At 40.6% G+C, this 253326-nt stretch overlaps 4 protein-coding genes and 2 non-coding genes across 10 annotated transcripts; 2 read left to right on the top strand and 4 right to left on the bottom strand.

Annotated features, from left to right (window-relative positions):
* The first annotated feature begins 12032 nt into the window (after positions 1-12032).
* MALSU1 (mitochondrial assembly of ribosomal large subunit 1) lies at positions 12033-41138 on the top strand. Of its 4 annotated transcripts, XR_009520599.1 has the most exons (8): positions 12033-12329; positions 14116-14294; positions 28178-28259; positions 29599-29790; positions 31427-31508; positions 32251-32322; positions 32762-32821; positions 38742-41138. XR_009520599.1 is itself a non-coding variant. In XM_060020386.1 (4 exons), exons 1-4 carry the CDS (start codon positions 12074-12076, stop codon positions 29784-29786), a joined length of 705 nt encoding a protein of 234 aa, XP_059876369.1. In that variant the 5' UTR covers positions 12033-12073; the 3' UTR covers positions 29787-31420. The 4 variants fall into 4 exon arrangements, 1 of the variants encoding a protein (XP_059876369.1); XR_009520600.1 differs by lacking the exon at positions 31427-31508; XR_009520598.1 differs by lacking the exons at positions 32251-32322; positions 32762-32821; positions 38742-41138 and having other exon boundaries at positions 29599-29913; positions 31427-31442.
* IGF2BP3 (insulin like growth factor 2 mRNA binding protein 3) lies at positions 32835-171387 on the bottom strand. Its single transcript, XM_060020384.1, has 15 exons — positions 171008-171387; positions 169577-169637; positions 133535-133583; positions 70650-70701; positions 70504-70567; positions 60579-60860; positions 56199-56333; positions 54782-54904; positions 52547-52682; positions 50896-51021; positions 41991-42107; positions 38820-38894; positions 36154-36285; positions 35330-35443; positions 32835-35038 (listed from the first exon to the last, which is right to left on the bottom strand). The coding sequence occupies exons 1-15, from the start codon at positions 171180-171182 to the stop codon at positions 34940-34942; spliced, it is 1740 nt and encodes a 579-aa protein (XP_059876367.1). The 5' UTR covers positions 171183-171387; the 3' UTR covers positions 32835-34939.
* Positions 112454-112561, top strand: LOC132431433 (U6 spliceosomal RNA). The gene has a single exon (XR_009520739.1). It is a non-coding gene; the product is annotated as a U6 spliceosomal RNA (small nuclear RNA).
* Positions 171388-203740: 32353 nt separating the features above from the next.
* On the bottom strand, positions 203741-225607 carry TRA2A (transformer 2 alpha homolog). 2 transcript variants are annotated; one of them, XM_060020382.1, is made up of 8 exons: positions 225411-225607; positions 214886-215019; positions 211298-211463; positions 209633-209821; positions 207358-207473; positions 206132-206278; positions 205570-205637; positions 203741-205402 (listed from the first exon to the last, which is right to left on the bottom strand). In XM_060020382.1, the coding sequence occupies exons 1-8, from the start codon at positions 225444-225446 to the stop codon at positions 205392-205394; spliced, it is 867 nt and encodes a 288-aa protein (XP_059876365.1). In that variant the 5' UTR covers positions 225447-225607; the 3' UTR covers positions 203741-205391. The 2 variants fall into 2 exon arrangements, with proteins under 2 accessions (XP_059876365.1, XP_059876366.1); XM_060020383.1 differs by having other exon boundaries at positions 203742-205402; positions 206132-206257.
* A 10399-nt stretch (positions 225608-236006) lies between these two features.
* Positions 236007-236113, bottom strand: LOC132431412 (U6 spliceosomal RNA). The gene has a single exon (XR_009520719.1). It is a non-coding gene; the product is annotated as a U6 spliceosomal RNA (small nuclear RNA).
* Positions 236114-236191: 78 nt separating this feature from the next.
* LOC132430620 (nucleosome assembly protein 1-like 1) lies at positions 236192-237500 on the bottom strand. The gene is given in 2 exon segments (XM_060019864.1): positions 236192-236460; positions 236462-237500. Coding segments are annotated over 2 exon segments (1188 nt in total). The 5' UTR covers positions 237476-237500; the 3' UTR covers positions 236192-236286.
* Positions 237501-253326: the final 15826 nt, after the last annotated feature.

The raw sequence follows: 253326 nt of genomic DNA, 5'->3' as shown, positions 1-253326 counted from the left end.
CAGGAACACATACATGTGGCCTCTCCATGTATCCTGGACTTCTCATGATGTGGCATTTGCATTCTGTGAGGGAATGTCCCAAGAGGGTTCATTCAAGAGAGCCAGGCAGAAGCGGCATAGCCTTTTCTAACCTAGCTTCATGTGTCACATAGTGTCGCTTCAGCCGTGTTTTATTGGTTGGAACACTCACAAGCCCATCCAGACTTAAGAGGAGGGGACATAAACCCAACCTCTCAATGGGAAAAGTTTCAAAGAATTTGGAGTCATATCTTAAAACAGCTACAAGGCATCATGCTGTTGTAGTATATACTATTAGTTAACTCCTTTCTTGTTATTTGCCTATCTCACACATTTGTATCTTTTTCTTCCACTACATGATAAGTCCCCAGAACTGGGTCTTAGACTCTGAACCGTTCCTAGAGGGCTTCATCAATCCCTTCCTGACACAGAAAGCCCTTCGAAACAATTTAACGGAAATCAATAATCATTAGGTGGCTGCTCTGAGGCAACTTGCTGGTTCTCAACTATTTAAATCCCACAAACTCCAGGTCTTTAGCTAAGATTTTATTTTTTTCAGCACAGAATGAGAGGCAGAAGGTCAGCCACTGTGTCAATGGCATGGCTGGAGACTTATGGCCACACATAGGCTAATTATCCTAGTTAAAACTCCTACCACCCACACCCATGGAAGCTTCACCATGAGCCATCCTGTCATCATGTAGGTAGGAGACCTCAGAGAAACATGGCTCAAGAACCCCACATTTTGGGCTTCCCTGGTGGTGCAGTAGTTAAGAATCCACCTGCCAGTGCAGGGGACGTGGGTTTGAGCCCTGGTCCGGGAAGATCCCACATGCCACGGAGCAACTAAGCCTGTGCGCCACAACTACTGGGCCTGAAAGCCACTACTGAGCCCGCATGCTGCAACTACTGAAGCCCCTGTGCCTAGAGCCCGTGCTCTGCAACAAGAGAAGCCACTGCAATGAGAAGCCCTCACACCACAATGAAGAGTAGCCCCTGCTTGCCACAGCTAGAGAAAACCTGCATGCAGCAATGAGAAAACCTGCTCGCAGCAATAAAGACCCAATGCAGCCAAAAATAAAATAAATAAAAATAAATAAATTTATAAAAAAAAATAGAACCCCACATTTCAACTCTGTCACTCCCAGAAGAACCACTCTTGTTTTGGTTTGGTTTAGGTTTCTGTGTTTTTTAATTTAATTTTTATTTTATATTGAAGTATAGTTGATTTACAATGTTGTGTTAGTTTCAGGTGTACAGCAAAGTGATTCAGTTATACATCTACCTGTATCTATTCTTTTTCAAATTCTTTTCTAATATAGGTTATTACAGAATATTGAGTAGAGTACCCTGTGCTATACAGTAGGTCCTTGTTGATCATCTATTTTATATATAGTAGTGTGTATATGTTAATCCCAAACTCCTAATTTATCCCTCTCCCCCTCTTCCCCTTTGGTAACCATAAGTTCATTTCCTAAGTTTGTGAGTCTGTTTCTGTTTTATAAATAAGTTCATTTGTATCATTTTTTTAGATTCCACATATAAGTGATATCATATGATATTTGTCTTTCTCTGGCTTACTTCACTTAGTATGATAATTTCTAGGTCCATCCATGTTGCTGCAAATGGTATTATTTCATTCTTTTTAATGGCTGAATAATATTCCATTGTATATATGTACCACATCTTCTTTATCCATTTCTCGTCAATGAACATTTATGTTGCTTCCATGTCTTGGCTATTGTAAATTGTGCTGCTGTGAACACTGGGATGCATGTGTCTTTTTCTTTTTTTCATTTTTTTTTGGCTTCGCCAGGCGACATTCAGGATATTAGTTCCCGAAACAGGGATCAAACCTGTGCCCCCTGCAGTGGAAGTGTGGAGTCCTAACCACTGGACCACCAGGGAATTCCCTCTTTTTCTTTTTTTTTTTTAAGTTTTATTATTTTTTTTAATTATTATTTTTTTTTTGCGGTACGCGGGCCTCTTACTTTTGTGGCCTCTCGCGCTGCGGAGCACAGGCTCCGGACGCGCAGGCTCAGCGGCCATGGCTCATGGGCCCAGCCGCGCCGCGGCACGTGGGATCTTCCCAGACCAGGGCACGGAGCCGTGTCCCCTGCACCGGCAGGCGGACTCTCAACCACTGCGCCACCAGGGAAGCCCTTAAGTTTTATTTTATATTGGACTATGTTGGTTTACAATGTTGTGTTAGTTTCAGGTGTACAGCAAAGTGATTCAGTTAAATTCAGCTAGGTTGCTTCCATATTCTGGCTATTGTAAATAGCACTGCAATGAACATTGGGGTGCATGTATCCTTTCGAATCATGGTTTTCTCTGGATATATGCCCAGCAGTGGGATTGCTGAATCATATGGTAGTCCCATTTTTAGTTGTATGAGGAATCTCCATACTGTTCTCCATAGTGATTGTACTAATTTACATTCCTACCAACCGTGCATGAGGGTTCCCTTTTCTCCACACGCTCTCCAGCATTTATTGTTTGTAGACTTTTTGATGTTGGCCATTGTGACTGGTGTAAGGTGATATCTCATTGTAGTTTTGATTTGCATTTCTCTAATAATTAGGGATGTTGAGCATCTTTTCATGTGCTTTTTGGCCATCTGTATGTTTTCTTTGGAGAAATGTCTGTTTAGATCTTATTCCCATTTTTTGATTGGGTTGTTTGTTTTTTTTGATATTGAGCTGTATGAGCTGTTTGTGTATTTTGGAGATTAATCCTTGCTAGTCACATTGTTTGCAAGTATTTTCTCACATTCTGTAGGTTGTCTTTTCGTTCTGTTTATGGTTTCCTTTGCTTTGCAGAAGCTTTTAAGTTTATTAAGTCTAATTTGTTTTTTTTTGTTTTTATTTTCATTACTCTAGGAGATGGATCGAAAAAGAGTTTCGATTTTTGTCAAAGAGTGGTCTGCCTATGCTTTCCCCAGGGGAACCACTTTTGATGTGGTCATCTGGCAGAGGAGAGCAGACCCAGTGTGAAAACAAAAGCAAAGCAGAGTTCAAGTCATTTTGTCTTGATCAAGGGAAGAGTCTTTGTGTGGTTTTTCAGCGTGAAAAGCGTGGGTGTTTCAGGCAGCTGAAAGCACCGTGTTGTTGAGTGTTTTTCCCATGGTCATTGCCTGTGCAGCCTAGAGTCTGGACATTTCAGGAAGAAAGAAAAGTGGAGGCAGGGGGTGCTCTGTGAAAGAGAACACAGGCTTAGAATGCTTCTCAACTGGGATCCTTTCAGTTTAGGATTGTTGCCTTAAATTTACTGTCTTACGGTCAATCCAGGCCACTCTGATTTGCCCAACATGAGGACGTCTTGTCCCAGCTGTAGCTACTCTAACATTTTTGCAATGTATTCCCGAGAGAAGTGTTTAGGTCTTAATTTGATCATACCATGTTATTTCAGAGCCCTAAAGAGAGCAAATGGGAGCAAAAAGAAGGAAGCAAAGATCCCCACTGTGGCTTAAGTCAGGAAGCCCCCCACAGGGGAAGCCATCTTCTTACGAATCATATTTTGTAGAAAACGAAGGGCAAAGTAAACTCTCTGATTTTTTTTTAAAACTCCTACATCCTGACATGAGGTAGATTAAGATTCTTTTTTTTTTAATTTTGTATTTTCAACATTTTATTTTTTAATTTTTTATACATCTTTATTGGAGTGTAATTGCTTCACAATGCTGTGTTAGTTTCTGTTGTACAACAAAGTGAATCAGATATATGCATACGTATATCCCCATATCCCCTCCTTCCCTAACCCACCCCTCTAGGTGGTCACAAAGCACCCAGCTGATCTCCCTGTGGTGTGTAGCAGCTTCCCACTAGCTATCTATTTTACATTTGGTAGTGTATGTATGTCAGTGCTACTCTCTCACTACGTCCCAGCTTACCCTTCCCCCTCCCCATGTCCTCAAGTCTGTTCTCAATGTCTGCATCTTTATTCCTGCCCTACCACTAGGTTCATCAGTACCATTTTTTTAGATTCCATATATATGTGTTAGCATACGGTATTTGTTTTTCTCTTTCTGACTTACTTCACTCTGTATGACAGTCTCTAGGTCCATCCACCTCACTGCAAATAACTCAATTTCATTTCCTTTTATGGCTGAGTAATATTCCATTGTATATATGTGCCACATCTTCTTTATCCATTCATCTGTTGATGGACACTTAGGTTGCTTCCATGTCCTGGCTATTGTAAATAGTGCTGAGATGAACATTGTGGTGCATGTATCTTTTTGAATTATGGTTTTCTCAGGGTGTAAGATTCTTCTTGATTATTTAAGAATCATCCTGTTTGCCTGGTACCTCCTTAAGTTTAAAGAAAAAGATAAAAGGTATACCCTGACTATTAGACATTGGGTTTTGGTTCTGGACTTTGGATGATTCTCTAAGTGCAGAAAATGGTCTAATTTCCTCAATGTCAAGTTCATCCACTGCATTCCTGTTTTACTATGCATGTAAACTTGATATATATTTTTTTAACCTTCAGACACCATATACACTTGATTTTCCAAAAGAAAAAGGTTTTTTTCTAAGCGTTGGTAAAGTATTGGGAAGAAGAATAATGAATTAACCTAGAGCCATAAAAACATCTGTACTCCTTAAGTTCTTGCTTTTCGCAAGCAATCAGGGCAACTTTATCCTTGGAAATGGGGATTTACATTTGGCAATTTGAAAGTTTTTCTTTCTGGAAAAAAATCACAATTTATAGAGTTAGAACAATAACAACAACTCAGTGCACTATGGCTCTTCAAGTGATTCCAAGACCTTTGACTGGTCCTACAACAAGGGGACTTTTACAGGAGTCGGGACTGTCTGAGGGTGCAGGGCCCAGTTTCCTTCTTCAGAAGGCCTTTCCTCAGCACAGCGCGGCTGAAATCGAGATAGGCCAAATCGAGAGGGGTTACCTGCTATTTCCCATGTGATGGGGAATCTTTAGTGTCTGCCGAAAGTGACTTTTCGGGGGACTAAAAAAGATAAAATCTCAATTGTCGATTCTCTTCCCAGCAATAAGATGGACCAGATGCCCAAAGAAATTCTTCCCACTACAACTCAGCTGAAAATATTGAATAAGATATAAAAACATGTTTTTAATGTATGATCGAGCTGGCAGGAAACTAAGGAGATGCTTTCATGACCAGAACCTATCTCAAAAAACGCAGATCTAGAGAAAACAGTAGAAATCAAGCAGTGAAGTCAGAGTTCTTTCCAGGGGTACGCCCACACCCCTAGGGAGCTAGAGCTTGGGTTTAAACACTTGCTCTTTGGGTTAAAGATAAACAAATGAAGAAGGGGCAGGATGGGAGGACACTCTCCTCCCCCACATTCTTGCATAAAGCCAGAATTCTGGAAAGATATCCTTGATGGGTGGAATAGAGAAAATCTACCCCATTGAGGTAGAGAGTGGGGATGTTTGGTTGAGCTGGCTGGCAACTCTGATGGTGGGTGCGGAGGTGAGGAATGAAATGAACAATTCCCCCTGAGAGTTCCTAACCACAAGCCTGTACTCATGTGGTTTTAGAATTGGTATTCACACTGAAAACAACTCATAGTTAAACATTTCATTTAAAGTGGCCCTGGGTGAGTGAGTAATGGCTCCATATACCTGGCAGAAGCACTACAAACTTTCTCTTTAGGAACTCTAAGCTTTAGAGAATTTCCACAGATAAAACCTCAAGAAACATGGGATCGTAATTAAAAAACGAAAGAGCAGGGACTTCCCTCGTGGCGCAGTGGTTAAGAATCCTCCTGCCAAGGCAGGGGACACGGGTTTGAGCCCTGGTCTGGGAAGATCCCACATGCTGTGGAGCAGCTAAGCCCATGCGCCATAACTACTGAGCCTGTGTTCTAGAGCCCGTGAACCACAACTGCTGAGCCCGTGTGCCACAACTACTGAAGCCCGCGCGCCAAGAGCCGGTGCTCCGCAACTAGAGAAGCCACCGCCATGAGAAGCTTGTGCACTGCAAAGAAGAGCAGCCCTCTCTCGCCACAACTAGAGAAAGCCCGCGCACAGCAACGAAGACACAACGCAGCCAAAAATAAATAAATAAAATTTTAAAAACCAAAGCAAAACAAAACAGTAACTCGCTAAACACATGTGCAAACAATCCTTCATGAATGAGTCAGCAAAAACGATAAACGAGTCGGGCTGGCAACCACTGAAGATATTGGAATGATCAGATACAAAACATAAATTTATTATGTGTCATACACTTAATGCTATAGAAGAGGAAATTGAAAGTGTGTTAAGGGAATAAGAAACCATCAACATTGGCTAAACGGACTTCTTCCCAAAAGCTTCTAGAAATGAGAATCATAATACTTATAGTCAGAAACAGTGAGCAGAGTTTGTTACTGTTGTGTTGTTTTTACTTTTTTAAGTAGCAAGTTTCAAGTGCATACAAAAGGAGAGAGAAACCACTATAAAGACTTAATCTAGCTTCAACAGATTTTCAATCTTAGGTTTTTGTTTGTTTGTTTGCTTTCAAGACAGGGAGCTTTCCCTGACCTCACCCACCCAGTCTGGGTTAGGTCGTTCTACTAAATGCTCCCATGGCAGCCTGTATTTATGCCCATCATAGCACTTATCCCACCAGATGGTAACTGCCTGGCTTTTGTTGTTATTGTTGTTGTTTATTTGTCTCCCCAACCAGAAAGGAAACCGCGTGAGGCCAAGGATCCTGTCTGCAGCACCTAGAACAGTGCCTGGAATATAGTAGCTGAAAAGTATGTTTAGGATAAATAAATGAATATAGTAAAGCCTTGCAAATGCTAGAAATGTTATTGGTCCCTAAAAGACTATGCATTTGATGTTGTCTCCTTGATCCTGACAGCAGTAGCTGCATCAGTAGCAAATAACGACCAAGAGAGCCAGAAGGAAATGCAGGATCCCCAGAAACCACTCACACAATGTCTGGACTCCCAGGGAGCTGAGAAAGCCCCTCTGCATTTTAAGACGCCTGAGTGGATCAGCCTGGAGTGCTCCTAAACTCAAGGTTACACTTCTCAGAATCTTCTGTGGCATGGATTTGTGAAGCCACCAAGGAGATAGGAGGATTGATCTGCTGCAAGTGGGAATGAATGTGTATTGTCACTTGCTGTCCTCAGGTGTGGCCCAAAGGTACGCTATTGTAAAGGTGAGGTCTCAGGCTCAAACCTGACCACTCTGTGAGGTGTCCCCTCAGCTCCTCCAGGCACCCTTCTGCCGTGGTGACTTGGAGCCAGACTGAAAGCAACCCACGTTGGGGATCCAATCAGAGGAGGCAGAGCTTGTTTGCTCTGAACCACCCCTTGGGAGGTTAGCCGTCAGGGGTTACACTTATCCGCTCAAGTCTTGCAATAAACAAAAGGGAGGAAACTCATAAGACTGGGATCAAAAAAAGGAAAAGCTGAGCCGATTCTTTACTGGGTCGTCAACACACCTGATCAGAAAAAATCAGAGGCTCATCCAAAAGGAGGTTTGGGCTGAAAGAAAACAACTCAAGGACTTGTCGGTCGGATGGAGTGGCGGGGCTCTGATTTGGTTTTGGGGGTCAGGAGGGCCACAGAGCCTCTGAGTCATTATTTAATACCACGGAGGAGGTTCAGGGGGCTGGGGATGTCACTGGTCACTCATTCAAGAGGGTTGTGTAGTCTGGGTGTTAATACTGCTTCGGGTTCCTTTAGGAACTTCACCGTCTGATTACCAGCAGGGCTGAGAAGCAGACCCATGGCCTTGCTCAGTAGACATGCAAAGCTGAGATAAATGCGGAGCATTGTCTCTGAAAGCCCTTTATCTGAAGTGCTGCTCCTAGAGAAGGTGAGATACCAAAACCCGCTCTCAGTGTGGAATGACCCACATGCCTCCCGTTCTTCAGGCATGAGTGGGATGTTCCTTTCTCACTGAAATGATTCCAAAACAGCAGTTTCTCATAATCTCTGATTCTGGAGACCAGGCTTGTCAGCACCAAGTCCTTAAAGTTAATTAACAAAAGCAGTTTTTACAGGTCTTTCTTCCAACCTGGTAAGGACTCAGGGGAGGAACTTCCCTGGGGGCCTAGTGGGTAAGGCTCCGAATTCCCAGTAGATCCCTGGTCAGGGAACTAGATTCTGTAGGCCACAACTAAGAGTTCGCATGCCGCAACTAAAGATCCTGCAGGCCGCAATTAAGACCCTGCGCAGCCAAATAAATAAATATTAAAAGAAAAGAAGACTCTGGGGAAAAGGCTGTTACCCATTAGAGAGGTTCTCAGAAATGCAAAATACCCCCGCTTGAAAACAGAGCCATCTGCTGTTGAGCATGGACTTTGTTTTCAGTCCTTGGTTTTTTAAAATTTATTTATTTATTTATTTATGGCTGCATTGGGCCTTTGTTGCCACACCCAGACTTTTCTCTAGTCACGGTACGTGGGCTTCTCATTGTGGTGGCTTCTCTTGTTGCGGAGCACGGGCTCTAGATGTGCGGGCTCAGTAGTTGTGGTGCACGGGCTTAGTTGCTCTGCAGCACGTGGGATCTTCCTGGACCAGGGCTCGAACCCGTGTCCCCTGCATTGGCAGGTGGATTCTTAACCACTGCGCCACCAGGGAAGTCCACACAAGGACTTTTAAGTTAGTGGATCTTAATACCATCCTTGGTGTGTTAATTGAGGAGCCTCCTGTTTGTCCTGTTAGCAGCAAAGCCAAGAGGTTCCCGAACTTGTTTCCTGGAGCTTCATGGGAAGGTAGGAAGGTGGGAAGTTGCAATCAGAGAAATGTCCTCTTCAGCTAGACCCAGGAACTGCGGAGAGGGCAGGGGTGCTGGTTTGGGAGATGACAGCAGAGGTACCTCAGGGATGTGCTTCAAAGAGAACAGAGAGGAAGAACAGAGCAGGCTAAACTAGAGAAAGGCTGAGCAAGCTTTCCTGGTGTACCCACACTTGACTCTGGGGCTCGTAACACTGCAACTGGCACATCATTGTTTAATAAATGATTGAATTCATGTAGTTTGGGGACTAGGAAGTTTATCAAGTCCAACCTTTGCTTACCCCATGCGTGGGTTTACTATGTATCTGTGTTTCCTAGTCTCTGGACCTTTTGGTTGCAAAGAATGTACTGCAATTCAATATAATTTTATTTAAAAACGTTGTTTCATTCACAACACCTTTTTGTCATGCGTGTGTTCAATGACTAATATTCAAAGAGCCACAGTTTTTAGTTATTCATTATCGTTAAATAGGTGGGGACCACTTCTCTCCAGCTCAGCTACCCTTCCCACCTCACAGGGCAGCTCCTTCCACAGCTGGGCAGTTGCAGCCGTTGGTGAATATCCCTGCCTCGTTTAAGTTTCATCCTTTTTCTCAGATTGCCATTCTCTTTGTACTGTTTTTGCCTCAGGAGACCTTGCAGGGGGAAGGGCTAGGATTAAAATTACCTCTTATATACATCTAATTAATTCTAGATATGCTAAGTTTGTGTATTTCTATTTAAAAATTATTTTGTCCTCCTCTTTGTAGATCTCCTAATTGGAAGAGGGAAAATCCTTTTAAGTAGAAGTTCAGCAACAGGGACTCATTGTTTTATAACTCTAGGGGTAGGCACTGTCTGGCTCTCTTCACCCCAAGCTCCCAGTGGAGCATGGAGTCTGCATTGCCTGCCTGCTCATGTATTTTCTGTTGGCTTGGCAGTCATGCCCTCTGTGCTGTTAAGGACAACCTGGAGTGGGCATTGAGGTCTACAATGCGATGAATTCTTGGTGTCCCAGGAAGCATGGAGCCTGTGGTTTGAGGGCATTCCAGAGCCCCACCAGGGGCCTCTCAAAGTAGGAGGCTCCTATGTGGGAAGAACCTCCTCCACCATTTCTGCAATGAGCCTGTTTGTTGGACCAAAGTGCAGGCTCACATTCCCACCTCTTGCAGCATTGTTTCCTCAGATCTCAGAACCATTGCTCAATCCGGAGCTGGGCCTCTGGGCACCCAGGCTATCATTTCTCCCACAGCCTACAGCAATTGGTAGGGACCTGAAAGCTACCAGCCCTACTTGTACTCATCTTCACAATGAAGGGTGTACTTTCTTCTCACATTGATGTGCAGTTTGCATACAATGGGTCATTCTGAGTAGACTTGTGATTCACGACCTCCCCAAGGACCCTCACCAAGGCCAAGAAACATTCCAGTGCCAGGTGCTGGGCTAAGGCAGGGAGGGGAAAGGTGAATAGTCCCTGCCCACTGGGAGCTTCCAGACAGGAGAGATGATGATTAGAGTAAATGTCAGCAGTATCATATATTTGTATTTGAAAGTCCAAATATTGTGGGGTCACATCAGCAGTTCTGTAGGAGCTAGAGAAGGAGCTGAGAGGAGGCGATAAATAAAAGGCTCAGGGAGGTTGAGTCACTTCAGTCTTACACTGCGAGTGAACAGAAGAGCTGGAAATAAATCTAAGTCTTTTCCAACGGGTTATCATCCAGTCGAACATGGTAAATGTTAAAGACATTTATGAACAAAGGGATGAAGGGCTTCTGAAGGGGTTTCTGAGTTTGTCATGTGCAAAGGTGGAAGAAGGGCACTCTAAAAAAATGGAATGGAATAGTATGTGCAAAGCTCAGCATGGAAAGGTTTGTGTTTGGAAAACAGCAAAAAGCAGATGAGGCTAAATTAATTTTAGCGGGCAGCATGGAGGATGGAAAGAGTAGAGACAGATTGGAGACAGGAGAGCCAGGTAGGAGGCTGTCCCAGTAATTCGCCAAAAGATGTTGAGGGCTCAGACTAAGGAAGGAACAGTGGGAATGAAGATGAGAAGTTGGATTCAAAGAGTATTTTGGAGGTGTAGCATAAGCAGGATTTGAGAATGGAATAGTTGTTGCAGGAAGATCCTGCAGTGAATGCAGTCCAGAATTTAGGAGATTTGGGGGGGGATGATGACCCATTAAATGAGATGGCAAATACAGGTGGTAAAGCAGGTTTGGGGTGTTCAGAAAAAATAGTGGAAATGCAGAACTGATGGCAAATGCTGGAAGAAGCACCAAATCCATGCCTATGGGGAAATGGAAGTGAAGAGGATGAGACTTAACTTTATCTGTACCACTTTATTCTTATTTTCAAAAATAACTTGAAGCAATTGTGAATATTCTGGGTGGTACACACAGGTGCTCATATTAGTTTCTGTAGTTTTTAATTTTAAAAATTAATGCTTGGAGTTATTTCCTTAAAAGAAATTAAGTAATGTGTCAAGCATTTGGAGTACCTACTATGTGCTTGGCACTGTTCCAGGCATCCGAGATATTTGCCCCCTTCTACTAGCCTCTTCCTTTCAGAAGTTACCAGGCTGGAGTACAGAAACAGCTGCTGGTTCCAGCTTGGCCACAGGCAAGTCATTTTTCCTCCCTGGGTCTCTTTCAGCTCTCACATCCTAGGATTCAATACTGTAACTGCAACTCAGCATTCCTTATTCTCACCGAGGTGAGCGCCACAGCGCAGTCCATTAGCATAAAATAACTCCATTCGGGGAGTGTCCCTGAAGGGCTGACCTACTAAGAACGTTTTCCAAATGGTCCTTAATCTCTGCCTCCCACCCAACCCCCGCCCAGGATAACAGATGTTCCTCATGGGATTTCAAATTTGCAAGGGAATCTTGACAACTTCTTTGGTAATGGGCTATGTCCTAATTCCAGTCTAATCAACAGAAGCAACTTCCGTACTTTCAGCTTTAGGTGCTGTGGAGAGAACAGATAAAAACAAAAAATTCTGCCTTCATGCTGTTTACATTCCAGTGAACGGAGACATCAAGGAAAAATAAGAACAATTCAAGGAAGACACAACGCGTCAGTATGGTGCAGGGGAACGCAAGGCGTGTAGTGAAATCCTAGTCCTTTGACGCCTACAAAACCTAATCCCGAATCCCTAAATTCTTCCGGGTCACTGTCGGGTTACCCTCCTCCTCCCACTCCGCCCACGGCCCCACCTTCTGGCCCTGGCCACGCCCACGCTCCTGACGTCAATTTTCCAAGCCCTGCCGCGTTGACCTGGCCTATGGTAAGCCGCAGGCCCGCTCGAGCCCCATTAAGCCCCGCCTCGTGAGTCGACGCGTGGCGACGGCGATGGGGTCGCGGGGCTGCGTGGCGCTGCGGCTCGGGGTGCTCCTGTGGCGCCGGGCCTTCTCCCCGGGAGCGTGGCCCGCGGCGGCCGCGGGACTCAGGCTTCGGCTGCTGTCCGTGGGGCGGCTTCCGGTGGGACCGACGCTCGGCAAGGTCTGCCCGGCCCCCGACCGAGCGCGCGGCCTGCACGGCGGGCCGGGCCTGGAGGAGCGGGCGGAGGGAACAGCCGGCGAGGGGCGCCCGGAGTCAGGCACCGGAGGTACGGGCGAGGAGGAGGGAGCCGGGTCCCAGCTAAAGAGGCTGAGTTCCTCTCTTTTTGCATTTCTCATGGGGTCACAAAACTCCTACAGAGCAGAACTGGAAGGGACTGCAAAGGTTGTCGGCACCAACTTTGCATTTCACAGTGAGGTCAAGAGACGGACTGAAGTCTCCCAAACCCCAGGCGTCTGTCCGAACGGCCACGTCGGACCCCTGGCATCACCACCTCACCGTCCTCATCCCCCTTCACACTTTGTCTAGGGTTCCGAGAAATGGACTTGTCGAGAATGTTGGGGCTTGAGGATTCTGAGGAAGAGCCAGGGTCTGGGGGCTCAGGGGTGCGTAAGAAGCGCTAATAGGAGATGGGGCCAAGTTAAGAGCCTCTAAGTACTGTAAGCTTTTAGAAACTTGAGAGGTGGTAAACAGATCACACCTGTGAAAGGATGTAGTATGAGAGGGAGAGGTTAGCCACTAGGGCCCTGGGAGTCAGCTTTAGAACTGAAGAGAGCTGTTAAGTCCACAGGCTCTTATACACCACGGTGAAGAGCTGAATATCTAAATCTCTAGAGGAAAAACAAAAAACGGTTTTCACAGATAACAGTTGTTACATGAACCCAACTGGCATTGTAAGAAAACCTCGAGAGTTCAAAATGAGAATTGCTGTTAAAATTTTAACCCTCCGATTGGTAGATTTGGGGCCACACACTTACTCAGCTAGTTGTCAGTTTCTCTCTCAAATGAAGGTTGTGGACAGATACTACCCAAGAGCCCTTCCAGTTCACAGTTCTAGTTCTGTGACCCTTTGTGGCTGGAATTCAATTTAATGTGCCCCAAAATATTACCACCTCCCCAAATTGTGCTCCAGTTTTCCTCCCCTTTTAAAAATTATTATATTAACCATTATTATTATTTTATTTTATGTTTTTTGACTGTGTTGGGTCTTTGTTGCTCTGCATGGGCTTTCTCTAGTTGCAGCGAGCGGGGGCTGCTCTTCGCTGTGGTGCGCGGCATTCTCACTGCGGTGGCCTCCCCTGTTGCAGAGCACGGGCTCTAGGCACGCGGCCCTCAGTAGCTGTGCCACGCAGGCCCAGCAGCCGTGGCGCGCAGGCTCAGCAGTTGTGGTGCACAGGCTTAGTTGCTCCAAAGCATGTGGGATCTTCCCGGACCAGGGCTCGAACCCGTGTCCCCTGCATTGGCAGGTGGATTCTTAACCACTGAGCCACCAGGGAATTCCCGTTTTCCTCTCTTTGATTTTTTTTTTTTTTTTTTTTTGCGGTACGCGGCCCTCTCACTGTTGTGGTCTCTCCCGTTGCGGAGCACAGACTCCCGGTGCGCAGGCTCAGTGGCCATGGCCCACGGGCCCAGCCTCTCCGCGGCATGCGGGATCTTCCCAGACCGGGGCACGAACCCGTGTCCCCTGCATCGGCAGGCGGACTCTCAACCACTATGCCACCAGGGAAGCCCTCCTCTCTTTGAATAGCAGTTCTCTGCTTGAGCTGTGTTACTCATTTCCTCAGGTACTAGAACAGAAAGCCGTCGTTGCTGATGTCTGGTTCTACTTGCATGTGCTAATAGGAAAGGATATGTGTGGTGGCTGTGTGTGACCTGCGCACCCTTCCCATAAGTTGAGCAGTGCTGTATGAAAACAGTGCCCAGCTTCAACTTCCAGGAGGCCTAAACACCTTCATGGAGGGATGGTTTCGCTGTCAGCTGCCCGCATCTCTGGGTGCATATCGTGTCTGTCTTTACTTGGCCACCTGACAAAAGCAGATCTTTGTGCATTTCAGATCATACTGGTCCCAAGTTTGACATCGATATGCTGGTTTCACTTCTGAGGCAAGAAAATGCCAGAGACATTTGTGTCATCAAGGTTCCTCCAGAAATGAAATATACAGATTACTTTGTAATTGGTAGTGGAACTTCTACTCGACACTTACATGCCATGGCCTACTACATTGTGAAAATGGTAGGATGCTTTCTTTTTCTTTGGAACCTTTAACTTAATGGAATAGTGTCAATGCATCAGGCGGAAGAGCAGCATTTAAAAACTAAACCCTAAGATTATATAAGAAGCCCAGATTTTTAGAATTTGCATGAGTGTTTTATGTTCTTTGATAGTGAACGTTATGGGGACCAATATCTAGCCTTAGTGGGTCAAGATATTTTACATTCTTGTCTCTTGTGACAAGAAAAATAATACAAAAAAAAAAATTACCTGAGGCAGGCTGGAAGACAGTATAACCCAGAGGGATTTCTAGAGCAAAACTGTCCAATGTGACACCCACTAGCCCCATGTGGCTATGTAATTATAAAATAAAACTAAAAATTCAGTTCTTCAGTTGTACTAGCCGCATTTCAGGTGCTTGGTGGCCACATGTGGCTAATGGCTACCATACTGGACACAAATATAAAACATTTCCATAGTTGCAGAAACTTCTATTGGATAGTGCTGGCCTAGAGTTTAATTCAAATGTTTGAGCATGTCCAGTGTTCCCAGGCACGGTGCTGGGTATTGGGAAGACAAAAATGAAAAGATTTAGTTCTTACCCTCCAAATTCACAGGTCTAGTTGAGGAAAGAGAAGGAAGCTCATTTTCCAACTAGACTGAATAGGAATCAGAATGAGGAAGAAAACGTACTTGGAAGCTGATTCTGATACCACTCTAGAGGGGAACATACTTCTTTCACCCTGTTGAAAATTGGTCAGAGAGGGAACAGTTAAGACCAAAAGAATAGCTGGGATTGCCTAGAGAAGGGTGATAAAATAAGGGGCTGAGAACAAAACCCTGGTGCAACATGGCAGAACAAAGGCAGAACAAACAAAGAGGGGGTAGTTGGAGAGTAAGAGAACTAGGGGGGCATGGAGAAGTTAAAAGGCAGGATCCTAGGGTCTCTGTCAGATGTAATAGTAAGACAGAGTAAGTATGACTTAGAAGTGACCATTGGACTTGGAGATATAAAAAGAATGAGAGATTTTTCAGAAAAAGTTTCTGTGGAAGAGCAAGGGAGGGGAATAGAAATTCCTTTTGCAAAAATTTTAGATGAGGGAGAAAAATGCAAGGTCAAGAAAGTTTTGTTCTTGTTTATGGTAAAATATCCGTTACAAAACTGAACATTTTAGCCATTTTTAGGTGTACAGTTAAGTGATGTTAATTACATTCACATTGTTGTGCAACCATTACCACTATCCATCTCCAGAACGTTTTTCTTTTTTCATCTTGCAAAAAACTCTGTACACATTAAACAATAACTTCCCATTCTTCCTTCCCCCAGCCTCTGGTGTCCCCCATACTGCTTTCTGTCTCTGTGAATTTGACTACACTAATAAGTACCTCCTTGAGTGGAATCATACTCTAATTTTCCTTTTGTGACTGGCTTATTTCACTTAGCATAATATTTTTCAAGGTTCATCTGTGTTGTAGCATGTGTCAGAATTTCCTTCTTTTAAGACTGATTATTTCAGTGTATGTATATACCACATTTTATCTTATTCACCCATTGGTGGGCATTTGGGCTGCTTCCACCTTTTGGCTATTGTGAATAATGCTGCTATAAACACGAGTGTAGAAATACCTGTTCAGATCCCTGCTTTTAATTTCATAAGTGGAATTGCCAGATCATGGTAATTCTGTGTTTAATTTTTTGAGGAACCATCACACTTTTACACAGTAGTTGCACCACTTTACATTCCCACCAGCAGTGCACAAGGGTTCCAATTTTTCTACGTCCTTACCAGTTGTTATTTTCTGGTTTGTTGATAATATTGATAGTAATCCTCATGAGAGTGAAGTGGTACCTTGTTGTGCTTTTGATTTGCATTTCCCTAAATTAGTGATGTTGAACATCTTTTCTCATGGTTATTAGCCATTTGTGTATATTCGGAGAAATGCCTATTCAGGTCCTTTGCCCATGTTTTAATCGAGTTTTTTTTTTTATTATGAAGTTGTAGGAGTTCTCTGTATATTCTGGATATAAATCCCGTATCATCTATGTGATTTGCAAATATTTTCTCCCATTCTGTAGGTTGCCTTCTTACTCTGTTCATTGTGTCCTTTAATGCACCAAAGTTTTAAATTTTTCTCCTGCTGCCTTTGGTCTCATATCCAAGAAATCATTGTGAAATCCAATGTCATGAAGCTTTTCTACTGTGTTTTGTTTTTCTTTTTTTTGGATTACTTTATGTTTTTATTTTTTTGAATTTTAGAATTTTATTTTTTTATACAGCAGGTTCTTATTAGTTATCCATTTTATACATATTAGTGTATATATGTAAAACCCAATCTCCCAATTCATCACACCACCACCTGCCCCCTCCACATTCCCCCCTTGGTGTCCATACGTTTGTTCTCTACATCTGTGTCTCTATTTCTGCCCTGCAAACCAGTTCATCTGTACCATTTTTCTAGATTCCACATATATGTGTTAATATGCAATATTTGTTTTTCTCTTTCTGACTTACTTCACTCTGTATGACAGTCTCTAGATCCATCCATGTCTCTACAAATGACCCAATTTTGTTCCTCTGTATGGCTGAGTAATATTCCATTGTATATATGTACCACATCTTCTTTATGCATTCGTCTGTCGATGAGCAATTAGATTGCTTCCATGTCCTGGCTATCGTCAGTAGTGCTGTAATGAACATTGGGGTGTATGTGTCTTTTTGAATTATGGTTTTCTCTGGGAATATGCCCGGTAGTGGGATTGCTGGGTCATATGGTAATTCTATTTTTAGTTTTTAAGGAACCTCCATACTGTTCTCCATAATGGCTGTATCAATTTACATTCCCACTAACACTGCAAGTGGGTTCCCTTTTCTCCACACCCTCTCCAGCATTTGTTTTTTGTAGATTTTCTGATAATGCCCATTATAACCAAAGTGAGGTGATACCTCATTGTAGTTTTGATTTGCATTTCTCTAAAAATTAGTGATGTTTAACATCTTTTCATGTGCTTCTTGGCCATCTGTATGTCTTCTTTGGAGAAATGTCTATTTAGGTCTTCTGCCCATTTTTGAATTGGGTTGTTTGTATTTTTAATATTGAGCTGCATGAGTTGTTTATATATTTTGGAGATTAATCCTTTCTCCGTTGATTCGTTTGCAAATATTTTTTCGCATTCTGAGGGTTGTCTTTTCGTCTTGCTTGTAGTTTCCTTTGCTTTGCAAAAGCTTTTAAGTTTCATTAAGTCCTATTTGTTTATTTTTGTTTTTATTTCCATTACTTTAGGAGGTGGATCAAAAGAGATCTTGCTGTGATTTATGTCAGAGAGCATTCTTCCTATGTTTTCCTCTAAGAGTTTTATAGTGTCCACTCTTACATTTAGGTCTCTAATCCATTTTGAGTTTATTTTTGTGTATGGTGTTAGGGAGTGTTCTAATTTCATTCTTTTACATGTAGCTGTCCAGTCTTCCCAGCACCACTTATTGAAGAGACTGCCTTTTCTCCATTGTATATCCTTGCCTCCTTTGTCATAGATTAGTTGACCACAGGTGCATGGGTTTATCTCTGGGCTTTCTATCCTGTTCCATTGATCTATATTTTTGTTTTTGTGCCAGTACCGTATGGTCTTGATTACTGTAGCTTTGTAGTATAGTCTGAAGGGAGTCTGATTCCTTCAGCTCCATTTTTTTCCCTCAAGACTGATTGCTTTGGCTATTCGGAGTCTTTTGTGTCTCCATACAGATTTTAAGATTTCTTGTTCTAGTTCTGTAAAAAAATGCCATTGGTAATTTGATAGGGATTGCATTGAATCTGTAGATTGCTTTGGGTAGTATAGTGATTTTCACAATATTGATTCTTCCAATCCAAGAACATGGTATATCTCTCCATCTCTTTGTATCATCTTAATTTCTTTCATCAGTCTCTTATAGTTTTCTGCATACAGGTGTTTTGTCTCCCTAGTTAGGTTTATTCTGAGGGATTTTATTCTTTTTGTTGCAATGGTAAATGGGAGTGTTTCCTTAATTTCTCTTTCAGGTTTTTCATCATTAGTGTGTAGGAATGCAAGAGATTTCTGTGCATTAATTTTGTATCCTGCAACTTTACCAGATTCATTGATTAGCTCTAGTAGTTTTCTGGTGGCATCTTTAGGATTCTCTATGTATTCTGCAAACAGAATTCTCATGTCTTCTGCAAACAGTGACAGTTTTACTTCTTCTTTTCCAAGTTGTATTCCTTTTATGTCTTTTTCTTCTCTGATTGCCATGGCTAGGACTTCCAAAACTATGTTGAATAATAGTGGTGAGAGTGGACATCCTTGTCTTGTTCCTGATCTTAGAGGAAATGCTTTCAGTTTTTCACCATTGAGAATGATGTTTGCTGTGGGTTTGTCATATATGGCCTTTATTATGTTGAGGTAGGTTCCCTCTATGCCCACTTTCTGGAGAGTTTTTATCATAAATGGGTGATGAATTTTGTCAAAAGCTTTTTCTGCATCTATTGTGATGATCATATGGTTTTTATTCTTCAATTTGTTAATATGCTATATCACATTGATTTGTGTATATTGAAGAATCCTTGCATCCCTGGGATAAATCCCACTTGATCATGGTGTATGGTCCTTTTAATGTGTTGTTGGATTCTGTTTGCTAGTATTTTGTTGAGGATTTTTGCGTCTATATTCGTCAGTGATATTGGTCTGTAATTTTCCTTTTTTGTAGTATCTTTGTCTGGTTTTGGTATCAGGGTGATGGTGGCCTCATAGAATGAGTTCGGGAGTGTTCCTTCCTCTCCAATTTTTTGGAAGAGTTTGAGACGGATGGGTGTTAGGTCTTCTCTAAATGTTTGATAGAATTCACCTGTGAAGCCATGTGGCCCTGGACTTTTGTTTGTTGGAAGATTTTTAATCACAGTTTCAATTTCATTACTTGTGATTGGTTTTTTCTTATTTTCTATTTCTTCCTAGTTCACTCTTGGAAGGTTATACCTTTCTAAGAATTTGTCAATTTCTTCCAGGTTGTCCAATTTATTGGCATAGAGTTGCTTGTAGTAGTTTCTCAGGATGGTTTGTATGTCTGTGGTGTCTGTTGCAACTTCTTTTTCATTTCTAAGTTTATTGATATGAGTCCTCTCCCTCTTTTTCTCCCTTTTTTTGGCTAGTGGTTTATCAATTTTGTTTACCTTCTCAAAGAACCAGCTTTTAGTTTTATTGATCTTTGCTATTGTTTTCTTTGTTTCTGTTTCATTTATTTCTGCTCTGAACTTTACGATTTCTTTCCTTCTGCTAACTTTGGGTTTTGTTTGTTCTTCTTTCTCTAGTTCCTTTAGGTGTAAGGTTAGTTTGAGATTTTTCTTGTTTCTTGAGGTAGGCTTGTATTGCTATAAACTTCCCTCTTAGAACTGCTTTTGCTGCATCCCATAGTCTTTGGATCTTCATGTTTTCGTTGTAATTTGTCTCTGGGTATTTTTTCATTTCCTCTTTGATTTCTTCAGTGATCTCTTAGTAACGTATTGTTTAGCCTCCATGTGTTTGTTTTTTACGTTTTTTTCCCAGTAATTGATTTCTAATCTCATAGCGTTGTGGTCAGAAAAGATGCTTGATATGATTTCAATTTTCTTAAATTTACTGGGGCTTGAATTGTGACCCAAGATGTGATCTATCCTGGAGAATTGTCCGTTTGCACTTGAGAAGAAAGTGTAATCTGCTGTTTTTGGATAGAATGTCCAAAAATATCAGTTAAATCTGTCTGGTCTATTGTGTCATTTAAAGCTTGTGTTTCCTTATTAATTTTCTGTTTGGATGATGTGTCCACTGGTTTAAGTGAGGTGTTAAAGTCCTGCACTATTTTTGTGTTACTGTCGATTTCTTCTTTTATAGCTGTTAGCAGTTGCTTTATGTATTGAGGTGCTCCTATGTTGGGTGCATATATATTTATAATTGTTATATCTTCTTCTTGTATTGATCCCTTGATCATTATGTAGTGTCCTTCCTGGTCTCTTATAACATTATTTTATTTTATTTTATTTTTTACCCCTTTATAACTGTATAGTGATCTTATTTGCCTCTTGTTAGTTTTAGCTTAAAGTCTATTTTGTCAGATGTAAGTGTAGCTACCCCTCCTCTCTTTCTATTTTTATTTACATGGAATGTATTTTTCCATCACTTCACTTTCAGTCTATGTGTGTCTGTAAAGCTGAAGTGAATCTTTTGTAGGCAGCATATGGTTGAAATTTTTTTTTAACATCTTTATTGGAGTATAATTGCTTTACAATGGTGTGTTAGTTTCTGCTTTACAACAAAATGAATCAGTTATATATATACATATGTTCCCATATCTCATCCCTCTTGAGTCTCCCTCCCTCCCACCCTCCCTATCCCACCCCTCCAGGCGATCACAAAGCACCAAGCTGATCTCCCTGAGCTATGCGGCTGCTTCCCACTAGCTATCTACCTTACGTTTGGTAGTGTTTATATGTCCATGCCTCTCTTTCGCTTTGTCACAGCTTACCCTTCCCCCTCCCCAACATTCTTTATTTTAAAGTTTATTTTATCTGATATGAGTATTGCTATTCCAGGTTTCTTTTGATTCCCATTTGCATGGGATATCTTTTACCATCCCCTCACTTTTCACTCTGTATGTGTCCCTAGGTCTGAAGTGGGTCTCTTGTAGACAGCATATATATGGGTCTTGTTTTTGTATCCATTCAGCAAGCCTGTGTCTTTTGGTTGGAGCATTTAATCCATTCATGTTTAAGGTAATTATCGATATGTATGCTCCTATGACCATTTTCTTAATTGTTATGGGTTTGTTTTTGTAGGTCCTTTTCTTCTCTTGTGTTTCCCACTTAGAGAAGTTCCTTTAGCATTTGTTGTAGAGTTGGTTTGGTGGTGCTGAATTCTCTTTTGCTTCTCTGTAAAGCTTTTGATTTCTCCATCAAATCTGAATGAGATCCTTGCTGGGTAGAGTAATCTTGGTTGTAGGTTCTTCCCTTTCATCACTTGAAATATATCATGGCACTCCCTTCTGGCTTGTAGAGTTTCTGCTGAGAAATCAGCTGTTAACCTTATGGGAGTTCCCTTGTATGTTATTTGTCATTTTTCCCTTGTTGCTTTCAATAATTTTTCTTTGTCTTTAATTTTTGTCAGTTTGATTACTATGTGTCTCGGTGTGTTTCTGCTTCCTGGGACTCTCTGTGCTTCCTGGACTTGGGTGGCTATTTCCTTTCCCACGTTAGGGAAGTTTTCGACTATAATCTCTTCAAATATTTTCTCGGGTCCTTTCTGTCTCCTCCTTCTGGGACCCCAATGATGCGAATGTTGTTGCATTTAATGTTGTCCCAGAGGTCTCTTAGGCTGTCTTCATTTCTTTTCATTCTTTTTTCTTTATTCTGTTCCATGGCAGTGAATTTCACCATTCTGTCTTCCAGGTCACTTAGCTGTCTTCTGCCTCAGTTATTCTGCTATTGGTTCCTTCTACTGTGTTTTTCATATCAGTTATTGTATTTTTTATCTCTGTTTGTTTGTTCTTTAATTCTTCTAGGTCTTTGTTAAACATCTCTTGCACCTTCTCGATCTTTGCCTCCATTCTTTTTCCGAGGTCCTGGATCATCTTCACTGTCATTATTCTGAATTCTTTTTCTGGAAGGTTGCCTCTCTCCACTTCATTTAGTTGTTTTTCTGGGGGTTTATCTTGTTCCTTCATCTGGTACATAGCCCTCTGCCTTTTCATCTTGTCTCTCTGTGGATGTGGTTTTTGTTCCACAGGCTGCAGGATTGTGGTTCTTCTTGCTTCTGCTGTCTGCCCTCTGGTGGATGAGGCTATCTAAGAGGCTTGTGCAAGTTTCCTGATGGGAGGGACTGGTGGTGGGTAGAGCTGGCTGTTGCTCTGGTGGGCATAGCTCAGTAAAACTTTAATCCGCTTGTCTACTGATGGGTGGGGCTGATTTCCCTCCCTGTTGGCTGTTTGGCCTGAGGTGACCCAACACTGGAGCCCACCTGGCTCTTTGGTGGGGCTAATAGCAGACTCTGGGAGGGCTCACACCAAGGAATACTTCCCAGAACTTCTGCTGCCAGTGACCTTGTCCTCACGGTGAGCCACAGCCACCCCCTGCCTCTGCAGGGGACCCTCCAACACTAGCAGGTAGGTCTGATTCAGTGTCCTATGGGGTCACTGCTTCTTTCCCTGGGTCCCGATGCGCACACTACTTTGTGTGTGCCCTCCAAGAGTGGACTCTGTTTCCCCCAGTCGTGTTGGAGTCCTGCAATCAAATCCCACTAGCCTTCAAAGTCTGGTTCTCTAGGAATTCCTCCTCTTGTTGCCGGACCCCCAGGTTGGGAAGCCTGGCGTGGGGCTCAGAACCTTCACTCCAGTGGGTGTACTTCTGTGGTATAAGTGTTCACCAGTTTGTGAGTCACCAGCCAGCAGTTATAGGATTTATTTTATTGTGATTGTGCCCCTCCCACCATCTCATTGTGGCTTCTCCTTTGTCTTTGGTTGTGGGGTATCTTATTTGGTGAGTTCCAGTGTCTTCCTGTTGATGATTGTTCAGCAGTTAGTTGTGATTCTGGTGCTCTTGCAAGAGGGAGTGAGCGCACATCCTTCTTCTTTGCCATCTTGAACCAATCTTATCCACTGTGTTTTCTTCTAAGAGTTTTATAGTTTTAGGTTTCGTGTTTGGGTCTTTGGTATTCAGTTAGTTTTTGTAGATGGTGTCAGGTAAAGACTCCAGCTTCATTCTCTTGCATGTAGATAATCTAGTTTTCCCAGCACCATTTGTTGAAAGGACTGCCTTTCCCTATTGAATGGACTTGGCACCCTTGTTGAAAAATCATTTGACCATATGGGCTCTTTGTTTTGTTCCAGTGGTCTATAAGTTTATCTTAATCACTGTTTTGATTACTGTAGCTTTGTAGTAAGTTTTTAAATCAGGAAACTTGAGATCTTCAACTGTGCTCTTCCCTTTCAGGATTGTTTTTGGCTATTTGGGGTCTCTTTAGATTACATATAAATTTTAGGATGGATTTTTCTATTTCTACAAAAAAAAGTCACTGATAGAGATTGAGTGTATTGAATCTGTAGATAAAGTATTAACGATATTGTGTTCCAATTCATGGATACAGATTATTGTATTTCAGTGTACGAGTCTTGCTTCCATGGTTATGTTTATTTCTAAGTATTTTATCCTTTTTGATTCTATTGTAAATAGAAATATTTTCTTTTTAAAAAAATTAATTTATTTATTGATGGCTGAGTTGGGTCTTCATTGCTGCACACAGCCTTCCTCTGGTTGCAGTGAGCGGGGGCTACTCTTCGTTGTGGTGTGTGGGCTTCTCATTGCAGTGGCTTCTCGTTGTGGAGCACAGGCTCTAGGCGCACGGGCTTCAGTAGCTGTGGCATGCAGGCTCAGTAGTTGTGGCTCACAGGCTCTAGAGCGCAGGCGCAGTAGTTGTGGTGCACGGGCTTAGTTGCTCTGTGGCACGTGGGATCTTCCTGGGCCAGGGCTCGAACCCGTGTCCCTTGCGTTGGCAGGCAGATTCTTAACCACTGCGCCACCAGGGAAGCCCTAGGGTTTTCTATGTATAAAGAGCATGTCATCTGCAAATTGAGACAATTTTATTTCTTCCTATCCAATTTTGTTACTTTTTTCTTTTGTTTTCCCTTGCTCTAATTGCCATGGCTAGAACTTCCAGTACTGTGTTGAGTAGAAGGTGGCAAAAGTGGGCATTCTTGTGTTGTTCCTGATCTGAGAGGAAAAACTTTCAGTTTTTTGCCATCAAATATGATGATAGCTAATCTCCATGGGCTCTTCATGTATGGCCTTTATTACCTTAAGGTAGGTTTGGGTTTTTTTTGCTTATCTCTGTTGAGTTTTTATCATGAAAGGGTATTGAACTTTGTCAAATGCTTTTTCTGCATAAATTTGAAATGATCCTGTGGTTTTCGTCTTTCATTTTGTTAATGTGGTTTATTACATTGATTTTTTAAATTAATCAATCTATTTTTGGCTGTGTTGGGTCTTTGTTGCTGTGCGTGGGCTGTTTCTGGTAGTGGCAAGTGGGGGCTACTCTTCGTTGCAGTGTGCAGGCTTCTCATTGCGGTGGCTTCTCATTGCGGAACACAGGCTCTAGGCACGTGGGCTTCAGTAGTTGTGGCACGTGGGCTCAGTAGTTGTGGCTCATGGGCTCTAGAGCATAGGCTCTCGTAGTTGTGGCGCACGGGGTTAGTTGCTCCATGGCATGTGGGATCTTGCCAGACAAGGGCTCGAACCCATGTCCCCTACATTGGCAGGTGGATTCCTAACCACTGTGCCACTAGGGAAGTCCCTACATTGGTTTTTTCATGTGGAATCATCCTTACGTTCCAGAAATAAATCCCATGTGGTGTTGATATATAATTTTTTGAATGCAGTATTGAATTAGGTTTGCTAGTATTTCATTCAGGAGTTTTCCATCAGTATTCATCAAGGATATTGGCCTGTAGTGTTTTCTTATAGGGTCTTTGTCTGGTCTTGGTATCAGGTTAATGCTACTCCCATAGAATAAGTTAGGAAGTGTTCCCGCCTCTTCAGTTTTTTGGAAGAGTTTTAGCAAACTTTGATGTGAGCTTATGTTTAAGTATTTGGTAGAATTCACCAGTGAAGAAGCTGTGTGGTCCAGGGCTTTTCTTTGTCGGGAGGTTTTTTTCCTTCCTTCTTCTCTGTGTGTTCTTTTCTCTATACCCCACCCTTTCGTTTGAGATACAGTTGTGTTGGGAGGTTTTTGATTAATGACTCAATCCTGTTGCTATTATTGAATAGGGCTATTCATACTTTCTGTTTCTTCATGATGCAGTCTTGATAGGTTGTGTGTTTCTAGGAATTTGTCCATTCTAGGTTTTCCAGTTTGTTGTGTCTCTAATGTCTTCTCACTCATTTCTGATTTTAGTTATCTGGGGGTTTATTGATCAATTTTGTTGATCTTTTTGAAAAATGAAATCTTGGTTTCATTGATTTTTGTCTATTTTGTTTTAATTTGGTCATTGACTTCTTCCTTCTGCCAGCTTTAAGTTTAATTTGTTCATTTCCTAGTTCTTTTTATTTTATAATATTTATTGGACTATAGTTGATTTACAATGTTGTGTTAGTTTCAGGTATACAGCAAAGTGAATCAGTTATACATACATCCACTCTTTTTTAGATTCCTTTCCCATATAGATCATTACAGAGTATTGTGTAGAGCTCCCTGTGCTATATACAGTAGGTCCTTATTAGTTATCTATTTCATATATAGTAGTGTGTATGTATCAATCCCAATCTCCCAGTTTGTCCACCCCCGCCCACCCCCACCCCCCGCTTTTCCCCCCAGTAACCATAAGTTTGTCTTCTAAATCTATGACTCTATTTCTGCTTTGTAAATAAGTTCATTTGTACCATTTTTTTTTAGATTCCACATATAAGCGATATCATGATACTTGTCTTTGTCTGACTTCACTTAGTATGATAATCTCTAGGTCCATCCATGTGCCTGCAAATGGCATTATTTCTTTCTTTTTTATGGCTGAGTAATATTCTATTGTATATAGGTACCACATCTTCTTTATCCGCTCCTCTGTCAATGGACATTTAGGTTGCTTCCATGTCTTGGCTATTGTAAATAGCACTGCAGTGAACATTGGGATGCATGTGTCTTTTTGAGTTATGGTTTTCTCTGGATATATGCCCAGGAGTGGGCTTGCTGGATCATATGGTAGTTCTGTATACATCTATATCTATATATCTATCTATATCTTTATGTATCTCTATCTGTTAAGGTAGGTTTTTTGACCATGCCGCATGGTGTGCAGGATCTTAGTTCCCCACCCAGGGATTGAAGCCACACCCCTGCAGTGTTAACCACTGGACTGCCAGGGAAGTCTCTCATGGTAGTTCTATATTTAGTCTTTTGAGGAACCTCCATACTGTTCTCCATAGTGGCTGTACCAATTTGCATTCCCACCAACACTGTAGGAGGGTTCCCTTTTCTCCACATCCTCTCCAGCATTTATTTATTTAAATTAACTTTTATTGGAGTATAGTTGAGTTACAGTGTTGTTAGTTTCTGCTGTACAGCAAAGCGAATCAGTTATACATATATCCACTCTTTTTTAGATTCTTTTCTCATATAGGTCATTACAGAGTATTGAGTAGAGTTCCCTCAATACTCTTATTAGTTCTTATAGTCGGTTCTTATTAGTTATATATTTTATATATAGTATCTACAGTATATGTCTATCCCAATCTCTCAATTTATCCCCCCTCCCCCCAGATAACCATAAGTTTGTTTTCTATATCTGTGACTCTGTTTTGTAAATAAGGTCATTTGTACCATTTTTTTAGATTCCACATATAAGTGATATCATATGATATCTGTCTGATTTACTTCACTCAGTATGATAATCTCTAGGTCCATGTTGCTGCAAATGGCATTATTTCATTCTTTTTTATGGCCGAGTAATATTCCATTGTATATATGTACCACATCTTTATCCAGTCCTCCAACTATGGACATTTCAGTTGCTTCCATGTCTTGGCTTTTGTAAATAGTGCTGCAGTGAACATTGGGATGCATCTGTCTTTTTCACTTATGGTTTTCTCTGGATATATGCCCAGGAGTGGGATTGCTGGGTCATATGGTAATTCTATTTTTAGTGTTTTAAGGAACCTCCATATTGTTCTCCATAGTGGTTGTATCAATTTACATTCCCACCAACAGTGCAAGAGGGTTCCCTTTTCTCCACACCCTCTCTAGCATTTATTATTTGTCGATTTTTTGATGGTGCATTTCCTAGTTCTTTAAGATATAAATTCATGTTGTTGATTTGGGAACTATTTTTTTCATGTAAGCACATACAGCTATAAATTTCCTTCTTATTGCTGCTCTCACTGCATTCTATAACTTCATTTGTCTCAAGATATTTTCTACTTTCCCTTGTGATTTCTTCTTTGATCAGTTTAAGGTAATAAAACAGTTGATTTCCACATATTTGTGGATTTTCTAGTTTTGCTTCTGTTGATTTCTAGTTCATTTCATTGTGATCAGAAATACTATATATGAGTTTAATCTTTGAATTTATTAAGACTTGTTTTGTTGCCTAACATATGATCTATCCTGGAGAATGTTCCACGTGCACTTGAGAAAAGTGTGTATTCTGCTGTTGTTGGGTAGAATGTTCTGTTAATGTCCATTAGGTTCAATTGGTCTGTAGTGCTGTTCAAGTTCTCTATTTCCTTATTGATCCTCCATCCATTAATGCAAATAGAGTATTGAGTCTGCTATATTACTGGGTTAGCTCTGATTTTTGGTGCATGTTTCTAATTGTTATGTCATCTTGGTTGGTTGACCCTTTTATCATTATATAATGTCCTTGTCTTGTAATAGTATTTTTTTCTAACATTAGTGTATTTGTTGTTTTAGACCATTCATGGAATCTGCTGGGAAAAGAGATTATGGGATGATAAAATCCCATTAACATTGTCATGAAAGTAGATGAGATGGAATCATTAAAACTGAGAAGACTAGCCTTAAAACAGGAAGGCAGCATCTGTCTCCCTTGAGAGGGAAAGGAAGCTGGGATGGACAGAAGGGATGATATATGTGAGAAGTGGATATTGAGAGAGTTTAGGCCTGCCTCTGAGGCACCTTGGTAAATGAGTGAGTTGGCCCTGTCAGAAGGGTTTGGGCAGGAGGATTCAGGAGACAGGTATAGGAGGTGGGTAGGATTTAAGGGGGAAAAAAGTTTCCGTATGTTTATATTAAGGGGCATGGTGTAGCTGTGAGGAATGAATAAGTTAGTTGCCAAGTTAAGACCAAGAAAAATACCCCCAGACGCTCAATAAGAACAGAGATTTCCCCTATCCTCTTCCCCTTTAATATGTGATCTGGTTTTTTTCAGTACAAATACCTGAAACATAAAAGTGAGCCTCATGTTAAGATAGAAGGGAAGGACACAGATGACTGGCTCTGTGTGGACTTTGGTAAGTTATTTTGGCACATTCTACAGATAAATATTTGATATTGCACTAATCTTGAACTGTTTTCAGTTGTAAAAGGATTGAGATCTGTGTTTCTCCACATACATTTTTCTTTTTAACTTGAGAATTTTATTTTTTTATACAGCAGGTTCTTATTATCTCCACATACAATTTTTGAAGTGTGTCTAAAATAGGTTTTCTTATAACTTAGTTGGTCTTATTCACATGTGAAATCCTCATGTCACATGGTATGTATGTAAGTTGCCATACAGGTCAGAAAGCTGATGGCGAACAGGATGGATAACATGGGAGAGATCCCCTAGTGGTGGTGGAAGGCACCTTGGGGTACACATAACCTCGGCCTTAAATAACTCAGATAAGGTGAAGGGCATTCTAGGCACAGGAAAGGACAAGAGCAGAGGACTAGAATTTTGAAAAGATTTAACAAATTTGGGTATTAATACATACATAGTTTCAAAGTATTTCCCCAAAAGATAGTTAATACAAAGGGAAAAACAGTAACTGAAGAACTGTGAAGGGTCTGAGATTTTATCTTACGTGTAAGCTAACAAGTTAGTCAAGGTTTGATGAAACACAGTTTGTTACTCAGCAACAGTAGTAGCCAGCATCAAGCACCATTTGCACCAGGGTCCCTGAGCAACACAGGACCAGATGACACTTGTGAAGTTCTAAGAGAAGAGCCCTGAGATGAGGGTATCTACATCTTTTATAATGGGCAGGAAGCAGGCCTGCGTTTGCTCTGGTGGAAATCACTTTTTCGGCCAAGGCTATATGTCAGGGTTTCTCAGCCTTGCCACTATTAACATTTTTGGCCAGGTAGTTCAGGTGCTGAGGAATATTCTGTGCATTGTAGGATGTTCTTCTCTTCTCCACCCCCCCAACTGTGAAAATCAAAAATGTCCCTTATTGAAAACCACTGCTGTAAGCATACTTGTGCTTTGATCCAGAGGGAGACAGCAGTTCTGAGAATATTTGCCAACATACTTAAAAATATAGTCCAGAACAAAAGCCTGTCAGTGTTTTGCTCACAGGCTGTGCAGACAGTCCTTGGAGGACTGTCTCCCAAGCAAACCCCATCACGAGTAATGTTACATATTGATATCATAAACCTCCTGTATGATGCACTGAGAAAAGCACAGCGTCACTTCTGTGGTATTTTTGCTGGATGGTGTCCACAATTTGCATTTCTAACAAGTTCTCAGGTAATGCTAATCTGGGGTTCACACTTTGAGAACCACTGTTCTGTCAGAGGTTTGTGAGATCACAAGGGTAAAAGCAAATGAACTGCTTCTTCATTGTAAGTCTTATCTGTCCTTGATAGGCAGCATGGTGATTCATTTGATGCTTCCAGAAACCAGAGAAACGTATGAATTAGAGAAATTATGGACCCTTCGTTCTTATGATGACCAGTTAGCTCAGATAGCACCTGAGACCTTACCTGAAGACTTCATTCTTGGAATAGAAGATGACACTTCATCTCTGGCTCCTGTGGAGTTTAAATGTGAATAAAATGGTATGAACTGCTTTCGTCATTTCAGATTTGGATTGAGTCACTTATAAACCCTGCCTAGCTGGTTGTTGTCAAAACAAGTCTTATCTGTGGACACTAATCCTAACTGACACATGGAAATTGTAGGTAAGTGAGCTAATTCTCACACTGTGAATCAGTACATTCAAACTAAAATTAATATATTGTCTTTGTTCCTGAGATCTCAGCAGGATTTCCTGGAAGTTGCATTGGCCCCTGTGTTTTACTTGAGCTCTCTGCTCAGAGTTTATTTTTATTTTTTGCTGACAAAGCAAGCTACTTTTTTGGGAAGGGGCACCCAGGTGGAGAGCAGGAGGGTAAAGGAACCCAGGAGGACTGCTCCACCACATGGCTCACAGTCTCGTGTTTTATGGGAATGGGGTTAAGTTTCTGGGTTGTCTCTGGCCAATCATTCTGCCTCGGGGTCCTTCCTGGTGGCACACGCATTGCTCAGCCAAGGTGGATTCCAGTGAGAAGGATTCTGAGAGGTTGGCAGGACATAGACTGAAGTCTCCTCTCTCCTTTTGACCTTTCCTGAATTCTTCCAGTTGGTAGTATCTTGTTAGTTCTGCATTCCTTACGAGGACCTCCTGTTTAAGATAACTCATGCAAGTGGTTACTATGTTGCCTGGCCAGGGCAGGCAGTTTCAGTGTTTCCCCTAATAACTCCTCCCTGAGAGACTTCATACTCAAGATAATTTTTGGGAATTGGAGTGGAGGTCTCTTTCTTCTGTAACTACTTCCTGCTGAGAGTTGGCATAGTCCTGCCTAGTAGAGTAGAAGTCTCTCTCTACCTAATCTAAATCGAGGTATTCTGTGCCCAAAACTGGCATTCATCCTTGTAGTAACAGCAGTTTAGTTGAAACTGTTGGACCCTGTGGGGGATGAACCTTGTAAGCAGTTGAAACAGACAAGGGCCAAACAGGAGGCCTAACAGGATGGTCATCACCAGGCCCAGAAAAGGCAGGCAAAATTTGAGGTGAGGGCTGCAGGGTGTGTGACTTTCTTCTGATCGATTGGTAGTGACGTAACAGGACAATGCTCCAGGAATCTTGGCACTCAGCCTGAAGTTACCATCCTCACCTGGGTGGGGGCCTCAGTTCCTGCAGAACTCAAAGATATTGTTATGCATACTCCTTGAGGTGGAACCAGGACCCTGCCCCAAGGCTGTACCACTAGTTGACAGCTCCTCCCCTGTTTTTGCATCCCCTCCCTTTCCTGATTAGCAACTGTTTGAATCTGCCCTTTGGAACTCAGGGAAGGTCAAGGAGGAAGGTCAAGGAGGCTGAGTGAAGCCTATATCCTACAAACAAGAAACGGGGGACACAGAAAGGATTTGTACTCTGGAGCCCCCCAGAGTCCTGCCCAGTTCCAGTTCAGGGAACTAACTGGGCAACAGTGCTGGCCACTTCCTGCTACAATAGGGCATAGTCCTGTCTCAATTTGGAGAATAGACACTGGACTGGAAATATTTCTGATTCCTGATTCCTGGATCTGAGTCTTGTATGATTAAAATCTTAATCCCTTGGTCTGCCATTTTGGTGTAACAGACCCAATCAGAAGTAGCTGGAGGAGTGACAATGGGATTTTTATAGGGAAAATAAACGTCATTTCTTTTCAGGAGAATAAGCCTGAAACACAGTCTGGACCTGGTGCTTTGGGGAGACTTGTAGCCAAGTAGCCAGTTGTCTAGTTTTATTGAGGTAGGTTTTAACTTTTAATGTGGTATTAACACATAGGTAACAGGTGCTATTGGTCATCAAACATGTCTCTTCTTTTTGTTAAATGTATGATCTAAAGCAATTCCGTTGTCTAAAAATGTAAGTTACGGGCTTCCCTGGTGGCGCAGTGGTTGAGAGTCCGCCTGCCGAGGCAGAGGACATGGGTTCGTGCCCTGGTCTGGGAAGATCCCACATGCCGCGGAGCGGCTGGGGCCGTGAGCCATGGCCGCTGGGCCTGCGCGTCTGGAGCCTGTGCTCCGCAACGGGAGAGGCCACAACAGTGAGAGGCCCGCATACCGGAAAAAAAAAAAAAGAAGTAAGTTACAAGAGGAGACCTTTAAAAAGTAAGGTTGCAGTTATCAGCTGCCAGCAGACATTATTTTGAGAACGGCTGGTGGCATCCAAGTCTGACACAGCTCAGAAAACTCAAGTTCTTAGCAATACAAGGATTTGCCTGAAATCACACCCACAGTGTCATCTAGTTATTTCTTGGATGTCTTAAACCATAGCTACTCCATTTTGACTCTTAATTGTAATATTCCCCTTAATAGCCAAAGCAGATGTCACCATTAATGATGTTAGTGTTTCTCTAGGTATGAGAAGAGCAAGAATCTGGCCCATAAAATCTTCTCCTGAAAATATCTAACTATCTATCGGAAGGCCTGTTCTGCCAGTTTTTCCCAGAGCGCCTCATTCCTGTTCTCCACTCTGAACTCCTTTTCAGGGGGTGTTGAAGGTCAGCAGCTGCAGCGGCTCGTGATTTAATCTTTGTAGAGGCAGACAGCAAGTGCCAATGGTGAGTGCCAATTTCCAGTCAGCAGGGCCCCTTCATGGTCATAAAGTTGACCATGGTTTGAGGGGGCATTTCATTCCACAGTGCTAGGAATGCTCATTCCCAGGCCTAGCAAAGTGTTTTCCGAGTTTGTGTTTAAATCTTATTCTGTAGAACAGTATAGCCAAAAATTTTTAAAAATATATAGCAGAAAACATAACCACCCCACTGGTCCTGTAACGTAAAACCTTTAGTTCTCAGTTCATATGCAACAGTATTATCTAGGTTCACAGTCAGGACATTGGTAGATAGTGGTGCCTACCTTGAGATTGACATAGCCTTACTAAAAGTCTAAGTTTACACTTTGACCAAATTCAGGACATTCACATTAATTTGAAAAGCCAAAAATACATACTACACAGCAGGCTGCACCTGATAATGAAACACTTTATTCTGCATCAAGGTATCTGGAAAATGAAGCTGCATTTGGGGCACGTTACAGATGAGGAATGATCCATATGTGGTGAGTACAAAACTCAATTACAACAGAATTATTTCCTAGTATTACCAGATACTCCATTACCAATGCTTAATTGAAAGTAAAACATGATTTGCCACACTAGAAGGCTAGAAGTGAAACATGACAGAATTTAAACAGGCAGATATAAATGTAGCACCTATCTGTATTTAAAAAAAAAAGTTGGAAAAATCAAATACTGAGGAAGAGCTCTGGCCTTAAGCACATTTTACCCAAAATCCAACCAGAGAGCCAGTCCATTACTTTTTTTTTTAAAGCAATTCATTGTATGGAAGAAAATGATGAATGCTAGATGAATTCAGTGACAAAAAGGGCACTTTTTGGCTAAAACTACAAAATAAACTGATTTTCTGAAAACATTTAGGAAAACATTTCAAGTCATTTTCAAAATGTTTAAAGGATACAGTGATCTTCAGAAAAACTTACCTAGTCTGTAGAAATTCATCTTGAAATACAAATGAAGCAAAATGATTTAAGGGTTATTATATATGCCCTTCAGATCAGTATAATATAACGACTGTGATCATTTAATGAACAAAAGAAACACAATTCTGAGAGCAGTGTGGCCTTGGAGACCACCCACACCCACATAACTGTACATACCAGGCTTTGCCATCAAGGTAGGAAATGGGCGAATGCGTTCAGTATCAAAGGTCAAATGTATTATTGTATCACAGTCATTCAAATTATATTCCAAAAGTTGTTCTTGTATTTTTCTACCTTTTGACTTATTTTCAAATAACTGGTTGCAGAGAATACAGAAATCCTGCTGCAATTTATGTAATATTCTAGGTGGCCTTTCATTCTTCTTGATTTATCATTGCTTAAAATCTTCAAAATAGCTTAGTGTGAGGCTCATGACAGTGCCTGGCACGGGGAGATGTAGCCTTTTTATTGCCTTTAAACACTGTCACACCGTCTGACTGCCCCATTGGTCTTCACAAAGCAATTCTTTTGGGGTCTGCTCCAAGCATAGACCAACTGGTCTGAAATATATTGGCAAACTAAGCATCCTGTAAGGCAAGCTGAAGCTTTCTTCTTGCCAATCAATTTAAAGTTCACAGGAGCTGCATGTCTCCATAGATAAACTTGCTTTAGGTAGTGATAGTCAAAAGCACAAAGCATTTATGCATTCAATCACATAGCCAAACAAAAAAACCCTGAAGTCTCCTGAAGCCATTTATTAAAACTAGCCGTTCCAAAACCTCCTGCAGCCACTTTGCTCTGTTAGTACCATCAAAAACTTCCCTACCATAAACAAAAAAATAAATGGTATTTGCTGCTCTCCAAATATAGGCACTGCTCCGTATCACTGAACGTTTACTGGATTTTCCAACTAATAACTGTCAAAAGCCTCAAAAAACCTGAAATTAATTTTCCAGCTTTACTGTCACCAGCCAGAAGTAAAATTTTTTTCTCAGTTATTTGCCTGTTAGCTAATTTTATTTTTTAAAAAACAGTTGGACTTATCTTTATAAAGTATATAAAATTTTCAGAAAAAAACAAAACAATTTTGCTTTCATTGCATTACTGAATACCTGAGGTAGTTGAGTAAAAATGCACATTTAATACCCCTGCCAACACCATTCAGCACTTCCCTTAGGTTATTTGTGTTAGTGTTAGATAAAACTGAGAACAGTTTTTCTATGCTAACAGCTTAACATTTAAGTTCTTGTAATAATCCTCTTCTGATCCAATTTTAACAATTGGACATAGGAGCAATCTATTTTTATTTACTTGATGAATTTAGTAAATGCACCATTAAGCCAATTTCTGGCATTATGGGGGAATGAATATTAAGAAAAATTAGAATATTTGTTATACTGAGAATACAACAAAAGGGAAGTGCAGAGCTCCTCTCTTTCCCTCCCTCACCCCCTAATTTTTTTCTTTTTTTAAAGCTGGGTGTCATACATTTCAGAGAGCATAAAGTATACATTCTCACAGAGACAGGAGTTCGAAAGTTGCCTGGTCCTCAGAAACAACCGGCTAGGTAAAAACTTGTGCATGTGATTCTGGATAGGGGTTCAGCGCCCGTCTGTTGGTTAAGCAATCTGTCTTTGGTTTGGCATCTGCCTCTGTGGTGGGCTGTCTCCTGAGCCTTCACTTCCGTCTTGACTGAGGTGGTCCACTTTGCAGAGCTTTCTGCTGTTGGTGCTGCTTTACCTGAGTCAGAATTTCCTGAATTTTTCTCTGGGCAACCTGCAGTAGGAGAGAGCTTTGAAATTTCTACCTGATCAAGTATGACCAAAAGTTAATTTACTCTTCCATTTCAACAACTTCAAATTGAAACTTATTTGAAGATTAAAGATACATACTTATTAGTTTCTCCTAGCAGAGTCTCTGAAATCACCTGCTTAAAGGGGGATTAAAAGTGTTAAGCACCAAGCAGCCTGAAATATTTATATGACATGGGGACACGCATGGGAGGAGGATCACTCAGGAAGAAGGAAGAAGCAGAAGAGCTCACTTATCACACTAGAGCCCACTTGCCTGGCAAGCATAGAAGTGACCAGTTATTTTGACCACCACTTGGTCATTCTCATCAGGCGTCTGGTCACGAGGGACAACAACTTCTGCGCTTGACAAATTCTGGAGCTCATTCACCTGAAGGAGATAAATACAAATCATGTTAAGTGGAGTTGTTCTTTTTTCTTTTTAAATGACCGTTTCCTTACTATGTAACCAAAATACTGAGCTTTGGCTTTATATTTATAATCTCATCTAATAATACTAATAATTCTATCCGTTTACTAGTATTGTCCCCATTTCAAGGTAATTAAAACTAAGCCTTAGTGAAAGAAACTGACTCGCCCACAGTTGCATAAGTTAATGACAAAACCAGATTCAACCCCTGAAAATCTGATTCCAAAATACACTTTCCATCACTTCAGAATTGTAAATAGCTTTGAAAATGACTTGGAAGTTTTATGTGTTAGAAACTGGAAACCATTTGCTTTTTTCAGTTACAGAGGTATAAGTTATAAATGTAGATGAAATTTTTTAAAGTTTCTTTTCATGTCATTAAGTGTTTGCACAATAAAAGTAAAAAGCTGATGTATAACAACAGAAAATGCAAAATGCCCCTTATAAATATGAGACAGTTCTCCCATACAAAGTGGTCTGAAAGAGAGGCACTGCTTTCACTGGTAGCTGACACCAACACCCAGGAGGAACAAAAGGCAGTCTTCTCCAAACCTTGGCCCAGACGGTCCTGCTTTTTATAAGTTAGCCAAAATTTAGGGACTTGGAACTCCTAAGTACCTTTCAACGCTTTCCCTTTCATACCACTGCACAGGTTTTGCTGAAGTACTTGCCGTTTTGCCTCCTTTTCCAATAACTCTGCCAGCAGCAAAGGATGGCACTCTGATGTGAGCTTCAAGTTTCACCTCTTCTTTAGGACTAACAAAGTTTTCTTCTTTAATTTTTCCATAAATTCTTCCCTGAGCCTACAGATGAGAACATATCTCATCAGTGTCATTCATGTAGGAAATGCAAAAAGGTCCATTAACTTTAAAGATGGCCCGGATCCACTGGAACAGACCTTTGCAGTGATACATCTGCATTTGATAGATTGTGGAACGTTGCACAAGAGGTGGAAAAGTAAGGAAGTCCTAGAAAAGGTTGACAACAATGATAACTATACATCACAGATGAGGCAATTGAATGATTGATAAAATAAGATTAAACCATATTCTTCTGACAAAAACGGTTAAAGGCAATAAGTTAGCAGTCAGCCGAACTAAAATTTTTGCAAATGACCATTTGCTCTCCAGTCTTGAAAGGTAAAACCTCTCCTGTTGGCAATAAGATAGTAACTGCGTTTTTCTTGAGTAAAAGGGACTGCAGAGGAACTACAGAGCCACCTATGCGAGGCTCACAAGAAGCCAAGCCGCTGTCTAAATGGGCCAGCAAGGAATTTTCTAGTTAAACATTTCTTCATCTTAGCCAGATGGTTTCTACTTCGACTAAGGCTACAAAATCAAGTTAACATACACATCTGACAGTTATAGTCAAACACATCCTGTCACTTGCTGCATACAACTAGAAGTTATACATAATAAACCTCTCCTATTATGTACAACCATTAATTTGCTCTGGTATACACCAAAGGAAAAAGAAGTCAGAGTTGGTTTCATCTGACAAGCTGCCACAGCAGAGAACAAAAACAAAAGTACCGAACACGTTTTCACTGGTGCAGAAATGATAAGCTCATTTTAGGGGGTTACAGGAAAAAAAAAAAAAAAAATCCATCTTAGTACCCTGTCTTCCATTCATCCTCAGTCTCAGGCCACAGATGTAGCTATCAACACAGTCAAAGGACACAACGGATATACATTGTCCTCCGAAACAAGCTCTTGAATTCATAAGAAAAAATATGGGTTAGGAGGTTTACTATTACTTAGATGTCTAAAATAAAATAATTTATTTGTTATTATCACTGATCACATAAATGACATTTAAGCATTATAGCTTTTCTTAAATGTCCCATTTAAGACAACTGAACAATACAGGCATAGGAGGATACAGGGAAACAAACTCTGAATTCCCCAGCATACAAGCATTATGAAAACTGCAAGATAGTTAATTCCATTTATAGAATAATAAGACCATAATTGATGTTTGTATTTATCTTTTAGTATTTCAAACTAAAAGTGGCTGTCTCTGTAAGTCTGGGATAGGAAGAAATTTTCAGCATCTCTGAGTTTTGATCTGAACTGCCTGGACCACAAGGCTGGTATGAGGAAGTAAATTTCTTGACCCAAGTTTGAGGCTAGCCAACTGTACCCCACATCTCAAAGCACCTCCTTTTGTTTCCTGTTCTTCCTGTAAATGAAGTGAAAAAAGCTTCCGATTTTTAGTGAAAAGTAGAGGTCAAAGAAAGTGATGGTTTAAAAGGAGGGAAGAAGTGGGCACTTGTTAACTTAGCCACATTTTAGAGCTAAGAGAAGTAAGGTTAAAGAGTTATCCTGTTAACACAGCTGCTAAGTGGTAGAAACAAGACAGGAGTTTTGGATAAATTGCACTGAATTGAGTAGCTGCTTTTACCTATGACAAACAAGACACCCTACTGAGTTTATGAGAGAAATCATACTCAAAGGTATACGTTTGTGAATTTGAGGATCTGGCAGGGTCTTAGTCTGAATCATCCCAAGTCTGCTCAGCACCACCACCAGCACATTTATGTTGTACTTCCTGTGTCAGGCACTATTCTAAGCAATTCATATATTGTTTAAACCTTATTTAAACTTTGTGGGTGTTTTTAACCCCGATTTTATAGATGAGGAACTAGGCAGAGAAAGGCTAAGTAACTTGCCCAAGGTCACACCACTGGTAAATGGTAAAGCTGGGCTTTGAACCAGCAACCTGGCTACCAGGTCTCTGCTCTTCATCACCCTGCTACAGCACCTCTCAGGACATGGTGGGAGGCATTCCAGCCCCAAAGGCCCCAAACCCCAGTATGACCAATGGTTCACACCAGGACAAATGCTGTAAGAGTTCCTGCCATTTCTACCTCTAAAATTCAAAAGATTAGAGTGGCTTGTTGACCGACTGTGGACAAGGGCTAACGGTTAACCCAAGGGTAAGAGCAAACGGGGACATTTTAATTCAAGGTTGAGGCCTCTCTGGGACAAGAGGAAAAACTTGAGAACAGCAAGGCATATGAATCAGACTTGTAAATTTCAGTCTTAAGGTCTCACCTTCACACATGCTAACAGGGCATTGAGCAAATTCTCCTTTGGGAGATAGTCAAAACCAACAACCATTACAGAACTCTCAAAATTAACCAAAGGCTTTGGCTTATTTTTAAAGTGTAATTTGCAGTATGTTTCTACTCTGTTCTTAGTCTTAGAAATTTCCATTGAGAGATTCTTTATACTGAGTATTAGATTTTTTTTTACAGGAGAAGCCAGGTTATGGATTTCCCGAAAAGAAGACATCCATTCATTTGTTACCTGTGCACACACTCCAGAGCACATACCTTGAACTGAGCCTCCGGTGGCCCAGTGATAATCACCATCCTCACTTTAGCATCTGGTGCTTCAGCTGGAGCGATCTGTAACAGACCCAGTAACGGGTTATGACACTTTCAGGTGCCACCAATAGAAATGGTACACCAACCAGCCTGTCATTTGCACATGACTTACTGAAATGCAGAATGAAAGCCTTCTGGAAGGTAGTTACATGAAGCAGTGATTAATGTGGATTCACTAGTTATGGCTCCTGCCGTATACTGTGTACTTACACTGTGCCTGGCCCTAATGTAAAAGTCCAGATGCAGCCTCTACCTAACCCTCACTATTTCCTGACGAGGTACTGCCTCATGGAGAGGCCAAAGGCTGGAGAAGGTGAGTCACCTGGCCCATGATCACACAGTCCAGTGAAGCTGGAGGGAGAGCTGGGTCTGGCTCCACCATCACATTCCTTGTCACTACACCAGTGGGTGCTCAAAGGGTGGTTCTTGGCCCACGCGCATCACAACACCCTGGGCCTCCTGTATGTGCAAGAAACTGCTAGGTTCCCAGTCTAAGCCTATCAGTACATTCCCCCAAAGTACACTCGCTGGACTAACATATGGAATAAACTAACATTAATTTGGCAGAAGAAAAGTAAACTCAGACTCTTCTATTTTGGCAGAGCGTGTGAAATGACACAAAAAGCCTAGGCTAGGGAATTGTTGCAGAGACTGTTGAAGGGGGAGGAAACCAGCATTCCCTTAGTAAGAAAGGATTTGGGGAGTTGGCTGGTAGGAAGTGTTTTAAAAGAAAAAAATTTGCTAGGTATTTGCTGTGCAAGAAGCAATTCCCTATAGTAAATAATGAGAACAGGAAGCAAAAAATACAATAAAAGCCATCCCAACTACCACTCAGTATGATCACTGTCAATTACTTACAGTCTAGTAGGCCCTTCTCCACACCTTCATAATCAAAACAATGTTTTTTACTTTTAATAGACTCATGCTTCCTCCCTCAAAATAAAGCTAACATTTCTGTTACTTAGACCCAAATTAATACTATTGCTACTTTATTGCTGGGCACTAATTGTGAGTCTGTAAAACAAGCCAATAATTACTTCCTTTTAGACCACACTCTTAGGATTATTCACAGGAAACCCCAAAAAGAAGGTATCATTCTTCATCTTTCTGACTAAGGTTTCCTTTTTTTAAAAAGGATCTTTGTCAACACTGGTGATAGAAGGCTGGGGCTGAGGACACTTGTACACTGAGGTTAGGAGTACAAATTGCTACAATCTCTCAAAAGCCTGAAAAAAGCACATGCCCTGTGACTCGCCAAACCCACTTCTGTAGACTTACGTTAAAGGATAAGGTTATATATGACAATTTGACCAAAAGAACTTTGTCTATCCCTGTGCAGGTTAAATTAGGAACAATCTTAATGTCCAGTAAGTTAACACAAATGATTATGGTTTGGTAATACCAAATATATGCCTATTAAAGTAAGTACATATATGGAAATTTACATTATGGAAATGTAGCGAAGTGTTAGGAGTGCTGATGAATCTTTCAGATTATGCATGTTTCAGACTTTTTGGAAACAAAAATATTTTAACCTCATCATAAAACCTCCATTAAAGCCAGAAAGAAAAAGAGCCAAACGTCTAAATACCCAGTTCTTCTTGTTCATGAAATGTTCGTCGCAGTTTTTCCAAAACAAAGCTGCTAGGCTCTTTCTGCATGTGTGAGCATGTTTTACAGATTAACTCAGTAATCAGGAAACTAACAGGATAGTAAAGTTAGTTCACCCCTTGGTCTTTTATCATGTCTTTTCCTTTACCCATTTATTTATTTTGGCTGCATTTTCTGCTCACATTATTTTGTTATCTTTTGCTACAAGAGAGAATATGAGGGCTTTCCTGTGTGTTTTGCTTTTTTATTAACTGTGTAGTTTACATACAGTAACGCTCACTCCTTTGGTACCAAATACATAGTTGTAAATACCACCACAATCAACATAAAAACAGCTTCTGTCACTCAAAATTTCCTCATGCTGCCTTTGTTTTCAACCCCTTCACCTCCAACTCCTAGCAACCACTGATTTTTTTTCTCAATTTCCATAGTTCTCTTTTCCAGAATTTTCATATAAGTGGAATCATACAGTATGTGGCCTTTTGAGTCTTCTTTCTCTTAGCATAATACATGTGATTCACTCAAGTTGTTTTATGTATCAATAGTTCCCTCCTTTTTACTGCTAAGTAATTATATAGACGGGCCACAGTTTATGCATTTGCCACTGATGAACATTCGCTGCTTCCCCATTTCCCAGTTATAAATAAAGATACTATAAACATTTGAGTGCAGTGTGGGTTTTTTGGTACTATATTCAAATTAAAAATTTCATTAAATATTTATAAAATTGGACTTCCCTGATGGCACAGTGGTTAAGAATCCGCCTGCCAATGCAGGGGACACAGGTTCAAGCCCTGTTCTGGGAAGATTCCCACATGCCGCAGAGCAGCTAAGCACGTGCACCACAACTACTGAGCCTGCGCTACTGAGCCTGTGTGCCGCAACTACTGAAGCCCGCGCGCCTGGAGCCTGTGCTCCGCAACAAAAGAAGCCACTGCAATGAGAAGCCCGCGTACCGCAACGACGAATAGCCCCCGCTTGCTGCAACTAGAGAAAGCCTGTGCGCAGCAACGAATACCCAATGCAGCCAAAAATAAAATTATTTATATATATATATTTATAAAATGTAACCAAAATAAACCCCCCAATAGACTGATGTTTTCCTGAAGAAAGCTATGACTTTTATCAAGCCTTTGTCAATTTGTATATTCCTTAAAAGGACCACAGCCTTGATTGTTCGGGCACTAAATAGTGTCATTTCGGAGTGTGAGGGACCAAAGCCACGCCCAGGGAAGATGAGCTAGAAGGAATATATATCCAGGAATGCGGTGGGGCAGAACCACCATTCTAACGCCAAATTGCGTACCTGCAGACTACTTTTTCTGGAGAGAGAATTTAACTTACCTTGTTTAAGCTAGTGTTGTTTGGAGTTCTCTGTCACACACTTATGTAACCCCAATATAGACTGCCACATTCAATTCAAATTACAGAGTGGCAGGAAGACTCACATTTCTGTAACTCGCTGTCCTTAAAGCATCAGGAGAGCCACAGCTGGCAGAACAGTACCTTAATAGAAGCTCCTGCAAAGCGAGAAAGCTGTTTGATGTGTTGCCCCTGCTTGCCGATGATGGCGCCGACAGACAGGGCTGGGATGAACAGATGGACAGTCTCTGTTTCTGACTGCTGTTGGAAAAGAAAGACAGGACATACGTGCTTACTGGATACAAATCAGGCTGTATCGCTGGCATAGGGAGTGGGGCATTCTCATATTGTTAGAAATATTAGGATAGTTTTAGGAAAAACCACCACAGTAAGTTGATATGAGTTTACCTAACAGGTCGAGAAGATCTCACATTCATCCTGAAAGTGTTAGCATTTAAAACATCAGTTTTCTCTGTACAGTTTTTCCTCAAATTTACAGATTTAAAACAGATTTTGTGCCACTTAATATTGGTCCACCAAATGACACCACCTCTCTTACCACACAAATTCCTAGTGGCAGTAACAGCTCCCTCTTCTCCCTGTAAGCTCAGCGTGGAGGCAGAGAGCACGGAGCCCTGAGCACTACAGACCTCCAGAGGGGCCCTGATGCTCAGCGGCAGCCGTTCCACTTCTTTGTCCCTCCACACACCCTCAACAGAAGGCTGTTCCACATGACGTCATTTACTCACACTATTCGGTAGGAATTTTTTCTGTCTTTAGTTTCCTTCCTCTGAAGCAAAGTTGTTTTTTTTTTTTTTAAATAAATAAAAATACTAGTAATAACAAGGCTGGTCTGGTTCTTTAAATAAAAGGAAAACCTTTTGCCAATTTACCAATTATAAACATGGAATGAGAAAAAGGAAAGGATATCACACAAGACAAAACTAAGATAGAACAATGTCAATAAATCTGAACATGTCCACGACTTGTCTAGAATTACCAAAATCAATCAGAAAAACTTACATTGACCAAATAACTGTTAACCCTGCAATCAACTAGTTACTTAAATAAAGTGCCAAGCCCTAATAGATTTGATTTTTTGTTTTCAAGCCAAACAGGAAGAATGACAAAAACCCAGTGAAAAGGAAAACAGGAAACTAGAAAAGGATAGGCAGACATGTTTCATGGAGGAAAGTCTATGAAATAAAACATTAATAAATGGGAGCCTACTGCAAATAACATGTTCTCATTTGTTTTACTTTAATACACGTTGGATATCTTCCTGTGTCATTCCTACATCCCTACCTCATTCTATGAACTGTATTCCTTCAGAGGGAGACACAACAGCGGATCGATCTCATCCCTGTTATGTATGTGTATAGTTTTCAGTTGTCAACTAACGCATTTGTAATGCTGCAATCAAATCTTTGTACAAAAAAATTGTGTGCCCTTGTACAAGTACCTCTACTGCATAAATTCTTAGCACTACTGAGTCAAAGGGCCTGAACATTTAAAATTAATAAATATTATCGAATTATCATACAGAAAGGTTCCCACTCAGTCCACACAGAACGATGGAATTCCAGTTAAGACATTCATGGAACATTTGTGTTTTTTATTAGTGGAAGATGGGTAAAAAGCATGCTGAGGTAAAAACTCAGGCTTAAGAGGAAGATAACTATGATCAGGGGCAGGTGCACACAGCAATTCTTTGTGGTGAGAGTTTGTGAGTCTCCCCTGTGTGAGCTTCTATGCATTTACACCTCACAACTGATCCAACTGATAGAAACTAAGAGCATTCCCATTTTAAAGATGAGAAAACCAAGCCAGAGAGATTACTTGCACAAGGTCATATAATGACTGGTGTTGGAGCCAAGATTCAAACCTGGGCTTCTCTGTCTCCTAAGCCATGTTCACAAAAAGTGAGTATATACCCCAATTCCAACAGGTATGGGTGTACTTTGCAATATACATAGACCTGCAGGAATGACTGTTAAGAAAAATGTCCAGTAGAGCTCTCAGGGAAGTGCTCCCTTCCCTGGTTGTATCACTCTTCTCCATCTGTGTTGGTTTGACTTCCATGAGTCAAAAAAATTAGTAATGTGTAGGTGGTAAAAGCTTAAGCCTTTGATCATCAACATGCTGAAAGGGGCATGAGAAAAGGAAAGGAAAACTAAAGATTAAGGAATGATGTAAAGTACTAAATGTAAAATATAGACAGCTGGTGGGAAGCGGCCGCATAGCAGAGGGAGATCAGCTCGGTGCTTTGTGACCACCTAGAGGGGTGGGATAGGGAGGGTGGGAGGGAGACGCAAGAGGGAGGAGATATGGGGACATATGTATAATTATAGCTGATTCACTTTGTTATACAGCAGAAACTAATACACCATTGTAAAGCAATTATACTCCAATAAAGATGTTAAAAAAAATGACGTAAAGAAGGGCAAAAGGTACGAACTTCCAGTTATAAAATAAGCCCTGGGGATGTAATGTACAGCATGGTGACTACAGTTAATACTGTATCGCACATTTTAAAGTTGCTAAGAGTAGATCTTAAAAGTTCTTATCACACTTAAGAAAATTTTTGTAACTGTGCAGTGATGGATGTTAACTAACTATACTTACTGTGGTGATCATTTTGCAGTCTATACAAATATTGGATCACCTGAAAATGTACATCAATTATACCTCAATTTAAAAATTTACCAAAAAAGATGCATTTAATTGAATCACCAAGGGGCTTCCCTGGTGGCGCAGTGGCTGAGAGTCCGCCTGCCGATGCAGGGGACACGGGTTCGTGCCCCGGTCTGGGAAGATCCCACATGCCGCGGAGCGGCTGGGCCCGTGAGCCATGGCCGCTGAGCCTGCGCTCCGCAACGGGAGAGGCCACAACAGTGAGAGGCCCGCGTACCGCAAAAAAAAAAAAAAAAAAAAAAAATTGAATCACCAAAAAAGAGAAGGACAAGATGCTCTACTAGAACAAGGAAAAGAAATCAACAAGTTTGTTGTCTCACCTGCAATACATCCATCTTAAGCATGTGTAAGACACTTTTAACTGAAACTTAAGGGTTTCAATGTTTGTTTCCACTATGAGAATAAAATAACCACATCACAGAAAAGTCCAAAAAAAATCTCCAATTCCTTCATCTTTCCCTGACAGTTCTTTTGCTATATCTGAGGATGGTGTTTTAAAGACCTTTAGAAAGTTTGGTTTCCAATTTTTCACCAATTTGTCTAACGCTGCAATCAAATCTTTAAATGTAAATCGTGTGCCCTTGTACAAATAATTCTAAGGTTTTAGGTAATAAAAATGCTAGATCAGAGCATGAACATTTAAAATTGATATTTCCAAATTCTCATGCTAATTAATTTATCTTAGGGTGAATAAATGTGTAAAAGAAAGGGGGAGGTCATTTTGGTTCGAAACATGCCTTTCACACTTACAAATATTAAGCAGTGTGTGATTCTAGACCCCATGTCTCATTTCCCACACATAAAAATCATCTGAACTCTGCTCTTCTAAGTCTCTTCCTTTATCTGTAACCACACCCCACCATGTACCTCATTTCCTATACAAGTTAATCTAAAATTCAACTCCAGAAAATATTCTTGACAAAAACCATTGTACATTTTGTTTCTTCAGCATCTGTACAAATAGATGTGCATACTATACTCTTTACAACTTGGTATATCTTTGGTATGTTTCCTAGGATGTTGTAACACACTGCAGGCCTTAATACAGCTGTCAGTCTAATGAAGATTCCCTTGGGGCTCTATAACCATTCCTGGAACACACATAGCAGAAGAGGTTTTGCCTTCCCACTGAACTCTTGACTGTGGATATTTGTGAAAGAGGCCTATCCGGCACAGCTTGGCCAAGTCAACTTCTACTGCTATTCATCAGCGAAGAACCAAATGGAAATACTGAAGAATGAAATAATTTTTAGTCATAAGAACAATGCCTCTCTTTTTTTTTTTTTTTACAGTACGCGGGCCTCTCACTGTTGTGGCCTCTCCCGTTGCGGAGCACAGGCTCCGGATGCGCAGGCTCAGCGGCCATGGCTCACAGGCCCAGCAGCTCCGCGGCATGTGGGATCTTCCCGGACTGGGGTACGAACCCGCGTCCCCTGCATTGGCAGGCAGACTCTCAACCACTGCGCCACCAGGGAAGCCCAATGCCTCTCTTTTGAAAGCACTGTACCTCACAGCCTGCTAGGGTGTTAGGCAATTACCACATACCATTTATTCCAGAGGGACACTTTAAGGCCTCTCTTATTTTAATAACTGGACAGGAATGAATTAATGCTGACATTGCCCATAAACTGTGCTCAATGTTAGTATCAATTTATTTTGTCATTCTGGTCCTTATATTAAAACTGGTATGTTAATCTGAACCAATTTTTTAAAGTAAAGATAGGATCTAACTTTTATCTCACTGAGAACATCCATGTAATGTTCTTCTGAATAATAAACTTTTTTTTTAGGGGGGTGGGAGGAGTCGGGGGCTAGCAGTAATAAAGACCTAAGGATCAGACTAAATCTAATGTGTAACTCACCCAGGTCTGCCCCAGTGTATCTTGCCATGACTATATAATTATTTGCTTTCTGGGCCATGTTCCAGAAATACTTTATGCTGCTTACAAAATACACAATAGAAAGATAAGACAAAGGAGGTGAAGAAATAAGAGCATAGGGACCTCAACAGAAAAGATAAAACCAGAAATGCTATTATCATACAACTTTGGCTCTAAGCTTCCTAGCAGCTAATTTAAAAAATTAGTTACATGATTTACCACATCTTGAGAAAAACTATTTGTTTAGTAAAAACTACTTTTCCTGGGACTGACCCCAGACAGCAACTTCTGAATGTCCTCAGACGCCGAATGTAACAGGCATCATCCCCAGAGCAAAAGTCCCAGAGCCTCACAAATGTAGCCTGAGCATGTCTCCGCCTAGAAGATACCGAGGACCATGGCTACGAGAAAAGGTCACGGGCAGAAAGTGTGTTGTAGTCTCAAAAGTTGAACAAAAGCAAAATCATCTTTCTGATACAGTCATGGATGAGAGGCTATAGATGTTTTTGTTTTACTGATTTTGGGGAGGTGGGGTAGGAGGTAACAAATCCATTACGGAGATTAAGAGTGAATTTAAAAGTTGAGTGAAGATTTGGAAAAGGAATGGTAGACAGTAGAGAAGGGCTAAAAGGACCAAACTATAATAGAAAGAAGGGGCAAAGACATAAAGAAAGCATCAGTATGCAGACAGAAAGAAGTTCCACACTGAGAGGTTAGAGGGAAGTAAATGAAGCCTGCCAGGAGGCCGTGTCCTGGACTGACAGCGCGGTGTGTACTGTTGGTAATAGCACCTTAATGAAAAGGTGACTCATCAGGTGTCTGAAGCCTGATGAAGACGTTTCTGAACGCCACCCAAATCCCTTTGTTCCAGTTCCATATCCACCAAGCACATCCCTGACCATAAATTTCTTGTCATCAAGGAAACTTTCCTCTGGGAATATAAGGCACCTCGCATAAACATCCTGTCTACTGGACAGTCATTAAACTGGCCCATTCTTATATGGGATTCTGTGTAGTAAGCCATGTTTTCAGGATTAGAACACCCAGATAAACATAATTTTTACATGTAAAACTAAGAAGCCAGAACAATGGGTTATGATAAGTCTCTTTCACCTGTGAATCTAAGACTCTGAGATGAGCTTAAAAAAAAACACATCAGCATTACCCTATAGCGTTACACATTCTTTGCATGTAAGTTAATGTTCAGCTGCATTATCCTGAACGCGTCTTCCTAAACTTTCAGAGGTGAAAGACATTCAGGTCACAAGCTGTTTCCCAGTGGATTTCTGCCAGATGCCTATTGGCAAAACTTCCTTTGGACTTCTTGGCAGACCCTACGCTATAGCTTGAAATAACAGAAGAACAAAGCTGCTCAACTGAAAGTTTGCATAACTGGTGAAGTCTGCCAATGAGTAATTCCTAATCATCTATCATGAGGAAATACAAGAATGAGCAAACAGTAAGGTTAAGTGTATTTACATTGTGGGGAACAGAACCTAAGACATCACAAAGGCATGGCGACATGCATGCCAGCCAACAAGACCAGCCTCCAGGAATCTGGAAGAATGCCAGTGTCTCCCTCTGGCTTGTAAAATACATACTCCTGGGTTTTTTTTTGTTTTGTTTTAATGGATTTTGGTCTGGAACTGAAGTTGGGTTTACTCAACTTCATGACCTGAACAGAATATTTAAGTTAAAAAAAATAAATAAATAAAAAAGCAAAGGAAGTTTCTCCCTATAACTAAGTAACCAAGACCTCTCAGAGATAATAAATATATGCAACGAGTTATTTACTTTGAAGTTGTTTACTAACAAAAGAGCTGCACCCACAGTAAGAAATCCTAAACAGTAGGACTACAAGAGTCCATGAGAGTCACTTGATCTAAAAATCCCTTTCAAATTATATTTTGTTTCTTAAAGAGCACTTCAAACTAGGTAAGACCTAAGAAGAAGTGTTCACCTTTCTTGCCTCTTCCATAAGCAGCCACGTTAGCAATTTTCAGATTACACTATTGTTCTAGAGACTTGGGGAGACTCCGAAGACGCTATCAGAATTATGGAGACGACGGCGCCTGAACTAACGTCTCCCAACCCCGACGCAAGCCGCCAAGACCATCCAGCTATGGATGTTGTTGTGTGCGATGCCAATTCCAGCTCTTACTCTGCTCGCTAGCTGCCAAACGCCTCTTCCCTACTGTTTGAGCATTTCTGAAAGGAGCATTTCCTGTCATTTATAAACTTGAAGTTGGCCAATGAAGTACTGCGTAAGCCAGCTGCCAGGCAGGAAGTAGAGACTTTTGTCTGTTGGAAGAACCAACTCTTTGGCTCTATGGGAAAAATCAACCTGGCAGGTTCCGGGAAGAAGAGTATGTTTTAGGAAGAGGCATGGGCAAAATTCTGGACTAGAACAGCGACAAGGGATTTATCCAAAGACAGGATGCATCAATTCTACTTTCATGTTACAAAGCAGAGGTGAGAAAACACGTGTAGAGAAAAAAATGAAACTCTAAAAGAGGAAGCAATACATGACTCCTTGCCAGGCAATATATATTTAAAGTAAAAGCAGAGATTTGCTGCTAACCTACAGGAATCAAGGATAAAGAGACTATCTTAGTGAGTAACCTGACTTCTCTGTGAGAGCTTCTGCAGAACAGTAAGCTTCTCATCAGCAGCTGTAAATGCAATGGAGGAGTATCAGAGTGCTGAGAGCAAACACCTGCCAACCTTTAATTCTCTAACCCAGTTTTTAAATACAGGCATACCTCAGAGACATTGCAGGTTCAGTTCCAGACCACTGCATTAAAGCGAGTATCACAATAAAGTGAGTCGCACAAATTTTTTTGTTTCCCAGTGCACATAAATAATGTTTATACTGTATATAACTGTCGTCTATTAAGTGTGCAGTAGCATTACATCTAAAAAATGTACATACCTAATTAAAAATAATGCTATTGGGGAAATGGCACCAATAGATCTGCTCAGTGCAGGTTGCTGCAAACCTTCAATTTGTAAGAAACAAAATCGAACTCTGTAAAAACTAGTAATGTTTGACCTGAAAGAAGAGTCCTTAGAGATAATTTGTTTATCTCGGTTTCTTCACTGCGTGCATAAGAAAAGAAACCCAGAGCAAAGAAGAGGAGACTAACACAAACAGAGCTGGCTCTTGTCTCTTTACACCCCTCCCCTTTAGCACCAAGGTACAAACACCTCAGCCACTTCACATCACCTGTAGCTGCCGGTGCAAAGCTTTATAAAACACATCATCTATCTATTCACACTTGATATGAAATTCTGATGTCTATCTTTAGATTAATGGGCTTTGTTACATGGTTTTTACCCAAAGAGGTTTGAAGTGGCAGATGAGGGGCAGGGGAAGATGCAAACGTCGCCCACAGCAAAGGCAGAAACACACACACTGCAAGACCATGGCAAAAGCTAAGCACACCTGACAGCCTGGTGGCTTCAAGAACAGGCAAAGGAAATTCTCATTCTCATGGGGGTAAAACACGAACCATCTCAGCGATCTGTGTTCTCTGTAGAACTCCAGTTGCATTTTACTCTACATGTCTTCTAGGCACTGAGAGAACAGAGTCCCCCACCTTTTCTCCCTGGACATTTCCCTAAATTTGGTGTAGCAGGTACGGCTCACAACTTTATGTGATACGAGAGCCAAACAGGAAGGGAGAGACGTAAAAACAAATTCAAGAAGGAAGATCCTAGAATGTTAATTTTGTTTCACATGATTGTCTACCTCCAGTTATTACTGTTGATGCACCTGAATTGTGCACTTCTTTCAAAAAAAATTATTGTATACGGTGTCTGCTAGGCTGCCTTTATTTTCATACTATCACTGGTCTCCTATTTCTGACCTCAGGAAAAATGCTACTCTTAAAAAGCAAATATAAAAATAAGGATTATTTCTTAATAATCCACCTGTATACAAAACAAATAAAAGCTGTTTAATGTTTGCACACAAACACACACATGCACAATAGATTTGTGGGCACGACTACCTGAGCTGTGTAATAAGTACAAACGTTCAAAGTGGAAAGCGTGTCTAGTCTCTACTGACCTTTCAAAGCAGTAAACTTTCAGGTTAAGTTCAAGATGAAGGAAGCCTTTTAAAAATCCCTTCCTTCAACATTTAAAAATAACTAACCTCTTTCCCCCTCCTCAAAGTCTCAAACTTTTCCTTTGATATTTGAAAACATACATTAACAACCCTACCACTCAAGAACTTCAAAAGAAATAACTCACAGGTCTACTCTGCAAAGATAAGAAGGTTCTAGTGACAAGAATTGAAAAGCCTGTGCTGGCTCCTAACTTACGAGAGATCACACGGGGACCAGGTTTCGCATTAAGATTTTTCCCAATTAGCATTTAATGTCACACTACTCGAGGGCAACAGAGTCTGACTGTGTCCCTTTGACTTCATCCCCCTCAACCATAAAGAAAGCCAAGGCACATTGTCTTACCTCAAATTGTGGGTAAGGAGGAGTCATAGCTGAAGGGGGCCCTGAGGTGGGAGGTGGCATCCCTGAAGTGGGTGGGAACAGACCCAAGGCATTCAGATTTAATCCAGGAATTAAATGTGCTTGAAGCTGCAATGGTAAAAAGGTCCCTTCATTTTACAATTACAAGATCAAGTGTAAGTGAGCATTTATATGTGATAATATCCAGACTGTGACCTCGTTTTATGACTCAAATTTTAGAACAAAGCAGATGTTCCATGTGATTATACTTGAGTATGTAGGTTATGTCTGTTTATAATTCTTGATATTTTAAAATCCATGTGCCGTCTGCCTCCTCTTTGACCTGAAGCCATGCTAGGTTCCTCAAAGCAGGGAACACAGCTTTCTTGCCTTTACGAACAGCTCACAGCGCTCAGACATATATGTAATCTGTACACTCTGGGCACACAGTAAATAGAGACTGAAAATCTTGCATTAATTGAAGAAACAAGCAAACAAGATTTGTTCATTGAAGAGCAAACCAGATAGCAGATATTAAGAGATCTTTACGCCATGGAAAAAATTTGGCAGTCATGAGTCTAAAGACCCAAAACAAAATCAAGCCCTTTGGAAATCAGGTCCAATCCCCATGTCTTCTACAATTAAACCTATCTTTGGAATGGATCCAGGAGCCAGAAATGGGATTTTGTTTTGGCTTAATTTGATAAGGGTTAAGGAAATAAGGTGAGGACTACAGAGTTCAGACTTGAGCACACTCAAGAATCTTTTTTAAAGGTCTATGGGGCTGAATTTACCCCCAGGCGACTCTGAAACATTTGGATGAGCAGTTATAATGTGAAGGAAGGTAGGTAGGCAGCAGTCATGTGGGGGTAAAATGATTAGCATTCCAGGCTCTTCTCACAAAGGTAATATCATTTTCACATTTTCCCTTCTTTTAGGTGTAATGTTTCAGATGACAGGCCCAACCGAGGAACTGTTTTTTAATCATTTACTTGAAAATTCAAGATAGACTTTGGAAACGCTGCATTTTCTGCACCATTCCATCCATTAAGGAATGTCAGCAATGCACTTGCACTACACAGATTGTTTTGTCATTTGAAATTCTGTTATCTCCAAGGTTTATGAGCAACCAAATTTTAAATTCGTATTCATAACGGTAGCTTTTATATGCACGGTATCTATTATAATCCTAATAAGCATGCCATATAGGCAGTAGCCCCATCTTACTGATGAGGAAACTGGTGCTCAGAGAGACCAAATAAGTTGTCCAAGAGAATAGAGGTACAGCTAATAAATGGTTGAGCTGGGATTCAAACCCAGTTCACAGACCTCTAAAGCCCACATTCCTATAATACTATCATCTCCCTCCAACTCACACTGTATGGGAGAGATTAACCTTTTTAAGGGAGGTATTAGCCTTACCTCACAGGTAAGGAAGCTAAGGCTCAAAGTTGGCTAAAATCACAGAGAGAGCCAAGCCTGATGTCAAAGTCTGCATCTTGCCAACTATCCCAGGGCACTCACCGTGGTGCTAAAAATCAATTAGAAACCACATCTAACAAAGACACCCTTAAAGGAATCAATGTTAATGCAGTTGAAAACATCTTTTGATTGTTCATCAAAATAAAGACATTTCCTTCATATTAAAACTAACATTCATGGAAGCAATATCATTTTCATAAGACTCCCTGATTTTCTTCATGATCTCTTCCTCAGCTTTGGCACATGTTTCCACACTGCCTTTGACCGTAATGGTGCGCTCTGGATTGTACAGCGTCAGTTCCTGCAACCTGCAGATTGAAACAGAGGGGAAAGAAAAAGACTGGAAATTATAGGAGGAAGACAGTAATAGTCCAGCCACAGATGGCAATTAAAACCCAACTGTGGAGGCTGGCAATATGTAAAAGTGGGTGGTTAGCCATGATGAAAGATGAGTAAGCCCCAAAAGACATGACTCCAAGAATTGTAAAACTGCATGAGAGAAAATACTGCCCCTCCCACCTTCTCAATAAACATCGCTGAGTGTACACAGTTCGATAAAGTCCATGTTTTAAACAGAGTGCACTTCTTGACCACTTAAGGTGAACTATTTTCACAATTTAACAGTGAAATGTAAAGAAGATGATCGGAGAAATCTACAGTTTTAGTGGAAACCAAGAACCAAATGAACATAACCTTTAATGAGTATGTTCCTAGTCTGCACTGACCAATTCGAGGCGTTAACTGGCATTCTCATGCAATTGCATTTTCTAGGTCGCCAAGCAAGGAGTAAGCACGGAAATATTCCAAAAGGGCAAGCCAGAATTTAAACTTATTTTTGACAGTAATTTTAGAATTTAGATTGACGTAGGCTTCAGGAAATAATACAAATCAATCCATTTTGACTAAATTTTAAAAATAGTCCCTCGATGACCATTTAGACAACTAAAAAGTTAGAATGCAACAGCAATATTCAGAAACTCCCTGCTTCACTCAGCTCCTGTTGAAGTTTCAAAATCCATTCAGGTGACATCTGAGACCACCTAAGCCTGAGCGACTCAACAGCCTTGAAGGGAACCAGTGGGAGATACTTACCATGGAAGTAAGACTAAATACACAGATGGAAAGGATATAGAATATTGAGACAGCTCCCCTTCATATTCCTAGGGTTCAAGTTCTCATTTTCACTACTAGCAAAATGTCTCAAGCTAGACTTGAGCCAGATGAATAGGATATTTTTCCTTAACTTCTTCCTAAACTCGCTAAAAATACAGACATCTACACAATGAAGATGATTTGTCTTAGACAAACAAGTGTAGGTCTCATCTCCAGGCTCAACCCACCTCTCCACTGCCAAGCATTTTCTGTTACAATTTTTAAAATAGTTGCTTCCAGAATAGATTTTAAGATTATTTTCTATTAAAACCCTCCCCTTTCTGAGCATAAAATTCAAGACAGGGTAGGATCATTTGTTATTTTTACCACTTTGCGGTTTTTCCTTTCTTTCCCACAAAGCACAACTCTCCCACTTCCTTCCCATCCCTTTCTTTGAAAACTCCTTACTACGTGAACATATTGCCCCAGTCTTTCTCTACTATTCTTCGACTTTTTGGGGAGTACTCTGAAGGAAAGTCACCCTCAGAAGACAAAGGCCTTTCCATACAATTTCAGGGCATTCATGGCCCCAGGCATGGGGGCCAGCCTCCAAATCCCCACTCCCCAGGGATGGGCAGTCTCCTCCCACACTAACTAGAGCCAACATGTCAACAGCAATAGAAAAATGGTAGAAAGTGTGACTTCTGAGGCTATGCTATAAAAGACACTGCCGCTTCCGTCTTGCTCTTTCCTAGATCATTCACTCTGAGGGAAGAGAGCTGCCGTGTCTTTAAGACACGCAAACAGCCCTGTGGAGAGGCCCAGGAGGTGAGGAGCTGAGGCCTCACTCAGAGAGCTGCCATCAACTTCTCAGCAACATCAAGAGATCCCCAAACAGCACCGCCCAGTCAAGCTGTTCCTGAATTCCTGACCCACAGAAACTAGGTGAGCAGTCAATGCTTACCCTTGTCGTCAGCGGTCCAGTGTTGGGATAATTTGTTACACAGCAGTGCATAATACACTGGGTTATATATTCCAACTTTGGGAGTATATGCCAGAAAACCTGACCAAGACTTCAGCTAGGAAATATGAATGTGAAGTATTTAGTGCATCCTGCCTTTTTAGTGGGAACAGATAATACTTTCACTATGAGTTAGAAACAGATAGCAGGCAGTAGACTCAGTTTGAGAAATGAAATATAAGTATGGTGGTACAGGCCAGCTCCAAGAGTTGTAAAATGCTTAATATATAACCTACAGCTTAGAAACGGTGTGTGAAAGTTTTCTGATTCAAAAGAAAGCAAGCCAGCACTTACGGAGATATTGTGATTTTAGTGTCTGTGTCTTGCTCAATTTTTTTAAGGTTTCTTCCTTCCTTACCAATAAGACGTCCTACAAAGTTATTATGGGCTAAAATCTTCAAGGGAATCTCTTCTGTGCTGTAAAGAAAGAAAAAAACAAAGCAAAAAAAAGGGCCATCAAATCAGGGTAAGTAAACCTACCGTAGGGTAAAAAGACAATATTCGTTCATTAAACATTTACTTCCTACCTACCATATAGGAAGAATTCTGCTAGGTATAGTTTAAAGCGTGCTGACCATTAGCCTACATTCTAGCAATGCATGAATAGAGGGGGTGAAAGAACACTGGCAAGTATTTGGATAGGAGTTAATGTTTAAAAGTTTTCTTTTATTCATCTCAGGGAATGTCTTCCCAAAATGGATTCTGTTAGCTCTTTGAAAACACCTTACTCAAACCCATATTCTGAAACCCTGAGTACCAGAACACCATGTACAAATGCAAACCAGTGTGATTTCAGAATAATTTTAAAACACAGTCCTGGAGGTAACATGCACAATTTATAGAGGGAAACAGAAGAAACTCAACAGTGGTTACACCTTGGGGAAACAGTATAAGAGCAGGAAGGGACGGCTTTCACTTTTCACTGTGTACCTTTCTGAATTTCCAAGTCATATATGTAGCATTGTTTTAAAATGTCATTGGGGTTATCTGAATGGTGGGCTTTTTCTTTACTTTTCTCTGTACTAAAAAAGAATTTTAATCTTATAATACAGCAACATATAATACCTTATAATTAAAATATATGTAATATATTTCAAAGGTCCCTACAAATTAAATGCTAGTCATTAGGTCCCCAAGCTAAGTCTAGCATCTTACTCTGGATCCTACTTTGAGCACACCACTGTGCTGGATGCTACAAGCAGCAGAGAATCCAACCTCTGCTCAAGGTTCCTGTGCAAAAGATACTTAGAGTTTCAACCTGAAACGCCCCAATCAATCTCCAGTTTACTGCAGCACATGATTAGGGATTTCCCCACCTCCATACTCCCTGCTGCTGCAGGGTAGGCTGGGCAGACATGGACAGAGCTCCAACGAGCTCCAAGTAAAGGAGTGAGGATTTGGGGTCCCTGCTTTGGGTAAATCCCAGGGATACTTCTTGGACCTTAGGTGAGCTTCCTATGACACCCAATTGCCTTCTTTTACAGCTAGACTTTTCCCATTACACCACTCACAACATATCCAAACATGAATGAAAACAAAGTATTTAAAAGACTTATGCTTTATTACCAAATCAATAGTGCCAACCCTCTGTTGCTCTCTGGGACAGTTATTTCTCTTTCTTTGTTGGCAATTCCCAAGAACTGTGTCACAGAATTCCAAAATAAGACAGTGTAAATATCAACCTCTTCACGGGGTAATCCTCTTTACTCACAATTTTATATCTTGAGCTTCTTTATGCATAATCTCCAGAATAGACTTACAAGCCGCAGAAGTGCCCTCAGGGGTAGAGAGGATAGTAATTGACTTCTCAGCGGCACCTGCATTCTCTTTACGGTGGACGTCAATTCTTCCGGTGGGCACAAAGGGAGAGGAAAACAAGAGCTGTAAGCATGTATTCACAATAGAGTCTGTAATTACCAACTTTGAAGTCACAGCACTTCCGGGCAAAGAGTGGATGACTCACTCCCCTCAAAAGCACCAAGTCTTGATAAGCTATCACCATGGATGAGACCAATTTTAACTCCAGGAGTACTCCCCTATCTTTGCTCATGCAGGGGCATCTTTTCATTCTGCCCAAGCTGCATGTGCTTAATTTTCCTTTTAGGTGCCACAGGTCAAACATCTCACATCCGAGAGCCTGGCTTCAAACAAAAGGCTTTCTTCTGCTCTAAAACCAAGGGGGACAGGAACACAAGCCAAGAGGACTGGAGCTGGAATTCCACAAGCCAGGTGGAACTCCTGATGCGATACTGTATGTCCACGATCCGTCACGTGTGGGAATTTCGCTCCTCTGTTTCCTCTGGCAGGGCTCTTTCTACATTTTGCCTCCTTGAGAGAGTAAAGTGCATAACAAACAGTGATGGGAATGGAAGCCAAAGAGATGGCAATTTCACTTCAAAGAAAAACAAATGGCCAATAAACACAAAATGAGGTTCCATGTCACTGGCCATTAAAACAAGGTGTCATTTTCTTCTAGGCCTGAGAGCATGTTAATGGATGAAATCAAGTGCTGGCAAGAGGATGCGCATCTGGGCATGGCCACCCTTCTGGTTCGGTGCAGAGTACAGAGCAAACCGCCAGGACCTATCAGAGCTGAGCTGCTTACGATTTTTTTATTTTTTGGCGGTACGCGGGCCTCTCACTGTTGTGGCCTCTCCCGTTGCGGAGCACAGGCTCCGGACGCGCAGGCTCAGAGGCCATGGCTCACGGGCCCGGCCGCTCCGCGGCACGCAGGATCCCCCCAGACCCGGGCACGAACCCGTGTCCCCTGCATCGGCAGGCGGACTCTCAACCACTGCACCACCAGGGAAGCCCCGCTTACGATCTTTTGACCTAAGAATCCTACTTCTCGTAACGCCTCCTACAGATGTAGTCTCATACATGGGCCAAGACGGGTGTTTTTCACCCTTTGCAGTATTGACCTTTCGGATCAGACTAGTGCTTTGTGGTGGAGGCCGTCTTGTGCCTTGTAGGATGCCCAGCAGCATCCCTGGCCTCTGCCCACTAGATGCCAGTGGCACCCCCTCTCATCCACATGTGACAACCAAAAATGTCTCCAGACATTGCCGAACGTCTGCAGGGTGGGACCACTAATGCTTGAAAATCACTAGTGCAGGAACGTTCACTGTAGCACTATTTGTAATAGAAAGAAAGTTGGAATTATCTTTGAAATACCTCTCAGGAACAAACAGTTAAATGACATTACATCCATACTATACAGCTGTTCGAAACCATGTGGTTAAATTACAGGTGCCAACATAGTTAGAGGTCCTTGATCTTATGTGAAAAAAAATGCAATACATACCATGGTATGATTTCTCATTTAAAGCTACACATGTTAGTAGGTACAAGGAACGAGTCCTGTAAAGACATATCCCCAACTTAACAATGGTCACCTTGGGGGTTAGATGAAGATTAGCTCTTTGTTTTTGTTTTTTTAACGTGCATACTTGTACGTTTTGAATTAAATACAAAAATAAGTCTTCTGTTTAAAAAGTACAAGAAAGAAAATCAACTATCAAAAAAAAAAATGTGTTCAGGGAAAATTAAGTACTGGTGAGTTCCCCTGGCCACTCAAACACTAGATGAAGAGCTGCGTAACTCGTGGTCATGAGAAGGACCACTTCACCCTGCCAATAAAATCAAGGCCTGGATTTCATTTTCCTAAATGTCTGATTGAAAACTGAAGATTTATCTCAGAATTAAAACCTGTAACTAAAAATTAGGGCAATGTAGAAGTGAAACAAATAAGGGATATCTAGAAATAACCAATAAGAAAAGTATCTTAGATAACAGTTCTGATCTCAGGAACCATCTTTCCAGTCACTGGTTTCAATCCCCAATCACTGTAAGTATTGTCTCTCTTCTAGTAGGTAACATGTTAGTCTCCCTCCTCCCGGTTTATTTCCATCTGCTCACTGTGTTAAGGATTACTAAACTCTGATCGTCTGAGAGAACGTGATGTTGCTTTACAGATTAGGGTAGCCCTGCGAGGCCATTCCAGAAATAGAAGATCTGATAATGACTAGTTTCAATGGCAAGAGTTAATTAAATCCGCTGGCAGAGCTGCAAGTGAATCATCGGATACAACAAAAATTGCTTCCCTTCCCGCTCCATCCTCCATCTTCCTGCTTAAATAAAACAAACAGTGCAATTTAAATCACAGAAGCTCTTTCCTCCTACAAGGAAATGAGTAGCTTTAAAAGGAACAACTTTAATCTGCCATGTGACAAGGAAGGCAAACCATTGAATAATTAGTTTCTGCAGGTAACGGGGAATCAAGGGAAGCAAGAAGCCCTTAAATTTTAATATTAAAACCAGGCAAATTTAAGATGAAAAGTGATGAGGCTATGGTTCAGTTGTCTCCCCCACACTCTACATTATGAAGTCAAAGCCACTGAGTCTGCACAAACGTAACCAGCACCCAGCAACTCCTGCTTCAAAGCAGGGGAAGGCAGGACCAGATGTCACTCCACAGGGGAGTGGGTACGCAACCACCACTAGACACAGTTCGTTTGTTTCTGCGTGAGAAATGAGGCAGTCAGCTCAAGGCAGGCATGGTGCCTGTGATGAACATGGATAGCCTCTTAAGCCTGTTGGAACAAACACATAGGCAAGATATACACAGCACAAGGTTTAGTCGCAGTTTCTGAAGAAGACTCTGCTTAACTCCTTGAACCACACAAAATAATAATTTTTCTTACTAAATTTAAAAAGCAAAATGATCCACGGTCATCTCTGGAGCTGGCCCAGGGGCCATTTCCCTACCCTTTCCTATAGAATGACACAAGAGAGATTTGTACACACAGCCTCTTCTCCCTAATACACGCAGAGTTCTTCAGGAAATATGGCAGCAGCTGTCCCAGAGGTGTGCCTGGTAGCAATTTACAGAACTAAGGGTGAGGACAGAGTTCATTATCAAGTTTCTTTGGGTCAAAATCTTCACTACAGCATAACAGGATGGTTACTAAAGCAAACAGGATGGTTACTAAAGCAAAACAATGAATATATAATCACTGGAGCTTCAAAATTGAGAAAGTACCTTAGATATATTTTAAGGGCATTAAATATAATTCACATATAGTTATTTCACTCATTTGACAAATATGAGACCCACCTACATATAAGGCAACATGCCCACCACTGGGGCTACAGTGGTAAATAAAAACAAATAGCTCCTGCTTTCTACTCCTAAAAAGTTAGCGCCAAGGTTTGATGGAGAATCTTCTAATTCCTCAAAATCTGCAAATTAAAACTATCAAACAACATCCTAAAGAAACAACCATTCTAACTACATGGCTTAAACACAGGATAACTATGGACCATAGCTGAATGATTCTTCACTGAAGTAAAGCAAGACTGAAAAACTATCTCTGTATTGGACCCAGAAAATGACTTCCAAAAGCACTGAAGGCAGTTATCACTGAAGGTCAGAGTGGAGATGGGGGAGCAGAGAACCTAGAAGCTGCCCTTTTGTTTATCAGGGCCTCCCTCATCAGGAGTGGATTAAGTATCATTTGTTTTCCATTCATGTGTGAAAATGTGAAGTTCCCTTTGAGATTAAGGTTTAGCCCCAGGTTTATATGAAATGAACACTAAGATATCAAGTCACGGGAATTCCCTGGTGGCGCAGTGGATAAGAATCTGCCTGCCAATGCAGGGGACACGGGTTCGATCCCTGGTCCAGGAAGATCCCACATGCCGCAGAGCGACTAAGCCCACGTGCCACAACTACTGAGCCTGCGCTCTAGAGCCCTCGAGCCACAACTACTGAAGCCCACGCTCCACACCAAGAGAAGCCACCGCAACGAGAAGCCCGCGCACTGCAACGAAGAGTAGCTCCCGCTCGCCGCAACTAGAGAAAGCCCACGTGCAACCCACCGCAGCCATAAATAAATAAATACATTTATTTTATTTATTTATTAAAAATAAAAAGGGTATCAAATCACAAAGGTTTTCTGGGTTCCCAAGTACCATACGAGAAGGGATCATTACCACGTTCAGAAGGACACAAAGTACCAAGACAACCCACTCTGTTATTAAGATCCAAAGGGGAAAGCATGAAGGCCCCCACACACTCAGGAATACTCACTTAGACTGGGTCTGTTTCGTAATGTTCCGAATGGTAGCACCTTCTTTTCCTATAATGGCTCCAACGAATTGGGTGGGAACCAGCAGACGTAGAGGCAAGTCGCACGGTTTCTGCTTGGACATGGATCCTGGAGACCCCTGCCGCGATGAGCCCCTCTGCCCAAACCCACGGCGACCTCGGGGCTGCTGCGAGGGGTTCTGCTGGGCAGCCATTTCGTCAGGGATGTAGGCCACTTTCAGTGTGAAGTTCTCCAGCTGGAATCCATTCAGTTTGTCTAAAGCTCTGAAAGTTGACAAGGAGCAGGGGGTGGGAAGAGGAACCGAGCTATAAAACAAACCTTCAGCAAAGCAATACCCACCTAATCCACTCAAGATTACTGGCTCTAAAACTTCTGAATAAAGCCACTGAAGAAGCAGCAAACCCAGAACACACATACACTTCTCCCCCGCCGACCTGCACTTTTCCTTTGAAGGACACATAGGAAAGACCAACAAGTTTCCAAAGGGAACATATTTGCCATCTACCAATAAAGTAAAAACACTTTGTCAAACCCTGACTAGGGAATTCCCTGGTGGTCCAGTGGTTAGGACTCAGCGCTCTCACTGCTGAGAGCGCTGAGTTCAATCCCTAGTTGGGGAACTAAGATACCACAAGCCGCACGGTGTGGCCAAAAAAACCCCAAAACAAAACAAAGGAACAAACAAAAACCCAACAAACAAACAAAAAAGAAAAACAAAAAAACCCCCACTCGTGACTAAGCTATTACCCATAAGGTCAGTAACAGCCTATGAGCACCGGCACAGCAAGAGAGGAGTGGGCAGTCGTCATCCTGGCCAGTTTTTCCAAATCAGAATGGAAAGGATGTAACGAATATACACCTCCCTTACTTCAACCTCTTAAATACAAATATTTTAAATATTTTAAGAATCAAAGGATAGGGACACTTCCCTGGTGGTCCAGTGATTAAGACTCCACGCTCCCAATGCAGGGGGCCCGGGTTTGATTCCTGGTCAGGGAACTAGATCCCACATGCTGCAACTAAGACCCAGTGCAGCCAAATAAATAAATATTTTTAAAAAAAAAAGAAAAAAAAAAAAGAATCAAAGGACAAAATTCTCTAAGCTACTCAACGGAGATGGGTAGGATTTAATACTCAGGTTAATCAATCACTATAAATTCTCAATACCTATTATGAGCCAGTCCCCAAGGGAGTAAGCAGTCCCTGCCCTTGTGGAGTTTATGATTTGATTTGGGGCAGAGAGACAGGGGTGGTAGTGAGCCAAAAAAAGCAAATGAAGCTGTTTTCTACCTTACCTATCTAACCATCCATCCATCCATGCATCCATTCATCTATTTTGAGAGGAGCTTTACTTTTGTTTTGTTTTGTTTTCATTTTTGAACCTTATTATGGAAAAGTACCCAATCTTAAGCATACATCTCAATGAATTTTCACAAGGTGAACATGCATATCGAGATGCAGAACTAAGACACACCAGTGTCCCAGAAGCCCCACCAACCAGTACCTCCTTCCAGTCACTGCCCCTCCCCTAGGCTTCTCACACCATAGATTAATTTTGCCTGTTTAAATGTCTATATAAATATATATGAGTAGACATGTAATCTCTCATGTCTGGCATCTTTTACTTACCTTGTTTATAACAGTCATCCAAACTGTTGTATTCTAGCTTACCTACATATTCTAAAAGTGAAAAACTCAATAAAAAGTTGACAGACGATATCACCAAGGTTTCAAAAGCATACACAGACATAATCCTAATAATACACACTCCCAGTGCACAACAAAATTTTTTTTAAACAGGCCTCACGCTTTCTCTAGGTTTACTCAGATTCTTTGCTCAGATGGTGCTCCAGTGGGCCCTGAGTTCAATCCAGGCAGGGACAGAAATACAGGCATGAAATGCTCTCTGTCTAGTTGCTCAGAATGATCATTTCTGGTTCACGTACTGCTTTCCTTATCTGGAGATCTTTCCATTTTTGACTTGGATGGAAAGGGTGGCGGGGGGAGATAGTCCCAGCACCAAAAAGGGTACCAAAACCATGAAACTGCATGGCAGACCCAAGCAACCAGACAAGGCATACCAATGTTCTTAGGACCCAGAATTCTGCCCTTTCTCACTCCAATCCCCTGTTCCATCACTGTCCTACAGTGCCTTGCACACGAATGAACTCTTATTAGAAAAGATCCCAATCATACAGGAAAACAAAGTATCAAGAAATTTCTGTCACCATCACCAACCCTCCAAGACCCTTCCCACTGTAACTGTTAACTGTGATAACTTCTGCAAATGGACCAGTTCTTTCCATATGTTCACACAGGTGTGTACGTGTTCAGTACCCTCTTTAAAAGTGTAACTGAGATCATGATAGACATAGTCTTGTGACTTGCTTTTTTTCCAAATACATCTTGGGATATTTCCATGTGATTTTTGTATGAGAGGGCATTCTTTTCTAATGTATATATAACTGAATCACTTTGCTATACAGCAGAAGTTAACACAACATTGTAAATCAACTACTTCAATTTTTAAAAAGTAGCTAAAGATGGCATTCTTTTCATAAGCTTCACAGGTGATAGCAGGCACACAGCAAAACTTGTTTTACCAATACCCTGATACAAGAACCTTAAGTTAACACATTTTTCCTTGCTTCTTCCCTCTGCCCTTTTTTCTTAAGGAATATGTGGATTAAGGGCCCTAAAATATTTTGGCTATTTCTAAAGGAAGACAACAGCTGAGAGATTTTATTAATATCAATGATGTATATTTATTACAGGAAGTTGCAATTACAGAAGTTTCAACCAATTAGATATTCATTCAAAGTAACCTTTTTTTTGCCCACGCTGGGCCGCTTGTGGCGTCTTAGTTCCCCAGCCAGGGATCGAACCAGTGCCCTCAGCAGTGAAAGCACAGAGTTCTAACCACTGGACCACCAAGGAATTCCCCATTCAAAGCAACTTTAAACCTTTTAAAAGCCCAGAAGAAACAGATCATTGAAGGTTCTTTCAGAGACATAAAGAAAGCCAAGCCCAATGTAGGAATCAACTACACCTACAGGGATAAAAGGCAATACCGTCCATAGTGACTTCCTTTCCCACTATAAAATTGAGTACTGCCAGCTTCAGAAGAGGGTAAGTAAAGTTTGATTCTAGAATTAAGTCAGTAATGTTACCAAAAAAAGTAATTAGCTTCTTTCTTGAGTGAGAGAGGCAGGCAGACAGACGTCCTTCTCCATGGGAATAAACAGAGATAAACATGTAAGCCACCAGATCCTTTTATGTATTCTGGGGCTATCCAGATAAGGTCATGTGTGTCCCAAGAAACAACTCTCTCAAATTGGCATAAACTGTAATTCCAAACTTCACTGTGCTGCTTTAAAAAGATTTCTTGGAGGGGAAAAGAAAAGATTCTCTCACTTGGGAGGTCAGATAGCACAGGGCTCCACGACCCAGTGCGCAGTCTGGGTCCCAAAGGCTCTAAACTCAGGCTGCTCCTGTCAGAGAGCAGACGGCACGCACTGTGTATATCCCACTGCTAACTGCCAAGGAAGCAGGGTTCCCAACCCCTCAGCCCACGGTGCTCCAAACTTGGACACAGCTAGCTGAAGGTACAGGAGTAACTTAACTGCAAGTAATGACTTTCTCATGACTGAAGATTCCAAGTTTCTGAATTTTAAGTCAACCGCTATAACCTTTCTATGCACAAAGCTTAATATTCAGCTATACCATTTGGTGGTCTGCTGAGTTCAGGGGAAACCTTAATAGTATTTTCATCAACCCTACTGTACATGCAAGACGTGTGATCAACAATTGTCATCATAATTACTCAAAACATATGCGTTCAGCTCAACAGAACTCAAGGATGTTTATCCCACATGTGTATTACGCAGGAGGCTGTTTCTCATCATTACTTGAATCTGCTCTGATGCAATTTGAAGAGTCATTCAGAAGATGGTGAGTAGTTTTGCTAGCTGGTAGCTCTTAATTGCACTGCTAAGTTTATTGGAATAGATCACAGTGTAGGACTGAAAGGGCCTTGAGAGAAAGTATAAGTAGTTTATCTCAAGGAGGAGAGAGTAAGAAGAACTGAGACACAGAGAGGTCAAATTTATCCAATGGTACACACATACAGAGCTGAGCAGTGAAAGAGAGACCCAAATTCTAGCCCAGCTTGAAGACTAAGTAGCCACGGAACCCTGGAAAAGTCGTTTTGTTGTTTGGCATTAGCCTAGATTTATGGTCCCTTTCAACTCTAAATTCCATGTCTAAAATCTCTTTTTCTTATTCCTAGACCTCACTGCTGCGTGTCTCATAGATCCTAATGAAATGAGGCTTAGCCATTATTGAAAAGTCATACCATTCCATTTTCTCCTTGTACCAAGAATAAGAGGCTGAGACATACAATTCAGCAATAATTACCAAAAGCCTGATAATACCACTGCAGGGATGCCTCTTAAGGAAACAATTATGAACAAAGCCCATATATTTACCTACAAAAGACTTCATTACTAAACTAGTTCTAAAGGCAAAAAACAACTGCAAACAACCCAGATGCCCAATAGAGGACTTAGCTACACAGACTGTGGTAGGGATGAAATGCCAGATAGAGATTACTAACAGTATAAATATAGTTAATGCAAAGACAACCTGCACAACTCTACAGAATGATCTTCAGCATTTTATAAGTTGTAATGCATGGACAAAGTCTAACAAACTTGATGGCAAGTTTCACAGTGGATTTTCACATAAATTTCATCAAATTTCTCTGAATGGCAAAAAGGGCAACAAATTTCTTTGTCTCACTACCTGCTCTATTGTTTCTTTTTCCAGAATAAATCTTCTATTTACATAATTTTCAAAGCTTAAGGGTAAATATCCTCCCTTTAGCCATCAACCAAGTTGTTTCAAACACTTCTGTGTGTACCCAATACAAATCTTCAAACTGATATGAAAAGATATGCAATAATAGCTTCAATATATAAACTATATTCCTACTCCCCAACAACAAAAAAACACACACCAGAAATAGGAACCCCCTGGACAACAAGGTCCTACTGTATAGCACAGGGAACTATATTCAATGTCCTGGGATAAACCATAATGGAAAAGAATATAAAAAAGAATATACATATAAAACTGAGTCACTTTGCTGTAGAGCAGAACTTAACACAGCACTGTTAAATCAACTACACTTCAATTTTAAAAAATAAAAAGTAAAATAAAATGCCAAATCAATCTTTAGAAAAAGCTCCTCAGATAATAAACAGCCCCAACTACAAAAAAAGAAAAGAAATAAGAACCCTAAAAAAATAGAACTAAATACCTACAAATTCTGAAGGGTTCTTTGTCACCCATTACAAATCTTCCAATGAATACTGTCTTTGTTACCTGAGCATCCCTGGAAGATGGAAGGAATAGGTATTCCACAGACCCAAGTCCCTCTTGCTTCCAGGAACAAGAAATACTAAGTACAGTCTCCTGTTTTTTTGTTTTTTAATAAAGTGCTTTGATCTTTTTTTTAATTCATATTTTTAATCTATTTTTAAAAATTTATTTATTTTTGGCTATGTTGGGTCTTAATTGCGGCAAGCAGGGGATTCTCTTCATTGTGGTGCGCGGGCTTCTCATTGTGGTAGTCTCCCTCGTTGTGGAGCATGGGCTCTAGGCGCGCGGGCTTCAGTAGTTGTGGCTCGCAGGCTCTAGAGCACAGGCTCAGTAGTTGTGGTGCACGGGCTTAGTTGCTCTGCAGCATGTGGGATCTTCCTCGACCAGAGCTCGAACACGTGTCCCCTGTATTGGCAGGTGGATTCTTAACCACTGCACCACCAGGGAAGCCCCATACTCCTGGTTTTAATAATTTATTTTTTAAGTTTGCATTATTTTTACTCATGTATTATTTTAGTAAATTAGTAATTTGAGGCTTGAGTTAAAGCAAATGCATGCATTCCTAGTGATATTGGTACTGTTAACCTTTGATTTTTTTCTTAGCCACAAGGTGGCAGGAATTTCCATGTTAAATTCTTAGAGACATAGCCTTATTGAAGAAGCCTCTTAAAAGTGTCATTCATAGAGCTTAAAAAGAGGCTTTTGAACTTGGTCCCTAACTCCTGAGGGTCAGTGGCCAGTCATTATCTGAAATGAAGTATCCTGTACAATAACGGGGTGTTATCAACAGCAGTGAAAAATGTTGGGAAAATGTGTAATAGTTGCTAACTTAGGAACTCTTACCACCTTCCCATTTTACACATAGGGTTGAATTAAGACAGTTTAACTTGACCAGAGTCACAGCTAGAGAAGTGGCACAGAAAATCCATTCCATGGAATTGGACTCTGGAATGTATCCTCTTAATCTCCACGCTCAACTCACACCTGCACAAGCACATCCCAGTTACAGAGATGCCCACGTAACAGATGCTACGGAAAAAAAGAAGTCAGCTGAGAATGTCACCTCAGCCCTTAACACCTAAAGAAGTGAGCTTTGGATGGCTGCAATGGAAAAGGCAAGAAGAAATCATGCCAGGTTAGTTTAGGCAACAGTCTTGCTGGAGCTCAGAGAACAGGCTCTCAGGGTTCAGCAGAGCAAGGCCTGAATGGACCAGCCTTCCCCAGCTCCAGCCAAATCTAGCTGTTCTTTAGGTGCCCAGAAGCAGTGGTTTGAACAAGAATTATTATTTACAGTAAATTATTATTTACTGTAAATTATCAAATTTATATGTGATAAGACCACTGTCTATAAATATGAGCATATATGCATGAATATATTCGTTTCTTGTCAGCCCTCATTTTGTAGCTGAAAAACTGAAGCTCAGAGCGCTCAAGGTTACAGTCAGAGCTGCCTGACCTCAGGGTCCATGCTTTCTCCACTACATCGAATGCCTCTCAAATAAAATTAGTTCTCCTCAAAGGATGATAATGCACTTCACATCTTTTTAAAAAACTTACTAGAAAACTAATAGTTTTCATAACATTGTACACAAAATTGATTTGTCCATTCTTTAAATCTATTAACTTTCTCTGAATACTCACTTATTTTCTAATTCTCTTTGATCTTTGGAATTCTTGAGAGGGAGAAAACCCAGTATTCCTAGAAGGAAACTCAACTTGGACAGGAATTAAATCAGGTAATCCCTCTCCAAATACTGTTCCAGCCCTGGAAGGCACGTCCTCGAGGACAGAGACTTTGCCTTTATTCACTGGCAACTTGTGGTCAATAACTGGTACTCAATAAATGTTAATGGGCTGACTACTAGAATGAAGGACATGATGATTTTTCATTCGCTGAAATGCCCAGTTTATTTGTTTAGATTATAGAACTGCCTAAACTACAAACTCCTAACAGTCTTTTCGTCCCTCCTCGTGATCAACAGGATCCTGACGATCTCTAACAATCACTGCGAAGTGCTTTTAGAATTAAAATGCCTCCACGTTCAGCTTGCTGTCATGCTGAGAGTACCTTCAGCAGTCATTCTGCCTTGGCTAGCAGTCTACCCTTCCCATGCCTGTACTCTTAATGCTTCGGAATTTTTACAGGGGGTGGTGGGTGCTAAATGTCAGCCAGTCCCCATGAAGGCTCACTCCAAACATCTGCAAAGCTATGTGGGTATGTCTCCGACATGCGCTCTCCCGTACAGCTGTGTAACTGCTAAATGAGACACCTCCCCTCTACCCAGCTAGCCTCACATAAACTGTCAAATAACACAACTGGGACAGGCCTCTGACAATCTCCAAATATCCTTGGGTTTATCATGCTGTCCCTCATCTCCCATCTAACAGAGAGTTGGCTCTACCAAGTAATATTTATTACAGTCTTTGTAAAGACTAACACATGTAAATGAATGAAGCCCCTGTGTTCTCACTGCTCACTTTTACCCCCAATCTACTTCGGGTAAAAAATGTGAAATTTTCTTGTTATTCCTCTTATATCATGATTGAAGAATAAAGTTTGTAAGAAATCAGTTTGTTTTACAACATATACCACAACTTCTATAATGTCCTCACATAAACTGTTAACATTTTTAAAATAAATGAACGATACAAACAGAAGGAAAAAATGAGTATTTTAAGATATATTAAGAGCCTCCACAGACGTGGAGATCAGACTTGTGGTTGCCAAGGGGGGTGGGGGGGAGAGAGAGGGATGAACTGGGAATTTGGGGTTGGTAGATGTAAGCTATTACATTTAGAATGGATAAACAACAAGGTCCTACTGTATAGCACAGGGAACTATATCCAATCTCCTGGGATAAACCATAATGGAAAAGAATATTAAAAAAAGAATGTAGATATATGTAAAACTGAGTCACTTTGCTGTACAGCAGAGGTGGTACAACACTGTAAATCAACTATACTTCAATTTAAAAAAATAAAAAAAATACATTGACTCTCATATTAAAATATTAAAAGTGAATCTCAAGTCTTTTGCTCCTGAGAAAGAAAAAGTGAAATTAACATAATTAGATACTACTTCTCACCCACTGGATAGGCAAAGTTTGACAAAGCCCTGTGTTAGGGAGAATTACGGAGAAATGGACTCTCGCACAGTGCTGACGGGAATTTAAACTCGTCAATATCCAACAAAATTTTTAAAATGCACATCCATCTTGACTCAGCAAATCTACTTCTAGAAATTTAACCTACGGCTATACTCGCACACTTGCAAAATGACTGCAAAAGGGATTCAATACATCATCGTTCATAACTGCAAGAGAACTAAAAATCCAATTTGGGAATAAGTCACTCCATATCCATACAATCAAATTCTATGCAACTGTAAGAGATACGTTTACGTGTATAAAACACTCAAATGTTATGGTATCATTTGGGTAAAAAGGAGGAAGAACACACACACGTGCTGTTCTTCCATACGGTTATCTACACAGAAGGGAACAAGGTAGGTGGGGAACAACGCCGGGAGGAAGATCTGCACTACATACATCTTTAGACCTTTAAAATTCTGAACCATGTGAATATTACCAATTTAAAAAATAAAGTTCCACTCGTGTTTTGCAAATTTCCATCTCTTTCCCACCCCCATCTTTCTTTTCATAGTCCCTCCATGCGTGGGTACTGCCTTTGGTAACCTGGCTCTATTCCCACTCTTGCTGCTGGTTTCGCCTTTCTCCTTTAGGGCTCAGGGTCAGCCAGCATGGTCCTTCTTTTCCCACACAGAGCACAGACAGTCTGTTCCTGCCTGCACTTTAGCTGGCGGTGGTCAAAATTTCCACGGTCTGCTGACACTCAGCACTGCTGGGTACCCTGCATGCCATCCCTCCATGTTTGTGTTCTGAGCAGATCAGTCAAAAGCAGTATTTGTGGGATCCTCATTTCCTCTCTCTAGTGGTCAATCAGTTCATTCGATTATTCCCGAGCCTACAGAATTATCTTTTCCTAGGTAAGATTTTTTTGATCTGTGAAACTCTGCCTATTGCATCAGAATATATTTTTTTCCACCAAATTACATTAATCCCACTTCTGCACACTCCTAAATGAGAACAGTAATCAGAAAAATCAGCGAACAAGCAAACTTAACAGTTAACACTGTTGTTAGTTTAACCCATGATAAACTTACCAGCTTTGGGCAAAACAGCAACAATGTATGTTATCATAACCAATAACAAGGAAAAAAGTCTTTAATGTAATTTAGCAATGATATCCAGGCCCAGAGCTTTTTGCAAACAGGATGCAATTCAGCTTCATACTGTATCACTATATTCTTGGCATTAAAGATATACTGAAAATGTAATAAAAACTTTAACCAATGTAGGTTCTTATTAGACATTCAAACTTAAAAAGAATTGCAAGGTCAAACGTTGCAAAATAAAGTTTATGTCTGCTACCCACCAGCCCAAAATATAAGTACTATATTTAACCTAGTTATTACACAGAGATTAAAAGTTTCAAACTGCTTACTGTCTAGCTTGCTCCTTACTGGAATAGGTTACATTAACGACTGCAGTTTCCGAGTCAGTGTTCACTAGAGGAAGAAAAAAAATAGGTTAGTTTTCTTTCTTCTTTCTTCCTTTTACAAATTTGAAAGCAATTGAGAAGACATGTACCTTGCTCACAGCTTTCCACCACTCCATACTGGACTAGTAAACTATCCAGCACCTATCAGGAGGGGGAGAGAAAATTACAAACTTTCAATTTCCCACGTTATTAACAAGGGCAGGATTAGGTTTTAAAATCACAAAGTAATTGTGATGGCAATGAGGCCCCCGCCCCCCCAAAAAATAACTGGGGTTTGGACCTACAGAAGTGAGGGAAGGGCCCCATAGGGAGCATACGGTGGGTTTTTCTCTTCTGCCTCTCCCGAGGTCCCTGACTTCGAGCTGATTTAACCAAGAAGTATAGGGGCTCAGCAAAATATTCAAAGCTACAGCTGCTGGTCCCTGAGGCTGGAGGACAAAGAAGCATGTAATTCCCATACACACACCACCAACACATCATCACACTTCCTCCTTGTATAGCAAGTCACAAGACAAGGGCCCACGTTAAGTTTTATCTTTAAGATATTCCTTTTCAAAGAACTTCCTTTCACAGCTGGAACAGATGTATCAGAACAGACTACTCTCAAGGCAGGCTAGCAAAATGAAGAAAGATATTCTGCCTGGAGTCTTGAACTACAGACTAATCTAAGTGGTTTATCAATTCTTGGGACAGTAGAAAGTATAAAAAGAAGTGAGTTTGTGCTAGTCTTCTAAGCCTACACTGAGTTGGAAAAAGTAGAGTTGGAACTATCTTTCCCACAGCTTCATTATTGCACATGCATGTTATTCTAATGAAAGGCTGTTAAAACAGCAACTGAATTTTATTACAGTATAAACTGCAGGTATACATCTCATCCATGTAAACCAAATTCAACTGTCATTCGCTTCCAAGAACTGTAACAGGTTTTTCTTGAAAAGTAAAACAAAATAAACTTCTATTGATTTACAGTGAACCATTTACTCATCAGTTTAATTGCAAATTTGAAGGACAGTCCCTTGAGAATGTTTTCTGGCCCCCAGGACACAGTAAACCATTAAGAAACTCACTAAGTAAGTTTTTATGGTAATTTCCTACTAAACTTTAAGCAAATTCTTCTAAAGCAATGTTTATCTTAAGTGGTACCTTTCAGGCTTTTATTTTGTCTGCTGAGTCCAGATTGAAATCTATAGCAAGGTTTGTCTGGAGATGAACTTTTTATTTATTTATTTTTCCATTTTAAATAAGGTTAACACCTATTTGTGAATGGAATGGTTAGTATTTTCATAGGTAAGTTTTGACACAGGGAATGTCCTGTGGGTGAGGTCTAGAAGCACACTGATCTTTGTCTCAACTTACAGCTACTGCTTAAACCATAAAGCGTAATTTTTTACTTTTAATTCAGAACACTTAACTGACTACATAAAATTTCATTTGTCCGTCTCAGCCATTAGAATGCATGCTCGGCATGAACAGGAAGTTTTTGTTCACTGTACTAGCCCCAGCACCTAAAATATACAGGCAGAAAATGACATTCAAATAGCTCATAAATAAAGTGAAGCATTCTCAGGGGGAAATACTAGTATAGCTTATTAGGAACAGTACTCTTTGTAACAGTGCTCACCTGTTTTAGACGTAAGTCTGCCGTGCATGTAATGTTGATAAGAGACCTAATTTATAAAGGCCAAAAAATAGGAAACCTTTCACAATGCCATGCAAATAGATAGTACGCAACATGTAGTGCCTTTAAAAAAATTTAAACAGCAATCTACTTATATTTTTAAAACTAAAAAAAATTTTTAATACCAATAAATGTTTTCTGTGTAAATTAAAAAATTCTAACAAGGTGTTCATTCCAACTTAAATAATTAAAGCAGCAGGAAAGGTACATCTACCATTTAAAATTTAGCTTTTAAATGAAAGCCACTCCAATAGTAGAGCTTTACGAAATTTGGGTACCTTGAGGGGCAGGGGTACGGAGGCAGCTAGAGGTGGTGGAGGAGGCGTGTAGGAAGTAGGGGGTAAGTGCCAATTTAATAGATGTTAATTTAAATAAACATCATTCTTAATTCTTCCTAAAAGCAATTTGTTCACTAAATACGTTAGTCTCCACGTAGCTTACCTTACACTACATTAACTTTTACTACTACAGAGAAAACAGTACAAAAGTTAAATACCCATGATTTATAAACAATGTTGACTAAACCTACAATAATGCTAATGAAACTAATGCCTCCAGAAGGCCCACTGGCAAAGTGATATATGAATTATATATACATTGATATATGTATACACACAAATAGACATATATTTATATGTGAATATATATATACACACAAACACAATTAATACAAGTAAATTTTTAACTTGAAAAAAAACAGGAAATGTCCATCAAATTTTTCACTGCATGTATTATACATAGTTTAGTATGTTCAAAACAAAATTGCTTGTAAGAGTTCAACATTCTAAGTAATAATAAATGCTATTGGTTGTCAACTGTCCCATGTGTAAAATCTCTAGAAATTAGAAACTACAGTCCTATACACTAAAAATGGTAATTTTATTGTATGTAAATTAGCATCCCCATTTCCACAGCACCTTAGCTGACCTAATCCTCGAGGTGAAAGCAATGTCATTTTATAATCTCTTCACCGATCTTTATTCTCCCACTAGACTAGTGATTATTGACCATAGTGATGTGATTATTTGTCAGGTGTGTCACAAGTAACTTATTCCTCACAGTTATACTGGCTTCCATACTCCAGATAATTTATAGGTGTATGATCATAGACTCTAATCCTCCTTATTGGACACATGTGTTTTAGAAGATGATGGGACAGTGTTGGTCATTACAGTCCAAGCGCCCCCTTCAGTGTGGCCCCTCCACACAGGGCTGCACTTGCTTCTAAACTTCTTAAGGGAAGGGACCATGTCTTAGTGACCTGTGAGCCAAGCACTGAGGAACAAAAAAAGGTAAGGGAGGGGTTAAAAAGAAGCCACAGAATAGTTTTGGTCCTAAGAGCAAAGGAAATAAATTCCAGGTTCATTTAAAAGTCCATAGTGGGCTTCCCTGGTGGCGCAGTGGTTCAGAGTCCGCCTGCCGATGCACGGGACACGGGTTCGTGCCCGGGTCCGGGAGGATCCCACATGCCACGGAGCGGCTGGGCCCGTGAGCCATGGCCGCTGAGCCTGCGCGTCCGGAGCCTGTGCTCCGCAACGGGAGAGGCCACAGCAGTGACAGGCCCGCGTACCGCAAAAAAAAAAAAAAAAAAAAAAAAAAAGTCCATAGTGACATAAACAAGTAGGAATTTATCACGAATTCATATAAAAAAGACGTAGACGTGGAAAGTCACAAGCATTCTAAAAACCAGTAAAATTAAATTAAAAGCAGGATATTTAACACTCTCTTGCCCCAGCACACCTTTCACTCATGCGCACGCACACACATACACAGAGACCAATGACCTCCTGAACACCAAAACCAGACTCAGACTTCGAGGAGGGGTTACAAGAAAGAAGTCATCCTGCCTATTCCTCATTTCAGCAGGAGCATGAGAAAAGCCATCGGAGATGAAGGGAGCTTCCTTCAAATACAGGTCAACACATTATACAGAAACAGGAACCAGTTGTTGCCAGATATGGATAAAATCATCCCGGGAACTTTGTTCTTTTACATCTACCTATAGAAGACCAGCTACATTAATAAACAAAGAACAATTCTATATTGCACGTCCCAATAGCATTTCTAATAAATAATGGTACAAATTTCAAATACAAGGTAGTTTTTAGAAATATCTACCTTAATGTAGATTTTTATACAATGTTACCATTATAATTGGATAACATTCAAACCATTCCCTCTGAAAAGGACTTTCAACTCAAGGAGGTCAACATACACACACCAGATCCCTGACAACCTCACAAGCCATGCTGCACACCATCTTCATCAGCGATAAAACCCAGAGGGAGGGAATTCCCTGGCAGTCCAGTGGTTAGGACTCCACACTTTCACTGCCGGGGCCCGGGTTCAATCCCTGGTTGGGGAACAAAAATCCCACAAGCCGCACAGCACGGCCAAAAAAAAGAAAGATAAAAAAACCACCCAGGGAATCTCAGCCTCCAGTTTAACACACAAACCTTCCAGACCTCACAACTTTCTAGTTATCCTCAACTTTCACAAGTTACATCCTCTAACACGGGGAGGAGACTATAATTTAGGATTCCATAAAATCATGTGATCAGAGCGACCGAGAGAGAGTAGTCCAAGCTACCATCCACTCACACAGACCTCAAAGTCACAGAGAAAGATGAACACCAGAAGGGACCCTATTCAGGCAATGCTTGAGACCTGACACCTGTGCCCAAGCCCAATATTGAATCCCTTTCTCCTCTGCTACTGCGTTTTACTGTAAGAGGCAACACCATCTACAGTTATGCACACCAGGAACGTTGCATTCAACCTTGTTAACTGCACCTGCATCTCCCTCAAGCTGCTTTCTCTTCTGCCACCACCCTAGACCAAGCCTCCAGCATCTCTCTCTGGACTACGGCAACATGCTCCTGAGTTGTCTCCCATATTCATTTTGTTTCTAATTGTTCTCATAATAGACCAGCATCATCCAGGGTCACAGCCACTGGCTACGTGTGGCTATTACGCACTTTAAATGTGGCTAATCCACAACTGAGATGTGCTTAAGTGTAAAACAAACTGCAGACTTTAAATACTTAGTACAAAAAATATAAAATCTCAATTTTTAAAATATTGATCACACATTAAAATTGTAATATCTTAGATATACTGCATTAAATAAAATATTATCAAAATTAATTTTCACTTGTTTTCTCTCTTGCTTTTTTAACATGGCTTCTAGAAAATTTTAAACGATCCAATAGAAAGCCTGAATTAGCTTTCTATTGGATAGTATTGGGCTAGACGGATTTTTAAAAGCTGAGCTAATCAACTCATACCCTACTGTAAACTCTAAGAACTTCCCTTTGTATTTGGGATAGGATCCAAAGTCCCTAAAGACGACCTCCCTGGTGGTCCAGTGGTTAAGATGCCTGCAGGTTCGATCCCTGGTCGGGGAACTAGGATCCCACATGCCACATGGCGCGGCCGAGAAAAAAAACCAAAAAGCAAAGTCCCTAATGAGTGCCCTGAAGGCCTCCTGTGACCTGCCCATCATCTAACGGCACTCTCTCCTCTCCAACAACACTGACCTTTTTTTAGTAATAAATTATGAGTGATAACATTTGAGTGCTTTCTAGTAGCAGCACTGTCCCAAATGTTTAATCTGTTTTAACTCAGTTAAACCACACAAATCCCGTGAAGTAACGTCCTATTTTATAGATGGGTAAGTTATGACATGGAGAAGTTAAACAGTATTTCAACTTGGATAGATAGTTAAGTGATGGAGAAATGATTTAAACCCCAGCTGTCAGATTCCGGAGCTCACACTCTTAACCACTTGGTCAAGTAAGCTACCGCATTTCCCCACACAATTAGAATAAAATACAATGGTACAGACTGAAAGCAATTTAACCCTTACTTTGCTGCAAGATCAAAATCATCCTTCCGTAGGCAAAGAACTTTATCAACTCCCAGGGTCAGTAAACTTCCCCACCCATGTTCCAAGTGCTCAAAAGTTTATTTTTATGTTCCTCAATCAGATGAAGATATTAACCAGCATTACCTTGCTCTATATCTTACTAACAGAAATAGTGGCTTAAAAAAAAACCACTCTAAATAATGCAAAGTTAGGGTCCCTTTTGACTAGGTAATAACTTCCCAACCAGTTACTCCACCAAGTGCTAAAAGAAACCACTGTCAGTTTGATGGGTCTCTCCACATGTTTTTAGAAGTATGTGTGTCACATGAAAAAATGCTTAGGGACTTCCCTGGTGGCACAGTGGTTAAGAATCTGCCTGCCAATGCAGGGGACATGGGTTTGAGCCCTGGTCCAGGAAGATCCCACATGCCGCAGAGCAACTAAGCCTGTGTGCCACAACTACTGAGCCTGCGCTCTAGAGCCCGCACGCCACAACTACTGAGCCCGTGTGCCACAACTACTGAAGCCCGCGCATCTAGAGCCCGTGCTCCGTAACAAGAGAAGCCACCGCCATGAGAAGCCCGCGTGCGGCAACGAAGGGGAGCCCCTGCTCGCCGCAACTAGAGAAAGGCCACGCGCAGCAACAAAGACCCAACGCAGCCGAAAATAAATAAATTAATTTTTAAAAAAAGAAAGAAAAGATGCTTAAAACCAGAAGTCATTAAGGAAATGCAAATCAAAATCACAATAAGATACCACCTTCATACCCACTAGTATGGCTATAATTAAAAAAAACAACAATGAAAATAAAATGTCTTGGCAAGGATGTAGAAAAATTAGAACTTTCATACATTGCTGGGAGGAATGTAAAACAGTGCAGCCTCTATGGACAACAGTATGGCAGTTCCTCAAAAAATAATAATAAAAAATAGAATTACCATATGATCCAACAATTCCACTTCTGGTACCTACCCAGAAGAACTGCAAGCAGGAACTCAGAGATATTTGTACACCTATGTTCATAGCAACATTATTCACAATCACCAAAAGGTAGAAGCAATCCAAGTGGATAAATAAAATGTGGCAGGGGTTACCACTTCCAACAGCTAAAATTACTAGAGGAAAGGGGGAAGACACGAGTTCAAAAGCCTGAGGATGATTCCAACATAATTCTGGGTAAAGGCACTAATTAAGAAGTGACTTATCTATCTTTTTCAACCCAAGGCAAAAAGAGCACGCTGGAATAAAAAGTTGCCCATGTCTTCTCTTCCCCTCAATCTCTGCCTCCATCCTCATTAAGATAAGTATCAGAAGACCAATTTCCCAGTAATTTCCTTAAGCTTCTAAGTGCTTGCTTGCACAAACGCCCTCTAGGCCCTAGGAAGGACCCTGGCAATAGATCATACAGTTAATTTTTCTTCAACTTGCAAAAGGAATATATACGGTGATTAAAATAAACACAACAGACCACTGTCTATTTCCACCTGGAATGCACCTCTGTCACATATCCCCTCGTGGAGTGTGCTGGAACAGAAGCAAGCACTTGGGGGATCCAGTTAGAGGGAGCTGGTTGGACAGACACTGAGTTTGAGACTAACAGGACAGCCTAAGGTTCACCATCATACAGCTTATGGTTAACTTTAAATTGCTAGCTTCCAGAAAAACTCCTACCACCCTATGCCACCTCACCAGACATCTGACCCAAAGTGTGCAGGGCTAGAGGGTGTGGATCACGTGGTTCACAAACGCACCTACAGCCCCCCTCTTAGACCTATGTAGTAAGTGGAGGAGAAACCAGGTTTGGGGTATATGAAACGAGAAACTAGCCAGTGGAAAAATTTTCCAAGCATCAAGAATGTAAAACTGTAAGCAGAGAATCAGGTTCCCATTTTGTCTGTTCGAAATGGAAGGCCTCTCCTGTAGGAATACAGTACATGGTGCATTTTATGTTTAAAAAAAAGAAAAAAAAATTTTTTTTCTTATTTCGTGGGGATGAGTAAAATAAAACTTTTCAGAATTCCTGTGTGGGGGGAGGGAAGAAGTGACTTATCTAAATGAGGTGAAAAATATCCCAAACTGTAGTGGCCTCCAAAAGTGATAGCAGACCATCCCACTGCCCCCATTAAAGCTTATTTAAAAATAAAAGACAACAGCGTCTGGAGAAGAAAAATAAAGAAAGGGGTTGGTTCCAAAGTAAATACTGATAAAAATATTTGCCCATAAGAACTAGTCCTTCAGATGTGCAGCAGTTATTCTACTGGGCTCCATGGGGCCTTATAATAACATATCTGGAAGTGATGAATGGGTAAATGATACGTGGTACACTCATACACTGGAATATTATCAAGCCATAAAAAGAAATGAAGTACATACTACAACATAGATGCACCTTGAGAATATTATGCTAAGTGAAAGCGGCCACGTATTGTATAATTTCATTTACATGAAATATCCACAGTAGGTGAATCCGTAGAGACAGGAAGATTAATGGTTGCCAGCGGCTGGGAAGAGGGTGGAAGGGAGGAAGGGCAGTGACGGTTAATGCTGTGAGTTTACTCTTTGGGATAATAAAAGTGTTCCAGAATTAGTGGTGATTCCTAACCTTGTGAATACACTAAAAAACACTGAATTGTATGCTTCAAAGAGGTGAATTTTATGGTATGCCAATTATAGCTCAAACTTCCAATAAAGAAGAAAATGTTTAAGACATGACAGGATATAAACTTAGACATGAGCCAACCTTGTAGGAAAGCGCCTATCATACTAGACTGAACTGAGAGTCTAACATTACAGTGTAACCGTTGGGAGAAAGGTTTTTTCTTCTTTCCTTGTGACTTTCTAAATTTTCTACAATGACCATGTAATTTTGCAATCAGGGAAAAAAAAATGAGATCATTAAATTGGATTATATTGGCCTTTACACTGTTTTCCAAAAAGGTAATGCCAAGAAATGAGTGTCGGGAATTCCCTGGTGGTCCAGCGGCTGGGACTCCACGCTTCCACTGCAGGGGGCACGGGTTTGATCCTTGGTTGAGGAACTAAGATCCCGCACGCTGTGCAGTACGGCCAAAAAAAAATAAAATAAATGAGTGTTCTCCTCTCCTATTCTTAAGGCTCTCACTGGACACTGCTGGAGTAACAATTAAACCAAAAATTGGTTAATTCCTTAATAACCATCTTTAAAATGGAACATATTTTTGGTTCAATTGAACAAATGGCAAAGCCAAACACATTAATTATTTGGGGGCTGGGCAGAGGAAGGAGAGATTCTAACCACACCAACCCACGCAGCAGCCCTGAACCAGGAGTGCTAAGACAAGGTCAGGGTGCTAGAAGAGAATGGCCTGGGGACAAAAGTCAAGTGGAATCCCTTCCCTCCACTGCTACGTGTTTCCTGTGACAGACATGCATGTCATAAGTTTAGTTGCTTTTGAACAGTGGTGTGGACAAGTCATCAGAGCGTTGTCAAAGTAGTGACAAAAGCAGCCCATACAAATGTCCTCGACATTTCTCCATTCTGAAATGCACTGGTCAGGTGGGGCAGGGGGATCCACCAGGGTGTCCTCACACCCATTGCTCTCAGTCTCTGGTAGTGTGTGTTCAAAATCAAGGCTTTACTTGGAGCCCAGCCATGTATTTGCTATATTTAAAAACTGCTAATTAAGCTCTTGAGTATTGCTTTTGGCACCAAATTCTACTGCACAAGCTTTTCATCCAGATCCCATGCCTCAGACTGTAACATGATCCTGCTTCATGCTGTTCAGAAAAGATCTGAGCACCAACTTGGAATAGCACCTATTACTGATAAATTGGGACTGGAAGTAGACATGCTCAAGTAATTGTAAAGGTTTTAATAAGTAGCAAAGGTCCATCAATAAACAAGAAGTTATACTTAGAGGAAGACAATTTAGCTAACTGCAAACTTTTCAGGAAATCAAGTCTATAAAATAGCAAGCTCACCTCTTAGAGGCTCTATTTAGTCACCAACCAAGTTTACCTCGGGTTTTTAAAAGATCTTGGGGGCCCGGGGTGGGGGGGCGGGGAGGGGATCCTCAATTTTCTGATCTTCAAACTACTCCTCCTTGCTTCCTTCTTCTACTGCAGAGATTCCCAGAGTCCTGTCTACAATTCACCACTCCCAGCACATACTTGGTTTGGAAACTGTATGCTCTGCGGCTTCTAGGTCGCTTCAAAACATACCTCCACGTACTTGCTGTCCTCATGGCAACTCCGCATCTTTGTTATCGCTCAATGAATCGAAATCTTATATGGGTGTATTTCAGAAGCAAAACCATGGTCAGCTCTCCACATCCTAGTAGCAGGGGATGCTAAAAATTTGAGCACCAATTTCTAAGATGGGTTGGAAGATTCATAACCTGGTGATTTGCTCAAATACAGAAAAGCTATTTCAAAATTCATACTCAGCCACGAATACAACAAACATAGCCACTACACTATGAGATTTTTAAATTTAAAACCCTTGAACTTCCCCATGTCTCTTAGGGGAAAAAAAATCCAGGCAATTTAATATGGTTCCAAACATTATCACGGGGCTTCCCTGGTGGCACAGTGGTTAAGAATCCGCCTGCCAATGCAGAGGACATGGGTTCGAGCCCTGGTCCAGAGGATCCCACATGCCGCGGAGCAACTGGACCCACGCGCCACAACTGCTAAGCCTGCGCACCACAACTACTGAAGCCCACGTGCCACAACTATAGAGGCCCGCATGCCTGGAGCCCGTACTCCGCAATGGGAGAGGCCACCACAGTAGGAGGCCCGCACACTGCAGCGGAGAGTAGCCCCTGCTCGCCGCAACTGGAGAAAGCCCACGTGCAGCAACGGAGACACAACACAGCCAAAAATAATAAATAAATAAAATAAATTTATTTAAAAAAAAACATTATCATGTATTGCTCTCCAACCTCATCTCTCATCTAATCCCAACTAATTCCTTAATAACCATCTTTAAAATGGCATTTTGGTTCTTGTTATCCTCTAGAATGCAATCCCTGATCACTCCCAGTCTTGGTCAACCCCCTGTACCGGGTTGAAGAGTGTCCTTTAAAAATTCACATCCACCAGTACCTGTGAATGGGCTCTAATGCAATAATTGGCATCCTTTTAGTAAGAGGAAAAACTGGACATACAGACACACAAGGGGAGCACCACATGACCACCTAGGTAGAGAATGGAATGATGCAACTACAAGCCAGGGAATACCCATGATTGCTGGCAACCACCAGGCGCTAGGAGAGAGGCTCGCCAGCACCTTGATTTCAGACTGCTATCCTCCAGAACTGTGAGAGATCACATTTCTGTTGTTTTAATCCTCCCAGTTTATGGGAATTCAATACGGCAGCTTCATGAAACAAATACACTCCCCATCCTCAACAGTAAACACCTTGTACTTAACTCTGGGTCTTGTCTTTACTATAATAGGCTGATTATGTGTCCACGTTGGAATTAGACTCTACCTCAGTGCTCTATCTTGACGAGGACTTAGCACACAATTACAGACTTTGGAAATCCAACACGGCAACAGAGAACCCATGTCACTGGCAGCTCTATGTACACACAGTAACTAACCTTCAAATATTCTTTCAATTCTTCACATAACATTAGCACATTTAATCATCCAGACAACCGTCAAAAGCAGATAATAACCCTGTTTTCAAGATGCAAAAACTGAGATTCTAAGAGGAGAGGCCACATGCCCAGTCAGAGAGCAAGGACATGTGGAGTCAGGATTTAGAACCCCCCCCGCAACTCTAAAGCCAGTGCTCATTACATCACACCATCCATTTCTCAGAAGGCCACCATCTCGAATGGAAAATGCTTCTTCAAAAGCTCTTCACAGTAACATAAAGGGAAGAAAATTGATAAATGTAGAAACTGGTGGACAGGCACAGGGGGATTCATTATATACCCTCTACTTGTATATGCTAATATATAAGCAGAGAAAATATCAAAGTTCTTCATACTCATTGAAGTGATGCCTGAGTTTTTAAGTCCAATTCAAAGTATCAGTACTTCGCAACAATTTTAACAATCCTTGGGCAAAGGTATAATATTTGTACCATTCATTAAAACTTCAGTATGTAATAGACACTACCCAAGTCATTATCTCTGAATACACCAAGGACAGATTCACAGAAGAGCTGCTTCTCTGAATTTCGGAGAACAGGGAAGACTTTCTGAGTAAAATAAAACTATATCTCACCAGATTTATTTTTTCCAAGATTAAGTTTCCCAGTATTTCAACTATGCTCTAAGAAAAATGTTCTCTCATTTTTTTTATACTCTACAGACCAAAAAAAAAATTTAGTTTTTCGAGCAGTTTTTCTAAAATTAAAAAAAAAAATCATGCACTGTATCTGTCAGAATTTAAATCATGACCAAAAGTTTAGCTTAAATTCAAATTCACTCATATCACAACCAGTGCATCATCTGTCATCTCAGTAATTATCCTCCTACCACGTTCTATACAATTGTTCTATTATAACCTCTACTGTGAAATGAAAAGGCCCTACTCATTAGTGATACCTCAGATAAATATAAGGATCAAGGGAGCTCCCTAGTGGCGCAGTGGTTAAGAATCCGCCTGCCAATGCAGGCAGGGGACATGGGTTCGAGCCCTGCTCCGGGAAGATCCCACATGCCACGGAGCAACTAAGCCCGTGCACCACAACTGCTGAGCCTGCGCTCTAGAGCCCGTGAGCCACAACTACTGAAGCCCGCGTGCCTACAGCCCGTGCTCCACAACAAGAGAAGCCACCGCAATGAGAAACCCGTGCACCACAACAAAGAGTAGCCCCCGCTCGCCACAACCAGACGGAGCCTGCGTGCAGCAACCAAGACCCAATGCAACCAAAAATAAAGATAAAAATACCAGAACCCTGTAATAAATTCACTAATTTTCCTTAAGCAAAGCTATGTGCAAAAACACTCTAAGTGCACTGATCATTTTGATAAATAAATCTTTAATAATTATTACATACATACAATGAATACTGATAGAAGTTGGAAGAAAAACTAGGACAGGTGACCTGATGGATTTACATGTTTACATGCAGGCTACCACGCAAATCATTTATCTGATAAGGAACTTGTATCTAGAATATGTAACGAACTCAAAACTCAATAATAGAGACAAATAACACAATTGAAAAATTGGCACAGGATCTGAATAGACATTTCTCCAAAGAAGATACACAAATGGCCAAAAAGCACAGGCAAAGACGCTTGACATCCATCATTAGTCATCAGGGAAATGCAAACCAAAACCACAATGAAATATCGCTTTACACCCACTAGTATGGCTATAATCAAAAAGTTAGTTAATAACAAGTGTCGACAAAAGGTGTGGCGAAACCAGAAGTCTCACATGCTACTGGTAAGAAGTGTAAAACGGTACAGCCACTCTGGAAAAATGTTTGGCAGTTCCTCAAAACCTTACACAGAGTTACCATCGGTCTCACCAATTCCACTACCAGGTATATACCCAAGAGAAATGAAAACATATGTTCACACATCAAAAACTGTACATAAATGTTCACAGCAGTAACACAACAGCCAAAAAAGTACAATCATCCCAAATATCCACCAACAGATGAATGAATAAACAAAATGTGGTACATCCATACAATGGAATATTAGTCAGCAGTAAAAAGGAATGAAGTATTGATGCGTACTACAACCTGAAGGAGCCTTGAAAACATTTTGCTAACTAAAAGAAACCAGACACAAAGACTACAACGATTACATTTTATAAACTGTCCAGAACAGGCAGATCTACAGAGACAGAAAGTTTAGACATTACTTAGGGCTAAGAGGGATGGGAAGACAGGGGGTGACAGCTAAAGCACACAGGATTTCTTTTGGGGTGATGAAAATATTCTAAAATTAAGTGTGGTGATAGTTGTACATATCTGAATATACCAAAAAACACTGACTTGTATACTTCAAACAGATAAATTGTTTGATACGTGGACGATAGTTCAACAAAACGGTAGAACAGTGGGGGGAGGTATTTATAAGAATAGGAAACTGGAAACAATCTATACAAACAGCCTAAGACAAATAAGTCTTTAACAATTATACAAACATTAAAAAAGAATGGCAATGAATGATTCTCTACAGCATACCTGGTAGGTACTAACAACTAGCTTGCAAAACAGCACCGATTGTGTCAGGCTGTTTTTGTGTAAACCACACGTGTATAGCCAAAAACTAAAGGATGTTCAGAAAGTTCTGAAATAAATCCCCTAGCCAATAGAAATTTTGACTTTTTGTTTGGCTTTTTATATAAGCAGTGTGTATTTTCTTTACAAAAATAAGAAAAACTTTTAGTTCATGGTGTCATTTATATGCCAACTTCCTTGTTTTATTACCAAAGATGACAGGTGTATTTTCCACTTTGGCTCCAGGACCCAGGAGCCAACTTGAAAGAGCTCCCACTGGCTAAACATGGAACAATTTGACCAGAGTAAAGCTAACAAAAAATGGACTGAAACAGAAAGTGTTATAAACTCAAAGTATTTAAAGAAAAGTATCACTTACCACTGGAGAGCTAACAGCTGATAAATACTGATAGCTATAATCGAATATTTATCTTGCCATTTTTGTAAGAATTGAACCACATAGTACATCTGAAGAAGTTTCTCTTTATAAAAGTGGCTCAATTAATAAATAAAATAATAGAATCAGAAAATCACCATTTTGCCTCCTTTCATGAAATAATGAATTTCTCAAAATCTATGGCTACTATATCACAGAAAGAGGAAACCAAATATATGCTTCCTGACAGAAGTCTGTACCACCACGTATGAAGTATTCTTCCTTAAAGAGAAAGGAGGAGGAGAGGGAGGAAAAAAGGGAATCTGAATGTGATCAAGCCTTTTGTGGTTCTCAACCTTGAGAGCACAGCAAAATCACCTGAGAAGCCTAAAATACTGGTGCCTGGGCCCTAATACCCTGGAGATCTGATTTAGTTAGTCTGGAATATAGCCTGAACATTACCATGTTATAAAAATCCCCAATTGTGGGCTTCCCTGGTGGCGCAGTGGTTGAGAGTCCGCCTGCCGATGCAGGGGACGCGGGTTCGTGCCCCGGTCCGGGAAGATCCCACATGCCGCGGAGCGGCTGCGCCTGTGAGCCATGGCCGCTGAGCCTGCGCGTCCGGAGCCTGTGCTCCGCGACGGGAGAGGCCACAGCGGTGAGAGGCCCGCGTACCGCAAAAAAAAAAAAAAAAAAAAAAAAAAAAAATCCCCAATTGAGGGCTTCCCTGGTGGCGCAGTGGTTGAGAGTCCGCCTGCCGATGCAGGGGACACGGGTTCGTGCCCCGGTCCGGGAGGATCCCACATGCCGCGGAGCGGCTGGGCCCGTGAGCCATGGCCGCTGGGCCTGTGCGTCCAGAGCCTGTGCTCCGCAACGGGAGAGGCCACAACAGTGAGAGGCCCGCGTACCGCAAAAAAAAAAAAATCCCCATTGATTCTAACATGCAGCCAAGATTAAGATCACTGCTCTAGATCTAATTACCAATTCACAGGATTTAGAGGACTGAGAAACAAAAGTACAAAACAAGGATGAAATCAGCTAATGTAGACAAGACAGGACCAAAAAATCCAGTTTTTTCAACAAACCGCAAGCAAACAGGAAAGAAAAAGGAGTGGGTATGCAAAGATTAAAGAGGCTTAAGGGAAAAATCAACCAACTGCAAAGTATGGACCTATTTTGATCTTGATGCAAACAAATTATTTTTTAAATATGTGGGGCAACTAAAATATGTGAACACACTTCACATTTTATAATAACAATTTGTGTGATGATATTGGTTTTATTTTAAGTCCTTATCTTTTAGAAATACACACTGAAATAATTATCAGTAAAATTAATTATTAAGATTTATTCAAAATTACCTGACGGGGGGGGGGGGGGAGGAACTGAGATTGGCCATAAACTGATAATTGTTGAAGTTAGGGGATGGGTCCACAGGGTAGTTTATTATACTATTCTCTTTACATTTGTATATGCTTTCAACTATCCACTTTAGAAAGCTTTAAAAATATGCAACATGTTTGAAGTTAAAAGATCTAATATGGCTAAAGAATGAGCACACAGTTCATACAAATCAATACAATAATAAGAATTACTACCAACAGTCTTTGAAAGACACTTTAGAAAACAAGAAGACAAACTAGAGATTGGAAGCAAAGCAAATATCTGATAAAAAACTTTTATCAGAATATATATCAGAAATCTCAAAACTCAATGATAAAACAAATTTTTAAATGTTCAAAAGATTTAGGAAAACACCAGAATCACAACTAACTGTTGAACAGTTATCGACAGAAAAACACTGGAACTCACCAAAAAAGATACCCCACATCCAAAGACAAAGGAGAAGCCACAATGAGATGGTAGGAGGGGTGCAATCACAGTAAAATCAAATCCCATAACTGCTGGGTGGGTGACTCACAAACTGGAGAACACTTATACCACAGAAGTCCACCCACTGGAGTGAAGGTTCTGAGGCTCACGTCAGGCTTCCCAACCTGGGGGTCCGGCAACAGGAGGAGGAATTCCTAGAGAATCAGACTTTGAAGCCTAGTGGGATTTGATTGCAGGACTTCGACAGGACTGCAGGAAACACAGACTCCACTCTTGGAGGGCACACACAAAGTAGTGTGCACACTGGGACCCAAGGGAAGAAGTATTGACCCCATACAGACTGAACCAGACCTACCTGCTAGTGTTGGAGGGTCTCCTGCAGAGGCGGGGGGGTGGCTCTGTCTCACCGTGAGAACAAGGACGCTGGCAGCAGAAGTTCTGGGAAGTACTCCTTGGCGTGAGTCCTCCCAGAGTCCGCCATTAGCCCCACCAAAGAGCCCAGGTAAGCTCCAGTGTTGGGTCCCCTCAGGCCAAACAACCCACAAGGAGGGAACCCAGCCCCACCCATCAGCAGACAAGTAGATTAAAGTTGTACTAAGCTCTGCCCACCAGAGCAACACCCAGCTCTACCCACCACCAGTCCCTCCCATCAGGAAACATGCACAAGCCTCTTAGATAGCCTCATCCACCAGAGGGCAGACAGCAGAAGCAAGAAGAACTACAATCCTGCAGCCTGTGGGAAAAAAAAACACACTCACAGAAACACAGACAAGATGAAAAGGCAGAGGGCTATGTACCAGATGAAGGAACCAGATAAAACCGCAGAAAAACAACTAAATGAAGTGGAGATAGGCAACCTTCCAGAAAAAGAATTCAGACTAATGATAGTGAAGATGATACAGGACCCTGGAAAAAGAATGGAGGCAAAGATGGAGAAGATGCAAGAAATGTTTAACAAAGACTTAGAAGAATTAAAGAACAAACAAACAGAGATGAACAATACAATAACTGAAATGAAAAACACAGTAGAAGGAATCAATAGCAGAATAACTGAGGTACAAGAACAGATAAGTGACCTGGAAGACAGAATGATGGAATTCACTGCTGCAGAACAGAATAAAGAAAAAAGAATGAAAAGAAATGAAGACAGCCTAAGAGACCTCTGGGACAACATTAAGCGCAACAACATTCGCATCATAGGGGTCCCAGAAGGAGAAGAGAGACAGAAAGGACCCGAGAAAATATTTGAAGAAATTATAGTCGAAAACTTTCCTAACGTGGGAAAGGAAATAGCCACCCAAGTCCAGGAAGCGCAGAGAGTCCCATACAGGATAAACCCAAAGAGAAACGCGCCCGAGACACACAGTAATCAAATCGGCAAAAATTAAAGACAAAGAAAAATTACTGAAAGCAGCAAGGGAAAAACAACAAATAACATACAAGGGAACACCCATAAGGTTAACAGCTGATTTCTCAGCAGAAACTCTACAAGCCAGAAAGGAGTGGCATGACATACTTAAAGTGATGAAAGGGAAGAACCTACAAACAAGATTACTCTACCCGGCAAGGATCTCATTCAGATTCGATGGAGAAGTCAAAAGCTTTACAGACAAGCAAAAGCTAAGAGAATTCAGCACCACCAAACCAGCTCTACAACAAATGCTAAAGGAACTTCTCTAAGTGGGAAACACAAGAGAAGGAAAGGACCTAAAAAAAAAAACCAAAAACAATTAAGAAAATGGTCATAGGAACAAACATATTGATAATTACCTTAAACGTGAATGGATTAAATGCTCCAACCAAAAGACACAGGCTTGCTGAATGTACAAAAACAAGACCCATATATATGCTGTCTACAAGAGACCCACTTCAGACCTAGGGACACATGCAGACTGAAAGTGAGGGGATGGAAAAAGATATTGGAAATCAAAAGAAAGCTGGAATAGCAATACTCATATCAGATAAAATAGACTTTAAAATAAAGAATGTTACAAGAGACAAGGAAGGACACTGCATAATGCTCAAGGGATCAATCCAACAAGAAGATGTAACAATTATAAATATATATGCATCCAACATAGGAACACCTCAATACATAAGGCAACTGCTAACAGCTATAAAGGAGGAAATCGACAGTAACACAATAACAGTGGGGGACTTTAACACCTCACTTACACCAGTGGATAGATCATCCAAACAGAAAATTAATAAGGAAACACAAGCTATAAATGACACAACAAACCACATAGATTTAGTTGATATTTATAGGACATTCCACCCAAAAACAGCAGACTACACTTTCTTCTCAAGCACGCACAGAACATTCTCCAGGACAGATCACATCTTGGGTCACAAATCAAGCCTCAGTAAATTTAAGAAAACTGATATCATATCAAGCATCTTTTCTGACCACAACGCTACGAGATTAGAAATCAATTACAGGGAAAAAAACCTTAAAAACACAAACACATTGTAGGCTGAACAATACGTTACTAAATAACCAAGAGATCACTGAAGAAATCAAAGAGGAAATCAAAAAATACCTAGAGACAAATGACAATGAAAACACGATGATCCAAAACCTATGGGAGGTGGCAAAAGCAGTTCTAAGAGTGAAGTTTATAGCAATACAATCCTACCTCAAGAAACAAGAGGGGGCTTCCCTGGTGGCGCAGCGGTTGAGAGTCCGCCTGCCGATGTGGGGGACACGGGTTCGTGCCCCAGTCCAGGAGGATCCCACATGCTGCGGAGCGGCTGGGCCCGTGAGCCAGGGCCGCTGAGCCTGCGCGTCCGGAGCCTGTGCTCCGCGGCGGGAGAGGCCCGCGTACTGTCAAAAAAAAAAAAAAAAAAAAAAGCAAGAAAAATCTCAAATAAACAACTTAACCTTACACCTAAAGGAACTAGAGAAAGAAGAAACAAAACCCAAAGTTAGCAGAACGAAAGGAATCATAAAGATCAGAGCAGAAAGAAATGAAATAGAAACAAAGAAAACAAGAGCAAAGATCAATAAAACTAAAAGCTGGTCCTTTGAGAAGATAAACAAAATTGATAAACCGTTAGCCAGACTCATCAAGAAAAAGAGGGAGAGGACTCAGATCAATAAAATTAGAAATGAAAAAGGAAAAGTTACAACAGACACCACAGAAATACAAACCATCCTGAGAGACTACTACAAGCAACTCTATGCCAATAAATTGGACAACCTGGAAGAAATGGACAAATCCTTAGAAAGGTATAACCTTCCAACAGTGAACCAGGAAGAAATAGAAAATATGAACAGACCAATCACAAGTAATGAAATTGAAACTGTGATTAAAAATCTTCCAACAAACAAAAGTCCAGGGCCACATGGCTTCACAGGTGAATTCTATCAAACATTTAGAGAAGACCTAACACCCATCCTTCTCAAACTCTTCCAAAAAATTGCAGAGGAAGGAACACTCCCAAACTCATTCTATGAGGCCACCATCACCCTGATACCGAAACCAGACAAAGATACTACAAAAAAGGAAAATTACAGACCAATATCACTGATGAATATAGATGCAAAAATCCTCAACAAAATACTAGCAAACAGAATCCAACAACACATTAAAAGGATCATACACCAAGATCAAGTGGGATTTACCCCAGGGATGCAAGGATTCGTCAATATATGCAAATCAACCATTCTTCCATATATGCAGATCAACCAATGTAATACAACATATTAACAAACTGAAGAATAAAAACGATATCATCTCAACAGATACAGAAAAAGCTTTTGACAAAATTCAACACCGATTTATGATAAAAAATCTCCAGAAAAGTGGGCATAGAGGGAACCTACCTCAACATAATAAAGGCCATATATGACAAACCCACAGCCAATATCATTCTCAATGGTGAAAAACTGAAAGCATTTCCTTTAAGATCAGGAACAAGACAAGGATGTCCACTCTCACCACTATTATTCAACATAGTTTTGGAAGTCCTAGCCACAGCAGTCAGAGAAGAAAAAGAAATAAAAGGAATACAATTGGAAAAGAAGAAGTAGAGCTGTCACTCTTTGCAGATGACATGATACTATACATAGAGAATCCTAAAGATGCCACCAGAAAACTACCAGAGCTAATCAATGAATTTGGTAAAGTTGCAGGATACAAAATTAATGCACAGAAATCTCTTGTGTACCTATACACTAATGATGAAAAATCTGAAAGAGAAATTAAGGAAACACTTCCATTTACCACTGCAACAAAACGAATAAAATACCAAGGAATATACCTAACTAGGGAGACAAAAGACCTGTATGCAGAAAACTATAAGACACTGATGAAAGAAATTAAAGATGATACCAACCGACAGAGAGATATTCCATGTTCTGGGACTGGAAGAATCAATATTGTGAAAATGACTATACTACCCAAAGCAATCTACAGATTCAATGAAATCACTATCAAATTACCAATGGCATTTTTTACAGAACTAGAAGAAGAAATCTTAAAATTTGTATGGAGACACATAAGACCCCAAATAGCCAAAGCAGTCTTGAGGGAAAAAAACGGAGCTGGAGGAATCAGACTCCCTGATTTCAGACTATACTACAAAGCTACAGTAATCAAGACAATATGGTACTGGCACAAAAACAGAAATTTATATCAATGGAACAAGATAGAAGGCCCAGAGATAAACCCACACACATATGGTCAACTAATCTATGACAAACGAGGCAAGGATATACAATGGAGAAAAGACAGTCTCTTCAATAAGTGGTGCTGGGAAAACTGGACAGCTACGTGTAAAAGAATGAAATTAGAACACTCCCTAACACCATACACAAAAATAAACTCAAAATGGATTAGAGACCTAAATGTAAGACCAGACACTATAGAACTCTTAGAGGAAAACACAGGAAGAACACTCTTTGACATAAATCGCAGCAAGATCTTTCTTGATCCACCTCCCAGAGTAATGGAAATAAAAACAAAAATAAACAAATGGGACCTAATGAAACTTAAAAGCTTTTGCACAGCAAAGGAAACCATAAACAAGACGAAAAGACAACCCTCAGAATGGGAGAAAATATTTGCAAACGAATCAACGGAGAAAGGATTAATCTCCAAAATATATAAACAGCTCATGCAGCTCAATATTAGAAATACAAACAACCCAATCCTTAAATGGGCAGAAGACCTAAATAGACATTTTTCCAAAGAAGACATACAGATGGCCCAGAAGCACATGAAAAGCTGCTCAACATCACTAATTATTAGAGAAATGCAAATCAAAACTACAATGAGGTATCACCTCACACCAGTTAGAATGGGCATCAGAAAATCTACAAACAACAAATGTTGGAGAGGGTGGGGAGAAAAGTGAACCCTCTTGCACTGTTGGTGGAAATGTAAATTGATACCGCCACTATGGAGAACAGTATGGAGATTCCTTAAAAAACTAAAAATAGAATTACCATATGACCCAGCAATCCCACTACTGGGCATGTACCCAGAGAAAACCATAATTCAAAAAGACACATGCACCCCAATGTTCACTGCAGCACTATTTACAATAGCCAGGTCATGGAAGCAACCTAACTGCCCATCGACAGACGAATGGATAAAGATGTGGTACATATATACAATGGAATATTACTCAGCCATAAAAAGGAACGAAATTGGGTCATTTGTAGAGACGTGGATGGATCTAGAGACTGTCATACAGAGTGAAGGAAGTCAGAAAGAGAAAAACAAATATCATATATTAATGCATATATGTGGAACCTAGAAAAATGGTACAGATGAACTGGTTTGCAGGGCAGAAATTGAGACACAGATGTAGAGAACAAATGTACGGACACCAACTGGGGAAAGCCAGGGGGAGTGGTGGGGGGGTGGTGGGATGAAATGGGAGATTGGAATTGACATGTATACACTGATGTGTATAAAATTGATGACTGATAAGGATCTGCTGTATAAAATAAAATACAAAAATTCAAAAAAAAGATTTAAATAAGGCACTTCACAAAAAAGGATCTATGATTAGCAAATACACACATGAAAAAAATGTTCAATTAGCGAAATGCATATCAAAACTATAATGATGTACCCCTTCACACACTCTAGGATGGCTAAAATAAAAAAGACAGAAGATAACTGTTGGCAAGGATATGGAGAAATTGTAACCCACCTTCATTGCTAGGGGCAATGTAAAATGGCCCAGTCACTTTGGAAAACAGTTTAGCAGTTCCTTAAAATATTAAATACAGTGTTGCCATATTACTCAGCAACTCCATCAATAATTATTCTACTAGGTCTATATCAAGAGAACTGAGACTATATGCTTACACAGAAACTTGTTCAATAGCAGCATTATTTGTATATTCAAGAAGTGGAAACCATGCAAATGTCCATCAATTGATGAATCGATAAACAAAATGCGATACAGCAACACAATGGAATATTTAGCAATTAAAAGGAATCAAGTATCAGTAATATTTAGCTCAACACAGATAGTTACATATAGATATATTTATAGACATGTATATACACAGGTTAGCATATACACACGTATTTCCTTACTGTGACAGCTGAAAGAACATGGAAGCAATAAGCATCCCAGTAGCAATGGTCATACCTACTGCCCAGATCTTGGTTTCTAATACCATTCTCAAATAAAAGGAGCCAAGCCTCCTTAGAGAAATGGTTGATTCTACGACTGTAGCAAGAATTATGGAATTGTGGAATATCTTCTAGTGCCAAAAAGTAAGGAAGTGCTTAAAAACAAAACAAACAAACAAAAAACCTACCACACACACACACCATGGTGAGTGAAGGTACCATAGGGACACAGGAGCCAACTGAAAGTTCCCAACAACCAAAGCTGGAACAATAAAGCAAAATATTGGATTATAATCCAAGGTACAAAATAAATATCCATGAGTACAAATGATTGAATAAATGAATGGGGGAGAGCAGATAAATGTCCATGGAGAAGAATTCCAAATAATTGATGTAGAGACTCCACTCTCAAGGAAGCAGACCATAATTTCCTGCTCCCCCAGTGTGGGCTATGCACACTGACTTCTTTCCAAGGACTGCAGTATGAAAAGCAGTTTGCGGTGGGGCATAGCTTTACAGTGGAGCAATCTAACATACACTATTTCATCAAGGTCAACATCAACAGTGATGTCATGTCGATGGTATGCACTCTTTCGATATGATGTTATAGGAATGGCATCTTATCTCTCTGGTCTTCCTCCTCAAACCCATAAATCCAGTCTAATCACAAGAAGGACTTCAGACATGTCCCAACTAAGGGACATTCTACAAAATACATGATCAATACTTCTCGAAACTGTCAAGGTCATCAAAATCAAGAGCCTCAGAAACTAAAACTTAAAGTAAGGAGGAACTAAAGAGGCATGATAACTAAATGTAATGCTGTATCCTGGAGGGGATCCAGGAACAGATAAAGGACGTTGGCTAAGAACGAAGGAACTCTAAAAAGTATGAGCTTTAGTTTATTATCAACTAGAACCCGACAATGCTGGTTCATTATCAACTAGGACCCAACAATGTTGGTTCATTTTCTGTGATAAATGCACCATACGAATGAAAGATGTTAATTACAGAGGAGGAGACTGGCTGTGGGGTATATGGGAACTCTGTACTATCTTTTCAATTTTTTTTTTTTTATAAATCTACAACTAATCTAAAACAGTTTATTAAAGAAAAGAAGAAAAAAGAAACGAAGCACTAACACACACTGCAACATGGAAGAACCTTGGAAACACACTAAGTGAAAGAAGCTAGTCAAAAAAGTCGCTTATTGTATGATTCTATTTATATGAAATGTCTAGAATAGGCAAATCTATAAAGACACAAAATAGATTAGTGGTTGTCAGGGGCTAGTGTGAAGGGAAAGTGAGAAGTGAGTGTTAACTGGTTGCTTTTTGGAGTAATGAAAATATTCTAGGGGTGGGATAGGGAGGGTGGGAGGGAGATGAAAGAGGGAGGAGATATGGGGTTATATGTATAGCTGATTCACTCTGTTATAAAGCAGAAACTAACACACCATTGTAAAGCAATTATACTCCAATAAAGATGTTAAAAATATATATATATTCTAAAATTACACAGTGGTGATGTCCCAAAACTCAGTGAATATACTAAAAACCACTGAGCTGCACACGTTAGGACTGGACTTCTCAAACCCTGCTGGTGGCAACATATAATAATACAACACTTTGGACAACAGTTTGGCAGTTTCTTAAAATGTTAAACATGTACTTACCTTATGACCCAGTTATTTCACCCCTAGAATTCCCCCAAGAGAAATCAAAGTGTTGGGAGGAAAAAGTTTTTTCTCTCCCAACTTAGGTTCAGTGGTTGGAGGCCTGTGAATTTAGCCGACAACTGACAGATTAACAGGAGAAAACACAAAGTTTATTGATATATGCATGTTGAAAGTACACAAAAGAAGTGGCTATCTAAATAAAGACGGGCATTTATATACCTAACTTGTTGGGGGAGAAGAAGGGAAGAGAAGAGTTTTCATAGGAAATACAAATGGGAGATAAAGCTTGTGATGATGTTTGCTTATCTCATAAGAGTGGTTGAAGAGTGGTCTTCATCTCTTTTCAGGCCAGTTAAACTCCCCTGGAGAGGGTGTTTACGGCAGCCTCACCACCAGAAGTTTCTGCCTTTAGTCAGATAAGGAAAGCTCTGAATAGGCTTCTTTCTGCATGTGCTGAATTTCAAAAGTCTTTAGTTTAAAATAAGCTTCATATGAACACTGGAGGTCTAAGTGAGTCCCCACAAAATCATACATCCATACAGAGACCTGCACATAAATGCTCATATCGACTTTATTAATAGTAATCAAAACAGGAAACGAGCCAACCGTCTATCAGCAGATGGATAAACAAATTGTGGTATACCCACACAATGGAATACTACTCAGTTATAAAAAGAAATGAGCTATTGATTCACATAACATGAGTAGAACTTAAATTATGCTGACTGAAAGAAGTCAAATAAGAGTATACATTATATGACTCCTTATATAAAACTCTAGAAAATGCAAACTAATTTATAGTGAAAGAAAGCAGAGCAGAAGTTGCTTGAGGGTAAGGGCAGGAGGGAATACAAAAGGGCATAAAGAAACTTTTGGGCAGTAATAGTTACGCTCACTTTTATTTATTTTTTTTGGTGGTGATGGTTTCACAGGTATATACTTATGTCAAAAGTATACTTATGTACACTTTAAAGATATTAGTGTAATTTATTGTATGTCAATCACACCTCAATAAAGCTGTTAGAAAAAATTTACTAATATGGCTTAAACTGTTATAAATTGAGAAAATGAGATTTACTCCCAATGTTTGACACGAGGAAAAAGTCCTAAGGTTTCCTTTGCTTTATTTTTTTTGGTGGGTTTTTTTTTTTTTTAACATATAGAATGTTTAATTTATTACAAAATATTTCACATATTAAAGGAAATGAAAGTAGTTCAATTAATTCCTGAATATCTATTATCCATTTTAAGAAATAAATCAGGGGCTTCCCTGGTGGCACAGTGGTTGAGAGTCCGCCTGCCAATGCAGGGGACATGGGTTTGTGGCCCGGTCTGGGAAGATCCCACATGCCAAGGAGCGGCTGGGCCCGTGAGCCATGGCCGCTGAGCCTGCGTGTCTGGAGTCTGCGCTCCGCAATGGGAGAGGCCACGACAGTGAGAGGACCGCGTACAGAAAAAAAAAAAAAAAGGAAAAAAAGAAAGAAATCAAACCCATGGATCCAAAGCCACTTTGGAAAGCCCTCTTCCCTTATTCTTTGTTGCTTATCATTCCCCTATTCTTCTTTAAAGCTTTATCACATATGTATTTATACAAAAATAATATATTAAGTTTTATATATTTTTGAACTTTTTAATATTCCGTGCTTTCTCTTTTCTATTCAACATTTGTGTTTTGAGTTTCACCCATATTAAAATTAGCTATTTGTGCCTTAACATTTTTTTCTTCCTCAATCTTCAGAGACGAATCTGCTTTATTAGTTTTCTCAAAGAAATGTTTGTCTTTGTTGATTATTATATCTTCATTTTTCTATTTCATTTTTTTTTGTTCCTATCATTATTTATATTTTTATCTTTCTTTGTTTTTGAATTTCTTCTATTGTTCTTTGTCTAAGGTTTAAGAGGGAAAAACAAAGGCAGGAAATTAAATTACATACAATAGGATAGATACCACTTTTTAAAAATTGTAATCCTACAGAAATGGAAAAAAGAAACAAAGAAGTTGGATGATAAATCTTTAATCCTGACACACTATAAGTACCATTTGCCCAACAAGTGTGAAAAGTATCATCAGACATAATCAGAGGAAAGGGGCCATGAACAGAACTGACAGCTAAAAATGATTAAAATGCATTTTAAAAATTTCACTATTGGTCAAAGTCAGGTAAATATGCCAGTTGAAATAATAATGCTAGGGGTTTTTTTTGTTTTTTTTTTTTCTGTACACGGGCCTATCACTGTTGTGGCCTCTCCCGTTGCAGAGCACAGGCTCCGGACGCGCAGGCTCAGCGGCCATGGCTCATGGGCCCAGCCGTTCCGCGGCATGTGGGATCCTCCCGGACCGGGGCATGAACCTGCATCGGCAGGCGGACTCTCAACCACTGCGCCACCAGGGAAGCCCAATAATGCTAGTTTTTGCAGGTAAAATTGGCTAAGATTTTAAATTATTTTAACATGAATTATGCTGGAGAGGATATGGGTGAACAATGAGTCTCATCTATTCATGGGGGAAGTATAATGGAGCACAAAACTTCTACATTAGTTTTCTAACAGCAAATGGCCTAAAAATTCACACTCTGATCTGCTAATTCAATGTACGTATATTCCTACATAGGAATATAAAAGGTATACTAAAACTATTTTGTACTTTACTTTCCAAGTTTTACCCAATGAATCTGAATTTCTTAAAATGGGGGGACGGGTATTTAAGTCATTCCTTTAACAGCAGCTTCTGAAAAAAAGCAGCTCAAATCAAAATACCAAGTGAAAAAAGAGTTGATCTGTCCCTTGACTGGCCAGGACATGAAGGATGAAGCCACTGAGCCAGAGGCAAGCAAACACCACGAGATTGGGGCAAACCACCACATCTCTATCAGGAGTAGCTAGTTGGAAGATTCAGGGAACAAGCAACCCCTCCGGGACATCCCATTTTTGCACATGAACGAAATCCCTCGTTCAGGTTCTGATGCTAGCTAGAGCTGAATACAGAATCTGAAAGCACACAGCCACCCTTACCCCCTTCCATCCCTACTCGGGGCGGTGTATGCAGTACACAGATGCCAAACCACAATTTTATAGTGCACAGGCTCTCATTTTTGGAAAGAAGCCTAAAAACTTCACAGCTGTTTGTTACTTTGGGTTTATATCTGCCTTTTCTTATCTCAACTCTGTGGCTACTGACATAAGATATGTCACCCACAAATGGAGGATGGTCCTCTCCACAACAGTTTCACTTTCCAGGGGCTTCAAGGACAGCTCTGACAATATGATGGGCTTTTAAAAACACTCAGACATTACTATCCCGGACCTATTACTGGAAGCCCATGCTATGCACTTCTAACTCCTTCAGAACTGAGCCCCCAGCAAAATACAAAACTGGTAATTGCATTACAGTGACCAAGGTATTACAGAGGCCTTCCTTAGAATCAAATACATCAACCAAAACCAGGCAGGATAAGAGAGAAATATTTCATTCAAAAATTACAAACAAAAAAACTTTTCTGTGGGTAGAAATAAAAATAGCCAACACTAACAGCTGTCTCTAGACACGCCGAAGACATACTGTGGCTGACTAAATTATAACACGTAGAAAGTAGAACAATAAAATAAAGATGAGTAAGAACTTGCCTTAGAATGTTACTGGTTTTACATGTGAATGTCCATCATCCACCACATCTAACCCTTACTCTCAAATGCATTTAAGTTCAAGAACAAGTACATTGCTAAGCATCTGTAAACAAAGCTACAAAACAGAATAAATCTCATTAGTGACCATTCTAGGATATTCACGACATAAAATACAGTGCATTCGGATTAAAATGCACAACACCGGTGTCATCTGCTACACCCCCTGAGCAACTTAGCTAGCCCTACAAAAGTACGGAAAGACAGTATTCAAGTCCAGAAATGATTTGGCGGGGGGACATACAAAAAAGGAAGACAATGCTCTTCTCTACATTCACAGTTGCTGCTTGATTGTAAATGCTGGCCAATACTGCCTACAGTATGGCAGATGTGGCCAAAGCCAAAAAGAAGGCAGACCTGCAGGACCTTCCTCACTGACCTGAGAATAACTCCCAATGCTTGGCTAAGCCTCAAAAGAAGAAGGCAACACTTGGAGTGAACCTGTCACAGTCCCAGACAGCACAAAGGCTCAGCTCAAGGAAAAGCTGATTCATTCAGTGGTGCTCCTACACCTGGAAAACCGTTTTGGAGGAAAAACCCAAGGACAGTGAACGAGCTCACCCTTTATATAGATGAACAAAAATACTCAGCTAGTAATGATAGTTACCTCTGGATGATAGCATTACAGACATTTTCTTTTTTTCTGGTTGAGTTTTTCCTACAATTTTTAATTTAAAAAATTAAAGTGGACAACACTCGTTGCTTTAAGGCGGCAAATGGTCAATTTCTTAGAAGTTCATAGTGAGAATAACCCAGTTCCTCAAGGGGGCACTCAGCAAGTCTTGTCACATTGCTTAGAGTTAACCCACCCCAGCTTCCATGACCAAGGACTACTAACTGTCAACTAATCTCAGCATGTCTTCTGCCCCAGAAGAGCCCTTGTCCCACAGAAAGTCTGTGCCCATCACCTCACCACTGATCACCCCAACTGGTCCTTCATGTTTGCACCAGGCAACACCTTTCAAGTCAAACACTTCAAGCTCAGAAGCTTCCCCAGATATACTTTTTAACATGTAAATCAACAATACTTTAACATTCTTGGGCTTCCCTGGTGGCGCAGTGGTTGAGAGTCTGCCTGCCGATGCAGGGGACATGGGTTCGTGCCCCGGTCCGGGAAGATCCCACATGCCGCAGAGCGGCTGGGCCCGTGAGCCATGGCCGCTGAGCCTGTGCGTCCGGAGCCTGTGCTCCGCAACGGGAGAGGCCACAACAGTGAGAGGCCCGCGTACCGCAAAAAAAAAAATAATAATAATAATAATAATACTTTAACATTCTTAATAACTAAAAGCTAGTTCAATTGTAATCAATGTGAGTCTCATATCCAGGGAATGTGGGCATATAATCTTTCCCTTACTGAACAAATGTCAAGGAGAAGAAAGGTCCTACACTGCAGTAAGCACAGTGCAGATCCATAGAGAACACTATACTCAGTTCTGAACCCTACTCTCAGAGACTCAGAAACCACGCCCCCAGCAGGAAACAAGCTGTGAGGGGTCAGGGGAGCGAAACAGAGGAGGGACACTTGAGTGATCTGGAAAAGTGCATCTCAGATAAACAACGTACCCCCTATATGAGCTCTCTTCACATATTGGGAGGCTTTGTATATGTGAAGGAGGCAGGCGTCTGCTCAAGAGAGCAGAACCAAATAGGATTTATGGAAGTCAAAATGGATAGTAGGTTAAAAGATCATCTTGTCCAAGGAGACACACAATGTTCTTCTCACGTTCCAGCTGCAAACAATTGGTTGTGACTACCTAGAGCACAATGTAAGAAGGATTCTGAGGCTTAATCTAGGCTCAGTGGAAAAAGGGTATCTTTCAGAGAGTCCCTCCTGCTGTGGAAAGGAAGAGGCATGGCAACCCAAGTATCATGGATTTCCCACCATTGACCCTCGATCATTGGACTGGATTTTTCAGCAGCCATAGAGTTATTGCAAGGGGTAAACAAATCCATGCATGTTTTCATGAATTTCTGGCAAGTTGAACAAACAATGAATCTTACACTGTGTGTGTACCATATTTTTTTTTGGATGTATATATGGGTCGTTTGATTTAAAAAACGAATTAGAGGGACCTCCCTGGTGGCGCAGTGGTTGAGAGTCCGCCTGCCGATGCAGGGGACACGGGTTCGTGCCCCGGTCCGGGAAGATCCCACATGCCGCGGAGCGGCTGGGCCCGTGAGCCATGGCCGCTGAGCCTGCGCATCCGGAGTCTGTGCTCCGCAACGGTAGAGGCCACAACAGTGAGAGGCCCACGTACTGCAAAAAAAAAACAAAAAAAAACAAAAAAAAAAACAAAAAAAACCCACTATAAGGTAGAGGTGACCCTGAAGCTCAGTAACAGACAACACCAAGCTGCATCCAGCAGAAAGTAAGGTTCTATCGTGTACTATAAAGCTCGGTCTCTAGAAGCAGAGGGAAGCATATGAGCAAAGGTTCTTATTAAACAAGCATTAATTAATATCAAGTCAGGATAAAATTTCTAGCATACAGAAATAAAGCTGTGTCTGATCAAAGACTTGCCCACGTTTAATTAAGCAGGAAAGAAACATGATTAAGTCATGTCTTATGGAAAAGAAGTCATGAAGAGTATCTAAAATCAGAAATATTTGTTCAGCTGGGCGACTTCAAGTAGTGTTCAACAATACTAGAATCCTGGAAGCACACAGAACATGCTCAGAGCTGATGGGCATCAAATTTGCTGAGAAAGGAGAACGTGGAGGTAATAATGGGTGTAAACTTAGTAGGACTTAGCATTAATCCATCCTAATGAGGCTGGCATCTGGGAACACAGCCCACTCAGTAACAGCCAGAGAGAGCATCACTCAATGATGCTTCCAACTTCCCTGTGACTCATTTCTTCAACACAAGGTCTGATGTTTTTCTTTGAAAAAGAAAAAAATAAGAAACTGAATTTTACCCAAAATAGAAAGCTGGGGGCTTCCCTGGTGACGCAGTGGTTAAGAATACGCCCGGCAATGCAGGGGACAAGGGTTCCAGCCCTGGTCCGGGAAGATCCCACATGCCGGGGAGCAACTAAGCCCGTGTGCCACAACTACTGAGCCTGTGCTCTAGAGCCCGTGAGCCACAACTACTGAAGCCCGCATGCCACAACTACTTAAGCCTGCATGCCACAACTACTGAAGCGCACGTGCCACAACTACTGAAGCCCGCATGCCTAGAGCCCGTGCTCCGCAACAAGAGAAGCCACCGCAATGAGAAGCCCGCGCACCGCAATGAAGAGTAGCCCCCGCTCTCCACAACTAGAGAAAGCCCGCACGCAGCAACAAAGACCCAACACAGCCAAAAATAAATAAAAATTTTTTAAAAGTTATTAAAAAAAAACTAGAAAACTGTATTTTAAGGTAAAACACTATTAGAAAAACTAACCAAAAACACTTGAACTACTTATAACATAAAACAAGCAGCCAAAGCAAGATAAAATACCAGATTTCTCTCTAAAACACAACTTGTTCCCTGCCAGCAAAGAGCCCAACATAGCTTGGAGGAAGATTTCAATTTGCTCCCCCCGCCCCACAATCCACAAACAACACCAATTTTTTTTTAGAACACTTCAGTGACTGATTTCTCCTTCAGCAAACTCAATGACCTGAGACAAAAAACTTATAACCTATTTTCTTCTACCTACCCTATCCATCCCTCCCAACACCCCACCCCCCGTAAAATCCAGCAAACTAACTATGAAAAAAAAATTTTAATCTATTACAGAGTTGAAAACGTTTCCAACCAAGAGATGTGTGTGAACACTGACCATTCGTCTATACCAGGCTCTGTTCTGTGTCTTTGATGACAACACAGGAGAAGACACAGCCCCTGGCCCCTAAATTTTAGAGTCCGATGGGAGAACAGAAACAAGTCAGAAGGCAATTAAAATATCAAGTGCTGAGTGGTGCTATAGTGCTAAGTATAAGAGAAATATAGGGGACACACCTAATCCAGGTATGGCAGAAAAATATAAGGCTTTGTGGAAGAAATGACATCTGAGTTAAAGTCTAATAATGGGAATTAAGAAAAACAGAAAGAACCAAACGAATTATAGGCAGAGAAAACATGTATGCAAAAGCCCTGAAACTAAGAGAGTGATGGGGTTGAGGAAAAGTAAAGTTAACTTCACTATAGCAGAGCCAAAGGATGAAAATTTCAGCCAAAGGGCAAAATCCATTGAAGAAGTTTATTAATTCATAATAAACTATGGGGCAAGGCACCTGTGTTATCTGCTGGTTCTCACGGTGAACCTGAAAGGACCATACTGTTAACCTCTTCCACAGATGGGAAAAAGGCTCCGTATGGTTGAGTCACCTTCGCACAAAGCCCCCCGTCTTCCTATCCATCATTCTGGGGCTTGATGTTCAGACACGGAAGCCCCATCACCTCTTCCTTATATTCTATGAAAACACATCTTCAAATTTATGTGGAGAATAAGCAAAGCACTGGAAACCTTTAGTGAAAATGCATGCAGCAGATCCAGCCCTAGCACATAGTAGGGACGCAAATAAGTTCAATAAAGGCTTATAACAAAAGAAGCAGAGGCAAGGAGGGGCTAGGCTCTGCAGCTCAGGGAAGAGAGATAAAAATGACCCTAGGTCCACAGTTTTCTGGGCTGGACAAGGTCAAGCCTGAGCTGGAGCACGCACCAGTATCACCTTGAATCTGATGTTGGACTGCAGCTATCTTTTCCGTTATGTACAAAAAGGCACCAGTTATTCACCAACACGTACCTCCTTCTTCCTCATTTTCTGACAGGAATGGCACATCTGCTGTGCAAAATGACAAGCTGTACTCTGAATAGAAATCTCGCTAGGTTTTGAAGAGCTTTATCTTCATGTGTTTCCCTATGATTACAGTCTCCACTCTTGAGATCATGGCCCTACCATTTATTTGACAGGTGAGAGCTGACCGCAGTGTGGTCCTACGATGGCAGTCTGAATAATGGTTCCAAATATGTCTACCTCCTAATCCCTGAAACCTGTGAATGTTATCTCACATGACAAAAGAGACTCTGCAGATGTGATTGAACTAAGGATCTTGAGCTAGGGAGGTTATCCCCAATCATCCAAGTGGGCCGGATGTTATCACAAGGGTCCTTATAAAAGGGGCACTAGAGGAATCAAAGTCAGAGAGCAAGCCATGTGACAACACAAGCAGAGATTGGAGTGATGTACTTTGAACCTGGAGGAGAGGCTACAAGGCAGGAAATACAGGCAGCCTCTAAAAACTGGAAAAGGCAAGTAAATGAATTCTCCTCCACACCTCCAGAGGGTACCAGCCCCGCCAACACCTTGACCTCTGAGACTGATTTCAGACTCCTGGCTTCTTGAACTGTAAGGAAGTAAAATTCTCTTGTCTTAAGCCACCAAGTTTGTGGTAACTTCTTACAGCAGCAAGAGGAAACTAATATACCTACATTTATGTGAACATGTGAAACAAATCTTCTGTGCCAGCAATCCCCCCTGAATTGCTTTAAAATAGTCCAACCAACCAACAAAATTAGGGGATATCGATAAAACAAGAATACTGATAATCTTTAAAGCTGGGTACATGAGGGTTCATTATACTATTTTCTCTACATGTGTATATTTGGTAACTTTCAAACTACAGAATTTTAAAAGTCACTTTAAAATTCCTAAGGAAGAAGACATACAGATGGCCAAAAAACACATGAAAAGATGCTCAACATGATTAATTATTAGAGTAATACAAATCAAAGGTACAATGAGGGGCTTCCCTGGTGGCGCAGTGATTGAGAATCCGCCTGCCGATGCAGGGGACGCGGGTTCGTGCCCCAGTCCGGGAAGATCCCACATGCCGCGGTGAGCCATGGCCGCTGAGCCTGCACGTCCCGAGCCTGTGCTCCGCAACGGGAGAGACCGTGGCAGTGAGAGGCCCGCGTACCGCAAAAAAAAAAAAAAAAGCTACAATGAGGTATCACCTCACACCAGTCGGAATGGCCATCATCAAAAAATCTACAAACAATAAATGCTGGAGAGGGTGCGGAGAAAAGGGAACCCTCATGCACTGTTGGTGGGAATGTAAACTGGTGCAGGCACTACGGAGAGCAGTATGGACGTTCCTTAAAAAACTAAAAATGGAACTACCATATGATCTAGCAATCCCACTCCTGGAATGTATCTGGAGAAAACCATACTTCGAAAAGATACATGCACCCCAATTTTCATTGCAGCACTATTTACATTAGCCAAGACATGGAAGCAATCTAAATGTCCATCGACAGAGGAATAGATAAAGAAGATGTGATACATATATACAATGGGATATTAGCCACAAAAAATAATGAAATACTGCTATTTGCAGCAACATGGATGGACCTAGAGATTACAATACTAAGTGAGGTAAGTCAGAGAAAGACACATATCATATGATATCACTTATATGTGGAATCTAAAAATAAAATGATACAAATGAACTTATTTACAAAACAGAAACAGACTTCGAAAACAAATGTCAGGGGAGGGATAAATTAGGAGTTTGGAATTAACATATACACACTACTATATATAAAATAATCAACAAGGACCTACTGTATAGCACAGGGAACTCTGTTCAATATTCTGTAATAACCTATATGGGAAAAGAATCTGAAAAAGATTGGGCATATGTATATGTATAACTGAATCACTTGGCTGTACACCTGAAACTAACAAAACACTGTAAATCAACTACACTCCAATATAAAATAAAAGTTAAACTGAAAAAATTCAGCTATAAAATAAATTTCCTAAGGAAGATACCACATGTTGACACCTTCCCCAACATCTTTGTCATCTCAGGATGCTGTAACAAATACCAAAGACTGGATGGCTTAAACAACAGAAATTTATTTCTCACAGTTCTAGAGGCTGGAAGTCTAAGATCAGGGTGCCAGCCTGGTTGAGTTCTTGGTGAGGGCCCTCTTCCTGATTTATAGACAGTCACCTTCTTGCTATATTCTCACATGGCAGAGAGAAAGCATCTCTTGTGTCTCTTCTTATAAGGGCACTAATCCCATTCATAGGGCTCTACTCTCATGACCTAATTACCTCCCAAAGGCTCCCCCTTCTAATACCATCACATTGGGGATTAGGGCTTCAACATATAAGTTCTGGGGAGACAAACATTCAGTCCACAGCACCCACTAAGGCCAGATGAACCAGTCTTCCCCCCAACATTGGAACAAATTGTTATTTCTTTAGTTAAACACCATTTCAGATTACTGACTGGTGGTTATGGAACACGTGACAAAAAGTATGCACCTTTAAACATGTTCTCAGTGTGTATGAGAGGCACATGGGAACTGACCAACTGAAAAAGCATTCATGTCTCCTGTATCCCATCTCTCTAGGATGGAGGATCATGGAACAAGACAATGTTCAAAAATTCTCCACCCAAATTATTCTATTGCTTTTTTGGCTGATCATATATAGGTAAATCTATCTAAGATGATGAACACATCTCAACTCTGTAGAAGTCAAAAAACAAAATGTATCTGAGCTATATCTGAACAGGTGGTTTTGGTCTCAGAGAGCCTCAGCTGACTGTGTCCTGCTCCTCAGGATACACATCTTGAGAGCTGGTGCTGTCAACAGAGCTTTCCTAAAGCATACCACCACCTCTGCCACACAGCTATCACAACCACAGGGGGCTGTTCCAACTAGGCTGACCCAGCCTTACAAAGCAAGATAGACAATAGAATCATGTCCTTCCACCAAACAGCACTTGCTACATGCACCAAAAATTGTAAGAAACACCTCAAGGCCCAAGCATTTCCAGTTCACTCGAGAACAACTTCAAAACCCACCTCGTGACTCTGTGCCTGGGTCCACCCCATAGGCACTTACACAAACACAGGCCAAAGCCAATTGTATGCATCATAGCAGAAGGACCGCGTGTGAAGAGGCAGCTGGAGGAGGGAAGGTATTCAGGATGCTATCAAAACTCAGATTTTTAATTCACACTGGAAGGACGGTCCCTACACAAATCAGACAACTGTTCTGCTGTTCCAGAGTAACCCAAAAGCAGGAAGAACAAGCTGGTCACATTTAAGATTCAGTCACTGTGCCAAAAGCATCCAATCTCCCCACAGATTCTCAGGAGAAGCAGGTGCAGGCCCCCTGCTGAGGGCGTTCTGCCATCAGCGTCACCAATGTGAACTGCTTGTGGCATTTTATGATCCAGGACCCTTCTTGGCTCGTTATAAGAATTATTTTCAATCACTAAGGCTCGTCACGGTATGAAAAACATTGCAGGAAGTCTTCTGAAATTAAGGTTGGAAAAGTCACTGCTTCTCTGTGGAAGTGCATGGAGAAAACACGGTGGATTTTAAGTATATAAAGCTAACGAGGAATCAAAACCAGTATGAGATATGCCTGTTAAACTACACCGCAAATTTCTGTCATGGAATAAAAAAGCATCCCTGATAGTGAAGGCAGTTAAGTTCACTTCCATCATTAAACAAGAGGTTTTGTAAAAAGTAATATTTATGGACAACAAAGGAGGTGTTGGGAATAAAGCATTTGAGCATTTGGCTAGGGAGAATGCAACTATAATCTTCCAAGATGGACTTCCCTGGTGGTAAAGAATCCGCCTGCCAATGCAGGGGACACAGGTTCGATCCCTAGTCTGGGAAGATCACACATGCCTTGGAGCAACTAAGCCCGTGCGCCAGAACTACTGAGCTTGCGCTCTAGTGCCCTCGAGCCACAACTACTGAGGCCCACGCGCCACAACTACTGAAGCCTGCACGCCTAGAGCCCGTGCTCTGCAACGAGAAGCCACCACAATGAGAAGCCCGTACACCGCAGCGAAGAGTAGCCCCCGCTCGCCACAACTAGAGAAACCCCATGTGCAGTAACGAAGACCCAAGCAGCCCAAAATTAAAAAAAATAATAAGATAAATTTATTTTTTAAAAAACCTTCCAAGAGGAAGAATTTTTCAGATACATACATTCACTTTGGGTGACTTCAGGGAAAGAAAGACTGAGATAAAGAGACCACTCCGTGGCAAGGTAGGTTCAGAAGTAGAGATTAAACATTTAGAAATTTTTATGGGAAATTCCCTGACAGTCCAGTGGTTAGGACTCAGGACTCAGTGCTTTCACTGCCAAGGGCACAGGTTCAATCCCTGGTCAGGGAACTAAGATCCCACAAGCAGGGGGGAGAGAGACAGAGACAGAGATGGGGGTGGGGGGGGGGAGGGAGGGAGGGAAAAGAGAGAAAGAGAGAAAGAGACAGAGAGAGAGAGAGAAAGAGAGAAAGAGAGAAAGAGAGAATGAGAGAAAGAAAGAAAGAAAGAAAGAAAGAGAAAGAGAGAGAGAGACAGAGACACAGAAAGGGAGAAAGAAAGAAAAAGAAAGAAAGAGAAAAAGAAAGGAAGAAAGAAGGAGGGAAGGAAGAGAGGGAGGGGGGAGAGAGAGAGGGAGGGAGGGACAAAGAGAGAGAGAAAGAGAAAGGAAGAAAATTTTATGGCAGATTGCCAGGAATTTTATGTCTGCTAAATCTAAGAATAAAGACCAGGACTTGTGTTTTTGACTGACTTTAGAATTTCATTTTTCTAACAAATTTTGCATTTTATAAAATGTCAGTGATTGATTAGAAATTTAAAAACCTCATCCTTGGGACTTCTCTGGCAGTCCAGTGGTTAAGACTCCACGCTCCCAATGTAGGGGACCTGTGCTCGATCCCTGGTTGGGGAACGTAAGATCCCACATACCACACAGTGTGGCCAAAATACAAAACAATAAACAAACAAACAGAAAACTCATCCTTCCATGAAGCTGGGGAAGGAATAACCTAGAGCAGTAATTCTCAATGGAGAAAACCTGACCACTTCGGGGGTGGTTTTAGAAAACTGTGGGTCCTTTGGGGTGGGGGAAGAGGGCCTCACGAACACTGGACAGGCAGAGACCAGATATGTCACACATCCTGATTTGTGCAGGACAGCCTCACACAGCGGAGGCACCCCAGCCCTGCACAGCTCTTCAAGGTCCTTGACATATATATACATAAAAAGCCCATTTTTTCTGAGCATATACCCTTAGTATTTATTGCTCAGTTTTAATATATATTCTATCTTCCAAAACTGCAACCACCATGTAAATCAATATACAATTATATTTTGACCTGCTTATCACCACTATAGAAAACCACTTAACTGAGAGCAACACAACGTTGAGTCACCCATGTCATACCTGTATATTATTAGCACCAGTACTGGTCTGCTGAGGATTATTCTATAATAATACAAGTACTGTACAAGTACTTGATTATTTCACTGTGCCTCTCAAGCTCTGGTCATGCCCAAGTGTTTATGTACTGAAAAATTACTTTGTATAAACGAATTCCCTTTTATTTCTTCTTTCTGGTATGTCTAGGACATTATATTGATTTTTAAATTTTAATTTTAAAGATTTAAATACATATATAATTATATTTTCTGTGAATTTCACTTCAGGACTGTAATTGGGACATTAGAAAATGTTTGTTAAAAAGAGGATGCAGGGAAATTCCCTGGTGTTCCAGGGGTTAAGATTCGGGCTTTCACTGCCGTCGACCCAGTTTCAATCCCTGATCGGGGAACTAAGATCCCACAGGCCGTACGGTGCGGCCAAAAAAAATAAAATAAGCAATAAAAGCAAGCAAGCAAACAACCAAAAAGAGGGTGCAGGTCTGAGAGTTGAAAATGCAAGTCTCTTTATGTAAATATCTCAGTGTTCATTATAGGTCAAACATAGTAAGAAATTATAGTATATCTAAATAAAAACATACTGATGAAGTTAGTGTTGCAAGTCATAAATAGACTTGCAGGGGAAGTGAGAGGTCACATTCTTATTTTTACATATGAGATGACAAAACTACTGCAGTTTAAAAAGGGGGCTTTAGGGTCAGGTTGCCAGGTCTGAATTCCACTCATCCAATGTTAGCTGTAAAACCTAGGCAAGTCTCTCCATTTCTCAGCTACCTCCCCTCCACCCCCTAAAGTCAGGATAGCACTATTTCCTTTCGATATCTAGGATTGGCTGGATGAATCAAACGAGACTCCTTCTGAAGAGTTTAGCATCTTGTCCTGCCCATGGTCAGGACTCCCCACGGGTATGCTATTAAGCTGATCTAAAACTTAAAGGCAGAGTAGTAAAGAAAAGAGGGGAATAAGAGCTAGGAATGTAATTGTGAGCCTAAAAATGAGTGAAAACAGACAAATCAAATATAGGACTTGTTAAAAAGAAAAAAGACTGAAATATCAATTCACTACCATCAATCCAACTAAGCTAATTAAACGATTTTAACTCTTTTTACACATACTTGTACATGGAGGAAGTGTGACACAAAACAACATTAGACCAAGAAAGAATCTATCAAGATGAACGCTGATCTCTATTTGGGTTATGGTCATGTTCTGAAAAGCATCATATGACTTCATCGGTTCAACTAATACTTACTGAACACCTCCTTTTGTGTGTAAGAACCAACAACTGAGGAATCCTGAGAAGATGTCAGTGCACATATACCACACATCTAGGGAAGACCCCAGAAAATTACAGCCTTTCTCATCCCCACATGAGAGTAACTCTAAATAGTAAGATTGTATTTTTGGGTAAGACCAAGTAGGCCATTCAGCAATACAAAAATACAAAAGGGAAAAAAATACCTCGAGTACTGAGGCAACCCTGCCTCTCTGGCTGCTGATGCTAAAATTAGAAACAGGATTAAGAGTGCCCTGCCATTCCCAGTTGGTTTACTGTTCTAAACCCCCTTCCTGGGGACTTCTCCCTCCCCCATGTTAACCCTGAATATTTTGTTCATTCATGTCAGAGGTGGGAAGCAATAGGAAAAGAGCAAAAGGGGAAGGCTTTTATAAATTTAAATGTGAAATTATCTCTCTTTTAGCCTTACACACATATCTCCAGTACTGGATCACATGGACAGTTTGAATACAAGCTGCTTTTTGTAAATGATAGCTAAGTGCCTGCTCAGCCTTAATTCAACCAAGGGTTACTTATGAGGAAAAAAAAAAACCCTTAAAGCAAGTTACTTAATAGTTACTCTATTCTTAAGAAATAAATGATTCAATATCATTTATTTCTCAAGAGATAATTTAACCTCTTGAAATTTCAAAGTAACAAGAAAACTATAAACTGAGTGGGGATAGTCTACCCTGTTTCTCCCATGGAATGAGGATAAAATCTGGACAGAACGTATGACGCAACTATTTGAAGACTCTGAAAAGTATATAAGGGACTTCCCTCGTGGCACAGTGGTTAAGAATCAGCCTGCCAATGCAGGGGTCACGGGTTCCAGCCCTGGTCCAGAAAGACCCCACATGCCATGGAGCAACTAAGCCTGTGCACAACTACTGAGCCTGCACTCTAGAGCTCGCAAGCCACAATTACTGAAGCCCACGCGCCTAGAGCCCATGCTCCACAGCAAGAGAAGCCACCACACAATGGGAAGCCCACACACCGCAACGAAGACCCAACGCAGCCAAAAATAAACAAATTTATGTTTTAAAAAAAAGAAAAGTAGATGATAGCAGGTGGAGCGGGGAATTTAAAGTACCACCAAACGTGAGATGATTTATTCTGCCCTTCTTCCCTCTGGTATGCCCCAGCATGGACTTGGGGCAGTTTAAAACTTGGAAATTGGGGCTTCCCTAGTGGCGCAGTGGTTGAGAGTCCGCCTGCCGATGCATGGGACACGGGTTCGTGCCCCGGTCCGGGGCCCGTGAGCCATGGCCGCTGAGCCTGCACGTCTGGAGCCTGTGCTCTGCAATGGGAGAGGCCACAACAGTGAGAGGCCCGCGTACCGCAAACAAACAAACAAACAAACAAAAAAAAAAACACTTGGAAATTGTTACTGAGCACAGACAGAACTCGAGGAGAAGTCCTACAGCTCTGGCTTGAAGAGCAGGAAAGGGGTACCTAAAACTCTGGTGAAGGGGAAGAACTATGGTTCCAAGGGGGTGGGTTGAATCCTATTGCTTTTTTGCCCCTGTCTTCCTGCCACTTAGCCCCAGACATGAGTGCAGTCATGAGAAGTGTACAACCAAGCAGGGTAACCAAGGCCCTATCTTTTCTGGCTGAAAAACCAGAAAGAGAAGCCCTTGAGAATCAAAGTACTAATCAGATCATGCAAAGGGAGGAGCTCAGGAAAGCAACTGCATGAAGTTGTTTAGGAAATCCTGGATTTAGCTCCAATATGCACATGCCTGCATCAGAAAACAAACAGCATACCCAAGACTTTGAGAGCAGAACCATGGGAGAGATCATCACCTAGGTCCCAAACTGGCCACCCACTGAGTGCTACTACACACAGGAGACAGAGCCAAAGAGTACTTCAAAGGCTTCAAAAATGAAGTGAAATTGGAACCATAATCCACAGAAGGCCGGCTGCAACTTGCAGCCTGAAGCCAATTGGGTCAAACTGTATTCTAAAATGAAATTATCAACATTCTCCATAGGGTTTGAACCAAGATCCAGAGTCTCATAATAGTATATTCAAAATGTTCAATGTACAATCCAAAATTACTTATATAAAGAGCTAGGAAAATCTCAACTCATAGGGGATGAGGCAATCAACAAATGCAAATGCCAAGAATGACAAAGATGTTGGAATTATCTGACAGACTTTAAAGAAACTATTATAAAAATGTTCCACAAAGGGTGAGCATTCTTGAAAAGAACAGAAAGAAAATGTCCAAGAAACAGTAGGTATAAAAGAAATAAAAATTTAGAACCAAAACACAATAACCCTAAATAAACTCACTGGATGAACAAAATAGCAGACGGGAAACAACAAAGGAAACTGTCACTGCTCATGAAGACAGATCAATAGCAATTATTCAATCTGAACAACTGACAGAAAAAATGCACAGAGGCTCAAAGCCCTGTGGGAAAATACCAAAAGCCTAATTTACGTTATCGGTATCTCAGAAAGACAGGAAAGAGGAAAAACACTTGCTGAACATATCTTTGAATAAATGGTTACTGAAGTGCTCACTTCAGCAGCACATATACTAAAAATTGGAACAATACAGACAAGATCAGCATGGCCCCCGCTCAAGGATGACACACAAATCCGTGAAGCGTTCCATATTTCCTAAAGACCTAAATGTAAGGCCAGACACTATAAAACTCTTAGAGGAAAACATAGGAAGAACACTCTTTGACATAAATCACAGCAAGATCCTTTTTGACCCACCTCCTAGAGAAATGGAAATAAAAACAAAAATAAACAAATGGGACCTAATGAAACTTAAAAGCTTTTGCATAGCAAAGGAAACCATAAACAAGATGAAAAGACAACCCTCAGAATGGGAGAAAATATTTGCAAATGAAGCAACTGACAAAGGATTAATCTCCAAAATATACAAGCAGCTCCTGCAGCTCAGTATCAAAAAAACAAACAACCCAATCCAAAAATGGGCAGAAAACCTAAATAGACATTTCTCCAAAGAAGTTATACAGATTGCCAACAAACACATGAAAGGATGCTCAACATCACTGATCATTAGAGAAATGCAAATCAAAACTACAATGAGCTATCACCTCACACTGGTCAGAATGGCCATCATCAAAAAATCTACAAACAGTAAATGCTGGAGAGGGTGTGGAGAAAAGGGAACCCTCTTGCACTGTTGGTGGGAATGTAAATTGATACAGCCACTATGGAGAACAGTATGGAGGTTCCTTAAAAAACTAAATATAAAACGACCATGTAATCCAGCAATCCCACTATTGGGCATATACCCTAAGAAAACCATAATTCACAAAAATAGTCATGTACCACAATGTTCATTGCAGCTCTGTTTACAATAGCCAGGACATGGAAGCAACCTAAATGTCCATTGACAGATGAATGGATAAAGAAGATGTGGCACATATATACAATGGAATATTATTCAGCCATAAAAAGAAACAAAATTGAGTTATTTGAAGTGAGGTGGATGGACCCAGAGTCTGTCATACAGAGTGAAGTAAGTCAGAAAGAGAGAAACAAATACCATATGCTAACACATATATATGGAATCTAAAAAAAAAATGGTTCTCATGAACCTAGGGGCAGGACAGGAGTAAAGATGCAGACGTAGAGAATGGACCTGAGGACACGGGGAAGGGGAAGGGGAAGCTGGGACAAAGTGAGAGAGTGGCATGGACATATATACACTACCAAATGTAAAATAGATAGCTAGTGGGAAGCAGCTGCATAGCACAGGGAGATCAGCTCACGTCTTTGTGACCACCTAGAGGGGTGGGATAGGGAGGATGGGAGGGAGACGCAAGAGGGAGGGGATATGGGGATATATGTATGCATATAGCTGATTCACTTTGTTATACAGCAGAAACTAACACAACATTGTAAAGCAATTATACATCAATAAAGATGTTAAAAAATATATATATGGTTACTGAAAATTCTCCAAATTTGGCAAAAGATATAAACCTATAGATTGAAAAAGTTCAGTGAACCCCTGTGAGAAAATACATATATTGGTCTCCCAGCCTCAACCCCTCCTCTTCCTGGCACAGAACTCCTAAAATTCTTGTAATTTCCTAAGTGATAGGAGCACTAGGTGTATCTCCTGTTCTACTGAGGAAACTCTAGGTAGGTTCTTGGATGGCTCCTGGTTGGGAGCTGGTCACCAGAAAGATCAAGCCATGATCAGAAGCCTGGAATTTTCAGCCCCGTGCCCTGTCCTCCAGAGAGGGGAGAGGCGCTGGAAATGGAGTTAATAATTGATCATGCCTACAAGAAGAAGCCTCCATAAAATCCCAAGAGTAGGAGGTTCACAGAGCTTAAAGGTGAGTGAACACATCCACATAGGGAGGGTGATGTACCCCAACTCCACAGGGACAGAAGTTCCTGCACTCAGGACTCTCCCAGACCTCGCCTTATATATATCTCATTGGGCTAATCATCTGTATTTTTTATTATATCCTTTAATAAACTGGTAAATGTAAGTAAATGTTGCCCTCAGTTTTGTAAGAAAATGTCCACTCTAGCAAATAAGTCAAACCCAAGGAGCGAGGTCTTTGGAACCTTCTATCTATAGCTAGTTGGTCAGAAGCACAGGTGGTGATAACCCAGGCTTGTGACTGACACATGCAAGGCGAGGGCAGGGTGTCGTCTTCTGGGACTACTGAGGCTACAGGCCCTTAACCGGTGGGACCTAACATTATCTCCAGGTAGAAAGTGTTAAAAATTCAGTTAAAATTGTAGGACAGCCAGCTGGTGTTGCAGAGAATTGCTTGTTGAAGGGAAACATCGCCACACATTGGGTGACCAGAGTGACAGAAGTGAAGTGTTCTGAGTAATAAAGGAGACACACAGGAAAAAAAAACACATAACAGGAAAGAACTGGGTTTCTCCCGACACAGGGGGAAAACTGGGTTCTTTCCCTTTACAACCTCAAACAAGATAAACCCAAAGAAATCTATCTCCAGACATATCATAAACTAACTGTTGAAAATCAAAGACAAAGAAAAACCTTGAAAGCAGCCAGAGAAAAATAACACATTACTTACCGGAAAGTGGTTCTCAACTGGGGATTATGTTGTCCCCAAGAGGATATTTGACAATGTCTGTTGACATTGTTGATAATCACAACTTGGGCAGGCAGGGAGCTGCTGGTATCTAGTAGGTAGAGACTAGAAAAAACTTAAAAGAAACACTCTACCCAACATGAAACATTTCCCAAGATATACTGTATCTGTCTAAAACAAAGATATAAAACAGGTATCAACAGATTTTAAGGAAATATAAACATATAAGGTATGCTTACGAACCATAATGGAATTAAACTAGAAGTTAATAACAAAAAGATAACTGGAAAATCTCCAATCATTTGGAAATTTAAACTACATAGTCCAAAAAAAAAAAAAAATCCACAGGTCAAAGAGGAAGTCTCAAGGGAAATTAGAAAATATTTGGAACTGAACAAAAATTTTAAAAATACACCAAGATTTATGGGATTAAGTGCTTTAAAGGGAAATTCATAGCATCATATGTTTACATTAGAAAAAAAAGAAAGGTCTCCAATTAATAACCCAAGCTTCCAACTTAAAAAACTAGCAAAAGGAAGCACAAAATAAACCCAAAACAAGCAGAATAAATGAAATACTGAAGAGCAAAATCAATGAAAAGAAAGAAAGAAGGTAAAGATCAATGAAACCAAATGCTGTTTCTTTGGAGGAACATAAATAAATAAATTAAACCTCTGGCCAGACTGACAAAGATGATGAGAGAGAGAGAGGGAAACAGAGGGGGGGCGGGGGGGGGGGCAAGAGATCACAAACTACCAATATCAGGAACAAAGGAGATAACACTATAGACCCCAAGTCAATTAAAGCATAATGAGGGAATACTGCAAAACTTTATGCACCTCTATTCAACAACTTGGATGAAATGAACCAATTTTTCAGAAACTACAAATCACCAAAACTACGCAAGATAAAATAGCCAAAAAAGCCCTGTAACTATTTTCAAAGACTGAATTTGAGCTAAAAAAAATAAAAAGTCTTCTGAGGAAGAAATCTCTATGCTCAGGTGGTTTCACTGGCAAATGCTATCAAACGTTTAAAGAAATAACACCACCTCAGCACAACCTCTTCCAGAACACATAAGCAAGCACTTCACAAGACAGTTTGAGGGTTTATTACCCTGATAACAAAGTCAAAGACAACACAAAAAAATAAAACTACAAACAAATATCCCTCATCAAGAGAAATACAGTAAGCTGTCAACCAAAAAGTGAGCAAATTGAATCAAGGAATATGTTCAAAGAATAAACGCCACAACCAAGTGGAATTTATCACAGGAATGTAAGATTGGTTCAATATTTGAAGAACAATATAATCCATCGTAGTAACAGCCTAAAACAAATGTATGCTCATATCAATTTTTGCAGAAAAAGCATTTGACACAAACCAACATTCACTCATTATAAAGACGATCAGCAAACTAGGAATATAAATAATATCCTCAACCACATAAAGGGCATCTACAAAAACCCTACAGCTAACATTTTACTTAAAGGTCAAAGACTGGATGTTTTCTCACAAAGGGTAAGAAAAAGGCAAGGATGTCTACTCTCATTCAAAGAACTCGGGCAGTGTAACAAGGCAAGAAAAGGAAACAAAAGGCATATAGATTGGAAAAGAAGTGAAACTATGCCAACTTGCAATGACATGATTGTCTAAGTAGAAAATTTCACACAATCTATTAAGAAAACAAACTTTTAGGGAAATTCCCTGGCGGTCCAGGGGTTAGGACTCAGAGCTTTCACTTCCAGGGCCCGGGTTCAATCCCTGCTCAGGGAACTAAAGTCCCAAGCCTTGCAGAGCAGCCAACAAAATATAACATTTTTTTTTAAACTTTTAGAACTAATTAGTTTAGCAGCAATGTAAATATACTTAACATTGCTGAACAATATGCTTTAAAATGGTTAGTATGGTGAATTTTATGTGTACTTTACAGTTTAAAATAAAAAATCATTTATAACAGCAGGCCCCCCAATTTAAATACATAGGTATGAATCTCACAAAACACATGTAGGACTTGTTGACTTCCAGCAGAATTTTGAGAACCAAAAACTGGTTCTAAAATATATATGGAAAGGCAAAGTAACTAGAATAGCTATAACAATTTGAAAAAGAATAAGGTTAGAAGAATAACACTACCCAATTTTAAGACTTACTATTTAAAGCCACAGCTGCCAAGAAAGTATAGTATTGACAAAAGGATAGACATATAAATCAACGGAGCAAAACAGAATCCAGAAATATTCACACAAACATGGCCAAATGATTTGTGACAAAAACGCAAAGGCAATTCAATGCAGAAAGGACAGTCTTTTCAACACACTGTGTTGGATTAACTAGACATCGATATGCAAAAAAAATGTGTCTGCCTAAGCCTCACACATTATACAAAAATTAATACAAAATGCATCATAGGTATAAATGTAAAACATAAGGCTAGGGACTTCCCTGGTGGTGCACTGGTTAAGAATCCTCCTGCCAATGCAGGGGACACGGGTTTGAGCCCTGGTCTGGGAAGATCCCACATGCCATGGAGCAACTAAGCCGGTGCACCACAACTGCTGAGCCTGTGCTCTAGAGCCTGCGAGCCACAACTACTGAGCCCACGTGCCACAACTACTTACTGAAGCCCACATGCCTAGAGCCCGTGCTCTGCAACAAGAGAAGCTACCACAATGAGAAGCCTGCACACCGCAATGAACAGTAGCCCCTTCTGGCCGCACCTAGGGAAAGCCCGCGTGCAGCAACGATGACCCAACGCAGCCAAAAATAAATAAATTTAGATTAAAAAAAAAAAAAACATAAGGCTGTAAAACTTCACAACAGGAGAAAACTTTCATAGGCTAGATTTAAGTACAGTTTTTAGACAACACACCAAAAGTACTATACAAAAAGGGGGGATGGTCGAAATAAATAAATTGGACTTCATTAAAGTTTAAAACTTTTGTTCTGATAAAGAAAATGATAAGGGAATGGGAAGAATTACTCATCAGGAGAAAATATCTGCAAATCACATAGTTGGCTAAAGACTTGTATCCATGACAGATGAAGAACTCTCAAAACCCAATAATAAGAAAACAACCCAATTAAGTAGCAAAAAAGGTAACCAGACATTTCAAAGAGGATATGCAGAAGATAATTAGTACATGAAAAAATGCTCAACAGGTGGCGCAGTGGTTGAGAGTCCAGCTGCCGATGCAGGGGACACGGGTCCGTGCCCCGGTCTGGGAAGATCCTACATGATGCGGAGCGGCTGGGCCTGTGAGCCATGGACGCTGAGGCTGCACGTCCGGAGCCTGTGCTCCGCAACAGGAGAGGCCACAACAGTGAGAGGCCTGTGTGCCGCAAAAAAAAAAAAAAAAAGAAAAAAAGAAAAAATGCTCAACATCATTAGCCATTACATAAATGTAAATAAAACCAAAATGAGATACCACTACACATCTATTAGAGCAGCTAAAATAAAAAACAACAACAATACTAAATGCTGGTGATGACGCTGACCATCTGGATCACTCAAAAATTACTGGTGGGATAGATACACTACCAAATGTAAAATAGGTAGCTAGTGGGAAGCAGCCGCATGGCACAGGGAGATAGCTCGGTGCTTTGTGACCACCTAGAGGGGTGGGATAGGGAGGGTGGGAGGGAGGGAGAGGCAAGAGGGAAGAGATATGGGAACATATATATATTTATAACTGATTCACTTTGTTGTGAAGCAGAAACTAACACACCATTGTAAAGCAATTATACTCCAATAAAGATGTTAAAAAAAAATTACTGGTGGGAATGTAAAAATGGTACAGCCACTTTGGAGATGAGTTTGTCAGTTTCTTATAAAGTTAAACATATTTATCATATGACACACACCAACTCTTTATTTGTTGGTGGGGGCAGCAAATAAAACACCCCCAAGGTTGCCATGGGGGTGTTTTTTTTGGTGCAATAGGATTATCCTATATCCTGACTGCGATGGCAGAACACAAATATATACATGTTAAAACTCAAAGAAATTTCTACCCCCCAAAAAGGCCATTTTCAAGCATATTTAATTCCATACTTTTTTTATAATAAGCCAGTTGGCAGGATGACATCAAGAACATGATAGACACCATTGTAAAGCAATTATACTCCAATAAAGATGTTTAAAAACAAAAAGAACATGATAGAGTCATAAAGAAAAACAACAAGACTAACATCTTCCTCACCCTGTAACCCAAGTCTCTATAACATACTGTCCTGTCTGAATCCTGAAGACTCCCTTCTTCTAGGATGAACAAATCAGGGGCCCCCAGTTTATCTGAAAGGCATGCCACTTTCAATGGATTTCAATACTCAATTATTTTGAAGGATGTTAAGAGAGATTTCCTATCTAGTAGTTTACCTGTATCTGACAGAGTATTGTAAGCTTTCCTGACCATCAATCTTTTTTTTTTTTAATAACTTTATCTTTGACTGCATTGGGTCTTCATTGCTGCACACGGCTTTCTCTAGTTGCGGCGAGACAGGGCTACTCTTCACTGAGGTGCACACGCGTCACACTGTGGTGGCTTCTCTTGTTGCAGAGCGTGGGCTCTAGGCGTGTGGGCTCAGTAGTTGTGGCTCGCAGGCTCTAGAGCTCAGGCTCAGTAGTTGTGGCACACGGGCTTAGCTGCTCCACGGCATGTGGGATCTTCCCCAACCAGGGCTCGAACCCCTGTCCCCTTCATTGGCAGGCGGATTCTTAACCACTGCACCACCAGGGAAGTCCCTGACCATCAATCTTAAAGCTTCTTCTTTAAAATCAGGCTTATTTCCCTCCATTTTCTTCTTGGACTCAGTAACTTATCCCTATTTTGGTTATCAAATGAGCCCTACATTCATCCTTAAAATACACTCAATCTGAGTTTCCAATGAAAGTATTTAAGTTAAATCCCCTTAAAGAGAAGGAAAGGGGTCTCAATGATGAAAATAGAGCTCCTGTGAAGAAGGTAAAAAAATAAAAGTTACCTACAAACCTATCACACCACTGTTAGTGTTTTGACTTTTGCCCTTCTGGGTTGTCCTTTTATGTGTGTTCTTAAATGGTTTATATGAGTAAATTAAACATTCTTAATTTTTTCAGTATTTTGAAATAGTTGACTCATTTTCTCCTTAAACTGAAGTTTTCACTATTGTTTTTGTTTGTTCGTTTGTTTATTTATTTTTTTGGCCACGCCATGCGGCTTGTGGGATCTTAATTCCCTGACCAGGGATTGAACCCAGAACACCGCAGTTAAAGTGCCGAATCCTAACCACTGGACCGCCAGGGAATTCCCTTCACTATTGTTTAAAGAAGAAACCCTCACTGTGGGGGGGGCGGAAGAGAGACACAACTGTCCCATTAAATTATAGGTTAACTCTCACACCTCATTTTGATATCCACTGAGTTTGATCCACTACTGTACACATCACAGCGTTAATAGAACAAAACTCACATTTGATTCAGTTCAACTGCTCTCTAATAGGCGTCACAAGAAGTAAAAACTTCAGTGTGGGACTCGGAGTTTTGTTTTGTTTAAATGTACTTCTGTGCTTTCAAAAACAGGAAGAAAAAAAAAGTTGAGGGAGAGAGAAAAGGGAAGCATGTAGGAGGGCAAGAAGCACCATGCCGTTTCCCCCATACTTTGCCCTATGCATCTCTTCCATTTGGCTATTCCTGACTTGGATCCTTCATAATAAACTGGTAACCGCAGCAAGAGGTAGGAGAAAGCAGTGGAGAAAGGGGAGGGAGAGCCCAAAGCACTGTGTAGGACACAAGGGTGATTTTTAACCTTATTCCTAAATCACCTTTGATCCCACCAAAGTTTTTGTTTGTTTGTTTTCTGTTTGGGGGTGTTTTTTTTTTCTTGGCTTCCTTTTTCAACTCGTGCTACTTGGTAGTCTACTTGGTTTATGAATGCCTTCTCCTAAATTACCTGAATGCCCTTCTAGAATGAAGTGTATGATTACAATTCGACTTGTTATTCTACCACTCATTCTTCGAAAAGTTTTATGCCAAGTGATGCCAGGCACTGAGGATAAGATAGTCTCCTGTGTCATAAGAAATACATATCTGGTCTTTGTCCCTGGTTCCTGACACAGAGCTCCTAAATCCCATAGTTTCCTGAATGATAGGAGTGACAGGAGTGTCTTTTATTCTGACGAGGCAACTCTCAGTAGGCCCCTAGATAGCTTCAGGATGAAGGTCTGGTCGTCAGAAAGACTAAGGCACAATTGGAGGTTTGGAATTTACATCCTCACTTCTCCACTTCCGGGAAGAAGAGAGGGGCTGGAGACTGAGTTAATCACTAATGGTCAGTGATTTAACCAATCCCACGTATGTACGGAAGTCTCCATAGAAACCTAAAAAGACTGGGTCCAGAGAGCTTCTGGGCTGGTGAACATGCGGCAATGTGGGGAGAATGGGAAACGGAGAGGGCATGGAAGCTCCACGCCCCTTTCCCATACCTTACCCTATGCACCTCTTCCACCTGGCTGTTCCTGAGTTGTACCCTTTATAGTAAATTATAGTAGTAGTAAGCAAGGCACTTTTCCTGAGTTCTGTGAGCCATTCTAGTGAATTACCAAGGGGAGTGGGGGCCTTGTGGGACCCTCCATCCAGATTTATAATCAGCCAGGCAAAAAGGTGAGGAGACTTGGCATCCCACTGCACCTGGCACCTGAAATGAGGGCAGTCCTGCGAGACGGAACCCTTAACCTGTGGCGTCTGACACTAAATCCGATAGTTAGCATCAGAATTGAATTGAATTGTAGGACACCTAGTTGTTGTTGGAGGGTCAGAGAAGTGGTATTGGAGAAGACACCATGTATCTGATATCAGAAATGCTGTCAATGAAAACGACAAAGGTCCTCTCTCTCGATGTTCTCAATCAGGCCGACAAGGCTCTTACTTCACACTTAGGTTACCATTTTGCACAGAAAAGAACAAGGGTAAGTATTTTTAAGGCTCTTGAGAGTTTAAAACAAAGATCTATTGGATCATGTGCAGAAAAAAGATTTAAAGTTTAAAAATGTTTGAAGTTTTTTAAAAGTCACTTTGGCTGTTTGGCCATGGAGCATTGAAGTCTGGATAACTACTACACTATCTCCCACCCACGAGTAGTTAACTTCTTTTCCTCTCAGTCTTTATTCATGGGATCGCACGTATTCCTAATCGCCAATCTAAACAGAAACAGATTGGTGCTTTGTGACTATCTAGATGGGTGGCATGGGGTGGGAGGGAGGTCCAAGAGGGAGGGGATATAGGTATACATACAGCTGATTCACTTCATTGTACGGCAGAAACTAACACAACATTGTAAAGCAATTTTACTCCAATTAAAAAAAAAAGAGAGAGAGAAAGAGACACGGGGCTCTGTGCACACAGAGGACAGGCCATGTGAGGACACAGTGAGAAGGCAGTCACCTGAAAGCCAGAGAAAGGCAAGAATCCAATCCTGTTGACACCTTGATCTTGGACTTCCAGACTCCAGAACTGTGAGAGAATAAGCTTCTCTTGTTTAAGTCAAAAAAAAAAAAAAAAAAAGCCAGAAACAGAGATTTACCAATTATTTCTTCTTTAATCTCCCATAACTTCAAGTGAATACTGCTGAAACCAAAAACCTCTTTTTTTATGACCTTTCCTATTTACAACCATAAGTAATCTGTTTGTGGTTGTGGATAGTTTAATGTAATTCAGACAGAAAGGACCAATTGTTTTCATTTGAAGAGTTACAGGACTCATTTGCAGATTATGAAATTGAAAGAGCAATTTCACAACTTGGCACTAACACAGAATCTTAAAATTAGTGCTCAGGCACCCCTAAAGATGATTTTAAAGCTTGAGAACACACAACAGTAGCCCTCTATGGCCACCCCTCCATAGGCTGGTTGTGCCTATGGGCTGTTTTTCCCATTTACAGCTGGTGAGATGCTTTAATTGGTTGATGTACGACTGACTCCTCTACAGGGTGGTGGCCATGGGTACAGGAAAGCGCACCAAAGGCAGCATGGGGTGGGGGTGGGGGGACCTTAAGGACACCGGGTGTTCTGTGGCCAGAGAGCAAAAGGGAGGAAAGTGAAGGATAACCTCAAGGCTAAGCCCACATGACCTAAGTCATATTAAATTTCACAGAGAAAGCAAAGCGATGATTCGAGAGGCAAAAAAATCGGTTTTAGACACCTTAAATTCAATGGGTATTCAAGTGAATGTTTGCTTCCAAGTAGAAAACAAAAACAGTAGGAACAAATGGAACTTCTAAGAGAGGAAAAACAAAGGGTGCACAGATTTGTTCACATTTAAGAATGGAGAAGCACATGTTGGGGAATAATACACAAGAGTAACCATGACTAAAACCTGCAGGGAAAAGAACTGAGGGCATAAATGCTGCAAAGAAAATGAACAACCGGGACTTCCCTGGTGGTCCAGACTCTGCGCTCCCAGTGCAGGGGGCCCAGGTTCAATCCCTGGTCAGGGAACTAGATCCCGCATGCCGCAACTAAAAGATCCCGCACACAGCAACGAATATCCCGCACGCCACAACTAAAAGATCCTGTACACAGCAACGAATATCCCGCACGCCGCAACTAAGATGTGGCGCAGCCAATTAATTAACTGATTAATTAATATTTTTAAAAAAGAAAGAAAATGAACAACCAAGGAAATACCAACACACGTGGTCCCAGGAGGAGCACGATCACACTGTGATCTCTAAATACCATTTCCCAAGAAAGCAGGCTTTTTGAAGAAAGGGCCGATTCCACCCCTTGAAACAGGAAATGTACGTGACAAACCTGGAATTTCTTAAACCAACCATCAGGGAAGCTATCACTATTGAGGAAGCATCAAAAGGACAGGCCTCTCAGGAGAGGAGAATTTCAGTATCAATAAGAATGATTCCAGGCACTGCATTGGTGGCGCCGTGGTTAAGAATCTGCCTGCCAATGCAGGGGACACGGTTTCGAGCCCTGATCCGGGAAGATCCCACATGCCACACAGCAACTAAGCCCGTGCGCCACAACTACTGAGCCTGTGCTCTAGAGCCGGCGCGCCACAACTCCTGAGCCCATGTGACACAACTACTGAAGCCCGCGAGCCTAGAGCCCATGCTCCGCAACAAGAGAAGCCACCGCAATGAGAAGCCCACACACTGCAACGAAGAGCAGCCCCACTCGCTGCAACTAGAGAAAGCCCGCATGCAACAACGAAGACCCGACGTAGCCAAAAATAAATAAATAAATAATTTAAAAAAGAATGCTTCCAGTAATTCTGAAACCCAAGTGTGTTTAAGCTCATTAGCTCATAGTTACACAAAAACTCATTGATTCAAAAACAAAAACAACTCATTGGTTACCCTTGTAGGATGCCAAGGCACCCAATATTTATAAGGTAGTAAATAAGTGGAAAGAATGAAGTATTTTTCCTATCTCTCTTACACAAACCGTACTTCAGTAGAGTAATTCAATAGCCTGCAAGGACAAGTTCCTCTTTACAAACGCATTCTGACTAATACATGAAGAAATTGTAGAATTAGAGTACTACCATCCTGCAGCCACACGACAATGAATCTAAGCAATGATCAATGGCATTTCATAACCCAAAGACAGGCATCATGTACCTCCTGATATAAGAATACAGCACCACCTATTACTTTGTCTTGTGCAAACAAACCAAAAGTGAACTTGAGTCTAATCCAAGTCCCACAAGGGTCAGAGGAACATGGTAAGTCACCACACATGGATGTAGTTCAGCAAAGTAAGAATGGGGAACATTCTGCAGAATAAACCAACTTCAACAAATACACTACACCCTCCCCCGCACCCCAAAAAAAAAGACATACCTATTGATTAAATGTCTTGAAAAATATCTTATTTGGATCCTGACTCAAATAGTTTTTTTAAAAAAGATAATCAAGGAAATATGAATGATTAGATTTGATATGTGAGAGTTACTATTCATTTAATACATTTATTTTTTAAAGAGACTGTTATGGGTTGAACTGTGTCTTCCCCAAAATTCACAGAACGGAGTCTTAATTCCTAGCACCACAGCTCGACTATATTTGGAGACAGGGTCTTTACAGAGGTAGTCAAGGTCATTAGGGTGGTCCCTAATCCAGTAGAGCTGGTGTCCTTATAAAAAAGAGAAATTTGGACACAGACACACACAGCAGCAACACCACATGAAGGGTGGATTTACACTGTCGCAAACCAAGGAACTACCCAAAGAGAGAGAGGCCTCAAACAAATCTTTCTCTCACAGCCCTCAGCAGGAGCCAAATGTGCTGACATCTTGTTATCAGACTTCTAGCCTCCAGAACTACGAGATTAAAAGTTTGTTGTTTAAGCCACCCAGTTTGTGGTGTTTTGTTCAGCAGCCCTAGCAAACTAATTTGGAGACATTTAACTTTTAGGGATGCATTCAGTATTTACTGAATTAAGTGACGTGATGTCTAGGATGTACTTTATGTACAGTAGTCTGGGAAAGGATGAAGAGGTTAGAGTTATTAAAAAGAAAAGAGACTGGCTATATATTGATAATGGTTGAAACTGAGTGTCATTATATTAGCCTTTCTTTTTGTTTATGTCTGATATTTTCCATAATAAAAAGTTTAAATAAAGGGCATAGAGATCTCTGAGATGACCATCCCAGAAGAACTATAAAGCACAGGATACAAGTCCAGGCATTGAGTGCAAGGGCATGGTAAACACAGGGAGAGAGCAGATTAGGAGCAGAAATATGTGCCTTGTACACCACTCACCTAGGGGTCACAGGGAGACACTGGTATTCCCCAAACCCCTTGCACCAGCTCATCTCTCATGAAGCAAAGCCTGGCCCGTCCCAGAGCAACGATGCATGAAGAACTCTACCACCCTCCGTTCTCTAAATGGAACAGTTTACCAATAACTTCCCCAAATAACCTGTCCAAGCCCATTCATCACTCATAACCACATATTTCCTCCAGACCTAGGGAGGATCCAGTTTCTATTGGGTTCACTGTCCAGCCTTCAGGGGCATGGTGAAAGCAAATAAATGATGATAATTTTAAGAAATAGAAACTTACCTTTCAGGGGAAGTGTTCTGTTTGAGTAACCTGATTAAGAGCAGAAACTCTACCACTTTCCAGCTGCATGACCCTGGGCAAGTTACTTCACCTCTCTGACCTCAGCTGCCTCATCTGTAAAATGGGGACATGGGACTGTGGTGAAGATTAAAACAAGTTAATTCAGCACCCGGCACATTAGTGCTCAGTAAGAGTCAGCTATTTATTGGCCAGTGCTCAGAGTCAGGCCATGGAGAAGAAAGATCCCCTATCAGTGTCAACGGTCTCATACTTGTTGTAAAAGTTCCTTCAAAATTACTTGACAGAGATCAACTACTTCTAACAACTGTTCATACTCAAATTCACTGAAGCCATGGTGATCTTCAAACAGTCCAACAAAACCTCTTCTTTCAGATTCCTGGACCCAATTCCAAAGTGTGGAGGGGTGGTGTTCCCACACCACCAATAAACAACTCTTAGATATTAGATGCACGTCTCACAATCCAACTCATTTCTGACACTATCTACGTGACACTATCTACCTGGAGATAGAATCTGGTTAAGGGTTCAGTCCCGTAAGACTGCCCTCCACCCTTCAGAAGCCAAATGCAAGCCCAGGCTGTCACGTGTACTTCAGACCAAACAACTACAGACAGGAGGTTCCAACAAGCCCTCCCTGGGTCTGATTAATTTACTAGAGAAGCTCAAAGAGCTCACAGAAACATTTTACTTACTGGATCACCAGAATATAGTTTAGGAACAGCCGGACGGAAGAGGTGCCTAGGGCAAGGTGTGAGGGAAGGGTGTGCAGCTTCCATGCTCTCTCGAGCGCACCATTCACTCCACACTTTACCACTTTCCCCACATGTTCACCAACTAGGAAGCTCTCTAAATCCAGTCCTTTGGGGTTTTTATGAGGCTTCATTACATAGGTATGATTGATTAATCATTCGCATTGGCAACTAATTCAACCTCCAGCACCCTCTCCCGTCCCCGGAGGCAGGGGTGGGTGACAGCACACTGTGACTCAAAGTTCTAACCCTCTAATCACCTGGTCAGTAGCTCTTACCCTTAAGCGGTTTCCAAAAGTCATATCATTAACTTAACGAAAGACACCTTCATCATCTCACCACTTACGAAATTCCAAGGGTTTTAAGGAGCTCTGGGTCAGAAACGGACCAAGAGCAAATATATATTTTTATTATAAACCACAATATCACACCTGCACCCAAGGGATTCCCTGGGGGCCAAAGAGGGAACCAGCAGGCAAGGTTCTATGCCACCTTTGAATAACTCTAACTTTATCTATATTCACATACCAGGTTTCTGCCATACCATCTCCTCCAAAGAAAAGAGAGAACTTTGAAAATCACCAACCCAGAACAGTGTTTTTCTGCTACTACATTACGACTCCAAGATGTCTGCTGCAAAAGGCAACCTTTAAGGGGCTTCCCTGGTGATGCAGTGGTTAAGAATCCGCCTGCCTGGGGCTTCCCTGGTGGCGCAGTGGTTGGGAGTCTGCCTGCCGATGCAGGGGACACGGGTTCGAGCCCTGGTCCGAGAAGATCCCACATGCTGCGGAGCGGCTGGGCCCATGAGCCATGGTCACTGAGCCTGCGTGTCTGGAGCCTGTGCTCCGCAATGGGAGAGGCCACAGCAGTGAGAGGTCCGCGTACCGCAAAAAAAAAAAAAAAAAAAAAGAATCCGCCTGCCAATGCAGGGGACACGGGTTCGAGCCCTGGTCTGAGAAGATCCCACGGATCGTGGGGCAACTAAGCCCGTGTGCCACGCCTACTGAGCCCGCGTGCCTAGAGCCCATGCTCTGCGACAAGAGAAGCCACCGAAACGAGAAGCCCGTGCACGACAACAAAGAGTAGCCCCTGCTCGCCGCAACTAGAGAAAGCCTGCGCTCAGCAGCGAAGACCCAGTGCAGCCAAAAATAAATAAATAAAATTAAGTTAAAAAAAAAATAAGTACCAGCCTCATCTCACAAGGTGTCCTATTACAGTGTATTTTTCATTACAGTCTGAAACACAGGCATCTCTCTAAAGCTTTAGCCCTTCTGCCAGAGAGTGGATGTAACTCGCTTGAGTGTAATTTACAGGGAAGTTCAGCCTCATCCCACTACATTTATTTTACCACCCATGCCACGCTCCCCACCCCCAAACTTCAGAGAAAAAACTTCTTTTCATCATGAAAGAAGCCAAGGCTTTCTAACATTCCTTATGCCCTAGAAGTCAACTTTCTCCAAACTGGTTACTAGGGGGTGGGTTCAAACTAACAAGCCAAAGTGTTTCAATAAAGAAAGTGTTCTGTTAGGGCAATCCTATGGCCCAACAGAAAAAGCCTTTTAAGATTTCCTACAAGATCTACTTACTTCCAAAAATTGCCTCAAGCTTACACAGAACAACCAAAAAGAACTTCGAAAGAGAAATCATTAAGATAACTCTGCTGAGGAAAAAAAGCAAAGAATATTTTACATTGCAATGTTCGACTTGTAGTTTGGGGCTTTCATTTTCAGCATACTGGTTACTTGCTTTCCATGTCAAGAACCAGAGACCAACCCCCTGGTATGTCAGAAGCCTGGATGCAATTTGAGGATGCTTTAGTTATGAAGAGCCCCCCTTTACTCCCCTATGTTTAGGCCAGGAGACAGCTTCCACTTCCTTTACTCAATCACACCAGACAACACATGTGGCAGAAAAATGGATCTTACAGTGTGGAAACCTCTTCAGAGTTTCTTCCCAAGATATTCATCTTCTCACCTCAATTAAGTCCAGGAAAAATCTGATATCCAGGCCTTGAGGTAAAGCCAACAGACATTCTGCATTTTCCAGCAAGTTGTAATTTTAAATTATGCATTCCCCATAAGTATTTGTCAGATCATATATTCAAAACTTTGCCTCAGAAAATACAGTCACTCCAGGCATGGGCAGTCAGGGCCTTATGATGCAAACCACTAACTCAGTAGCTCAGTCTGTTTTGCCAGACACTAACCTCTGTGGAAGCATCATTCTACTTTCAATACCTGACCCCCAAATGAGAACCTAACTTGCCCTTTACTCTAGACCCTTCATTTACATAATTAATGGGCGTTACATTTCCCTTCCAGGAGGGTATTCCCTTTCAACATTTTATGAGTACTAATAACTTTGATTGGAGAGTACTATTAAGATGATAAGATTAGGAAAAACTCTCTCTGAGAAGTCCTTTCCTAAGGCCTTGGCAATTTATTTTTTAAATGAAGAAAGATACCCCTAAAATTCAGGAAATGGGGCCAATTTAAGACACTGAGTCAGGCAAAACAAAAAGGATTCTTCTCAAAGGTGTTTAAAGTCAAGTGTTCTGGGGCTCTATCCCTTCTTCACCTCTTTGGTGTTTGCCCAAGGTGTTCCCTCAAACCCTTATCACACATGTTTACATCCCTTAGGGCATCTGAGGATGCAGATCTGTCCAACATTAGGACTATTTGTAGAGGAGCCCTTCCAGTTCTGGTCACACCACAGATCTATTCTTCCAGTACCTCAGGCAAGAGGGTTGGAGGGGGAGTAGAAACAGTTTCTTCTATTTCCCTTCTACATTCCACCTATTTGGGGGAAAAAACAAACCTACCTAATTCTCCAGCAGCAGGTCCTTCCAAAAGTTAGTTTCCCCATATCTTTATCTGCCAAAACACTTAAGCAGTGAAACATTTAGCCAGTCCAGAACACTTGAGTGCACTTTACCATCAACCAAAACTAATGGGCTAGAAATCATTTAAGCCCCACATGACACACAAAGCGTGCATGACGTGGTATTCCAAGAACTTGAGAGGAATCCCCGTGTGTCATTCAGCAGGATCTAGTGGTAAAAAGGTAATGTAAATAAGAAATAAAAACATAAAATAAAGTATCACAGTGGTATAAAGATAATCAACAATCCAGTTACAGACCTTATAAAATGCCTCATAGCACTGTTATCTCATGGTGTTTCTGCCATGGTCCCAGATTCTGTCATTTCTTTGATGACCTCACAGAAAATGGCTTAGAAGAGCACTGGCAGAACAGGGGAGGAACTTTCACTTCTGGGATAGGACTCTGACTGGAAATTAAGCTCTCAGTTCCAAATACACCTTCCAACTCTGTGATCCTGGGACTGGGACTCTGCCCTATTATCGCACCTTTGCCAGCCATTCCCTGGTGGTTTCTGCTGACAGAATGCACAAGAGGGGGACTGGAGAGCACGAGTGGAGGTGACACGTGTTCCTTCCCATTTATCAGCATCATCCTAACAGCCATGGGTTTGGGACTCTAGCGGCTCTGGGCATTCCCAGAACCAGCTTCATCACTTCCCTTCTTCCCCCATCCCAGGCACCAGCCACAGCCAGGGAGCATCCTTTGCTCACCCTCAGCTACTCGGAGCTCTTCCTTCAAGCTTCTAGGATCTGATAACCTCGCCCTGTTCCCTTAACCCCTTTCCTCCCCACTCAGCCTCAGGGTGGGAGCTGCTATAGTCCTCACTATCTATGGATTCCGTCTTTGCTCATTCAGCCCTCTAGCAACTGTGTGATTCTCCACATTTAATTCCCCCTGGTATAATACCTGTTTTTTTGTGTGTGCTATAGGCTGCATCTGAGTTAAGCACAAGAACTTTAAGTTGGGAGGAAATGAATTTGTTGTTCATACCATAGCTAAAATGTAGGGTGCACTTATATGTACCAAGCATTTTTTAAGGGTTTGAGCATGCATAATCCTATTAACGCCCATAGCAACCCAATCAAGTGGCTGTTATCATCCCCATGTTAGAAAGGAGGAAAATGAGGCTTTGACAATTTTAAAAAATGGTTCAGAGATCACATATCTAGTAAGCAGTGGAGCTGGGATGTAATCCCAAGTCTGACGCCAAAAGCCTCCTGCAAAAAACTCTAAGGCTTTTCTAGATACTCCATGCTGCTCCTAAGGACTGTTTACATGGTTCACAAATAACTTAGTGCAGGTGTATGCTTGCTTTTTTGTTATTCTCATAGGTCTTATTCTGTAACAGTCCCCTTCCCTTTTAATATGCCATCACTTGATTACTAAACAATGTCATTTGTCCTGTGGAATGTCCCATATTCTGGAACTGGCTAGGTGTTTCTTCATGGCATCATTTCATTTGTGCCCCTACTGTCTATACTTCTTATAAACTCAAAGTCAGATTGAAATTGAATCCAGTCAAACCTCTGTTTTTTTGACAAGAATTTTTCATCTATGTTGCTATGTATTTCCTATTGCGTCAAATCAGGAGGCATGTAATGTCTGGTCATTACATTTTCAGTGATTCTAAGATTAATTCGTGGATTCAAAGTCTAATTTTTCCATTATAAAGGGAGTCCAGACATATAACTGCAAAATTATCACCTTCTATAAGGCTTTGGCACGAGACAACCAGCAGGCTCAGTGTGTACAAATAAAATGTTACACAAAGTGACTCCTCAAAAAGGAAGTAACAGATGGTGGTCATTCAAGCCTTCAAAGAAAGGAAATATCCCAATAGTTCATCCTACTCCTAACAAGCCCTCAATAGTTTTTGTCAATCAGTATTTCAAACCATCCTTTAAACTGTAAAGGGGTCAAAGGTCAAGAGTTTCAAAGTCTAGTTCCACGTCTCTTTAAATTCAGAATCTGTTCTTACTTAATTCTTTGAACCCTGTGGGCCCGTATTTGCCCATTTGAAAATGGAGATAATGTCACCAACTTCACCTTACCTCAAAGGACTATGGGGGAGGGTAAAATGAAATTTTAAAAAAAAAGTTAGATGTGGCAAATAAAGATTTATTCTCACAGATTAAATTTTACCCAGAATGAAGAAGAATGCCATGAACTAAAATCTTGAGAAGCCACCAAAACTAGAATCAACAATGCTCAAGAAGCCACTGCAATCTAAATTTGAAGAGATACTATGAATGAATTATAAGGAAACTACCACTTGCCTATAGCTGATATGCTATACACTGACAATTCACTTACTTAAAATTGGCTGCCACCATTTGACTCTTTCATTGAAAGCTACATTACACTAGATCTAGTTCCCAAGTAGAAAATCATATTTAACACAGCCCATGTTAAAATGAAGGGATTAATTAACATGCACACGCTACTATAAATAAATAACAAGGACCTACTGTAGAGCACAGGGAATTATATTCAATATCTTGTGATAACGCATAATGGAAAAGAATCTGAAAAAGAATATATGTATATATTGGGTTGGCCAAAAAATTCATTCAGGTTTTCCCATAAGAGGTTATGGAAAAACCAGAATGAACTTTTTGGCCAACCCAATATATATATGTGTATATATATGTATATAAAATTGAATCACTTTGCTGTACACCTGAAACTAACACATTGTAAATCAACTATACTCCAATTAAAAAAACCACATAAATAAAAAAGGGGATTAAACCAGTAATCTTGATACCATGACACTTGATTCAGGGACTCATCCTCCAAGATACTGAATTTCCTAAACAAATGTTAAACTAAAACAAGAAAATGCATTGAGTTTAATCTAATGTCACTGTTTCTATCTACGAAAGTATACATTATATAACTTGAAAAATATTCAACATAGACCAAAGAACCAAGTCCTACAAAGACTAAATTCAATAACATTGTTCTGAAAATAAATGTGCTGTAAAATTTTCTGAGCATAAGTGATTTGTTACCAACTGGAACCTTGGAGAATGAGACCTCAGGCCAGCTTTCCTAAACTGACCACCAAAGAAACCTTTTAACCATTCTTTGCATTTTGATGAAGGTTCTGGTTTAGTGACTCTTCAAATGTCATTTTAGAACACTAATGTGAAACACACAAAGCTAGTTACTCTTGATTTTTATGTTAAAAATACACAAAAGCTGAGCAGTTTTCCCTGCACCACCTTCTCCAAAGTAGCTTTTAAGAATTTTCAGGTTCATCATCTGGAAGAGTCAACAGACATTTCCTTTTATCTTTTCAACTACTGGGGTCTCAAATTCTCACCATGACATCATCAACATGGTTTGGAAATTGCTGACACAGGCTATTCAATTGTGCTAAAAGGTTTGTGTTTATATACAATTACTACAGTGCCACCATGTGAGCAAAAGAAAGCATAGTAACATTTTAAAATAAAGCATAAATAGCAGTTATTTGCTCTTTAAAAAATTGCCAAGGAGGGAACTTCATATTTAAATACAATTAGCAAAACTCATCAGAAAGATCTCAAACAAGATTCTGTGGGATGTGATTGAATGAGCAAGTTTACGCAGTTACCCCAGAACTTACTTCAACTTTAAATATCTCAAAGAGCAGATTGTTTTCAAAGATATAGTATACTCTTACAAAGCAAAGCCCAATGCAAGACACAGACCATGAAAGAGAAGAACCATGTGTGTTCTAGCACATCCATGAGTTGGAAGGAGAAAAACCCTTGGAAAAACTACCAATAGGCTTAGATACTAAAATCTTAGTTTTAAATATAGAAATTCTTACCTCCCACTGTAAATGAGGCGGGATATTTCGTATCTGAAGTTTCCGAATCCTGCAGAAGAATTAAAATGTTTTTTAAAAGAAAAAAAAAAAAAGTAAATGCAGAAGATATTAATAGCCAACATGGATGCTTAGAAACTACTTAAAATACTTTGTATTAATTACAAACTAATATATAATAAGAAAAGGCAGCCCAAGAAGGAAAAAGGAGACAAAGTTATCACAATATGCATACTGAGACCGTTTGGAAATCTAGCATCATTGGATTGTTATGGCTTATTCTAAAAGCCACTAAAATTGGCAGATACATTGTTTGAAAAACATTTCATCTGATGACTATATTCTAAGTTCAAACCCTTTAGCCTCAAAGTAAGCATCCCAGAACACAAACAAAGCCTTAGTCCAGATGTTCTTAATCTGAGATCACAGCCAAGGGGTCCATGGACAGAATTCAAGGAACTTGGATAGCAGAGGTGGGGTATGGGGGAAATCACATGTTTATTTTCACTATCCCCTAACTGAAATTTAGCACCACCTTCAATTATGGATGTTGGCATCAAACGACAGTAGAATTATATGACTTGTACTTTTGACATTAAAATAAATCAGATATTTTCACATCACTTACGTTGTTGCAGATCTTTAAATATCATGTATAATCACTACTGTGAAAGTTAGCTGTGTTGCTAGAACTTTTCCTTATTATGTTAAGAAACACATGCTACTACAAGCTTTAACATTATTCTAACTTTATTTCAAAATAATTTCCTTTATAATCCCATGTGTTTTATTTTATGCACTTAAAAATACCTTAAGAGGTCCATACTTTTCAGGCTGCCAAAGGAGTCCATGGCACAAAAAACATTAAAAATCCCCTACCTTAGTTCAAATGCCTACACATATACCTATACATATGCTATGTATATAAAACACAATATGTATTTTATATAATAATAAAATCTATTGTAATATACGTCCCTCTTCTTCTATCCCCTCCTCAATACTATCAGAGGGAGGGAGCAGAAGAAGAGAGGGAGGGTGGAAGGAAGGAAGGAAGGAAGGAACATGAATTATATGAGATTGTACTACGAATACCACATACCAGTCACACTCTTAGAGGGAAAGGAATTTACAGTCAACTAGCTATTTTAAAAAGAGAGAGAGACTAACAATTGGGCATGACATCTCAAGTGAAATAATTTTTTAACTTCTAGAACTATAGTTAATTTCCTTTTCTGGGTCAAACGATCCACTTTTAAGTACCACAGCAAAACACCAGCTGGGACTACATTCACAGCCTACTCCTTTGTCTCTCCCATTCACCCCAAAGCCTTAAGAACAAATAAATGCCACAGACACTGCCTATCCCTTATGGAACTCTAAAGAACATATAGATGAACAAACTCAGGTACATCCTGTTTATAATGATAAAATAGACGATGAAGGAAAAATCATTTTTACATTATTTTTATGAGACAGTGAAACAAAGCACAATCACCAAGGGCAATGTCTCAAAGAGATAGTGACAGAATGCCAATTTAAGAAAAAATTTTTAAACACCACATAGTCTTAGAATTTACACATTATTCTGGGATTTGTTTCAAAAATAACTCATGTGCTAAAAAAAAAACTCGTGCTAATAAGTTAAAGCTGCAGGATGTGTACTGTATCTCTGCTTTTGTATAAGTTTTACATTTACCTTAAAACATATACCCTAATAAAAACATTCCTAAAACATAGGTTTCAAATCTGCCATGTATTGCTTTGGGTAGCAGAAAAGTTACTCACACTGTGTAAATACTTACCCTGGGTAACCAAGGAAGTAAGAATTATTTACTATACATTGCAAGTACTAATCTGTCAGTCAAGCATCTGACACAATAAATTACAGCACAATGTTAAGAAACTAAGTATTCATCTCTACTGGACTCATTTTTCTGGGTATATATATTACCAAAAAATTTTCCCAAAAGCACACACAGAAGTATACCTAGAGAGTTATGGTCACCAAGCAGGTAATTATTCATTATTAAAACAACAAATACCTACTTCACAGGGTTCCCAAGAACTTCTTTAAATAGGATACTATTTTTTGTACATTAGAAGTAATCCATTAGCCATGTTTTCCCCACACATTCTTCAAAATGTACATCTGACACCCATTTACTTATTAGAAGTTACTCCAGAATAATTATTTCCCTTAAATGGCTGTCCCTTTTCCATTATCTGATTCTCTCGTGTTTCATTTTAGACAAATACCAGGATTATTTTCATACAGTTAGTGTTTTGACATCTAGCACTGTTCTTTCCCACTTACCCAGTAACTAATCTTAAACTCTGCAGTTTCACCTCTAGCTCCTCTCCCCATGGTCCACTCTTATCACTACAAGAGCCAAAAGGCCCAGCATTAAAAAAGTCCAAGCAAAGGCATGAATTCTCATCTAGTACATAAACACAAACCTCTGACCCAGAAGGTACTTGAGAAAAAACGACCCCACTCAGCTGTACTAATCAAGTTGGCTATACACAGTTAAAACACTATCACCTGGACTTCCCTGATGGCGCAGAGGTTAAGAATCCGCCTGCCAATGCAGGTGACACGGGTTTGATCCCTGGTCCGGGAGGATCTCACATGCCTCGGAGCAACTAAGCCCGTGCACCACAACTCTGAAGCCCGAGCCCCTAGAGCCCTTCTTCTGCAACAAGAGAAGCCACCGCGATGAGAAGCCCGCGCACGACAATGAAGAGTAGCCCCCGCTTGCCACAACTAGAAAAAGCCCGCGCGCAGCAACAAAGACCCAACACAGCCAAAAATAAATTAATTAATTTAAAAAAAAACAAAAAAACACTATCGCCTGTATTCTTAGCTCCCATCTCCCATCTGAGCTTTTAGAAATAGGTTGGTTATATTTGGGTTTTAAATACTTAAGAGTCAAGAAAACGGATACTGTTTTCCAGTGTGATTACCCACTCATTAAAGTTCAATTTAACTATCAGCAAAATAAGTTGGTGTTTCACCTCCTCCTAAAACACACTTACGTAGTAACAAGGATCACACCCTGTAACAACAGGGACTCATTAGGCTGTCTTGTTCACTGTTGCATTCAGAGTCTGGAACAGTGTGTGGTACCTGAGAAGCACGATAGTTAAATTAACATTTGTTATAACATATAGAAGGGGAAGAAAACACAACTCTCATGGATCCACCATCCAAAAACTAACATGATTTTATTACAGCTCATGGGGGAGTGAGAAGAACAATAGCTATACTGAAGTTTGAGAACAAAAACAGGAAAATGCCGATTTAATCTCTCGTGCTATTTTAAAAGAAAACTTCCACACAATCTACTTATAAGTTAATCATATAGAATTTAAGGGTTTTCCCCCGAGAGGGAAAAATGAGGTGAAGTTTAAGCTCTCATTTAACCTTTAAAAAATGCTTACTGTGCCTGAAATAGTTGCAATAAAATTCAGTACTCTTTTTTTTTTTTTTGGGGGGCTGCACCGGGTCTTCCTTGCTGTGTGCAGGCTTTCTCTAGTTGCGGCGAGCGGGGGCTACTCTTCATTGCGGTGCGTGGGCTTCTCATTGCAGTGGCTTCTTTTGTTACGGAGCACAGGCTCTAGGCATGTGGGCTTCAGTAGTTGTGGCACACGGGCTTCGATAGAAGCAGCACTCAGGTTCAGTAATCGTGGCTTGCGGGCTCTAGAGCACAGGCTCAGCAGTCGTGGCACACCGGCTTAGTTGCTCCGAGGCATGTAGGATCCTCCCGAACCAGGGATCGAACCCGTGTCCCCAGCACTGGCAAGCAGATTCTTAACCATTGTGCCATCAGGGAAGTCCCTCATTATTTATTAAAAGCTGGTTTAATTACAGGATAAAAAGCCAATAAAGCTCATATACACTCCTAAAGGCATCTTCAAAAGTTTTAGTAATAAATGGAACTGACTTAAATTGATTTTATGGAAGTTTTCAAACTGACACCAAAGTAAAAAAAAATCATATCAACCTCCATATGCCTGTATCAGTTACCAAGTATGATCACCTGATCTTGTTTATCTATACTCACACCTGTACCAACAAGTCCCACTTACATGGCCTGTCACGCTACAGTACATTTGTAAATACTGACAAAAGGACCTTTTTTGTTTAAAATTAACTATATCACCATTATTGCTTCTAAAAATGATTAACAAAAATTCCTTGAGAATACCCACACTCTGTTTATTTCCAACTGCTTAATAACTATCTTTTTACAGTTGGTCTGTTCATATCAAGATCCCAACGATATGCCCACATGTGTAGAGTCAACATCTCTTAGGTCTCTTGGATATAAGAGTTCCCCTTCACTCTGTTTTCTTGCTATTTATTTGGAGGTCCAGGTAATAAATGCTGTGCAATTACTCATTCTGTGTTTTACCCATTGCATCCTCTTTGTGTCATTTTAAATAATTGTTTGCTATGTTGAATTTGATATACAATGATGTGTAATATCTTTACATTACAAAGCATAAAACATATATGAAACCACCTCACCAAATCAGAAGACAATTGAAGCTACCATGCTCTTCCCTCACCCAAATGCCTGCCTCCTAGAAAGTAACCATCACCCTAAATTTTTGTCATTCTCATGTCTTTTATATTAGCATCTTCTTTCAAACGACTCTTTAAGTAGACAAAATACTATTATGTCCTTAAAAATGGATAAAAACTTCATGCTGAATATCTAGTTAGTTTACATTTCCCCATTTAAAAAAAATTTTTTTAAGTTTGTTCAATCAGTATCAAAAAAGAGCCATACACTGCACATGCTTCAGTATGACTCTAGCCTCATAAGCTGCATGTTTCCCTTTCTATCCTTACAACTTATGCAGAGAATAAAAAAATCCCAAACCTGTCATTTGTCTCCTGTTTCTCACTGCCTGGATTTTGCTACTTACACTCCCATGGTGGTGTTTATTATGATGTTACTCTGACCCCTATAAAAGTGGTAATTAGATCTGAAAATTTGACTTGTTTTTTGCTGTTGTTTGTTTAGGGAGAGACAATAAACTATCACAGGGGAGGTTTTATACTTCCATGAAAAGATACATTATCCCTGCTTGTCTACCTGTGATGTTGCAATCACTAATGATCACTGCCTAAATCCACTGTTTCATAAAGGTTGAAAATGTATTTCCTCATTGTATCATGCCTTCCATATTTTTTTAATGAATTTATTTGTTTGTTTGTTTGTTTATAGCTGCGCTGGGTCTTTGCTGCTGCGCGGGCTTTCTCTAGTTGTGGTGAACGGGAGCTATTCTTTGTTGCGGTGCGCAGCCTTCTCATTGCTGTGGCTTCTCTTGTTGCGGAGCACGGGCTCTAGGTGCGCAGGCTTCAGTAGTTGTGGCACAAGGGCTCAGTACTTGTGGTTCGTGGACTCTAGAGCTCAGGCTCAGTAGTTGTGGCGCACGGGCTTAGTTGCTCCGCGGCATGTGGGATCTTCCCGGACCAGGGCTTGAATCCGTGTACCCTACACTGGCAGGTGGATTCTTAACCACTGTGCCCCCAGGGAAGTCCCGTATTTTTTAATTTAGCTGGAGTTCTTCCATAAAGAACAACTTTCCTTTATCACATATTTGGATACGCTGAACCGAAGTTAAGTATAGTAAAGGCAGGGTAAGTATTTGATTCTTTCCCTTCTGCAGATGGTTTTGTGCTGCTCATCACATCCCCTTGCTCACCTCTGATTTCATTCACAGCTGTGGGAGACAGTCCCAAGCACAGTGAAGTTGTCCCGCCTCCTTCCACCCCTAAGCACACCCTTAAGCATCTCTGTTTCACCTCAGGTTTTTCACCAAAGCCTCAGAAGAGTTCAAGAACAGCCCAGAAGAATGTAAATTGATACAGCCACTATGGAGAATAGTATGGAGGTTCCTTAAAAAACTAAAAATAGAGCTACCATACAACCCAGCAATCACACTGCTGGGCATATACCCTGAGAAAACCATAATTCAAAAAGAGTCATGTACCACAATGCTCACTGCAGCTCTATTTACAATAGCCAGGACACGGAAGCAACCTAAATGTCCATCAACAGATGAATGGATAAAGAAGATGTGGCACGTATATATAATGGAATATTACTGAGCCATAAAAAGAAACGAAATTGAGTTATTTGTAGTGAGGTGGATGGACCTAGAGTCTGTCATACAGAGTGAAGTCAGAAAGAGAAAAACAAATACCATATGCTAACACATATATATAGAATCTTAAAAAACAAACAAAAAAAAAGGTTCTGAAGAACCTAGGGTCAGAACAGGAATAAAAATGCAGACATAGAGAATGGACTTGAGGACACGGGGAGGGGGAAGGGTAAGCTGGGAAGAAGTGAGAGAGTGGCATGGACATATATACACTACCAAATGTCAAATAGATAGCTAGTGGGAAGCAGCTGCATAGCACAGGGAGATCAGCTTGGTGCTCTGTGACCACCTAGAGGGGTGGGATAGGGAGGGTGGGAGGGAGGTGCAAGAGAGAGAGATATGGGGATATATGTATATGTATAGCTGATTCAGTTTGTTATAAAGCAGAAACTAACACACTATTGTAAAGCAATTATACTCCAATAAAGATGTTTAAAAAATAAACATCCTTTGTCAAAAGGGAGAATTAAAAAAAAAAAAAAAAGAACAGCCCAGAAACAGAGGAGAGATGAAACCCTCAAGACAACCTGTAATTTACAGAGGAGAACGTTGCGAGCCAATAGATAAATGTCCCAGTCTTCCACCTGGGAAGCATTCTGTACATTCCTCAAAGGTCCTATTTCCTTATGGCAACCTCAATAAAGTGCCCTTCCTTGGCTTGTCCTAAACCCCCATTTCACTCTCCCCATTCCCTCATTTTGGAGAATGGTTTATTTTGGAGATGAAACCATCTCCAAAATGAACCAGCTTCATGCAAATCCTCATTTCAATGTCTTCTTTCAGGAGTTCAAAGACATTATTATTTCAAACTTTTCAGAATGATGAGTTGGTCCCCTGGCACTGTCCAAAGATGACCAAATGCTTATTTTTTTCAGTAACATTATGGATTCACAAATACTTTGTGTGTATCAACCCGCTGCATTAATTCCTTTTAATGCTCAAATTGCCCCATCTTTGGCATCAGTGGAGGCCTCTTCACACTGATCCTGTATCTTTTGAAATGACTCCAGCAATCTTTGAGAGCTTTTTTGCCTTCTGTTATGATAATCCAGGTTCAACTTGTACACTTCCTGCCCCCATCTGCAACCAGTTTCATCTACATGGAGCACCGGTTCCTTTTAGTCAGAAATAATACAACGAGACACAACCTGGGTGCTGTTATAGGGCTGGTCATCACTCCTAGGCCAGAGCTAGACAATACCCATTTTGTTTGAAAGCGAAATAAACCATGTGTCCACGGTGATTACAGTCATCCTTCCAAATTCACAGGGGATTAGTTCCAGAAGCCCCTCAGATACCAAAATCCACGGATGCTCAAGTGCCTTATATAAAATGGATAGTATCCCATATACTTTACTTACTTATTTATTTAAATTTATTTATTTTATTTTTGGCTGCGTTGGGTCTTCGTTGCTGCACGTGGGCTTTCTCTAGTTGCGATGAGCGGGGCTACTCTTCGTTGCAGCACGCGGGCTTCTCATTGCAGTGGCTTCTCTTGTTGCACAGCATGGGCTCTAGGCACGCGGGCTTCAGCAGTTGTGACTCACGGGCTCTAGAGCACAGGCTCAGTAGTTGTGCACGGGCTTGGTTGCTCCGCGGCATGTGGGATCTTCCCGGACCAGGGCTCAAACCCGTGTCCCCTGCATTGGCAGGCAGATTCTCAACCACTGCACCACCAGGGAAGCCCCCATATACTTTAAATCATCTCTAGATTACTTAAAATACCTAATGCAATGTAGATGCTATGTAAATAGGTGTAAATACAATATAAATGAGATGTAAACAGTTGCCCCCAAAAGGCAAATTCAAGTTTTGCTCTATGGAACTTTCTGGATTTTTTTCCCCAATTATTTTTCATCTACAGTGGGTTGAATCCACAGATGCAGAACCCATGGATATGGAGGACCAACTGTTATTTTCAATTCAAATTTTAGGTTACTATGTTTTTGCCAAAAGTCTTTGATATTTACATCTTTTTTCCACATTAAAGCTTGACAGGTATAAATAAGAATATAAACAAGAAAATGCTTTACGTCTGTTATGGACTGAATGTTTATGCCCCCCCCAAAAAAATTCGTATGTTGCAGCCCTATCCCCCAATGTGATGCTGTTAGGAGATGGGGACTCTGGGAAGTGTTTAGCCTAATGTGAGGACATAAGCATGGAGCCCCCATAATGGGATTACTGTTTTTCTAAGAAGAGAGACCAGGGCTCTGTTCACTGCACACTGAGGAAAGATTATGTGACCTCACAGCAAGAAGGCATCTGTCTATATAAGCCAAGAACGGGGCCCTCAGCAAGAACCCAAAGAATCTGCGTGCACCTTGACCTTGGACTTCCCAGCCTCCAGAACTGTGAGAAATAAACATCTGTTAAGCCATCCAGTCTATGGTATTTTATTACAGCAGCCCAAACTGCCTAAGACAATGTCTGTTATCTCATGTAACCCTCCCAGTCAGCATTTTATAGATTCGAAGACAAAAAGCACAAGTTTATCTTGCCCAAACATACCCTGCTAATGAGTGGCAGGGTCAGAATCCAGCTCTTGGCATTCTGGCTCCACAGTCTATCCTCCTAACTATATTCCATCTTACTGATTTCACTTATAATCCAACCAATAATGTAACCATTATCAAAAAAACTTCAGAAAAATTACAGGTTGGGAGTTAAACCCAAAGGTCAAAGATATGCCAATCTCAAGCAAAATTTTCACTTTGCTCCACAGCTTTAAACCGTACAATCAATTCACATACTAAAACTCAATACTGGCATTAAATGGACAAGGTTACATATGAATACCAAGAAAGTCAACTATGCTGGAAACTCAGCTAATTCAACTGCCTCAAGATATTATGAAAATTGTATACACTGGCACCTAGGCCCTTAGAGCTAGTCATTTCATGCTAAGTCGTAGTGCAAGACATACAAGTGTACAGACTTGCAACCTTCCATCCAAACCACCTATAAGTCCTAAATGTTCATTTTGTTTATCTTGTTTCTCCCAAAAGGCCATCCCTCCTTTCTTTCTTTCTACTATTACTTATACAGATCAAGAGAATCACCACTTTCCCACTTCACAGATATAAAGAGGCCGAGGCTTGGATCATGATCTAACACAGCTAATACCAGCTGAAGACAGGAAGAGAAAACCAAGTCTAACTTAACTTCTAACATTTTCCTCTTTGCCTTGATCTCTTACGCGAAGAGCTGGGACACATGGTCCATATGTGTACTGATCATTTTCAAATAAAAAGACAAGCCTCTGGACTCAGAGCAGTATGGCCTGGCCTCTTCAACCTGTCACTTGCAGGCACTCTGAACTGGCTGCAGGTTTTCATTCTTAGCTGTGCCCAACCAACACAAACTATGCCCAAAGAGGAAGTTCAACCTGGCCAAATTCAATACAATTACTTGTACTAATTGCAATAGTCAATACTGTAATTATATCTATCCTTGCTTCTTTTATACAGTTAAAAATTAGCTCCTTAAAAGGTCAACCTCAATTTTGTTTTTTAAAGCAGAATACTCCAAGTAGATGAATACCTGGGGAAATGATGCATTTCAGATTGCTGGTGATAAGTGTCAACTGGCATAACCCCGCCTCATGACTGACTCGGCAGTCTCTTATCAAATCCTCAGACTAGAAGTGCAGCCTCTCAAGCATTCTCCTCCTTACAGTGTCTCTCTAGATAAAGCTGCAGCCGACTCAAAAACTTAGCTGTAGGGCTTCCCTGGTGGCGCAGTGGTTGAGAGTCCACCTGCCGATGCAGGGAACACGGGTTCGTGCCCCGGTCCGGGAGGATCCCACATGCCACGGAGCGGCTGGGCCCGTGAGCCATGGCCGCTGAGCCTGCACGTCCGGAGCCTGTGCTCCGCAACGGGAGAGGCCACAACAGTGAGAGGCCCGCGTACCGCAAAAAAAAACCACAACAACTTAGCTCTAAGTTTGTAAACAGGTAAAACTGGGAAGAACCCAAATGTCCGGGTAAAAGGGATAAGCTCAAAGGAAAAAAAAAAGTACCCCTGCAAAACATATATATATGTGTGTGTATATATATATATACACACACATATATATATTATGTCAAGGATAGAAGTGTTCTTGATAGTGGGTGTACTTTCACAGGTGTATATATAGCTTTCAAAACTCATCACGCCGGGGACTTCCCTGGTGGTCCGGTGGTTAAGACTGCGCTCCCAGAACTTCCCTAGTGGCGCAGTGGTTAAGAATCTGCTGGCCAATGCAGGCGACAAGGGCTGGAGCCCTGGTCGGGGAAGATCCCACATGCCGCGGAGCAACTAAGCCCGTGCGCCACAACTACCGAGCCTGAGCTCTAGAGCCCGCGAGCCACAATTACTGAGCCTGCGTGCCACAACTACTGAAGCTCACGCACCTAGAGCCCGCGCTCCGCAACAAGAGAAGCCACAGCAATGAGAAGCCCGCGCACTGCAACCAAGAGTAGCCCCCGCTCACCGCAACTAGAAAAAGCCCGCGCACAGCAACAAAGAACCAACCCAGCCATAAATAAATAAATAAATAAAATATCAAAAACAGACTCACAAATATAGAGAACAGACTTGTGGTTCCTAAGGGGGAAAGGGGTGGGGGAGGGAAAGTTGGGAGGTTGGGATTAGCAGATGCAAACTATTATATATAGGATGGATAAACAACAAGGTCCTGTTGTATAGCACTGGGAACTATATTCAGTATCCTGTGATAAACCATAATGAAAAATACGAAGAAGAATATATTTATGTATAACTGAATCACTTTGCTGTACAGCAAAAATTAACACAACATTGTAAATTAACTATACTTCAATAAAATTAAAAAACAAAGAGATGTCATTCCAAGGGTGGTCTAAGGAGCATCTACATTCGAATCACCAAGAGGGCTTACTTAAAATGAAAATACCCAGGCCCTAATACAGACCTCCTAGATCAGAGTCTCTGGGGATGGGGCAGGGAAATGTGGTTTCACACACACTTAAGTTTGGTGGCCACTGAGGTCTATTTAACAGGGCAAGCCCCATGAAGGCCAAGTCATTTCTACCTTATTGACTATTGTATACTCCCGTGCTTAGCAGATTTCCTGGTTCCTAACAGGCAATTACTCAACAATGCTTCAACAAGGAATAAAGAAACAAAAGTCTCTTTTAACACAACAGTTCTAAGTGAGAAGCTAAGGTGATTTTTCTGTCATCCCTCAGCTCCCACATCTTCATGGGAATAATATCCATGTCCCACTAAGTAAAACAGAGGTATTTACCTTTCAAAGGTGCACACTATCATCTGCATCTATGTAGAACAGTCTGACAGCCCTAAGCGTACGGATGGAAACTTGGTAGAGTCCAGGAAAGGCTGAATGTTCTTCTACGTGCTGTTCTTATTACTAATGCCTGCAAATATACACTGCTATCTCTTTTTCTTGTAGGAGACTATATGTCCCTTCAACGGAGGAATATAAAGTTCTTGACCTTCATTAGGATATGTGCAAGGCAAGATGACAGATCACTTTGAAAAATAATAGTTGAATTAATAGGACACAAACTGATCCTTGATTCCTGAATAACCAAACGATTTCTCTAGTTTTCACACTGAGAATCTGAAAATGTGTCTTTAACCAGAAAAGTTACCACAAGTATTTCAACCAACCACAGAAATGCATGTAGTTGAACATCAGGGACAGTGTCTATTTAAATAAAAGACCCAGTGCCTGCATGACTCTTTCAAAAGTGTAGGGCTTCCCTGGTGGCGCAGTGGTTGAGAATCCGTCTGCCAATGCAGGGGACACGGGTTCAATCTCTGGTCCGGGAAGATCCCACATGCCGTGTAGCAGCTGAGCCCGTGAGCCACAACTACTGAGCCTGCATGCTGCAACTACTGAAGCCCACGTGCCTAGAGCCCGTGCTCCACAATGAGAGAGGCCACTGCGATGAGAGGCCCGTGCAGTGCAACAAGGAGTGGCCCCCGCTCACCACAACTATAGCAGGCCCACGTGCAGCAACGAAGACCCAGCACAGCCTAAATAAATAAATAAAATTTATTTTTTAAAAAGTGTAACATTAACACAATATAGCAAATACATATATATTCCTTGAAAATTAGGGTGGTCACAAAGGAATGAAGTACTAAGATACAAAACCTCTAATACGTTTGAGTCAAACTGAAAAATAATCATTCCCGTTTTCCCACAGTTAAACTAATTTTATAAATACCATTACATTTTTTCCCAGCAAGACTCATCATATTTTTTTTTTTTTTTTTTTTCCCCAGTACGCGGGCCTCTCACTGTTGTGGCCTCTCCCGTTGTGGAGCACAGGCTTCGGACGCGCAAGCTCAGCAGCCATGGCTCATGGGCCCAGCCGCTCTGCAGCATGTGGGATCTTCCCGGACCGGGGCACAAACCTGTGTCCCCCGCATCTGCAGGCGGACTCTCAACCACTGCGCCACCAGGGAAGCCCCGGGCTTTGTTGTTGTTGTTGTTTTGCTGTACGCGGGCCTCTCACTGTTATAGGCTCTCCCGTTGCGGAGCACAGGCTCCGGACACGCAGGCTCAGCGGCCATGGCTCACGGGCCCAGCTGCTCCGCGGCATGTGGGATCTTCCCGGACCAGGGCACGAACCCGTGTCCCCTGCATCGGCAGGTGGACTCTCAACCACTGCGCCACCAGGGAAGCCCTCGAGTTTTTTTTTTTAATTGAAGTACAGTTGATTTACACTGTTGTTAGTTTCTGGTGTACAGCAAAGTGATTCAGTTATACATATTATTTTTCATATTCTTTTTATTATAGGGTATTACAAAATATTGAATATAGTTCCCTGTGCTATACAGTAGGACCTGTTGTTTATTTTATATATAATGGTTTGTCATGTAGCAAGAAAACAAAGATATATAAGTTTAATCCCAATATCTCTGACATTCCTCATCTAGGGCAACTCAACTCTTTTCTTCCAAGATATAACCATACTAGACTTTGCAGATAACCTTGCACTATCATTATACACAAAAACACATTATGACTAACATCTCCATGCTCATGGAGGACACAAGTCTCTCAAAGGAAGAAACTCCTGGTCATATTTATTATATAGATATGATTGGCCAAAAAGTTTAACATAAGCCAAAAGGAGAGAGTACACTGAGCACCAAAAGGTATAAAAGGCTCTCACCTTTGCAGAGTAATTACCCTCAAGTGTATCTGGAACTCATCTACCTGCCCTCAGGCTTTTTCTATAACACAGACACCAAGAGTTTAAAACGGCCCTTTCTGCCCCCCTTCCAAAATGTTGTAACCCTTTTGAAAGCTTTACTATCAGAAAAACCATCCGAATCTGTCATTAACAATCTGTACAGGACATTAAATTTTAGTGGGCTGGACTTTAGACTTTAACACCTTGTAAAAATGTTGAAATAAAAACTTATGCATTTTCAAAACACTTAAGAACATGTTAAACACCCAAGCACTTTAATTAATTGCCTAAAGACCGACTTGTAGAAACAAGTGCAAAAACCTAGGCGATAGGGACAGATCGTCCACCAGGGGGCAGCACACCCGGAATCTGACACACCTCTCACCACCATCTGTTCACGTATCACGTTTTTTGTTTTTGTTGTTTTTACCACAGGCTTCAGAAGGGCTGGGGAAAGACCTAGGTCAAAGTTTTAACGTTTTTTTCTAAGAGGTTCTACATCATACACATACACCTACATTTAGCATGTTCTACTGATAATGAAATCCGGAACACATCTTAAACGTAAGAGTATCAGTTACAGGGAATTCCCTGGCATTCCAGTGTTTAGGACTCTGAGCTCTCACTGCCGAGGGCCTGGGTTCAACCCCTGGTGGAGGAACTAAGATCCCACAAGCCCCCACGGTGAGACCAAAAAAAAAAAAAGTTACAAGTATTCGGGATAGTAAATACCTTCCCTATAGATTTATCTGCTGGACGTCATTAAAATATTTACTCCTATGTTTATAACTTTAGGTATTTGGGGACTTGGGAAAGCTTTAAATATGTAGTGGGTAAATTTTTAAAACTAGCTACAGATTTCTATCTTCATTCTCATACAAGCATAAAAAGCAACAGGAAAAATACTATATATGCAGCTTGGTCTATCTTTCCAAGAGCCTATATAAATTCAGAGTCATAACAGTTATGAGGTCAAACAAATAGCTTCAAAACAACCAACCAGAACCAGATCTGATTTACTTGTAACAACACACATACCTTAAAATTCTGTAGATTAAATATATCTCTCTCTATATATAGATATATATATAATTTCAGAATCTTAACAGCTCTCATGTCTTCCAAGAAACTGCAAATTACCTAAGCAGACCGTCTGAAAAACTCAGCCCAGCTATGCATTTAAAGTTACTGCCAATTACGACAATAGCTAAAAATGTTAATGTACATATCATTCTTTTTTTTTTTTTTTTTTTTTTTTTTTTTTTTTGCGGTACGCGGGCCTCTCACTGTTGTGGCCTCTCCCGTTGCGGAGCGCAGGCTCAGCGGCCATGGCTCACGGGCCCAGCTGCTCCGCGGCATGTGGCATCTTCCCGGACCGGGGCACGAACCCATGTCCCCTGCATCGGCAGGCGGACTCTCAACCACTGCGCCACCAGGGAAGCCCTATCATTCTTATAAATTTGCTTTCTTAATTTAATAAGATTACTATAAAATGTTGATCGTGGGCTTCCCTGGTGGCGCAGTGGTTAAGAATCCGCCTGCCGATGCAGGGGACTCGGATTCAAGACCTGGTCCGGGAAGAACCCACATGCCGCGGAGCAACTAGGCCCGTGCACCACAACTACTGAGCCTGCGCTCTAGAACACGTGAGCCACAAGAGAAGCCACCGCAATGAGAAGCCTGCGCACCACAACGAAGAGTAGCCCCCGCTCACCGCAACTAGAGAAAGCCCGCACAGAGCAATGAAGACCCAACGCAGCCAAAAATAAATAAATAAAATAAATTTAAAAGTAAATAAATAAAATGTTAATCTCTCAAAATTTTAAGTTAACGCTTTCCTGTCTCTCTGGCACCTGGGCACACTGGTCATTGGCAGGACTCAACATAAGTTGAAAGAAAACAAAACTGCAAATGAGCCATAGAAGTTTGAAAATGCAATCTCTTGAAGAAGATTTATTATCAATTGGCTCTGGATTAAAGGCATCTTGGAAATTTTTAAGTTTTGCGCAATCAGTAATTTAAAACTTTATTTTCAAATATCTCAATTCTTAGCATTTTTTGTTTTCTTCATTATTGGAATAACAAGAAATATACATACACAAACTCAGACTTTGCTGAGACCAATTCCAGATTCTAAAAGGTTTTAGTGTTTCAAATTTAATCAAAAGTTAAATATTTGTTTTAGGTATTCTGATGTTATAAAAATATCCATCTAGTCCTTTGATAAATATAGAGATTTAGAGTGGCAGTATTTAAACCAAATTAAAAATTACAATGAAACTAGCTAACTAGAATTTTATATCTGACCAAACCATTCAGAAGTTTAGTGAAATTTTAATTTAATAAAATTAATTAAAGTTAAAATTTAAATTAATAAAATTTAAAACTTGTTTTGAAAAAGTTAAATACTAATACCCATATGAAAAGCTAACATACACAAAACTAAAACGTGTCAGATCTACATATTTATACAGTATAAACAGTAATATTTTAAAATAAACTTAATAAACTGTTTAAAATTCAAGACCACTAATCTTAGATATATTATGCAGTAATGAATTACTAGCTGTAATTCTATTATGAGATGCTTAGTAACATTTAATTATGTAGTTTATTTAAGACCTATTAAACAAGTCTATAAATTCAGAATCAGCCAGACTGATGTTCACTAAATGTCTTAGACTTCCATTTGGAATTAAAACACACCATTATTTCATTTGTGAAAAATTTATTAATGTAACTTCACTTTAAAATATTTATATTAACAGTTTAAAAACTAAAAATAATTTCCTTCTTTAAAATCCTGAACTATTATCTTTTAACTTGCAAATCAGTTTCAGTATTTTCCAGAGTATTTTAATAAGTTTTCTCTGGAAAAACCCTAACTTTAAAAATAAACAGCCGTTTGGGAATCCAAAAAAGCAGTTTAAGAACACCATTTTAAAAGAAGAAAAAACTAAAATATTAGAAGTAAAATTAAAGGTTTTAAAGATTTTTAAAGAAATTTTTACAAACAAAAAAGTTGGGGGAAAAAAATCAGAATTAAATTTAGAGCACTGAACTAGTTCCAGTTAATCTAATACATTATGTACATGCTATTTAAAAGGACTACTCTGAGGTTTTTCAGAGGTTTGGTGGCTTTTTTGTTCTTTTCTAATTTTTGGTTTAACATTGCACAACACATTTCTTCGTTCCGTAACTGATGATGGGGTAAACCACATGCTGGAGTTTTCAGAAAATTAGAATCATCTATAACAAGTACTAATAATGAAACGTAACATACTGTTAATATTCTATTCATAACAAACACATTTAAACAAGCTTTAATGAATCTGCAGCCCAGATATGAGTAAATATACTTTACTCCTGACTCAACACTCCACTATTTTAATAGTATTGAACATACTATATTATCATGATATTCCCCCCTCCCAGCTTCCAAAGCACCTTTAAAACTGTTCTTTAAAACTTCAAAATGGTAAGGGGCAGAACTAAACTATACTTTTCTAAAAAGTATGCAATCGTAGATTCTTGTGTATGTATACAAGTCTCCTCCCCAACACAACAAAACCACAAGAAACTACAAAGTGGGTGCATTTGGGGAAGGAGAAAAAGATCATTTCAATCATTTCAATGGTTTAAACTTTGCCATGTATACTATGGTTTTTTTTTTAATCTTCCAGCTTTTTAAATTACCATAGAAAAAACAAGTTTTGCTCGATCCTTGTGGGTGTTCTGTATACAATACAGTATCTCAAAGAAAAATAGTTTAAGATACATTTGATTTTAGTGTGCATACCACTCACCAACAGATCTAAGATTAAACAGGAACATTTTTTCCAGTTGTTATTTTTCTCTTCCCACACCTGTTTTTCCACAAACTGAAAATACACATTATATTACATTATAATTTACCTATAGTTAAATTATAATATCCATGAGATATTTTATATTCTCTTTTTGAACCAAGTCTTCAAAATCCAGTGTGTATTTTACACAGACATCTCAGTTTGGACTAGCCACATTTCGACTGCTTGATAGCCACATGTGGCCAGTGGCTGCCCTAGTGGGCAGGCGCAGTCCTAGACCCTAAGCTTCACAAGAGCAAGTTCTTGTCTTCTGTTCACTTCTGTCTCCCAAGAACCTAAAGCAGTAGCTGGAATGTAATAAACACTCAACAATTTGTTGAATGGATCATTTAAAAACTGCCAAGATCAACAAAACAAAGCCATTTAAAAAAGAAAACTTAATGGCAAGCTACCAAGCTTTCTCAAACCAATAAAAATATAAGAAATGGAAAAGACTTGTGAAATACCTTGAAAGGTCATTGTTGTATTTAATTCTTGAAAAGAAAAGAATCATTGCCTAGGGGCTTCCCTGGTGGTGCAGTGGTTAAGAATCCACCTGCCAATGCAGGGGACACAGGTTCGAGCCCTGGTCTGGGAAGATCCCACATGCCGCAGAGCAACTAAGCCCATACACCACAGCTACAAAGCCTGAGCTCTAGAGCCCGTGAGCCACAACTACTGAGCCTGCGCGCCACAACTACTGAAGCCCGCACGCCTACAGCCCGTGCTCCGCAACAAGAGAAGCCACCACAATGAGAAGCCTGAGCACCGCAACAGAGTATCCCCCACACGCGGAGAAAGCCCACGTGCAGCAACAAAGACCCAACGCAGCCAAAAATAAATTAATTAATTAAATTAAAAAAAAAAAATCACTGCCTGAGAGAAGAAAACTACTTCTCCTGTGATAGGAACAAAACTAGTTATTTTCTAAATTTAACTAACTTACATAGGGCAAGGAAAGCTGGCTGAAATGTGTCAGAGGCTTGACTCTTTACTTGGTCATCCTTACAAATACAATGAATCAGCACAAGCTTCCAGCCTCAAAACATCAAAACTGTCAAATGAAACTTTGATGGTGCTCTTAGATTCTAGTTAGTTTTCTCTAACATTTTAGGAATAACCAAAGGTTATCATACTGAAGGCCATTCATTTTCTTAGGCAAGACTTGTACTCATCATGTAGGGTTCACTTTGGTTTGAGGAACTTAAAGCCTAACTGTGGCTGCCCAAACGCCCAAACTCACTTCATTTTGCTCATGCACGTTGAAATGCTCCCTAACTATTTGTCTCTTATACACCTAGATTTCTCTTTTGTGTTTAGTTTCTTATATTTTTTTCCATTTTTTTTTCCTCTTCCCACACCTGTTTTTCACAAACTGACTTGTGTAAAATTCCCTCTCAAGGCTAACATGCCATGGAGTTGAATAAAATCCTCAGTTGCTCTTGCCATCTGTTGTGTTATGATGTAAATACACATTCACAGGAATACCTAATCCAAATAATTTCAAACATCACATTACCGTAGAGCAGCAATTCCCAACATACAGCATGTGGACTCCTGGTTGCGGGGGGGGGGGGGGGGGGGGCGGTCCCTGAGACATTTTCAAAGAGGTACAAGAAGTCAAAACTATTCCTATAATACTACTAAGATGTTATTTGGGTCTTTCACCGTGTCGACATTTGCCCTGATGGTGCGAAAACAATGGTGGGTAAGCTGGCTGGCACCTTAGCATGAATCAAGGCCATGGCACTAACCTGTGGTACTCATAATCATTGTATTCTTCACCGGCACTTGCAGTAAAAGTTAATTCATTTCATTTTTAAATGTCCTTAAAGAAACAGTAAAAATTATTAATTTTCTTAAATAACCCTTGAGTACACATCCTGTTAATATCTATGTGAAGAGAAGGGCAGTACACATGAAGCACTTGGGCTACCTAACATGGTTGTCTGCAGAAAAAGCACTGTGCAAGAGTGAACCAGCCACATTTCACAGAGCGCCATTTTTACTTGAAAGAGCTATACACTAACTGTGGTTATTTAAGATTGAATGTCTGGCGGACATTTTCTCAAAAGAGAACAACATCAACCAGTTAATTCAAGAAAAACTAACAGCATTTGTTGCCAATGACTGAATTTAAGCTTTTAAGTAAAAATCAGAATTTCAGCAAAAATATCTACCACCTTGAACTTTGACAGTTTCCCAATACTTCGGGATAAAAATGCAAGAGAGACCAATGGATTTTTGTTTGTTTGTTTTACTGTGCTTTGCTTTAGTGCACTTTGCAGATTTTTTTTTTTTACTTGCCTTTTTTTTAATGGAATTGTATGGTATTGGTACAAAACAAGAAATATAGATCAATGGTACAGGATAGAAAGCCCAGAGATAAACCCACGCACATATGGTCACCTAATTTATGACAAAGGAGGCAAGAACATACAATGGAGAAAAGACAGCCTCTTCAATAAGTGGTGCTGGGAAAAATGGACAGCTACATATAAAAGAATGAAATTAGAACACCACCTAACACCATAAACAAAAATAAACTCCAAATGGATTAAAGACCTAAATGTAAGATGGGACACTATAAAACTCTGAGAGGAAAACATAGGAAAAACACTTTGACATAAACCACAACAAGTTCTTTTTTGACCCACCTCCTAGAGTAATGAAAATAAAAACAAAAATAAACAAATGGGCCCTAATGAAACTTAAAAGCTTTTGCACAGCAAAGGAAACCATAAACAAGATGAAAAGACAACCCTCCGAAGGGAAGAAAATATTTGCAAACGAAGCAACTGACAAAGGATTAACCTCCAAAATATACAAACAGCTCACGGAGCTCAATATCAAAAAAACAAACAACCCAATTAAAAACTGGGCAAGAGACCTAAATAGACATTTCACCAAAGAAGATATACAGATGGCCAAGAAGCACATGAAAAGCTGTTCAACATCACTATTAGAGAAACGCAAATCAAAACTACAATGAGGTATCACCTCACACCTGTCAGAATGGCCATCATCAAAAAATCTAGAAACAAGAAGAAAAAAAAAAAAAAGAAAAAAAAAATCCAGAAACAATAAATGCTGGAGAGGGTGTGGAGAAAAGGGAACCCTCTTGCACTGTTGGTGGGAATGTAAATTGATACAGCCACTATGGAGAACAGTATGGAGGTTCCTTAAAAACTAAAAATAGAACTAACACATGACCCAGCAATCCCACTACTGGGCATATACCCTGAGAAAACCATAATTCAGAAGGACACATGTACCCCAATGTTCATTGCAGCACAGTTTACAATAGTCAGGACATGGAAACAACCTAAATGTCCAATGATAGATGAATGGATAAAGATGATGCGGTACATATATATACAATGGAATATTAGCCATAAAAAGGAACGAAACTGGGTCATTTGTAGAGATGTGGATGGACCTAGAGTCTGCTATACAGAGTGAATAAGCCAGAAAGAGAAAAACAAATACTGTATATTAACACATATATGTAGAATCTAGAAAAATGGTACAGATGAACCTATTTGCAGGGCAGGAATTGAGACACAGACGTAGAGAACGGACATGTGGACACAGGTGGGGAAGGGGAGGGTGGGATGAATTGGGAGATTAGGATTGACAATATATACACTGCCATGTGTAAAACAAATAGCTAGTGGGAACCTGCCGTATAGCACAGGGAGTTCAGCTTGGTGCTCTGTGATGACCTAGATGGGTGGGATGGGGGGAGTGGGAGGGAGGTCCAAGAGCCAGGGCATATAGGTATACACATAGCTGATTCACTTCATTGTACAGCAGAAACTAACACAACATTGTAAAGCAATTACTCCAATAAATTTTTTTTTTTAATTTAAAAATTGGGCTTCCTTGGTGGTACAGTGGCTAAGAATCTGCCTGTCAGTGCAGGGGACATGGGTTCGAGACCTGGTCCGGGAAGATCCCACATGCCGAGGAGCAAGTAAGCCTGTGCGCCACAACTACTGAGCCTGCGCTCTAGAGACCAAGAGGCACAACTACTGAGCCTACGTGCCACAACTACTGAAGCCGGTGCGCCTAGAGCCCATGCTCCACAAGAGAAGCCACCGCAGTGAGAAGCCCGCGCGCCACAGAAAGAGTAGCCCCTGCTCGCTGCAACTAGAGAAAGCCTGCAGGCAGCAAGGAAGACCCAATGCAGCCAAAAATAAATAAATAAATTTATTTTTTATAAAAATCTACCCTCTAAAGCTCAAAAATGAGTAAATTCAAAATGTTCCAGACAGTCAAATTAAGGCTAGGGATCCTCTTTGCTTGGAAAGTAGACAATGGTGAAAGTTCCAGATTACCTAATACCTATTAAAATGTAATGAGTGATATAACAAAACCTAAAAGTTTATCTGCATGTATTTTGGACTCCCACCCAAAGACCTTTTCACCAAGTCCTGCCTAGTGATTTCAACTCCTTTACAATACTGTTGATTAAAACTATACTTACAGACCACACAAAACTACGAAGACTAGGTTGTGTTCCATAATACTTGAAGGGTATTCACATTTTAAGTTCTAACAGATACTCCCAAATGTCATGCCAAGAAGTCTTTGCCAATTTACATTCTAGCCGTTTGAGTGCCCATTCCTACACACTCTTGCCAACACCAGGTATTACCAATCTTGTTCATTTTTCCCAACTTGATAGGCAAAAATGCCATTACAATTGGCATTTGCCTAATGACTAGTGAGATAGGGTATCTTTTCCTAAGTAGATTGGCCTTTCAGATAACCCCTTCTGAACTGCTGCTTATCCTTTGTACATTTTTGTAGTATGTTGTCTACCTTTTTGAGATTAACAGGAGTTCTTTATCTCCTAGTCTTTTTTTTTTTAAATAATATGATCTCTCTTAAGAGAATTTCCTAACTAGACACATTTTAGGGATGCTACGACCTACATATCCAGACATAAAGTACAAACTTTTTTTTAATACAAATTCTTAACTTATTCACAATGCATAACTCATACTCTACAAAGAAGTGTGAAACATTGCTATGTATCTGTACATGTGAGAGCAAACTATGGGATTAAGCAGGAGTAGATACACTCAACTCTTATTTTCAATCTCCACTTGTAAATACACAAGTTTACTAATATGAGACACCACCACTTAGGTGTCAGATACTCCAAGAAGTCCTTTACAAACATTACCGTTTAATTCCCAACAACCTCGTGCAATAAGTTTTATTGCCCCTATTTACAGATAAGCGGAGAAATCCAGAGTAGCATCAGTTTGCCTGGGATCACAGAGAGGAGCAAGGATTCTAACTGACGTCTGTGTGATTCGAAGCAAGATACCACTGACCCTCCCAACAGTTTGTGTACTGCTGCCCCTAATTTTGCTCAGTTAATAGTGTGTGCACAGTGGGATCTAAAATATGACACAAATGAACCTACCTACGAAACAGACTCACAGACAGAGAACAGACTTGTGGTTGCCAAGGGGGTGGGGGTGGGGGATGGAGTGGGAGGTTGGGATTAGCAGATGCACACTATTATATATAGAATGGATAAACTGTAAGGTCCTACTGTATAGCACAGGGAACTATATTCAGTATCCTGTGATAAACCATAATGGAAAAGAATATAAAAAATAATGTATATGTATAACTGAATCACTTTGCCGTACAGTAGAAATTAACATTGTAAATCAACTATACTTCAATTTTAAAAAAATTATAAAAGTAAAAAACTGGGAGAGAAATGGGTAAAGAAGGTAAAAGGTAATACAAGAACATTGATCTCATCATTTTAGTCTAGGGAGGGAGGGAGATATCATCTAAACTGACAAAAAAATAGAAGACTAAGTACACGTCAATAAAAAATTAGTAGATCTAAGAAAGAAATGGAAGATCTAGGAGTTGTCTTGTTGACGCTCGGAGAATGTTGCTCTTTATGGCTGAGCAGGTATTTCTGCTGATGGGGGAGGTTTGGTCAATGCCTAATGCAGATACACAATGCACAGTGCGGGGAGAGGGGAGGCCACAGGGCAGAGAACATTTTTTTATGTTTAAATTTTCCTGGGAATTCCCTGGCAATCCTGTGGTTAGGACTCCACGCTCTCAGTGCAGAGGGCCCAGTTCGATCCCTGACTGGGGAATTAAAAGTCCCACAGGCCACGGGGCATGGCCAAAAAATAAAAATTACAATTAAAAAATAAATTTTTCTTGCCTTGCTTAAAAAAAAAAAAAATAGTGTGTGCACATAGAAGGGTCTCATTTTCCTCCAAAGGTTCATTATATCATTTGAGATGTCTTAATAAAATCAAATAATACCAGGTGGTTTGATCATTACCATTGACTAAAACTATGGCTGTCATAACTGACCTTAAAAAAGCGGCACAGGCTCAGTCAGCCTTACTACAAGGTTCCTAGGCCTCTCACGATTTACCCTAGTCACCCTGTCAGAGGGTGTCCTGGGAACAGCTCCATGCCCCATGTAACGTTCTGGGGCACAGCCGTTTCCAGGAAGCACTTAAGAGGTAAAAGCAGCTGAACATAATCGCTGGTGAGCAGATCCCCAAATTAACCCAAGCATCAAGTCTTGCATGAGATGATCCCAAATAACCATCTGCTAAATGACATTAACTAAACTGAGTGAACCCCTAAAGTTAAACGCATGAAGAATCAGATCTCCTGAGCCCAGCAGAACACGGGGTGCCCTTGCTGCCCCTCTGGGCTCAGGCTCCACCACAATCCTGCCTCACACTCAGGCCTCTCTAACTCCGAACAGCTTGCCATTCCCCCGCACACACCAGGGTATTTCACACTTACATGCCTTGCCTCCTGCTGTCTCTTCTGCCTTTCCCATCCCCACTGCACAGTTAGCCTCAGTTGCCTTCACATGCCTTGCTCTCTGAACCTATGCCTGGCTGGCTGCACCAACACTCAGCTAAGCCCAATGCGCCTCCTGTGTTTCTGGGGCATCCCATATATACCTCATGATGTATTTACCACTTCTCTACCTGCAGAGATATTAATCCACCTCTGGGATCACTGGCACTGTGACCCACTGTTAGTGCTGAAAACAAAAGTATCACTCAGGGATGGACACAGAACAAAGTACAAGTCACTATACTCCATGTACTTTTCTTTAGAACAAGTATCTTATTCACCTTTCTAGCCCCTGAAACCTAGTATCGAACTGCCTACAAGCACAGGTGCTCCATCTATGCTTGTTAAACTAAAAATATTTTATAAGCCATAAGGAATGAATTCACTTCTGAAACTCAAAAACAATGCAGAAATAGGTAAATTTGCACACCAAAAATACAGAAATTAAAATTTTCAACCACACTTCTCTCTCCAAAGAAAAGCAAGAGCTTCTCCATTTTTGTAAGAACAGCTGAGTTTAAAAAAGTAGTAAACATTTGGGGATCACTGGAAAGAACTCTATCATCATCATAGGTTTTCTTAAATAAGCTCGCCAATCATCATCTGCCCAGCTCCAGTGGCAAGCTGAGTAGGACTTTGTTTTGAAAACTAATTCTTTTTGTTGTTGTTGTTTTTTGTTGTCTTTGCTTATTTTGCTTTGAAAACTAATTCCTAATCAAATTTCTCCTCAAAATATTATTTAGTAAAGCTCCCACTGCAAGTAAGTATTGTTAGTTTCTGAGGTAAGATCCAAAATTCAAGGTGGTAAGTATAAGAGAACATAAACTTCAGGTATTCGAACTTTAAGTTTTCAGAATTTAATCTTTATAGCTTTTGAGTTAATTTTTACATGCAAGGGACACAAATGAATCGGGACCTAAACTTGTGAGAGTCAGCAGAACATCCATAGTAGAAAGAATAAGGCTGTTCCTAGAATGATACAGTCCTCCATGCTTGAAAAGACCGTTTTATGGGCTTCCCTGGTGGTGCAGTGGTTGAGAGTCCGCCTGCCGATACAGGGGACACGGGTTCGCGCCCCAGTCCGGGAAGATCCCACATGCCGCGGAGCGGCTGGGCCCGTGAGCCATGGCCGCTGGGCCTGTGCGTCCGGAGCCTGTGCTCCGCAACGGGAGAGGCCACAACAGTGAGAGGCCCGCGTACCGCAAAAAATAAAAATAAAAATAAAAGTAAACTTACGTTTTCGGCAGAGCACTTCCAAATTTAAATGTGCATGTCTTTTGACATAGCAATTTTCAGTCTAAGAATTTACCTTAGAGAAATATCCAACCAAGCTTCCCTGGTGGTGCAGTGGTTAAGAATACACCTGCCAATGCAGGCAACACGGGTTCGAGCCCTGGTCCGGGAAGATCCCACATGCCACAGAGCAAATAAGCCTGTGCACCTCAACTACTGAGCCTGCGCTCTAGAGCCCACGTGCCACAACTACTGAAGCCCGCGCCACAACTACTGAAGCCCATGCGCCTAGAGCCCGTGCTCTGCAACAAGAGAAGCCACTGCAATGAGAAGCCCGCGCATAGCAACGAAGAGTAGCCCCCGCTCGCCACAACTAGAGAAAGCCCGCACATAGCAACAAAGACCCAACTCAGCCAAAAATAAATACATTTATTAAAAATATATATATATCCAACCAAGAGTCCTATGACATACATATACTTATGCTCCACTGAAATCACTATGAAAAGAACATTTAAATTGTTGCAACTATTTATATTGTTGCAATGCAACTTGGTTTAAGGAGAGTGAACTATTTGCACCTACACTGAAGATTCTTCAGGATACATTATTTAGTAAAAGCACAAAAAATAAACAGTATGATTTGATTATTAAATTAAAAAGTGTGGATACATGCACAGAAAAATTTCTGAAAACTAATATACCAAGTTACCAGCTATAAGACATGGGAAATACATGGGGATAGGGAGGATTAAAGAACAAATATTTTCACATTTTCATAATTCATGTGTTTCGAATTAATTTACATGTATACATTTGTTAAGAATTCATCAAAATGTTTAATATTCATATACTCTATCATACCTAGGTTATACCTTAATTTTTTTTAAGTAATACATACTCAATGAAGATAAAAACAAAAAGACACCACCCAAAGATTTCTACTTTTATGAGCCCACATCCCAAACAGAACAAAAATTTTTCATATTTCTGTTATCACCACCAAATGTAATATACATCCAGCCTTCACATTTGAATCTCAAGAGGAAAAAATGTAACAGCTGCCATGGGAGTGACTACTGGGTGATGCTCTATTGATGCTTTATACACATCCCCAAGATCCTATGAGGCATCCTTTCCATTCTAACCTCCCAGATTTGATTTCCTCATCCTTAAACATTTATCATCATGAATTCAGAAAGTAGAGCTGGGATTCAAACCCAGATGTAACATTCTTCTGGCTACACCCTTCAGTTCAACAAGAGCACATGAGGCAAGCATCAGGGCTCCTCATCAAGATGTTTCAGTACGGGCTTCCCTGGTGGCGCAGTGGTTGAGAGTCCACCTGCCAATGCAGGGGACACGGGTTCATGCCCCGGTCCGGGAGGATCCCACACGCCTCGGAGCGGCTGGGCCCGTGGGCCATGGCCGCTGAGCCTGCACGTCCGGAGCCTGTGCTCCGCAACGGGAGAGGCCACAACAGTGAGAGGCCCGCGTACCGCAAAAAAAAAATATATATATATATATATGTTTCAGTACGATTTCCTCCTCCTACTCTCTCCCAATCCTTAGTATTCCAGGTTTAAGAGACTTCTTTCCGCAAGGCAGGATCCTACTAAACTTGGTAACAAGGCGGGACAACCAGGCACCATGGACTCCACACAGGACACCTCTACCTCCTCTGCCATCTAAAACACATGCTGTGAATCACAATCACCTGCCTAGGATAAAGCCATGGCATCTACCTCCTCATGCCCTCTGTTCTACTCTCATATCTCCTTAGGCCCCCTCCAACTTCCCTGCAATTCATTTATACTAAGATGAAGCTGCTTAAAAAAACAAAACAAAAAAACCTTCAAGGAAAAAGTAGTCTCATTTTCTGTCTTAAAACAGGATGTCCGGATATTTTTATTCTGCAGTAAGCCCCGGATTCCAGACTACCTGTACCTGTCTTTTTCCTGCAGGAAGACAATAAATCAACCCTTCAAAGAAGCCAAACAAGATTTCTTTTTTCTTCAGAGAAAGCAAGAAACAGGACATCTCTGCTCCAACTTGCCACTGCAAACAAGATCAGGCTGCTGTGTAAGCTACTTTTTGAGGATTTGACAACTTTAAATGGGAGAAATGAAGACAGGGCAGAGTCACAGGACCTGGAAATGGGTTCTACTAATCACCTGCAGTGCCATGGGCAAGTCACTTCTTCTCCCAGGGCTTTACGGAAAATCCTTTGGTAAAGCAACTAATACCATTTTTAAAAAACCCTATTGTGCTATCTCATTTTTATTAGTTTTCTCTCTTAAAATAGTAGGTGTTTAACACATTCTGAAGGTAGCATTCTATTAATTAAAGGACTTGCATAGACAAAGAAAGTCTTAAAAGAGTTATTCAGACCAAGTCACCTGTCTCAAAACAAAGTGCTCTAACCTATCACCTTGTTTTGGTGACTCCTGTGGCCAAAGACAGCATTCATAATTTGAGAAGGAGGCTACTTTACCAAGGACCAGATTTTTTAATATGCAAAAATGAGAGAATTTAGGGCACTTCAAGGGTTTCTTATATTTCTTATAACTTAAATTTTATTAATAAAATGGATGGAATGCTTTATTCAAGTATAGTAAAATAACAAAGTGATTAAAGTATTTTAAACCTCGCCCATAATATTCAAAAATATTGTGGCCATTAGTTTCAGCCTTTGCTTGTCTTTAATCAAGTATTTAGACAAGCGCATAGAAGCACTGGACTTTGCACTGTTTTGGAACCAAATATGTACTAATAAAAAGCAGAATGGGTTGTCCACGGGAAAGTGAGCTCACAGTCACCAGAAGGGTGAAAACAGACGCCAGAGGGTAGGTCAACTGTTACCAACAAGTCTTGTCCACTGAACAAGAGGAGGATCTACTAACCTTAGGAGCCGCTTCCATCTCTAGCAACTTATAAATAGAACATACTTATAGATGTTTCTGGAACATAAAAAAAAAAAAACTAAGAGCCTAATAAATGAATTCTGGATGAAAGGCTGTATTCCAGGTTGCTCCAAAATTTGTAAATCGCTCTCCATTTATTTACAGCACAGCCAGAAGGCTGAGACTTAACACCGCTCCCACTCACTTTTTCATCCATCTAAAGCACAAACTCTCAGTGATACTCTACACAGTTGATTACTTTCCTTCTCCACAGGCTTTCTTCACTTCTCTCCCAGAAACAGTTCGCTGTGCTTGACTTCCGCTAATCACTGACCTCCTTCCCTCTCCTCTGCTGGTCCTTCCTACCTCCTAGAGCTCCAGGCTCAGTTCCTTGATGATCTTGTCCAGTTCCATGATTTCAATACTACAAGCTAATGAAGCCTCTGATGCTCACCTCCGCTTCCTACCTTCTCCTGGGCTCCAGACCAATATATCCAACTACCTGCTTGACGTCATCATTTACATTTCTAATAGGCATTAGAAACAAAATATGCCAAAAGTAAAGCTCCTGACTTCCACCCAAGAACCTGTTTGTCTCACAATACTCTCCATCTGGGTCAATGGCACCACCTTCCAACCAGTTGTTCTGGTCAAAAAACCTTGTCATCCTTTCCTCTTCTCACACCTCTCATCCAATCCATCAGCAAACCCTATTAGCTGTTCTGTAGAAATAAACAGAGACTGACCACTACTCGTTACCTCAAAAGTTAACACCATGCTCTCTTACCAGCATATTACAAGGCGACTGGCTCCCCATTTCTAGCGCTAAATGCTATTTTCAGGTATTTTATGTTCTAAGTATTTTCAAGCCTAAACACTCCCCTCCTTCAATTTGTGGAAGATCTACAAAGATGGCCACCATCAATTCCTCCTCTGTGTACATGCATGCCACTCCACCATCAAGAGAGGGAAGCTATTTCCACATCCCCCTTGAACCTGTCCTGGCCTCGTGGCCTGCCTTTATCAGTAGAATGGGATTAAAAGCAACAACGTGCCAATTCTGCATCTAGCCTTTAAGAGGCCCCGCAGCTTCTGATTTCACTTGCGGTAGCCAGCCAGGGGCCACTACTGAGTGATGAGATACCGAGTAGAGAAAGATGACCTGGATAAGCACCAAGAGGCCAGACATGTGAGTGAAGTCTTCTTGGACCTTTTAGCCCAGCTTAGTAAATGACTCAAAATGATACCACGTGGAAGAGAACTAACCACCCAACAGACCCATATGACCACAGGAAAAAGTAAGTTGCTGTTGTTCCGAGCCACCAGTTTTCAGAGGGCTGCGATAGAGAACTGAAACATCATAATGACAATGGAATCAACATCCTAAACAACTAAGTGATAATGGCCGATATTCTAAGGACTCAGGCCTCGTTCAGCTTAGAGTTCCACTAGATTTTTAACAGGATTCTTTTTTTTCATTTCAAAGTTTGGTTTGAGGGAACAATAATTCCATAATTTCAAACCTTTTCCTAATCAAGTTAAATGGTCTCAGCATAATTCTCTCAAACACATAATTTATGTACTATGGACTCCCCTTCAGGGAAACAAAATTCCTATACTGTATTGATATTTATTATAGCTGTGTTTATTTACCAAATACTTACCAAACAGCAATTTCAGACCACGATAAATTTTAATAGAACACCGAAAACTGTTTGCAACCAGCTTTCAAGCAAAACTCTGTAGTCAAAGCCCATTTGTAAACATCAGATTTATGGGGCAGAGATCTTAAGTAAACATGCCAATCCAGGGACTTCCCTGGCAGTCCAACGGTTAAGACTTCACACTTCCAATGCAGGGGTCACGGGTTCAATCCCTGGTCGGGGAACTAAGATCCCACATGCCATGTGGCCAAAACAAAAACAAAAACAAAACAAACAACAACAAAAACTTCTATGCCTGTGGTGACTGTTACACAACTCTGTAAATATACCAAAAATCACTGAATTGCACAAGTAAAGCAAGTGAATTGTATGGTATGTAAATTATAACTCAATAAAAATTTTTAAAAATAAAAATGCCAATCCTATCCCTTGGTCACTGCTCCCACACTGCCACCTCCTGTCTTATGACTCTAGAAGCTTGAATCAGAGTCAACAGTTGATAAAGGAAACTCAGCTAAGAATAGCACAGACTCTCTCCTTCCTCCCAGACGAAACCAACCACCAGCGTTCCTGAATGGATAATTCACTTTTCAAAATTAGTTACTGCTAGAAAAGTTGCTGTCTGAATGCTGCGAAAGACTATTAAAATGGAGTTGCTTCAAAATATATATCAAGGTGGCTCAACAGCTTCAGTTTAATACAAAATCCCAGACCTATAACAACATATGAACTACAATAGTGTGGCTCACAAAAGCATTTCAAAGTACGGCAAAGATCATGTCCCTCTTGCTGACTGCCCAAAAGAGGTACACGTGCAAAAGCAACTGAACTACCATACTACAGAAAAGAAATACAAGTCAAGTTCCTTACAGGGAAAAGCCCAGCTCTCTGCAATTCCAAAATATATTTTTAAACCTTAGCTGGTAACTCATTTATTTCAAGCAGAATGCAAAACTCAGAACAAAATATGCCTCCTGTTAGTTTATTATAATGGCATTTGGCGTGAACAGAGAATGTAAGTCATCACACAAATCAAAAGGAAACCAGAAACAGAAGCCAAGATTCTCAGTTCCCACTGGCTCCAGGCACATGTCACGTTTTCATAACGTCTTCCTTGTTATCATGGACAGCCACACAGAAGCTACTTATCAACATTTTTTTAAAATTCTAATAAAGTGAGAAAGAAAAGTGAGAAAACTTTCTCAAACCGTACTGAGAAAACAACGTGAAATCAAGAAAAATCTCATTGGCTACAACCACTTAAGCAGTCATGCATTACTGATCTTAAACCGAGCACTGCAAAGATAACCTTGCCTATGATTCTTTACCAGCCGTGAAAGTTTCCTAACATTCAGAATCTCAGGGCTATGCATGTTTGAGAAATTTCCCTAATTCACAAGATTCACCTGTACCACCACTGATAAACCAAGGGCATACCTGTTAAAATATTTAGCATTAGAAACAGCTTTTACCGTCCTGAGACAACAGGGTCTTATGCCCTGGCTAATGGGCACATGGCTAGTCATGGCACCATCCTATTCTATACTTAACAGCTTTTAAAAGGCAGCACTAGCTTTTAAATGGCCATTTAAAGTAAGATATATTTAAAACCACAGTAATTTTTATACATGCTCTACCCCATTTATATGCTAAACATAAGATTCTAATACGGAAATAAGCTGTTCATTTTATTTCCTTCTTTTTTTTTTTTTTTTTAATTTTAAGGAAGCAAGAAACAAAGACATTTGAGCTTAGGCACCACAGTCTGTTTTAACGGATCCTTCCTGGAAAAATATTAACTATGATATCGCACTATTTTTTCTCTTTCATTCAAATATGTTTTGGCTACGTACAATTCTAATCAAGGCCAAGAGCTAAATCATGAGGAAGTTTAAGCTAGAAAAAGCTGGAAAATACACAAATTCTCATAATTTAAAAAAGTAATGGAAAACGAATTAAACCACCATCCGCTCAGTTCCCCAGCGTCAGCAACTTTCCTGTTACCTCTCCCACGCCCAAAGCCCACAACATAACAAAAAGGAAATCGGCGCTATTTACAAAATCATATAGGGGCACACCAAGGTTCCCCAAGATACCAGTGACTCTTCCAACCAAAGTCAGCCACCGTCTTCCAAAGTCAAAACAATTTTCACACCCACCCTCACCCCCAAGGAGGGAGGGAAATTTTTTTTTAAAGCTTATACCTCCAGAGTGAAGCCAAGTCTTCATGTGCTGTATCTTTTATATCTGGAACAAAAAGTACAACACTATCACTGGTACTCAGTGCAATCTTCTCTTCATTCTGGATGCACGGGACCTCAAACTCTGTGAAGCACTGCTATAATCTTCCCCAACTGGGGGGTATCTGAATGCAGAAAAGCAACATTCCTTCCACATTCCCTTGTGACTTGGGTAATCAGCAGCTAGGCTTGGTCTAAACCAAACTCAACAATACCCCTTCCTGAAATGGTCCCACCCAGCTTTGCTCCCCGTCAGAGTTGGGCCATCCTACCACGCATCAAATCACCCCCTGGGCCTGCTCCCCTGTTTAGCTGCTGCAAGCCCATTGATCCATCTCAGAGTGCTGCCATAAGCATTCTTCTGCACCGGGCTCCCAACATGCCTTGCACAGCAGGTATAAAGGTCACTGCTGCATATGTGGGTATGCCTGCCTCAGGTGCCCACATGATGATGGGATGGAATGCAATGACTGCTAAGCACAAAGAACTCCACCCAGAAGTCCAGCAGGCTCACTGGCAAGGGCTGGTCCGCGGCATTCAATTCACTGTCACCAGTACCACCTCTTGACCCTCCTATAGGTGCTGGGCATGTGGATCACGAAGGTGCCTTCTCTGCCCTCTCCCAAAGCCTATTCAGACAGTGGAACAGTCCAGATAAGGAAAACTACAACACAGTTCCAAGGTTCAGTTAGAACAAAATTGTGACATAGATTTCCGGCAAATCTCCCTGGGCAGGGCTTCCCCAGTAGCGCAATGGATAAGAATCTGCCTGCCAACGCAGGGGACACAGGTTCGATCCCTGATCCAGGAAGATCCCACGTGCCGCGGAGCAACTAAGCCCGTGTGCCACAACTACTGAGCCTGCGCTCTAGAGCCCGCGAGCCACAACTACTGAGCCCAGATGCCTTAGAGCCCATGCTCCACAACAAGAGAAGCCACCGCAATGAGAAGCCCGCATGCAGTAACGAAGACCCAACACAGCCAAAAATAAATAAGTGAAATTAAAATTAAAAATTTTTTTTAAAAATCCCCTGGCAGAGAAAGCAAGCTCTATTGTTGTTTTTAGCCATTTCTGTACAAGCAAAGGACTTACTTCATTGCTCTCTAAATCAGTTAAAAAAAAAAAAATTGTCTCCAATGTACTCACTCCTATTTACTTTGCTAGTAAGACAATAACATTCAAAATCCTCAGCATTTTAATGCTAATGCAAATCAGCTACAAAATTTAATCTACATTGTTAATAAACTGAAGAAGTTTCCATTGATAAATACTTTCTGCCACTGGTAACATTTTACTTTATGTGATTTCCTAAGCAGCAACTCCTGTTTGCCATAAAGTAACAAGTAAACTAAGTATGTTTTTAGGTTGGGCAAAAGCCTTTAAGAATAAAACAGGCAGTCTATTAACCAGACAATGTTTTTAATTCCCTACACATGGGGGACAAATTCACACCAGCCTGGAGAAGGAAAATCAGGAGAGTAAAGCAAAGTTACTGCATTTACACACAGGTCAAGACACTTAATGTTTAAATTTAGAAACTCTCAAATGTTAAAATGCCTGTCCTTCAACACAACCATCTGCCTATTTCTTATTCAACATCTGAAGAAAATTAAGATACAGTGGCTAAACATGAAACCAATTAGAATTTGAAGAATGTGCTTACATTTTTTTCCAGTAGGTAAACAATTCAGACTATGCCTTTAACCTTTTTTTAAGGAGTTTTTTTTCAATTGTTTATTAAACTGAGATCAATTTAGATAGTTTTCAGTACACGTTCTATTGTTTTAGAAGCTTTTAAAAGAGAACTCCATTCTGCTATATAAAATAACTTGACCCCTACCAAAATTCCCAACTAGAACTAAATCTGGCCACGCCAAATCCCTTTCCAACTATCCTGATGAAAATTAAGTACATGAAGAGAAATCCACAAAAATCCAAACAGGCTGGCAAACAAAAACACAATTTGTAAAAGTGCTTTACCTGGAAGAGAGCTCAATCTAAAAATAGGCATAGGGGGTTTCCCTGGTGGTGCAGCGGTTAAGAATCCGGCTGCCAAGGCAGCAGACACGGGTTCGAGCCCTGGTCTAGGAAGACACCACATGCCGCGGAGCAACTAAGCCCATGCGCCACAGCTACTGAGCCTGCGTGTTGCAACTACTGAAGCCCGCACGCCTAGAGCTCATGCTCCGCAACAAAAGAAGCCACCGCAAGGAGAAGCCCGCGCACCACAACGAAGAGTAGCCCCCGCTCGCCGCAACTAGAGAAAGCCCGCACGCAGCAACAGACCCAACGCAGCCGAAAATAAATACATTAAAAAAATATACAGGCATAGGGACTTCCCTGGTGGCACAGTGATTAGGGATCCGCCTGCCAATGCAGGGGACACGGGTTCGATCCCTGGTCCGGGAAGATCCCACATGCCATGGAGCAACTAAGCCTGTGCTCCACAACTACTGAGCCTGCGCTCTAGAGCCCGCGAGCCACAACTACCGAAGCCCACGTGCCACAACTACTGAAGCCCGTGCACCTATAGCCTGTGCTCCGCACCAAGAAAAGCCACTGCAATGAGAAGCCCGCTTGCCACAACCAGCGAAAGCCTGCATGCAGCAGCGAAGACCCAACACAGCCAAAAATTAATTAATTAATTTTAAAAAGAAACTAAAAAAGAAACTCTCTTTAAAATAAAGTAAAATAATTTAAAAATAAATTAAAAAAATAAAAATAGGCATAGGATGACCTGTTAGGTAGCCATCTCTCCCAGCCAAGCACCAGGGAAATGCACAGCAAACCCTTTCCGCCCTCCAGCGTACACACCCTCACCAATATCTAACCAGACGCTCTGGCTGCCCTAGTTTAAATTAACTTCCAGCTTACTACTTGGCCCAGGTTGGGAGTGGGGGATGGGAGGGGGAAAGGAAGAAACTAACCCCACCTTGCAAAGCCCAGCAACGCATAAGCCAACACCAGCACCACCGGGAGGAAGCAGAGCCTTTCAAGTCAGAGCTACAGAGCCGGGATCTGGCCTGCTCTGGAGAAGGGAGCCATTTCTCCAAAATACTTAAGAGATTAAAACACAGTCTCCAAACATTCTGTAAACTGACACACTACATATGCTTTCCGAAAAGTGCAATCCCCCTTGTTTAAGTAGCAAAAATCTTCAGCCTTCTCCATCTCTTGGTGCTTATCTGTAAGCAAAAGTATTTTTTAAATGGGGGCGTTGGGGGGGAGTGGGGGGAAGGCCTGGAGACAAAGGCGGGTTTGCAGAAAGCTGTCTTACTTGCAGTGACTGAAAGGCGCTTCTGGGCAGGAGAAGCCCAGGCGTTCACTCACGTGTTCCAATCCCGGCGGGCGAGCTACCAGGGTAAAGGCAAATTCTTCTCCTCTCAGATGTGCGGACGGCCTCCCAGGCCTCTCAGACTCGTCGCCGCCAACTCGGGACAGAGAAGGAAAGGCACGCCACACCCGCGCGTGTCTGCAGCTGCTTCCGCCTATCCTGCACTTTCAGGTGGGGGGCGGCGGGCTGGAGCGGTCACCCATTGCCTCCTAATTCCCACAGATGCCCAGAAACTGCCCTTTGAGACTTTGATTTCCTGTTGCAGCAACTTGACCTACTCTGCCGGAGAACATGTAGCTGTGAGAGCTTCCTTAAGCGACTTTATTACCAGTAACAATAATCCAGTGGCAGGGGCCACAGACAAGTCGTCTATTCCTTCACAGCAGTACCAACACACATTCACACTCACACACACACACACCTGCCAGAAACTTTAGGGCAAAAGACGAGAAACGCCAAGTCATACAGCAACCCAATAACAGTAAAAGGAAAAGTTGTTTTCAGCTGTGTTGAGTCTCTCCTCCCAATGGTTGAGAACAGAATCAATGAGAACATAGTAAGTAAGCTCACCTTTGCCTTTTGGGGACCGAGTGCTCAACTTCTATGAGTTTCCCGTGCAGTTCCACTTTACCTGCGGACACACAAGAGGTGGAGGAGCAGTTGGCCCGGTTTAGCGGCTCTCTGGGCCCGACGGACCCGCACAGCCTAAGCAGCGACACGAGTGGCCTCCTGAGACCCCGAAAGACACTCGGACGTGGCTCAAAGCCGAGAGAGAAACCGGCCCCGCGCGTGGGAAGCTGAGCCCCTGGAGGCTGCGTGTGTGTAACTTACAGATGGGTGGGAAGGGGGATCAACTGGCTGACCCACTACTTCGGGAACACTCTACCCGCCCCCCCCAACCCCGTCCGCTTCCCCAGAGACTCCAGAAGACAAGCTCGGGGGAAGGGGCTACGTGGGCTTTCTTCAGGAGGGGGCGCCCAGGCCCTTCTCCCGGGTTCAAGCCCAGGCCCGCCGGGAACTGGCAGTGAGCGGCGGGAAAGGCTCGAGGACCGCAAGGCAGGAGCGGCAAGAGCGAACGTCCAGAGGCGCAGCTCAGCACAGACTGCACAGCGCGCGAGGGACGGTGCAGCACCCGCCACCCCGAAAGCCATGTGGCTCGGAGTGGGACCTGAACACAGCCTTCCCCCCGGCGTCCCACCCCCGCGCGCCTCCCCGCCACGCACGGCCCCCCGCCCTCGCCGAGCGCTCCCCACCAGTCACGGAGGCCGCGGCCCGAAGCCTGGCAGCCCGGCGCCACAGCGGGACTCGCTCCGAGGCGACCCGTGGTCGCCCGCGCCCACCTGCCCCTCTAGCTCGTTGTACGCGGGAAGGTCGAGCAAATAACCCGGGTCGCCCTCGCCCGCCTCCCGCAAGGTTGAGGGGAAGCGCGGGGCCGCCCGTGCTAGGCACCACCCGCGGCCTCGTTCGGCAGCCGGGTCAAGGCCACTTTGAGTTCTCCCGCGGCCGGGGTCTGGGGCGGGAGGGGAGGCAGCGAACCAACACCACAAATAACCGGCAGGGAGAGGAAGGAAGGAGCGAGAAACAGGCGTTCGCTCTCGGTCCCCAAGCAAGGCCCGGCGGGCCGGAGCCTGGAGCACGCGCCTGGGCCCGGGCGGGGCGCGGAGCGAGCACACCCCCCCTTCCAGCCCCGCTCCCAGGCGCCACACAGTCCCCCACGCCTCCCCTCCGAGCCCGCGCCGGGGCTTTCTTGACAGCGCGTTCGCTCTCAGCCCTCAAAGCCCGGCGGGGGAGGGGAGCCGCGGGGGCCGGGTAGGCGCCCGGGCTGGGAGAAGGGCCCCGACCCACGCGTGCAGGCGCCCGGGCCTCGTCCCCTCTCCCCCGCCTGCCCAGGCCGGGGCCCTGTGTGGACAACCCCGTGTCAGCCGCGGCCCGACCCCGGCAGGCCCGGGCAAGAGGCGCGGAGCTGGGCAGGCGTCCCGGCGGAGCCCGGCCGGGGCCCACCTGAAAGCGCTTCGATGGCCTTGAGGGCCCAGCTCTCGTCCGGACAGTCCACAAACGCGTAGCCTGTCTTCACCAGGAAGGGTCCCGACACCGGGATCTTGGCGTCCTTGAAGATACTTTCCAGGTCCGAGGGGACGGCGTTCTCGCTGAGGTTTCCGATATACAGTTTGTTCATTGTGAAGAGCGGTTGTTTAAAAAAATTAAGAGAAAAACGAAAAATTAAAACCACCCACAGCGATGGATGGATCCGGCGGGTTTTGTTCCCCTTCTCTTCTCGCCGTTAAAATACAGACACACTAAGAACCAAGGACAAGAACGAGGAGCGAAAAATCAGATCCGAGGGTTTCTGTTTTTCCTTTTCTAGGTATTAAAAAAAAAGAAGAAAAGAAAAAGCCTTGCTACAACCCAAACGCATCAACGAGTCTTCCTAACTCGGAGGAGGAGGCGGGATTAGCGAGAAAAAGGAGGAGAGGAGGGAGGGGGGGAAACTACTTTTTGTCTCTTACTCCCCAACCCCTCTGGCATCGGCCAGCGGACTGTGAAAATATCACACTACGTGAGGGCAGGCGCCGCCTCCCCATAAAAAACCCAGAAGGGTGACTGGCAGGGGGGAGGGGAGAAGGGGTGGAGGGAGGAAGGCGCAGGAGGCGGAAAAAATCCGCTCCGAGTGTCCGGCTTTTTGAATGAGCCACGTGTTCAAACTACAAATCAACGTCTCACGTGAGGAATCCCAGCGCCTCAATTAGAGTGGGCTTCGCAGGAAAAAAAGAGCTAGCAGGAGGAGGAAGAGGGGGAGGGGAAACGAGATTGGGCGAGGGACCGTGAGAAGGCGAGGAGGAAGAGGGGCGGAAAATGCTAAAGGAGCCGCAGCCGAGGCATGGAGGGGAGCGCGGCCGGGGGAGCAGATTGTCACCACGGAGTTTAGAAAGGGTTATCTGGTCGGGGCGGATCCGGAGAGGGAGGGGAGGGGGAGGGGAGAAATATTGATTTTTTTTTTTTTAAATGAGATAGGAGTCGGGGTGCTAACTAGGCAATTCCTCAGCTCTATTTACCGGAGTTTTCAATGTTCGATTTTTAAAAAGAGGTAATTAACAAAGCCAAAGAGTCCCCATTCCGAACTCGCCTTGTGGCTTTGATGACACAAGTGTAACCTCGGCAAAGCCGCGAGCACCTTCCCAGGGCTGGCAGGGACGGAAACGCAATAAGGGGGTGTCTGGGTGGGTGGGTGCGGGCGGGAGAGGCGGGCAGACGCGCCCCACCCTGTGCACCCTTTACAGTCGCGGGCACCGGGGAAGTGGGGCGGCCCCGAGCCAGGGGGATGGGGGATGGGAGCCCGCGGCGTCCTGGGCGGGTGTCTGGGCGACACCTCCTCCGCCTCCGCCTGCGCTCGCGGTGGCTTTGGGCTTCGCGTTTGCCATTGGTTGCGCGATTCAGAAAAGGCTCCGGGATCAATGAGGCCGGGGGCGGGCTTGGCCACCGGTGGGGGAGGGGAGCGCAGGGGCCGAGGTTTCTGGCGTGGGGATGGGGGCGTCCCGGGCCTCGGAGGCCGGAGCCGAGAATTCAGAGTGGGAAAAGTCGGTATTTAAACGGAAACCATTTCTTCCTGTAGTTTCCAGAGGAGGAGGAGGAGTGGGGTAGGCTGGTACTTTTATTTAAAGAATTTTAGTTGGAGAACTTGGGACTCTTAAAACAGGAAGACCGCTCTGCGTTACCCCTAGGTGGTATTTGCACTCGAAAAATTGCTCGAGTCTCTTTCTGCTTCTTTTCTGCCCGCATTTGGCCATGAGAACCATTCATAATTTCCCCTGTGTGTAACGAGTACAATGGTGGGTGTGGGGGGGAGGGTCTGGGCCCGGTGGAGCCTTACTGGGCCGACAAAATGAGGACTGGAGACGAGGAATACGGAAATGAGTGCTGGGGTTCTTCTGGAAATCTCCAAGTGTTTCATGATTGTGTACTCCACTCAAAGGCTTCATGTGCACCAGGATACTTGAGGTTTATTTTTAACAGGTATTCCATGGAAAAGAATGCTTATTTTTAAAAAGTGATTGCAATTATATATAGGGTGGAAATATAAGCCAGAATCTTTAATGACTTAATACTTATTATTAGAAAAATGCATTGAGTAGTAGAGAAAATACTGTTTACACTGAATCATCTTCAGTAATTATGACAGTTGATATAGTTCATTTCTTTTGGTCCAATCCGTATATGGCATTTAAAGGTGTATGATTTCCAACTGAAAGATGAATGGCGGATTATTTTTTAAATATGTGGGAATTATTGCATGGTATAAAGAGCATTTACATTTTTTCTTTTAAAGGGAACATAATTTTGTGTTAAGAAACCGGAAGGTGTCAGATCATCCATTTTAAATGCAACTGTTTCTTTCTAACAGGTTTTTCTTTTCCTGCCAAGCAAATCCAACTTTTTAAACGTAAACTCACTTTCACAATATTTTCATTCACATTTAATTTAGTGAAATGTTTTTACTTTACGATACGGAGGGGGCAAACATGTTTTTGTGTAATCATGTTTTGAACTGCGTTATGAGCTATGTCTTCAAAGAACGTTTTGGTGGTGAAATTTTAAGTTTCTGGTTAGATTTAACTTTTAAAAAGAGCTTACTTATTTTTCCTTTTCGTGTTTTTGAAAAGAGAACCTTCGTTCTAAAAAAAGGGAAAAAATATATGTATTCTTTATGACTTCTGTGGTATTCAAAATGTAAATATCAAATTATGAATTTATTTTTCATTTACCTGTTGCATGTGATCAAAAGCTATTTGGAGAAATATGCTTTTCATTCATTTAGTAATATTTGCTTTTCTCTAAATTTTATAGTCTGTTGACCATTTAAGTTTTAGTAATTTTTCATAAGAACAATTTTATATGTTCAACTTGCTTTCAAAAATCAATTGAATGTTGCCTTCTGGATTCTTGACTGTACTTGCTCTTATTAAAACTGAGACCTAAGAAAATACTTCTAAAGCAGGGGGTAAAATGTTTATTTTCCATAAATACTAGTCCGTGCCTGTCTGTCACTATCAAACAAATCTAACAGCTGGAATTTAAAACAAGTGTGTGCTGTTTTGATGAATATGTTCCTGGGGCTCTTGTGAATTTAATCTGTGTATTATTATAACAAACTGGATACTCCGTCTAGGACCTTAAAAACATACACGAGTTATATAAGCTCAGACATCAAAAAGGGAGGTAAATACAGTCCATTCCACTTCGAATTTTCCTAGCATTTGAGGGATAAGTATATGATCAATGGCTGAGTAAAAAGAGCATGGGTAATTGGGTTTTTTTACTGGCATTTCAAGTGTAAAAATATCTTCGGTGGATTTTCAAGAATGAATATAAGGTTGATGTAACCTCCAGTCTGAATGAGTCTCACACATGAAATTAACCGTGTGTATGGGCTACTCCAAGTTCTTCCTGAAGCAACTGCAGCTCCTAATTAATGTTAACTCCACGAAGGACTCCCACCCATTGTATGTGCTCTGATGCGGTTGAGTCTTTCCAACTGTAGCCTGTTTACTCTTTGGACAGCTGCACCTCCTCCTGATCTCCTGACCTGAAGGCAATAAAAATGTTTCTTAAAGGTCAGTGTAATATTAAAGGAGAAAAACCATGCTTATAAGGTCGGTTACCCCTCCTGTATCCACAGGTTATAAGCGACGGCTTATCAGGTAGAGGAGGGAGAAGGGGCATTCTTGTTGCTACCCCTAACTCCTGGCTTCCTCTGAGACCAGCCCAGAGCCGAAGTCCTTAACGCGGGTGGGCACGCAATGCCCGCCGCGTCGCCTGGGCCTCATAGGAGGTATTTTTTAACATTCTCTTGCTCCTTCGAACAGCTCTCCTGGACTCTGATCTGTTAAAACCAGATGCGTGATAAGTGGTAACCTGGCTCTGCCCTCTCTTCAGAATATGCCTTCAGTTATTTTTGTTTAAAATAAAAAATGGTGCCCTAGGAGATGTTTCCTTTTTCCCCTGGCTCTGCCGGGAGAAAGAGGGCGGGATCCTTCGTCGGCCGCTGCTCGCCTCAGAGGCCCTAGACCACCCGTCCGCCCTAGCCCTGCCGCGGGACAGGCGCCTGCTGGCTCCGCCTCGGGGTCTGTCCCTCCGCGCGGAGTCGCGTGGAGGGTTAGACGTGGGGGCCCGGGCAGGGGAGCCTCTCTCGTCCCCCTCGCGGCACTACCCCACCTGAGCTCGTCCTTCCCCTGCCGGCCGGGGCGGACCAGGCAGCGAGTCTGGCGACCCTGCCGCACTTCCGGCCTGTTTCGAGTGTGCCAGGGGCTCCCTGGAGCTGGGGGATGCTCGGTACCCACGGAGAAAGACCGCAAGGAGAGCTCCCTGAACCCTCCGCCTATGCCCGGGGCGGGGCGGGGCGGTGAGACGGGTGCACTGGGCGCGCGAACGCGGCTCCGGGGCGGGGCTTCGCGCTCTGTGGGGCCGACTAGCTGAGCCCGAGTCTGAGCAACCAGCTTGGAGAGAGACGCCGCCCCTGGCTGGGGAGGGGGCGGGAGGGCTTCTCTCACCCGATTGGTGGACGGAGGGAACCTATCACCGTCGGCTACCTCCGCCGGAGCCGTTTGCTAGTTCCCATTCATTGGCCATCGAGCAGCCCTTGGATTTCCATCTTTTGTGGCGCGAAAATAACCCTTTGCTCCCTCTCATTGGTTTTGTTCTTGTTGAGGAGTGAGATTGGGTTCCTCTCTTCTTGCTCTCATTTTTCCTGCCCTTTAACTGTGAGACCCCCAACCCCAGCCCCCAAGGAGGAAAGAAGGAGATAACTGAGGAAGAGTGGAAAATGGTTGTGCGTGTGCGTGTGAATTCCGCCCCTTGGGCTGACCGCGTGGTGCCCGCAGAGTCCCTTCCCTTCCCCCATCGTCCAGCGCCCAGAGGTCGTAGGTTTGCTCCATGCTCAGCTGCTGGAGTCACATCGTTTCCCTGCTCGATTCCAGCACCTTAGAATGTATACGTCTTTTTTAGTTAAAACAACATAATACGTTTCCAGGTGCCTGATTTTTCCGGGGCTTCTAGAGAAACTGACTCATTCCGCCCCCTCCTTTACTAACCCCCTTTGTGGTCCACAGGGTTGTTTTAAGCAAAACCAAACAATCCCTCCAAAAAAAGCAAACGAAAAATTCCGGGTAAAATCAACTATGCCGAGACCACGTTTTCGTTGAAGCTTCCCTAAGACCTAGGAGCTGAGACCGACCTTGAAGGATTAGCGATTTCTGTAGCTGAAATGTTCTAATTTTACTGACGTTTGGTGAAGACGGTGAGAAAAAATAAATATGAATTTGGCTTGGAAAAGCACAAAACAAACGAATGATCGTATTTAATGTGATTAAATAAAAAGCTAACAGCTACAGTGGTGTATTCTAGGTAGTGATATCTTGGATGCATTTGTAATTTTATACGTAAGTTGCTACTGGTCTCAAAAATAAATTAAAAATCAGGACTCTGACCATTACAGAAAAGAGGGAAGTATAAATTTGTTTGGTATATCTAATTTCATGACAGACTTTTCAATTCTTTGATTATCCAAAGAAAAGGAAATGTACCAGTTAGAAATATAACAATTTGTTCACAGATAATTTAGTTGTTTTTTTGAAGTCTTGACAAAACACTTGATTTGGTTTTAAACTAGTAAAACAATAGTTCCCCAGTAAATATTTTAAAGTAGTCAAGTTACATCATCCTATCATCCTCTTAAGTTCATTTGGAAAAACTATTTATTTAGTTTTGTACTTTTTCTTTTTAGTCTCTGAAAACCAACTAATTGAAGGAATATAAATGCCATGTACCATGATACTAAAACAAAGTTATTTGAGCAGCTCTTTAAAACAAATTTTAAAAACTGGCTTAATTAGTAAAGAAAAACTGTTCTAAAATACATTTTGTTTACATTTTGTATAATTAAACTACATTTCACTAATATGGTTAATAGATAATGTATTTTTTAAGTTTTCATGTAAAATTATTTCTCAGAAACCAGAGTAATTTACAAATGGTTTATTTTGACTTGAACAAATTAATGAAAGCTTAGAGACTAAGTTTATAGTGTAAATACTGAAGAATACAGTTAATAATTTATATAAACCTTAAACACCTAAGAAATTTAAAATGTAAAGACATGATTATTTGTAAAATGAACCTAGATTGGGTTTTATATATTATGTAACCTTTATATTTTGAAAATGATACAGTAGAAAAAATAATTTTTCAGAGTAAATTTCAATTGTAAAAAAGAGTTCCAAAATAATCTGGACAAACCCAAACTCTAAAACCTGAGCTATTTTCAAATGTTTTCTCAAACTCAAAGATTTATATAACCAATATTTTTATTTAAGGAAACTTTTTTCTGGTTGGAGAAATTTATTTATTTTTTTAAAACTTTTCAACTACTAAGTCAGGAATCAGAATTTTCATCTATCTGGTAACTTAAAACATAATTGTTAAAGTAGTAGATAAACATGATTCCTTTTATTGCTATTCTTTGTTTTACTGCTTCACATGAGTGAAACTTTAAAAAAATATTCATTTATTATTGCTACTCTGGGGGTGGGGGGATTGAGACCTTTAGTGAAAAGACTCTTTGGTAATTGATGTGTACATAAGTATTTGCAGACCAGCCACAGGAAACAAAGAAGATAGACATTTGTTTGTGGGGGGAGGGGTATGGGGAGGCTGAGAAGACTTGGATATTTAAATTTGTTTCTTGGTTGCAACTGATTTATCCTGCAGGTTTTCCTGCTAAGGGTGTAAGGATGGTGGTAGAGAGAGAATGTATTGACTGATGGAGTAAAATGGGACAGTAATCCAAGCATGAAATCCCACTGGAGAGAACAATAAGAACCTCCTCTCCCCACTAAAATAATCCGAAAGCAAAGCACATGCTGAGGTTATAACTAGTTCTCAGCATTTTCTAACACACAATTAAAAGACACATCTTAGGTTACTATTTTCATATTGGGACCTTTTGTTTTCCTGGCCATTTCTTTTCCAGAATCCCATTCAAAAGAAAAAAGGAACTATGCAGATTTCATGACATGGATATACAAATCAGCTCCTTTAGAGATAAACTGATGAATCCTTCATGCTGTCTATATATGAAAATACAGTTTTTAGATATAATAAGGCAAAGTATATTTATAAATTCCTTACTTGCAGGAATAATGGTAGATCATTATCATTTACACTTTGACTCTTTAAAATTCATTCCTTCTGAGTTCTGTTTGCATTTTGGTCCTGAACTTCTCTAGCGTGATGATCCCAGCTTTAAAGATGGAAACAACAGGCTAGATGAGGATTTTATTGTTATTTCAAAACATCTCAGCTAAAATTCATAAGAATCTGAGAATATAAGATACAGCAGAAAATAAACAAAACTTAATCTAAACTCTTTATCAAAATTGACCCTATAAAGATTTGTGCTAAAATTCATGCCTAACACACTTCCGTTGAAACATTTCTTTTTTGTAGTAGGTTGCTTAAAAATATAAAAGTTGGTAGTATTTTTTGTAGCTTTTCTCAAATGACTTAAATTTACTGACCAATTATTTTTAAATTGACAGTGCTAGTGCCTTCTCAAAGGCAAAATTTTGCTTGAACTGGGATTTAAATTTAATATCAATAATTGAAACTGATAATTTCCCCTCATTTAATTTTGGTTTGGGGGAGGGGAGTCTTGTGCCAGTCATTGAAGTAATTTTTCTATTTTTTAAGTTATTTTTCTTTGTAAACTCTTCATATCTTATTTGTAATCTAAAAGTGTTTTTCCTAGCACTTTCCAAGACTTGGAAAAAAATTTAAATGTAACTAAATCTTACTCTAAATATTATTAAAACTTTAAAAAATGTGTATAATTTGATACAAAGAAGTATGAAACATATTACTATTGAATATTTTCCACTAAACTAACATAACTGTATGGCCCCTCTTTTTAATTCTAACCCATTCTAATTCAAATCCAGCTACTAAAAATTTAATTCATAAAAAGGACGCTAACAAAGGTCATAAATACCAAAAAAAATCAATTTTGTTACATCAAGAAAAGGTATGATTTCTGTTATATTGTTAACAGTTTGTTCTGGGACAATTAAATACTGAATGATGTCACCATCTTTTGCTTTCGTTTGTTGAAAATAGCCTAGAATTTTGCTCCTTCATTCTAAATATTACCATGTATCTTATGGTAATTTATCTGCTCTTATATTTTTTAATACCAAGATTCAAATGCCATTTTTGGTTTTGATTTAAATGAATGGCCATCTATAAAAAGCCAAATAGAAAATAAACTAAAATTTTTTTAAATTTTGGTGTAGTACATTATAGATGCTTATCTCTGGCAACCATAGAGTTATATTCAAATTGTATTTTAATCCACAGCCAATATCATAGCCTTTAAAAACAGATTAAATTGAATTTTGTTTTAAATATTAATAGACAGCAAAAGAAGTTGAGAAAATGTTTAATCCAGTGAAATAGACAATAGGGTTAAAGGTGACATTACTCTTTTCCCTCAATATCAACAAATCTTCCAGTTGAGGGCAGTTTTGTCAGGTATGGAAGGTATGGAATGCAGTCAGTGTGTGCAGTTGGACAGGAGAACATATGTACATATTCCTGCTGAGAAACCCTTTGTGGAGATTTGTGGAGTAAAGCAAGATAGAACTTGTGTTCAGTTCTGAGGTTGCAGGTTAAAACAAGCAAGGTAAGCATTATTTTATTAAGTTTTTGCCTTAACTGTCAGAATACTTCAATATGATGCTTTTAAAGGTGGGGAGAGAAGAGTAATAATATAGACCGAACTGGAATTAGGATGCTATTAGTACATCAACATTAGAATTTAAATAATACAAATATGTTTGGCATTTTCTATTTGTCTTGTTTTCTATTTTTAAAAAACTATTACATACAGGTTAAAAATATCCAATAACATTATTAAAACATACATGTAATGAATTTTAAAACTTAGAATAATATCACATATTTTGAAAATGTTAGGTGTTAAATTTACTCAAAAAATATGAAGTTATTATCACAAACCATTTCTGTTGGATTGTTCTACCACTTCTATTTTTGCATATGATCCATATATGGATGGTTCCTTTTAATCAAAGTAAATAACATTATTTGAGAAAATGTCCCTAATGAAAAAAAAAAAAATGGTGTGCTGTTATTGTGAAAACAACAATGTGTTTTGAAACCTAAATATAGAGAGGAAGCTCAGATTTTAAGTGAAAGCTGGGTCCTATTATTTACTGCATTTTCTCTATTTATTGAGGGATAGGGGAACGGATTAAACTGTAATATTGCTTCAGGGCTGACCACCAATAAAGTTTTTAGTGGCTATAAACAAAGGATGTTGTTTCAATCAATGATAGCCCCTTCCTATTACTATTCTCAGAAGAGATTCTCTTTCCTTGATTATTAAATATCCCTAAATTATTTCATTACAGAGTTGGGGGAAAGTCATGTTACATTAGGATAACTAAATATTTTTAACACTTTGAGCTTTTGACAGATGAAGAAGGACCACTGCTTTTTAAATAAACAAAACATTGTCTTTTTGTTGTAATAAGTGATGCATTTATTTTCTTTCCTATTCTCTACCAATGTTCTGCTAATATAGTAATAAGCTGAATTACTCTGAGATGTGGTAGTTAATGGAAATAAATATATTACAATCAAAGTGCAAAGAAGTTGTATAAGCAAGAAAAGGAGAAAAATCAGCATGTCTTGATTAAGCTAAAAATTAAAGTATCTTCCCACAACCAAATCCAGTGATCTGGATTATAGTTTTTATTGTTTAAAGTCTATAACAGTTAAAATTTGAACGTATTGTTGGTTTGCAGTTACTACTAATTATCATAGGTAGAATCTCTTTAATAGCTTGTGATTTCATTTAATGTAACTTTGTATGTAATATAAAAACCAATTGCTTTGTTTTTTAAACAATTTTTCATATTTTTTTCAATAAGTTTGAAAACATGAAAGTTAAGCTGAAGACTACTAGTTATTTTGTTAAAATCTATTATCTGTGGGTTAAAATATGGTCTTTTCCATCGAATTTTTCCATGAAAGCTTGAAATAATAACCTATTAAAAACCAAGAGATGCAATGGCATTTACAAAGTCATAAAACAGGTTTTGCTGATTTTTTAAAAAATAGTCTTAAAGGTAATTTAAGGATATTACAGAATTTGATTTATGTATGTGTAACTAATTAGAAGTTGGACATTTAAACAGAAATTCATTTTGAAAGTAATACAATTTAAGCAAATTGTCACCAAGTGGCATTACCAAAGTGATTATGCTATATAAAATGTGGCATAGACTCTGGATTTTCAATTCTACTATGGATATACCAATATAAATATGCAAATAAATTATGGTTTTCAAAAGCCCAGGCTAGAGTGGATGTAAAGTCAAAAAAGCAGACTCTGTGGCGTAAAGGGAAGTCAAAGTGTTTGAAGCACTTGTAACAGGAAAAGGCTGTGTGAACTGGAAAATATCTAGATTCACTATAGTAAATAGTAAGTTATGATTTCTCTAAAATGTAATTTTGGTGGTTAAGATTTGGTCTTTGGACATGTAAACTTTTAGCACTTTTTTTTATCTAATGGAAAGAGAAAGAGATTGCAGCAGTTCATATTAGAACTTAGTCCTAAAAGACTCAAAGTGGGAAAATAGCCCTTTATATATTCCAAAATCTTGGATTCTTTGTATGAAGAAGTTTGGGCATTTCGTTTTTGTGTTTAATTAGGGGATAGTACAGAGTATCATCTCTTTTATATGTCTTTCATTTGAACCTCTTTCATTATAAAACAATTCTAAAATTTGAGGGCTGGGAGGATTTTTGGGGGGTCTGCTAGAGTCTCCTTTTACATTTGAGGAAATTGAAGCCAGGGAAGATCAAAGCAGGTAGACACACAGCTAGTTCGGTGGCAGGACTGAGACTGTGTTTATCATAGAATGATACCACATAATAATCCTGAGTGGAAGGTAGTAAAAATACTTCTTCCTATTTTTGGTGGTAAGAAAACTGACCCAAGGTGAGATTTGCCCAGACCCAATAGCATTACTTTCTAAAAAACAAACAAACACCTATATTTATCCAGACCAAAAGTTCTACATGTCGTTGAAAGCTAAAGGCAAAAGACTTGAAGGTAGAAGAGACCTTGAAAAAAAAAATTACCTGGTTCATCTCAGTCACTTTCCCCAGGATCTCATTTAAACTACCCCAAACATGTAAACTCAGTTTAATGTGAAAGGCTGATATGGAAAAAGATTCCATGACTTTTCTTCTCTCAAAAGCTTGATTCAAGGCCCAGCCACATCAGAACCTCCAGAAGCCAAGGAATCTGTATTAACAACCGCTTCACACACTCTTAGCAGTAAGCTAAGAAATTCCTCCTCATATCAAACTTTAAAAATGATATGTTCAGATTTAGTCCAAATTAACAATAGTTTATCACTGGGTTTGAATTTTATTTTCTTTTTGCTTTAGTGAAATTTCAGGGGGGGGAGATGTGTATATACATATACATGTACATATATTTGCATATCTATCTCCCTGTGCTGTAGTTCAAACTCTTCCCTCCTCTGCTATCTCCTGCATTGTGAAGAACAGCTGGCAGAAGCGCCCCCTGCCACTAGCCCTTCTCTTATTTGCTCACACCGGGACAGAGTGGTGGTCACAGGCCATAAATCCTTCTGGCTTCCCACCCCTAACTAGAGACATGAACCATGGCCTGTTCGCAGAGCTCAAAGTCCCTGGCTGTGCCTTTGAATTAAAAGCTGCACTTAAATAACTTCATTTACCTGTAAATCTGTTGATGTTCATAAACTGTGGATGCCACAAAGGCGCCTGTTTTCTCTGTGTGTCACTGACCCTGCTGTGACCCTGGGTCAGTATTTTTTCACCTCCTTGGTCTGGTTTCCGCAGTTGTAAAGAGAATTAAACTATTTATACCATCCTTTACCTTTTCCACAACAACCAGCACTGAGTAGACTTTCTACAAATATTTGTGGAACTTAGTTTTCAGAAAGAGAACTAAGACTGGAAATAGCAATGAAATTATTGGACCACTTCGGAAAGTTCTATCAAATGCAAGAGGGGAAGGGGTTATTGCTTGACACTGGAAAATAATGCAAGTAGGATACTTTGTGTATATAGAACCAGTATCAGAGAAAAGAAAGCTCATTTAAATACCACAGCTAAGTAAGAAGAGTTGGTAGGGAAAGCAGGACAAAAATGAAAAACTATCCCCTGTAAAGCAATCCCTTACTGATGCCAACCACCCAAACAAGCCAATGTCCCGACCAGAGGTTGTAAAAAATTTGTCTCAGCTCTCCGAGTAAAACAATTTATTTCCATAAACGGTTTCCTTCTGTTAGAATCAGAACCTCATGCTTCAGATGAACTTAGATAAGAAATTATTACCATAATACAGAATTTATAGGTAAAAGGGAATTAACACAGAAAACCAAAAATGTCAAAATTTTGAAGCTGATGAGTCAAATGTCAAATTACTAGATGATCAATCAGTGTGAATGTTTACTGATAACTACATTTGGCCTTTAAATTAATTTTCTAACTGCTTCCCTTAGATTTTTTTTTTTTTTGTGGGGAGTCGAGTCATGTGGGAAACTTCCCTGACCAGGGATGGAACTCATTCCCCCTGCATTGGAAGCATGGAGACTTAACCACTGGACCACGAGGGAAGTTCTTCCCTTAGATTTCTGAAGAATGAACCAATTTGGATATTTTAATTTTATAGAAACAAATTTAAGATGATTAGAACAAAAACTTGAGTCTCTTGAGCCCAATTATATTGAAAATATACTAGACCAAACTAAAGGTAAACAAAATATCATTAGATTAAAACCATGTATATTAGATTTAAAGAATTTAAAGTGCTCAGTTAAAATATCTATGTTTACTTCTATTCCTGGTGGTTTCTTGAACTATTCTGCAAGAATTACTTAGAAAAAATACATAACATTTTTGTTTGTGCTGCAGTGACTATCCCTGGCTTGGCTTTTCCCCCTCTAGAGTGGAAATGTTCATTTGAGCAACATTTTCAAGAGAAACTTTTCCATAGAATTAAAGAAGTTCAGCATAGTTGCTCTTTCATGCTAAATAGCTTTAGCAGTGGTGCACTTGAAAAACTCCAAAAATAATGGGAATAGCAGGGCTCTAGGAGAAAAAAAGATCCTGCAGATGAATCTTTATTTTCAGTATTTGAAATAAGCACAGTTATATAATGCAGCTTTTTTTTAAAAACAAATTTATTTATTTATTTTTTGACTGCGTTGGGTCTTCGTTGCTGCGCGCGGGCTTTCTCTAGTTGCGGCGAGCAGGAGCTGCTCTTCGTTGCGTTGTGCAGACTTCTCATTGCGGTGGCCTCTCTTACTGTGGAGCACCAGCTCTAGGCGTGCGGGCTCAGTAGTTGTGGCACTCAGGCTCAGTAGTTGTGGCTCGCAGGCTCTAAAGCGCAGGCTCAGTAGTTGTGGCGCACGGGCTTAGTTGCTCTGCGGCATGTGGGATCTTCCCGGACCAGGGCTCAAACCCGTTTCCCCTGCATTGGCAGGCGGATTCCTAACCACTGTGCCACCAGGGAAGTCTCTATAATGCAACTTTAATACTCTGTGATTATGAGTATCCCTGTGCATTCTATCTGCTTAATTCATTCTCATAAAACGAAGGAGAAGCTTGATGGAACAAACTGACTGATTTAGGAGCCATTTCTTATTTCTCACTTATTTAAAATAACAAATTGTAAAGAAAAAAAGCAGCTTATTGGAATTTATTGTGCTTTTCAGGTATGATATTTCAAATTTTTGTAGAGACTAAAATTTTTAGAGTCTAGGCAAATTGAAAACTATTTTGTTAACAAAAAATTCATAATGTGAAAGTAAATGAAGACTCTCAATGATAACAGCAGAAAAGATTATTTAGCCTATTTAGTTTATACCTCCAAGTGTTTATAAAAATAATAGCCTTTTAATCTTGTCCTGCTACTTTGAAGTTATTAATAATGTAAATATAGAAGAGATTTTTATAAAACTTAGAAGTTTATAAAACTTCTATTCCACTGCAACAATTTAAATATATTTTTAACAAGAAAAGTCCTTATAGTCTAAAGTCAGAACTAATAATGTTTGAAAACAAGGAAGCCAATCAAATTTGGGTTGATTTTTCCTTTTACTTCTTGTGCTGTTGTGTTTTTCATATTGAAAATCTTTCATGCCCATGACACATTCAAAGGTAGACACATTGTGCACTGTATATTTTAAACTTACCTCACTTTTCTTTGTTCTTTTTATTTTGTAATATAATGAACTTAATTTAAAGTAATCATGTACGACATATTCATAACTTAGACTACACATGTAGGCTGGTCTCAACTAAGTCATTATTTTCCATGATGCCTTCCCTGATCCTTGACACTAGAAATTACCTCTCACTCCTCCGATGTTAGAATTCAGAAGCATGAATTTGACATAGCACTTCATATATTGCAAGATATTTATCATTAAAAAAATTTTTTTTACACTTATCTCCTCTGTTAGAGTGTAAACTGATTAGAAAGCCTGATTTATCTTTGTATATAAGTAAACTCCATGAGTGCAGGGTTTTTCTTTTTTGGTTTGGTTTAGTCTATATTGCTTATTGCTAATTTTCCAATACCTAAAATTGTGCTTGACACATAGTATATACTCAATAAATATTTGTTGAATGAATGCATGATACTATCTAACATCCAGCCTTTTATGAAGCAAGCCCTCAATTAAAGTTGTTGAACATACAAATGCTGGGGCTTTTGGGGTGCAAATGCATACTTTATCCCACCTTCTAAAATGCATGTGGTGATCCTGTTTCAAAGAAAAAAACTAGCTACTTTGGAATTGAGAATATAGACTAATTCTGCAACAAAATACATCAAAGTTCTGTCATTTCCAGTTTTGTGAAGGTGCTGAAAAGTCTTTGATCATAATTTCTTATCAGTACAATCATGTCAGATAGAGCATCATAAAGTTGAATCACTTCATACACAGACTAACTTCTAAAAAATAGTAGAGAGTATAATTGAATTTAAAGGAAACTTTTTTGAGACTTACTCTGTATGAATGATTTTTGTCACATCTGGCAATGTATATTGAGTAAACATGAGGTTTTTATTAAGTAGCCCTATGATACAGTCCTATTTTAAGAGAAGAAATGGTAAAATTGTCCAGAAAAAGAGCAAGTCTATGACCTAAAACTCCTTAAACAATAATTTTCAAGTTAAAAAAGTAAAGTGGCTGAGAACTTCATACAAATTATCAAGTGGGATTCTGGGAAGTTACAATAAACTCATTTCACCTTCTACTTTGAAATAGCTATGATTTTCAGATAGTGAAATCTATGCTTTGATTTTTACAGAATCTTTAATTTTTACATTTCTCATTTCACAATGGCCAATATCAAATAGTTAGCATTATCTAAAATGTAGTAATATAATGTCATAAGTTTTAATTATGTAGCTAGCTAACAAAAATGATTTATAGAATCACTAGCTTCTGAAAATAATGAATATAACAGAAACATTTTTCTGTAAAGACTTTAGTGTATTGGGTATACTTTGAACTGGATTTGTTCATGTCTACAATTCTCTCTCTAATAAATGTCATCAAAAAATATTTGGTGAAATAATGTTTTCTTATTTATTTAACAAATATTTGAGCCCCCAAAGGTGTAGGGCACTGTGGAGGGCAGAAATTGATGCATAAGGTGTGGTCCTTGCTCACCACCCCGTAAAAGGCAGCATATAAATGCCATTTATGCAGCCCTTAAAAATGTCTGCGATGCACCCCAAAAGCCCTTAACTTTCTTTAATGGCCCATTTTAAAGACTGTATTTAGAAATCCATCCAAACCCTTCTTGAACATATCTAAATGATATAAAAATATCAAAGTGCCTTCAAAAAATAATGACTCTATCAAATAAACTATTTAGTTTTTTTTTCTCAATCAGAGGTTTCTTGGTTCATCATGTCCTAACAGAGATTGACAGTAAAGGGCCACAAGAAACTCACTATGTACCCTCTAAAGAACTTTCTTTTTTCCAAAGATCTCTCAAGGTTGAAACTATGCTTTCTAATTCTAAATACCAAACAAGTTCACACACATCCCACCAGTTCCTTTCAGGAATTTTTGAACCGCAATGATATATCCTCTTATTTTAAGGTTCTAGTTTGTAGTGCCCTGGTTCTCTCAGCCTGGTCTCTTAAGATACTCATTGATGGATGTCTTGGATCATTTGTTGCCTTTTTCCAGACTTCTGTCTTCCTTTCACTGTTTTTGGAGCAATATTCAACATCCAGGCAGGGGTTCACTATGATTTTATGAAAGGAGAAGTTCTGTTTTACATCTTGTTTCAGTGATTTGTGAGTATCACCCAGGGTGGGGAGATTTCAGGCTTTTTGGACCTCTATCTCAGGCTGCTGTTTAAATGCAACTATGCACACTAACTCCTCAATCTCTTCCCGAGGTATTGGTTATTGTTTGGAGCAGAGCCCCTTGTTTTTTCTCTTACCTAGACTGAAGCTTATTTTGCACCCTTTATGTTCTTGGGTGAATGGATGGAGGAGAAGAATAGATAACTGTTAACCAGTGTGTTAAAGTGGTGAGTAGAAATCATCAGCACTGTCATATCCCACAGATAGGATAGTCTTACCCACTAATGATTAAACAGATCAGGTTCATCTCAATGATGTTACACAAAAGTTTAGCCTTATAATTTTGTCTGGCTGTCCCCTAATTTGAAAATGACTGGCCTGGACTTAATGATCTTTAAAGCCCTTTTGAGCTCTAATATTTTACTGATTCTCCTGAAACAGGAAATTGCTACCCAAGGTTGACTTTGCTTATAGCTTATTTGTTGCCATTTAGTATTTAAATAGTGTCTAGAGAAAATTTTATCACAGCCAACATGGAGACTTATAAGTTGAATTTTCTGGGAAGAAATGCAGAATAAGCTAAAGGATAATAAATTTCCATCTAGAGAGTTGTAATCGTAGCAGAATTCATTTTTTGAAAAATCTCACTTATACATACGGGTGAGAGGAAGAGTGAGTGGGCTTTCATCCCCCATGCACCAGCCTTTAGAAATTTTAGCATCACTTTTTCAAAAATTCACCATTTTGGCCATATTAAAATGTACAATTCAGTGACATTTAGTACATTCCCCATGTTGTATGACCATCCTCACTACCTAGTTCCAGAATATTTTTGTCATCCCAAGGGGAAACCCTACTTATCACCACTTTTAAGGAGAGAGGGAGCAAACATTTCATGGACACTTGGCATCATTTGTTCTTTTGGTTCTAGTACTTATAAAACTAAACATAAATTCTAGCCAAACTTTAGTACTCACTTTCACCTTCTGTAGGCTGAAACTATTAAGATTCAAGAAATAAAAACTAATTAAATTCATAACTTAAATATACATAGAATATTTTTTTTCATAGAATATTAAATAATGAGATACAATTCAATCTGAAGTCAATATATTCTTGTCTATTACATTGTGGTTTTATCTAATGGGTGATCTTTTAAATTTTTTTAACTTTTCTGTTTATGTAGTACACAGTTTGCTACTAGTTGCACTTTTCTCACCCTATGAGACTATAGTGTGTTTTCCAAAGGATTAATCTGCTGAAAAAGATTCTAAACCTACTTGCATTGTAGTTAGCTAAGTGAAATTCCTTGTGCTAGCAAGCCTAGGAGTAGTAATTCATACTGTATACAGTGTAGAAATGTTCTTTGAGGAATTGGGTCAGTCATCTCCCTTTCATTTTACTTTTTTTTTTCCTCTCTCTTTTTTGGTGCTGAAAACTGGGATCATTTTTACTTTCAAAGCTAAGGTTTTTCCCAGTTTTTTTAAAATACAAATTTATTTATTTATTTATTTATTTATTCTTGGCTGCATTGGGTCTTTGTTGCTGTGCGCAAGCTTTCTCTAGTTGTGGTGAGCGGAGGCTACTCTTCATTGCGGTGCATGGGCTTCTCACTGCGGTGGATTCTCTTGTTGCAGAGCACGGGCTCTAGGCGCGCCGGCTTCAGTAGTTGTGGCTCACAGGCTCAGTACTTGTGGCTTGCCGGCTCTAGAGCGCAGGCTCAGTAGTTGTGGCGCACGGGCTTAGTTGCTCCGTGGCACGTGGGATCTTCCCGGACCAGGGCTCAAACCCATGTCCCTTGCCTTGGCAGGCGGATTCTTAACCACTGCACCACGAGGGAAGTCCCTTTTCCCAGTTTTTAAAAAATTATAATTAAATACGCTTTAGCCACAGTTGTCTCCTCTTCAAATTATGGGTTGGAAACATTTCAATTTTTATTTAAATAAATTTATACTTATAGAAACTCTGAAAGAATAGTGCAGTGAATCCACACAGCTTTTTGACTTAACTCTGTATCTGTATATAAAATTTTTTTGTTTGAACTATTTGAAAAAGGTTGCAGTCATCTTGACACTTCACCCTTTCAGTCTGCATCTTCTAAGAATAATGATATTCTCCCATAGAATCATTATGCTATTTTCATAGCTAAGAAAATTAACATTCATTCAGTCACATTAGCTAATATGCATAGTTCAAATTCAGTTTCCCAAAGTGACCCAAATACCTTTTGTGGATATTTATTTGTTAGATCCTGCATGCAGTCAAGGTTTAAGTACAGCATACCAAAATCGTATCTTTTCAGTGTCTTTTAATCTAGACCACTACACACCCACCCCAGCCTTTCAGGCTGGTTGTGTGTAGAATTTCTCGCATTCTGAATTTGTCAGATTATTTTCTCCAGATTAGGTTCGGGTTAAACACTTTTGGCAAGAATACTTCTAAGCAAAGTTGTAAACCTTACACTGTATTACAATACAGGTTCATGGAGGCACGTGTGTTGTCCACTATTGATGATGCGAAATTTGGTTACCTTGTTAATGTGATGACTGCCAGATCTCTCCATTGTAAAGGAATATTCCTTTCTTTTATGATTAATAAGTAATCTGTAGCATGATACTTTGAGTCCCTTCAAATATCCTTCTTTCCAACGAACATTCACCCAAAGGTTTTAGAATCCATTGATAATTTCTGTCTAAATTTGTTATTATATTGAAGGCTGCAGAATGATTTCTTAATTCTATCAGTTATACATTCACTAACTGTCATTCACCTGTAAAGAACTTTCCCACTCCTTCTGTGTGTGTGTGTGTGTGTGTGTGTGTGTGTGTGCGCGCGCGTGCGTGTCTGTGTTTGACTTCATTTTTAAGAGTTTGTGGGGGGGTATGTGTCTGTATCACATATATATGGAGTTTCACCCTTTGTAATATATTTACAAATGTTTTCTGCAGTTTATCATTTCTCTTCAACTTTGTTTATCGTATGTGTCACACATTTTTTTTCTATGTAATTGAATTTATCAATTTCTTTTATTGCAAATGGATTTTGAGTGGTAATTAGCAAGGATTCTCTCACACCCAGATGATGAAGAAATTCACTTATGTTTTCTTTTCAAACTGGCATGGTTTCATTCGTTTTATTTAAATCATTGCTTCATTCTGGAAATTCCCTGGCAGTCCAGTGGTTAGGACTTGGCGCTTTCACTGCCGTGGCCTGGGTTCCATCCCTGGTCGGGGAACTAAGATCCTGCAAGCCTGTGGCGAGGCAAAAAAAAAAAAAAAAAAGAAAAAAAATCCTTGATTAATTCTGTGTTTCACTGTATACTCATAGGTGTCCCAACACCATTTCTTAAAAAGTCCGTCATTGCCTCAGTGATTTCAGAAGGCTACCTCTTTAATATACCAACTTTCCATATGTAAATTGGTCTATTTCTAGACTTTCTGTTCCACTCACTTATCTGTGTGTCTATTTTCATGGACTAGTACCACACTGTTTTAATTATGGAGATTTTATAGTATGTTTTAATATCTGGTAAGAATAGTCTCGATTTGCTGCCTCCAAGCCCAGGGTTTTCATAGCTATTTCAGCAGGTTTAGTTTTGCAAATAAACTTTAGAATCATATTATCTATCTCTAAGGGGGAAAAGAAAAAAACACTTGGACTGGGGCATATGAGAACTCTCTGTATTTTCCACTCAATTTTGCTATGAACCTAAAACTCCTCTAGGGACTTCCCTGGCTGTCCAGTGGTTGAGACTCTGTGCTCCCAATGTGTGTGTGTGTGGGGGGGGCATGGGTATTTTCCCTGGTCAGATCCTGCATGCCGCACTGCACAGCCAAAAAAAACCTCTAAAAAATAAAGTTTATTAATTTAAAAAAATTGTTAGAATGGATGAGTTGTGTTGAATTTATATATGAATTTGGGAAGAATTGTCATCTGTATGATGTTATATCCAAGAATGAACCATTTCTTTTCCTACTTTGATGTCTTTCAGGAGGGTTGTAAAGTTCTCCTAAGTATTCCTACATATTTAATCTTTACTGTTGCTGTTGTACATGGATTTTCTTTTCCATTATATTTTCTAACTGGATGTGTTTATACATTTGAAGACCCCTGGTTTTTGCATTTTTGATTTTATACGTTGCTACCTTATATATGAATTCTCTTATTGTTTATGTTAGTTTTATCATTGATGCCTTTTGGTTTTCTATGTTCAGTACACCTTCATATCACCTCCAAATAGAGATTTTTTTAACTTCATCTTTCCAGTCTTTATGCCTCTAATTTTCTCTTGCCTAACTGCATTTACTACCTCCAATACAAAGTTATATAGTAATGGAGATAGTAGACATTTTTTTTTTTTTTATGTTGGGGATAGGAGTTAATTAATTAATTTATTTTTGCTGTGTTGGGTCTTTGTTTCTGTGCGAGGGCTTTCTCTAGTTGTGGCAGGTGGGGGCCGCTCTTCCTCACGGTGCGCGGGCCTCTCACTATAGCGGCCTCTCTTGCTGCGGAGCACAAGCTCCAGACGCGCAGGCTCAGTAGTTGTGGCTCACAGGCCTAGTTGCTCCGCAGCATGTGGGATTCTCCCAGACCAGGGCTCGAACCCGTGTCCCCTGCATTAGCAGGCAGATTCTCAACCACTATGCCACCAGGGAAGCCCCAAAAAAAAGAATAGTTATTGAATTTTGTAAAGAGCCATTAGACAACTGGAAATAATCATACGATTTTTCTCTTTAGACTATTAATATGGTGAATTATATTAATGTATTACCTACTATTAAACATTCTTATATATGTAGAATAAATCCCCTTTGGTGTATTTGTTTGAAATGTGCTCTTGGAGTCTACTTGCTACTTATCTCATTCAGAATATTTGCATTGTTATTCTTAAATGAAATTTGTCTGTACTTTTCTATTTCGTGCTACCTTTAAGTTTAGATATCAATGTTAAACTTGCTTCACAAAACAATTTGGATTTAAAAAAAAAATTCCCTGAAACAATCTGGATAACCTTGGTATTATCTGGTTTTTGGAGTCTTGTCAGAATTACCCTTGGAAATCATGTGGGCCTGGCGCTTTTTCTTGAATTAGTTCTTTAATAAATATCTCTATTTCTTCTAGAAATTGGTCTGTTTAAGCTTTCTGTCTCTACGGATGGCAACATTGATAAAAGGAAACACATTTTAATATGAGTAAGTTCATGCTAATACCTCCAATTCAAATCCAACACAAGAGAGATCTTCCTCACCTTCCCTTACTCCACATTTCTATCTTCCTTCTCTCACAAAATGAAAAATATGGGCTCCCAACAACATCCATATTTCCACTCATTATTTTCAAATCATACACAGCTTCAATTCTATTAGCCTAAAAGACCATGTTTTTTTACTTGGGGAGGGTCATGAACACCTTTTAGAATCTGATGGGAGCACTAAACTCTTTCTTTAGAAAAATAAACATAAACACATCTAGTTCTGAATACATATTCAAAGATTCAGGGTCTCTCTAAAGTTCATTCACTTGGCTACCCCCTAGCCAAGGACCCTAGGTTAAGACTCATTTCCTTAAACTACCTACTGTAAGGAGTATCATGTTCTAGAAAGGATTCAATTATTAGGTGGAGAGTTGGATTAGATCATTTTAAGACATTACTCAACCCTGAGGTTCCAATCTAGAATGTTTAACCGAATGGTAAAACAAAACAATACAGCATGAAAGACTGATCAAGCATTTATGGACTACTTATACAAATGACCAATTTTAAAGGACTATATGAATTTAAGAATGGTAACTAAGAGATTCTTCCAAGTTAAGAGGTTCTCTCTCTCCCTCTCTTTTTTCTTTTGAATAATTTTCTACAAAAATTTGTTTTTTTCCCATATATTGAGAATTATTTTTCACTGAATTGAAGTATACATATCACTCCATATTTTTAAATTATACATTCTATCTTTGGAGATAAAAAATAGTCACAATTTGATTACATTATTTTAAATAGATAAAAACATGTATGTTTTAAAAACTTCAAACAGTACTAAAAAATGTGAAATTTAAGCCTCCCTTCAGTATGTGAACTGCAGTCAACTAATTTCTGGAAACTACCATGTCCATGTCATATGTTTCCAAAGTACTTAACAGCAGATATGTACATATTTCCATTTCATGCATGAACACATGCACTACATTAATACAGATACACAAATGGCAGCATAGAATACATACTATTCTACACCTTGTTTTACACTTTACCTATATATTTTGGATGGTTTTTTATATCAGTACATACAGATTGTATCATTTTGTTAATGTTTTTCTTCATTTTTTGAATAACTAAACTATTGAATGGGTTGCCATAATAAACTTTTTTATTAATTTAATTATATTTATTTTTGGCTATTCTTCATTGCTGCACACAGGCTTTTCCCTAGTTGCAGTGAGCGGGGGCTACTCTTCATTGTGGTGCGCGGGCTTATTGCTGTGGCTTCTCTTGTTGCGGAGCACGGGCTCTAGGCGCGCGGGCTTCAGTAGTTGTGGCTCGTGGGCTCTAGAGCACAGGCTCAGTAGTTGTGGGCGCATGGGCTTAGATGCTCCTCGGCATGTGGGATCTTCCCAGACCAGGGCTCGAACCCATGTCTCCTGCATTGGCAGGCGGATTCTTAACCACTGCGCCACTAGGGAAGCCCCATAATACACTTTTACTAGTTTTCTGTTGATGGACATTTAAGTTGCATCAATAAGGAGTTTCATATGTGAATATTTGTGCCCATGCTCATGTATATCTAAGGTATATTTCTAGAAGTAGCATTTTTTTTTTTTTTTTGGGCCTTGCTGTGGGGCTTGCAGAATTTTAGTTCCCTGACCAGGAATTAAACCCGGGCCTTCAGCAATGAAAGTGCAGGGTCCTTACCCCTGGACTGTCAGGGAATTCCTGCTCTTTAAATTTAAAAGCAAATTTTTCATACTAATTTGGCAATTATTAGGTAAAATAAGTGTATATATTTGGGTATATCTTAAGATATAAACTCAACTTAAAATGTCAGTTAGTTTTTAAAATGTATTAGTGTCCTGTTCTCCAAAGATGACTTACAATTCTAAATCTAATGGGCCAATTCAGATTTGGAGTACCATATATTATGAACACATTTAACTCAAACTTTGGCCCATTTCTATGAATATCCGTGTTAAGATTTAGTGAAGTTTTATTTATTTATCTTTTATTTTTTGGCCTCGCCTCGTGGCATGCAGGATCTAACCCCGACCAGGGATCGAACCCGTGCCCCCTGCAATGGAAGTGTGGAGCCTTAACCACTGGACCACCAGGGAAGTCCCAAGATTTAGTAAAGTTTTGATCAGCTGTTGGAGTGATCTGGTTAATTGGATTTTCTCATTAATTGACTTTTAGTCAGAAAGTCCTTTATTTCAACTCTTGAAGTTTTTTAAATGTGTTAGCTTCCTGCTTTTAATCCAATAAAAACTTTTTAGCAATCTTCACGCACCTTAAAATTAAGTCTAATTGAATTTTATTGTGGAAATTATAGGACCTTTACTAAACAGTCTAAAGGTCATGGAATAAAAATTGTTTCACTAAATAAGATTTTGGTTAGCACTTTGTTTTCTCATGACACATCTCTGTCACCTAAAAGTAGAGTAACCCTTAGCTTAGTGAGAACTCAATTAACTTTTATTTAAAATCAAATATAACATTCTTTTCTTTTTTTTTTTTTTTTGTGGTACGCATGCCTTTCACTGTTGTGGCCTCTCTAGTTGTGGAGCACAGGCTCCAGACGCGCAGGCTCAGTGGCCACGGCTCACGGGCCCAGCCGCTCCACGGCATGTGGGATCTTCCCAGACCAGGGCACGAACCCGCGTCCCCTGCATCGGCAGGCGCACTCTAAACCACTGCGCCACCAGGGAAGCCCCCAAATATAAAATTCTTTTTCACACCAATTCAGTCTGTCTGGAAAGTCAGTTTACAGAATTAACTCTCTAATACGATAAGTACTAAAGAAGTACTAAGAATAATTGTTGGTATGAAAAGGTTTCTGTGCTCTGTAACTGCTGAAGTAGATTTAAAAATTAATATAAACCCTGACTGTACACATTTAGTCAAAAATCATATTGTACACTTAAAAGTGATGAATATAATTTTATGTAAACTGTACAATAAAGCTGATTTTAAGAACTAGAGGATTGATTAATCAGTGGTATGAATCCCCATGACTGAAAACAATGAAACCATTTTTAAAAATTTTTTTATTATTTTTTAAAAAATATTTATATTTATTTGGTTGCACCGGGCCTTAGTTGCAGCTCCTGGGCTCTTTAGTTGTGGCATGCATGGGATCTAGTTACCTAACTAGGGATCAAACCCGGGCCTCCTGCATTGGGAGCACAGAGTCTTAACTACTGTGCCACCAGGGAAGTCCCTGAAACCACTTAAAAATCATATTTTATTAACTTATTTTTAAAAATTCTTTTTATACAGCATGTTCTTATTAGTTATCTATTTTATACATATTAGTGTGTATATGTCAATCCCAATCTCCCAGTTCATCCCACCACCACCACCACCCTCCCCACTTTCCCCCTGTGGTATCCATGTTTGTTCTCTACATCTGTCTCTTTTTTTTTTAATAGTTTTTTAAAAAATTAAATTGTTTAATTTATTCATTTCTGGCTGCACTGGGTCTTCGTTGCTGTGCAAGGGCTTTCTCTAGTTGCAGTGAGCGGGGGCTACTCTTCCTTGCGGTGCGCGGGCTTCTCATTGCGGTGGCTTCTGCTGTTGCGGAGCACGGGCTCTAGGCACGCGGGCTTCAGTAGCTGTGGCTCACCGGCTCTAGAGCACAGGCTCTGTAGAAGTGGCGCTCGGGCTTAGTTGCTCCGCGGCATGTGGGATCTTCCCCGACCAGGGCTCGAATCCGTGTCCCCTGCATTGGCAGGCGGATTCCCAACCACTGCGCCACCAGGGAAGCCCTGTGTCTTTACTACTGCCTTGCAAACCGGTTCATCTGTACCATTTTTCTAGATTCCACATATATGCATTAATATTTGTTTTTCTCTAAAAATCATATTGTAAAAAGAATAAAACACAATCCCAGATCGTGGCTTGCATTGTTATATGGCTTTTTAGTCTCCTTTATTCCTCAATCTTATCTTTCATGACATTGGCATTTTTGAAGCAAACAGATCAGTTACTTATAGAATGCCTCTCCACTGGGGGTGATCTCCTTTCTCCCATGATTAGAGTCAAGTTACACATTTTCTGTTGACTGTCACAAAAGTGATATTGTCCTTAGTGTTTCATATCAGGAAGCACGTGATGTTCATCAGTCCCATTACTGTGATGTTAACTTTTTTTTTTTTTTTTGCGGTACGCGGGCCTCTCACTGTTGCGGCCTCTCCCGTTGCGGAGCACAGGCTCCGGACGCGCAGGCTCAGCGGCTATGGCTCATGGGCCTAGCCGCTCTGCGGCATGTGGGATCCTCCCGGACCGGAGCACGAACCCGTGTTCCCCGCATCGGCAGGCGGACTCTCAACCACTGCGCCACCAGGGAAGCCCCTGTGATGTTAACTTTGATCACTTGGTTTAAGGGGTGTCACAGATTTCTCCAGTGTACAATTACAGCTGACCCTTGAACAACGTGAATTTGAATTATACAGGTACACTTATACATGGATAATTTTCAGTAATAAATACTACAGCACTACATGGTCCTGGTTGGTTGAATCCGAGGATACAGAGGAAGCACAGATACAGAGGGTCAGCTGTAAATTATACACAGATTAACCCCCATGTTGTTCAAGGGTCAACTGTACAAATTTTTCCCTTTGTAATTAGGTGTTTTCTGGGGAGAGACTTTCATCCTACGTTCTTTTCATTATTCCTCACACTTTTACCCTAGTTTTGGCACCCAAAGAGCCTTGCTTGTCTTAGTTAATACTATCGTGGTTCCCAAATGGTAATTTACAGCTTCATTTTTCACATTTAGATATTTAATCCACCTGTAATTCATGGTAATGTAGTATGAGGCAAGGGTCTAAATTTATTTTCTTCCAAATAGTCAATTGTACCATCTTGATTTGTCCTTTTTCTACCAAAATGAAATGTCTTTATAAATTCTCGTATGTACTTGGATCTATTCTGGATTCTATTCCTCTGTTTATTCATTCCTACGTACATTCTTCTATGTGGTCCTTGGAATAATTTCATCCACTCCTCCCAAACTGCCCATCTTGTAGGGGCTATTGTAAGCAATTAACAAAACCTTCGCCCTTTTGTATGTTTATACATATATATATTTTGGGTAAGGACTGGAATGTTTATACTAGTACTACTAGGTCTTCCCATTCAGTAATGTATAAATGGATTCAGGATCCATGTATACAAGACAACAAATGTTTTTAGTTTTCCTTATTTCTTCTTGAGTTTTGCACCTACTAAATTTATATTAACAAGTGTAAACCCTAAATAATTCTGAGAAACCAGATCACACAAACCATAATTTAAAATTTAAAATTGTATTACAAGTTCAATTAGATATGTGTATGCCTTCACAAGTAATTTTTAATGTAACAGTACTTGAAAATAAAACTAATGTCCCTTTTTACATTTCAAAAAACATTTGCCATTGTGATGTCTCTGCTGCACTTGATTTTGTAAATATCAAATAGAATGCTTCACTTATCTGATACCAGGGATCCCAGTGTTTCAGGTAAATGAATTTTCGAGGTGACTTAAACTCCATTACTTTTATAATTTTTTTTCCTTTTTTTTGGCTGCGCCATGCAGCTTGCAGGATTTAGTTCCCTAACCAGGGGTTGAACCTGGGCCCCTGCAGTGAAAGCACTGAGTCCTAACTACTGGACTGCCAGGGAATTCCATAATTATTAAATTGCCTTTTCTCTTCCTTTATTAAACTGATTTATATTAAATGTGATTCTTAATCCCTTTTTAGGGTCATCGTCATTGAATATAGTTTCAGCCTAGACCCCTTCTGTCATACCCCTTTTATACTTCAGCTTTTCAGTTTAATTTGATGGTAATTTTGGACTGGGAATTTCATAAGTTAATAGGCCTCACCAATTATTTCCCTATGTTAATTCACTCATTTATACATACATACATTTATTGGACACTTACTCCATCAGGACTTATAGGTACTATAACTATTACCTCATTGGTTGCCTAATCATTTTTGCTATTTTCAAATTGCAGGATACACCAGAGAGAAACAGTACCAAGCTAGATATGTGTGGATCTTTTAGGCTTTGGGGGTTTTTGCTATGTCCCTTTTTTTGCGTGGTAAACTATACATAAAAGTTACCATTTGTAAGTGCACAGATTTGTGGCATGAATACATTCGTTGTTGTATAACCATCACCACCATCCATCTCCAACTTTTTCATCTTCTCCAACTGAAACTCTATTCAAATTAAACTTTCTATTCTCCCTATTATTTGTCCTTTTAATTTTTCAAAATTAAAGTGATCAGAGCCACATTCTGTGTTCTAAAACTGTCATGCTTCAGTTACTCATGTGTCCATGTTCACCTCTGAGGGGAAAGTAGGATAGTCTATTTAGGCCCTCTCTTTGAAGAGTCAATTTTTCCAAGTTTGTCAATTTTATCCCCAACTCATCGTTAAAGTATGTTGCCAGTTACACTCCCTGTATCAAGGAAGTATCCTCTCAAATTTACAAAGAAGCAATATGTGTAGTAGTCTGAAAATTACGCCATGAAAATGTATGCCTGGATTAAATTATCATCAGAGAGATACAGTAGTCCCTCCTTTCACACTTTCTGTAGTTTCAATTACCTGAGGTCAACCATGATGCAAAAATACTAAAAATTCCAGAAACAAACAATTCTTAAGTTTTAAATTGTACGCCATTGTGAGTAGTGTGATGAACTCTCGCACCATCCTGCTCAGAATCTCCAACCATCAACGTCATCATAGATCCAAGATCCAGCATCACCTGAAGCAGATGATCTTGCTTCTGACCTATCATCAGATCAACAGTAGCCTAACAATGTCTGTCATTCACCTCAATCTCGTCACATAGGCATTTTTATCATCTCGTATTATCACAAGTGTAATTACAGTATAGTATTTGGAGAACACATTCATGTAACTTTATTTTATATTGTTTTGTTTTGTTTGGCCACGCTGCACTGCTTGTGGGATCTTAGTCCCCAACCAGGGATTGAACCCGGGCGCTCAGCAGTGAAAGCACGGAGTCCTAAACACTGGACTGCCATGGAATTTCTTACAGCATATTGTTTTTTGCTTTTGTTTTCGCTCTTTTGGCCGCGTTGGGTCTTAGCTGCAGCACGTGGGATCTTTTGTTGTGGCGTGCGGGCTTCTCTCTAGTTGTGGCGTGTGGGTTTTCTCTCTCTAGTTGAGGCACGTGGGCTCAGTAGTTGTGGCATGTGGGATCTTAGTTCCCTGACCGGGGATCAAACCCACGTCGCCTGTATTGGAAGGATTCTTTACCACTGGACCACCAAGGAAGTCCCAGTATATTCTTTTAACTGTTCTACTTTATTATTGTTAATCTCTTACTGTGCCTAATTTATAAGTTAAACTTTATCATAGGTATGTACACAAAGAAAAAAAAATGTGTAGTACAGGGTTTGGTACTACCCGTGGTTTCAGGCATCCACTGGGGGTCTTAGAATGCATACCCCCAGGATAAATGGGGAACTGTACATACCTAGATTGCACTTCATAGAGTCCTGTGAGGACTCACAACTTTCTTTTTAAGCTTGTGAACATCGTGCTGATGTTTCCTGACTGGGTAGCCTTTTTAGGGTCACTTGCAAGCACGTGTAGGGCAGAATTAGTGAAATCACTTTAAGTATACAGGATTCCATAGTATGCATATTTTGTACCACTATTATGTTGTCCTCGCCATTATTTTTTATTTAGTTTTTTGGCTGCATTGGGTCTTCATTGCTGCGCATGGGCTTTCTCTAGTTGCGGGGAGTGGGGGTTACTCTTCGTTGCAGTGCGTGGGCTTCTCATTGCGGTGGGATCTCTTGTTGCAGAGCATGGGGTCTAGGCATACGGGCTTCAGTAGTTGCAGCATGCAGGCTCAATAGTTGCAGCACATGGGCTCTAGGCCACACGGGCTTAGTTGCTCCGCAGCATGTGGGATCCTCCCAGACCAGGGCTCAAACTGTGTCCCCTGCACCAGCAGGCAGATTCTTAACCACTGTGCCACAAGGGAAGTCTCACCATATTGTTTTTGAAAATTGTTACCTTAATTTCATTTTGAAATAATTTAGTGGTGTAAATAATTCCAGAGTATAGAAGCTTATTTTCCTTCAGTAATATCTCAATATCTTTTGTTTCAAGAGAAGACCTCCCTTTCACATACTCTTGGTGGGAGTATAAACTGGCAAAGCCTGTTATTCCATTTACTTGTGTATTTGCTTTCTTGGAAGTTACTTAAACCTTTCTCATTTCCTATATTCATTACTCCTCAGTGGTATCTCTCTCATCTTACCTTTTAATGTGTCTTTTGTATCATAAAAAAATGCACTGATTTTAATCATTGAATCCACTTAATTTCAAATTCAGTTTAGTGGGAAGAAGAAAATCCATACACTCAAAACATTAAATATGACATTGGGGTAGACCTATTTAGAACAAATAAACCTTCAACTTACATTATAAATAATAGTCTCTTAATTGCCATAATGAAGCAATATACATGTGTGCCTCACAGTTCTCAAGGTGCTATTAAATTCAAATGTTCTAAGCAGTAATATCCTAAAAAAAAGCAGCCGAGGAAAGACAACTATTCTTCTTGAATCCGTGGGCAATGTCTGTATGTTACGTGCTTTTACCTTAAGAGATGTATGCACAATGTCTGTGAACTTATATTGTTTTATACATGCACTTTACCTAGGAAGACAGTTTGCAAGTATTTTTCAAATTTTTTATCTTTTTTAAAGAGTCAGGAACATGCCTGCCTCTTTTTTTTTCTTACTATTTGTTAGTTATTTAGTTGTGTCAGGTCTTAGTTGTGGCATGTGGGCTCCTTAGTTGTGGCATGCAAGCTTTTTAGTTGTAGCACACATGCGGGATCTAGTTGCCAGACCAGGGATTGAACCTGGGCCCCTGCATTGGGAGTGCGGAGTCTTAACCACTGCACCACCAGGTAAGTCTCCATTTTTTCAGATCTTTAAGGGTTCCATGACCCAAGTAAGATTAAGCAGGAACCACTGTTGTAAGGAGTTAACAACAAAAGAACCACCACTACCATCCCCCTCCCAAAGTTATTTCTACCTTTCAGTGAGTTAAAAACACTATCGTAGATTTTTACTTTAATACTGTAGGGGACTTCCTTCGTGGTGCAGTGGTTAAGAATCCACCTGCCAATGCAGCAGATACAGGTTCAATCCCTGATCTGGGAAGATCCCACATGCCATGGAGCAACTAAGCCTGTGCGTCACAACTACTGAGACTGCGCTCTAGAGCTCACGAGCCACAACTACTGAATCCCATGCCCCTAGAGCCTGTGCCCCGCAACGAGAAGCTACCGCAATGAGAAGCCTGTGCACCACAACGAAGAGTATATGTATAGCTGATTCACTTTGTTATAAAGCAGAAACTAACACACCATTTTAAAGCAATTATACTCCAATAAAGATGTTAAAAAAAAAAAAAAAGAGTAGCCCCTGTTCGCTGCAACTAGAGAGAGCTTGAACGCAGTAATGAAGACCCAATGCAGCCAAAATTAAAAGAAAAATACCGTAGGAACTCTCCTACACTGCTGGTAGGAATGTAAACTGGTACACCCACTATGACGAAGAGTTCCTTAAAAAACTAAATATAAAGTTACCATATATGATACTGCAATACTACTCCTGGGCATATATCCAGAGAAAACCATAATTCGAAAAGATACATGCACCCCAAAGTTCACTGCAGCACTATTTACAGTAGCCAAGACATGGAAACAACCTAAATGTCCATCGACACATGAATGGATAAAGATGTGGTGTATGTGTATATATATATACACACACATACACACACACAAATGGAATATTACTCAGCCATAAAAAAGAATGAAATAATGCCATTTGCAGCAACATGGATGGACCTACAGATTACCATACAAAATCGAAGACAGACAAGTATCATATAATATCACTCATATGTGGAATCTAAAAAAATGATACAAACTTATTTACAAAACAGAGACTCACAGACTGAAAACAAACTTATGGTTGCCAAAGGGGAAAGGGCGGTGGGGGGAGGGATAAATTAGCAGGTTGGGGTGAACATATACACACTACTGTATATAAAATAGATAACCTATATAGCACAGGGAACTATACTCAATATTTCGTAATAACCTGTAAGTGAAAAGAATCTGAAAAACAGTATGTTTTATACACACACACACACACATATAAAACAGTCACTGTGCTGTACACCTGAAACTTAAGACGATATATATAAATCAACTATACTTCAATACAAAAAAAAAGAAAAAATTGTCTTGGATTTTTACTTACCCATTCTCCCCAGCAGTGCCGAGCCCTCGGTTATTATCTTTGTCCTCTGACCTCTTTTCTTCTCCAACACTTCCAGGTATGTAACTGCCTTAAGGCAGTTATGCATGCTGTACCCTATACCTAATACATGCTTCCCCCACGTATCTACAAGGCTCCCTCCCTGCTCACCTTAAAATTTTACTGAAATTCCACCTTCTTAGGGAAGCCTTCAAAGACTGGCCTATTTAAAACTCCTATCCCCCTTACTCCCCTTTTCTCCTTCCCTGCTTTCTTTCCATTAATGCATATGTAACGTCTACATTTTATGGTTTTTTTAAAAAAAATTTTTGGCCGTGCCGCAGGGCTTTCGGAATCTTACTTCCCTGACCAGGGATTGAAACCGCGCCCTCGGCATTGAAAGTGTGGAGTCCTAACCACTGGAATTCCCTACATATTGTCTTTAATTATGTTCACTATCTCTTTATATGGCTATTAATTCTCCAGATTGTAGCCAACGTTTTTACTTTTGTTGATGATATACAGCTTAAATCTTTAAAGTACTCCTATGGTCAACAAATTAATGTTCTCTTTAGGGCAATGATTTCCAGTCTTTAAATAACCTGGTTTTAAGAACAAAAACCCTCTAGGGAGCAACAAGAGACAGCTTCATTCTCTGGATAGCCCTTATTGGCAAAAAAAATTTTAAACACATTTTGAAGAGTTAGGTTTTTTTTTTAAATAAAGAAGATGTTGGGGGTAGGAGTTTTATTAATTAATTAATTTATTTATTTTTGCTGTGTTGGGTCTTCATTTCTGTGCGAGGGCTTTCTCTAGTTGTGGCAAGCAGGGGCCACTCTTCATCTCGGTGCGCGGTCCTCTCACTATCATGGCCTCTCTTGTTGCAGAGCACAGGCTCCAGACGCGCAGGCTCAGTAGTTGTGGCTCACGGGCCTAGTTGCTCCTCCGCGGCATGTGGGATCCTCCCAGACGAGGGCTCAAACCCGTGTCCCCTGCATCAGCAGGCAGATTCTCAACCACTGCACCACCAGGGAAGCCCTGAAGAGTTAGCTTTTTAATAAAGATGTCTGAGGTACTTCAGTTCCATAGATCCCACTGATCTATTATATAGATCATAATTATCTAATTTTATTCTCATTGCTTTGAGGAAGAAAACAAAGGAGGCTCATGCTCCTTTACCTTTTTATAAAGGTCACCTGAAAAATCATCCACCTCTTCAGCCTAACAGCCTCTCCTTTCATTACATTACAGTCATTTAAGTGTGTTGTTTCCTATTAGAATGTGGGCTTCTTGAAGAAATGAACCATATTATTTATCTTTCCTTCAGCATAGTGTTTGATTCAGAATACTCTCAATATTTCCAAGTTCGTTGACCAAAAAAGGGAGGAAAGAAAATGGTTTTTCAAGACTGAAGAAGAGACACAGATTATACATTCAGGCGTAAGCAAAAATGTTAGGAAAAAGGAAATCCAAATTAATCCAGTTATATTTTCCCATTGTACCACAATAAAGAGACAGTCCCATTTTCAAAGAAATTAACTTTTATTTGAAAAGAGACTACCCTTCGCCTCACTATTTCTAAGGACTCTATACAATAGCCTACTTAAACCATTTCCCCAATACCAAAATTTCTAACAGCAAAGCATACAACTGCTCTAAATAATAAATAATAAGGGTTGTCCTTCACTGATTAAACTTCAAAAATTCCAACACAAAAATCAAACTTTACGTTTTTAAGTTTTAACAAATGTATTTTAAATACAACATGTTTTGTAGGAGTCCACAAGCTTTTCATCTCTAAAAAAATGAAATATTTTTTAGGGCTCAAAAATTCCGTTCTTCAAAAGAAATGACCAAGTGTTTCCTTCTATAGCTTCAAACTTTCTACACTCAATTATTTGATTGCTCCATGCCACCCCAGACAAACCTGACATGACCGAACTACTTTGTTACTAACTTTCCCAAAAGAAAGTTAAAAAAGGAGTTTGTAGTAAATGCAGCTCTCTAATACCATGTCTAATACAATATCTAACACAAAAGAAGCTTTAAAAAGATCATTTCTTTCCTCATTCGATTAGGCAGGAGTTAATTTTCTGTAAAGGCAACAAACAAACAAAAAAACATTTACAAAAGCATAACACTGGGGGTTCCTTTTTTACTCAAGATGCTTCACTACTCAAAATGACAATTACATCTTTAAGAATATAATAAAAGGGGTGAAAACAGCAATACAATCGACAAAGTGTAGATGCTAAATAAACCAAAGATGTTTGTAAGGGTTCTTTTTAAGGAGTAGGAAGGATTAGAAGCTTGGGGAAATCCAGAATTAAACAAAAAAAGAGAAAGGGAAAAAAAAGAAAGAAAAAGATGTCCTCAACTGCAACCACTCTGTTTATCAATAGCGTCCTGGAAAAGAGTAAAAAAAAATTTTTTTTAATCAAATGAGAATTATAGTTTGACTTGCCTAATATTTTCCCAACTATTAACAGTCACTATATACCTTAATTTTATAAAATATAAACCATTAATTAGAAATGAGGTTCGTAATGCAACAAAAGCAAAAGTGTACGTACTTGGGCTGTAGGAACGAGATCTTGATCGTGATCTGTATCGACTATAGTAAGGAGAAGGCGATCTTCTTCTGTAGGAAATAAAAGATTAATCAGCATATCATATAAAAGATTAATCAGCATATCATATAATCACTACACCGAGGCAGATAAAACCAAATATTCCATCATTCAAAATAATAATGGACCTAAGAGGAAAGCTATTAAGTTTTCCATGTGCCAACAATACTAGAACAGTATTGGCCAATACAGATAATTAACCACTTTTCTTGGTCTTGAGAAAAATCATTTTTCCTACTTTCAAGAAAGCATCATATAAAATCTATTTTATTTTATTTTATTTTTTTGGCCACGCTGTGCAGCATGTGGGATCTTATCTTAGTTCCCCGACCAGGGATCAAACCTGTGTCCCCTGTGCTGAAAGCACGGAGCCTCAACCTCTGGACCGCCAGGGAAGCCCCATATTTTAAATATTTTTATTAATACACATTAAACATAAATTAAAAGTGCCAAACACTACTACTATCATCTAACTTAGAACAGAAATCGTAAGTTAAAACATTACCTGTACCGGTAATCATAGTCTTCGTATCTGTCGTACCCACGATCATATCCTCTATCATAGTAAGAATCTCGACGTCTGCCACCTCCTCCACCTCCACCTCCACCACCACCACCTCCACCACCACTGCTACAGAAAAATGTGAAAACTCTACATCAGTGTGAATGATCACCTTCTGTCATCATTTAATATAAATGGATGCTTAAATAAAATGGAAGAAGGAAGGGAGATAGACAAGAGAGAGAAGAGATAACCTTTTCATGCTAATTACTTCCACGTCTCACTTTGCTGACTCCCATGGTATTCTGCTTTTGCTTCATATGTATAACATAAATAACCAGGAATAATTTCACAAAACTCTCCAAACTATAAAATGCTCTTCTATTAATGCACTATCCAAAACAGCAACACCTTTTGTGAAAGGTGAAAAAAGCATCGTGCTTTTTTCCATAAGGTGAAAAAGTACCAAAATGCTAAGATGTATGTCCTATGACTAGTTCAAAAGCAGTTAATAAATATCAAGAATTTAAAAGTAACCAACCCTGAACACCAAAGAGAACTGACATCCAGCACTAAAAAATTTCAAGGTCTGGTGTTCAAACCTCTGGCAGTGAATTTAAACTCTAAGCCCTCTTTTTCCTGCTGTTTTCCCAACTCCTAATCATAGGGACATTATTTTCACTATTACTACTATTTTCTGTAGGCTCTCCTTGTCAAATCCTATATTTTCCCAAGAGGCTTCACATTAAATGAAAGCCTATATTTCTTCTTTCACTCTTAAGAAATATGCCTTTGGTTATATTATATTAAAAAACTTTTATAAAAGTCCCTATTTATGTTGTACACAATGCAAAACTGGCTTTTTAAAAAACAAACATTAATATCAGTAAAACCATTCCATATATACAGAGGCTTCCAAGGTCACATATACATTTAGAGAATATTTAAAAGCATACAATTTTCTAGTATTTAATATTTTTTCTATTTCTGTAGTACAAGAAAATAGCCAGGAGTGCACTTCAATAGTTTTAATTTCTCCCCATGCTCAAATATACATATAAAAAATCAAAGAAATAAAACGATTCAAAGAATACATATAGTCATATTAAATAACTTTCAATTCAAGTTACAGAGAAAAGAAGTTTATCTTTTGATTCATCAAAATTTTGCACACATTTCTGGTGGATTTCTGGCTCCTAAAATTCAGCTTAGGAAACTTGAAATCTTACTGAGTTGGTCTGCCCATGTATATGCCTGGTGTAGGTGTGTGCGCTCTCTTGGTGATAGAATAATCTACACGAATTCTTCTACCATCCAGCTCCATTCCATTTGCCCTTTCCATAGCCTATAAAGGAGAACAGGCACAGAAAGTCATGCATAATTCACCAAGGAGAAACTATCAAAACTGCAAAAAATTTAACACATTTTTCATTTGAAATTTCAAAAATTAAAATTCTCTAAACACTTCTTTCTCAAGTAAGAAGGGCTAGGATTTGATGTATTAATCCCTGCTATATGCATGTCAATAGTACTGAGTTTTCAACGTACACATGGACACTTAAGCAGGCCTCTGCTGAAAGACTAGGGGCAGCTACAGCCATAAAGAAGGAACCACACAACCCAGGGAAGCCTGAAGAATTCTGAGGCTTCAGTAACTAGCTTCAGTCTGAGCAACTCAAAGCAGAAATTGCAACTCAGTGGACAAGTCTAAACTTGTCAAGCCATTCCTTGAAAACTTGTAGAGCCATTCCTTAAGTAACACACTGCCACCTAGTGAACTCCAAATATAAAGGAACTTCTTAATCCGCCAGCAAGTGCTGTCTTTATGTCTGTGCTCACATTACATAACACTTTGCCCTTTGGTACTAATACCAATAAATGCAAAAATGAATCCAACCACTTTAACACATTTTAAGAAGTTCTCAGGAACTAAGTAAAGTTGCCATTTTAATTTTATCTTATCCAGAAATAAACCTAAGAGGAGGAGGTGTGTGAAAAGATTGGACAAACAAGTTTCATATTAAAAAAATGTTTAATTATGATATTGTTTGCACTACGCACTTCAGGTGAGATATCCTGGTATTTCTAAATTTACACCTTTATCCCTTAATTGAGAACAGGAATAAACCAATCACAAACATGTAACAGTAAAAAAACCATTACTGTGTCTATCATAATGTCTATAACATAAATGCCTTCAACTCAGAGCATTATTTTGTTAGAATTATCCAGGGTTTTTCAACCACACCACTATTGATACAGTTGGGGCCTGCTAATTCCGTGTTGCGGGTGGCTATCCTGTGCACTGTAGGATGTTCAGTATCATCCCTGGCCTCTACCACCCAATAAAAATAGCATTTATTGTTTCTGAAAGATACTCTTTTATTACGACTGCTTATACCGCAATCAAACATTGTTGATGCAAAGAGCAATAATGACCTATAGCCAACTACTGTCACGTGTAAAATGGTACAAAAAAGAAATGCCAGTACCTTCCATTTCTTTAACAAATGACCTTCAAAAATTCCTTAAAATGGAATTTTCTAATTCAGTCACTATGAACTTTTAATATGGAGAAGGCAAGCCTACTGCTTCCTCTATAATCCATTATCTAGAACATTAGAATAGTACTATTTCAAATCCCTGACATTGATTAGGATCATTCTGTCAGGCAAATTAAGAATGGCACTAAACAAAAATGAAAAAGTACCAATTCTTTCCATGTATTATTTTCATTTATAGAACAGAATGGCAGATGAACTTAAGAGAATAGATAAACAAAGCTCTGTAGAGACAGGGAGCTAATTATAGACACTTACAAAAATTAAACAGATTAAACCTAAACACAATTCTTTTTTTTCTTTTTCTTTTTTTTTGGTTGCATTGGGTCTTTGTTGTAGTGTGCAACCTTCTCACTGCGATGGCTTCTCTTGTTGCGGAACACGAGCTGTAGGCACGCGGGCTTCAGTAGCTGTCACATGCGCGCCCAGCAGTTGTGGTTCATGGGCTCTAGAGTGCAGGCTCAGTAGCTGTGGTGCATGGGCTTAGTTGCTCTGTGGCATGGGGGATCCTCCCGGACCAGGGCTCGAACCCGTGTCCCCTGCATTGGCAGGCGGATTCTTAACCACTGTGCAACCAGGGAAGCCCTAAACACAATTCTTTTAAAAGGTCAATGTAATCATTTGCCTGGAGCATGAATAAGGGTTATTCAAAAGAGAACACATATATACTTCACCTCTTCCATTAACTCAAACACAACCTCACTTTACAAAGCCGGATTTCAATAAAGATATGCCTATACCAGAGAGTATTAGCTGGAAAGTGAAACTGGCCATTCCAATTCTAATACTGAGAGGTAGAGTTTAAATCATGTCAGACAATGAAAGAGGACATAATGTTTATAGAACTGGGAGTTTATCAATCAGCTTTTAACAGTAACTCAATACTAAATAATGCACATCAGAAAATTTTCAAAATGACAAATAATTACAAAAACAAAATTACCTCCTTTGAGTCATCTATTCTCTCAAAATAAACAAAAGCAAATCCTCGTGATCGTCCAGTTCGCTGGTCATAAACCACATTGACACCACTCAACGGTCCATATCGAGAAAATACTTCGCGAAGATCTCTCTCTGTTGTGTACAAACTGAGGCCAAACACTCCTAGACACGTGTTGGGATCTGGATTTGCCTGTTGAATAAAGATGTTATTTAACTTTAAGCTCCAAATTAAAATAAAAACACACAGAAATACTTTGCTTAGAACACTTCACCCAATACACAAAGACTATATTGTTTCAAGTCACTTGGAAACAAGAATTTAAAAGAAAAAAAAACAGGCGAGCTATATTTTACAGTTCATAGTACACTCAAGCCTTCTTTAGAATATACTCCAGGCTGCATCCTGAATAAAAATGTCCCTAACTTTCCAGCCCAGCAATTTTCAGAACGTATCCTAAGAATTCACCCTTAGTTTAATGCCATATTTTTAGTTTATTCAAATGTTTTATATCCCTTATAGATTTGTACTCAACGTTGACTTCATCTGCAATTGCTGATTAGATTCTCCTCCTCAATTTTCATTCTTTAGCAAGGATAATCTTTCAAGGTTCCCACAATCCAGATTTGAAAAATTAACATGCAAATTTCAAAGCATCATTAAATAATAGCAGACTCCACCATGGTTAAATACAAACAAACCTCAATGTCACATATCTAAGACTCAATTTCCTTATCAATAAGGTAACTTGACTCAAAGAGAGATTAAAAGTATTACTTCATTGAGGAACTTTGCACATTGCTCAATATAAGTGTTAGCTATTAATATTACTGCAGAGCTTTTGCTATTTCCTTGCTACCCTTCCCATGGTAAAACTTTTAATCTCAGTATTTTCAACTCAATTATTGGAACATATTGCTTCTTCCCCAATTTCTTTCTTTTATAAAAATAAATTTATTTATTTTATTAATTTATTTTTGGCTGTGTTGGGTCTTCGTTGCTGCACACGGGCTTTCTCTAGTTGCAGTGAGCAGGGGCTGCTCTTCATTGCGGTGCACGGGCTTCTCACTGCGGTGGCTTCTCTTGTTGTGGAGCACGGGCTCTAAGCACACGGGCTCTAGGCGCGCGGGCTTCAGGAGCTGTGGCACGAGGGCTTAGCTGCTCCGCGGCACGTGGGATCTTCCTGGACCAGGGCTCAAACCCATGTCCCCTGCATTGGCAGGCGGATTCTTAACCACTGCGCCACCAGGGAAGTCCCCAGATTTCATTTCTTTTAACAACTCAAAAGTCAAAAAAAGAAAACACACTTGAATGCATATAAACAATATTCATATAGCCAAGGATGTTTCTGAAGTACCACTTTTAAACAGTGCTCTAGCTCCCATAAAAGATGTTATACTATGACTAAATACACAGGAAAGACAAAATAAGCTTTCATTAACTTTGCTTTTTAAAATTTATTTATTTGGCTGCGTCAGGTCTTAGTTGCAGCACTTGGAATCTTTGTTGTGGCGTGCAGGCTCTACAGCACAGGCCTAGTTGCCCTGAAGCATGTGGGATCTTAGCTCCCCGACCACGGATCGAACCTGCACCCCCTGCATTGGAAGGTAGATTCTTAACCACTGGACCACCAGGGAAGTCCCTCATTAACTTTTAAAAAACACATACCCTGCTGCCTGTATGTCTTCTCCGGTTAGACATTGGAGAATGACTTCGGCTCCTGCGACGCCGGTATTCTGGTGTATAGGACCTACTTCGAGATCGTCTCCTATGAGAGTGAGAATGGGATCTGGATCGAGTGTAACGTCTATGAGAATGCCTCCTTGACCTCGACCTTTGAGAGAAATAAATTTAGGTAAAGATACTGGAACAAAATGCCTAACGCTGTTAAATTCAAAAGCAAACGGACACCAAATGAAGGTTCCCTGAGCAGACGAAACCAGATCAGTCAGTAATTTACCTTAATCACCAAATACTGTGAAGACACTGCCTGCTCACCATATAAGCTGCTTTGTAACAACATACCACTGAGCCTCATTCCATGTTTGGCTGGAGTGCTCCCAGTTTGCAAAGTGTCTTTTTGGTATGTGTACAGTAAATTTTTACTAATTATGTTCATGATTCATTGGTTTTACTTTCGCTTTCTGAACTTTGGACAATGCCAAGGACCTATACCTATATATATCCCTGCTTATTCTCAGCTCGTTTCCCCTTTCAGAGGAAAAAGTACTCTTCCTCACTACAACTCCTCCTTGTTCCCAGTCTATCCCTTCTAAATTCACTCTTCCCACCTTACCTTACAAACATGTTAAGGCTCCACCTTCTTTAGAAAGAAAAAAATCAACTGGCACTAGCAAGAAAATTCTTTAATATTCTACAACATGGATAAACCTTGAGGACATTATGCGAAATGAAATAAGCCAGTTATAAGAAGACAAATACTGTGTGATTCCACTTAGATGAGGTACTTAAGAGTAGTCAAAATCATAAGAGACAGAAATAAGATGGTGGTTGTCAGCGGCTGGGGGGAGAATGAGAGTCATTATTTAATGGGTAGAGTTTCAGTTTTACAAGACAAAAAGAATTATGGAGGCGGATGGTTGCACAACAATATGAATGCATTTAATACCAGTGACCATACACGGAAAAATGGTTAAGACTATAAATTTTGTGTATTTCACCACACACAAAAGACAAAACAAACCATCAACTACCATTACCATCACAATAAAATCGCTTGACTCTTATCACATTTTCAAAATAGTCCTATATTCCCTCCATTGTTAAGTATCATTTCCTTCCCAGTCTTTCCTTCGCCTGCTGCAATCTAGCATCTGCTAAATTAACTCGTCACAACCTAAATCCCCACTAAACTAAGTCTTCATGTCTAATGGTCTTCATTTCTTCAAGCTTTCTACAGCATCTCACCAATCTCTCTACTGCTGATTCCCTAGTTCATCTCCTGTTTGATTATTTCCAATTGCTCACAGTCCTTTTTCTTTGCCTATTAATGCAAAGAAAATGCCATTTCTTATTACTATTCATATGATCTATCCTTAAACACCCAGACCAGTAGTCATGAAAGTCATACAAAATAACTTCTATGAGGTATTCAATAAATGATATAAATGCTAAGGGCCAGAAAGTTTAAACAATAAAGCTAGGAGACTTAATAAGATTCTACTAGGGAGACAGGGGAAAAGTGTTCTAGGAATACCAAGAACAAAGGTTCCTTAGCAAGAAAACATGGAAATGTGATTAGAGAATTGCAAAAGAGTATAATCTGCTAGGAATTAGGATACTTATAAAGGATGGAATGAAAATGAAGATGACGAAAGGACTGGGACAAATCTTGTGTATGAAGCTTAGAGTACAGCTTTATTGAAAGGAGGCAAACAATCTTGAGTGGGAATGAAAATAATATGAATGGCCTACTATCTGCAAGAAATTAATCACTGGCCGGGGTGGGGGAGAAACAAGAAAATAACTTGTGTTTTATACGAATACCAAACAGGACATTTCCTATTTTCCTTAGCACCAATTTATAGCTTCAATTTAAAATATAAAAAACATTAATAAGTTGTCACATAAAATATCAATAGTTACATTTAAATGCAGTTAGTCCTTCGTGTGGAGGGCTGACTGTACCATGCTATTTTATATAAGGGACTTGACCATCTGAGGATTTGGTATCCGCAGAAGAAACAATCCTTCCCCAACAGATACTGAGGGAGGACTATAGTAACAAAAAGTGACGTTAATTTAAAATCTTTCAGGACTGCTTACCTTTTCTCTAAGTCAGATAGTGATAAATATTACGAAAAAAATTAGGAATAAGGGAATAAAGAGTGTGCATGGTATTTAATGTTCTCCAGTGATACAAGAGCAGAAAACTGCATCAAGTGATATGAGAATATCTTGACGGAAGAGAATCCTAGGCTAAGGGCAGCAAGTACAAAAGTCCTAAAACGAAAATGTGCTCGCTTCTGTTTCTACACCTGAATTCTATCTAGCACTATTCTGCACATGTGGATTCAATTAATTATGTAGAGTGATTAGCAAATCAAGCACTAGGCTGGATCCTGGATACAACAGAGAAAAAGACATAGCTGTGGATTGCACGAAAAGTACGCCTTTGATTCTTTTGTCTCATGCCCCCTTGCAATCACACTCTATTCAAAGACATAAATTACCTCTTTAAAGAAGAAATTACAATGACTTATCAAACCGACTGTCCAGGTTGTTTTTATTTATTTACTTTAAATTTTATTTATTTGTTTATTTATTTGGCTGTGTTGGGTCTTCGTTGCTGTACGCGGGCTTTCTCTAGTTGTGGCGAGCGGGGGCCACTCTTCATTGAAGTGCACGGGCTTCTCATTGCGGTGGCTTCTCTTGTTGTGGAGCACGGGCTCTAGGGGCACGGCTTCAGCAGTTGTGGCTGTGAGCTCTAGAGTGCAGGCTCAGTAGTTGTGGCGCACAGGCTTAGCTGCTCCGCAGCATGTGGGATATTCCCGGACCAGGGCTTGAACCCATGTCCCCTGCATTGGCAGGCAGGTTCTTAACCACTGCGCCACCAGGGAAGTCCCAGGTTGCTTTTAACTGTTTTTTCCACACACCAGTACACCTGGGACATCTGATACAGTGAGCCTTGCAGTGGCTCACTAGAGTCTTTGTTTTAATCAGTGTAAGTAGTAGTGGCTGGGGCTCTGAATCACTCCAGGACCACTTCCTGCCAATTGTATCTGACCAGAGTTCCACGCTGGATCTAATTAGTTAGAATCTTCAGGTAAAGGATGCAGCTGGAAGGTGAAACTTGAAAAATCTTCTGAAATCATTCTGATAACCAGTACAACATACATACATCAACCATCTCTGCACTAAACTGCATGCCAAGTCTCCAATGGAGAAAATTACCTTTTTGTTGTGCAAATATTATTGAAATAATATCAAACATTAACCTTCAAATGCCAAGCACATTTAAATCAAACAACACATTTAATTTGTATTAATAGCTAGCATCAGATAGATTAATGGACGAAGGGAAAATTCTACCTTATCTAAGTCTTTGTATCTATTACGTATCATTCATTTCTAAACCACAGATTTAAAAAAAAAGACAACTTCATGATTGAGTCTTCAGTGAAATTTCCACAAAAAATGCAACAAAAATGAGGGATTTGGTAAAAACCACTTTGCCCTGAAAAATCCAAGAAAAGCATTTTAAACATACTTACATATTATTTTAAACACACTTACCTGGATTTTGATCTTGATCGAGAATGGGATTCAGAGTGTTTGGAAACTCTTGATGGACTACGAGATCCTGACCTGCTCTCCGATTTTACACGAGCAGGAGTTCCCGTTGGAGATTTTGACTGAGAGCGAGACTCCTAACAAAGAAGACAGTATTACAAATGGCACTGGTCACGTAGATGCCTAACACCTAACATTTAAAGTACCGTAATTATTTATATTGATTGCTCCTGAAAAACAAATGGTTAGGCAACACCCTCCAGAAAAAATTTCAGCTCATTAATAACCCATTGTTAATACTGCTAACTGTCCTCAATAATTCCCTACTTGAACCAGATCACCAATTCTCTATTAACTAAGTAATCATGCAAATTCATCTACAACTTGATCATACAGACACTGGAACATAAACCATACATTTACTTAACCTAGGACCCATTCATTCTTCCAGATTCTTTTAATTCTACTTCACTCTTGCTTTCTACTTCTCTTCATTCTTCATTGAGTTTTTCATTTTTCATACTTCGTGTATTCTTCCCCAATTCAAACAATTCAAAATAGCCTTAAAAAAAAATATTCAAGTGCTTCTATCTGACCAATCTTCTGTTCAATTTTTTCCCCCATTCAATTTTAATTTTCTGATCTTTAATACTTTTCATTAGCCTTCTTTTATCTTGATTTATCTTCCACATTCTTGGAAAAAACTCTTCAATTTCTTCACGAACATTAACCTTAATGGAAAAAGAACATTTAGTATATTTAAGCACGTGGGGATTATAAAACTCTGCTGGAGTTCAGAATGTTATCTACCAAATGGAAAAGCCAGCAGGTAAAGTGCAAATAACTAGTTTATTAAAAAAACAATTTTATAATCTTTAAAGTTGTTCAAAAGTCTAGTTTCTAACAATTAAAGAGAATTTACTGAATTTCTCTAAATGTTTTTACCATACTCTTCACCCTCCTCCCCTTTCATGTTTCATCCTAGTTCCTAAAACGTGAACAGTTTTAATATAAATACTTAATTCAAGCATAACTCTAACAAACTGTAACCCCCCCCACCTATGCCTTAAGTTTTCACTAATTTATAACCTGAAGATTCCAAGTGATCTTAAAATAAGCCTTCACTAAGCCATGCTAAGGTATCAAGATATAGTTAAAGCAAAGCATCATAGGCTGAAATATTTGTACACACCTATCTAAACTCACACATTATAGGACACATGTTGAGGTTCAAAGAAGTAAAAAAAATTAGTAAAATCACTACCATCTCCTGATTTTGTTTGACCACTATCTTTGCTCACTCTGACTTAACCAGAAAGATACAACCTGAAATAAAACAAGCATACTGAAAAAAACTAAGGGGAAAAGAAAGTATGAAATTTAAAAAATTTCCCCTTTGGCTTGTAAATTCCTAGTAGTAGATGTATTTTTTTTTTTTTTAGTAGATGTATTTTTGCAACTGAGCCATTTAAAAAATTCTATTTTATCCAGTGAAGTACATAATGTACATTACAAAATTAGTATCATGGTTTTTATTGTTTATCCTACCTCTTTTGTTCATAGTTTTTCCATATTTTATGCAGCTATGCATACTTATACTCCCTTCAGTAACTATATCCTTTATCAGAAAATTGACTGGCTTCTGAAGAAGTTGGATATAAAAAACTGATTAAAAGCCTGTTTGTTTTTTTTTTTAATTTGATAGACATATGAAGCACTTATGACTGAAGTTGGATGGACAGTGTGGTTTCTCTGTCCACTTAAGCCTTGATTATTAGTGAAAATAATCCCAATTTCGCACCAATTTTCATTTAGGCTATTTATTAAGACTATCACGCAACTTCCTTAAAGTTTTCCTTCAGGTTTAATATCAAAAGACTTACTCATCAAGGACAGTACTAATGCTGCTAGGCCTATTTATTTTTTTCAGATGAAAACAAAATCAAAATATATAGCTACCTTTCTGTTTAATATCAGCTTTTCCCATTTATTTACCTACAATAAGTCTTTCACCACATCTCAGATACTTGCTAAATTTCTGGACAGATGCCTGGAGCAGGCACAGCAACTTAGGCTTTTTCATTCACTGAAACTGTAAAAGCAGCACATTCAGGACTAAAAACAAAAACAAAAGTATGGCTAATTCACTTGTAATTGAAGCCTCACAGGCCAGTTCATTACCTATAATTCATTAGGTAAAAATATATTCCCCTCTCCCTTTTGGCTTTCCCTCATATAAAACAGATCCGCTGGTATAAATCTACAAACATCACCACAGCCTTTGTTATACATATAGAAAGCTTTCAGTTCTGTAACACTCTAAAACCTTTTTTAGGATAGAAATCAAAATTTTATATATTAGGTTTAAGCCTTCCATCATAAAAACAATAGTTGAAAATTATTCAGTAGTGCTGAAAATAACCACTTTTTAGGTATTAATGTTAACAAGGTAACTCCGTAACAACTTAAAGTTTAAATTTTAAATCCCATTTCTGGTATAGCAACCCACTGGAAAATATGCAATTTTCCTTTTAGTTTGTTAACAAAAGCATTAAGATATGACAGAATATCTTTTCAAAAGACATCAGCAAATTTAAAAGAAGGCTTGCTTTTTATTATCCAAGGTGTCACATATACGTAACCTCCTTTGTTGCCTACTCTTCAATTTTTGTATCAGGGAAACCTCAAACTACATATTTTTTTCCCCCGGAATCATTCAAGATTAAGAAAGAGTAACTTCCCTTTAACTTATAAAGATGTCAATAATTTTAACTTCCAAAAGCAATTTGGAGACTTATCTATCTAAAAAGTAAATCAGTAACTGTCAGTAAACTTAAAAGAATAAACTGTAAAGCATAAAAAACTCTCAATCTTCATAATTATTTTTACTATAATACTAAACAAACGCCCTGTCATTGTAAAGAACTAGCAGTTTAGTCTTCAAACACACATAGTCATATTCACCATTTTAAAATAACATTCCTCAAAGGCTGACAACCAAATAAATGCCACTTTCACCAAACTGTGCATTGGCAATCAGGCAACCATAAGCCCTTTATGGACAAATGCTGGATTATCCTTTTCTACCTTTGACTTGTCTTCATTATGAAATGGTAATTCCAACTTTTTCCAAAGAAATTCATACAACTATTCAGAATTTGGAAACGGAACTGAAATTGCGAAGAGAAAAATAAATATTGAGAAGGGGTGTTACCTGTCCTGTTTCACTGGAGACTACTTAACCTGCTCTTAAAGCTGTCCAGTCAAGAAGTTCTGCAAATTCTTCAGTAACCTGCATCTAGACCCACCAACCATTAAAAATATAGTGCCTACTTGAAATGGGCAGATTAATGACTCAACCAAATCATACCACGAATTTTAACAGAAATATATCTTAAGGAGGCTTCCAGTCTACCTTACCTACTATAAACGAGGAGCTAGGCAGAAAGTTCTCACAGTACAACCTGCTTAAATAGTGTCCTTTTTTTTTTTTTTTTGCAGTATGCGGGCCTCTCACTGTTGTGGCCTCTCCCGTTGCGGAGCACAGGCTCTGGACGCACAGGCTCAGCGGCCATGGCTCACGGGCCCAGCCGCTCCGCGGCACGTGGGATCTTCCCGGACCGGGGCACGAACCCGTGTCCCCTGCATCGGCAGGCGGACTCTCAACCACTGCGCCACCAGGGAAGCCCCTGTCTGTTTTTTGAACTGTTTTTTGAACTATTTTTTATTAACAAGATGCCTCTGGTGGTAGTTGAAGGACACAGCCAAAAATAAAAAGGCGCTAACTACAATTACTATAGTGTATCCAATACAAGCAAAGAACTATCTTTCTATGTATAAAAATAGTATAACCATGTACTATTTTTTAAACCAGGAAAAAGGTTATTAAATATGTTCATGTCGAACATGAACGATTCCTACAGCAAACAATAACTTCAGGGTCTTTTAATACAGCTAGTATATTATAGATGGGAAAAAAAATTCTGACCATATGTATACTTAATACTTAAAGCCCATTAAAATAAACCAATATAAATGCTATGCTGTAACCCATTCTAATATTATGGCAAGGCAAAATTCCAAGGCAAACGCCAAGTAACAGTGCCAAGTTTACAGAAATTCAAGTCTATATGAATATAGTATAAGCTTTTAAAACAAATTCTCAAAATTATATTTCCCTACTACTTTGTAAAACTGGAGATTTCCACAAACATACTAGTGCATTTAGGTAAACTGTATGTGGGGGTGGGGAGGATTTTAAATTACCCAAATAACTTATATTTATTGTACTAAGAATTTCCTTCTTTAGGATTTGAGGGAAACCTCCTGTGTTTACTCACTTCTTTCATTTCAGTCTACAGAAATAGCAGTTCTGCCTCCTTCCTTTCGAGTATAATAGACTGCTTCTTTTACAGATTCATCCTTAGGCTTGTAAAAGAAATACTTTCACTCTCTTTTTAATCCATAACTGGTATTAGAGCAATTTCTTAAAAAGAAAATACCGATTGCTCATAACATTAGCTATTTTTAAATGATAATTTCCCCCTTTTTAAAGTCATACCAGTATCTGCATTCTAAGTAAGATTAAAGTGGTCTTTGTACCTACAAAGGCTCACACATATTCCAACCTGTATGTCTTTATATTCTCTAAAGTTTGGAATAATTTTGGCAATGTGTTAGACAAATTATTAAGGAATTGACAGGTAATCAAATTTAAACTCATGTCACACTGTGAAATTACCTGTAAAATCTACAAATCTTCTGTACAAATTTTATTTATTTATTTAGTTTGGCTGTGCCACAGGGCTTTGCGGGATCTTAATTTCCTGGCCAGGGATCAAACCCTTGCCCTCGGCAGTGAAAGCTCGGAGTCCTAACCACTGGACTGTCAGAGAATTCCCTTCTGTACAAATTTTAAATGTGGCTCATAAACCAGCCGGCTTATATGCCATGATCAATTGTAATGTCCAAAAAGCTAGTGTGTAAGTGGCAACTTCAAAGGTACAGAAACAAGTGTAAAAAGGCTAAAGTGGTTTAACTATATTAAAACAGACTACTAAGAACCTGTTACAGAATTCCCTACTTATGTTCTCATCTTCTAATGTCATGGAGTATTTACAAATCTTGAATAAGTAAGACTACAAGGCTTTAGTTTCAAGGAAAAAAATCGTACTTTTCTTCTACCTCAGATTGGTCAGGCCTAGTCACTCACTTTGGTGAAAATCACGAGACAATAAGGATTATACAGAACTACAGACAGCAGTAACTTAAAGGAGGGAGGGGAAACAACACTTCCTTCTGTTATTCTCTTCTCAACTTTTCTTTTTTTAGTGTTTACTGATTCTTTTCCCCATCTGATCGCTACCATTTTCTCACCTCCACTTCAGTCCTACTAAATTGGTTATGACATGTGTACAAATAATCAGTATTAATTCAGTCAGCTTGTGGATATATACCTTTCATAAAGGTCCCAGGGTTAGTTACTTGATGCCTGAGCACCCACTGATGCTATCAAAGAGGTTTTCACACTGTTCACAAGTTCTAAAAAACTATCTTGCTGATTACTCATGGCTATTTCACACCTGTTACATTACACACTATACCATAAGTAAGTAACCCCAGTTCATTTACAAAATTAAGTCCATAAACAAAGTTTATCTGTACTTTTTTTAATGACTCTCATTCTTAAATATTTAAATCTCTGGATATTCTTTCAGATCCCAAGACTCTTTATACTTGTTTTAGGAATGGTACAAATCATAAAAAGTATCTACAAAAAATCTGTAAAATTAGTTAGGCACCATGGGTATGATTAGTTGTACTGCTCTTTTTAAAAATCCCAACTTCTGCTTATACTGAGCAAATTAGCACCCTTCAGTGAAAGAACCTCAAATACAAAAATTTGAGTATTTAAAACGTCACCTTAAGTTTCACAAATTCTCTGCTTAAATGGATGGGGGAATAAAAAAGCATTAAAATTTGATAAACCATAGTACTTTAGGGAAAAAAAATTAAACCCAAGACACATAAGACTATCCCCCAAGTTTAATACCACTCCTACTAAAAGGAAGCCTTACCCTTTTGCAACAGGTTGATGAGATATATAAATTGCTTAAGAAGGTGAACCAAGTTTTTTTTTTTTTTTTAAGCTAAAGTGCTAACATTCTTAATCTGTAACAGGGATTCAATCTTATTTGTATTCTTAAAAAAAAAAAGAAAGAAAGAAAAGAAAAAAAGAAAGGAGAGGGTTTTTTTTTTTTTAAAAGGAACCAGTCACCAAGCTGGGTTTTTAATGGCATAGTCATCACCCTTATTATAATTACAAACCAGGGTTCAAAGAAGCAAAAAAACACCAAAAAAACAAAAAGCAAAACTTCCCCCATTTCTGCTATTCTTCAACAAAATATCTTAAGACACACAAATTTAAATTCCAAACGGATACAGATGAATTTGTGTTTGGCTCTTCACTTTTATCATCCAGGTAATCATCTCATATATTAAGAAGGGGAACACTAGGAGTCTCTTTAAAATATTCCAGCTACTCAAGAAGCCAGAATAAGCTCTGAAAAACGGACGCCAGAGTAAGTAGTATCCTTCCTCTTCAACTATTCTAAACTATTCTACAAAGCATAGACAATTGTGGAATTATAAGATAGAGAATCCTTAACCTCTATTAAGAGCACTGGGCCACTATCAAAGAAAAAAATTGGACTTAACGTTTCTCTAAGCTTCGTTCAAAAAAAAATTAGAGGTAGAGGGGAATAAGTAAAATAACAAGAAAGTCTTAATTTCTGTTCCCCTTAATTTCTATCAAGGAGACTAAAATTTTTGGAGATTGAATTTTAGTTGAAGTTGTATTCTTTTTCTGAAGATGACATTCAAAGTCATAGATCAAGTGCCAACATCACTCCCAGCTCCAAAAGACATTTCCGCTTAAAATTCTGTTAAGTTGATATAAATGTCCCAAGCAAACTGCTTTAATGGACCTACTTATTGATATTTTATTGGCACCACTATTCTCCTGGATCCCTTAAAAATGTCTCGCTCATTCTTTACATCCCACTGTTGTCCAGTTTAGATCAGATTTTTCATAAGCTCCTTCCTTAAATATTTCAAGTGTGCCCTGCGGCTTTTCCTATATTGGTCTCCGTTCTTTGCTAAAATTCCTTTCATTTTGCCACTCCCAGAATTAAAAATCCATAGATGGCTCCTTACTGCATACTGGATTAAGTCCAAATTTCTAAATCTAGAATTCAAAATCCTCCATTATCTGACTACACAGTCAAATCTATCATGTCTCATTAGTCCAGCAACCTCTTCCTTGTCTCATCCTTACAATCAATATTCGTATTTCCCTTACCATAATGTCCAGCGTAAGTTTTACATATTAGATAAAGCTTTCCCTTTCCTCTAAGCTCACGGAACTGCTCAGCTTTATTTTCTGAATTCCTTATTAATTCTATCACACAGCACTTGATTATATACTTACTTTTACCCAGATGTGAGCTGTCAGTCATCTCAAATCAGACTCCAAGCTCTCTTTCCCTCAAGAACACCTGGCCTTTACTAAAAAGGTAGTGGATGCTCAACAGTTTCACCCCAGGCAGAAGGGAAATTGGTTGGTTAACTGTTAGGGTTACTTATAACAAAATTCAATTATATTTTCTTTCCTAAAGCTCTTTTACTCCAGTCCTTTGAAAATGCAAGAGATATTAATATATAATGGAAAATGAAGCTCCTGTCACTGTTTTCAGCAAACTCCATTAATGGCTCTGAGACACTGAAGTGCAGTGTGCTCCTTTAAAAAAAAGTAATCAAAATATATACACAGCATAGTTTAAGTATACAATGAGCAATGGACTGGGACTTGTAAATCTCATATTTCTGGCTGCATGGTCTTCTGGGCCTAAGTTTTTAATTTCTTAAAATGCTAAGAGTTCTCCAGCCCTTGCAAGATTATGAGCAGTATATGAGAAAATATGTCAAAGATGGCGGGGAGGGGAGGAGATCCTAAAATGCTATAGAAGTAGTAACTATTAGTACGAGTCCTGATTCTTTAATATGTTCCGCAGTCTCTAGGAACTTACCCTCTAATTTTAAATATCTTTTCAATAAGACGGCGTTAAAATGTGTTGTTTATTCTGTACATAAAGCAAATGAAATCTGAATACTGACTTATGTTTTCTCTAATTTGTTTTAGTCAAAAAGTTTGAAGTATAATAACTACTTAAAACACCTCAGAAACATCATTTGAAAATCCTTTTTCTGAGGCTCTCTAAAAGGTTACTACAGTTAGAAACAAAGATAACACAACAACTGTATTCTATAAAACCTTTTTTAATTGCTGGTTTGTGGTTATTTGATAAAAGATCACTATAGTTTAAAAACCAAAAGAACTGGTGAATATGAAACTGCTTTAAGAGAACAACAACGACAAAGCATACACCCTCAGAAAAGTTTCTGGCATTTTAATTCTTCACCCAGTTATGAATAAAGACAAATATCTCAACCAACCAAAAAGAAAAGGTAACAGGTGAATGTATTTATTATACAATCGGAGTTCATTAATACTAAAACACATTTGGCTATCACATGTGAAAAAATATTTTCTATGACCACAAACACTCTAAAAGGAAAAGGTAAAAACCTTTTTCTATTAAAATAAATTGTTAATGCCTACATGCATTTTAGCTTAAAACTGGGTGGGAATCTTACATTTATTTCTTTCTCAGATGGGTAAGGTAACAATTACCTAGAACTAGCCAAATTCAACCTGATGACTACATAAAAAAATAAGAACTTAAAAGAAAACAAGGTCCAAAACAGTAGTCCTCTTCACTTCACCACAAACCAAAATAAACATTAACTGCCCAAAACTGTACTGAAGTTAACTGAAGATTAACAGACAGCAAAATTTCTTCCCATAACTACCTAACATTTTCAAAACAAGAAGCAGCTTATGACTATCGACCACCTAAATACCATTACATGATTTTAAAAACTTCTGTTGCGACAATCAATACCCCATCCTAAAAAATGAGCAGGTTCAACTATTCATTAATATCTAACGCTCCAGATTTTATTAGAGAAATCCAATCTTAAAGGCATTAAAGATAGCTTTCTTTGTCTCTAACCTCAAAAAGAAAACCCTAAATTGACCTTCTGATTTAACTGTCTGGTTCCAGATGCTTATCTTATGAACTTCTTATAAAAAGACAAAATTCATTCCATCCAGCATACACCTGAAGTGTTTTTTATGAGTTTCCCCTAGTGACCAGAATGCCAACACGAGAGCCGGAAAATGCTGTCTGGGGACTGTTTTCTTTTCAGGGTTCTACACTAGCTCACATCAATTTTCACTACGAGGGTAACATCGGAAATATAACCCAATCATTGCTAAACGTTCTAGTATCTTTAAGCTGAGGATAACGTATCTTTGTGATGTTTATATTCATCACATCCAAAATAATGAAAAACTTTGAGCCCTCTTTGCTGGGGGATGGGTTGAAAAGAGAAATGGAAGACAGAGGGCCTGTAATTTTCAGGTAACGTTTTGAGTTAAGAGAATAGCATAGCATTAACTACTGTAAAAATACTGAGCCATGAAATTTGTTCAGTTATGTAAGATTAAGACAGAAGATTCTCTCTTTTTTTTTTACCGTAAAAACCTGTAAAGGAGTGGTCAGTGTTGAGGTGAAAGGTCATAGGAAGAAAAGCATTAAAAGGTGAGATATAAAGAAGAGAAAGAAAAGAAAAAGCCCAACATCAAGGAATTCGAAAAATAAGGCGTTATAGCATTTCCACATTCATTTTGAAGTGAAAGGAAAGCAAAAGGGACATTAAAGGAAAAGGGCTCCTCGCGTAGTTTTCCCCTCACAGCTCTCGTCTTAAGAACGCTTAAGGGTCGGTGCGGTCGTTGACTAACCACTTCATTAGGCTCGTCCCACCTTCAACCTCAAGGCTTTCGCCTTTATAGACGCAACGCCGCCGGTTCCAACAGAGACGCGGCCGCTCACTGCAATAGAGAGCCAAGGAGACACAGGCCCCAGCTAGTCCCACGCCAGCTTCTCCCCGCCCGGACAGCAGCCCCGCGCACTTTCGACCCCGAGACCCTCTACGATGCTCGGGGTCGCCAGAAACGCCACCGCAGGAAGCACCTACCACTATCCGGCCGGGGGGAACTCCCTGCCGTCTCCTCCCGCCCCACCGGGACCCACACCTCGGAACAGAGATAAGGAAGCCTCGGGGTGGGGAGAAGGCAGGGCGCACCGCTGGGGGAAATCAGACCCAGGGGTCCAGCTATCAGTCTCCAAAGAAAGGGGGAAGGGGAGGTTATCCGTGGTGTTTGGGGCAAGAGTGTAACCCAGAAGCCATCTTGGGATGTGAAGAAGCGACCTCGATGGCTCCAGAGGTTGCTCCCCGCGGGCCCCCGCAGAACTCCCCGCAACCCCGCCCGACCGCGCTCGTCCCAGAGAAACCCCGAGCATCGGGCCGCCGCCGAAGACGGCTCCCGCGGCTTTGTACTCACTCTGCCCTCGAAGTTGTTCTCCTCTACATCACTCATGTCGGCCAGGCACTCCCCAGAACTAAATAAGAGACAGGTCTCGGCTTGAGGGCCGATGGCCTAATCAACCAGCTGACTGGACCGTGGGGAGGAGGAAAGAGTCGGCAACAACAGCCGCTCCACTCCACTCCCACTCGGTCACAGGCTCCGGCAAAATGGCGCCGATGCCGCCAGAAACCTTCTGGCCTCCCGAGTGCGCGACGTAAGGAGGCGGAGCGTCTCTGTGATGTCAAGTGGCCCCGCCCCCAGCGAGGTTTTGTGGTGGCCCCGGCCTAGCAACGCGAGCAGTCCGAGCTCTGACCCTCCGCATCTTCGAGTCGCATGCCCACCAGACCTCCGAACTTCAGACTCCTTCCGACGCGTCAGTCCTTTTGAAGATTTTCAGTCACCAGATAAGCTTTTATTGACCTTGGTCCCTTTATATATTTTCCAAGTGGATTCTGATGGAACAGAAAAAACTGAAATCGTCTACATAATTAGTAGGCTTTTTATTTTGAATGTTTTCCGCACTCTTACTTTTCTCTGCCCTATGTAATACTATTGAAGTAATATAGGCACAGATGGGGTTGTAATGAAAAGTCACAGTTCCTTGCTTCACTCCTCCCTGAGACAGCTGTGTCAATTTTATTTTATTTTATTTTATTTATTTATTTTTTTTTTTGCGGTACGCGGGCCTGTCACTGTTGTGGCCTCTCCCGTTGTGGAGCACAGGCTCCAGACGCGCAGACTCAGCGGCCATGGCTCACGGGCCCAGCCGCTCCACGGCATGTGGTATCTTCCCGGACTGGGGCACAAACCCATGTCCCCTGCATCGGCAGATGGACTCTCAACCACTGCGCCACCAGGGAAGCCCAATTTTATTTTTAATAATGCTTAGTTCCCTACTAATCTTAGGGAACTAAGAATTATTTGACTTAGTTCCCTAATTTTTTTAAATTAATTAATTAATTTTTGGCTGCATTGGGTCTTTGTTGCTGCACGCGGGCTTTCTCTAGGTGCAGCGAGCAGCGGGCTAGTCTTTGTTGCGGTGCACGGGCTTCTCATTGCGGTGGCTTCTCTTGTGGCTGAGCACTGGCTCTAAACGCGTGGGCTTCAGTAGTTGTGGCTCACAGGCTCAGTAGTTGTGGCTTGCAGGCTCTAGTGTGCAGGCTCAGTAGTTGTGGTGCACAGGCTTAGTTGCTCTGCGGCATGTGGGATCTTCCCGGACCAGGGCTCAAACCCGTGTCCCCTGCCTTGGCAGGCAGATTCTTAACCACTACACCACCATTGATTTAGATATTTCCTTATATCTTCATAGCCAAGACCTCCCAAATCTATCTACTTAGTTCCCAATCATGGTGGTAATTTCTGAGGTGAATATGAGCTTTATTTGTATTTTGCAATTTTAAACTTAGTTTCCTCATAAAAATTTTTTTTGCATAATACTTTGTGATGGAAAGGTTGATGTGAACCTTCAACCACAGTTTTATGTTAGGAAAGGTAATTGAAAAACATTTTTATGAAGATTGCTCCCCCAGGGCAAGATTTCAAGATTTGAATGTGTCTGCTGTTGATAGAGCTAAACATATATAACATCTACTTTTTTTTTTTTTTTTCTGCGGTACGCAGGCCTCTCACTCTTGTGGCCTGTCCCGTTGCGGAGCACAGGCTCCGGACGCACAGGCTCAGCAGCCATGGCTCACGAGCCCAGCCGCTCCACGGCATGTGGGATCTTCCCGGACTGGGGCACGAACCCGTATCCCCTGTATCGGCAGGCGGACTCTCAACCACTGTGCCACCAGGGAAGCCCTAACATCTACTTTAAAAAAAAAAAATTTTTTTTTATTGAAATATAGTTGGTTTACAATGTTGTGTTAGTTTCAGGTGTACAGCGAAATGATTCAAAAATATATATTCTTTTTGTACATTCTCTATTATAGGTTATTACAAGATATTAAGTATGGTTCCCTGTAGGTCCTTGTTGGTTATCTATTTTATATATAGTAGTGTGTATATTTTAATCCCAAAGTCCTAATTTATCCCTCCCCTCCTTTCCCCTTTGGTAACTACAAGTTACAAAACTATATGACTGTGAGTCTATTTCTGTTTTGTAAATAACTTCATTTGTATCATTTTTTTAGATTCCACATATAAGTGAAATAATATGATATTTGTCTTTCTCCGTCTGGCTTACTTCACTTTGTATGATAACCTCTAGGTCCATCCACATTGCTGCAAATGGCATTTTTTTTCTTTTTTATGGCTGAGTAATATTCCATTGTATATATATACCACATCTTTATCCATTCATCTGTTGATGGACAGTTAGGTTGCTTCCATATCTTGGCTACTGTAAATAGTGCTGCAATGAACATTGGGGTGCATGTATCTTTTCAAATTATGGTTTTCTCCAGGTATATGCCCAAGAGTGGGATTGCAGGATCATATGTGGTAGTTCTGTTTTTAGTTTTTTAAGGAACCTCCATACCGTTCTCCGTAGTGGCTGTACCAATTTACATTTCCACCAACAGTGTAGGAGGGTTCCTTTCTTTCCACACCCTCTCCAGTATTTATTATTTGTAGAGTTTTTTTTGATGTTGGCCATTCTGACCAGTGTGAGGTTATCACTGTAGTTTTGATTTGCATTTCTGCAGTAATTAACGATGTTGAGCATCTTTTCATATGCCTTTTGGCCATCTGTATGTCTTCTTTGGAGAAATGTCTTTTTATTTTATTTTTAATTTTTTAAAAAAAACATATAGACACTATACATAGAATTTTCCCTTCAGAACTGCTTTCATTTTATTTTCTTTTTTTCGTTTTTTTCGTTTTTTTCGTTTTTTTCTTTTTTTGGCCATGCCGCACAGCTTTCAAGATCTTAGTTCCATGACCAAGGATCGAACCCCAGGGCCGCGGCAGTGAAAGCGCCAAGTCCTAACCACAGGACCCCGCAGGGAACTCCCTGAAGAAATGTTTTTTGTTTTTTTTTTTAAATAAATAAATTTATTTATTTATTTATTTTTGGCTGTGTTGGGTCTTCGTTGCTGTGCGTGGGCTTTCTCTAGTTATGGTGAGCGAGGGCTACTCTTCGTTGCAGTGTGCGGGCTTCTCACTGTGGTCGCTTCTCTCGTTGCAGATACGGGCTCTAGGCGCACGGGCTTCAGTAGTTGTGGCACACGGGCTCTAGAGCATAGGCTCAATAGTTGTGGTGCACGGGCTTCGTTGCTCCGCGGCATGTGCAATCTTACCGGACCAGGGATCGAACCCATGTCCCCTGCATTGGCAGGCGGATTCTCAACCACTGCACCACCAGGGAAGCCCCAAAAATGTCTTTTTAGATCTTCCACCCTTTTTTTTTTTTCTTGTGGTACGCAGGCCCCTCACTGCCGTGGCCTCTCCCGCCGCGGAGCACAGGCTCCGGACTCGCAGGCCCAGCGGTCATGGCTCACGGGTCCAGACGCTCCGCGCACGGCATGTGGGATACTCCCGGACCAGGGCACGAACCTGCGCCCCCTGCATCGGCAGGCGGACTCCCAACCACTGCGCCACCAGGGAAGCCCCCACCCATTTTTTGATTGGGTTGTTTGTTTATAACAACTACTTTTTAAAAAGATGTTGAACTTTATAATGAGGGAATCAGGTGTGTACCATTGGAACCTTCCAATCAATCTTAATACCATTAGAAGTGAGATAATAAAAAAAAAGTGAGATAATCAGACATGGTATACTTCTTGAGGTGATGCAATAGGAACTACAAAGCACCTTCTATAAGTATTTATGATTCCTCCAAATTGAACTCAAATCTAATTAAGCCTTAGCTCTAACCAACAGTTTATAGGAAATACAGGGAATAGAAAAAGAAGTTTAAAAAAGCGCACCAGAACACCAAGAAGTAATCAGGTTTCATAGGACAAATAGCCTAATTTCCCCAACAAATTGAATAAATTTAAAAACAAGGGACTTCCCTGGTGGCAGGGTGGTTAAGAATCCACCTGCCAATGCCAGGGACACAGGTTGAAACTCTGGTCCGGGAAGATCCCACATGCTGTGGATGCAACTAAGCCCGTGCACCACAACTACTGAAGCCCTTACACCTAGAGCCCGTGGTCCTCAACAAGAGAAGCCACTGCAATGAGAAGCCTGTGCACTGCATCGAACAGTAGCCCCCGCTTGCTGCAACTAGAGAAAGCCTGTGCGCAGCAACGAAGATGCAACGCAGCCAAAAATAAATAAATAAATAAAGAATGCTTATTAAAAAAAAATCAATAAAAACAAGTGTGTAAGGGGGAAGGTGGACTATCAAAGACTAAAAGTTGGGCCTTCCCTGGTGGCGCAGTGGTTAAGAATCCGCCTGCCAGTGCAGGGCACACAGGTTCAATCCCTGGTCGGGGAAGATTCCATATGTCGCGGAGCAACTAAGGCCATGCTCACAACTACTGAGCCTGCGCTCTAGAGCCCACAAACCACAACGACCGAAGCCTGAATGCCACAGGTACTGAAGCCCACGTGCCTAGAGCCCGTGCTCCTCAACAAGAGAAGCCACCGCAATGAGAAGCCCGTGTGCTGTAACGAAGATAAATAAATAAATTAATCTATTATTTAATTTAATCAATAAAATAATTAAATTATTAAGATAAAATATTAAAATAAATAAATAAAATAATTAAATTATAATTATTAATAATAAAATTAATTAATTTTAAAAAAGACTAAAAGTCTTAAGAGACATAATCAAATATGTACCTCATGATCTTGATTCAAACCAATTGTTTTAAGACAGCAAAATTTGAATTAAGTCTGGGAATTTGATCGTATTCAGGAATTAATATTAGTAGATGTGATAATGGTATGGTGGATATATTTAAAGAAAAAAGTCTTTACCACAAAATGACATATCTGGGACTTGCTTTAAATTATTCCAGGAAAAAACCCCAAATAAATAAATATTGTGAATATGGGGAGGATAATGACTGCTAAAATTCAGTAGTGGGTACACAGGGTTCATAATGGAAACAAAGGGTTATTCTCTCTACTTTTTTGTTTAAAATTTTCCATAATAGTTTAAAAAAATATTGGAAGAAATTACTTTTCTTGTGTCATTTTAAACTGATACAGGGTACTTCCCTGGTGGCGCAGTAGTTAAGAATCCGCATGCTGATGCAGGGGACCTGGGTTCGAGTCCTGGTCTGGGAAGATCCCACATGCCGTGGCGCAACTAAGCCTGTGCACCACAACTACTGAAGCCGGTGTGTTCTAGGCCTGTGCTCCACAACAAGAGAAGCCACTGCAATGAGCAGCCCCCAGACCACAACGAAGAATAGACCCTGCTCGCCACAACTAGAGAAAGCCTGCATGCAGCAACAAAGACCCAACACAGCCAAAAAAATAATAATAAGATTAAAATATATATATATATATAAACTGATATGGAAAGCACTTTCAAAAGAAAAAGTCAAAAACTGTTTTTCACAGCCTTACAATAAATAACATTTCAGAGACAGTACTTTGAAGTATAATAATTATTTGAACAGACAAGTTCTATTTTTGTCTTTTCATTTTAAAATAATTCCAAGCTAATTTTTTATTTTTATTTTTTTGGGGTACGCGGGCCTCTCAGTCTTGTGGCCTCTCCCGTTGCAGAGCACAGGCTCCGGACGCACAGGCTCAGCGGCCATGGCTCATGGGCCTAGCCGCTCCGCGGCATGTGGGATCTTCCCGGACCGGGGCATGAACCCGTGTCCCCTGCATCGGCAGACGGACTCTCAACCACTGTGCCACCAGGGAAGCCCCCAAGCTTATTTTTTTTAAAAAGTTGTAAGAGTAGTACAAAGAATTCTCTTCACCCAGCTTCCCCAAGTATTTTTGGCTTACATAACCACAGGCATAATCATGAAAACCAGGAAATTGACATACTGTTAACTAATCTGCAGACTTTATTTAAATTTCATCAATTGTCTCACTAATAACCCATTTCTGGGCAAGGATCTAATCCAGGATTATACATTGCATTTAATTGTTATCTTCTTTTAATCTGGATAACGTCTCAGTCTTTGTCTTTTACTTTCAGTCATTGAAATTTTTGAAGAATACTGGCCAGCTGTTTTGTAGACATAACTCAAATTGGGTTGTCTGACATTTCTCCTGATTAAATTAAGGTTATATATTTTGGCAAAAATATCACAGAAGTGATGTTGCGTTCATCTCCGTTCATCATATCTGAAGGTACATGATGTCAATATGTCTCATTATTGGTGATGTTAACCTCAATCACTGTTTATCAGGTGATATTTGCTGGATTTCTCCACTGTAAAATCATTTTCTATCTCTTTGTAATGAAAGAGTGTCTTGTGGGGAGATTTTTTTGAGACTAAATACCATGCTTCTCCTAATGCTTTCTTGCCAGCAACAAGTATTACCACGCTATTTGTCAAATGGTTTTCTATTGCCAATCATTCCTTCTACATTTATTAATTGGAATTCTACTCTAAGGAAGATCTTTCTCTCTTCTCCCATTATTCATTCAATTTATTTATTCAATTATTCATTTTTATCAGTATGAGCTCATGGCTATTTATTTTATTCTGTGTGTTCTAATCTATTGCTATCATTATTTTGTTACTCAAATTGTCCCAGATTTGTCCATAGAGAGTCTCTTTAAGTGAACTCTCTATTTATGAGTTAGTTTAAATTTTTTTATGTTTAAACATATATATTTATGTCTTTTTGTGTATTGTCTGTTCATGTCTCTTTTCCATTTTTCTATTGGATTTGTCCCTCAACTTTCAAGAGTTCTTTATGTATTAGAAATATTACCCTTTTATCTGTGATGTATGTTGCAAGAATTTTCTCCTAGTTTGTGAGTTGTCTTTTGGTTTTGTTTATGGTATTTTTTGCATACAATTGTTTTACATAGTCAGATTTATTCTCTTATTATTGCCTTTGGATTTTGAATCATAGAACACTGAGGTTAAAGGGAAGTTCACTCATGTTTTCTTCCAATAGCTGTGTAGTTTCATATTTTACATTGAGGTTCTTTTTCTTTTTTTAAAAAATAAATTTATTTATTTATTTATTTATGGCTGCGTTGGGTCTTCGTTGCTGCACACGGGCTTTCTCTAGTTGTGGCGAGCGGGGGCTACTCTTCGTTGCGGTGCGCGGGCTTCTCATTGCAGTGGCTTCTCTTTTTGCAGAACACGGGCTCTAGGCATGAGGGCTCCAGAGCGCAGGCTCCGTAGTTGTGGCGCACAGGCTTAGTTGCTCCATGACATGTAGGGTCTTCCTGGACCAGGGCTTGAACCCATGTCCCCTGCATTGGCAAGCAGATTCTTTTTTTAAAAAAATTATTTAATTAATTAATTAATTTATTTTTGGCTGTGTTGGGTCTTCGTTTCTGTGCGAGGGCTTTCTCTAGTTGTGGCGAGCGGGGGCCACTCCTCATCGCGGTGCGCAGGCCTCTCACTGTCGTGGCCTCTCTTGTTGCGGAGCACAGGCTCCAGACGCGCAAGCTCAGTAGTTGTGGCTTACAGGCTTAGTTGCTCCGCGGCATGTGGGATCTTCCCAGACCAGGGCTCGAACCCGTGTCCCCTGCATTGGCAGGCAGGCAGATTCTTAACCACTGTGCCACCAGGGAAGTCCCTACATTTAGGTTCTTGATCCGTTTGGAGTTTATTCTCACATACGGTATGACATATGGATCTAATTTTACCTTTTTCCAAATGGCTACGCAGTTGTTTCAGCACCATTTATTAAAAATCTCATCTTTGCTGCAGTGATGTAAGATGCCACCTTTATTATATGCTAAATTTCCTTATGCATTAAATTTTATTTATGCGTTTTCTATTCTGTTCCCTCGGTCTGTCTATTCATGCATCAGTACCACACTGTTTTAATTATAAACACTTTTAAGTTTTAATGTCTGATAGGACAAGTCTCCTTCCTATATATTTTTATATATTTTTAAAGTTAGCTTCAATAATCGCTATCCATTTTATGGGGAAATGATACCTTTTTATTACTGACTTCCTGACAAAGGAAAAGAGCAATCTTCCTAGTTCCCTCCTCATTATCATCATCATACCATCTCTACTATCATCATGGTGTCATCTATACCAGCTATGCCATCTATGTACTAACCATTTTATGCACATTTTCTCATTTAATAAAGCATCAAAACTCAGGCAGACTTTGGGAGGAGTTGAAAATATGTAAGTATCTTTCCTCTCTCCAAGCTTACCTTCTCAGTCTTAGCAGGTGAGGAGGTTTTGGTTAATTGAGTCTAACTCCCCTGTTCAGATCTGTGTACATGGAAGTTTAGAAGAGGATCCTTTATGGTCAGAGATGTTAGAAATAGATGGTATCTCCAGTCTCCTCATTCTATTTTTATTTTTATTAAAAGGTTTTATTTATTTTTTGGTCATGCCGAGCGGCTTGAGGGACCTTAGTACCCTGACCAGGGACCAAACCCAGACCCTTATCAGTGAAAGCCTGAGACTTAACCACTGGACTGCCAGGGAATTCCTCTAGTCTCCTCATTTTATTTATTTTACTTTTATTTTTATTTTTAAAATATATTTATTTATTTATTTATTTTTGGCTGCCTTGGATCTTCATTGCTGCACATGGGCTTTCTCTACTTGTGGTGAGCGGGGGCTACTCTTTGTTGTGGTGCACAGGCTTCTCATTGCAGTGGCTTCTCTTGTTGCAGAGCACGGGCTCTAGGCACGTGGGCTCAGTACTTGTGGCGTGCAGGTTCAGTAGTTGTGGCACACCAGCTTAGTTGCTTTGCGGTATGTGGGATCTTCTGGACCAGAGTTCGAACCCCTGTCCCCTACATGGGCAGGCGGATTCTTAACCACTGCACCACCAGGGAAGTCCCTAGTCTCCTCATTTTAAATGCAGACATGAAGGCTCAGGGAGGGGAAGTCACTTACACCAAAAGAGAGATGGAAACAAGTTTAGAAATAATCTAATCCAATTTCTTGGTTTCACAGAGGCAGAAGTTGTGTGGTCCACCCAAGGTCTTGTAGCAATAATAATACCTTTGGGTCCTCACCATGTATCAGGCACTGTACTAAGAAATCAACATAGTTTATCTCACTTATTACAGCAACCTGAAGAATAATTAATATTATTACCTCCACTTTGTAGAAAACTGAGGCTGAGAGTGGTAGAGTAACTTGTTCAAGGTGAGCCAGTCAGCTGGCACAAGGCAGAGTTGGGATTTAAAGTTGGCGGATTAACACTTCTAACCACTTAGGCTCCAATGCCCCCAGCAAGCCTCTGGCATTGCAGATACAGAGCTCAAGTGAGCAGACCCAAGATTAATGTCCAGTCACTCAAAACTTGCTTGTTTTAACTAAGAACTAAAGTGTTGAGATCACACAAAATTTTCATAAAAGTAAAGTAAAAGCAAAAACACAGAATAGTTTATATTGTTTTGACAGTGCGGCAGGACTGTCCAAAAAGGTCATTATTTGCAGTGATAGCTTTTTTTAACATACAGAGTTTTAGTGTTTGCTTTAAACATGCACACAAAAAAGAGAGTCTGGTATAATGCTGAAGTGTTTTAAATTAAATTGAAATATTCTGATATTGCATAACTGTTTCAACATGCATCTCTTTAAAAATGACTTTTCTTATATAACTGCAATATTATTTCCTACAATACCATCATCACATCTAAACTTTAACAATAATTGCCTAATACTACCTAATAGTTCATTATCGAATTTCCACTATTGTCCCAAAACTCGTTTAAATTTTTTTGTTAAAATCTGGATCTAATCAAGCACCAAGATTGCTTTTTCTCATTTTATCTCTTTAATCTCTTTTATTTACAGTGATCCAATTTTTCCTACCCTCTCTTTATCTTTCTCTTTCTCCCTTCTGCCCTTCCTCCCTTCCTTCCTTCCTCTCTCTCTCTCTCTCTCTCTTTTTTTAAAGGTGTATTTTTAATTTAATTTAATTTTTTAACATCTTTATTGGAGTATAATTGCTTTACAGTGGTGTGTTAGTTTCTGCTGTATAACAAAGTGAACCAGCTGTACGTATACCTATATCCCCATATCCTCTCCCTCTTGCGTCTCCCTTCCACCCTCCCTATCCCACCCCTCTAGGTGGTCACAAAGCACCGAGCTGACCTCCCTGTGCTGTGCAGCTGCTTCCCACTAGCTATCTATTTTACATTTGGTAGTGTATAAATAAGTCCATGCCACTCTCACTTCGTCCCAGCTTACCCTTCCCCCTCTCTGTGTCAAGTCCATTCTCTACATCTGCATCTTTATTCCTGTCCTGCCCCTAGGTTCTTTATAACTTTTTTTTTTTTTTTTTGCGGTACGCGGGCCTCTCACTGTTGTGGCCTCTCCCGTTGCGGAGCACAGGCTCCAGACGCGTAGGCTCAGCGGCCATGGCTCACGGGACCAGCCGCTCCGCGGCATGTGGGATCTTCCTGGACCGGGGCACAAACCCGTGTCCCCTGCATCGGCAGGCGGACTCTCAACCACTGTGCCACCAGGGAAGCCGTTTTTTGTTTTTTTTTTTAAGATTCCATATATACATGTTAGCATGCGGCATTTGTTTTTCAAAAATATGGAACGCTTCACGAATTTGCGTGTCATCCTTGCACAGGGGCCATGCTAATCTTCTCTGTGTCGTTCCAACTTTAGTATATGTGCTGCCGAAGCAAGCACTCTCTCTCTTTCTTCCTCTCTCTCTCTCTTTCTTTCTTTTTAATTATATTTGACATTTTTACTTTAGGCTGCAAAACAGAAATGAGCAAACAAACAACAAAAAACTTGAAATAGGCTTGTCAAATGATGTAAATTCATCCTTTCCAGGGAAGCAGAAGGTAGACCATCGTGCTTCACTGCTGCTTGCACTCTGCTGGGTTTTGATCTTTCTTTGGGTCATAGTCTGGATCATTTTCCTCATCTCCTTCTTCCCCTTCCTCATCCGCTTCTTCACCTTCTTCATCATAATCATCATCATCATCTTCAATAACTTCTCCAGTAAAGTATATTGATCTTGATTATGCGCTCTGATCTCGGGATTATGCACTCATGTAAAAAGTGACCAACATCAAAGTCCTCAACAAGGATAGCTTCAGCAGCATCATCCAGATCTCCACTCTCAGGAACTTCAGGAGGGGCAAAAAAATTAAAGAAAGAGTCATTAGAAACTGTTTTGGTCACAGTATGAACTGTCCCACGTCCCTTGTGTTTCTGCTTCTTCTTAATGGTTTTCAAAGTGACATTCTTCCCTTTTTTCCTATCTATCTGGCACCCTGTACAACCCATAATTTCTGGTCCATCAAAAGAAAAAGGATCAGAATCATTTGGTTCTGACCTCGTCCTATACGTCTTTGTCAACACTTCATCTGTGAAATATTCATTGGGTTCAAAGTGAAATTCTAAGACAAAACCCATAGGCTGACCAGCATCTGAGAACTTCACTTTAATATCTTTCAAGTGCTTCAGAATAGGTTCATCATGGTCCTGAACCATATCACTGAGCAAGTCAACATTCTTAAAAATGGTCAACCAAAAGTCAAGAATTCCTTTGGGGTCTTCTTTTTCTTCATCCTTTTTCTCATCTTCAGTCTTGGCCTTTTCTTTTAGTTCCTCTGAAATTTCATCTTCCTCATCTGGTTTCCATTCACTTTCTTCTTCTGTAGGTTCATAAATAGCATTGATGATCTCAAATCGCTTATCAAATAGAGGTTGATAGAGAACAACATACTTTCTTTCAACATCATGAACTTCCTCATAGAACTTGGCTTCTATCTGTGCATATTTAACTTGAAGGTCTTTGAGAGCATCCACGTGTCTTTTAACTACCCTAGGCAAGCTTTCAATGTGTCCTGTTGGTGTTTCTACCAGACCATCAAGTCTTTCTTGAAGGACTGTAAGAATCTGAGGATTTTGCATCATCTGAACAGTCAGCTGACGTGCTTTGATTTTTGTTTCTTCACCAGTTTCTTCTTCTTCTACTTCTTCAACGTCGTCCAAATCTTGATCAAGTTCAGACTGTTCTTTGTTGTCTATGTCTGCCATGTTGTATGAGCGCCAAATATCGGTGGCTAGCCAGGCGGCTGGAGCTGCGCAGGCAGCGACTCCGGACGGCGACGGGAGGAGCAGAAGGCGGTGTGGCGAGCAGATGGTGCTAAAAAAGCTCTTTCATTTAAAAAAAAAAAAAATTATTTATTTTTGGCTGCGTTGGGTCTTCATTGATGCACTGGGCTTTGTCTAGTTGTGGAGAGCAGGGACTACTCTTCGTTGAGGTGTACAGGCTTCTCATTGTGGTGGCTTCTCTTGTTGCGGACCACGGGCTCTTGGCGTGCAGGCTCTAGAGTGCAGGCTCAGTAGTTGTGGTGCATGGGCTTAGTTGCTCTGCGACATGTGGGATCTTCCCGGACCCAGAGCTCGAACCCATGTCTCCTGCATTGGCAGGCGGATTCTTAACCACTGTGCCACCAGGGAAGCCCCCCCACCAAAATTTTAAGATTTTGGGTATCAAAGGACACTATCAACAGAGTGAAAATACAAATTACAGAATAGGAGAAAATATTTGCAAGAGTCTAGTATGTAGATTATATAAAACACTCTTACAACTCAAGAAAAAAACCCCAAATGGTTCAGTTTGAACATGAGGGAAGGACTTGAAAAGACATTTCTCCAAAGAAAATATACCCATGGCCAATGAGCTCATGAAAAGATGCTCAACATCATGGGTCATTAGGGAAATGCAAACGGAAACCACAAATGAGATACCACTTTACACATACTCGGATGGTTATAATAATAATTTTTCAAAACCATAACTATACTCCAATATAAAATAAAAGTTAAAAAAGATTAAAAAAATAAAAACCAGACAATAACAAGGGTTGACAGGGATGCAGAGGAATTGGACATTGGGACTCTCATACATTGCTGGTGGAAATGTAAAATGGTGCAGCTGATGTGGAAAACAGTTTGGCAGTTCCTCAAAAAGTTAAACACAGAATTTCCATATGAGTCAGCAATTCCACTTCTAGGTGTATACCCAAGAGAGTTGAAAACGTGTGTTCACACAAAAATTTTTACACAAATAGTTATAGAAGCATTGTTCATAACTGCCAAAGGTGAAAACAAAACAAATGTATGTCATCTGACGAGTGGATAAAGAAAATGTGGTATATCCCTACAATTATTTTATTGGGATTTATTTTATCCCTACAATTATTTAGCCATAAAAAAATGAAGTAATGTTATACTCTACAATGTGGATGAACCTTGAAAATATTGCACAAATTCAAAGAAGGCAGACATAAAATTCCACATATTGTATGATTCTATTCATGTGAAATGTCAGTTAGGCAAATTCATAGAGACAGAAGGTAGATTAGTGATTATCAAAGAATGAGGAGAAGGGGGAATTGGGGACTAACTGCTAATGCATACAAGGTTTCTTTTTGGGGTGATGGAAATGTTCTAAATTAGATAGTGGTTATGGTTGTTACAGAACAGAGCGAATATACCAAAACACACTGAATTGTATAAACTAGTGAATTTTATGTTATATGAAGTATATCTCAAATTTTAAAATGCCATAAGTAAAAAAAAGGAAAGAAAAGAAAGATCACCAAAGAGAGAGAAAGCTAAACAGTCTTCTGGAATGTGAAACCATCATGTTGACCCTTAATCACTTTAAGTGGTTCCAAAATGCTGCCAGACAAAATTGCCCCAATGAAGCAACAATGAACCTGTGATGATGATTTTTTTTTCCTTTTCAATTTATTGCGGCAGTAAAAATGAATCAGGTGTTATAAACAAGTAATAGAAGGACCCTATATAAAAATTATGAGGGCTTCCCTGGTGGCGCAGTGGTTAAGAATCCATCTGCCAATGCAGTGTACAGGGGTTCGAGCCCTGGTCTGGGAGGATCCTACATGCCGCGGAGCAACTAAGCCCGTGCGCCACAACTACTGAGCCTGCGCTCTAGAGCCTGCAAGCCACAAGTACTGAGCCCGCAGGCCACAAGTACTGAGCCTGCGGGCCACAACTACTGAAGCTGCTCGCCTAGAGCCCATGCTCCGCAACAAGAGAAGACACTACAATGAAAAGCAAACACAGCACAATGAAGAGTAGCCCCCGCTCGCCACAACTAGAGAAAGCCCGCATGCAGCAAAGAAGACCCAATGCACCCAAAAATAAAAAAATTAATTAAAAAAATTATTATGCTGTGTGACCTGTCAAATGATAAGTAATCGATTATACACACTGTTAATACAGATATATAAATTATGAGTTTTAAACTTGCTGTATATAACAATATCATTTATAATTGTTTGAATATGATAGTGGTGTGATCATGTCTAAGAATATAATACATTAAAAAAAAATCTATTCATGGGACTTCCCTGGTGGTCCACTGGTTAAGAGTCTACCTTGCAGGGTGGATTGCAGGGAATGCAGCTTCGATCCCTGGTCAGAGAACTAAGATCCCACATGCTGAGGGGCAACTAAGCCTACACACTCTAGAGCCTGCCTGCCACACCTAGAGAGCGCGCATGCCGCAACTACTGAGCCCTTGCCCTCTGGAGCCCATGCACCACAACTATAGAGCCCGCATGCTCTAGAGCCAGTGCACCACAACTGGAAAGAAGCCCGCTCACCACAACAAAGATCCCAAGTGCTGCAACTAAGACCCGACGCAGCCAAATAAATAAATAAGAGGTTTGTTAAAAAAAAAAATCTTTTCAGTATCCATATTGGCTTGTATATTCAGAGAGTATCTCCGAAAGGGTATAAAAAACCCTGATATCATTCTTTCCCTGAGGTCGGGGAACTGAAAGACCTAGGTGAAAGGAGTTTTTTTATTATAAACCATTCAGTACCTTCTTAATTTTGAACGATGTGAACGTATTGATTACTCAAAAAATATTTTAAACCAACATTATTTTTACAGGATAATCAGATTAAACTTAATTTCAATTTATAGCATCTTTTCCAGTTTTCAGAACTTTTGTGATGACATTCTTGGTTGGATATTTCAACCTCAATGCACCATGGAATTTTATCACTGGCAGTTGGAACTGCATTGATGTAGAGCTTAAGTCTTAAGAGCTACAGGAATACCAAGGTCTGTTAACTTATTATCCCTGTCACCAACCTTCATTAGGCAATGGTGATATCAAAGAGAGCAACTTCGAGAGCAGAGACACACCTTTGCAGAAAACAGAGAAAATTCACTTCATCTTTAAACACCTTGATAGGACCAGCCTTGATCTGTCAGCTGCCAGTGGTATGATTTGACTGGTGCACAGAAGAACTTTCAGTTTAAATTTATCCCCACCTTTTCCTCTTTGCCTTCTGGGGCTCATGGTTAATCATCTGCAAAACTCCCCTATGTTTTATTATTTTTCCTTTATTTATTTTTTGGTTGCGTTGGGTCTTAGTTGCAGCACGTGGGATCTTCGTTGAGGCATGCGGGATCTTTTGTTGTGGCGTGGTGTCTCTTCCTTGCGGCGCGCGGGTTTCTCTCTAGTTGTGGCTTGCGGGTTTTTCTCTCTCTAGTTGTGGTGCGTGGACTCTAAAGCGTGTGGGCTCTGTAGTTTGCGGCACACAGGCTCTCTTGCTGAGGCGTGCGGGCTCAGTGGTTGCGGCACACAGACCTAGTTTCCCCTCGGCATGTGGGATCTTAGTTCCCCGATCGGGGATCGAACCCGCGTCCCCTGCATTGGAAGGTAGATTCTTTACCACTGGACCACCAGGGAGGTCCCGCCCTTATGTTTTAAATCTCTTCTTTGAATATTTCCTGCACCTTCTTGCTCTAGTTCAGCAGTTCTCAATAGGGGTAATTTTGCCCCACTCCCTGGCAACATTTTGCAATGTCTGGAGATATTTTTGGTTGTCACACTAGAGGTGATGCTACTAGCAACTAGTGGTTAGAAGCCAGCGATGCTGCTAAAGTTCCTACAGTGCACAGGACAGCCCCCAACAACAAAGAATCTTCAGGCCTCAAACATCAGCCGGGCTCGGGTTGAGATGCCCTGATTGTGTCTTGGAGGAACTGCTTCACCTGCAGCCTTCTCAACTAGTGTTTGTGTTTTCTTGTAACAGGGTTGGGAAGTATTTTGTCTTCTCACTGCTTTCAAACACACCCCGCCGACCGCCCCCCCCTCCACCGCCCCTTCCCCTAAATCCTTAAGAAAAAGTTTAGTTGTGAATTTCTTATCAGGCTTGACACTCGCTTCCTCTCTTTACTGCAGTCGTTTACTGATTTGAGCTCCTCTTTCACTGTCATTCTCTTCAACACTGCAACTGTCTTAAATCTTGGTGATTTCTCTATCCATCCAACATCCTAGACTCTCAGTTCCTTGTATTCCTCTCCTGCAAGAATCTTACTCTCCACCCTACCTCAGTCCCTTGCTCATTTATCATTGTTTCTCATTGACTTTAATTGCAATGTCTCCATCATTTCAATTCACGTGGTCCATTTTCTGACCGCTACCTCCTGTCAGTTTAGCCCATTCCTTCTAGCAATCTGATTTCCACAAACCTTTGATCTGATGAGGACAATCAATCTACTGATCCTCACAACTTTTACTTGTCCCTGGTAAAATCCAGTTATCCATCTACCCGGAGCCTACACCATGCAGCTGAATGTGGCTGAACCAAAGCATTCAATTATGCTAACTGTTCTCTCTTCAAGTTTATGACCACTAACTTCAAGTGGGCCCTTAATGCTACCCAACAATATATTTCCCTAATCTCTTTACTCTCCTTTTCTAGACAACTATTTTATTTCTTTCCTTGCTTTTTTTCCCCGGCTTTATTGAGGTATAATTGACAAATAAAGTTGTGATATATTAAAAGCCTACAACATGATTTGGTATCCGTATACGTTGTGAAAGGATTCCCACCGTCGAGTTAATTAACACATCCGTCATCTCATGTATTTACTTTTTTTTCCCTTGGTGAGAGCACTTAAGTTCTACTCTCTTAGCAAATTTCAACTATAAAATACAATAGTATTATCAACTATAGTCACCATCTTACGCATTAGATCTTTATTTATTTATTTATTTTTTAAAGAAGATGTTGGGGGTAGGAGTTTATTATTAATTAATTTATTTTTGCTGTGTTGGGTCTTCGTTTCTGTGCTAGGGCTTTCTCTAGTTGTGGCAAGCAGGGGCCACTCTTCATCGCGGTGTGCGGGCCTCTCACTATCGTGGCCTCTCTTGCTGTGGAGCACAGGCTCCAGACGCGCAGGCTCAGTAGTTGTGGCTCATGGGCCTAGTTGCTCCGTGGCATGTGGGATCCTCCCAGACCAGGGCTTGAACCCGTGTCCCCTGCATTAGCAGGCAGATTCTCAACCACTGCGCCACCAGGGAAGCCCAGCATTAGATCTTTAGATCTTACTAATCTCATAACTGAAAGTCTGTACCTTTTACCAGCCTCTCCCTATTTCCCCACCTCCCAGTCCCTGGCAACCACCATTCTACTCTCTGTTTCTATGAGTTTGACTTCTTTCTTTCTTTTTTTTTTTTTTTTTTGCGATTCCACATATAAGTTATACTGTGCAGTATTGTCTTTCTCTGTCTGGCTTATTTCACATAGCATGATAACCTCAAGGATCATCCATGTTGTTGCAAATTGCATTATTTCCTTCTTTTTGTGGCTGAATAATATTCCATTGTATATATACATCACATTTTCTTTATCCACTCATCTGTCAATGGATACCTAGGTTGTTTTCATGCCTTGACTGTTGTGACTAATGCTGAAATGAACATGGGATATATACCCAGAAGTGGAACTGCTAGATCATATGATAGTTCTATTTTTAATTTTTTGAGGAAACTCCATACTGTTTTGCATAGTGGCTGTACCAGTTTACATCACCAATAGTTTATAAAGGTTCCTTTTTTCCACATCCTTGCCGACACTTATCTCTTGTCTTTTTTTTTTAAATTTATTTATTTAATTTATTTATTTTTGGCTGTGTTGGGTGTTTGTTGCTGTGTGCGGGCTTTCTCTAGTTGTGGCGAGCAGGGGCCACTCCTTGCTGCAGTGCGCGGGCTTCTCACTGCAGTGGCTTCTCCTGTTGCGGAGCACGGACTCTAGGTGCTCAGGCTTCAGCAGTTGCGGCACATGAGCTCAGTAGTTGTGGCTCATGGGCTCTAGAGCACAGGCTCAGTAGTTGTGGTGCATGGGCTTAGCTGCTCCGCGGCATGTGGGATCCTTCCGGACCAGGGATCGAACTCGTGTCTCCTGCATTGGCAGACGGACTCAACCACTGCGCCACCAGGGAAGCCCTCCTGTCTTTTTGATAATAGCCATCCTTACACTTGTGAGATGATATCTCATTCCAGTTTTGATTTGCATTTCCCTGATGATTAGTAATATTGAGTATCTCTTCATGTACCTGTTGCCTATTTTATTTATTTACTTTATAAATTTATTTATTATTTTATTTTATTTTTGGCTGTGTTGGGTCTTCGTTGCTGCACATGGGCTTTCTCTAGTTGTGGCGATCAGGGGCTACTCTTCGTTGTGATGTGCAGGCTTCTCATTGCAGTGACTTCTCTTGTTGCAGAGCATGGGCTCTTGGCACGTGGGCTTCAGTAGTTGCAACACGTGGGCTCAGTAGTTACAGCACGTGGGCTCAGTAGTTATGGCTCACGGGCTCTAGAGTGCAGGTTCAGTAGCTGTGGCACACGGGCTTAGTTGCTCCACGGCATGTGGGATCTTCCCAGACCAGGGCTCGAACCTGTGTCCCGTGCATTGGCAGGCGGATTCTCAACCACTGCACCACCAGGGAAGCCCCCTTTGCCCATTTTTATTTTATTTTATTTATTTATTTATTTATTTTTGTGGTTCGCGGGCCTCTCACTGTTGTGGCCTCTCCCGTTGTGGAGCACAGGCTCCGGACTGCGCAGGCTCAGCGACCATGGCTCACGGGCCTAGCCGCTCTGCGGCATGTGGGATCATCCCGGACCGGAGCACGAACACGAACCCGTGTCCCCTACATCGGCAGGCGGACTCTCAACCACTGCGCCACCAGGGAAGCCCTGCCCATTTTTAAAATGGGTTATTTGTGGGTTTTTTTCTTCTGAATTCCTTGTATATTGTGGATATTAATCACTTATCAGGTGCATGGTTTGCAAATACTTTTTCCCTTTCCGTAGGTGCCTTTTCTTTCTGTTGATGGTTTCTTTTGCTGTGCAGGAGCTTTGTTATGATTTTGCTAAATCAACTTTTGTTAAGTAGAGCCCCAGGGTGACATATAGTTCAATAAAAGACCACAAAAGAAACAGAGAAGTTTATTACTCTCGGGTCCTCGAGAAAGGACGCATCACAAGGCCATATGGGGAGATCAAGGCAGGGTGTAGGCAGAGAGAATGACAGGACCTGGGGAACATACCTTTATTAGGGTCCAAAGGTGATGTGTTTTGGGGTTCGAGGGTTAAGGCTGGATTGGTCTATTAAAACAAAAATGAGTGGAATTTGGATAAACTTTATCAGGGGCCTTATCTAAAGTAGTAGAAGGCCCTGGGACTCAGGGGAAACTTTATCACAGGGCTGTTGGAGGAGTCATATCTGGAACTTTTGTTTGTACTCCATGGGTTGTTATCTAGGGCATGCACCTGAACGAGGGGCTTGTGTCATTTTAAAGCACCTGCAGGTCATTTGGCCAAACAAAATGGATGCCAAGGCAGCAATACCATGTAGCAGCTGAACTCTCAACAGTCCGTCCTGTGATGCCTCAACATTAGGAATACAATCCCCTGTGTAGCTGATGTGTTAAAGGACATAGGGATTGTTTTCAGAAGCCATCAAAAAGCACATTTAACTAGGGCAATAATGATGAAGCCTATGATGAATAGACTTGCTACTGTTTGAAATCCAGTTTAGCCATTGTGCCAAGGTGGATGGAGAGAGCCATGAGTACAAATCAGGGACCTCGAGGAGTGTGGGAATTTGTTGAAATATTTTAATTATTTGATGCATGATCTGTAAACCTTGACATGGCTTGTGGAGGTCGGGCTGTACTTGTCCTGAGTTGTTAATGTACCTGCAGTAAGAGGTGCCTGGTGAAGAACATACTGCACCCTGTTCTGCCAAGAGGAAATCTAACACCAGTCAATTATCCGTCATCTCCTGTGCTTGTGAGTCATGTTGTTGCTGCATCAGACTCAGAGTATGGTGTAGCATCTGCCTGTAGTTGGTTAGGGTGGCTGATAATTGCTGGGTGGTTTTTAATATTTGACCTTGTTGGGCTAGGGTAGAAGCACCCGTTCCTATGCCTGGTGATACCCAGTCCCAACAGGATAGGGATAAGAATGGCTCTCTTGGTATGTGAGCCAGACACATCTCTAGCAGAGAAACACCAAGAGGTTAAAAGGTGGCTAGAATATCAAAAGTGACAGCGTTGCAGTAAGAAAGGTCACCTCTGCAGATTGCTTGCAGATGGGGCAGAGTCAAGTGGACTTGACACTGGCCTCCTGAGTTAGGTCCACAATAAAACTTAAGTGAGATATTATTTATCATTAAGGGGCAGTGAGTACACAGGGTGAAGTCCAGCCTTTTATGTTCTAGTCGAGTTGGTAGAAAGTATCGCCGTGGAGGGTTCGTTATTTTGAGGCTTACCCAAGGGTACCCTGTTTGGGGTCTAGATTAGAGGTTTGGTTTAGCCTAAATGAGGTTTGCTGTGTTTTGAAGGGAATTAGCCCAAGGGCTGATCTCTAGGAAGAACTGCAGTATAGATAGTTCTAAATGGGCTGTAGGTGTGACCCTGTGTGGTGACACGTCCAGCTTCATTTTACTTGCAGGGCCTGGGCTGCTATCTTGGAGATTTGTACGAATATAGTCATGTCAGCCCTGGCCCACTCGGTTATGGTGCGGGGCAGTGCTGTCGCATGCCATGGTGAGGAACTTATGGATAATATGTGGACAGGAGTGGAGGTAGCACTTTCCAGTGTGGAGGAGGTACTGGTAGGCATGGTGGGAATAACAAGAGAAATTGGGTCTGTCATGGATGCATCGTGTGGAAAGCAAAAGCTGTAATCTAGTACGCTGAGCAGTGAACACAGCCGCAAGAGGTCCCTAACCGTGGGATCTAAGTAGGTCAAACTAGGGGTGTTGTGTCCAAGTCCCTCATTGTGGCTAGTGTGGTTTGGAATATACATGGTTGGCTTACCACAAAGGTGAAATGATGTCTAGCGCTGCCGGGGGACTTACAGTCTTGCAAACATTCTGATACGGACGCAAGGTTTATGAGGCCAGCAATTAGCTATTTCAGAGAAATAGTATTCTATGGGGTCCTCAGGGTTGATCAACTGAAAACATTTTTGCAACTCAGCCTGGAAGTTAACAGTCACCATAGTAATTTCCCTCCTGGTGTGGAGGTGATCTGGGAGGGGAAAGTCCCAGTGTCCAGTGGGGTCGGAGTACATCGCCTTCCTCGACTTTCTCTTGGGTTGTGAAGTCACAGTCTGAGATGCTGTCATCTCCAACGGTGAGCTCTTGGACTGGGGCCACGTTGTCTGAGGGGTTGGTGTGCTTGGGATTGGCGAAGGCCAGCTCAAGGAAGGATCGCCTTGCCAGGTAGAGATCCAGGAAGGGTAAGAATGGCTGGCTGGGGTTAAATGCTGAGCAAATATGCTAGAGGCCTGCCTCAGGATGCAACTGGAAGAATGGACTCTACTGCTGGTTAAGAGGATCTCAATGATCTCCATCAGGGGTGCGTCTTGCAAAGCAGCATGTGATCTCCATGACTGAGCTTTGCGGGAACTCCATCCACAATTTATATATAGTCTGGGCACATTGATAGGCTAACTGTAGGGACATTTTGTGGACAGCAGCTTTACAATCCAGAGATCACCCCATTAAAACTATAGTAAGCTCATTAGGGTACAAATCTGCCAGCCCAATGAGTTTGATTTGGCTACATTGGGAGAGCCATTCTGCCTGGGATATAATTTTCAGCATGGTATAATGAGGGACTGACTCATTGAAGCATTGTTTCTGTTGGTACCATTTAATGTAGAGGAAGGTGACCTCTGGGTCAGAATCAACACCTGGTGGCTCACTCACTGTAGCCCTTTTAACAGGGCCTGCCAGCATCTGGTGCTCAGCTATCCTGGGATGCAGCTGTGCACCTGGCTGATTCGGCTTCTGCACATCTCCCAAGACAGAGTTGGGACCGAGGGGACTACTAGCAACCTATATTACCCAGGCTGTAGGCAATAAGAGTAATAGCCACAACAAAGGAGAGTATTTGCATTTGACTAGCTGGCAGGGCCTCCTTCCGGTGAGCATTCTGGATACTAACCAAAGGCTGAATGTACTTGCTTTGGAACAAGAGTTGTTTACCTCTTCCTTTAAGGTGGGGTAGGGACCTGTCCTGAATGCACTGATAGCGCAGTAGATGCCAGTGTTTCTGCTTGGATTTCATTTCCAAAAATGACTGGTATCCACTAGGTGGAGGCCCTCTTTTCCTCTCTCTGAGGTCCACACAGTTCTGCTAGTGGGTCCTGGAGCTATCATTTCAACCTTCTGCAAAATTTTTGATGAATTTGGTTTAATTAATCAGCCTTTATAACCCAAATATGAGGCAAAGCCTATGGCCTCAGCTTCCAGGTTGGTACTGGCCCATTATCTCGGCCAGTAAAATCTGTATAATCATGCTCTCCAGGCAATTGGGTAGGGGGTTTGTCCTCTTGCGTCATATTGCACAATTTGCCCTCAGTTGGGTCACCAGCATAGGAAAGATGGTGAGAGGATCGAAGCATTAAAATGGTAAGGGGAAAAAATGGTACAGGGAGCATTCATCTGGTGAATGCATGTGAACTACATCCTCTCTGATGTCAAAGGAGAGGGGGTTCCCTGTGAGTACTAGCAGGGGAGTCTTTCGAGAAGACTGGTAGTTGATGTTCAGGAGATTGGAGACCCGGGGGCTAGGAATAAAGTGGTATTAGAGCTGAGGTACAATTTCTGGCCAATTGGGGGACCACTTATTGTTAAAAACTTGAGGAGCATGTCTTTGAGTAGGTCATGTGCTCAATAAGTGTAGCCTCTTGGGACCGGTAAGCAAGTGGAGATCCCCCAAGGTTTCGTGTTCTAGAGCCCAGGGCTGGACAGCTTGGGAGGTGAAACGGGTACCTTGATCTGAATTTATGATGTCTGGTGGGCCAAAAGGGACGAGCAGATACCTGATTAAGATTACGTGATAGGAAGCCGCCAGCAGGAGTCCCACGAAGGTGTGGTTGATGATGGTCCTGTGCTTATGATTCCAGCAGAGGGCAGCAGCAGCGTGATAAAATCAATCTGCCTTTGTGAGAAGGGTCTGTTGCCCAGGGGTTCATATCCCCACGTGAGAGCCTTTCAGCGTTTTGACCGGGAGCAAAGGAGGCAATTATTAACCACCACTTCAGCTAGAGTTGGGGGTAAGGGGGATGATGAACAACACGTGTTTGAACGGTGTGGCTCTACTTAGGCATGGATTTTTTTCAGTCAGTACAGTACTACGCCATCCACAGTTGTCTGAATCCACGGATGCGGAGGGCTGACTGTAAAGTCATAGGCGGATTTTTGACTTTGTGAGGGTCAGCGCCCCAACCCCCTACATTGTTCAAGGGTCAACTGTATATGCCCATCAGTGAGTGCTGTCACTCCCCTTATGGCCTGATGGAATATGGGCTCCCTCTGCCAGTGGGTATGACACCTCTGGAGGAATAGTTGTGTCCGGGGCTATGTCTGGTATTTTGGGAGGTGGCTCACTGGGGGCCTTGGAACAGGTGTGTACTTTGGAAAAGGAGTTGGCAACGTTATTATCCTTTGCTTCTGGTGTTTGCTGGCTTGTGTGGGTAGAGGCATGAGCGACCATACAGCATGGTTATCTCTTTCCGAGTGGAGGCACCTATATAGGCTTTCCCTGAATCATGAAATTATCCCTTTGCCATTGTCCAGACCAGACAGTGAGCCTATTGGATACTACCCAGGGTCAGTTAAAAGTGTGTGCCCTTGGGAGTCTCATTTTTATGGCCTATTGGAGAGTCAGGCACACTGTCACCAACTCCGTCAGTCAGGCTGAGCCATGAGAACCCTTCTGGACTAGTGAGATGCCGCTCGCAGGATGATACGCTGTGACCTTGTATCAGGCTGCATTGTGTACATGGGTGGTGCTGCCATCGGTGAAGATCACCCACTTCCTTTCCATGTCAGATAGTTCCATCCCAAGGGACTCCCCAAAATGTTAGACTGGCAGTGAGGGTGCCACTAGCTGCCCCTCAGTGTCAGTGGGCAAGGGGCCGAGCATGGGGGAAGCCACAGCCTCCTGTAATTTGGAAATGCCCTTTACATCAGGTTTCACTCTTTCCCAAAGATACCGTTTCCATTTTAACAGTGAGGCTTCAGTGGCCATGATGAGCTTCTTTTATGTTGAATCCCCAACCCAAGGCAGCATGGGGACTTGTATGTAAAGCTGTGAGCCTATTAATGCCTCTGTCTCTAAAAGAACCCAGTAGGCTTCCACAGTTTGGTGCTTGAGTGTTATGTAACCAGCTGCTGTTTGGGGCAGACGTCTGGTCCTGAACCCCAAGGACAGCTAGGTAGAGCTGTCCTTAGTCCAGACACTCCGTGAGGCGTAATGAGGCGTCGACAGTGGTTCGACTCGGCAGTCTGAGCCTGGAGGGACTGAGGGCAGCGACTGCGGTGTGCCTTGCTGCACCAGCCATAACGCAGTTTGTTGAGGTTCTCCCCAATAGAAAAAAGCCGATTTGCATGAAACAGCATAAACAGGCCTGAGTAGAAGGGATAAGTGTGGAATGTGTTGTCTCCCAAAGGGGAAGAGGACCCATATGTGCTGTGCCTGCCGTAGGTAGTGGGAGGCTTGATCATGAGGAAACTTGGCAGAAGTGGTCAGTCCTTGGATTTTACGTGGGGTAATGGCCCGTCCTCTCTGCTGTAAATGGTGTGTTACTAGGTATAAGTCTTCCGAGACTGCATCCTCAGAGGGCCCCTACAGTAGAATGTCATCTATCGGACGTCAAGGCAGCAGTGGTTTGGTTTGAGTAAATGGAGATCTTGTCTGCATAGGTTATGTGCGATGGAGGAGCTGTTCAGATAGATAATCCACGGGCATGTGCGTAAAGGTCTACTGGGTGCCCTGAAGTTGAAAACAAATTTAGGTTGTGGGACCAGGTAAAAGCATGTTGGCTAAATCTAGGACAGCAAAGTAGGGGCCCTGAGCCCTTTGGATGTTCTATATCATCTCTGTAATATTGGCAATGAGAGCCTTAGTGGTGGGAATCCGTGCATCTAAGTTTCGATAGTCAATTGTTAATCTCCTTTCCTTGGTGGCCAGTTTTAACATTGGCCAGATATGGCTGTTTATCAAAGGGTGAGATGGTGGGCCTAATGACCCTGGGGTCAAGCATATCTCTATTGATGAGCCAAAGGCCCTCTGTACCTTGCTTCAGCCAATATTGGAGCGTATTTACTGTTTTCACTGGAGGAGGCAGGTGGACAGGTCCCCATTTGGTAGCTCCCACGAGGAAGGCCAGCAATTTGGGTTTAATCCACCAGGTGTGTCCCTGAGTGAGGGCATCCATACCTACACTAGGAACAGAGAGAGTCATTGGGGCAACCACCACTAACTGTTTGAGAAATATGGTGCCAATGGACACATGTAGCTTAATTTGTACTCTTGATAGTTTTACCTGCTATGCCTTGTAGGCTGTATGAGGTTTGCTTGGGAGATTTAGAAGGGTTACCTGGAGCTACCGTGATTTAGATTCCTCTGCCTATTAGAGCCAGGAATGTTGATAGCAGACCATTAGATCTTGTGCTACCACGCACCAGAAGTGACCCCATGACATCCCATAGGGTCAGAGGATGAAGTGTGACAGCAGCAAGGTATGCAGCGACAGAGGGACCTTGGCCCCAGCCGCACTTGCGTTCGCAAGGAGCCCTGACTTGTCCGGCAAAGGTGTCCCTACTGTACTGGTTAAAACTCAGAGTCCTGGGGCCGTCCACAAACATGGGGTGTCAGGGAAGGGGAGTCTCCTTCTCTTTCTTCTAAAGCCACTGCTCCGCACCTTGAGGAGCTCACACTTGGACAGGAGTTGCCATGAATACAATGCGACCAGGCTTCCCTGGTGGCGCAGTCGTTAAGAATCCACCTGCCAATGCAGGGGACACGGGTTCGAGCCCTGGTCTGGGAAGATCCCACATGCTGCGGAGCAGCTAAGCTCGTGCGCCACAACTACTGAACCTGCGCTCTAGAGCCCATGAGCCACAAATACTGAGCCTGCGTGCTACAACTACTGAAGCCCATGCACCTAGAGCCTGTGCTCCGCAACAAGAGAAGACACCGCAATGAGAAGCCCGCGCACTGCAATAAAGAGTAGCCCCCGCTCGCCACAACCAGAGAAAAGCCCGCATGCAGCAATGAAGACCCAACGCAGCCAAAGAGAAAATAAATAAAATAAAATAAATAAATTTATAAAAAAAAATACAATGTGACCTTGTGAAAATCTTAGCCAGTTCTAACAGTAGCTGGGTCTGTGCGTACAGTCGGGAAATATATCCCAAATCTAACACCCGCTGGGGGAAATTTACCTGCTGTAGGGCGCTAACAGAAGGAAAACACATCTGAGGCACTTCAAACCAGCTCCGATGAGCAGTGCTTTGAGGTCTGGGAAGCTTTGGTTGCTTCTTTTGGAGTGTGCCCTCTGGGATGGGAAGCTGCAGTACACTCCACCCAGGTGGTACGCTGCAGCACAAAGGACCGGAAAACAAGTGGCCTCCCAAGGATCTGTGAGTAATAAACCTCTCTACCTCAATTTTTCTTTTGTGAACCACAGCTCACTAGGGCTCTATGTAACAAATGCTGATTTACTAAAATCATAACAGTTGGCATCACGGACAGGATGGTAGAGTTGTGCTTGCAACTGACCACAGGGAATGTCTTTTTCCTCCAATGCCGACTGACTGGCTCTCCCTGGGGGGTAAATCTATCCGGAAGGGGTCCACGTCTGCTGGTGTTCATTTTCTGCTACTTTGCAGAAACAAACTTGTGGTTTAAGTCCAATGTTTACTTATTGGTCTTCTGTCTGAATGATCTATCCATTGTTGAAGGTGGAGTGCTGAAGTCTCTTAATATTATTGTGTTGATGTCTATTTCTCCCTTCAGGTCTGTTAATGTTTGCTTTATATACTGAGGTGCTCTGATGTTGAGTGCATAAATATTTTCAATTTTTGTATCTTTTTGAAGGATTGACCCCTTTATTATACAGTGACCTTCTTCAGCTCTTTTTATAGTTTTTGGCTTCAAGTCTGCTTTGTCTGATACAAGTACAGCCACCCCTGCTGGCTTTTGGTTTCTATTTGCATGGAATACCTATTTCCATCCTCCCATTTTCATTCTGTGTGTGTCCAATCAGCCTGGCCCGAGCTCCTGGCTGCTTCTCAAACCTTTGTGATTGTCCAGTCTGCCATTTTTGTAATTAGTGGCTCCCAATAGTTGAGGGTGTGTCAATATCTAACAGAGTCCCAAAGGGAAGGATCACGATTAGCGCCTAGATGCAGGCTAATTAGAAGCTGGACCACTCAGGCCGCAGCTGTGAAAGGATGGAGTGAAACCCCTTCCAGGAAGAAATTGGGAGATGGGCATTTTTGCCTGTTCCCTCTGCACTGAGCCCGGGTGTGTAGCTGCAGGGGGAGTGGCGAGGAATCTCCTGCACGTTTAAAAACTGCTTCTGTGTTTGCTGTCGTCCTGTGGCTCTTGTGAATGCAATCCCCACTGACTATCAGAGCTAGGTGATTTGGGGGCCTATCCCTCCTGTAGAAGCCTTAAAAGTTGGGACACTAGATGTGTGATCCAAACCCTTTGCTCCTCAGGGAGAACAGACCTA

The sequence above is a fragment of the Delphinus delphis genome, chromosome 9 (genome assembly GCF_949987515.2).
Source record: "Delphinus delphis chromosome 9, mDelDel1.2, whole genome shotgun sequence".
Taxonomy (NCBI): Eukaryota; Metazoa; Chordata; class Mammalia; order Artiodactyla; family Delphinidae; genus Delphinus; species Delphinus delphis.
Note: the sequence above shows the minus strand (reverse complement) of the source record. Positions and strands in the feature narration are given on the sequence as shown.

Excerpts from the sequence above, each read along its gene's own strand:
- IGF2BP3 (XM_060020384.1), bottom strand. The coding sequence starts at position 171,182 with ATGAACAAACTGTATATCGGAAACCTCAGCGAGAACGCCGTCCCCTCG. Across the intron at positions 54,905-56,198 it reads GAAGCTCAAGATATAAAATT|CACAGAAGAGATTCCCTTGA; the intron begins GTGAGTAAAGAG and ends CTTTCTTTACAG. Across the intron at positions 35,039-35,329 it reads GTCACTTCTATGCTTGCCAG|GTTGCCCAGAGAAAAATTCA; the intron begins GCAAGTGGGCTC and ends CTCCTACTGCAG.
- TRA2A (XM_060020382.1), bottom strand. The coding sequence starts at position 225,446 with ATGAGTGATGTAGAGGAGAACAACTTCGAGGGCAGA. Across the intron at positions 211,464-214,885 it reads CGATCAAGATCAAAATCCAG|GTCGAGGTCAAGGAGGCATT; the intron begins GTAAGTGTGTTT and ends TTTCTCTCAAAG. Across the intron at positions 205,638-206,131 it reads GACTATGATTACCGGTACAG|AAGAAGATCGCCTTCTCCTT; the intron begins GTAATGTTTTAA and ends TATTTCCTACAG.
- MALSU1 (XM_060020386.1), top strand. The coding sequence starts at position 12,074 with ATGGGGTCGCGGGGCTGCGTGGCGCTGCGGCTCGGGGTGCTCCTGTGG. Across the intron at positions 12,330-14,115 it reads CCCGGAGTCAGGCACCGGAG|ATCATACTGGTCCCAAGTTT; the intron begins GTACGGGCGAGG and ends TGTGCATTTCAG. Across the intron at positions 28,260-29,598 it reads CTGGCTCTGTGTGGACTTTG|GCAGCATGGTGATTCATTTG; the intron begins GTAAGTTATTTT and ends TGTCCTTGATAG.